The sequence below is a fragment of the Balaenoptera musculus genome, chromosome 2 (genome assembly GCF_009873245.2).
Source record: "Balaenoptera musculus isolate JJ_BM4_2016_0621 chromosome 2, mBalMus1.pri.v3, whole genome shotgun sequence".
In the NCBI taxonomy this organism is placed as follows: Eukaryota; Metazoa; Chordata; class Mammalia; order Artiodactyla; family Balaenopteridae; genus Balaenoptera; species Balaenoptera musculus.
The window spans coordinates 4,900,419-5,174,146 of record NC_045786.1 but is presented as its reverse complement, the minus strand read 5'-3'; the positions used below and the strand labels follow the sequence as shown (position 1 = coordinate 5,174,146).

Here is a 273,728-nt window from a genome sequence, read left to right as displayed (position 1 = left end):
TACAAGGATTTTTCATTTTACCCTTGTTAGTTAGGTAGTGGTTTAGATGCACGACAGAACTTAGAATCATTCTCATATGATCCAATAGTGATAAAAATAAATGAAATATAACAGTCCCATAATACTGCACTTACTATATTTATTCACTGTATAAGGAAAAAAACCAACTTCGTATTTATTTTAAATTGTTAAAATTGACTTTACTAGCTTTCAAAGTCACTTCCATAAATATTATACAACACAAGCCCAACTTATTCCCCAAACTTTCTATTCACACTTGGGATGCACCAGAGGCCATTAACCCTTGCATTCTAGAGTTAAACTGATTCCTGCAGATCAAGACTATTAGTGTTTCATTTCCATTTAAGGTAATTACTGCTAAGTTAAAATACAGTACAAGTCCCAAAGGGATTTGCTCTATGTTTAGTCATTCAGAGAATAGAAATGACTGAAATAGACTATATTTCAGTAGATGGCGAAAGTATGTTTTAGTAATAGGATAACATCAATAATACATGATAATATAGGCTTATAAGTTTCAAAGAACTTTATGAATGTTTAAAATGCTTATTAATCTATTTTAGACCTATCAGATTTTCTTCTTTAATATTCTGCTTTATTACAAAGAATAAAAAGGAGAAAACTTCACATGACTTGCTCAGTGTCACATAAAACAATATTCTCCGGGTTAACAGATTAATTTACAAATCACAGAGGCACATTTTTAAAGGAAGAGAAATTAGAAGATAGTAAGAGTATTTTAAAAAAATATCCGAAAGGCATCAAGTAATAAATAAGAGAGTTGGCATATTTTGAGGGAAAAATTCACATTAGCAGTTAAAAATCATTCTGGTTAGGAAAGAATGTCTGGAATCTACATGTCATATCTTTTTTCACTCCGTTCATTTTAGGTTCAAATCCTAGAATAGGGTGGGAAAAGAATGCAACAAAGAGCAGTCTTTATATATCCTTGTAGAGTTCACAGTTTTAAAATCCAAAAGCTTCAAATTGCAGTTTCATCAAAATACTTGTTCCCTATAGAGATGAGACATTATTATTTGGAAAATAAATTTTTGTTTATCACCGAAAGTGAAAGAGACCTGATAAACATACATTAGAAATACCCAGAGAGTGACTTACTTCCCTGGTGGCGCAGAGGTTAAGAATCTGCCTGCCAATGCAGGGGGCACGGGTTCGAGCCCAGATCTGGGAAGATCCCACATGCCATGGAGCAACTAAGCCCATGCGCCACAACTACTGAGCCTGCGCTCTAGAGCCCGTGAGCCACAACTACTGAGCCCATGTGCCACAACTACTGAAGCCCGCATGCCTAGAGTCCGTGCTCCACAACAAGAGAAGCCACCGCAGTGAGAAGCACGCGCACCACAACGAAGAGTAGCCCCTGCTTGCCGCAACTAGAGAAAGCCCACGTGCAGCAATGAAGACCCAACGCAGCCAAAAATAAATAAAATATTTAAACCATAATTGGGAAAATAGGGAAATATATATAAAAAGAAGGAAAGAACTATGGCTGATATTTTGATGTTTCTCCTGCTAGTCTTTGCACAAATTATATTTTACCAAAATCATAATTTTATCGCATATGTATTTTTTAAAATTTATTTATTTATTTTGGCTGCATTAGGTCTTCGTTGTTGTGTGCGGGCTTTCTCTAGTTGCGGCGAGCAGGTGCTACTCTTCGTTGTGGTGCGAGGGCTTCTCATTGCGGTGGCTTCTCGTGTTGCAGAGCATGGGCTCTAGGCGCACGGGCTTCAGTAATTGTAGCACGCGGGCTCAGTAGTTGTGGCGCACAGGCTTAGTTGCTCTATGGCATGTGGGATCTTCCCAGACCAGGGCTCGAACCCGTGTCCCCTGGATTGGCAGGCGGATTCTTAACCACTGCACCACCAGGGAAGCCCCTCGCATATGTATTTTATACCCTGATTGTTTTCACCTAACGTTTTATCATTACCAATTCTGCACTTCATTATATATATCAAAAGATATACATTTTTAAGTGTGATCTCTATTTTTTCTGAATTTTAGAAATTTTAGAAATAATACACACTAATTTTGAGGGGTAAAACAAATTACAAAAGTATAAAAAGGAAATAAGATACATCCTTCTATAAAACCTTGATTCTATCCTTACCCCTAAAACACAACCACTTTTAACACTTTACTGAATATCTTTCCTGCCTTAACAATACATAAGTACATAAACAATAATTTATTTTTCCATTCTCTCAGTATTGAACACTTAAGAGGTTTTAGTTTTTCACATCAATAGTGAGTATAATGTATATTCTTGCATATAAATATTCAAATATTCTCTTATTATGTTTACCAGATCGAGTCTAAAACGGGGTTACTGGGTAAAAAGTTTATAATTATAACCTAAGTCCTTTATGCAGATGGTCAAAAGTCATCTCCAAAAAAGACTGCAGAGCCCATATTCCCATCAGCAGTGGCTGGAACGCTCTCCTGTTGTATCCTTATGAAGTGTTGCCATTTGTAACCTTTGTCAATCTTGTAGGTCACAAATGAGTATGGTATTTTTATTTTCCCTTTTTTTGATTAACATAAAAACCTAAATTTTTATATGTTTAGGGTTAAGTATACATTTATTAGTCATCTGTAATTTTTTCTCTTGTCAATTATTTGTGACATTTGTCCTTTTTCTACTGGGTTAATATGCATTTTTTATTGAATTATCACAAATATTATTTTTGTTGTTAGTTCTAAAGCTATCAGCCACATGTATTACAAAAACACTTCCCAGTTCTACATTTTCCATTTAATTTGGTTTATAATATCTTATGACACAAAAGTACTTAATTTTCTGCAGCCAAATACGCATATTTTTCCTTTGTGACTTACCCTGTATCTTTTTAGGCTTAGAGAGTCCTTTACTTAGAAAAAAATAAGCTAAATTCACCTCCATGTTCTTCTTTTCCTTATGTTTCAGTTTTAAAATTTATTTTGATATAGTATGCAAGGTGAGGTTTTTTTTTGTTGTTTTTTTTTTTTACACAAATGTTCATAGAAGCTTTATTTGTAACAGCCAACAACTGGAAACAACCAGATGTCCTTAAGCAAGTGAATGGATAAACAAGTTGTGGTACATCTGTTCATTAGAATATTACTCAGCAATAAAAAGTGATGAACTATTAATTAACACAAAAACATGGATGAGTCTCAAAGAAAGGATGTTCAGTGAAAGTAACCAGGCAAGAAAAGAGTATATACTGTATAATTCCATCTTTATAAAATTATAGAAAACACAAATCATCTATAGTAACGAAAATTAGATTAAGGCTTCCTTTGGGGATGCAGAGGAGAGGGGTAGAGAGGAGACACTATAAAGAGGCAAGAGGAAATTGGGGGTGGGTGATGGATATATTCATTACTTTTAATGTGATGATAGTTTCACAGGTGTATAAATAGGTCAAGACTCATCAAATTCTACACTTTAAGTATGTACTGTTTATTGTATGTCAGTTATACCTCGATAAAGCTATAAAAAAATTTTAAACTGAGCAAAGGCCTTATGGGAAAACAGTCATTGTGGTTTTAGAAAATTACAATTAGATATTAAGAAGTAAAATGGGAATACTCTGATTTTAGAAGCACAAGTTAGCGGTTGAGAGGAGTGACCCTTTAGAAGAAGGCAAAATATAAGAAAAAAGTCTAATAATCAAGACTGTCCGATGATAAAATAAAATGGTCTCAGAGGTAGTAAGTTCCCAGTCCCAGAAGTATTAATCTGATGACCATTTGAACAATCCTAAAAATAGATGCTTGCCTTGGTCAGGCAATTATCTTATATGACTCCTCAGATTCTTTTAAACTCTAAAGTCACCCATTCACTGAGACAACACTGGCAGGATATACTTGCTGGTAGCAAACTCCCTGTTACTGATGCTCATAAAAACAACCATGAGGAATTTTCCACGAGAATAAAAGAAGTGAAAATAATTCAAAGCACTAGGACTTCAAAGAAGTAAAGTTGAAAGGAAATCAGTTCTTCAGATATAGAAATCACAAGTGAGTACAAAGAGAACAGTGAGTGATGGAACTTTGGGGAGGGGGTGGTTGGGTGGCAGACAGTCTGGGTGTGAGAATATTTGGGAGGAGGGGGTCAGCAGTGGGGGAGTCTAGAAAACCTAAGGTGTTGGTATAAGAAACTGAGAACCGGTGGTCTCAGCAGGGATTGGAAGACTGGGGTCTAGGGATGTTTTATCACAGATGCTGTTGGACTTAATCTGGAATAATCGTCTGAAGAACAAAATATATCGCCATGTTCAAAAACTTCCAAGAGCTTCCTTTTGTACTTAGAATACCATTAAAATTCTTTAGCAGGGTTACATAGGTACTGCTAAGTGAAAATAGCAAGATGCAGGGAAATGTACAACAAAAACGGAATAGCATTAGAAACAAAAACAATAAAAACTTCTTGTATGTACGTGTATTCTATATGAGCCTTTTACACAAGGGCATCACTCTCAATGATGGCACTAAATTAAAACTTCTCCTAAAGCCTGTCCCCGGTCCCCCACAAGCCCCACTCTGGCATATGGTGCTGCTCCGAGGGGAGACACGGATAATTGCTGGAAGCAGAGGGCGTCCAGTGAGGAGCAGCTGTGATCCCCACCAGCCACCTGGATGAAGCAATTAAATGATCCAGTGAGTGAAGAGTAACAAGATGCCAAAGGGATGAAAATTGACTTGGGTAAAGGGAAAATGAGGTCAATTTCCTCACTCCTGAAAACCAAGGTGAATGTTAAGGGCAGACCCTTCTCAAGGTGAGGTTTTTAAACCCAACTTTCCTCTAAAAATCTAGTTTCCCCTTTCACATTGGTTTTTAATACTTCCGGTTCTACACACTATGTTCTAATTTAGTGTGATCTGCATTGGGGCGGGGTATCCCTTGGAAAAGTCTGCTGGGGAACCACACTTTTAATTACTCAAGCTTCATAATACATTCTCACATCTGGTAGGAAGCGTCACAATTCCTCTACTTTGGAAAACATTTCTTAGCTATGCCTTCCCGTTCTTAGCTCCTTTCAATGTTTTCCCAAGATCTGGTACCGGTTATCCTCTGAGTTCCTTTCCGTGAGAAGAGCAGAAGAGATCAAAACCCAGCGCCTAGAGGACGTGTTAGATTTCCCCACATACCTTTCGGCTGTGGGTAGTGTGATACCAGGGACCATTTCTACTCTTTCAGCTTTAGAGGGGGGCTTTTTAAAGTCATAAGTCCCTTTTGATGCTTCCAATTCTATAACACCCTTTTAAACCTTGCTTTATCTAATGTAGCACTTATTACGCACTTCCCCCCTTTTCAGACCTACCGGTACACCATCTTTTCACCAACCTTGATGCACCATGCTATGTGTTTAAATGCTAAATCCTGTTTACATGGGTGTTAATGGGTGTTGCACAAAATTTAGAAGAATCCATCTCCCTCTCTCTCTCTCTCTCTCTTTCTCTCTCTCTTTTCCTTTTGGACTCTTGCCCCCATATCCTCAAGTTGGCTCAGAGTTGACTGGTCCACAGAATCTTTCCAGGTATTTTCATCTCTTTGGAGCACATCACCCGCTATCAGCAAAGAAAAGGATAGGAGAAGCGTGGAGGGGAGGGAAGACAAAATGAGAGGAGAGAAAAGAAAAAAAATCACTAAAGTGTAAGGCCCCTGGCCTCACTAATATTGTCCCCATATACTTATAATAAAAATGTAATAAAACAGAAAATATTTCAAGACTTAAAATCTTTCTCTCGTTTTTCCTAATTAGGAACCAAAATACAGACTTTGCTTTATTTTTCAATTCAAATTAATGCCATGGTTTTTATTATTGTTATTATTTATTTTTAATTAAGGGCAATTTTAGTACTAAATTCGAATATTTCAGGAGTCCCCTGGGTGGATGGATGCATAGATAGGTATTTTATTATCTCACGATTTGACTACCCTAAATCTGCCATGCCAATCAAGCATAGTTTAAAAAACAACCAAATTGACATCAAGAATTATTAGAGAAATGTATAATATATCAAGTTTTAAAATTCTCAGCAAGTTTTGATAGGTCTGTATAATTTTCACAATAGTATCTAGGATCTACAAAAACAAGCACAGGAGGCTTCCATGGCATTCCAATGACAAGCCCATATCCATATTATACTCAGATACCCACCTCCAAAACTATCACAAGGCAGTCACAGACATTTTTGGCATGAGCTCATAGTTGTATATATCTGTACACATTTATTTATGTGTGTTTTCACATTTTAAAAAGTTATGCCTGAAATGCAAAAAAAAAAAATTTAAACACAATACATAATATTTTTGTTTAATTTGTCTTGAGACAAGTTTATTTTAACACACATGGTAGTCTAGGATCATCTTACAACTGATGAAAGTTAACCATTTTTTAACTTCATGGGAACACTATTTTTAAACACATTTTATCTCCCAAAGTAATAACATAAATCAGTCCCAAGTGCTATGTCAGTTGCTTTAACAAAAAAAACAACCACAACCAAAAAAACTGCCTATGAGGAAAAACCACTACTCACATTTACAGCTTTACTTTGTGATTAGGGTGGGCATTCATGAGGCTCCCAATTACAACACCTGCATATGTAAACCATCCTTTCCTCTGCAGCACCAGCAACTTTGGGGTGATAGTCTGTGAAATCAAAGCATCCCCAAAGCGGTCCTCTCCCCTTTTACCTTGAATAGGAGTTAAAATGCAAGTTTTGACTAAAGTACTGAACACTAGACACCATGTTCCAAAGTGAAATACAATGGTATAAAGCAACATTTTCAAAGGAAGCATGCCAGGAAGGTTATGTAACTCTTATAACCATTTATCCATGTCAAAGGCAAAAAGAGTTGGAGATTTTTGAAGATGAAGGTTTTTGGATCAAGTTGCCAGCATGCTGTGTGAATCTGACCAGAAGATCTATGGGGTTGTTTGCTTACTGCAAGTGTAAGGCAAAGAGCTTCAAAGGGCTACCCAGGGATTGAAAATTGTGTCCTCATTACCCTCTGAGCTTTTGAAGGTAAAGTATTTCCCTTGGACCAGATCTGAGCCATGCAAGATAGCACTAGCTGTCTTAGATCCTGTTCAGGATCATCCGCTGGAAAGTAGGTACCATAGCAAAAAGCAGCAAGGGGTGTACTTCAGAATGACTCCTTGAGGCTGTGGATGACCAAATACAAATGCACTTCTGCAGGTCAAGGGAGCTTTGGGAAACAAAGAAGCACCTGTTAGAAGAAGGGCCAGTTTTAAACACAGGCCAAATGGAGAGGGCCAGTTTTAAGTACTGGATCATCAACAGTCCTTGTCAAGTAAGAACTTTCTTATCTCCCCATCCTGTTCTCTGCTATGAGCTCTAACCCTAGAGCAGCAAGAAACTTCAGTTACCAAGACGGAGAAGAAGTAGGAGCACTTCAGAGAGAGAGAGAGGGAGAAGGAGAGGGAAAGGGAAGGAGGGAGAGGGAGAGAGGGAGAGAGAGAGGGAGGGAGAGAGAGAGAGACCTGGACTCCCATTTCCTACAGCTCTTTGCCTCTGCATGCTCATGCTGGGAAAGGGAAGACATGTAACTTTCAAGCAAGATTGTGATTTTGTTTGTTACAGGAACGTGGACATTACAAATGACTATGGTTAATTTTCTCATTGGAAGCAACTGGGAAGTCTTTGATTTTCAAAAGTCGTGGGAATTGCTTGGATTGTCATTTGCATGATGATCAGACCATTTTCAAAGCTGTCCCCCTTGTCTTTTTATTCCCTCCTGCCCTTGACTTTCACACACAACCTTTCTTCCTCTTCTTCATGCTACAGTTTAATAATGATAATCACAACAACAGCCCACATTACTGAATGCTTACTCTGTGCCAGGCACTCTGCTATGTATTTTATACATACATTTCCCATTTCATCTTCACACGAATCTGTATTATTACCCCCCCTATTTTACATATGAGGAAACTGAGGTTTATCCATGGTTGCAAGTAAGTAGAGGATTGGGAATTTACCCAGGTAGCCTGACTCGAAAACAATGAATAAATATGTAGTCTCTCAGTTCAAAGGATAAAAAATACCAGGCTTGCTTTCTTTAATAAAACATATGTGGATCTCCCCCCACTTCATGAGAAAATGGGAACATTCCATTGAAGGAGAAGTAGTAGAAAAGTAAACATAGCTATTTTTTGTAATCATAAAATCCGCTGATGTACACACTTATTCCAAACTCCTGGATGATATCATTATGTCAACAATCACAAAGCTTTCTCAATCTGGACATGAAATAACCACAATCAAAACAACAACACCTAAAATTTGTAATGTTTGAGCTTTAAAACTGCCTTTTCATATTTTAATCTAATTTTCTTCTCACAACAATCCTGTGAGTAGGTATCATGAATACTATGTTTTCCATGAGGAAATGAAGATCAAAGCTTTTAAAAACTGTGATTTATTTAACACCAAAAATGAATACATGAGAGTCAAGACTAAAGGGAGTACATATCAGGGACCTCCCTGGTGGTCCAGTGGGGAAGACTCGAGCTCACAATGCAGGGGGCCGGGGTTCGATCCCTGATCGGGGAACTAGATCCCGCATGCCGCAACTAAGACCCGGTGCAGCCTAAATAAATAAATAAACAAAAAGGGGGAGCGCATATCAAAGGGAAGTTGACATATCAACTCATAGTTGCATCAATATTTATATTCATCACTCTTGATCCTTATGCTTTGCATTTTTCAGTAATCAAGATGCCTCACAAATCCTCTTCCATATAATGAATCCCTCACTTCATTCCAATGAGATAATTCATGGCAACTAATGATGCATATGGTTTTCAGATGTAGAAAGTAGGGCCTCAAGAAGTAAAGGAGCTGGCCAAGTCACTGGGATACAAGAATCTTATAGGATTCTACAAAACTGAGTTGAATTTATGTCCTAATATGGAAAGGCATGCCTTTTCTCACTAGAGAGATTCTTCTAGAACTTCAAAACCATGCCACTATATTTCACAGTAACCTAGTCATCTGCGTCGCTGTTCTCTGAGAGAGCAAAGGTTCATGCAAGTAATTAGTCCTGCTAATTAAATTCCAGGCTTTCTTTTTCTTTTTTGAATTCCAAAAGTGAAAGCATTCTTTTCTCTCTATGCTTCATCTCCTCACAAACAAAGACTCATAAACATGCCCACCTTCCAACCACTATATTTTTTCACATTCTTGATAGCCACAAATACTAACAATTCACTAGCACAGTGGTTCTCGGACTTTAGCGTTCCTCAGAACCATCTAGATGTCTTGTTAAAAACACAGACTTCCTTCCCCAGAGTCTCTGATTCAATCACATCTGGAGTGGTGCCTGATAGTGGGCACTTCTAACAGATTTCCAGGTCATGCCGCCACTGCCGGTCTGGGTACCACACTTTGGGAGAAACCCCCGGACACGTATTTCTCCCAAACGTTCCCTTAAAGGGTCCCCACTGAAAAGCGCTCAGCTGCTAAGGCTTCTATTTGGAGGAAAAGGAAACAGTTGTCATGACTCATGGCCTTTTTCAAGTTTTTCCAGGCACAAAATTAAAAAACGACTAGATTGAAAGCAAAATGAAAACAGCTAAACTGTCTAAATTTTGACTTATGGCATGGTTTCTGGGGTTAAGAAAAAAACATAATAACGACTCACGTGACCCTGAGGCTGACCACACTGAAAGCTGTCACCACTGAGGCTACCAGAAAAACCTGGAGACCAAGCCAGGCTGCTCCTGTCCTAACCCAGAATCATCTCAGACACTTGGCTCCTAGTTTTGTTTTGTTTTGTTTTTCTCTGTCAATAGTAAGTTCTTGCACACAATTCTCCAAACACATCATCAACCTATAACACTTTTCATTACTCATTTTTTTCTACACCATCTCTACTATTTTTTTTACCAGAAAAAAATATTAACTGTCCATAAACAAATACTGTTGGAACATCAATCAGGTAGATCAAAAATCTGAAGAGAGAAGCTGGCAAAGGAGTTTTCTTCAGCTTCCTTTATTTTTGTGATGATCATCTCTGGACAACTCTCAGGGAGATTTTCATTCCATTTTGCATCTCTTTGGGGAAAATGAAGGGATTTTATGTTATGGTATAAAGTACTTCAGTATTTTAGTTTATTTATCAAAAGTGTGACTAGTATTTTAAACAGCACTGTTCCATAAATAAAAATAACTGACAAGAAACGTTGTTATTACAAGATACAACATTTCTGCTTAGAAAAGAAGCTGTTAGTTCTACCTTTAATATAGCAATATATTGCAGGAACTACTGCCCTTTTACTCTGATCACCATGAGTCCATTAAATTTCAAGATATGGGCCAGCCAGTGAAGGATAACACTAATAAGTGATGAACCAAAGCCATCCAGATGTAGTCTTTATGTCCCAGTGCTAAGAGAAGGAAAAACATAAGGATAATGGTAAGGTCACTGAATACACAGATTTGGAAAGAAATTATTTTGTATGAGCATGAGTCACCAAAACTACTTCCTTAGTGATAAAAGTTGCCTAAGTAACCTAGATGCCTGATTCTGCTAAGAAGTACATGGGCAGTGGGTTGGGTTTCAAACCCACTAATCATTTCCTTTCCTTAATTGCTAACTGCTCTTCCCGGCTGCCGTTTGGGGCCTGAGTTTTCTGTAGTAACCCAGCAACTAGTTATTATGCTCTATTTTATCAAGGAGAATGAAACAGCAAACTCAACATTTCCATGGATTTCAGAGGAAGAGTCGCTGTTATTTCACTCTGACTTGAGGGGGACATCATGAAACTACTGAACTAGATCTCAATGTGACAGCATGATTATGCAAGACTTAGAGACAAAAGGATTTAACAGAGAAGAGATGAGTCAGTTAGGGGCCCTCTGAGTGTCAGGAAGGTGCTTTATTCAATTCTGGGTCCTCAGGGCCCAGAAGAGAGCCTGGCCCCCAGGAGGACTCAAAATGCATTGACTGAACAGGGTCACTGGTTCTCTTAAGAATATTCCAATCTGGGCGTCCCTGGTGGCGCAGTGGTTGGGAGTCTGCCTGCCAATGCAGGGGACGCGGGTTCGAGCCCTGGTCGGGGAGGATCCCGCGTGCCGCGGAGCAACTGGGCCCGTGAGCCACAACTACTGAGCCTGCGCGTCTGGAGCCTGTGCTCCGCAACGGGAGAGGCCGCGATAGTGAGAGGCCCGCGCACCGCGATGAAGAGTGGCCCCGGCTTGCCGCAACTAGAGAAAGCCCTTGCACAGAAACGAAGACCCAACACAGCCAAAAATAAAAATAAATAAATAAATAAAATTTGAAAAAAGAAAATGCTCCCTATTTCACTTACAAAATTAATTTAAAAAAAAAAGAAAGTACTTTCTCTTCTTATAGCCTATATTTAAAAAAAAAAAAAAAGAATATTCCAATCTATCAAGTAATGGCACTGCTGCTGAGTTGGGATTTCATCAGGCTGTTACGTTTTCATGCATCCTTTTCCCCTTCTATCTACAATGGGGCTGTGATATTTGTTGCTCTTGCCGTTGTACTCATATGAAGCACTTTACCAATGCTCTCTTTTAACAGAGAGCTGGGACAAGTGAGCATTTCTTGGAAAAATCTGAGATGAAACGGCAATGAGATTGGTATTGGGCAAGAAATGTTTAAAGCTGGGTAGTAAGGTCATATGTGGTATCAGTAACATTGCTTGGGTTTGGCCTCAAGAATCTTGGTCGTCGGATAGTTCACTAAACCTCTCATTTCACACACATCTCTCATTATTCTTGGACTATGTAATATTAGTATTCCAAATGTTAACAAATCTCTCTAAAATTCAAACTCATGGAGAGTAAGTACGGGGAGAAGTTGTTCTTACTTATAGAGGCAATGTGTTCCAAAAATGTGGTCAGTTTCTTTCTTTTCCACTAGCAAGTGTGGGTAAAGGACTGTTATTCATTTAATTGCATGCAGGGATGATATGTCATAACCATCAAATCATTCTGGTGGGCTGAGTCAGAATTAAGAAATGAGATCTCCACAGAAAAGCCCCAAAATGCCCATCGACGTCTTGATGATTCATTAAGGGCACCATATTCTCTGAATCCTAAGGGGTTTTGTGGCTGTATCAGAACAGGGGGGGAAAAGTCCAAAGAGATAGACAAGATACCATGGTTAGAATTCCAGAGACCTGGGGATGTCACCAGCAGCAGTACAAAAAATACATGTGTATTTCCCACAGCATGGGAAATACCGCACTACAGTGAACTTTGGAGTGTGGGACCTACAGCCAGAAGTCCTGGGTTCAAGTCCCAGGTCTGCCACTTGCTGGCTGTGTGAGCTTGAGCAAGTTACTTAACTGCTCTGTGCCTCAGTTTCTTCATATGTCTAGTAGGGCTGTTGTGAGGATTAAATAAGTTAACACATGGCAAATAGTAGGCACTCAATATACATAGGCTATCATTATGATTACCATTAGCTTTCCTATCTGGGCCACATTCTAATTTAAGGAACAACATCAAAGTTATGCCTGGTTATCATTATCATTGTTTAGAGTTCACTAATCAAGGACTGTGAAAACCAACCCAAAGTCAGCACAAGGAAAACCCTGATTAGACATGCAAACAGCACTGCACTGTATTCTCTGCACAGACGTCCAACCTCCTAAAGTTCTCGAGATGACCGATAAATAAATTACAATCTTGTTTCGGAACAGTTTTTCATAATTTACGATATGAAAAGTATATTTAATCTATATTAAGCTCAAACCCCCTCATATTTTTGCAGTTATTCCATATAGCCATATGAGTCCCATTAGAAGGCATATTTCTAGTACTTAGCTAATTAGAATCACAAAGCCTTACTCAATATTTTAGAAACCATTGCAGCAGAATTATGGAGAGGGCTGCCAATCCCTTTATTCTGCTACAGTTAACTCAGAATGGTCTTTCTTAACTTACTTCTCATTCCAGTGAAATTTCTTAATCCTTTTGCCTTGCTTAGTTTTATCCTCATGCCATTTTATATTTCCTTTCATTTGCCATATGGCTCCATTTAGGGTTACTTTGATTTATAAGTTCACTTTTTTTTCTAACACTTTGTCTTTTTTTTTGTAATTAGGAGAACATAGTTTCACATCTTTTGTATTGGACTTTTTTCCCCTCAGCATAATGTTTTTGATTTTCATCTCTAACCCCTACAAATCACCTTGATCTTTGTCAGCATACACAAAGATCTAAGTTTGATGGTGTATATTTTAAACTCTGAGTTTATCAAATACAGTCAAAATTAAATTTAATATTCAAGATTCTGAAGAACATCATTTCACTGGCTAAATGAAAGTGATACAGCAGAGCTAAAGCTTCTCCAGATTTTTGGAAAGATTGGTCAATTCATTAGTCAGTTTTGAGGTAAGTGGGATGGAGTTCCTTTATTTTTCCCAAATATACAGAAAAGAGATTATGGCTATAAGATAATCAATATCCCTGTCCCAACTTCATAGGTTACCATTAAGAAACCAAAAATTATTTTAAAAAAATTCTTCAGTTCTTTCAAAGAAAAGTATGCTATTAAACAAAGTTATTATAATTAGACCCATTACCAAAATATCTTCTGAAAAAAAGTCTGCCCCTTGGGAACTTGATGACCTCCTCAGAATAAGCTGAATAAATTCCCAGGATGCCAAAGCACTTGGCAAATTTTCTGGCACTGGCATGACTTTCTTCTCTATCCTGAAAATGGTAAAAACAACATTATAGGACACAGGGCAAAACCTGCTTGTTTTCTTAAGGTCTCACTAGGCAAGTAACTAAACTGTGACGGTATCACTTAGCTCTCTTTCAAATAAGGTTTGGTTTTTATAACTGGACTGCTTTTGTCTTGCTTTTTGGATCTAGTGAACCAATAATGACAATGTAGCTTCAGGTCTTTGTCTAACATGGACTCGACTTTTTTTTTTTTTTGCACTAGGTTTTTCCCTCAGTATATTAATTAATATTCCCTCTTCCTCCTACATCTTCACCACCTTCTCTTTCCTTAGTCAGAGACAGTACCTTAGACTTTGATGAAAAGGTAAATTATATATATGTCTAATCTCCTAAAGCTCTAGAGATGACAGATGAATACATTACAATATTGTTTCAGAACAAAGTTTCATAATTTGTGATATGAAAAAAGTATATTTAATCTATATTAAGCTCAAATTCCATAATATTGTTGTAGTAGATATAGTTTTATGGGAAACTATCATCTGCTTTCCCCACAAAAGTATCAAAGAAAATTCTAGAAGTTTGTCTTTAAGCTTCTTTTTCTCTGAATTTTTTTTTTTTGAAACACAAAAATGATGGGCATGAAAGTGTTTCGTGCCTCTGAACTTTTCAAAACTGTTTTAGAGGATACTGAAAAAGCCCCTGATTTTGCACCAACTGGGGTAAACCAGACCAACACCCGCAAATCGCATATGGAACAATCTAAAGCAATCTATATTAATTTATGTGAACAGACTAGAATGCTGTAAGGAGTAAAACTGCATGACCCCTTGGGTTTATACCCCACCTTCTTCATGAGGTTTTGCTCTATATAGACTAGAGAAGGGAAGATACTTCCAGGTAAATGGATCTGAGTGAATTATCTTTCATCTCAGATTAATTTTCCACCTAAAAACAATTGTTTTCCAACTATGAGGATTCCATTCTCTTAATCTGTCTGGAAAGCTCAGAGCCCTCGACTTGCTCCTCCTCTCTCCAACTTCAGGCTCGGTTTACGCCCACCAATGTGTCTGACTTTGAATCAAAACCTCTTTTTCTTAATAACTGCATGCTTAAGACTCCCTAAAGATCAGGCTTTTACCATTCACATGATCTACTGCAAACAGCTTTCAGATGGGTCTCCCCAATTCATCCTCCACAACAGGCCAGAACAATCTTCCTGAAACATGGCCACAAGCATGTCTTTCTCCTAGTCAAAAATCACAGTGAATTCCCACTGCCCACCACATTAATTATAAACTCCTCTCCTTGGCATTTAGTCCTCCAACGCATGATCCCATATTAGCTTTCCATTCCCTTTCTCCCCTACAACTGCTCCATAATCAGCCACACTGGGATTCTTACTATTACCTACATGTCCCTAGAAGTTGGACACATACGCAATTTTTTCTTATACTGTTTCATCAACTTTGAGCATCCTTTCTCTAGGATAAGCTGTAGAAATCATACTTATTCCTCAAATACCACCTTCTCTGAATACATTTTCTGATCTCCCCCAAATGGACATGATCATTTCTCCATCTAAACCCTTCAGCGCACTCACTCACCATACTCTGCTATGTATTACAGCTCTTTCATGTGGTTCCTAATTTTTTCAAGGCTATGAGCTCCCCAGAGGCATGAAAAGTTTCTTAACTTACCTGAGTATACTAAGTGTTGCAGGCAGTGCAGAAAACGAGTTCCCCTGCCTAATGAATGGAATGTGAGGAAAGACGTGAGGGTGGGGGAAATGTGGTGTATTCATGGGATAGAAAAGAACTTAGGGCTCCACTGAAATTGCTGTCTTGGGAGGAGCAGTGGGAACTCAGGATGGATGGGAACATCCTTAGCCTAGCTTTCAAAGGCCACTGTCAAACTATGAGCCTCAACTTCCTCTGAAGCAAAATTTCTGTTGCCTTCATCATCTTTATTACAAATTGTAATTATTTGGTTTGTTCCTTTACTTAAGTATTGCCTCTCTGTACCACACATACGCACACATGGACTCAGCTCTATGTCCCAAGACCACATGGATTATACCTGCCTTGTTCACGTTCCCTGCTGTCTAGCAGGATGCCTGGAACATGGTAAACATTCAATACATGTGTTTTGAGTCAGTTAATAAAAGCTGTGGATCATAATACCCGGTAAAGATTAGAGGATGTCATGTTTAAAATGACTAGCACACCGCTTGAACGTAATAGACGCTAGTAAATATTAGTCTCCTCTTTCTTCCCTCCCTCCCTCCTCCCTTTATGAACTGCTCATGCACTAATTCATACATTCAACAAATGTGCCAGGCTTCTCTGTAGGCACTGGAGATAGGACAGTGAGCAAAAGAGAGAAAAGTCTCTACCCTCATGGAGCTTACCTTCTCACAAGGGAATGATTCACTTTGGGTCTTTAGGGAGTCTTAAGCATGCAGTTGTTAAGAAAAAGAGGTTTTGGTTCAAAGTCAGACACACTGGCGGGGGTAAGCAGAGCCTGGAAGAAGGGAAGCCAATTGCAGTACTGCTGGGATGAGGTACAAAGTGGCTTGGATGTGAGTCACAGCAACATAACAGAGGAGTGGGTGCAGAAAGCAACGGACAGGACACCCATGGGATCTGAGCCATCAAAGGGTAAGGAGGTGGCAAGGATGACGACAGTTTCCAATCTTGTTAGTTTGCTATGTTGCCTTAAATAGACAGGGGAGTTTTGAAGGGGAAGCTGCTGTGGTTGGTGGGGTTTCGGGTGTGAGATGAGCTAAGTCCAACCTTGGATATAATGCCTTTCAAGAGACAGAAAGGAGTCCAGGTGAAAATATTTCACTCTCGAAGTAAGGATTTAGAGTTAGGTAAAAACCAGACTCCCTTCTTATCTATTATGAATCACTGTTCCATCATTTGAATAACATAAAACATGATATTCTATCCCCAAATTCCTTTAGGAATCTGCTCCTTCACAACACGATCTGGCAGTTGTCCTCCCTCTGCAGCCCCTGAAACACAGTACGCCCCTAAATGATATTTGTGAATTAAACTGATTAATAGCAAGCAAAATTTTATCAAGACAAAGAGAAAAGAAATGTGCATTTGGAATCAGAAAGGGCTCCATTCAAATGCTTGCACCCTTCCTGCCTCCACTGCTACTTATATGACCATGGGCAGACTGGTCATATAAGTTTCCTGTCCTCCAGTAGACACAGAAGTTAAAGCACTTCTATTATTGATTCTTATTATTACCTTTAATACTATGCCCTTTAGATTTTGCCATGATTTTCAGCCTCTCACTTTATCCACCTTCTCATTGCTGACATTCCGTCCAGGCGATCCAGCTAGAAGCTGTCCTCTTGGCATGACCTCCTGCCAGCCAGCTCTCCTAAAGCCTCCACAGGCCACTAAGCTCCTCTCCACATGGCTGGCTGGTCCGTCAGTTCAAATCGCCTGATTCAACTGACATCACCACAGCTTGCAAATTCCAAAATCACTGTTAGTACTTTAGATTTGGTAATGTTTATGCCTGGCCTACACACTGTACCACTGTGTCCTTATTTATATACAACTTGCAGCAGGCAGTGTTTGAAGATGCTTCAGGGTCCAGCATTCGAAAACACCCTGGAAATAGGTTTTCACATCAATCAAAAAAATAAATATGAAAAGCGAGAAAGCTATGTCTACGTACTGTTTACTTCCAAAAGGTAGCTAAGAACATGGGGGCACAGATAGAGCAGGATTAGTTATCATGCTCAAGGATGTTAGCTCAGACATATATTTCCTTCATTGATGACTAGCCCTCCTTGGTTAAGGCACTGTCCTGGTTGGTGTATAATTTATCTCAGAATGAAATGAATTCTTTCCAAAGTCTCATGCATTCTATATGAATGAGTAATAGTGTTTTTGTAACCTTCGCTTTTCTGCACTCTACAATCCACCCCAAGCTATGGCAATTTCTAATAGGAAGGACGCATCGGATACTGTGTCTGTGCGTGCGTGTGTGTGTGTGTGTGTGTGCACGTGGTGTATGGCAAGTATTACGGATTGAATATTTGTGACCCCTACAATTTATATGTTGTAGCCGTAATCTCCAATGTGCGGCTATTCGGAGGTGGGGTCTTAGGAAGGTAATTAGGTTTAGATGAGGTCATGAGGGTGGGGCCCCTAAGATGGGATTAGCGTCCTTATAAGAAGAGACCAGAACGTGCACTCTTTCTGCCACGTGCGGACACAGCAAGAAGATGGCCATCTGCAAACCAGCAAGCAGACCCTCATCAGACACCAAATCGGCTGGCACCTTGATCTTGGACTTCCTGCCTCAAGAGCTGGGAGAAATAAATATTTGTTGCTTAAGCCCCCCAGTCTATGCTATTTTGTTATAGCAGCCTAGGCTGACTAGGAAGGGCAGCAAGTGAACATATCACAGTTCTGAGAATACAGATCGGGGACAGGTTAGAAAGGAGGAGGGATACCCCCAGATGATGAGGAGGGCCAGTGTCCATCCCAGAGGAAGTCGCCACAGGCCTGAGGAATTTGCTGTGGTCACCAACAGGGCACCCTGCCACACCACACCAGAGCCTTGCCCTCATTTTCCGTAGTGAGTCAGTCAGCATGAGTCCTCTGACAGCACCAGCTTGTTGCCCTGGGATCAGCATTTTAGGTGGGCGAAAGGTCCATCCTCCCTTCCCCCCAGAGGGAGGTGGCTTTTTCTCATCCTAAGGGTTCCAGGCAAACTCACAATGGTGACATTTGTTGAGCAGTGGCTTGAATAAAGGGCGCTCTGAGAGCAAGACGGTAACATGGAGCATAAGCTGGTCTGCCAGGGCACCACGCCCCAGGAATGCTTGGGAGGGATCCGAAGCCTCCCAGGGAAGGAGAGAATTAAGGAAATCCACAGCAGGGGAGCTGTACCGCAAGGGGTCCTGCAGTTTTCGACCTTGGCAGCCCCATTTGCCAGAACTAACTGAAATGCAGTAAACAAAATATCGCCTAAAAGAGGCTTGTACAAAAAAGCTGGAATAAACCCTTCATTTGGTTCTAAACTATCTTTCTTAAATGCCAGGTAACTTCCAGCACCCCCCCTTCCAAAACACAAAACAAAAATGGAAGAATTTTTACTTCCCCCCTACCCTCCCACCCCCATTCACTATAGAATCAAGATGCTTTTATTTTTACAGTGGTTTTGGGGCTAATCCTCTCAATACTCCTTCAGTCTTGTAAATACAAAAGGAAACACAAACCTCTGATTTTTGAATTGCTACAGATATGACTAAAAGACTGGCTTGCATTGGCTCTCTTCATCTCTCTTTGGGGGTAACCATGCTGTTGTGCATGTTACTAGTATCGCAACAAAAACCCTGCTGAGTGATTTACCTGGAAGGTTTTGGTGTTAGAATCTGAACACTACCTTGGTGCCCTAGACCAAAAGTTTTTTGCTCTGTAGACAGTTTTGTCTCCCTCACTCCGAGACCAACTGCAAGAATTCTTCTGGAAAATAGGCCAAGGGACCAGTGACATTTCCCAGACAAGTCACCAGAATCCTGCAGTGAGCACCATCGCTGAGCTAAAATGAACATATAAATCTACTTCCCTCAAACATTCTATCATTTGAGGTATAAAATTGCCTTTCATTCATCGAATTAAGCATTTAAAGTAATACCTAATTAATTCTATAACTGATGCATATTATACCTTTAATGACTTCCGCTACAGCAGAAAAACCAGTGATCAATTTGATTTTGCAACTGAGGACGCTGAGTTTCCTCTTTCACCCAAAACTTCCAGATCATGTTAAAAGCCGGGTGTGGTTTTGTGGGGGCAGGGGTAGGCCGAGAGGAGACCGGAGGGAAGGGTGGGAGGGAACTTTGCAAGAAGAACCTTCCCGGAGGGCGTTTGTGACGCCGCAGACCCGCGTTTGGCGGTTATAGAGCCCGGGCCGAAGTTTCTTACTAAAGAGAAGTCTGCACATTGGAGCAAAATCAGGCTTTGGCGAGTTCTTAAGAATTTACGGGCGCTGTAGTCTCCACGCAGGCGAACTGCACACAAGAAAGCGCAGGCCCAGCTCGAAGTTGCATAAAACTTCCATCCAACAGTGCGCGCGCGCGCGCGCGCGCGCACCCGGGGAGACTTGGGTCAATCTCGTCTAACGGTTTCCCTGAACCGCTCGCAGCCCTCGACCTCGGCGGGACGGCCCGGCGCAGTGACTCGCCGCCAGTGACTCAGCGACCCCACCCATCTCCCCCGGGCTTTCCTCGCAGTTCCCGCCGTCCAAAGCCGGACCCAGCCCGTCAGGTCCCCGAAGAGGACTCTCCAAGGCTAGAGGGCGAAGACAGATGGGGCCCGACCGATGCCCCTTCCGCAGCAGGCGGTGCGCAAGGCTGCTCGGGGGGGCTCGAGCCCTGCGTCCCGGGCTGTGCGCGCTCCCACCTCGCGCTCCAATCCCGGACCCTCTTTGTTTCTTTGTCCACGCCTTCCGATCTGCTGGAACCCGCACTCCCCCTCTTCCTGCCCCTTGGCCCGCGGGTCTCCCCACCCACCAGCTCCCTGCGGACCGAAGCCCCGTTGCTGCGCGCCCCTCCCGCGCCGCTCTGGCTCGGTGCCCGGGACCCCTCCGGTCCAGTCCCGGGCGGGTCCCCCCACCACTGAGCGACCCCGCCTTTTTCAGCACCCAGAGGTGAGCAGAGCTCGGGCTACCATCAGGAAAGCCCCCGAAAGTCCCAGCCCAGCCAAGAAGTAACCGAGACTGTACCCAGTCCCCAGGGCGGAGGACGGGGGAGGAGGAAGGCTCCAGGGCGCCCCCGCCCTAACCCCCCGCCCAGCCTTCCCCATTGGTTGGCGCACTCTGTCTCCGGGATGGCAGTGGGAGGGGACCCTTCGTCCTAACCGGCTTATAAAAACTGCGCCCTCGGCGGGGTCCCGTCCTCTGCCACTCTCGCTCCGGGGTCCCCGCGCCAGAGACGCAGCAGCGCTCCCTTTGCCCACACCCACCGCGCCCTCGCGCGCCTCTCCTCCGGAGCCAGCCCGCGCCACCGCCGCTCTCTGCAGTCATGTCCAGCAGGTCCGTGTCCTCGTCCTCCTACCGCAGGATGTTCGGCGGCCCCGGCACCGCGAGCCGGCCGAGCTCCAGCCGGAGCTACGTGACCACGGCCACCCGCACCTACAGCCTGGGCAGCGCGCTGCGCCCCGGCACCAGCCGCAGCCTCTACGCCTCGTCCCCGGGCGGCGTGTACGCCACGCGCTCCGCGGCCGTGCGCCTGCGGAGCAGTGTGCCCGGCGTGCGCCTGCTGCAGGACTCGGTGGACTTCTCGCTGGCCGACGCCATCAACACCGAGTTCAAGAACACCCGCACCAACGAGAAGGTGGAGCTGCAGGAGCTGAACGACCGCTTCGCCAACTACATCGACAAGGTGCGCTTCCTGGAGCAGCAGAACAAGATCCTGCTGGCCGAGCTCGAGCAGCTCAAGGGCCAGGGCAAGTCGCGCCTGGGGGACCTCTACGAGGAGGAGATGCGAGAGCTGCGCCGGCAGGTGGACCAGCTCACCAACGACAAAGCCCGCGTCGAGGTGGAGCGCGACAACCTGTCCGAGGACATCATGCGTCTCCGGGAGAAGTAAGGAGGCGCCCAGGCGGGGCCGCGGGAGGGAAGGAGAGGGGGAGTGGAGCCGCCACGCCCTTGGGGATGTGGCCCGGGCGGCGGCTGCCCGGGGGACAGCGGGGGAGCCGGGCTGTGACTGCTGCGGCGCAGCCCCGCCCTGAACCCAGATCTTTCAAGTTAGCATTTCCCCTCTAGCCCCACTCATTTGCCCAAGAACGCCTGTCTCAAGTTTCAGATTTCTTAAAACTACCGCTTTGTCTGTCCTCGAAGGCCCTTGCAAACGGTGCATGCGATTTCCCCAAACTTTGAGAAAGTTTCCTGCCCCACTCCCCCACCCCCACCCCCGGCGGGCTGCCAGCCCCGGGGCCGTGCAGGGAGCGAGACAAAGGGACTGCAGAGCCTCCTCCGGGGCGGGGTGGTGGCGGTCGTCTCGCAGGTCGTGGTGGCGACCGTGATTGCCTTTCTACGCGGTGGCCAAGGCCCCGCTAAAACTAGCCGAGGGCAGCAGCAGCCCTAAAAGCCGCGGTCGCTGGGTGCCCGCGGAGGTGGCGCAGCAGCGCTGGCCTGGCGGCCACGGCGGGGTGTTTGGGTGTGGTCGCCCCGCCCCTGGCGGTTTCCCCGTGCCCCTGTGGTTAACGCGCGCCTGTTTCAGGTTGCAGGAGGAGATGCTTCAGAGGGAGGAAGCCGAGAGCACCCTGCAGTCTTTCAGACAGGTTTGTAGATTCTGTTCCCACTCGCAGCCACCGGACGCCACCCACCCACGCGCCCCACGGGCAATTCTAAAAGTTACTTTAACCCAAGTGTATACGTCGTGCCAAACTTCACGTCTGCGCTCCAGGCCCCCTAGTGGCAGAAAGACCACAGTTCGGAGCTGCTCCGGACAAAAACCCTTGAATGATCAAACCGTTCTCTAGGACATAAAGGGAAGTCTTTAACTTTTTACTTTGTTTCAAGATTTTTTTTCCCAAGAAATCATTTATTTTCGTTTCATTTTTGCAACACGTTGATATTCTGATCTCGAACAGTTACAGTTTGATTTAGATGGCGGTTTGCCAAAGTCAAGTTGGCTACCTTTTACAAGGCCGCCAAAAGCGCAGTTCTGCCCTGTAGTTTCAAATGTAAAATGTATTGGAGGATAAGAAACTTAGTTTAACTGGACTTAAGCCAGCAAGTTTCTTTTCTTCGCTGCAAGTTCTACTGTGGCCCTAAGGTTAGATGGAAGTATCCCTATGCACGACTATTTTGTGACCTAATAAGGGTGAAAAGGAGCCATCTGTCCCCTTGGCTGAAAGGTATTAATGGTTTCTACAGGCTTCACTATGGAATGTAGATACAGACATCCTGGCAAGTGGGGCCGTTCTGGCCGGAAAGAATAGGAGTCTTTGTGTTCCCAGAGACGCTTTGCAACAGGCTGCATTCTTACTGACTATGTAATGATGCAAGCACCGTTCTAATTGGACACAAGTATTTGCTAACATCCGTTATCTAATATCTGGCCCAGACTCCCAAGTATGTGATGTGAAGAGTTCTTAAAGCTACAGTCATACCTCACATGTGGAAAGGCCTTTCTTTTTTGAACCTTTGCATTCTTTAGCATGTTCTCTCCATAAAGCATAAACCTGAAAATGAAGAATGGGATTTTAAGTAAAAGGTTTTCTTGCTCCAAAGATAGATGGCCTTAAATGATTTTTAACTTAAAATTGGAATCCCAAAGCAGGAAGAGTCGCCAGCATAGTTGCATTCTCCTGAGCACTTACTGGGATGGCTATAAAAGCTCCTTCAGACGAACAGTCTAGAATAACATTTTGAAGCAGAAATACATTTACCAAATTAAACACAGCAATGAGTAGTTTATTTCAGTCATGGACCATTTCTGATCATCATGTCTGTAATGTTTTCTACCCCCAGTAGTAACCTCATATAAAACAATATTAGTATAAATTGTCCCTATTTAGGGATGAGGTAAAACCCCTCATATTCTCTTCGAAGAAGTAGAATAACACATTGAACTTTTTTATAGAGAGTAGTAAATCATCTTGTATATCTTTTGTAGGGTTTAACAGCAAGCAAAAATGAAATTTTTTCCCCAAGCCTGATCTTTTTTTATCACTTATTCCTCATTCATTTTTCCATGAAGGTGATAGAAGCATGTCAATATTTTAAGACTGTAAGGCTATAAACTGTACTCCAAATATAACTGATTACAAGATAAGAGGTATAAAAATCCTCATGACATTCCCTTAAGGGGAAATTAAGTCTTTGGGATGTAGCAGTTTACAAGTGGTGGAAACAGAGAAGTTGACCAGAGCAGCAAAAATTTTACATACAGTTAACCCCGTATGCATTTTGATCAGTCATTCTGAAACAAGCTAAGGAACCAAACTGACACAGTTGTAAGTGAAAAAGATGTGGACACACCCTTGTGGGATGAGATAGGGGAGTTCCGGGGAAAAATCTACCAGAGAAAGCAAAGCAAATACAGTTCAGGGTTACACTTCTTGTTCCTTATTTGCCTGAACTACGTTATTGCCAGGGCACATCTTGAACTGGAGTATAAATCTAGCCTTGTAACTTGAATGCCAGATGACTTGCTTGGGATCCCAAGGATAAATTTCAAAAGATTTGAGTTGTGGGGGGGGGGAAAGAGCTTATGTTCTATCTGCTGAAACTTCTGGAGCACTAATTTGTTCTGCACATTCTCATGTACACACGAAGTTGTGAAACCTGACCAACTCCCATTATCCTACTATGCCATGACGTTAACCCCCCAAAATGCTGTGGCATTGATTTTCTAGATTTAAAAAAGTAATAGAAACTTCACTGATATAATGTGGATTCAATAATAATTGACTGACTGCAGCCTGCCATGTTGGCATACACTTATTTATTTATTTTAAAATTGTCTACTGGTCACCTTGAGTACCACTCAGCGGACCACATTTCAAATTGGTTAATGAAGAAAAGAAAACAGAGTATGTTGTAGCACTGGGTGATTGACAAACTTACTCGAAGGTTATAAAATCCGTCAATGCCCGTCTGTATAATAAAGAGCCATAAGTTCCTATAGTTCACTGGAAATGAACACCTGGGGTAGGCCACAGACTTCAGCATCCTCCTTCAGGCGCTGTCTTTCCTCTTTTCGAAACAGGATGTGGACAACGCTTCGTTGGCACGTCTGGACCTGGAGCGGAAAGTGGAGTCCTTGCAAGAAGAGATTGCCTTTTTGAAGAAACTCCATGATGAGGTGAGAGCAGTCACAGTTTGTGAACCATCGTGGGTGAAGCTGCCCCCGCCCCCCGTACTCGGCACAGCTGACCTTCTGTCTTTTCTCTCCTCAGGAAATCCAGGAGCTGCAGGCCCAGATTCAAGAACAGCACGTCCAAATCGATATGGATGTTTCCAAGCCCGACCTCACGGCTGCCCTGCGTGACGTCCGCCAGCAGTACGAGAGCGTGGCCGCCAAGAACCTCCAGGAGGCTGAGGAATGGTACAAGTCCAAGGTGCGAAACGAGCGAGTGTGGCCAGGACGGAAGAAAAGCGTTCTTTTCTGAAAACGCTCTACCTGCCTGCAGTGATTCCTAAGTACCTTTTCGCTGCCAAGTTTAGCTGGCTTTTCCTCCTGCGCGAGTTTTATCTCTTGCTGCACCCTCCCCACGACTCACACCCCCTCCGTTAGAATAGCAGACGCCCTTGCCACTGCCCCGCTGTCACCCTCCTTGCAGGTTACCCCCTTGCCCTTGACCTCCACCCTTTGAAAACGAGGGAGACAGAGGGAATTTCTACTTGGAAATCTCCACATTGGCCTTCCACCTCATTTCCTTTGGTTTTCAAAACAAATCAGGCGTATCCTGGGACACGTTGCGATTTGAGCTTTGAGCGTAAAAGTTGGTTGGTATCCTGCCTTATTTTCGTATCTGTCTTGTTTGCCATCTTTAAGCCGTGTCCGTTATCCAGGCCAGGTAGAACCTCAGAGGACGTGTGGACAAGGCACGTGGGTGACCCAGGTTTCTGCTTCCTCCCTGACAGTTCGCTGACCTCTCCGAGGCGGCTAACCGCAACAACGATGCCCTGCGCCAGGCCAAGCAGGAGTCGAACGAGTACCGTCGGCAGGTGCAGTCCCTCACCTGCGAGGTGGACGCCCTCAAAGGGACCGTGAGTATCACAGCGCAAGGAGAGAGGGCCGGTCACCAGCTTGGACCCATTTCAGGTGGCCAAGCTCAGGGTGCTATTGGGAGGAAACTTTGTTCAAAGGGAGAAAAATTTACATTTTAGTCCAAAGACAATGAGTCGTCAAGACAGATTCAAAAAGAACTTGGAGATCCCAAGGTTTTAGTTTACCTATATTACTGCTTCCACTAGGAAGGGGACCTGGTACTTGTATTTTCCGCTGAAAATGGGAGCGTTCCCCATTTGCTGCTAGGGGAAATGATTGCAAACGGTCTGGAGATGGTTGGGGGAAATAGCTCTGCTTGTTTGTTTCTGGGAAATAACACCGGCGGCCTTTCTCATCTCTCCTGCAGAACGAGTCTCTGGAACGCCAGATGCGTGAAATGGAAGAGAACTTTTCCGTAGAAGCTGCTAATTACCAAGACACTATTGGCCGCCTGCAGGATGAGATTCAGAACATGAAGGAAGAGATGGCCCGTCACCTGCGTGAATACCAGGATCTGCTGAATGTTAAGATGGCTCTCGACATCGAGATTGCCACCTACAGGAAGCTGCTGGAAGGAGAGGAGAGCAGGTAGGGAACGGGGGCTCGTGGGAGTGAATGCCAAGCTGCCCTGGGTGAGGTATCACGCCCCTTGCTTTCCATGCATCATCTCATTTCGTCTTCAGAGCCTTTCTTCAAGGTAGCTATTTACCACTTTTTACAGATGAGGAACCTTCAGTTCAGGTCTGGAGATTTGAGTTCCTTGTCCTAGTCAGTTAATCAATATCTGAGCTGGGATTTCAACCTACGATTGATTCTGTGAAAACCAAGAGTCACTCTGTCACACCTCCAGCCCCTTGGAGAAAATGCTTGGAGTAAAATATTTAAATGTACTAATGAGACCGATCATAGGTAAATGCTTCTGAAGCGAATCCCTCACCTGTGGATTGTAAATCTTCTTATTTGATGAAAATGAGAAGTGTATAAATGTATTCCTTGTTGTTTTCCAAAAAATTTACTGTTTTTCTTCACCTCTTTCTAGGATTGCTCTGCCTCTTCCAAACTTTTCTTCCCTGAACCTGAGGGGTAAGTATTTGATTGTCCTTCATGAAGTATTTTATTTTATTTTTTCGGCTGCACTGCGCGGCATGTGGGATCTTAGTTCCCCCACCAGGGATCAGACCCAGGCCCCCTGCAGTGGAAGCACGGAGTCCTAACCACTGGACCGCCAGGGAAGTCCCTATGAAAAATTTTAGCAGCTTGTAACCATTCTGTTTATAAAGCACTCATTTTTAAAATGATACTTGAAAAATGCCATACAAGAGAGAATTCTCTTAAGATAGGCATAATTTTCAAACAAGTACTGTCTTACATTTTCTACGTCCAGTTAAAGTGAAATTCCATTTTTTTCCCCTCCTGTTGGAGCATACACTAAAGTCGTCCATCTCATCCTGATGCTACAGTGTTGTTAGCCTCTGGGTTTTAAAACAGGTGATAGTCTTTAGAATTATTTGGGGAATAGTGCTTTAAACAATCATGAACAAAAAAAATCATAATTCTTTGGACAAACTCGTCTCTTTGTCGTTTTAAAAATTTCATTTTTACTCATTTTGGACCTGTTTTCGTTATTCAGAAACCAATCTGGATTCACTCCCTCTGGTTGACACCCATTCAAAAAGGACGCTTCTGATTAAGACGGTTGAAACCAGAGACGGACAGGTTGGTAACTTTATATCGAAACGCAAGTAATTTCAGACAGGCAGTGACAAACTTTTAGATCAGTAAGTCTATCTCAGATACAGCTAGCTAATTTGGGAGGTTTCAGTTTCACTCACGCCTCCTAAAAAGAGAATAGGTCTCTTCTTCCGGCAGTACACACAGCCATCTAATTATTTGGCTCCTAGATGTGAAGGTGGGAGAGCAGTCTGCCTTTGTCTAAAAGTAGTGATTTCCTTTGGTGCTTGATTTGAAACAGGAGTACCGCTTCCTTAAGTTAACTTCCTAAACTAGTTTCATTAGACTGCCTCAATAGCAGGAATTTTTTTTTTTTTTTTTTTTTTTTTTAAAAACTTCATGTCCTTGGCACTTTTATGATCAACCTGGGGCAATTTCTTTTTTTTTTTTTTAATTTTATTTTTATTTATTTATTTATGGCTGTGTTGGGTCTTCGTTTCTGTGCGAGGGCTTCCTCCAATTGTGGCAAGCGAGGGCCACTCTTCATCGCGGTGCGCGGGCCTCTCACTATCGCGGCCTCTCTTGTTGCGGAGCACAGGCTCCAGACGCGCAGGCTCAGTAATTGTGGCTCATGGGCCTAGTTGCTCCGCGGCATGTGGGATCTTCCCAGACCAGGGCTCGAACCCGTGTCCCCTGCATTGGCAGGCAGACTCTCAACCACTGCGCCACCAGGGAAGCCCAGCAGGAATGTTTTGATCCTGGACATATGGCCTCCCCTGGACACTCCTAGACCCTGTCATGATGTAATACAAGGACATGCCATATGATCAAGTAGTTTCTCATTACCCCTCTATGCCAGGAAAAGAAATGGTCAAAATGTATCGTAATCTTCATGTAATCTTCCCTTGCACATAAAATGTACTTGCTGTACATTTTAATATGTTTTCATTGCTTTTAAACTTTGCTGATTATTACAGCATTCTTCTTCATAAATACAGTATTTTTTAAGTTTATTTTTTTAAGTCATAACTTTCTATCAGTTACGTATTTTGCCTACCGGTGAAGCGCGTCTTACATATGTATCTGTTCCTGCTCGCTGTGACCCTTGGTCACGCAGAACCAACGTAATCTTCCAACTTTCACAATAAATTATATGCCTTTCCTAGGATTTTTCTTTGACATGCTTTATGGGGTAATTTAATCATTAGTATGTAGTATTATATTTGATTTGAGTTCTGTTTTTCTTAACAGGTTATCAACGAAACTTCCCAGCATCACGATGATCTGGAATAAAAACTGCACGTAATCCATGCGGCAAAATACTACCAGTGAGAATAAAAAAGAAATCCGTATCTTAAAGAAACAGCTTTCAAGTGCCTTTCTGCAGTTTTTTCAGGAGTGCAAGATAGATTTGAAATAGGAATAAGCTCTAGTTCTTGAGAAACAACACTCGTAAAAGATTTAGAAAAAAGTTTACAACATAATCTAGTTTACCGAAGACGCCTTGTGCTAGAATACTTTTTAAAAAGTATTTTTGAATACCATTAAAACTGCTTTTTTCCATCAAGTATCTGACCAACTTGTTTCTGCTTCAATAAATCTTTGGAAAACTCTTTTGGTGTCTTGCTTATTTGATATCTAAACAATTCTCTAAATTTTATGACAATATATGTTTTGGTTAAATATTTTTTGATCTTATTGGTCAAATTCCCACAAAATCAAGGTTAGGTTAACTCGAGAAATTCAACTTTATGCTTGAAGCGTAGCTCTTAATTTGGCCATTTTAGACAGACCTCGCTTCTTTTCAATTAAGTTATTTTTAAAATTCATAAATAGATGTTATATAATAAAATAATTTGTAGACAAAATGATGCTAGGTCTTTTCATAAAATGAATCCAGCTGGGTCCATGTCCCTGTGTGATTTCAGTTCTAACAAATAGACCTCCTAAAATTAAAAAAACTTTGACTAAAATGAAAACTGCATTTTGGCATGTGCAGCATATACGTGGCACAAACTCCACTACGGGGGTTGAAGTGTAGGGCAACATCCAGGATATAACGGCCGCATCTTCCATTAGCAAGATGCAGAGAAATGGGACAAGTTCATTTAGTTCCAACATGGGAAACTACCCTGCTTTTCTGTGTGTATATCTATACCTATATGTGATACCTAAATCTGTATATCCACCTACAGATATTTTTAAAGACTTGTGCTTTGGGGGAGTGATGTTAGACACAAAATAAAGGAAAATCCTTAGCTGTTCATTGGGAGGTGAAATTAACACATGTGAGTCATGTGGTAAAATGATGCTAGTCTCTGATCAGCTTTCAAAACCTAGAGCAATGAGGATGAAGTGCTGTGGTCATGAAAACCTTCCTACAGGTCACACAATGTGAGCAGAGTTGAGGAAGAGGGATAAAGTCAAATAAATGCAAGAGGGAGGGTATTGCCTGGAAGCAATAGAGTTGTAATGGCCCAATGTGTGTTCTGGAGGGAAATTTCCTTTGAGTAAGAAGTTCCTAGACTTAAGTCCCAATTCCGTGTATTACTAGGATTCCCTCTCCTCCAGGAATGATGTGGTAGGCATTCCTTGTTTTTTGTGTTTTTTCGCGGTGGGGGGGGGGAGCCACGCAGCACCCAAGATCTTAGTTCCCCGACCAGGGATCGAACCTGAGCCCCCTGCAGTGGAAGCATGGAGTCTTAACCACTGGACCACCAGGGAAGTCCCTCCTTGTAATTTTTAAGTGTTTGCATCTACCTCTTGGTAGAGTTGCTCAGGGGAAAGTAAGATGGTTTACACTTAGTTTAACTAAATGCCAGGCACTGTGCTAAGTAATATTAGTTGTGATTTTCATCATTTTTGATACTGTGGGTACCACATGAGTAAAGAAAGAATTGGCCCAGGGAAGTGACCCCTAGTCAGGGTGATTTACGTCCTAGTTTGCGCAGGATGGTCTTGGTTTATGCTTCCTTATTAATAACGCCCCCTTTCAGACTCACAAGTGTACTAATTTGAACAACAGCTTCTATCTGGTCATCCTACCCTTAGCATAATCTTTTTTTTTTTTAATTAATTTTTATTGGAGTCTAGTTGCTTTACAATGTTGTGTTAGTTTCTGCTGCACAGCAAAGTGTATCAGCTCTATGTATACATATATCCCCTCTCTTTTGGATTTCCTTCCCATTTAGTTCACCACAGAGCACTGAGTACCTACCCTTAGCATAATCTTACAGGAAAGGATATTTCTGCTGAGACTCCTTGAGTGGTCCTGCACCCCACCCTCACCCCACCCCCGTATGTGAACACTGATGTGTTAAGTTACCTAATCAGCACTGCCAGAGCAAACACCCATCCCGGGGCTTGGGCCCTGAAGAAACTTCTTCTAGTTGATTTTTGGGTTTGTTTTTTGTTCTTTAGTCATTTTCACCACATTCCTCTCAGCCTCTCAGTCCTATTACTCCTGTCTCTTCATCTCTACCCTACCTTTGGCTTAGGAGGGTCATCCAGAGAAGACACTGGCCCCATATTAGTTTTCTTCAAGCATATAACCCTTCATTATTAAAAAAAAGAAAGAAAGGAAGAAAGAAAGAGGGAAAGGAAGGAAGGAAGGAAGGAAGGAAGGAAGGAAGGAAGGAAGGAAGGAAGGAAGGAAGAAGGAAGGAAGGAAGCTATAGTTCCCCCCTCACCCCTCCTCCCAGGGGAAGAGGACCCAAGATGACAAATTCTGCCCAAATACTTTGAGACTAGTGGGCTCCCCTCCCTTAAAAATTCCATACAGCTCTTTCTAAAATCACCTCCCTGAAACAAAAAAGATGAGCTTGCCTCCCTTATCTGCGACTGTCAGAAATTAGCCCTTCTGAAAAGCCTCACAGGGCCCCGCCTCGTAGGAATTCAAATCTATTTAAGTCTTTTAAATGTTTATCTTTTTTTTTTTTTTTTTCTTTAAAGCACTTTTCTTTTTTATAGCTACTTTATTTATTTATTTTATTTTTTTATTTTTGGCTGTGTTGGGTCTTCGGTTCATGCGAGGGCTTTCTCTAGTTGAGGCAAGTGGGGGCCACTCTTCATCGCGGTGCGGGGACCGCTCTTCATCGCGGTGCGCGGGCCTTTCACTATCGCGGCCCCTCCCGTTGCGGGGCACAGGCTCCAGACGCGCAGGCTCAGTAGTTGTGGCTCACGGGCCCAGCCGCTCCGTGGCATGTGGGATCTTCCCAGACCAGGGCTCGAACCCGTGTCCCCTGCATTAGCAGGCAGATTCTCAACCACTGCGCCACCAGGGAAGCCCTAAATGTTTATCTTTAATTACACGGCTAGCATTTTCCTTACCTGCCACTTTGAAAAACGAATAAAAAGAAACGATGTTCTCACCACCTATGGTGAAGTAAAGATGAATGCTTGGTTCTTTTATGTATAACATTAATCCCAGATTAAAGGAGATTAAAAAAAAAGTAGGGGATGGGGAGAAGAAAACAATGACATAGAGTGTGAAGTCTCAAAAAAGTTACCAAGGGGATGGTGCAGTCTGTGGAAATACTGTGAAAATTAAGTCCTGCTAAGGTTTCTCACCGTCGTGATAGATGGACGAGGTGGCTGGTGACAGAGACAGACGTCTGACTGAGTTACAGCGTGTCTATCGTGAGGTCCCCCTTCCCATGACCAGCCTCTGACAAAGGCGCTGGGAAAGAAACTCTCCTTTCCAAGGCTGTGCGACTAAAGGAGGAATTGTGTGTGGTGATGGGGGACGGGTGGGAGGACACCAGCTTCCCCTGGTCTTTTCCTGAAGAAAACAAGGTTGAAGCAGACCCTATGCCCCAAAGAAGGCTCTCTCCCCAACCTGCCAGGCTTCAGCTAAACAAAGGGTCTCTATAAATCCGCTGGGGCTGCCATAACGAAGTACCGCAGACTGGGTGGTGTAAGTAGCAGAAATTAATTTTCTCATAGCTCTGGAGGCTGGAAGTCCAAAATCAAGGTGCTGGCAGGGTTGGTTTCTCCTGAGGCCTCTCCCCTTAGGTAATCTCTTCTTGTAAGGAAACCAGTCACATTAGATTAGGTCAAATGACCTCATTTTACCTTAATCACCTCTTTAAAGACCCCATGTATTTCCAAATACAGTCACATTCTTAGTTAAGACTCAACACACGGGTGTGGGAAGGGAGTATGGGGGACATGGGGGCAAGGGACACAAATTCAGCCCACAACAGATGTCATAGTTAAACATTTGGAGAACATTCTCCTTGTCTGTACTTGAACTAGGTCTGTGATGGAGATTTTCAAAAGGCCGTAAGTTTGCAAAGTCACTGAAGGTTAGTACACTGCTTAAAGATTTGTGGCCATTCGTGACTGGTCAACTTCTCCGTTTTCTTAAATCCCCTCTCAAGGTAGAGAACAGTTTTGAGACAAATGCTCTGGAGACTTTCTCTACACAGCTACCCTGTAAGGCAAGTATTTCTTTTAGGGCATGGTGGGAGGTGAGCAGACAGCCATGGAAGGTTCTGGGAGAGTCACAGGCTGCTCTCAGATGAAGATTTTCCACAGTCCAAGAAGACCAGTCTAAACGTTCGAGTTCCCCGTATGTATCAGGCACTGTGCTGGGTGTTGGCTGGACAACCACAGTCTGCTCCTTTACTGAGTTCGTAGTCTCCCAGTCTCGTTGGGGAAGAACAGTGCTATGGACTGAACGTTTGTGTCCCCCCTCCAATTCATATGTTGAAATCCTAACCCCCCAATGTGATGGCTTTAGGAGGTGGGGCCTTTGGGAGGTGATGAATTAATTAATTGTGGGAGGTAGTTCATGAGGTGGAGCCCTCATGAATGGGATTAATGTCCTTTAAAAAGACACAGAGAACTTGCTTTCCCTCCTCTGCCCTGGGAGGATACCAGGAGAAGCCTACAAAGAGAAGCAGGCTCTCATCGGACACCGGATCTGCTGGTGCCTTGATCTTGGACTTCCAGCCTCCAGAACTGTGAGAAGTGAATTTCTGTTGTTTAAGCCCCCCAGGCCACGGTATTCTGTTACAGCAGCCTGAACTAAGGCAAACAGGGGATGTTGTGTACGAGGTGTTGGATGCATCTTACTTCCCAAATGTTGCAAAGAGGCTACACAGGTCACTTCAGCTCTACTCAGGCTGACCTAAGGTGGAGAAAGTTCCTGTTCTGTCCTTGGCATTCAGACCGTGGCTTCTAGGCCTGACGATGATCCGAATTCAGTTAACGGGCCTCTGTCTCTCCAGAATATGAAATTTTCTCTATATTTTCCTTTATTTTATCACATTAATTGTAATTATTTCTTTTTAAAAAAATATTTATTTTATTTTTTATGTTTTTAAATTAATTAATTAATTTTTTTTTTTGGCTGTGTCAGTTCTTAGTTGAGGTACATGGGATCTTCATTGTGGCATGAAAGATCTTTCGTTGCAGCACGTAGGCTTCTCTCTAGTTGTGGCGTGGGAGTTTCTCTCTAGTTGCGGCACATGGGATTCTCTCTAGTTGTGGTGTGCGGGTTTTTCTCCCTCTAGTTGTGGTGTGTGGGCTCCAGAGTGCATGGGCTCTGTAGCTTGAGGCACGCAGGCTCTCGTTTGAGGCATGCGGGCTCAGTAGTTGTGGCACGTGGGCTTAGTTGCCTGGTGGCATGTGGAATTTTTCTTCCCAGGCCCGGGACTGAACCAGAATCCCCTGCATTGGAAGGCGGATTCTTTACTGCTGGACCACCGGGGAAATCCCTATTATTTCTTAATGTTTGTCTAAAAGTCTCTGTCTGCTCATGTCAATATGTGGATCACCTCTGAATTTGCTTATAGTGTCTGTTTTCTCTTTTGGTTTTTGATTAGTTGGTCCTTTTTTTTTAAGCACACCTCATAGTTTTTTACTGCATGCTGAACATTTTAAATGAATACTTGTTTAGGCTCTGGACAATGTCTTCATTCTCTAAAAAGGAAGAATAGTTTTCTTTTTACAGGCAAATAGAGTACCAGTGGGTCACCTTGATCCTGGTAAGGGTTAGTTATAGTTTTTGTTAGGTCTTGTCTATTTTAACTCCATTATCTTAGTACTGGTCCTCACCTCTCAAATGTGTTCCTTAGCCCCAGGATAGGACATTTCTGGATCTCAGCTACAGTCTGGATGCATTTATCAAAGTCCTTCCACTTTGGCAGACACTCTAGTCTGCTCAGCTTTTAGTTTCCTTGCTACTATTTTCTGCTGGGTTTCTTGGAGTCTCACCCTGAACCCATACAGCCTAGGAGGTGGCCAACAATTTGAATGCTTCTCTGTCAACTTAGCCTAGTAAGAATATCGTTTTATGTTGAGCTCTCTCCCGCATTTAGAAACTGCCCTCATGGGAAAAACCAAGTGAATGTGGATTTCACCTTGGAGTCTTTGCTTCTCTGAAGGAATATAGCCCTTAATCTCCATTCTTGACTGTATTGGTTGCTCTCAAAATAATTACACAGTTGTGCGCACGTTTGTGTCTGCTCGCGCGTATATGTGTGTATGTGTGTGCTCCAGCTGTTATAGTTGTTTTCATGGAGTAGACAGGTATTCAGTTATCAATTACCACTATGAACCATACAATTATAAAACTCAGCAGCTTAGAACAACAATTTATGATTCTGTGGGTTGACCAGACTCAGCTGGGGAGCCTTTACTTGGGATCATTCATGCAATTGCTGTCAGGCGGTAGCTCAGGCTGGGGTCATCTGAAGCCTTCACTGGACCTGACATAGAAGATGACTTCTTCATTCTTAAGTCTCTTGCCTCAGTGTTCTTTGCCTTCTTTCACTTTCCAGATATTGTCTCATAATCCATGGCTTAGGTTTCTCGCAGCATGGTCTGAGGATAGTTATACTTCTTACAGTTTGACCCACTGCTAAGAGGCAGGAAGCAGAAATATCCAGGTTTGATAAGGGCTATGTCTGTAAATAACACAGCGTAATTTCCACGGCATTCCATCTGTCAAACCAGCCACAGAGACCACCCAAATTCCAGGGTGGAGAATTAGACTCTACCTCTCCACGTGGAAGTGGCAAGGTCACATTACAGAAGAGCATGTGAATGAGAGCGAACGTTGTGGCCATCTTTGGAAAATATAGGAGGTTGAAACCAGAAGTCCCAATCAAAACTGACTTAAGACGATAAAAAAACCTGAATAGTCTTCCTTAAAAGAAAATATCGAGAACAGGGGACTTCCCTGGCGGTCCAGTGGTTAAGACTTCACCTTCCAGTACAGGGAGTGCAGGTTCGATCCCTGGTCAGGGAGCTAAGATGCCACATGCCTCGCAGCCAAAAAACCAAAACATAAAACAGAAGGAATATTGTAACAAATTCAGTAAAGACTTTAAAAGGTCCACGTCAAAAAAAAGAAAAGAAAATATCAAGAACAGGTATCTCAACAGTTGAATTCCACCAAATATGTAATGTATACATTCCAAATCATCACAAACATTTTCAAATCATAAAAATGAGAGAACCTTTTCTAACTCATTATATGAATAAAGCATAACCTTAATCCCCAAATGAGACAAAGACCCAGTAGGAGATGAACACTGCAGGTCAACTTTCTTCATGGATAGAGATGCAAATATCCTCACAAAACATCAGCACACTAACTTGTGTTGGCTGAGGTTCTTTGAACAGCAAAAGATGGAATTAGATGTACAAGAGATTTATTTTTTTTTGCGGATTTTAATAAGATTTTAATAATGTTGGTAAGGAGCCAAATTACAAATGCCCCAGAATATGGAATCCAAAACCTCAGAGACGAAATAAAAACTCATAAAGATGTAAGAGCACTTAAAAACGGTCATAATCTTTAGGAAAAAGAAACCATTTTCTCAGCGAAGGTACTGAGCACATTTAATAAAAATGAAATGAGATTAAAGACAAGATGCACTGCTACCCATTCCCCAAATCGAAGTGATTAGAAAGGTGAGATGTGTGCCAGTAAAGGCAGGGCACCAGGAGCACAAGTGAGCTCCCATCACCAAGAGATGTGGACGGAACTGACATCTCCTCACATCCCTTTCACTTACAGGATAGGAGACAGCAGCCCTGGAAATGAACCGTGCTGGCACGTGGGCAGCCGGTGCGGGCCTCCGCCCCCGGGGCAGGCTGTGGACCTGGGGGCAACGCAGGGCGACGGGCTGCCTTCCCCGGGAACGACTCATTACTCAAATAAACTAATGTAAGAGCTCCGTTGTCACCCACAAAGCCAGAGTAAGAAGCACGAACAACAGAGGTCCCCGCGGCGCAGAGGCGCTCCGCGCACCGCCCTGTGGGGAGCAGGACAGCAGAGCCGGGAAAGAACGCCCGCTCGGTTGCACTCCTCATCTGCCAGGACGAAGGCGCACCCCGTCCAGGGCTTTTGGGTGGGCGGCTGGGCGGCTGGGAGCTCCCTCAGCTCTCGAAAGCAAACACTTAAATGCTGCGTCTTGCGGCTCCTTTCCTTTCCCCAAGGGCGTTACATGCGACGCTTCATTCGGGCCCGATGTTCAGATCAGCGTGTCTGCTCATCCCGGTAGGAACACAGCCACAGTTATTTGTTTGTCCTCCCAGCACACGTGGCGCTGAAGAGCGGCTGTGAAACGCAGTGGAACGACGCACGGCTGATGCCCTTCTGCGCAGCCACGCGCGTCCCAGAGAACCGGGAGACGGGAGGGGAGGCGCCGCTCCAGCCCCGTGCGCACCCACAGCTCCTGTATTTTAAACCCTAAATCGATGGTTTCAACAGATGCAGATTCCACGTGACAGGAGAGCGAGTCAGGAAGATGTGAGCTTTTACATTCTTTAGATGTCGACTTTTGCCGTCCCGGCTATTAAAAAGTTATGTGTAACTTTAAGATGAAAGGCATTAGCAGCTTCTTAGAAGAGGATAATCCCAATCTTCTGGAGGTTTAATGAGATGTAACTCACTGGAGCTTCTGACTCGGTCTGCTGTTAATTGAATCAAAGTCAATGACAATCTGGCTGCACTTTGGTGTGAATTTCCCGAAGGAAACCCCGGCCGTTTCAAACACGAGCCTCGCGGCTGTTGTCTCACTGCTGTCGTGGTATTTATCAGACATGAAAATAACTTCTTTTATCCCTGCCTGGATGATGAGTTTAGCACATTCATTACACAGGAACAAGGCGACATACATGGTACAGCCTTTCACATCTGCTGAGTTTTTGTTCATAATGGCATTCAGCTCGGTGTGGCACATCAGTCAATGAACTTTTACTGAGGGCCTACTCTGGCTCAGACAGGATACAGACCCTGGTCCACCGTCCTCCCCAGACCTCCCGTCTTCAGGGGACGTTGTAAGTGTCCCTGTGAGTCCTGCAGCAGCTCTGCAATCCTGCAGGCAGAGAGCTGAGCTGGGGCCTCTCAGGAGACGCTGGCGGTGCTCACCTTAGCCTATGAACACCACGATTTAGCTGTGTGTAGAAATGAACAGTCTCTGGCATTGTTAAGAAAATCGTAAGGGTATTTGGTATCCAGTATACTCTCCGCTGTCCTCCTCCAAGGCAAGAGGTCATCACTACATCCATTTGGCATTCCACTGTACCCAGTGCCCACAATCTTGTTTTCTGCATTCACGATGCAGGCTCCGACCTGGGAATTTGGATCTTTGCTCCTCTGTGCCGATAAGAAGGCCACTGCCATGAAATACTCAGGCCATTCCAAATGGTCATCACGTTTTTCACAGGGAAATTCGCTCATGCTGGGTCGGCTTAGGGTTGGCGCTCGCTGGTGCCCTGCAGCCCCGATGCAGAACGGATCCAGGGAGACACGTCTGGTCACCGGCCCGGCCGCAAGCCACGCTCCTCCCGCCCCTCGATGCCGACCCCGGGACGCACCCACGCGGCCCCGCCGCCCACGTGGCAGCTCCTCTCGGACCCCCCGGAGGCGGCGGCGCGCCCCGCGAGGTTGCCCAAGCGCCGCCGGCCCCGCACCGTTTCCCCGGCAGCACGTTGGACCGGGAGGGGGCGTCCCCGCGGCCGCCCGCTGCCCCGGCCGCCCCTCCGCTCCCGGCCCGCGACCTGCAGGCCGGCGCCCGTCCCCACTGCCCAAGAGATTTATTTTGATGGATAAATGGGAAGACATAGGAAGAGATAGGTGAGCCTTTAGGCTGCAATACAGGTCTGACACCAGTGAAAGGAGAGAGGGAAGGATGGAATCGTAGGAGTAGCCTCAGACTGCAGTGTTGATTTAAGAAAGTTTCAGCAAAGCCTATGGAAGGTCCTCAAGTCAGTGGCTGGTTAGAAGAGTCCCATGTCCCACAGGAATGGGTCAGTACTATAATCTTTACTGTGTTCAGTCACTGGTTTGGAAGCAGCCCAGGGGAAGTGTGTCCTTGACCCAAATGTGGTGGTGAATCCAGAGGGATGACAGTAGGGCCATGAGTCAATTATGTTTCTTGAAACAGGAGATGTAAGTGATGTATCTTCCTTATCACTACACAAATCAAGCAATATATTTAAAAACAATACTTATGTATTCTAAACATATAAAAATAATAAATGTTGCATATAGCTCAGGGGTACAAGAGTATTTTAATATTAAAACTGATTAACATAATTTAACATTTTGACATATGAAAGGAGAAAACCATGATTCACTTAATAGACAGAAAAAAGTTTCATAAAAGTCAACACCTAATTAATATAAAAACTTTTAGAAGAATAAGAATATAGAGGGACTTCCCTGGTGGCACCGTGGTGAAGAATCTGCCTGCCAATGCAGGGGACACGGGTTCAATCCCTGGTCTGGGCAGATCCCACATGCCGCGGAGCAACCACTGAGCCTGTGCTCTAGAGCCCGCGAGCCACAACTACTGAAGCCTGCACACCTAGAGCCTGTGTTCCACAACAAGAGAAGCCACCGCAATGAGAAGCCTGCGCATCGCAACCAAGAGTAGCCCCCGCCCGCTGCAACTAGAGAAAGCCCGCGCGCAGCAATGAAGACCCAGCGTAGCCAAAAATAAATAAATAAAATAAATAAATTTAAGAATATAGAGAATATTTCTTAACTCAATAGGAGGTAGCTATAAGAAAGCAAAAGTAAACGTAAAAAACAATGGCGAAATAATATAATTATTCCCTTTAAGATCAAGAAAAACAGGGATACCCACTATCCCTGCTCCTATTCAATACTGTACTACAGGGAAAAAGAATTAAAGACATAGCAATAGAAAGAAGAGATAAAACTGTCATTAATTGCAAATAATATAATTGCTTATTTGGAAAACCCAAAACTATCTACAGATAAATTATGTGCGAAGAAAAGCAAAGAGTTGAGAAGAAATAAGATACTCTTTTAGATAAAATAAACACCACATTAGAAAGACATGTCTTACCAGATAGGGCTATAGTAAAATATAATAGTGTAGTATTGGTGTAGAGATAGACATCAAGAGAATACACAGTAAGTCCCCTACATACGAACGAGTTCTGTTCCAAGAATGCGTTCTTAAGTCCAATTTGTTCGTAAGTCCAACAAAGTTAGCCTAGGTACCCAACTAACACAATCAGCTATACGGTACTGTACTGTAATAGGTTTATAATACTTTTCACACAAATAATACATAAAAAACAAACACAAAAAATAAAGAAAACATTTTTAATCTTACAGTACAGTACCTTGAAAAGTACAGTAGCACAGTACAAGAGCTGGCATCCAGGGGCTGGCATCGAGTGAACAGGCAGACACGTGAACTAACTTACGTGATTGGACATGTGAACACAGCACATTCGCAACTGAAAGTTCGCAACTTGAAGGTTCGTATGTAGGGGACTTACTGTTATATAGAGTACCCCCAAATAAACCCATGGATCTTAGTTTGGGCTGCTGTAACAAAATATCATAGACTGAGTGTCTTAAACAACAAACGTTTACGTCTCACAGTTCGGGAGGCTGAGAAGCCCAAGATCAAGGTGCTGGTAGATTTGGTGTCTGGTAAGAGCCCACTTCCTGGTTTGCAGATGGCCGTCTTCTTCCTTTGTCCTCATATGGCAGAGAGAGAGAGAGAGACTGAAAGCTAGCTAGCTCTCTGGTTGCTTCTTATAAGGGCACTAGTCCCACTGTGAGGACCCCATCCTTATCACCTCATCTAACCCTAATTACCTCCAAAGGCCCCTCCACATATCTTCACATTGGGGTTTAGGGTTTTCAACCTATGAATCTTGAGGGGACACAAACATTCAGTTCATAACACCAAGTACATGGAAATTTGCTTTATGATAGAGTGAGCACTGTTCTAACATACATTAATTGGAAAATCATCTTGAGAAGGACCCTTGAAGGGGAGATGCACCATTGTATATCCAAAACTTTTTCTGAAGCCTTTCTGTAATAGAGACCCAGTCTTCTCTTTCAGCCATTGCCTTCCTGAACTTGAAGCAATGAATATCTCCTTGAGGAAAAGAGACGATGGTTTTACTGTCCCTTTAGGAGTTGTCAAAGATTTTGACACTTCACAAATTCCATACCTAATAGTTCACTGTCTATGAACAAAATTAACTTTTTAAATTTAATTTTTATTTTATATTGGAGTATAGTTGATTTACAATGTTGTGTTAGTTTCAGCTGTACAGCAAAGTGGTTCAGTTATACATATACATATATCCATTCTTTTTCAGATTCTTTTCCCATTTAGATTATTACAGAATATTGAATAGAGTTCCCTGGGCTATACAGTAGGTCCTTGTTTTCAGATTTTTTTTAGATTCCACATATAATTGATATCATATGATATTTGTCTTTCTCTGCCTGACTTACTTCATTTAGCATGATAATCTCTAGGTCCATCCATGTTGCTGCAGAGGGCATTATTTCATTCTTTTTTTATGGCTGAGTAATATTCCATTGTATATATAGACCACATCTTCTTTCTCCATTCATCTGTCGATGGACACTTAGGTTGCTTCCATGTCTTGGCTGTCGTAAATAGTGCTGCTATGAACATAGGGATGTATGTATCTTTTTGAATTATAGTTTTGTCTGGATATATGCCCAGGAGTGGGATTGCTTGATCATATGGAAACTCTATTTTTAGTTTTTTAAGGCACCTCCATACTGTTCTCCATAGTAGCTGCACCGAGAAGCACGCATTTTAAGGGCAGAGGACCCGCAAAGCTATAACATGGCCCGGATGTACTAACCAGAATCAGCAGTAACTAGCTTACCTTTGGTAAATGGGTGTCCACACCGTTGGTCACATGTGTAGCCTCTGAGTCTGCCACTGTGGCCAATCCATTTATGTGACTATTGTTCCAGTTCTAAGGCAGAAGATAATGATGGCTGGCTAATGTCAGTTGCAGAGTCATTCTGTCTCCTTGGGTGTTCGGTGTCTCTTCTGTGCTGGGATGTGTTCTGGTCGGCATTAATTGATACAAAAATCTTCACACCATGCATCTCCCATATTCCTGTCTGTATGCTTCTACCCCAGCCCTCCTTGCGTCTAACAGTCCAGTCCTTTTCTTTCCAGGAACTCGGCCAGCCTGCGCAGCTGTGGGTCTCAGCCCAGGAATCTCTACATAGTCTCATCTCAGGCTGCTTCACCTTCTACGCCAGGTGCATCACTTGCATCCCTGCTCCTTAGGAAGATTTTTGCCCTCCCCACTAGCTTTCGAGGCCACCCCTGAATGTGGCTGCAGTAGAGCACCAAGTAGTTCAGCCCCTACCCACAAACTGAGCCAACCCATCTGTACACCAGGTGCAAGTTTTTGCTGGTTGTACGGCACCTCGCCCCCAAATGGCCACAGGTGAGCAGGGGAAGGCCTACTAATACAACCACAGACGGTGACACGGGTGTGTGGGCTGCCAGCTCCTGCAGTGTGCCTGTGCTCTCCGCTCCTGCTCAGGCTCCGCTCTGGATGCACCATTTCCATCTCTTCTAGGCTCCATAATGAGAAGACGTAATTCTCCATTGCAGACGCAATGGCCTTCCTTTAGAACACAGGGGTCTGTGTAGTAGTTCTCCCCCAGGGCTCTCCATAAACTACAGGCTCCTCCAACACGAGAGAGTCGGCTGGATTTTTATGGCCAAAGCATCAGAGGCTCTTGTACCACAGTCTGGTGGTACCTGCTGCGGAGTCTCTTCCTACTGCGGGCTCCACAAAGCCGGCAGCCTTGTGTGGTACCTGGTGCTTGGACCACAGCAGCATTCCCATGTGGAATACGTCTCAGTGATCCAAGGAAATCTAACAGGTAACGTGCTCTCTTCTTCCGGAAAAAAGATGCAAGATGCAGTAACAGTTTTTCACTTTGGAGGGAATATCCAGGCTTGCCCCTGACCACTGGACCCCACTGCTTTACTGAAATGGCAGATCCCTGACTCTGACAGGGTTTACCCCCCGCCCTCCATTTCTTACCAAGGTCTCCAGTGTACCAGCCACGTCTTCCTTTCCTGGCCCGATCAGCATGGCGGCACTGATGTAGTGGATTCATGTGATGGTCCTAGGGATCTCCAGATCTCTTTGGGTTACATCACGACTGAGGGTGGGAGACTGCATGGAAGCCTGGAGCAAAACTGTAAATGACTGCTCCTGTCCTTTCCATATGAATGCAAATTGTTTCTGATAAGAACAGAAAATAGCCCCACCACGCCTCGGTCAAATCAACAGCTGCATGCCGTTTCCCTGAGGCATTTATTCATCTGCTCTAGCAATAATGCAGCATCCAGCACAGGAGATGAAACTGGGGATGCAGCGAGTTTCTGCAAGGCTCGTGCTGGTAAATTAAATGGAGATATGACAGAAACCGCCACCATTGTATTCTTTTGGTTTTCAATGGTGGCATTGATGTTTGCCGGCCCCCCGGGATACGACATCGTTTGTGATTTAATGTCTTGACTGGGAGGGTGGAGAGGGGTAGTTTCCATCTGGCCTTTCCTAACCATGACAGCTGTCACCTCGTAGACCACAGTCCCAATGTGACTACTCTAACTGTCATGTATGTCCATTTCCGTTACACACTCAGGGGCTGGGAAAATGACCAGTGGGTGATTCTTGTAGACACAGTGGACCCACTGTGAGCTGGACTTTATCCAGGACTTTATGCATCTCCTGGACCCCATAATCCTCCATTCCAGCAAGGAGGCCATGGAATTGTTAATGCACGCCCTGTGTCCAAAAGCCCTCAAAAAGTCTGGTTATTCCTCTTCCCCCGGAGTACAGTCACTCAAGTAAATGACTGCAGGTCCTTTTAGAGGAAGGACTTGGGGACAATTGCAGGAATTACTGCTGAAGGATTTCAGGGTTCTTTCTCTAGGGGCCCAGCCACCTCTAGAGTCAAAGTGTTCTAGATCTGAACATTGGCTCAAGTCACAACTGAGCAAGAGATCAGAACATTTTATTAGATGATTGCCATCTGCCTTCTGTGCCTCAATTCTTGCCTTTTTTGGGTTAGAGAAATTAAGAAGCACCCTTGCTGGGTGATTGTCTACTTTGCCCATAAGGAAGCCAGGGTCTATTAACCATCTCCACCACTTCCTGTGGGTTGAGTCTCTTTAGCTGCCCTTCCAACCTTGCCAGCCATGATGGTAATTGCAGCTCCGTGGCTTCTGATGGTTAAGGGACCCTTCATGGCTCCATCCTTATGTCTGTTAACAAACCCAGCTCTGTGTCTGTCTCACAGAGCCCTGGCCGGCAGATTCATCTTGCCACCTGTTTTCTCTGACCACTCCTGGTCCCAACTGTGTCTGTTCAGGTCTTCCAAGAAGTAGAAGCCAAAAAGGAACTGCTATACAAAAGATTTGTTGGATGAGGGACTTCCCTGGTGGTCCAGTGGTTAAGACTCGGCGCTTCCATCGCAGGGGGCGTGGGTTCAACCCCTGGTCGGGAAACTAAGATCCCACATGCCACACAGCGTGGAACACAATGTTATTAAATAAATTAATAAATAAATGAAGACATTGTAAAAAAAAAAGATTTGTTGGATGAAATACCTATGAAGGACAAAGGGAGCTAGAGAAGTAGGGAGGGAGAAGCTTCAGACCACAGGGCAGGTCTGACGTCTGTGAAAGGAGGGAGGGAAGGAAGAATTGGATAGGAAGAGCCTCCGATTACAGTGCTGCTCTAAGAAAAGTTTTGGCCAGACCAATGGGGAGTCTTGAGCAAAAGGCATCCTTTTGAGAAATCTTGCATCCAACAAATGGTCCTATTCTAGCACACATGCTATGCTCAGTCGTTGGCTGGGAATGGTCTCATGGCAGCATTGATTGAGAATAAATGGAGAGGTAAACCCCAAAAAGTGCCAGTTGGAGACAGTCAATGAGCTACATGCCACAGTGGGTTCTCTCAAAGGGAGTTTTGAACCATTGCGGTCACCCCACCCAGGACCACACAGTAATTCTTGTTAAAGAAGAATATTTCCTTAGATGCAACATAACCTGCAAAGGTTCCTCTCACCCTCCAATGAGGAGAAACGATTACATTATTAGACAGAGCTGTGTCTGTCCCTCTTTCATTCTCTTGTTTTTCAGACGGTGTCCTGGCTCTGTGTGCATTTGAGAAAAGAAACCCATTACTTACTCATCCATCTCCTGATGGCCTCTCTTTAGCTACATGAAGGCCCTGCTCAAGTTTTTAAATGATCATTTTCCTTTAAGATCACCTCCTCAAAGAGACTTAACTTTCTTCTTCACTTTCCATTCCTTTACCTTATTTTTCTCCACAACACTTATTATTGTCTATAATGTTATTCTGTATTTGTGTGTTTGTTGTTCAGTTTCCTGTGTCCCCTGTTTGAATGTAAACTCCATGACAGATGGGACCCCCTTTGTCTTGTTCACTGTCATATCTTTAGTACTCAGCACACACATGCCTGACCCACAGTATGTGCTTAATATATGATGATTAAATGAGTACGTCAAATCTTAGGCAGACCAACCTCCCCAGACACATCTAAAACTAGTCCCTGGAGTAGGGGATGGGGACAGAGAAAAGATGTTTTTCCAGTTGTATTATGGAGATCTCACAATAATCTCATAATAAATCAAGGATTATCATACCCATTTTGCAGATGAGTAAACTGAGGTTATACAGAAGTTAAGTAATGCAAAGTCGTCCAGCCAGTAAATTATGAAGGTGGGATTTGAATCCAAATCCAAAGTGTGTGCTCTCAACCGCTATAGAATACTGAGAACAACAACAAAAGCCCAAAACCTAGCTTGTAAATAGATGAGTTCTGAGAAACACGAGACTAGCTCCACTTCCAAACTTCTTGAACAGAATGACTCTCACCATCAATTTGATACATAATAGCTAAATCACAAAAGAGGAGTCATGAAATAACCCTAAAGCACTTCGAAATTTGCCAACGAACAGCTGATTACTGTCCTCTTTTGCAAAGTGAACTAAAACTGTTTACTTATCAGGCCTCAGAAGGGCTTAAATGTTCCACACAGAATATCGAAAATCCAGAGAATCACTGAGTCATTACCTGGTGCCACACTGAATGCTACAGTGTATTTTCCTGGTATTTTAACCTGTCTAGCACCTAATGACTCAGAAAGCATTACTCTTATTTAATCTCTCTCAGGATTTTTTCCTTACCAAGAAGCTACAAATAACCTCCATTGTCAGTGAAGTTAGTCTCTTCAGATACCTGTCAAATGATTTTTTTTGTGGTTAATCTAAAGCAAAGGTTAAAAAAAAGGATCCATATCATTCTGGAAGGCAAACAAGAAAAAGCACTCCACTGGGAAGAGTCTAATTGTTATTAGCACACCCGCTGCTGGCAGGAGCACGAAAAAGCCACACAAATCAAACACCAGCTTCTAAAATCAAATGCGCGTCAACTTAAATTTTCAGCCTTCTGTTAACCTGATAAATTATTCAGCCTTCTTACACATTTAATAAAGCTCTGAAAGCAGGTCCCAGAAAACATTTGCAAATAAAATATAATTTGAGAAATAAATAAAGCCTTGGTAGGAGGCTATGCTCTTACCCGAGGTAACTCTGATGGAAGTACACAAAGTGAGCCATCTGTCTTGCTGATTTCTGAGTTGTTTTCTTCAAAGGGCAGTTCTTTTTGGCTTGGCAGTGAACATGGCGGTAGTTGCTTAATTCCTGGAGAGTGGGGTGTGTTTGATTCACAAGCCAGAGGCTTGATGAAATCTGGCTTTGGTATCCTCAAACGTCTTTTCCCAACTTCTTCACAGAAAGATCTCCTTGGGAGAAAATCCTTCATCTGAATCTTTTTCCATAAAAAAGGTGTGTGTGTGAGAGAGAGGGAGAGAGGAATAGAGAAAATTGCTTCTGGGTCATAACACCTTTGAAGACACTAGGCTAAGAAGACTGCTCCAACTACGTGAAAATGTAAAACCAATCAAGCAAACAAGCAACAACAGCAACAAAACCCATCTATTCTTCAAGACAATTGATTGCTGACAGAGAACAGCAGGGCAAATACCTAAATGGCCATTGTGGTGCCCAAAGACATACTGACATCTACTGGTAGGTCTAGAAATCACAGGGCTTTTCCAAGGGCCACACTGAGCTGTATGGAATTGGACGGATTAGTATCTATTGGACACAACTCAGAACTATGCTAAGTAAAAGATGAATTTATTATGACCATCAAGACTATTTCTGAAAAAAAAAGACTATTTCTGAATTTTTCTATTATTTATTACAGTCCTTTTATCTACCAGATAGATAGAAACCCCTATACTTGAAACATTAAGCTAAAGAGAAGCACAGTCAAGGCAAGAGTCAAATGAACCAAACCCCTTTCTATCTTTTTATGATCCCAAAACATACCTCTTCAAAAACAGAGCTTCAAAAAGCAGCAAGAACAGCAGGAATATTGCTCAGTTGGAAGATACACCTGCGTTCAAATCCAGGCACCTCCATTTGGCTTTGTAATTTCTACCAGTTTACTTTATCTCTCTGAATCTCAATCTTCCCAGCTGAAAAAGAGGATTAAGAACACCTACCTGGAATGACAACTAGAGGCAATTAACACAAAGTGCCTTGCTCACATTAAATACTCAATCATATTTTACTTTATCATATTTTAAGAACAGGAAACTTTCTGGGGCCATTTGGCTCCTGACTGACCAAGCTGCAATTTGGGAGAGCGCTTCTCATACTTTAACTTGCACACAAATCATCAGGAAATCTTGTTGAAATGAAGGTTCTGATTCAATACGTCAGGAGCAGGGCTGAGATACCGAATTTCTAGCCCACTCCCAGTTGATGCTGCAGCGGGTCCAGGACTCTACGGAGTAGCAAGGATCCATGGGGCCCACCGCCCTCTGGTGGTCAGGAGTTTTGAGACCGCCTCTATTGATTGCCTTCTTCTCTGAGGGAATTTCTTTTTTTTATTGAAGCATCGTTGATTTACAATATTGTGTTAGTTTTAGGTGTACAGCAAAGTGATTCAGTATTTTTGCAGATTATATTCCATTACATGTAATTACAAAATAATGGGTATAATTCTCTGTGCTATACATTATATCCTTGTTGCTTATCTATTTTATCTGTCCTAGTAATTCATATCTGTTAATCCCATACCCCTAATTTGTCCTTCCGCTGTTCCCTCTTCCCTTTGGTAAACCTAGGTTTGTCTTCTATGTCTGTGAGCCTGTCTGTTTTGCATATACATTCAGCTGTATTATTTTTAGATTCCACATATAAGTGATATCATGTATTTGTCTATCTCTGACTTATTACACTAAGCATAATGTTCCCTAAGTCCATCCACACTGCTGCAAATGGCATTATTTCATTTTTTTATGGCAGAGTCATATTCCATTGTGTAAATATACCACATCTTCTTAATCCAATCGTCTGTTGATGGGCACTTGCATGGCTTCCATGTCTTGGCTATAGTAAATAATGCCGCTCTGAACACTGGGGTGCATGTATCTTTTTGAATTAGTGTTTTCATTTTTTCTGGATGTATACTCAGGAGTGAAATTGCTGGGTCTTATGGTAGCTCTGTTTTCAGTTTTTTGAGGCACCTCCATACTGTTCTCCATAGTGGCTGCACCAACTTACATTCCCACCAACAGTATATGAGGGTTCCCTTTCTCCACACCCTCTCCAGCATTTATCTATGTTCTTCTTGATGATGGCCATTCTGACCAGCGTGAGGTGATACCTCCTTGTAGTTTTGATTTGCATTTCTCTAACAATCAGCAATGTTGAGCATCTTTTCATGTGCCTGTTAGCCATCTGTATGTCGTCTTTGGAAAAATGTCTATTCAAGTCTTCTGCCCGTTTTTTTGATTGGGTTGTTTGGTTTTTTTGATACTGAGTTGTATGAGCTGTTTGTATATTTTGGACATTATCCCCTTGTCAATTGCATCGTTTGCAAATATTTTCTCCCATTTTGTAGGTTGTCTTTTTCTTTTGTTGATGGTTTCCTTTGCTGTGCAAAAGCTCTTTAGTTTAATTAGGTCCCGTTTGTTTATTTTTGCTTTTATTTCTTTTGCCTTAGGAGACTGATCCAAGAAAATATTACTATGATTTATGTCAAAGAGTGTTCTGCCTATGTTCTCTTCTAGGAGTTTTATGGTTTCAGGTCTTACATTTAGGTCTTTAAACCATTTTGAGTTTATTTTCATATATGGTGTGAGGGAATTTTTTAGATGGGGGTAAGTATCTCTGAAAACTTCAGTCATTCCAATACATGGACAAAGAGTGCATTAAAATGCTCTGGATGAAGATGAATTTGGCTGATGTAGAAAAACTGAAAACTTCATTCTCATGCCTTTCCAGTTTATGGATTTCACTTCTCGTAAGAGAGACAAGGCATTTGCTTCTGATCAAATTACCCCCGTAAGAGGGGTTTGGCAAACTAAAGCCCAGCAGTTAATTTGTTCTGTTGCAATTCTGGGCTTTCTGCAGAATCTGGCCTCAGTGAGTGATTCAGATCATGGGCCTTGGAGTCACAAAGGAGTTTGCATCCTGGCTTTGCCATCTGCAAGGTCTCGGTCAAGTTCCTAAACTTGTCTAAGCTGTAAGTTTTCTCAGAGTATATTGTGAAAGTTAAACGAGATAATACGGATACGACTTTAGCACATACACCGCTCAATAAATGATAGTGTTATTATTGTTTTCATGACAAAATCACACAGCTGACATTTCCTCTTGTTTTTTAAATATAGTGCTGCCACTTTGGGGAAGTGGATGTCAGAAAAGGCAGTGGGACATCACAGAATGAGGTTTTGGAGAAAGCAAGAGCTGGTTTAAATCCCAGTTCCACCACCAGCTGGGATAACTTCCAGCAACGTAATATAACATCTCTGGGCCTCAGGGTCCAACTGCACAATAGGCAATTATAGTCTACTTGGGTGGTCTGAGAATTAGAGATGTTAGTTGAGTTAGTTTATTACACATAATAAAAAGCCCTTAAGACCAACTGTTACTAATATCAACGAGAAAAACATTGTATTCTGAATCAGAAGACTTGGGTTCTAGAATTCCTCATTTTTCTGACTTTCCTACCTCAATACACAGCATTTTAGACAAAGCAATGAATATCCCTGGACTAGTAAACTACAGATGGAGACAGGAATTGTGGCCCTACCTGTTGGTTACAGGGTAACTGTGTGAGTCAGGTTTTTAAAAATTATTTCTATTTTAACCAGTTAATTAATGTAACACATTAAATTGTATTTTAAAATATTTTTAGTCCTGTGCCTTTTTTTAAAGTACACAGAATGCCTTCCTTATGTATTATCACAATTATTTTGTACCACAATGTCATAAGGATGGGTATATTTGCATTTTCTACAGATAGAACAGCGGTTCAGAAAGATTAAGTAGCTTGTTTGAGACCACGGAGTTGGCAAATAAACAAATAAATAAATAAACTCAGGTGTCCTTACTCTCTCCGAAATGATACTAGAGATTTTGGGAAGCAAAAAGTACTATTTAAGTGAGCTCATGAAAATGTTTCATGTTTTCGCCACTAAAATTGCAACCTAACATGGAATGGTTGTGACTTTTGATCGCCATGACCAACTGATGAAGGCACTGTTGGTGGCCTCGAAGGACATGGGTTTAAATCCCGGCACTGCTACTTTTTGGGGGTGACACTGGGCAAGTCACCCTCTCTCAGAACCTCAAGTGAGCTGTAAAAGGGAGACTTTGAGCTGGATAATAGCTAAGATTCTTTTTTTTTTTTCTTTCTAATTGGTCATAAGGGTGGTAGCCATTGGCAGAGGAAAAGAGATAAGATGGAATGTAAGCATACATTATAGTCTCCATTTTATTTTTTTATTTTTTTAATACGTATTTATTTATTTATTTTTGGCTGCTTTGGGTCTTCGTTGCTGCACGCGGGCTTTCTCTAGTTGTGGCGAGCAGGGGCTACTCTTTGTTGCGGTGCGCAGGCTTCTCATTGCGGTGGCTTCTCTTGTTGTGGAGCACAGGCCCTAGGCACGTGGGCTTCAGTAGTTGTGGCACGTGGGCTCAGCAGTTATGGCCCACGGGCTCTAGAGTGCAGGCTCAATAGTTGTGGTGCATGGGCTTAGTTGCTCTGCGGCATGTGGGATCTTCCCGGACCAGGGCTCGAACCCGTGTCCCCTGCATTGGCAGGTGGATTCTTAACCACTGCGCCACCAGGGAAGCCCTATAGTCTCCATTTTAGATCAGCTTGTCCTTGAATGTTGGGGCCTCACGCCATCCAAACGGCTGTCCAACATTCACATGACCCTTCTTCTACCACCCAATCCTCCCTTTTTTCAAAATTTTTCATTTTATTTTTTGGCCGTGCCACTTGGCATGCGGAATCTTAGTTCCCCGACAAGGGATTGAACCCTCGCCCCCTGCAGGGCAAGCGTGGAGTCTTAACCACTGGACCGCCAGGGAAGTCCCTATCCTCCCTTTTAGGAAATCTCCCATAGTATGGAAATCTTTCTCCTGAGGTCTACATGAGCAGGTATTTCCTCTTTCTACCGCAAAGCAGTCAGGGAACCAAGACTCTCCTTGGCCTTCAGGGTCTCGGTGAGGGTTAGGAAAGCAGAGGGATGGCTGGAGTTCATAGGCACAGCCTCATTACTGATGATGGTGGACGAGACTCCAGTGTTACCTCTTGCACGGTTCCTGCTGTCCAGTTTTCTCACGCTTCTGTGCTTCTTGGCTTTTTTTCCAAGCTTGGTCCGCCAGCTCTGCTGTCATCCCAATAAGTTCCCTTTACGTCGAAGAAAGCCAGAATTAAATTCTGCTGCTTGCCACTAACACCCAGACTAACTACAGGAGAAATTAACATCCATTTTATATTTTCTTCTTTGCTAAAGCTACTGCCAAGATTCTTGTGATAAGCTGAGCAAACACAATTCACACCATCGTTCACAATTGTGCAATATACAAGAGGCACTAAGAAGGGCAGGCTAAAGAATTAAAAAGTAGTTCCCCTTCCTATAAACATTTTAATCTGAATGCTACGTCACCCTCCGTGAGTCAGGCATTCATGTCCCTCTCTAAAAATGTACCACCACGCTAATAAATGAAAATCTGTTCGATGAGGCATATTTATGGACGTGACTGGCACCTTACAATACAGTGAGTGTAGCTGAGAAGTGCTATGTGCTTCGTAAATTTAGAACGGCATTTCCTAAATGTCAAGTGTTTATTACCTGGAAAAAAGAAAGGGAAAACAACTCTACGTTTGAAACATGTTGTGCAGCTTCCTTGATGAGACATTTTAAGGACCATTAGTTGTCTAAATAGAAATTGTATTTTAGAGAGGGGAAGAATATGAATGACTGTTCTCTAGTTTAAGATTATACCCTGTACCTTGCAATAAAGCTGTAAACTCAAGCAGGCATGTTGCACTCTGGTTATTTTTCCTTATTCTGCCCCTTCAAGCCTCGTTCTTCACCTTAAAAACAAAGGCGTATGAAAGCATTGAGCACACGGCCAGCCTCACTGAGGCCTTACTTAATAGATGTGATTCCTTACTGTTCTTCTTTCCCTTAAAGGGCAGCGTAAATTCTGTGACTGTCATCTGAGGGTTAAAAAAAAAAAAGTTCATCTCTGAATTTCATGGAAATTTTAGGGACTCTGAATTTCATGAACTTGATGTATCATATACTGTGGTTCCTGGAAATGGATTTTGTCAGAAGGGAATGATCATTTTGAAAAGAAATTCTGCTCAAGATTTTCAAAAAGGATAATCAGATAAAAAAATGTTGGTTTTCTATCTCTGGTGAACTAGCCAGGTTTTCATCTTCATCTGGTTTCTTTTCCATTCTTTCTGCTTTAATAGAGGACTCTAGGGGGTAGAAATATCTAATAGTGTAGAGGTCAGCTTCAGAGCTTTCAGGTCTCAAAGAAGTTCAGTTGGTGTTTCGCAGGATGGTTTATGACATGGATTATTCAAGGAACCCTCTCCTCAACTGCTTCTTTCATTTTTACTCATCTTTTGTTGTGCAGAGTCTGGGGTGTACCCAGGCTCAGAGCTGATATTTCCTAGAAATTAATGTCAAGACATTAATTCTGCGAGATGTGCTCCCCCAAGTTAAAAATATCAAGGACAGTCATCTCCGATGGATGGATCCTTTGTGATAAGAACACTCATGGATAAGTCAACAAATGATTCTTGTAGAAGAAAGCTGTTTGAACTGGATTCTCTTGACCTCACTTTCATTGACTGCAGAGTTGATGCCAGAATGATTATCTCCCTCTCAATCTCTAAAACTTTTCTTATGTCTGTGCCTGACACTAGGAGCTGGAAAATCTTAGATGAATCACCAATCAGCTGACAATTATTACCCATACTACATGTGAGGAACAACAGAGCAGGGCAGGGAATTTACAATGGTGACACATCTTTTTTGAAAAATGCAGAGTTCATCATTGGCAAAGTGTGCATGTATCACAACAATTAAGGTATTAGATACCTCTAAAGAAAAGAGACAATCTAGTGGTAGGAAACAGGGAGTCCCTTTAATGGGACTATATAGCACAAAAGGGTACGGCATGATGGCAGACGCTGGCTGGCTTCCCAAAGAGGAAACAGTCCACCCCTGCATTGGGAGAAATGCAGACTCTTGAAGCAGGAGAATGGAAATCAGACAACTGGTCAAGAGGCTCAATCTCCAATGGTAAACCATGACGCTAGTGGCTTTATTAGCTTTGTACCTGGTTTGCTAATGTGGTCGTTTCAATACAGCAAATCATGCTGTTATTCTTCGACATCAAACTCATCTCTCAGGTGGCTTGTTGGCTCTCTCCGGACAGCTTTCCTGTGATTTAAAGAATTTAGGATCTTCTGGAGGATCTCTAGGATGAAGACTTCTGGTCCTTGGATTACAACTGAGAGATGAAATAGAACCCTCTTGTATGAGACAGCAGTGCTCCTTTGGAGGAAAGGCTACTAGAAAGTTAAAGATTCAGACCAGCGTCTATAGTGATTAACATCAATGATCGCTGCAGGCATTTTTTAGTGGACATCTTAAAAACTCAACACTGGTCCTGGCTCTGCCATCCATCACCTTTGACATTGACATGGAGGTCACTGAACCTCACCAAGGGGCAGCTTCCCCTTCTGCAAAATGGAGAAGAGCACTCCAGCGGGCTCACTGAGGTGATGATATACAGAAAATCACCAAAATGACAATGGTCCACACCCCATAATATCTTATTATTATTGACGATTAGTAAATCAGAAAGAAAAGACTCTGATTTATGATCCCCTGAAGAGTGAAAACTCACAGAAGGAAATTAATGAGGAAGAGAGACTTAAATAACCAAGGACAGAGAGATTTGCCAGTGCAGGCAAACTTTTATGTCCCTTTCAAGTTCCCTGTGATTGTGGTATATAACGCATCCCAGAAATGAGATAAAATCCATTTAGCTGAGGTGATGGGGAGGGTGGGCAATTCTTTCCTATCAAACGCACATGAGAAAGCTGGGCAGCCTCATTTCCAGTCAGAACCCACTGCTGCTCTATTACCTGGATAATTAAAGGCATTTTATAGCAAAACACTCCTGATATTAAAAAATGAAGCAGGCATGTTTTACTGTGATGGTGCAGGGCTTAAGGCAGGAGTAAAAAAGAATCAATAGGATGAATTTTTCTTTCTTCAAGAAGAAGAGTTTCATTTTAACCTAAGAAATAAAAACCATGTTACCGTGATATACAATCTATAGTTAGCATATGAAGAACTCCATAAAAATATTCAATATTTTGAGAAAGCCTTAGAGCCTACTGCATAATAAACCACATTGCCAGAAGATTAAATCCAGATGATAGCATTATTCAGAAAGAAACTGGCTCAGTCAAAACAGCTATTTCCTGCCTCTCCTCCAGACCCTCTAATTGCTCCCTTAAACTTGAGCTCCATTTGATTTACAAATGAAATGAATTTCAAAGGTTGAATGAGATGATCTTTACAATTCTTTTGAACTCTTTATTTTGCAAATGGAGAAAGCCCAGTATCTTGCTAGGACTCAAATTCCCACTTTATTTTGATACCCCAAAAAGAGTTCAGTTGGGGGATGATCAATCAGAAAAACTCCAAGTAAAATAACAATGTAAACTTTTATTTAGAAATGTAAGCATTTTACAACTTATTAAAGGAAATGAGAATTTTTATTCTGTTCTTTAAAATTCATCCTATGTTCTCCAATTTGGCGTTTAAATCCTACTAGTCTTAGAAGATGCAAACTATTGTACATAGAATGGATAAACAACAAAGTCCTATTGTAGAGCACAGGGAACTATATTCAATATCCTGTAATAAACAATCATGGAAAAGAAGAAATAAATAAATCCTATTAGTCTTAGTGAAACGGAGCAGGACCCTGTGTTCCCTGCCCCCCATGTCCTCAGCCTGCCTTCTGTCTGTGGAAAAACTTTAGCCAAAGAATAAGTTTAATCGGAGAGTGAGAAAATGCAGAAACAAAGAAAAACAGTCAAAGGAGACCAAATAATAATAGTTTGGTCATTAAGCATAGTCAAGGACTTTTAGTTCCTTCTCAAGGGCTATAGATACTAATCTGAGCCATATCCTGTGAGCTGTCTTACAGATACTGAAACCTCACCAGGTGGAAGAAGTGAACTCCATGATGACCAGACTGTAGCCATGACAGAAGCTGCCACAATTCCGAAAAGAGGCCTCAAAGAAATAGAAACAAACCGATCCTGGAACTAAAGACTAACTGTACCTAAAACGATCAAGATGACGCTGGTCAGACCACCGATGACCAATGTCAAGATGACGGTCAGAGCTGACTGCGCTGTTTCTGCACATAGCCCCCTCCCTCCGCCTATAGAAGCTCTTGCCCCCTAATTGTCGGGGTGGGGAGTCGGCCTTGGACAGGGGTGGCCGGCATCCAAAATAAAGCAAACTTTCCTCTCCACCAACCTGGCCTCTTTATTGGCTTTTGAGCCGGAGCAGCCCGACCCCACTTTCGGTTACATTAGGTTTGGTTCCTTTCAAATCTGAGGTCTTAACCATTCATTGGTCTAAACATAAGACAGTCATTCCATATTTATCTCCATCTTTTTGTTGATTCTTGTTCCTTCCAGCTACCTTGAACGGTAAATATGAAAATCTCAGGTTGATGGGTATCTCAGATTTGGAGGTAAACTAGCACTATATATGACTGTGAAAGAATTTTTTTGCTTCTGCATGCTTGGCCCTGGAACACGTCATTCCTCTTACAGAATCCTAAAATGTCTGTTACTTGTAGTAGATCAAAGTTAGGAAGTCCATTAACGTACTTGCACTTACTTCAAGTCCTTTCAAAAGAACTTTTAAAATGTGAAAGGTGGTCCTATTTCTCTCTAACCAAACAGATGGGATCACAATACTTCTAAAATACTAATCTTGTGATAGATTCCACTTTCATATACTTTTTCCTGTTAAAAAGAAAAAAATGAGGCATAGTGATGATTCCTTGGAAGCCTGAGAAAATTATTTTTTAGGACCTCATCCCCAAGAGTTATATAAATGCCCTCAGATATGTTACTTACTTTCTCTTTACACCAGATTTTTGTGTAAATTAAGGAATACGTTGTATGTTGTAGTTGTTGTTGATTGTTGTTCCCTAAATAAGCAATAACTACCCAAACCCCATGGGCTCTCCTATGAATATAAACACTAGAAAAGATATATTAGAACTGATACAAGACAACGAATAAAAATAAGATGAAACATAAAGCGAGCAAATGAAAGCTTCATTGAGACATCAAATATATAGAGTCCCTTTTGACCCACCTCCTAGAGTAATGGAAATAAAAACAAAAATAAACAAATGGGACCTAATGAAACTTAAAAGCTTTTGCACAGCAAAGGAAACCATAAACAAGAAGAAAAGACAACCCCAATTTACATTCCCACCAACAGTGCAAGAGGGTTCCCTTTTCTCCACACTCTCTCCAGCATTTATTGTTTGTAGATTTTTTGATGATGGCCATTCTAACCAGTGTGAGGTGATACCTCACGGTGGTTTTGATTTGCATTTCTCTAATGATTAGTGATGTTGAGCATCTTTTCATGTATTTGTTGGCCATCTGTATATCTTCTTTGGAGAAATGTGTATTTAGGTCCTCCACCCATTTTTGGATTGGGTTGTTTGTGTTTTTGATATTGAGCTGTATGAGCTGCTTGTATATTTTGGAGATTAATCCTTTGTCAGTTGCTTCAGTTGTCTTTTCTAACACAACATTGTGAAGCAATTATATTCCAATAAAGATGTAAAAAAAGAGTAAATGCTCTATTTAGTAAATCCCCCCCAAAATGTATAAAGTCTACTCCAATCTTGTTTTATTAGTATCTGAAACTTGATATGCATATTAATATCCAGTAAACAGTTCTCTGTGGTTGTAGGAAGATGTTCGAAAATCAAAATATTTGACTCAAAAATTTAAAGCTATAGAAGGATGATCACAAGAAAAAAATCCATGAGTAAAATTCAAAAAATACTTAGTCCCAACTGTGTGCTAGGCAATATTTTAAGTGCAGGGGGGATACCCAGTGAACAAGACAAAGACCCTGCCCTCCAAGGTCACTTAAAATACTGTTAACATGAACTCAAAATATATATATACTGAATTCTTAACTTTTTGCTTTCTTCGGCTATAAATTTAAGGGAAAATTTGGAACAATACCCTTACGGAGGCAGACACCAAAAAATATTCCAGTTCTTATAAATGAAATACTAATCCCCCTCACTCAAGGAATAAAAACTTTTCTCTATATTAACCACCTGGACAAGCATTACTCGCTCTGGTTAAATGATCATTTGTGAGGCTCCTGTGATTAACGGCAATTAACTGATTCACTGAGTGCCATACAAACACCAGAACAGATGCACTTAATGTGAGAAAAGGTGGCATCCCTAGCCTTCAAGGCACTTAGAATATACTTTCATGAAAAACAAACAGTGCTGAAGTAGATGAAGGTACGTACCCAAGTATCTTTCTAAGTCATGTAAAGCAGAGGGTCCGCTTTGTAGATAAATGACATATTTTGACATAAAGTTTCTCTTTGCCCTGGGCCAATAAATAGGCCAGCACTTTATACAATTATTATGTCTCCAAATCTCTCTCCCTGGTCTCTGCCTTCAGCACCTACCCACTGTGCCTTGGGAAACGTCGTGATATTCTACTTTTCAGGCATCTCATGTACTGTTTTTCTTATCTTTTTCTCCCTACTACCCAAACTGGGAAGGTTCCACCATGAAGTCACACAGAGACTCTGGCTGAAAGCAATCCACTCTAAAATGTTTGCTCCACTCAACACTACATTCTCTTTAAATCTCTTATCCTATGCTTCCCCCCACCCCTAACCTCCCTACCAACCTCCCCACCCTAAACTTCCAACAAAAAGGGTAGAACATTTTCAGGATCCAAGGGACTCCTGAAATCACATGAGGCATTTTCTAGTGGCTTAAAGGAAAACCTGATGCTGAACTTCGGATGGACTACTAGGGAAGGAGACCGTCAAAAAGGCAATTTCAGGACGTACTCCCCCTCATCCCCCCGCCGTAAGAGCTGAAGGAGGCTGGATGGGGATGGGGCGGGGCGCTGGTAGAGTCTTATTCCAGGCTGCGTTGCTGAAGGAGAAAGATGCAGGGTCTCTTCATCACTAACATCTTTAAAACATTTTTTAAAATCCCTAATCTCTTAACACAGGCTTCTCTAGGCCAGCAGTTTTCAATTCCATCTTTCCAACTGATGTTCGGGATAGATGTGAGTCTTGTCTCTCATGCCACTCACTCTCAGGGTTACCCGGGAAACATGAAATCTGCTTGGTGACCAGAACTATCTCTTTCTTTCCCACAGATAGCACGCCAGAGCTGTTCATGGGATAACGTTGAATACACAGTTGGGCCATTTAACTGTTACGAGTTACAACTAAGAATGGACCTCACGGCTATTTCCATTATTTCCATTGAGAGCTTCCTCTAACCAAGGGATCAACAAACTTCTTCTGTAAAGGGCCAAATTATATTTTCACCTTTCTGGGCCATAAAGTCCTTGTGGCAACTATTCAACTGTCACTGTAGCACAAAAGCACCTGTAGACGATACCTAAATGGATGAACGTGCTGTGTTCCAATAAAACTTTATTTATATCCACAAGCAGGCTGGATCAGGCCCAGGGGCTCTAACTAGCCCTTAACCCTTTCTCAGACTCAGACAGGACCCCTCCCCAGCTCAGCCAGTCTTGGCCCATCTCCGGTGGCCTTCTCTCCTTTTATGCAATACACCATCCTCTCTCCTCCAAACAAAACTTCCCCAATACATATTTCATTCTTTCCTGAAGATCTGACGTTACATTATTTACATGTCTTAAATGGCTGTTTTCCTTCAGTCTGATATCATGGAACATATTCCTGTCTTCTATCTTATTTCTCCCCGTGGTGATACACACTTTTGCTAAAGAAGTGCATTTCCTAAGTGAGAGCCCATTTCCTCCATTAAATGAGTACTACTGCACCTGTAAATTTTCCAGTCATGAGTAATTATTGCCAAATAGAGCAAGGCTTCTAATTAGCAAGCAAAGTCTAAATTCTAAATGGTGGGACGGATTACTTAATTTGATCTGTTGCCTTTTAATTCCCCGATTGGAAGTCTCCGGCTTGGCTTTATCCCTATCCAGTCAGTTCTTTTCTTGAGCCTCATCTCAGTTGTACTATAGGTCATGTTAATTATTCTCACTAACTTATTCATTTATTGCAGGTAGAGGATCTCTTAGTCTGTAGAGTTCAGGGAACGTCACACTCTCTGACCCATAGTTCTACTAGTGTTACCTCCCAGACAACAAAAGCTATACCTGACCATGGCTTTGTTTCTCAGATCTAGTTCTTTTCTCTCTCTCTCTCTTTTGTCTGCAACCTCTACATTTATAACCTAATAGAACATTCAAATTCAAACAAAGGACACAAAAGAACAGAAAGTAGCCCAGCTTTACTAGAGAAATGAAGCCTAAGGCGAAGGTATTGTGCTTGAGATGGCAGGACACAAGGTTGAAAAGGTAAATGATGAGAAGTTTAGCAAGCTGGCACTTGAGTGCTCTCCTGGTGTCCTCCCCTCCTAATTGAGGTTTCCAGCTGTTTCTCCAGAGCCTGTTAGCCATGAGCAGACCTGGAGGATACAAACAAAACCTCTGACCAGCCCAACAGGAAAAAGCTTAGGCAGGATTTTTTTCCTCTTGATGAGAGATAACTGTATTAGTTTCCTGTTGCTGCTGAAACAAATGGTCACAAGTTTAGTGGCTAAAGGCAACATGAATATGTTATAGTTCTGGAAATCAGAAGTCCAAAATGTGTCACAGTGGGCTAAAATCAAGGAGTTGCAGGGCCGAATACCTTTGGAGGGCATTTGGGGAAAATCTGCCGCACCCTTGCCTTTTCCAGCATCTAGGGGCTGCCTACGTTCTTTGGCTCACAGCCCCCTTCCTCCATCTTCAAAGCAGTGTACTAATGTCTTCAGTCTTTGTCCGACTCTGACCCTCTTGCCGCCCTCATTCACTTAGGAGAGCTGCTGCAGTTACACTGGGACCGCCCAGACAATCCAGGATAATCTACCCAACTCAAGGTCAACTGATTAGCAACCTTAATTCCATCTACCACTTTAATTCTGATGTGATAACATCGTCACAGGTTCTGAGGATTAAGACATCTTTGAGAGGTCTTTTTTCTACCTACCACATTGTCTGAGTCTAGAATTCAACAGCTGAGCATTCTGGAGGCATCCCTATGCGCATCTTGTCAAAATTCCCAAAGTCTAAAACTAAAACCAAATTTTTACAAGATTTTAGACAGGAAATATAGTAATTCTCTCTCTCTCTCTCTCTCTCTCTCTCAGAAACACACACACACACACACACACCCCAGACTTGCATTAGTTTGTCTGTAGAATGAACATGGGAGATGACCATAGACTTTTGGGAAAAAGAACACCCCTGAAATCCAAGAAACATGTCCATTTAAGATACCATTCACCTATCAAGGAAAATAAATATATTTATTTATGAATATGCAAGGATTCTAAAAACATATTCCATGAACCTCATCCAAGGACAATATTCAAGAAACAACTTTTAGGCACACAACCAAATGTTCAGAACAGAGATCAGAAGGATAAAAAGAGAAAACGGTGATCAGTAATGATCCTTGAAATTTATAAATCATTAAATCTAAATGAAGAGTGATAGAATATGAAGATTAGAAATTAGAGGCTTCATTTATTTGACTGACTTTAATTATAGAAATCTAATTTATAATTTTAATTGATAAGAAGCCTTGAGAGGAAAGTGGTCTTTGATGACATAAGTCTTCATGGGCTGTGTTGATATTGCTTTTCTTAGGAAGACAAGAAGGAGAATGATGAAAACTATTTACATCCTGGTGACTACCAGAGACTCTAAACAAACAAATAAACAAACCAACAGTGCTGGAAATTACCTAGAAGGGTCCATGGTCTTTGAGATTAAACTAACTCAGGAAGAGATGCTGTCCTGAAATTTACTGATAATTAAGAGGAAAAAACAAGACTCCTTGAGAAATATAAGTATTTGACAAGCAGGCTTATAAATATAATGGTTTAACCACAAAGCCTGAAAACATTGTTATAGGAAATTGATTTCGTTCACTTCAGCTGTAAGTTAACTCATCAGACTTGGGAAAAACAACCTACCACTCAGGATGTGAACTTTCCGGCCTCGTGATAATGAACCCATCACACTGCATGTTCTCCTGTTTTTCAGAAAGCTTGCCTCACCCACCCCCCAACCAGTTCTTTTCCCAACAGCTACAGAGATAATTCAAGCTGCCTCTGATAGAGCTGATCCACATACAGCACAGAGTTTCTTTCTTCCACAAACTGTGAGTAACATGCTAATGACAGCCTGATATTAAAAAGTTAGAAATTCAACAAAACCTAGGAGTTGAGGACAGAAAAGGGTTAAGTAAAATTAAAAGTATTCAAAAATTATCATCTTTCTGGTGCATGGGGCAAAACAGTGGCAAAATAGAGTATCCAAAGTATAAAGGAATAATATCCTATTTTCATATAATAGTAAAGAAATGATGTTTGGTTATGAATATACTTTTTACAAAGAGAAAAAAACCTAACATTTTCAAAAGCTGAAATTTTAAAGACCACGTTGTCTGGTCATCATCCAGTAAAATGAGATAAAAAACTGAAATATGCCTCTGGGACTCAGAAAATAGGAAATTTACTTCTAAATATATCTTGGAGAGAAGAAAACAATCAAAACAAAATCATGAATGATAGGGAAAGCTATGAAAGGAAGGTCACTGCATTCTAAAACCTCCGGAACACAGTGAAAACTGTATTCAGTGGAACCGTAAGACCACTCTCAGGCTTGACGATTCACTAGAAGGACTCAGAAAAACTATCATACTCACAGTTATTGCAGGAAAAAATAGGGATTAATATCAGCAAAGGGGGGACTTCCCTGGTGGCACAGTGGTTAAGATCCCACATGCCGCGGAGCAACTAAGCCCGTGCACCACAACTATGGAGCCTGTGCTCTAGAGCCCACGAGCCACAACTACTGAGCCCGCGTGCCACAACTACTGAAGCCCTCGTGCCTAGAGCCCATGCTCCGCAACAAATAGAAGCCACCACAATGAGAAGCCTGTGCACCGCAATGAATAGTAGCCCCCGCTCGCCGCAACTAGAGGAAGCCTGTGCGCAGCAACAAAGACCCAACGCAGGCAAAAATAAATAAATTTATTTATTTAAAAAAATATATATCAGCAAAGGGAAAAGGTGCATGGGATGATGTCCAGGAGAAAGCAGGTGCAAGCTTTCAGGTGTCCTCTCCCTGTAGAGTAACACAGATGCGCTTAATTCTCCCAGCACTGATGTGTGACAACACATGCAAAGTGCTGTCGACCAGGGACGCTCACTTGAACTTTGGCGTCCAGGGTTTTATTGAAGGTCAGAAACACAGGCACTTAGTATCTGCATGACTGACCTCAGCTATTCAGACTCCAACCTCCCAGAGCAAAGACAGGCATTCACAAAAAAATCACACTGTTAGAATAAACTGATTGAACTGTATTGCATGGCCTAAGGCTCCAGATACGCAAAAACATTGATTAGGTAGAATATTCTCAAGGCTCAGAGTTCATCTCCCAGCAGCCAGCCAAGGGCCAGTCCTGAAGACAGATCTTTCTTGGGAATGTGCAGAGCTTAAGCGGCCAGACCTGCTGAGTTACCACTTTCCTACACAAATACCTCCACAATTATAGAAAAACTTAGATTAAGGAAATGTAATGCTAGTTTTAAGAAATTGGAAACAAAATCAAAGACAAAAGAGCTTAAAAAGGAATTAAGATAGCAAAATGATACAGAAAAAAAATACATGATAATAGGTTGAATGTATCCCAAAGCCAGTTCTTCCAAAAGACCAATAAAATAGATAAACTCTCATGAGCTTAATCAAGAAAGAAAGAGAACAGACGTTATAACTGATGTCACAGAAATAAAAAGGATTCTAAGAGATTATTACAAACAATTATACACCAATAAATTGAATAACATAGAAGAAATAAATTTCTAGAAACATACAACCTTCCAAGGCTGAATCATGCAGAAATAGAAACCTTGAATAGACCAATAATTGATAAAGGTAATCAAAAACTTCCCAACAAAGAAAAGCCCACAACCAGATGGCTTGATTGGCGTATTCTACCAAACAGTTAAAGAATAATTAACACCAACCCTTCTCAAGCGCTTCCAAAAACTGAAGAGGAGGGAACACTTCCCAATCCATTTTATAAGGCCATTATTACTCTGAAACTGGAGCCAGACAAAGACACTCCAAGGAAAGAAAACCATAGGCCAAAATCCCTGATGATGAACATAGATGCAAAAATCCTCAACAAAATACTAGCAAACTGAATTCAGTAGTACATTAAAAGGATCATATACTATGATTAAGTGGGTTTTATCCCTCAGATGCAAGGACAGTTCAATATATGCAAATCCATTCATGTGATACACTTTATTAACAGACTGAAAGATAAAAATCATATGATCATCTAATTAGCTGCAGAACAAAACTGACAAAATTCAACATCCTTTCACCAAAAAAACTCTCAGCAAACTAGGAAGAGAAGATATGTACCTCAACACAATAAACTCTGCTGAGTTCAAGTTAGATGTATATATAGTTGATGCAGACTACAGAAGGTACTTGATAAATATTTCTAGTTTGAATAAACCAAATTCAACTTTTTCTTGTACAGGCAGACCTCAGAGACATCGAGGGTTCGGTTCCAGACCACTCAGTAAAGCAAACATCACAAGAAAGTGAGTAACAGGAATTTTTTGGTTTCCCAGCGCATAGAAAAGTTACATTTATACTCTCCTGTAGTCTATTAAGTGTGTAACAGCATTATGCCTTTAAAAAAAAGTACATATCTTAATTTAAAAATACAGTATTGCTAAAAAATGCTAACCACCCCCTGAGCCTTCAGTGAGTTGTAATTTTTTGCAACAGTGACATCAAAGATCACTGGTCACAGATCACCATCACAAATAGAATAATAATGGAAAAGTTTGAAATATTTTGAGAATTACCCAAATGTGACACAGAGACTCAAAGCGAGCAAGTGCTGTTGGAAAAATGGCACTGACAGACTTTCTCAATGGAGGGTTGCCACAAACCTTCAATCTGTAGAAAATGCAGATCTATCCTGCGAAGCATAATAAAGTGAAGCGCAATTAAACGAGGCATGCCCATACTTCCGTGGTAGGCGCAAAATACAATCTGCAAGAACAGATTGCTGCTGCACACACTGGGCAAGTCTAAATGATCTGCCCTCTCAACAGTCCTTTCAAAAAATATTGGGTCAGTATTGTTGTGGTGTAGAGTTAGTTTTTCCTTTTTAATCCAAAATATAAAAGTTGTTCTTTTAACTACTAAGAGCTGCCACCCTGAAGGCTTCCTAGAAAGAATTAAAGGGTAAGAAGTGATTATTCTTTTTTATAATCTGGTGTCAATATTACTCACTCTGGTCAAAGGGCTCTTTGCAGCATGTACTATTACCGATTTGCCAGTAACATTCAGAATCAGTTAAAAACAAAGAAGGTGGCTTACATACATTCAAACACACATATATGCACAGAAAGAAAGATTTATTTTGAACGACTGTATTTCAGAATGACAGGAACATCATAGAATTAATGTCCAGCCTGAGAAAGGAGGGAAAGAAAACTAACTTTTTATTGAGGGCTATTTTATTTAAAAAGAAACACTTATTCTTTCATTTTCCCCCATCACTTGCATCACATCATGAAATTATGAATCAATAAATATTTTCTAGTTCCCAGTAAATCATTTATAACACAGAATACCCATTTCATAAGAGAGATTCAGGCTAGAATTTTCTTAATTGTCTACAATAAAAATCACATGAGCTGAAATCTATGAATCCTGGAGGCTTTACAAGCAAAAGCCAAAGCAAGTGAACGGAAGAAATCTCTACTACTGCACGTTTATTTGAGGGTGTAAAACTGTCCCCACTTCTCGGAGGTGAGAATGCCATTTTCCTGTGAACCACAAAGGAGTACTGAGCCCAGAGCAAAGCAAAACATCTTGGAAATCTTTGAAAATCAGAAGCTGCAAATTTCTACTACCCCAAATCACCAGTTTGCAATCTGGAGAGTATAGTTTAATTCTTAATCAGTCCCAATATGGCAATCTAAGAAGTAGCTGTGCCAATTGTTAGACAATCTGAGTTTGGAGCTTGTTAGTAGCATTCTGTGTACAAGAAAGAATCATCTATTAGAGCAGATCCATTTCCAAACAGCTGTCAGCATTCTGCATTTGACTGGACACCCTGCGTTCTGTAGAGTGCCAACTACTCTCACCCCTTTTTCTTTAAAGTACATTGCTCTTAATTTTTTTCAAATTTATTTTATTTTATTTATTTTTGGCTATGTTGGGTCTTCGTTGCTGCGCACAGGCTCTCTGTAGCTGCGGCGAGCAGGGGCTACTCTTCGTTGCGGTGCGCGGGCTTCTCACTGCGGTGGCTTCTCTTGTTGCGGAGCACGGGCTCTAGGCGCGTGGGCTTCGGTAGTTGTGGCATGCGGGCTCAGGAGTTGTGGCTCCCAGGCTCTAGAGCGCAGGCTCAGTAGTTGTGGCACACGGGCTTAGTTGCTCCGCGGCATGTGGGATCTTCCCAGACCAGGGCTCGAACCCGTGTTCTCTGCATTGGCAGGCGGATTCTTAACCACTGCGCCACCAGGGAAGCCCAACTCTCACCTCTTTTAAACTGCAGAAAATTGACGCTGACATCAAATTGCCATTTCAGCACCTGCAGTTCTGCTAATCCTTTATTTCAGGAGAAGAGCAAATCTGATTTAGCCGCAGTGCACGTTATGAGGAGATGGTGGTGATTATGAAACGTCTGTCCTCTGATAGCTATTCTCAGCTAAAAAATAATCATCCTTTAAGAAGATATGACTGTGCTCCCTTCCTTCACCCCTCAAATATTTGTTATGCACTTAGTGAATGAAGTCAAGTAACATATTGAAGAAAATCTCTTGATGGCAAGATTGAGGTGAAGACCTGTGTGGCCTGAAACATTGTTTCACCTCTCCTTCCTGGGTCTGATTGAATCAAGCTTTGGAGATGACAATGCAGTCCCTAGAGGGCCCTACAGGCTAGTAAATCCATATCCAAAAGCCACCGTATATATGAATTCGTGCTGATTTTATAGGACAGCCTGTTTCCACTTAGACAGGTTTAAGCACCACAGAGCAGAATCACTTCTCTCCTCGTTAGATTAAAAGTGGAAACGTTTTTGAGCCCAATCCTTTACCTGGTATTCCCCTTCTTACTCTTGTGTTCCCAGAATCATAAAATCTTTGTTTGCTGATGACAGCAAACATGTCACCCTCTGTTCACCTTGACTCTCCCTTGCAGAACAGAAGTAGCCTAACTAGGAAACCAGATGGGTCAAAGTGCATTCCTTCATGTTGGTGGTAAAAGAGAATCACGAGGCTCCACCAATAATCAACAAACAGCCTCCAGGAGAAAAGTGCCACCTCGCGTGGAACCACATAATCTACTCGAGGGGTCTCAGATTTCCGCCTACTGATGAATTAAACATTTTTTGGCACTGAATTTCTGGGAAATAAACTGAACTTAATGGGAAAATAAATGACTAGAAAGACTTGAAAGTGTTACTTTATATCTTCAGCATGTATTAGTGTTGGAGAAATCCTAAAGGAGAAGACCAGGTCATTGAAAAATGATTAAGATCTCTAATACTTATTATTATGACCATAATGGACTATCTATTCATTAAGGATTTATATACAGCTGAACAAAGACAGTGAAAGCAGAAGACAGTGAGTCAAAGAACTGCTGATTCATACTCTACACAGTAAGCTGAGGAGCAAAACGTAACAATATGAGCTTTGGATGTGCAAGGACCTGAGTTGAAATCCTGCTGGCTTCTCCTCTTATTAGCAGCTCTGGCTAAATCATTACCTTCTCGGTGTCTCAGTTTCCTTATTTTAAGAACGTTGTTGTAGTGCACATCTTTTACGGTGTCTGCTTAGCCCCGGACAGCACTCTTCTCCAGAGCACACCTTTCCCCGCTTCTAGGCCCCTCCTCAAACTGGGGCATCAGTGGTCATGTTTGGGGCTAATGCCTGCAGTGGATACTTGACCGAAACCCCGACCATCAGATTTCCACTCCAGAAGTTATCATTCAGATGGAGCTGCAGTCAGCAAGTCTCTGCTTGAGGCTGGACCCAGAGAACGGTGGGGTGGCACATGCACGGAGAAGCGGAGAAAGACAGCAAAGAGAAAGGAAACCAGGAGCCAGGGAGAGGAATACAAAGTCAATGTCGTTCAGAACCAGGGAGCAAAGACTGAAGAAATGGCTGTCTGGGTATCCAACGGCTTTCCACTTCTTACTTTAACTCTCACATGCGTCCAACTTGCTCTTGAGGGAGATCGTACATTGCAGTCATTTTCCCTCTTTTGTTTTAGATTTAATGTGAATTTCCTGCCAATAAAATCAAAATAACCACGTCCACTATAGAAATACTAGTAGCTATATATAAGGGAATTGGGAGCATTCAGTGATTTAAGTAAAACGCCAGCTCAATTACATTCAATAAATGATGGCCATTGTTATTGTCACTTTCCCTATGAGTAAAATGGGAATACACCTGCAGTAAAGACAAATACTGGAGAGAGGTTTTAAAGCATGTTACTAGAGGAAAACAGTAGTAAATTGGTAGAAAACACAGTTGTTTTAATTTATGCTAACATATTTTCCTAGTAACCCAGAATATTCTTTCTCAGTGGCACGGCTAATGGGCCATTGGGATCTTGTGTGTGTGTGTGCGTGTGTGTGTGTGCGTAGATGAAGATAATACATTTTCATCACTTATCGAATTTAGATTACTATTGTAATAAGGGCAGCTGAATATCATCTAATGAAGATTACATTAGATTTCATTATATGCTTATGCTATTTATACAATCACTAAATAAACTGGGGATGACAAGTTATATTTATGAATGTGACAAGTTTCACCTAAAACTGACAAGTTAGCAGCAGCATTCAATACTTTAAAATCATGATGTTTGGCTAGTGGCAATCGTAGAAAAAAATGCTTTGGCCTTATCACTGCTTGCATAGGGTCCCAAAGCAGGGGCTTTCCCACCTTTCGAGTCACCGGATTTATGATCTCACTCTATTCCCTTCCAGCTGTGTCTCAACCCAGCCAGTTCTCACGGGAGCTCCTCTCTTTCTTGTAATCCTTTGCTAAATATAAGTGACAACAACCAACACTCCTAATATTGTTTTCCTAAGTCTTGCCTTAGAGCGAGGGCTTCAGCAGGTACTTGGTCTGCTTTCCCAGCTGATGCAGTATCAGCTTTGCCAAATATTTGGTTCAGCCTAACAAGTCTTTCCAGCCTGCTACATCTGCTTCTCATGGCCTCCAGGTAACCCCAAAAAGCTGAGAGAAAGAAGCAACAGAGGAAGCGGAAAAATTAGTCTTGATGATTACATCGAGGAAAGAACGTGGGTTTGGTTCCTAACACAAAAAACAGACTGGAAGTAAAAAAATCAGAGGCTTCTTAATTTTTTGAAGGACTCACAGTGCCAGAGAAATATTATGAGCCCAGAATACAAGAATGCCCTTGATGGTTCATTCTTTAAAATTGTCCTTCATCTCCTCAATTTACACAAGTAGGAAGTGGACTACAAAAGCAATACATCCTGGACTTCCCTGGTGGTGCAGCGGGTAAGACTCCGTGCTCCCAATGCAGCGGGCCTGGGTTCGATCCCTGGTGAGGGAACTAGATCCCGCATGCATGCCGCAACTAAGAGTTTGCACGCCACAACTAGGGAGCCCAGGTGCCACAATTCAGGAGCTGGCGAGCTGCAACTAAGGAGCCCTCCTGACACAACTAAGGAGCCCACAAGTTGCAACTAAGGAGCCCACCTGCCGCAACTAAGACCCGGTGCAACCATATAAATTAATTAATTTTTTTTTTTTTAAAAAGCAATACATCCACCAAAGAGGAATTCCACAGTACCCACTATATATATATGATATTTTGGGTTGTCCTCTTTGGGGAGAGAGTGTGTTCCATGTGTGGAAAAAAAGTGTGCCCAAAAGATGTCTGATTTTTAGGGACTTTCCGCTGCTCACCCCAACCTCTGTCCTTCCTAAAAACAAGGATGACATTTCTTATCCTTCTGTGCAGTTAGGTATGGCCAGGTCACCACTGGATGATACGTGAGCAGAAGTGCTGGGCACCATATTTATATCTCGCTCATAAAAAATACTCAAAACTGTACTTCTCCATGTTTGTTTCTTTTCTGCTGAATATATGTAGATGGACAAATTTAGATATCATGTGTTGAAGACAGCAAAACACAAAATGCAGTGAGTCAGAGTCTTAGAATTACCACTTGGAGGTGAGTTTCCTACCAATCAGGAACACCTACTATTTTTTTGTAGAATTTATTTTATTGAAGTATAGATGATTTACAAGGTTGTGTTAATTTCTGCTGTATAGCAAAGTGATTCGGTTATACACATATATACATTCACTTTCATATTCTTTTCCATTGTGGTTTATCACAGGATATTGAACATGGTTCCCTGTGCTGTACAGTAAGACCTTGTTGTTTATCCATCCTATATATAACAGTTGGCATCTGCTAATCCCAAATTCCCACTCCATCCCTCCCCCACCCCTCTCACCCTTGGCAATGACAAGTCTGATCTTTCTGTCTGTGAGTCTGCTTCTGTTTCATAGATAAGTTCATTTGTGTCATACTTTAGATTCCACCTATAAATTATACCATATGGCATTTGTCTTTCTCTTTCTGACTTACTTCACTTAGTATGATAATCTCTAGGTCCATCCATGTTGCTGCAAATGGCATTATTTCATTCTTTTTTTATGGCTGAGTAGTATTCCATTGTATATATGTACCACATCTTCTTTATCCATTCATCTGTTGATGGACATTTAGGTTGTTTCCATGTCTTGGCTATTGTGAATAGTGCTGCAATGAACATAGGGTGCATGTCTTTCTGAATTACGATTTTCTCAGGGTATATGCCCAGGAGTGGGATTGAAGGATCATATGGCAACTCTAGTTTTAGCTTTTTGAGGAACCTCCATCCTGTTTTCCATAGAGGCTATACCAATTTATATTCCTACCAACAGTGTAGGAAGGAACACCTATTATTGACTTTACAAAAATTTAGAAATAAACTTCAGTATTTTTTAAACCATTACACATCTTGAGGTTTGTTGATTGTACTTGCTTATCCTTACCCTAAATCAGTATTTAATAGTCCCAATTCATTTAACTTTTTCTTATAATTTTCTGATAAAAGCGAATGTGCTTCATGTCAGAAATTTCCTGAAATGTAAATGGCAAGAGAGTAAGTATATTCTACCTAGCAATAGTCCCTGAAATTAAATACCTGGAGAAATTCATTAGACAAATATGCTGTTTTAGAATTTACATCAATGAAAGCACAAAAATGTGTTCAGCATATCTTTATTATTATGAAACACAGATACTAAAATATCAATAATAGGTACAGAGTTGTAAGGAAATGATCAATAATGAAGCAAATGCATTTTCATAGCTCTTCAAGGATTTAAGCACAAAGCATAGTTACTGAAATATTTTAACAATATCAGATTTATATTTTAAAAGCAAGCACCAATGCATTTTTGTCTCTTACAGAACATTAATATTTTAAAAGCCCAGTCATCCTAATATGTCTTTGAGGCCAGTTACTATTCATTTATTTTGAAAAATAATTTAATTCAAGTATAGATTTCTAAAACCTATGAGAAGCAGCTATTATAGGGTCGATTATACTGTAACAAAAATAGTGTAGGAGAGGGCTTCCCTGGTGGCGCAGTGGTTGAGAATCTGCCTGCTAATGCAGGGGACACGGGTTCGAGCCCTGGTCTGGGAAGATCCCACATGCCGCGGAGCAACTGGGCCTGTGAGCCACAACTACTGAGCCTGCGCATCTGGAGCCTGTGCTCCGCAACAAGAGAGGCCACGATAGTGAGAGACCCGCGCACCGCGATGAGGAGTGGCCCCCGCTTGCCGCAACTAGAGAAAGCCCTAGCACAGAAATGAAGACCCAACGTAGCAATCAATCAATCAATCAATCAAATAAATAAATCTTAAAAAAAAAAAATAGTGTAGGAGAACCTCAGGGTACCTACTAAAATTCCTCCACTTGGAAATAAAAAATAGAAGACAATCATTTATATACCACAAAAAAGATATAAGACACTTTACAATGTTGTCATGATTAATTGCAATAAAAATATAATTGCAGTGACATCTCTTTAAATACATAATATTGGCTTTATCTCATTAGAAATTACGTTTGCATATCATCAGCTTTCAGGATTTCTTCACTGACACATCTCCGTTTCACATTTTTAAAGGATATAAAAAGAATGTATGTGAAATAATAATAATAATATAATAATGATAGCAGCAATGGCTACACGTATTGAATCCTTATGTGCTCTCCACTGTGCTTACCACTTTACATAGATCATTTAATCTTTGACATAAATCGCAGTGATATTTTTGGATACGTCTCCTAAGGCAAAATAAGTAAAAGCAAAAATAAACAAATGGGATCCAATTTAACTTAAAAGCTTTTGCACAGCAAAGGAAACCATCAACCAAACAAACAGACAACCTCTGGAATGGGAGAAAATATTTGCAAATGATATGACCGACAAGGGGTTAATATCCAAAATATATAAAGAGCTCATACAACTCAGTATCAAAAAAACCCCCACAAATAACCCAAACAAAAAATGGGCAGAAGACCTGAATAGACATTTTTCCAAAGAAGACATACAGATGGCCAACAGGCACATGAGAAGATACTCAATGTCACCAGAGAAATGCAAATCAAAACCACAATGAGATATCACCTCATACCTGTCAGCATGGCTATGATCAAAAAGACCACAAATAACAAATGCTGGCGAGGGTGTGGAGAAAGGGGATCCTCTGTGCACTGTTGGTGGGCATGGAACTTGGTGTAGCCACCATGAAACAGGGTGGAGGCTCCTGAAAAAACTGAAAACAGAGCTACCATATGATCCAGCAATTCCACTTCTGCGTAGGTATCAGGAAAAAATCAAAACACTAATCTTCAAAAAGATACATGCACCCCAGCGTTTACAGCATCAGTATTTACAATATTCAAGATATGGAAGCAACCCAAGCGTCCATCAGCAGATGAATGGATAAGGAAGATGTGTTGTATAGATACAATAGAACATTACTCAGCCGTAAAAAAGAATGAAATTCTGCCATTTGCAGCAACATGGATGGACCTAGAGAATATTATACCTAGTGAAATAAGTCAGACAGAGAAAGACAAATACCGTATGATACCACTTATACGTGAAACCTAAAAAATAAAACAGATGAATATATATAGTAAAACAGAAACAGACCCACAGATATAGAAAACAAACTAGTGGTTACCAGTGGGGAGAGGGAAGAGGAGAGGGAAAAGATAGGGGTAGGGGATTCAGCAAGCTATTTAAAAAAAGATTTATACAAACTACTATGTATAAAATAGGTAAGCAATAGGGATATATTGTACAGCACAGAGAATTATAGCCATTATCTTGTGATAACTTAATGGAATATAATTTGTAAAAATACTGAATCACTGTTATACACCTGAAACTAATATTGTAAATCAACAATACTTCAATTTTAAAAAGTTGGATTCCACCTTCGTAAAAAAAAAAAATCCTCCCCACAGCCCTGTGGGTAAGTACTATTAATAACAGCTGCAAACTCCAGGGGGCACCACTCATACATTGGTCCATGTAAATGGTGCCTCTTGGAGTTGTGCAAACAGCCTCCAAAGCCATACGTGGTGGTCCTGACTTTTATTTTTCTCACATTAGAGATGAGGAAACTGAGGGTCATAAAGGGAGAGGAGAAAAAATAATTTAAGAAAGTGAAACCTATACCAGAGGCTCTCTTTAAGGAGTAGGATTAAAATCAATTCATTTTGAAAAGACACATAACACCCGTGCCGCTAATAAGTATTAAAGCAATAAAATTAAGGTTGGCAAGAGTCTATAACCTCTGCCTATACCTGGGCATGTGCCTTTACATGGATTTTAATCCTTCATCTCCCAACCAGCAACCAGGCATAGTTAGGGCACCTCTCCTGTGTTTCTAGAGCTCTCTGAGTGTTTCACTGCATTATGTTGTAATTCTTTAACAAGCTAGTCCTTCTCCTAGAATCTGAATTTTTAAAGAACAAACTGTCCCATATTTCTATCCCTATAAGTAGCCCATAACAGACATTCTACTAGTTTCTGGCAAATTAATGAAAGGGACACTAATTCTCATATAAAACAATGCTACGTTTAAAAAACTTGTTTTCTATCAATCACATTTGAAAACCAAAACCTCAACACATTTCAGAAGTCAGCTGATAGGAAATGGAGGAAAATGGTATTGGACCACCACAGACAGCTTTCTAAAAACAGTGTCCTTATCCTGAAGTCCCAGGAGTTGAACTACGTATGGTTACTTGGCATGAAACAGTATCACGTATCTCATCTTAAGACAAAGTTAACAGTAAAAAAAAATACGTTCTCTTATTTTAGTTCGAATTCTTCATTTCCTCAAGTTTGGACTCATTTTAGCTCTTAGATTATTTAATATTGAAGAAAAATATATATAATTACAGCTTAGAGCCAATTACTTCCAAAAGTTTTAAAGGCAACTTGAAGAAATAATTAGCTGTATCTAAAATTATTCCAAGTGCTATCTTGCTTCTAAAATGTCCCTTTTTTTGGTTTGTGTGTTTCTTCTTGTCTTGGACAAAATACTCTTCCCTGGTTTGCTGATTTTGGGGGGAATAAAGTAAAGAACTTTAGAGTGAGGACGGCAAACCCCTAAAAGCATACATCCCTGAGACTGCTCCTGAGACCTGGCAGACTGCCAGTTAGGGGGAGGGAGTCATGTTCAGAACTTCTGTGGATCCGATATAAAGTAGAAACACTGGAAACTCAAAGAATGCGCCAGTTTTAAGCTTTGAGATCTTACATATATGAAAAATATGTCAGATCACTGTCTCCTCAGGAATCTACCTTGTATGAAGTGTCTGAGGAAAGACTGATGCTATGTTTCGTGTCAGAAATGCCATTTCATACAGCAACACAGATAGACCTAAAGATGATCATACTAAGCAAAGTAAGTCACAAAGAGAAAGACAAATACCATATGATATCACCTATATGTGGAATCTAAACTATGACACAAATCAACATACCTCTGAGACAGAAACAGACTCACAGACATAGAGAACAGACTTGTGGTTGCCAAGGGGGAGGGGGGTGGGGGAGGGATGGATTGGGAGTTTGGGATTAGCAGATGCAAACTACTATATATAGAATGGATGAACAACAAGGTCCTACTGTACAGCACAGGGAACTATATTCAATATCCTGTGATAAAGTGTAATAGAAAAGAACATGAAAAAGAATATATATATATAAAACTGAATCACTTTGCTGACAGCAGAAATTAACACAACATTGTAAATCAACTATACTTCAGTAAAATATTAAAAAAAGAAATGCTGTTTCACGCCATGCACTATTAAACAAAAGGTGCTTTGCAATCCCGTGTAACTCAGAGATTGATAGGTCACACTTCCAAGCATCTGATATCATACAGGCACTTTTACTGTGTATCAACTGAGGATCTTGAAATAAAAGCCAGATTTGTCACTTGTGATGAATTATGTGGGGAGTTGCCTTTGCAATGGTGCCAATGTCGAGAGATCACAAAATGCAGTAAGTGTGCATTTTGTGCACATTTTGTGTGCATTTTGTGTCCTGAGTGGCTGACTCAGGACATTGTATGAAGTCACAAGGGTCACAATTCACTAGTTCCAACATATGTTACGGAACAGAAGGAAAAAATCCCAGAATACATGCCTTCGGAGTTTTCAGAGTTCCCTGCTCGAGGAAATATTTAAAGCAGGCACACCTTTCTGGAAGGGGAGTGACGATGGGGGAAACATAAAACCTTCCAACCTTTTGTCATAACCCTCAGAAAGCCTGTGACAGAATGAACCACGTTAACAGTTTCTGAAGGCATATAGGAGCTGGAGATGTTTGAAGACTCAAGGATTCTGTCTGGATTCACAGCAGTAACTTTATTGAATAAAATCGGGGGAGAGGAAAGCTGAGAACTCCCATCTCTTACTCTGTCTCCTCATTTGCATCCAAAGGCCATACAGGCTGTTAAAAAGCCGCTCAAAATGAATTATAATCATAAGAACTTTGTGAATGGTTTTTAGACTGCGTTTACTGACAACTCACAACAGCACTCACTGTTTGACTATAAATATGCCAAAGGACAGCAAAAACTAGAAAACAAAACTAGAAAACGTTATTCTCAGGAACAAAATCCGTGCACAGACTCAGTGGTTGTATATGCAAATAACAGTCTTGTTCTTCATCTAGATTGGGGAGACAATCTAGCGTATTAGTGAAGAAGGAAATTTGTTTCCTGAAGTCCATTACTAATTAAATTGTGCTTGTTCTTAGAAAATACATGCTGACGTAGAGCAAAGGATCATGAGATCTTCACTTTACCCTTAAACCAATAGTTGATTCCACGTGAAGGGTCGGTCACTGGGGTACTCATTACACTATTTCTGCTAATTTTCTGTAAATTGAAATATTTCAAAATAAAAAGTTTTTAAAAAGTAGTTTCTCTAGTCTTCTGCTTCTGAGCTGTATAATCTAGTTCAAGTTACTTGCTGTTTTGAAACCTCAAGTGTTCTCATCTGTAAAATGAGAATAATACTGGTAACAACGTCAAAGAACTCAATGGAATAATAACTCAAAAAAGGTAGTAATGACACAAATCTTAAAAGTTATTTTCTGCTCATGCTTGATCACGCATTTTGGTTTTGGTCAGTTGGAAGTAGCTGGGGACCTACCTAGATGACATCCACTATGATAATAAAATATGCTGATGCTATCCTTATTAAAAAATCATCAGTGCTCAACAACATCCAACTTTTGTAACTGCAAACATTATAAAGCAGGCTATCATTGAAGTGCTCTGTTTAGTTATAAAACAACTATATACATCCAAAGATACTTATGAAATGAGGCTGAATGGATTGGAAATTTATCAGACATTAAAATTTTCTTCGAAACTGTGGAATTTTTAGCAGTTTCTCAAAAACAACAAAAACAGAAGAGACAGACAAACACAGGAAGCAAAGAAATTTTTCCTTAAGTTTTGCTAGATACAGTCGAAATGTTAATCGTTTTTGGCATTTACTGTCAATGAAGCCATTTACTGCTATCACTGTGTCAAAAGGTAGTGGGGAAAATAAGTATCAGCACCTCCTCTTGAGTAAGCAGATACCAGCATTATATTTAAGACCGGTGTTTTTTTCATACAATGGATCATTTTCCTTACCCTCATGAGAGCAACTTCAATGTCTACCTTTAATCCCACCTAGAAATATTTTGACAAACTGACGAGAGTTAAGTATGTTAAAAAGTTAAAATTATAGGTTCTCTGCCTTTAAAACACTGAGCAAATTAATCCATGATGGTATTCCATTAACGGTATTCCATTAATCTATGATGGGACAGGTACCTCTATCCACATTTCTTAGCACAGGAAAAGGAGATTAAATATATTCACAGCCCCAAAAGAAAGCTGGTATTAGAATGGACTCAGGGAGTATTGCAAATGACGGCATAACCTTCTAATCATGTCCTTGTCTACAGAGCAAACTACACATTCAGAAAACAAAATCCATTCCCCATGGAGACAACAAGCATTCCTTCCCTCCTCTCCAAGTCCATTTTTAATATGTTTTTTCTTACATATACTAAATTGCTTATAACGTTCATTTAAAATTTAACTCTTTGATTATTTTAAATTGTACGTGTAAGTGGCACTAAGTACATTCACAATGTTACATAACCCCCTCTAATGTCTGTTCCAGAACATGTGCACCATCCTTTTTGTCACTGGAATAATATTCCAGAGAGGTGGAAATATTACATCTCTAAGATTTTAAAACCCGAACTTTAACTTTGGACTAAGGTATATGGTTTACAGCCCCACCGAATCCTGTGTAAGAAATTCTAATTTCCAAGAACCTGGTACTATGCTACCATTCAAACTGGACACTTCTGAGAATAGAGAGGGATAAACAGGGACTATCTGGGCAAACCAGGACATACTATTATTAACAATAAACTTTCGATGAACTATTGCCTTAGTTCATTGCCTCAGATGCTAAATGGAAGAAAGCTTTCTCTTCAGAGATGTTTATAACTAGACTCTATGACCATAACTACCATATAGGGAATTTCACGATTCTTAGAAGAGCAACTTGGGTAAATAACTAATGGGTAAATATCGTTCTGGGAAACCATCAGGTTTGGGCTCTTTAGACAAAGTTGTTAAAATATCACTCTATTTACCCAAAGATGAGTAAGCACAGAAAGTCTACTCTAAGGTAAAAAGTCTTAATAGCTATTTCTAAGACTTCACACGTGAAACATTTCATTTCACATATTTGATGAAAATTAATCAAGTCATTGTCTTACAAGTAAAACAAATAAGAGTACGGGAGCCTCCATATTACATTTTGATGAATAGAGAAGAGGGATCAGTGCCCAAAACGAAAATGGAAAAGGAGTCATTAATGTAAGAATTGCTTCTGAAGTGAATGCATTTAATCCCTAGTAACTGATCATACAAAAAAAAAATTCTTTTTAATGTCACACAGTGTATTTTTCTCTATGATCAGCAGAATGGCATACTAAAAGTCTCTAGGGCTTGAGAGAAAGATCATAGAATTTGGAGTCACAACTACTTGGGCTCATACTCTAGATCAATCACTTAGTAGATGAGTGACACAGAGAAAATTGCTTGTAGCAAATACGGTTAGATGCCCATCCAAAATCTTTTCTTCCTCCTTCCCAACAAAACCCTGAATTTGCTCAGGTACACACCTGTCCCCCTTGAAGCCCATGCTTCCCAGGGATAGGACTAATTATAAAAGGTTAACCCCAAATCCCGTTTATTCCCTCTGCCAATGATTTGTTCAGGAATGTACACGTGACCAGTCTGAACCAATGAGATTGCTGAGGTTTTGAGGAAAGATCTTCCTCTATCTTCTGGGACAGTGTCCAGAAGTAACTCTCCCCTCTTCTCTGGATATGTACAGATGTACAGATGCACATGTATGAGGTCCGCATGTGCTGCTTTTGTTCAACAGCTAGTCTTAAGATGAAGTCAACACACTCTTGCAGGGAAATGAAGCCAGAACCAAAGTTCTTAGGTTGCCCTGTCTCTGGACTTCTACATCTGTGGCCAAGAATTCTATAAAGTTTAAGCCAGTTTGATGAGGCTTTTGATATTTTCTGCTGAAAGCTCTCTGATCTTCCTGAGTCATTTTCTCATCTGTGGAAATCAGACTGATCTCTCCATTGCAATCTTGCAAGAATTCAAAATACAGGTCAAGTTTTATGCATGGTGCTTGGTGCAATACTAGCTTTCAATAAATGGTATCAGGTTTGAAGAGCTGCTTGCCTTGCACACTGAATACCTGCTATTAACTTTGGCAAATCTTTAACAGCCTTAATTTCTGATTGCTCACATTTCCATATCACATAAAACTGTGATCTTAGCCTCCAACGAACACATTTTCATAGTTGAGGTAATGATCCTGAATCTCCTTGAGGTCCCAAAAGACAAGGAATAGAATAATAATGCCGTTGGTACTTTACTGGATTTTACAACACAGGTACATACACATATCTCAAAACAAATAAAATAGAATCAGGCTGATAAAAGAAATTAATTTATCACATTAAATGCTCATTTCAAAAAGAACTCAGGGGAATTTAACATAGTGGATACTTCTCAATAAACTTTAAAACAAATATAGTAGAATATGTAAAAATTTATAGTGTAAGCTTGAATCATAATTCCTCAATTTAGAAAAGTTAAAATTTAGAATTTATTAAGAATAAGACAATTAAAAATGACCCAATGTAATGAAGGTAAAATTCTAAAATCTAAAAATTTTAGATAATCTTATTTCCCCAAACAAAACATCAATGATAATAAAGCTAAAGAGAGGTTAAAATATTGATTAAACATACAAGCTTTGGGTATACAACCTAAATTTGAAAATTGGCTCTGACACCTGTATACTGTATAACATTGGGCAAGTTTCTTAGCCTCTCTTAGCCTGTTTTCTTATATATCAAGTGGAGATAATATAATCTACCTCACAGACTTAGGTTTTAATAAGATAATGTAAGCCAAGTTCTTGTATAGGTGTCAAGTGTATAGTAAGCCCTAAATTAAATATGTTAATTACATTCACATAATAAAATTAGTTCCAAGGGATCTCACTGACATCTGGTAGTCTATTATAGAGTACTGGGTTTTAAAAAGCAGGCCCAAATTTCAGATGGGCAAAGGGAAATCCTCAAAGATATTTCCAGCAACTCCAAGAAAAGACAGGTGGCAAACATTACAGAAATAAAATCATATCGAATTACTCCTCCTGGATAAGATAGAGTAACAGGTACTGGATTTAGCTTCCTATCTGAAACAACTTAAAAAAAAAAACAAAAAACAGACAACATGAATGAAACAATGGTTTTCAGACACTTGGACATTAGGCAACTCAGGATGGTGATCCCTGAGAAAAGCAGATGCAAATGACTTGAGTCCTACAATTGCCCTAACTTACTGCCAAATGGTTTCCAGGCCACAGCACAGGGAGGGGAAACTCAGGCAGAGTCCAGTGGTCTCTGAGAATAGAGGTTATAGATCTAGGAGTCTGGGGATGCCAAGGTAGATACAGAGTGGAGAAGGCTTCATGGAGAGAAATCTCTGCAGGGTGTTCTCTGGTCTTCAGCTGAGGAATGACAAGCACATTTAAGTGAGGAAACTACCTGAATCTGGGAAAAGAATCACCAGAAAAGAGAAGGAAAAATTCCTGAAACTTAAAAAGGCTGGAATAATTCATGTCCCCACCAAACACAAAGGAAAATCTTGTAATTCATGGGACACCGAGTAGGGTATTCATAAGGGTATTGCCTCAGTGTGAGAAAAAATTTGCTCTAGGATAGCGCTGCTATGATTCCAACTAACAAAGACTAAAAGTAAGCCTCTAAAAGGAACAAACTGTTTACAGGTAACTTAATTTCTTCCCAGAACAAATCTTAAGATATTTACAGAATTGCAAAATATTTAACACACACCAAAGTAAAATTTACAATATCTGGCATTCAATAAAAAAATCACCAGATGTTTGAAGAAGCAGAAAAATACAACTCATACTGAGGAGAAAAATCTATCAGTAGAAACAGATTCAAGAATTACACAGATGACAAAATTAGTAGAAAAAGACACAAACAGTTATAAGTATATCTGACATGTTCAAGAAGATAAGTATACAAGCATACTAAATTTAGACATGGAAGGTATAAAAAGACACAAACAGAACTTCTACAATGTTTAAAATGAAAAACATCCTGGATGGGATTCATACCAGATTAGACACTGTAAAACAAAAAAATTAGTGACTTTGAAGATGCAGGAATAGAAACTATCCAAAATGAAAAACAGACCAGAAAAATAAAGGAGGAGGTAAGACAGAAAAAATATTTCAAAATAATTGCCTGAACTTTCCAAATCTGATGAAAGCTGTAAGTCCACAGATGCAAGATACTCAAAGAAACTCAAGTACAAAAAACTTAAAGAAAATTATACCAAGTCACATACTAATAAAAGTGCTTGGGGGCTTCCCTGGTGGCGCAGTCGTTGAGAATCTGCCTGCCAATGCAGGGGACATGGGTTCGAGCCCTGGTCTGGGAAGATCCCACATGCCGCGGAGCAAGTAGGCCCGTGAGCCACAACTACTGAGCCTGCGCATCCGGAGCCTGTGCTCTGCAACAAGAGAGGCCGCGATGGTGAGAGGCCCGCGCACCGCGATGAAGAGTGGCCCCCGCTTGCCGCAACTAGAGAAAGCCCTCGCACGAAACGAAGACCCAACATAGCCAAAAATTAATTAAAAAAAAAAAAAAGTGCTTAAAACTAGTGATAGAAAAAAAAAATTAAAAAGAACCAGAGGGATAAAAGATGCATTATGGGAGAAAAGACACCCTCTTCAATAAGTGGTGCTGGGAAAACTGGAAGCTATGTATGTAAAAGAATGAAATTAGAACACTCCCTAACACCATACACAAAAATAAACTCAAAATGGATTAAAGACCTAAATGTAAGGCCAGACACTATCAAACTCTTAGAGGAAAACATAGGCAGAACACTCTATGACATAAATCACAGCAAGATCCTTTTTGACCCACCTCCTAGAGAAATGGAAATAAAAACAAAAATAAACAAATGGGACCTAATGAAACTGAAAAGCTTTTGCACAGCAAAGGAAACCATAAACAAGATGAAAAGACAACCCTCAGAATGGGAGAAAATATTTGCAAATGAAACAACTGACAAAGGATTCATCTCCGAAATATACAAGTGGCTCATGCAGCTCAATATCAAAAAAACAAACAACCCAATCCAAAAATGGGCAGAATACCTAAATAGGCATTTCTCCAAAGAAGATATACAGATTGCCAACAAACACATGAAAGGATGCTCAACATCACTAATCATTAGAGAAATGCAAATCAAAACTACAATGAGGTATCACCTCACACCAGTCAGAATGGCCATCATCAAAGCATCTACAAATAATAAAGGCTGGAGAGGGTGTGGAGAAAAGGGAACCTTGCACTGTTGGTGGGAATGGAAATTGATACAGCCACTATGGAGAACAGTATGGAGGTTCCTTAAAAAACTAAAAATAGAACTACCATACGACCCAGCAATCCCATTACTGGGCATATACCCTGAGAAAACCATAACTAAAAAGAGTCATGTACCACAATGTTCACTGCAGCTCTATTTACAATAGCCAAGACATGGAAGCAACCTAAGTGTCCATCGACAGATGAATGGATAAAGGAGATGTGGTATGTATATACAATGCAATATTACTCAGCCATAAAAAAAAGCGAAATTGAGTTATTTGTAGTGAGGTGGATGGACCTCGAGTCTGTCATACAGAGTGAAGTAAGTCAGAAAGAAAAACAAATACTGTATGCTAACACATATATATGGAATCTAAAAAAAAAAAAAAAAAAAAAGGTTCTGAAGAACCTAGCGGCAGGACAGGAATAAAGACACAGATGTAGAGAATGGACTTGAGGATACAGGGATGGGGAAGTGTAAGTTGGGATGAAGTGAGAGAGTGGCATGGAGATATATACACTACCAAATGTAAAATAGATAGGTAGTGGGAAGCAGCTGCATAGCACAGGGAGATCAGCTCGGTGCTTTGTGACCCCCTAGAGAGGTGGGATAGGGAGGGTGGGAGGGAGAAGCAAGAGGGAGGGGATATGGGGATATATGTATACATATAGCTGATTCACTTTTGTTATACAGCAGAAACTAACATAACACACCACTGTAAAGCAATTATACTCCAATAAAGACGTTTAAAAAAAAAATTGTGTTTAACTGAATGAATGTGTAATTTATAGATCTTTTGTTAACTTTAAGAACATGGCACTTTTAAATTTTTAAATTTAAATTTTTTAAATTTTTAAATTAAACTTTTAAATTTAATAAATTAATAAAGAATATTTGGATAATATTTTTGATATAAAACTTTGGTCACTAAAATTAGCTCTTATACATTTTTAAATGGCTAGGGATCATCAGGTGTGTAAATGAGTTCAGATAATGTTGAGTATGGAGGAGTTTTTGCCAACTCCACTCAATACTCTGTAGTGACCAATATGGGAAAGAATCTACAAAAGAGTGGATACATGTGTATGTATAACTGATTCACTTTGCTGTACAGCAGAAACTAACACAACATTGTAAATCAACTATACTCCAATAAAAATTAATTAAAAAAATAAATTTGTGAAGGTGATATGAAATGTGTTTGTGAATAAAAATAGCTACATAGCTCTTGGTCAAAAAAAAAAAGATACATTATGTACATGGGAACAAAGGTAAGAATGACAACAAACTTCTCATTGGAAACAATGTTAAGTCACAAGAGAGTGGAGTAACATATTCAAAGTACTGAAAGAACATATACTGTCAATCCAGCAAAAAACATTTTTTTAATGATGGTGATATAAAAACTTTTTCAAACATATAAAAACCGAAAGAATTTATCACCAGCAGTCCAGCCCTACAAGAAATATTAAAGGAAATCCTTCAGAGAAATAATACCCAATGAAAATGCAGATCTACACAAAATATAAAGAGCACTGAAAATGGTAAATATGTGGGTAAATATAAAAAATTTTCCTTAAGAAATTTTAGAAAAGTAACTGACAGTTTAAAGCAAAAAATATAATATGTGCAGTTTATAATATATGTAGAAGTAAAATGTGTGACATTAAATATAAATGATATAAACACATCAATAAAAGGCAGATGTTCAGATTACATAAAAAAGCAAGACCCAACTATTTGCTGCCTATAAGAAAGCTACTTGAAGTATAAAGAAACAAATAAGTTCAAGGTAAAATGATATGCTAAAAGAGATATGCTAATTACATAATTAAAAATAGCTGGAGTGGCTATAATATCAAAGTAGATTTCAGAGAAAATAATATTACTAGGGATAAAGAGGATAATTTCAGAATGATAATGAGGTCATTTATCAAGAGAACCAAAGCAAAAATGAATAAAACTTCAAGAAGAAATAGTTAAATCCACAGTTATAGTCAAGAATTTAACACTCTTCTCTCATTAATTGACAGAACAAGTACACAGAAAATCAGAAGATACACAAGACTTAAATACCAATATCAACCAACCTGACCTAACTGACATTAGTAGAACACTGCACCCAGCGACATCAGAATACACATGCTTTTCAAGTGCACACAGAAAATTTACCAAGAAAGACCATGTTCTAGTCCATAAAAATAAAAGTCTCAATAAAGTGAAATGGATTAAAATCATACAAAGTATGTTCACTGACCACACTGAAATTAATTTAAAATAATCTACAGTAATATATCTGGAACAATTCAGAAATATTTGAAACTACATAATATACTTCTAAATAACTTTTGGTACAAATAAGAAACAAAAGTCAAAGTATTCTGAACTGCATGAAGAACAAAATATAACATATCAAAATACGTGGAAAGCAGCTTTTGGAGGAAAATCTACAGCATTAAACTCCCATGTTAAAAACAAAAATAAGTCTCATGTTAATTACCTTAAGCAACCATAAAAATGAAATCCAATGACCCTTACTTCACACCATAAACACACACACAAAATTAACTCAAAGTGGCTCATAAGACTAAATGTAAAACCTAACAAAGCATAGGAGAAAATCTTAGTGACCTTGGGTTTGTCAAAGATTTCTTAAATTTGAAACAAAAGGTACAAACTATAAAATTAAAAGATCCATAAATTAGATTTTAGTGAAATTAAAAACTTTTGTTGTTCAAAAGACACTATTAAGAAAATGAAAAGGCAAACCTCAAACTGAGAGAAAATAGTTGCAAAACATATATCTAACAAAAGATTTGTATCGGTAATTTATAAAAATTCTCTTATAACTCCATAATAAAGCAATCCCATCAAAAATAGTCAAAATATTTGAATAGACACTTCACCAAAGAAGATACATAGAAGGCAAATAAACATCTGAGAAGATAATCATAAGGGGAATTCAAATTAAAATCATGAGACACAACTATACACCCAACATAATGTCTAAAATTAATAAAGACTGACCATACAAAATTTTACCAAAGATGTGAGGTAACTACAACTGGAAAATAGTTTGGTAGTTTTAAAAAGTATTAGACATGCATAGACCATGTGACCCAGCGGTTCCAACCCTAGATATTGGCCCCAAAGAAATGAAAATATACGTCCACACAAAGACTTGTGCATGAATGTCCATGATAGCTGTATTTGTAACAGCCAAAAACTGGAGACAACTAAAATGTATCTCAATGGGTGAATGGATAAACCAATCGTGGTACATCCATATAATAGATTTCTACTCAGTAAATAGGGGAATAAATACACTATTGACGCACAAACAACAGGAGTGAGTCTTAGCATTGAGAGTAAAAAAATGTTGAGTAACATTTAGCATGTTGAGTAAAAAAAAAGCATAAGAAAAATTTTGGGATAATGGTTGTGTATATCATCTTGATTGTGAAGATGGCTTTATGAGTGAACACAGGGCTTTAGAGTCAGACATACGAGATTGAATGCTGGCGCTACTCTTAGAATGTAACCGTACAAAAGTTACTTACCTATTTGAGTCTCATCTTGTATATTTATTTGTTATGTGAGGATAAGAATATGTGTCAAAGGCTTGTCTTGTTAAACATGATATCATATGTAAAGTACTCAGCATAAAGTATGGTGCCTCATAGTTGGCACCATACAAATGTTCACTTCCATGTATGTATTTTCTTCTCCTATTCCTTTGTACCGTGTCTCCCCTTCTGTAAAACCTACCTCCTTAGCACTATTATTTTTCTGCCAAAGGATGTCTGTCCTCTCCCTCTTGGAACAAAACAGGAAATCCGTTTTGATGTTAGTTTAGAACTTTTACTCTTTTTAAATTAACATATGTTATTCATTCTCTCCTGACTTTAATTTTGCTTCAGATTGTGAGTTGTTAACCAGGCTCTTCGTTTATGGCATACTTGGTAGCTACGGTCCCTGCAAGATCCTTTTCTTGAATTATTCATTTTATCCCTTTACTTATTCCTTTATCTCTAAACCCACTCCCATTACCCCCTCCTAAATTGGCACTCTTCTAATATTTAATATATGCCCTTTAGTATGTATGTACACATGTACGCATGCGTATATGTAAGTATATATATATATGCTTTAACGTATATTTCAATGGCATTGTGCTATAGCTCTTATTTTCCCCTTTCTGCTGTATTTTAAGGACTTATCCTAGCTCTATACACATGCAGTAAGTTGCTTCTAACTGATATATTCCATACTACGTGTTTATCAAAGTTACCTCATTGACTCCCTTAGAGATGGGTACCTGTGTAACCAACTTCCTGCTACCGCAAACAATAATGAAATAAATATCTTAAATCTTGTCTCCTTGTGGACCTACAAAGGAAGTTCTCTGGGACATAGGTCTGAAGGTGGGATTGCTGGGCCATAGGCCAAATAATTAATTTTACTAACTCAGTACTTCGAGACTGCTTTCCAAAATGGTTGAATCAGTTTATACTTCTACTGGCATTTGGAATTAACAATCTTATGAATTCTTAGCAATATAATATATCTCATTTTAATTTTCATTTCTCAGCTATTAGTAAGTTTGAGCATCACTTTCTATTCTTATTAGCTACTCAGCTTTTCTCTTTGTAGATCACGTTCTTATTCTTTGCTCATTTTTATATTGAGTTTCCTGTCTTTCATTTGTTGATTTGTAGTTCCCGGGAATGTTTCTATAATAATGTCATTAATTTTATGCATTGCTAAAAGCTATTCTAGTCTGTCACTCTCTATTAGCTTTAAGGTGTTGTTCACTGACTAGAAAATTCTTCATTTTAACGTAGCCATAGCCATCATTTCTCAACCTGATTAAGACATTATTTGGGGGTTATGTTTAAGGGGTACAGCCCCTTACCTACATTTTGTTCTATTAGCTTTGCAGTCATCTTTTAATCACTCTTTAATCTACCTGGAGTCCAACTTGTTCTATGGTGCAATGTAGGAATTTGTTTTTTTCTCTATTATGAGCCAGTGTTGCAATACCATCTGCTAAAGAGTTGATCTTTTCTCCATTATATAAAATAAAGTGATGCATCTCTATCATATACCACACTTTTTTTGGTAAAAAGAAGAATGCTCCTGGAAGGGTGATGCCCCAGATGAGATGGGCAAGAAAAATATCCCTGGCCATCCATCTTCAGGAGGGTAATGGTAACTGCTCACTATGGATTCAGCCTTCTGAAGCCACATGCAAGTAGGAAACCTTGAACTCACCCAGGGGCTCTAAAGGGATTTTTAAAAACCAAGAATAAAGAAAGAAATAGTCTTATTAGGTCAAGTGCTTCAGATATTTCCTGTGAATTCCTGCAATTCCTTCAATGTTTAGTAGCAAAACAATGTGTTTCCATGTCATGTTACATACATAAAATGCTTTTAATGTCATAACTATACTACATATTGCATCACACTTAGCTGTTTAGAATGTGAGCAGACCTGTTATCCACAAAGCTTTCCAATTTTCCCAAAGCGTTTGGAAATCCATGGAATGATTTAGGGTGCTTGACATGATATAGTATTTAACTGGTAAATTTTTTGTAAGCAAGGAAAAATCTTGTCCCAAACAGGTCTGATTTATGGCTTACTTCAGTATTCTATACACAGTAAGTCCTCAAAAAAATGTCCTTGGCTGATTACCTGGCTGAGTGCCCAAATATTCACTGGGTTGGAATTTACATGCAGAAGGAAATCTTCCTTCGTGAAAGTCATGATCTATTTGCATTTGCCTTTTGTTAGGAGGAAAAAGCACCAGAGACTTCAAGGACTATTATAGTGTATAAAACTTAACTCCATGCAATTATTCATGGAGCCCTTCCCAGGGCCATACAGCATTATTATATGCTTAAATAAATATTCCTGCCTTACCCTTGGATTTCAATAGAAACTATTTTGGATTCTTGTTATTCACTTACATTGCCCCATTGATTCTAAACAACAAGTAGAAAATGGAATCAAGCAAGCCAGTATGTCCCTTAGAAACTGGTGGTGGGTGGTATCACGAGCTGGAGTCCTAACTAAGAGTTTAGTACTGGCTAGCACCAGTACTCAGACTTTCCATTTTCCATGCCTATAGATGTACTTGAAGTTAAAGAGGAGAAGATCAAATCCACCCATGTAACAACATTTAACCAGTGCTCATTACACCCAGGGATTTCTTGAGTGTCATGGTCAGACTTGGTTAATCTCTAAATCTACAGGATGGAGTTCAGAGTTTCTCTTTTTGTTTGGATCTAAAGAACTGTGACTTACTAGTTCCAATTCACATAGCTGATAGGTTACATTATAACATTTCCTCTCTGGCGGAGGATGACCGTCCACATGTTCCATTGTGATGCACCAATAATGTTCTTCTGTTACAAAACAGAATTTTTTTTGGCTTTCTAAAATATAATAGAACATGAATTTTGATAATGTCACATGAACTCCATCCTCCCACTCCCTTTATTTCTCCACAATAAAGAAACCCTGAGGACACTACAGATGGTGAAGGAGAGTTTCACGCAATGGCAGGTAACTGCAAGCTCTTGTGATTTCAACTCAGGAAAGAGATAGAAAGAGCGCACGTGTTCTTTGCGACCTAGGCTTTTGGCTAATGTGAACCTAGCTGGGATGGTTGTAAAAACGTCAACATGCTTTGAGGCTGGCAACACAAACATTAATACAAATGTTAAACAAGAAACCAACTTTGGTTGTGTCCATGGGAAAAGATCTACAAATGTTCTCCACAACTTAAAAGTTTTTCTACTGGCATTTAACCGGAACACGGGTATCATTAGGACAATGTTCCTTGCTCTCACACCATTTTGAATATTTCCGAAATCCTTATCAGTGACACTGAAAAGTTTACTGATGTTTTGATACTCTAGACAAAATATCCAAGGTTAAAATGGGAAGTTACGTGGGAAAAACTTAAGTAGGCTCTAAATGTCCTAATCATATGTAATCTTTATTAAATAACTTATAAAGTCTCCATATTGTATATCTAATGATTTATTTCACTGTATTCTATTATTTTTACTCATCAATCATGTATTTCCCATGTCATCAAAAAGAAAAGTTTATGTCTCTACCCAGCAGAAAACATTTTGAGGGAAACATTTTACTAAACTATAAAATATTAGAGTGTTCTGATCTATTTTTCATAATCATTGCTAGTAACATGATAGAAACATTACCAATCCTGAGAGCAGATTTTCAGAAATTAATTAAACCCATTAGAAGCAGTAGAAAACAGTCATTTATTTGTCACTACACAAAGAAAGAAAAATGAATTAGACTTTAGGTAACTAAAAGCACGTTCCTTTTAGAAAATATCTCCATATGAATTTTGCAATCAATTTATGGCAGTAATAGGTTTCATTTGCTATAGAAGAACAAATGAAAATGTAAATTAAGAATGGCATCACAAATGGCAACTACAATCAAATTAAAAATGTACTTTATCAAAATAAACAATTTACAGCAGAGTGTTCCTACAAGTGAACCCTGAATAGAACAATAATCTGGCAAAGGTAAGAATTCAGAATTATATTCGTAATTAATTTTTCATGCTGCTCAGTCTGCTCTGCTCCTATTTCTGCTCGTCTCGTGCTGGTACCAAGACGAGCACGAGAGTGTGCACGTAATTACTTATTTAAGTCAAATACCTTATGCAATGGATGCACTTATGACCTGTATTAACATGTATCATGAGGATGTAAGGGAGTTTTGCGAAATGCTAATATTCAATGTCTCCTTAAGCTTTATTTTATATTGATGTCTTATTTCTCATGTAAATGTACACTTTTCCTTATGAGGATTAAGTTTCTCTGTGCTTTAGTTCTTACAACTTTCCTATGAAATCAATCAGCTTGGTATTATTCCCACTTCACAGATGTGGGCCTAAGCCACCACCACCATGTGCTATATCCTACCCTCATGGGGCAGATCTTGGGGCAAAGACCATGATTTACCTTCAAACAGCCTCGTTTTCATGAATCAGAATCAAGTGGACAGGGCTTCCCTGGTGGCGCAGTGGTTAAGAATTCGCCTGCCAATGCAGGGGACACGGGTTCGAGCCCTGGTCCGGGAAGATCCCACATGCCGCGGAGCAACTAAGCCCGTGCGCCACAACTACTGAGCCTGCACTCTAGAGCCCGCGAGCCACAACTACTGAAGCCCACGCGCCTAGAGCCTGTGCTCCGCAACAAGAGAAGCCACCGCAATGAGAAGCCCGCACACCGCAACGAAGAGTAGCCCCCGCTCACCGCAACTAGAGAAAGCCCGCAAATAGCAACGAAGACCCAACTCAGCCAAAAAAAAAGAATCAAGGGGACAGCCTTCTCCCCATCATATTCCCTCTACCTAGAATCTTCTTCATTTGGTAAAGCCTTACTCCCTTTCTAGGCTTAATTCAGAAACCAGCTCTTCTCTGAAATAGACTCCACTGAAATCGACCGAATGATTCCTGCCTCTGTTCCCCATAGCTTTTGTGAGAACACTGAGCACACCCTTTCGTTGTTCACAACACCACATCTGTTTCTTCCTGCGTGAGTTAGTCTTTTTTTAATTTTTTAATTTTTGGCCGCACCGCACGGCTTGTGGGATCTTAGGTCCCCGAGCAGGGATCGAACCCGTGCCCACTGCAGTGGCAGCATGGAGTCTTAACCACTGGACTGCCAGGGAAGTCCCCAGGACTTAGTCATTTTTATACCCCTCTCGCGGAGCCTAGGAAAGGGTCTAGCGTGAAGCAGCTGTTCAACAACCTTAGCAAAGTAAATTGTATGAGTGACCGCCACAGACAAAAGGTAAGTAGAATTGTAACTATTCTTGCCCTTGAAGTAAATCCTGTCAGTGGGAGAGGAAAAGGCTTAAGAGTGAGATAGGAAGTTAATATATATATTAAAGAGTGATTTTTAAATGTAGATAAAGGAGGAAAAGGATTGGCCTAAATCCAACCACGACATCAGCACAGCTCAAGACACAAGTGAATGTAATTAGAGGCGTAAGGTGTTCATTCCTGCATAACCACGGGTTTCTTGTTTAATTACACAGTTTTCTTATATGCCCTCTTTAAGACAGAAAGAAAGGTGGGAACGATATTACGGATAATAGAGGCTCCTGCCAGAGAAAGAATTCCAGTGGACACTGGCAGTTCAGCTGTTCTCTTCAGAAAGAGTCTTCAAGACAGCCTGCCTTTTTATTATGTCTGGTGAAGGTGAAAATGGCTGTTAAAAATATCAACGAGGAGATATTCATGGAGTCCCTACCTCATGCTAAATACTTGCGGAAAGTTTTCACAGATTATCAGATTCTCCTAATATGAGTTAGAGATCATGGTCCCCATTTTACAGGAAGGGAACTGAAGATCAGAACAATGAAATGAGTTGCTGAGACTGCAAACCTAGTGCCAGAGCTTTGATCCAACCAAATTTCGGGACTCTTCCTACGACACCCTACAACCCCCTCTTTCGGTGTTTGGAACATTGACACTCACCTACTGCATTGTGTGAACATGATTCCCGTTTAAAGACATCTGGTTTAGGCTATTTCACATTTGCTAAATTGTAATCTGAGGATTCCTTTCACGTGAAGCTGGAGAATTTGTCTGTACTCCTTGGGCATCTCATGGAAACCGCGCTTAGGTAACTTGTTATCGTAGTAGTGATGGCTGACAGGTGTGTTCTCTCCAGTTTTAGAGAAGGGCCAGAATCCATAGAGTTTCACGTTCTCGCACAGTTCAACTGCCACACTTGTGATCATCAAGCCGGAGGACAGACGATACTCGGTCACACCTTTAGTCCTCCAGAAGAGGGCAAGGTTTTTCAGGTACTTGGGATGGAAAAATAAAACTCTTTGTCTTGCTTTAGACTCCTTCAGTGTGTAGTATACCTTAAAAGAGGCCGCAGTGTTGGCCCTGAAGGAAAATGCTGGCAGAAGGACGAATGCATCTCCATAGGTTGCAACGTCCTCCAGAAATATTGCTTTCTTTTCCTTTAAGTTCCCATATCTGCCAAATTTTTAAAACATCATGATTTTAACAGTAATCATCAAAGGAGCAGTTTTGGTAACATGAGGCTGAATTCACCATCGGCCAAAAAACAGAACCATTTATATCACTGTATATAAAAGAGACAAACTGCAGACTCAGAGAAAACTCATGTTAAGTAAGCATCTTGTAAATATCAGGGGTGAGGTCTTCATTTCTCCTTCTTGGCATATCTAGGCTTTCATTTCTACCTTTTTTTTTTTTTCATTTCTACCTTCTTATGGGGCAATACCCTTACTGGACATACATTTTTTATATTATTTTATCTTCCAACTCAGTAATTTTTTCCTAAGGTTGCTTTTTAATGATGAATTACCTTCCAAATGTATAATGCTGAAATGTTTTCTCAAACATAACACACTCTTAAAATATCTGTACATTAAAAAAAATTCATTGAGCTGTACATTTGTATATACATGTTATTATAAAATAACAGTTTCCTTTAGAAAGCCTAAAATATCTATATGCATACACACACATACACACACACACACACACACACACAAGCATCTTAAATTTCCTCCATGGATTGTGATAGCTCTATGTGTTTAATTTAAATAATACCTCAGTAAATATACTGGTGTGCATGACTGCGTGTGTTTAGAAAATAAGCCTTGGGGAGACAGGTACAATATTTTATATTCTCTTAAGCTATACTAGAACTATTTGAGGGGTGTATTCTACTAATAACAATTATTAGTCACTTCAGATGAAAATAGTTGAATAAAACTATATATGGGATTTTTATTAAACAGCCAACATTTTGTAGTAGTTACATTGTGGAAAATAAAATACAGGAATTATTTTTTAGTAATAAACTGCCCGAAGTGAAAACTTGATTTTGCCAGGTTCTCCTAAGGGTTACTCTCTGAAGCTTCTAAATAGACTAAGTTTTTTCAAGAAAGCGCTATCAAGACAAGAGTAACACTAAAATTCTGAAAGGAAATCTAAAACAGGAACTTCATTATTGTTTAAAAAGTTCTCATTGGATTAGCAACATTCAGCTTATGACATTAGAAGTACAACTGGACATACCTCTTATGAGCCACAACCTAAATTACCAATATATTCTTATATATTTTCCTAAAAAGCCATTCCAGCTGTATTAGAAGTCAGTCTCAGCAACAAGATTAGTGCTCAGACTAAGAAACAGGTTAAATAATGAGAAAAATGTTCTTGAACAGTTATGTAATTTGAGGTACTTACCTTAGTCTTATGATACTGGGATTTAGCGTCACCAGGTTGGTTTTAGTGCCAACATCACTGGTAACATTTCCTGTGGTTGGGGGGAGGTTACACCTGAAATTTGGAAGGAAAACTATTCTCAAAATATAACTTGTGAAAAAAAAAAAGTACATCCACATACATCCACACATATACACGTGATCATTCTCATTTTATTGGAGAAAATTATTGTTGTTAAGAGGGTCCTCAGAATTCATCTGATTTCCATCGAAAACCGTTTAAGAAGTACTGAACTCTTAGTTGGCATTTCAATATTGGATAAAATAAATGAATTTGATAAATGCTTTCAGTATTATGTAAGCCCTTTATAAGTAACAAAACTAGAAATGACAATTACACCTTGCCTAGCTTTTGAAGAGTTCATGATCCTTTTATTAAAATTATTATTTATATTAATTAGATTCCCACGGAGGTATGATCACCAATTTACAGATTTTTAAAAATTGAGGCATTGCGACTAAGGTTATAGTGTCTGTCAGAAGCAAAGGCTATATAAAAAAAATCAAAATTTCCTGATTCCCATATGGACTGTTTTTCCACCAAATTAAGCTGTTAATAAATAAAGCCTTAATGTTCTTATAATGATGTTTTCATATTGATGTTCTCATCCTCTTTTGAGTACTATTTTCCTTTTAAATTGGAAAACAAATTAAGAATTGTAATTTTGAGTAAGTATATTCTTGTCACACAGAAAAGAGAAAGTATCATTTACAGAATTTCAAGTAGACCATTTCTTTAAAGCTATATATACAAAGGGAGCATCTCTGAGGAAGGCTGTTTAAACTTGATGTGTTCTGTAAGATGAGGTTGAAATATTCTATTCCATGCTCTATGAAATATATGAATAAATGAAACACGTACTTCTCTCACTGATAAAAAAGATACATCAGAAAACAAATATGGCACCTTGGGAAAAATAAATATTAATTTAGATAATAGGCCACAGAAATGTCTTCATTAGTGGGCTTCCTGTAACAAATCTACTTTCTAGAACAGTCTCATATTCTTTTGAAGACTCAAAGATGATTTCCAATATGGTATCATTGGAGACCCCTAGGGGAAATATTGGGTATTGTATATACACAGTACAGTAAAGCCACTCAGCGCCTATTTTTGCTCCTTACACACTTAACTGACAGCTTCCAATCTTCTAAAAAAAAAAAAAAAAAAAATGATAATCAGCTTCCAGATGGTTTTATAAACTATGAAACATGTACAACCAAAATAGATAAAGGCTTAAGAATTAAATAAATTTTAATGCCACCAACCATGTACAGCCCCAATTTGACCTTTCAGTTTGGAAGGCTAACTTCAAAAGGAACTCTATATTCAGAAAAATAGCTGGCATCAACAAATGCAGAATCTAGAAATATACCTATTTATTTTAGAGTTATAAATTAAGTAGCTGTTGAGTTTTTTGTTTTTGGGTTTTTTTTTTCCTGCTTGTTAAACCTAAACTTGTATTTCTTATATCTGCTATAAAGTAAAATGGATGTTTAGGCATAATATTCACCCCAGATGTTTTGGGAATTTTCAGTCTATAAAAAAGTCTATTACAAAAAGAATTATTTATCTTCCTTATGGTTTTTCCATACTGAGTACTTTAACAAAATAGCTAAATCATGCAGGTATTGGCCATTTTCACATTCATCATGAGCAACACATTCAATAATGGTTGGACTGCCAGGTCTGTTGTTCTGTCATTATCTTCAGCATAAAATTCTAAATGAGATTAAAGTGAGGGGGAGCTACTGATTCAGAATCGTGTTTCTTTTTCATGTGCTAAAATGGGCAGCATTAAATCAATAAAGATCAAAGGATCTCCTCTGATGTATGCAATCGGTGCTCCTGAAATAGGAAGAAACGGATTTCAACTGACTTTATAAAAAGGTGCATTTCAATTGAAATCCACCCTCACAGGGATGAATCCTCTTTCCATAATATTCTGAAAGTGGAGATGCTCTGTGGCTTGTCTTATTAGTTCAGACACACAGAGAAACCACTTTTGTTTCTGTTTTGGCAAGCTAGCTTGTATTGAGATATAAACATTTTAAAAGATCAGAATTTAGAAGCTGCATATTTTTTAAAAATTTCAGGCCAGAAACCTAAATAAACGACAACGTTGTACGGCTATACAATATCTAAGTCAGCATTTTCACAAGTATTACCTGAGAACAAAGTGTTCTTGAAATGCTCTGTTTAAAAAAAAAAAAAAAAAAGTATCCTTAATATACTGAAGGCTCTGACAAGTCCTGCAGTGAAGACCCTCTTTGACTATGATTTCATGCGGGGTTTCTGGAAAGTTAAGTGACCATAGTAACAGTCAGAGGAACTCATGATTCATTTAACACTTTTGGAAACACACTAGATAAACTGTAGGCTTAAGCAACAGAGTTCAAAGGTCAAAATTTACACAGAGCATCTTTAGCCTATTCATTTAAAATATCCAGCTCATCTTGGATGTCAAAGAAACCAATCTGACAGAGCTTACCTAAAAACAAAGTCGGATTTATCGATTTCGGCTCCGCAGAGAGACTGATGCAGAATCCCCCCATTTCCAACCACCGCACACTGATTGTAGGGGTACCCCACAAAAGGCTGAGACTATCAGGAGAAAGGGAAAAACTGCCATAAAATAGCTTTAGTTTTAGAACCATAAACATCATCAGCTTAATTCAAGTAGCTTAATTTTTACACATGCTAAGGAAAGAAAAAGAACAAGAAGCAATACCACAGCATGTTAATCAACTTATGACATCATAAAAAAATCCTGTAAACCTGTTTCATTTCTCTTGAGAGGAATATATAGCATATCATAGACAAACATAATGTAATAATACAAAATATAATACACTTGTTCTTAAAATGTACTTTAATGTATATTACATCACATAATTAAGTAAATAAATTGAGGAAGGCAAAATCCCACATGGGCCTTTCCGACAAACAGGACCATTTTCAGCCAAAAATAGAAAAAGCAATTCCAAAGTAGCATTAAATTCTCTATTCTTGGCAAGAAAATTAATAGATAATTTAGTGAAAGTTCTCTGTGCTTCTTAAATAGTTAGACCTTCCGGCTCAGTGATGACACGAGATTTATGCCTGCGATCTCTGTAAATGATCAGCCACGGTGCTTCAGGGAGGCCCAGTAACTCTGTGCTGACTTGTTTCAAATTCATTTCTAAGGCCGGAATCATTTTTGTTTCCTCCAAGGACCCAACTGGCCGACCCCAAAAGACTTCCCACTTTTACCAAATGCTCCGTGGTCTGAAACATAACTTTTCAATTTGACAGTGTACTTTGCCTTTGCTGGTCACTTTTCCGGAAGTAATGATGTGACCTTAACCAGCAGCAAGGGTGTCAGCTCAGAGTTCCGCAATGATGAAGTCCTGATTCACCTGCTTTGTCTCCAGAATGTGAGTGTAGGTCCTCAGGGGCAGAGAGCATGTTTATTACTTTTCATTTCCCCCCTCTTCTACTGCAGACCTCGCCCAGAGGATCACTGCTTTTCGATGGGTGACGACTGGCCCAATGGCCACCTGGGTGCAACCCCTGGTGCCATGTTGGAACCCAGCTGTACCAGCTTATGGGCACCAACTGGTAAATATTCAGGAATTTTGTCAGCCGATTGTGAAACCACTGGTAAATTACAATCGCCACGATGGGGATATTTACACTGCTACGAATCAGGGCACCCTCCCGCCCCGTGTACCAGCCCCACTGGCAACGCCCCAGGACCGGCGTGGTTCTGAGCTGCCCAACAGATCCTGAATCACCCTGACTCCCGTTGTGCTCCTGAATCTGCATTGGGAGAAGCCAATTGAGTGACGAGAACTCTCTTTCAGCACGTCTGCATTTGTCCATAAAAACGAAAAATCATACTGTGCTTCTGGTGCGAGAAGCACTTTCCCAGGTCGTAACTTGTTAACACATGGAATCCATCCAACAACCTTGTGAGTATTTTACAGATGGGAAAATGGAGGCATGAGTTTAAGGAAGGGCTAGAAAGCAGCAGAGCTGGGATTCAAACCCAGGCAGTCTGGTTCAGAGTCCATGGTCTTAACCACGACACATTATACAGGTGCTGTCTGTCATTCAAGGGGTGAAAGGTTAACTGAAGGATGTGCCTTATTTCCTTGCACAGATGTGACGCCCAGCAGAGTGACTGGCTCTTTAATGAATGGTTCCCACAGACTCTGGGCTCCTTCAAGTCACTGAACTTCTAGCGCAAGATGTTTTCAGACCGTGTTTACTAACCGATACCACAGTAAATTCTGAATTTTACAGACAGGGCAGAATGCAAATAGGCTCTTTATGGTACAATAGAAAAGATTACTGAGGGGAACATATCTCCAATTAAGCACTCAAAATAATGAACATTTTTCTCTGGTTTCTTGGTCAACTGGGAGGAAAAAATCCATATGCTTTGTTATCTTACGTTCAGTAAGAGTTCAAATAAATGACAATTTCAACGTTCCTTAAAATAAGGCTCCTAAGGAAACACAAATCTGGGCGACTCAACTGCCTGCTTGTTGCTAACTCTGGTTGAAAACCAGCTTCGTGGTTTTCTTTTCAAGTAACTTAGCAAAGCTTTGGAGTAAGTGACTTCACAACATTTCGTCCAAAGCATCTATTGTGATCTGCTCGCTGTGTGCCCCACAGAACAGAGCAGGGTTGGGGTGTGGGGAGCAGCCTCGGATGCTGTGTCTGTGGAAGGGAATGTTGAAGAAACACAGAAAAGTGACCTCGCTTTGCAGCTGTTACCGTATTAACTTCAGAATTTCCTCCCCCTAGTTTTAAAAAGTCAGTATTAATCTGGAAAATGGATGCTGTTAATTGCATCCAGAACTATCAAGCCTATGCTAAGTTATTCTTTTCAAGGTGCCAATCAGAAGCAAAGAAATACCTGCAGCTCCTCTGTTCTGACCAGCCTAAAGCAAGGAGAACACTAGCAAAAATGGCAAGGGTGAAAGAGTTGCTCTCTGTGGAACTCCCCAAGGTCTTCCCTGATAAGGGATATAAATATTCTTTAGTTGCTATCTTTTCAGCTATTGGTAATTTCAGTGCATCACGAGGGGATTTTCAGAATGCCGTATGAGTTATTTTTTTGGTCCCCGTTCCCTTCCGTAAAATGTGCGATATTTTTTCACTAACCTTTTATATTGATTTTTCGTTCATTCCCAGAAAATTATACTTCCTTTGAATTGTAATATTAAAAAAAAAATTGGAACAACTTACATGACAATAAAATAGTTGAAACAAGTCAAAGGTCCAGCAAAATGGAATTAATTATAAGAAGTGAATATTCTACAGTTGGTAAACTGCAGATATAAAGCGATCCCATTTTGACCACTGACTTGGCCTAATTGCTTTTCATCAAATCATAAAAAGATGCCTGAGAGTGTAGTTCATCAGCAGTGGGATATTTTCAGGAGAAAAATTCCCCCCAAGTTTGGATTTATATTGTAATGATACAGTATCATTACTCATTAGTTTAAATAACAAATATGTAATGAATGCATCTGTGCACTGGGGAATGTTCTAGGAGCTTGGGATACATAAGAACACAATAGATAAAAATCCCTGTCTTGTGGAGGTTATGTTTATGGACCGCAAATTCTTATGTATTTACTTCCCAAAGATTAGCCACATAAACCTACAGTTCTTTGTGAAGGAATTGATTTAGTCACTGAAACTGACAACTGGAGGAGTCTTATTGCAGGTGAAAAATGGTCATCTTCCCAAGCCCTGGTAATTACTATGCAGAAAGCCCAAGTACCTCATCTCATTCAAGGATGAGTCATGAAGACTCAAGGGCTGGAAGAGCTTATCATTTAAGATATAAATACCATTCCCCGCAGAGCCACAAGTATTCAAAACTGCCTTCTGAAAAGGGACTGCCATACATATCTTACACAACACAACAGTGTGGCATTTTAATGAATTAACTGCTCCATTCTTATATCTTAATCTGAGCCAACATTCACCTTAAATGGTGACACAAACCACAAGAAATTCTCACTCACCACTGGCAACATATCAAAAATGTTCTCTCTGATTTGGATTTCACTTTTACTTTCCACCTCGTAACTCATGTTAGTCCCGACGGGAGTGTTATTTTGAGAAACAATGAAGTTTTGAACGGCATCACAACACGAAGCAAGTTTCACTCTGCGAAGGATAAGGATAAAAGTGAGTCAAGGAATAAGATTAAGAAACCCAAAATAGAGACGACGATGGAAAACGCAGGAGAGGATTTTGCCATACTGACTTTCAGAGAGAAGATACCTCATTCGCAAAGATGACATTTTTATCTCATTCCATTCTAACTGTCACTGGATGGTGCAAGAGTGCTGTGGTAGGATTAAATAGCAAAGAACATTAACGTACTTACACTCAGGTAGGGACCAAGTCACCCATAGGAAATACTGATTATATAATGGTTTAAATACAAAGACTTCTTTCTCATGATAATGTTGTAACAACAAAGAGAAAATGACAGAATACCTTCTAATTATTTTATTAAACAGTACAGAAACTAAATTAAGACCAGTGTCACAAATCATCACCAAAGCAATATGTAATCATTTATTATGAGACAAGTTCAATGAAAAGAAGCATCATTCAATACAGTGATTTTTTTTGAGCTTCACTGAGGTGTAATTCACAAATACGTATGGGGAATTCCCTGGCGGTCCTGTGGTTAGGACTCTGCGCTTCCTAACAGGGGGTCTGGGGTTCGATCCCTGGTCGGGGAACTAAGATCCCACAAGCCTCATGGTGCGGCCAAAAAAAAAAAAAATTCACAAATACAAATTGTTTATGTTCATGGTTTAATATGCATACATACTGTGCAATCATCACCATAACCAAGCTAATCAACATGTCCATCACCTCGCATAGTTATCTTTTTCCTTTTTCTTCTTTTTTTTATAGTAAGAATACTTGAGATTTACCCTCTTAGCAAATTTCAAGTATGCAATACAGTACTGCTAACCATATCTACACTGCTGTACTTTAATAGAGTGAATTTTTAAATGACATGAATTTAAAGCTGCCATTCTTTACAGAAAGCCCAGAAAAGTGTAATTTAGTACTGAGCTATATTTTGAAACTATTCCTATGGAGTGAAACCTTATTGTCAGAATGCAGACCCAGAAAGGTTCTGCCAGGGGTTGTCGGAATTTGCCCCCAACCTCTGGCAGGTGAATCCAGAACCACTCAGAATTTATATTTTGCTTATGTAATTCTCCGGGGATGTAGACTCCGTAGCGTCTCTTGATAATTATTCCACAGCTTAATCAACCCTGAAGTCAAGAGACTCTCTGATTTGCACAACTGAACTCTCTTCACTTAAATCCACCTCCCTGGTTAGTTTTTCATAGAATCTCTCCATAAAAAAACACTTCACGTAATTGAAAATGGTAATCATCAAGCAAAACTTGAACCTTTTCAATTCTGAAGCATTTAGAGAATTGCCTCTTCTCTCAGATTTTCTCCATAAGACCAGTTTTTGCATTAATGTCACCTTGTTCATCTTTAAACCTTTACTAATTTCTCCATTTTACTTAAAAATATTTATTAAAGTTGGACCCCACCATAGCACAAGGAACAGTGACTATTCAGCAGACAGAGCTGACTGTGGTCAGTACTGATACCCTAAATTCTGAACTGGCCCTTTCCCATCGCATATTTTTTTTTTACTGGTTTTTGGTCCTGAAGGGTATACTTTTATATATGTTCCTACTGAATTTGGTTCTTTTGAAAGAATACAATGCTCTAATCTGTCATAGTCATTTTGAATTATATTCCAGTCTTCGTGAATGCCAGTAATTCTCAGGGTATGAAAAGTCAGTGCTGTGATATTATTTGTACCCTAAAAATCAAGATTTTCAAATTAGTTCGTATCAGTTAGCTGATATTATTAAAATAGTACATTCTTACTTGAATTCTATCACCTGCTTATTATTTCTCTTTGCATTTCAGAACCTACCATTTCTAATAGCTCATGGAGACCAACAAAAGAAAAAATTGAAAATGAAATGATGTGTAGTCAAAAATATGACACTAAGTATTTGTAATTATAAATTTAATTTCATAACAATTCATGTGACATATTGCAAACTCAGAAATCCTTATGCGTTTATAATTTTAAATGTCTCTTTTATGCGGCATGTTGAGAAAGGCAATGGAATAGATTCTCATTTACCTTTTACAAGTAACTTAATTTCTCTAAGTATATTTGGTGCTTGAAAGAATATTGCATCACACAAAAAAACCACTAAGCAGGGTTTCCCTGGTGGCGCAGGGGTTTAGAATCTGCCTGCCAATGCAGGGGACACAGGTTCAAGCCCTGGTCCGGGAAGATCCCACATGCCGCGGAGCAACTAAGCCCGTGCACCACAACTACTGAGCCTGTGCTCTAGAGCCCACGAGCCACAACTACTGAGCCTGCGCTCTACAGCCCGCAAGCCACAACTACTGAGCCCGCGTGCCACAACTACTGAAGCCTGCACGCCTAGAGCCCATGCTCCGCAACAAGAGAAGCCACAGCAATGAGAAGCCCGCGCACCACAAGGAAGAGTAGCCCCTGCTCGCCGCAACTAGAGAAAGCCTGCACGCAGCAACGAAGACCCAACGCAGCCAAAAATAAAATAAATAAATAAATAAAAATTTAAAAATGCAATTATTAGGGAAAAAACCCACTAAGCAAAGTACCCTTTGTGGGTTTTTAAATAGTTTTTTTTCTGGGAGTTCCCTGGTGGTCTAGTGGGTTGGATTCAGCGCTTTCACTGCTGTGGCCCCGGGTTCAGTCCCTGGGCAGGGAATGGAGATCCTGCAAGCTGTGCAGTGTGGCCAAAATTTTTTTTAAAAATTGTTTTTTTCTGAAACTATGTTTTCAATTATTATATTATAAAACTTTCAAACCCTCAGGAAAGTTGAAAGAAGTGGACAATGAGCATGTGAGTAACGACCAGCTAGACTCTACAAGTGATTTTTTACTATATTTGCCTGGTTGTGTATTTATCCATCAATCCATTTTTATTGTTGTAGTTATTGCAATTCAACGTAAATTACAGGTATCAGTACAGCTCACCCCTAAATACTTCAGCACGTATATCATTATTTTGTATTTTGGGGTAGAATTTACATACAATAAAATCCCAAGTGCATTCAATGAGTTTTGATAAGTGCATATACCCCTGTAACCCAATCCCCTGTCAAGATACAGAATGTTATCAACCCCACTGGATAATTCCCTCAAATTCTTTCCCAGTCCACTTCCAGCCCTCCCCCGCCTCAAGGCAACCACTTTTGTGATTATTTTTTTACCAAACATTAGTATTGCCTGTTCCAGAATCTATATAAACATATACATAAATCTATATAAATATAAATCTATATAAATCATATTAAAACAACATTGTAAATCAACTATACTCCAATAAAAATGTTTTTAAAAAATTAATTAATTTTTTAAAAAAAGAATCATTTGCATATACGCTTTTGTGTAAGGCTTCTTTCACTTGGCATAAATGTTTTTGCAATTCATGTATGTTGCCATGTATGTCAGTAATTTGTCCCTTTTTTTGCTGGAGTAGTGTTGCACTGTCTGAATGTACCAGAATTGATTTAGCCATCCCCCCTGCACTTTTAAAGAAATCACTATCAAAAATCAATGTTAAATACCTAATCACTCCTAATAACATCCCAGGAAAAACATCGGAATAATTATCCAAAATGTCATTTCTGCAGCCTGTGTTGGGTCACTGACTAATGGGACATTGTAAGCCTTTATAGTTAGTGGCAGAATTATAAATGTATGCTCTTTGTCATTTCCCAGGTCACCTGCATGGTAAAGATCCCCATGATAGCCAGTGTTAGTATACAGCTGAGATGCTTAGAACAAACAAAACAAAATGGAATTTTATTTCTATTATTCCATTTCCCATCATCCCTAAAAACAGAGTCAGTTCTAATCCTTGGTGACTCCAAAGTCAACTAGATGTGCTCACAATAATGGGCATGGCAATTTCCCCCTTCCTGTGTAAAAAGAGCAAGAGACATTAAGAAATGAAGGACACTTGGTATTCACTAGATGTGACAGTGAATTTCACCTGTCAACTGAGCCAAGCCAACGCCCAGAGAGCTGGTAAAACTATTTTTGGGGGTGTCTGTGAGGATGTTTCAGGAAGGATTAGCATTTGAATTGGTAGATGGAGTCAAAAAGCTCGCCCTTTCCAACGCATAGTAAATATCCAAGCAGATCAGCATTCACAAACTCACCCTGGTAAAGCACTGGACACTCTCCAGAGCATTTTCACACCTATTATGACATCTGATGCCCACAACAACCAGGGAGATAGAAAATATAATTATTCCCATTTTATTTATTTATTTTTTAAAGTAGTAAGTAGTCTTATTTATTTATTTTTGGCCGCGTTGGGTCTTTGTTGCTGCGCGAGGGCTTTCTCTAGTTGTGGTGAGTGGGGGACTACTCTACACTGCGGTGCTCAGGCTTCTCGTCGCGGTGGCTTCTCTTGTTGCAGAGCACAGGCTCTAGGCGCGCAGGCTTCAGTAGTTGTGGCACACGGGCTCAGTAGTTGTGGCTCATGGGCTCAGTAGCTGTGGCACACGGGCTCAGTAGTTGTGGCTTGCGGGCTCTAGACAGCAGGCTCAGTAGTTGTGGCACGGGGGCTCAGCTGTGGCACACGGGCTCAGTAGTTGTGGCTCACGGGCTCAGTAGTTGTGGCTCGCAGGCTCTAGAGTGCAGGCTCAGTAGTTGTGGCGCACGGGCTTAGTTGCTCTGCAGCATGTGGGATCTTCCTGGACCAGGGCTTGAACCCACGTCCCCTGCATTGGCAGGCAGATTCTTAGCCACTGCGCCACCATGGAAGCCCCCATTCCCGTTTTAGAGATGAGAAAACTGGAGTTGAGAGAGTTTACGGGTTAGAAACAAGGCGCCCAGGTTGTTCATGACTCCAGCTTATGTCTTTTGACATTCACTTCTTTGCAGTTTATTTTTTTATTTTTTTTTTAATTTTTATTTTTTGAACATCTTTATTGGAGTATAATTGCTTTACAATGGTGTGTTAGTTTCTGCTTTATAACAAAGTGAATCAGTTATACATATACATATGTTCCCATATCTCTTCCCTCTTGCATCTCCCCCCCTCCCACCCTCCCTAACCCACCCCCTCTAGGTGGTCACAGAGCACCGAGCTAATCTCCCTGTGCTATGCGGTTGCTTCCCACTAGCTAGCTATTTTACATTTGGTAGTGTATATTTGTCTATGCCACTCTCTCACCCTGTCACATCTTACCCTTCCCCCTCCCCCTATCCTCAAGTCCATTCTCTAGTAGGTCTGTGTCTTTATTCCCGTCTTGCCACTAGGTTCTTCATAACCTTTATTTTCCCTTAGATTCCATATATATGTGTTACCATACTGTATTTGTTTTTCTCTTTCTGACTTACTTCACTCTGTATGACAGACTCTAACTCCATCCACCTCACTACAAATACCTCCATTTCATTTCCTTTTATGGCTGAGTAATATTCCATCGTATATATGTGCCACATCTTCTTTATCCATTCATCCGATGATGGACACTTAGGTTGCTTCCATGTCCTGGCTATTGTAAATAGAGCTGCAGTGAACATTGTGGTACATGACTCTTTTTGAATTATGGTTTTCTCAGGGTATATGCCCAGTAGTGGGATTTTGCTTTTTTGGCTTCAGCCCCAAGCTCAGCTTCTGTTTCTGCCTGGCCTCCGGGACCTGGGCACTTATTTTCTTGCTTTTGGCCTCTGGTTTCCCTCCACATCCTGACTTCTCATCTCTGCCCTCAGGCTTTGCCCAACAGATAAGGCATCGTACCCTGAACCTGCCAGGGTAGGATTAAGGTTAGGGTTACGGTTAGGGTTTTGTCCCCATTGAGGGGCTAAGTAATCTGGGGAAAGAACGGGATGCAGAACTCTGTGCTCTGCCTAGAATTAGGCTGGTTAATTTTCAGGCAACTCAAAGTCATTCCTTGTTGGACCTCTGAAGCGTGTTGCCAAACACGATTTGACCAGCCGTCTTGAAAGGGAGGGACAAGCCACAGACAGTTCCTGTAAAGGTAAGTCCTTTTCTACTGCAGATGATGCATAGGAAGACTGCAACCTACTATTTTTAGTAAAATATTCATTGTAAGCTAGGAAAATGATATTAAACTAACAATAATAATAATAATAGTGATCAAGTATTGAGACTTTAACATATAATGGACTCTGTACTGAACATTCTACGTATTGAAAATTCATAAAAACTCATGAAAGAAGGTATTACCCATCTTTATCAAACTGATAAAGAGACTGGCTGGGAGAAGTGACTTAACCTAATAAGAACGATAATGATGCTACAAATCACCAATTGCCCAGGTCCCTCTTGTCCAAAGTAAAATGGTCCCTAGTGGGAACTCAGCATTCATAGGGAGATCAAATATAAAATCAACGACTATGGAAAACAAACAAAAGGTCAATAAAATAAGACACATGAAGCCAATGTGAAGCTGAGCCTATGCTCTGAGCCCAGAAACCTGAGTATACTTTCCAGCTCCTGGTTCCTATACTGAGCCCTGACTCATTTTAGAACCATCTAGAAAGATTCTTGTTCTTCCTGATGAAGATGTTTTCCCATCAATATTTTGCACTCTATAGAATACATGGATCACAGGTAACCAGGGCTATAAATTAATCCCACACACAAAATTCCAATCCATACTTGTGATCAGTGTTATGAAGGAGAATCTCATCACAGGACAGCAGCAATGACTTCATCAGGGTGTTCAGGGAAGGCCTTCCTGAACAAGAGATAACGGATGTGGGATCTGAAAGGTTAGTGCACATGAACAGGGGCATGGGGGGCAGAAGGGACAGAGCTGTCAAGCCTCCGGGGCTGAAGCAAGTATCAGACATTTGATGAGACAGAAGACCAACGCAATGGAGCAAAAAGAGCCAGGCGGAGTGTGGTGTGAGGTGAGGCCGGAAAAGGAGGTAGTGGCCAGGAAATATAGGGCCTTAAAGGGAGTTTAAGTCTCAGTTTTGAATGCACACCCTCCGGCCCCGCAAAACAACACCACCACCCAGCAGATTCCAAACAGGTTGGGGCAGGGGTAGGCTTGGTGGAAGTGAGTTGTCACCACCCATCATCACTCAATTTCCATTTAAAGAAACCCATCCAAAGAAGACGTGGTACATATATACAACGGAATACTACTCGGTCATAAAAAAGAACGAAATCATGCCATTTGCACCACATGGATGGACCAAGAGATTATCATACTAAGTGAAGTAAGTCAGAAAGAGAAAGACAAATATCATATGATATCATTCACATGCGGAATCTAATTTTTTAAAAATGATACAAATGAACTTATTTACAAAACAGACTCACAGATTTCAAAAACAAACATACGGTTACCAAAGGGGAAATGTGGTGGGGAGGGATAAATTAGGAGCTTGGGACTAACGTACACACACTACTATATATAAAATAGATAACCAACAAGGACCTACTGTATAGCACAGGGAGCTCTACTTAATATTCTGTAATAACCTATGTGGGTAAAGAATCTGACAAAGAATGAATATACGTTCAACTGAATCATTTTGCTGTACATCCAAAACTAACACAACCTTGTAAATCAACCATACTCCAATACAATTTTGTAAAAAAGCCACCCAGCTATTGTATAGAGAAAAGAGGAGAAGGGTACCAGCATGATGGCCGATGACCATCGTGAAGGTCCCTGCAGTAACCCAAAGGAGAAACAGTGAGGAAGCAAACAGGGTCCCCCCAACCATAGTCAGTCATGGAGTGTCTCCTATGCACCAGCAAAGAGTCCCATGTTCTAGAGAGACATTTCTAAAATACAAACAGGACTCAGGGATGGATTGATATGGGGATGAGGAGGAAGGAGCTAAAAGAACAAATGGAGCAACACAGAAACCAAGGGTGAGAATCTTTCAAGGAGCGAGGAATGGTTTATCATTTCCAAATCCTGGTAAGAGGTGAGAGCTCAAACAAAATGGGAAGGGAAAATGCCTTTTGGATTTAGCACGTGGGGTCACTGCTGACATAGGTGAAATGTTGTCGTTAAAGATGTGGGTGGAAGACAGAGAGAGTATCGACAACTCTTTCTAGGGTTCAGTTGTGTAGTGGAGAAGGGTCTCTGGGTAAGAAGTGAAATGAAAACTCAAATCAAGATGGCATGTCAAAATACTGTGATTTTAGAATCAACTGGCTCACAATGAATATATGTTTCACGCTAAAAACATAGATTGGTTTTGTTGTTGTTGTTTTTTCCTTTTTTATTTCTTGGCTGCATGCGGCATGTGGGATCTTAGTTCCCCGACCAGGGATCCAACCCACGTCCCCTCCACTGGAAGCATGGAGTCAACCACTGGACCGCCAGGGAAGTCCAAAAAATAGACTGCTTTTAAGAATACAATGATCTAAGAATTCCAGTGGTTCACAGGGATTCAAAAGGCATGAAAACATTCTGTTTCAGCCCCAAAAGATCAGAAGAATTAAGGGCTTCAAACAGACACTACCTCTTTTAGCAATATGCCTATACCTAAATTAAAACAGAACCACCCGGGAGACTGAACTAGCCTCCCAGACCACTGAGAGAAATTCCAGCAACCCAGAGTGGATCTGTTATGAGTTTGTGGGATTATCAGGTTGGCATCACACTGAAAGACAGGATGGGAGAATTGATAGTCATCCCTGATTAGTACTAGTCATGATACTAATCACACAGAGTCTTACCTTCAAATTCTTGGCTCTCTCACAACATTAGGAAGGCAGAATGGCCTAGACATTTAGAATTAGAAAGTCAGACATTGGTGACTGTCCTTAATGAATCCAGTTAGATACAGAATGGGAGGCATGGCATTCAAAAAAGCCACCCATTCATCATTCACCTCGTACCATGAATTAGTACGTCCCATGGCAGGGGTGGTCTGGCACAGAGAAAGTGGAGTTTTGAGGAAGGATGAGGGAGAAAACATTTGGGAACATGGAGACTTGACATCTCATTGTGTCTCTGGACCCTGAGGCATCGCATTGAGAAGCAAGAGAGAAATGAGGAAGGAACTGGGATAATTTACAGAAGATCAAAAAGGAGGGATGGAAGGAAGCCCAGGAACCTGACCCAGAGTTGGATGTTCAATACGTTTTGAAATATACAATAAATGGACAGTTTCACACACTTCACAATTTTAGCTTTACCTCAACCCACTCAAAGTTCTGCTTCATAACCTGGCAGCCATAGGAAAATCCAAGAGGGTATGTGATTCCCTGTTCAATATGGGATTCACACAAGTTTCAGGTTAAGGAAGAGAATGAATAACGACCAAATTCCATCCGTATCTCAGATGACTGAGTTTTGCCCTTATATGTGTACACTGATATTCTGACATTTATGAAAGATCAGCTCATCTATTTGAGTAGAATATAAGTAAACCAAGGTAAAGAAAATATGAAAGACTATGACTGTCAAAGCAAAGGACAGGAACTCCACTGAAACGTTAACTCAGAAGTGAAGGAGATAATGTTGAAACACTGGAGAAAGATCTCTACATATACAGGGACATTGCACCAGTGTTTAAACAATGTAAGGTACCAATGAAGATACCCCAAGCAACGTAACAAGGAGCAGAGGTTTTGAAAGGCAGGGTGGTCTAGAAGAAGACTTCTCCGACCTAGGAGCATAAAGCAATATGGTTAATACAGAGTACAACTTGGGAGATAACGTTTTTGAAATAACATTTAGAAGATCAGTGAATCCCATGTGGTTTGATGCATTTTTATGGCGAAGTTTATATTCTGAAGACTAAGACAGGAACTAGTCCCTAAATGTACAGAGCCAGTTTCTATTATTAAATACAGCGGATGTAATGACATGGTGTGGTTTTTGTTGCTTTTCTAAACGCACAGGCAGGCTGCATGGCATGACAAATAGAAAATGGTATGACAGAATATTAACACTGAAAAATGGTCTCGAGGCAGAGGAAACGAGGGAAAGAAGCTTTTTCAATCTGACAACTGACCCGAAACACCTATCACAAAATGCAAACATCTTCTTAAATTTTTTAAAAAATATGTATTGCTTTGAGCTGTCACCATAGTCACCCTGCATGAATTGTAAGCAGCAATTTAAAGGGTATGAGGAGGAAGAGAACAGAGGTTCAGAAAAATGAACATGGTTTTGTACAATCAAAAGCAGCCCCTGATAGAGATGACTTTTGCTTTTCTCCAAGAAATCTATGCTACAAGACAAAATGTCTGGGACTTAATAATGTTAAGTGTTGACTGAATGAAAAAAAAAAAAACAGGGAGTGAGTTCACCACATGCTATCTAAAATCAAACCATAGCTATTGCTTTTGGAGACATATTTTAGAAAATAGTTGAAAACTTTGTTGGTCAAACTAAGTTTGGTTGCTCAGTTTTATGACTTCTTGAAAAATATTGATTAACTTAACCATCTATTTATTTGCAGAATTTATATCCTTTCACATAGCTAAATCATCAAACATGTAAGTGTCACATAGTAAAAAAATTAACGTATGTGATATGTAGTCTGTAAGTTTCTTTTGTTTAACACTGTATTTTGTCCAAGGAGCTCAAATAAAAATGAAAGCAACACATTGGCTGTTATTTTAGAAATATCAAGGAATCTACTAGGACAGCAATGGAATCTTTTCTTTTATATCCAACACAAAGTAAGACAAAGTTACTTTCAAGAAATTTTCATCGAACCAAACCTGAGGGGATAATTTGAGATTTATTAAAATTGCTACCATGTAATAGGTATCTGTAACAAAGTAATCAGGTACAAAATACCTGTTTTACAAGTAATTTGAAACGCATCTCATTTGCATGAGCCTTAAAATAAACATGTGCCTTTATACAATAGCACCATTTTCTGCCACTATGTTTTCAGTAAATACTGATTATGTTCAGTCATTTTTGTATTCAAACTCACGTCTGTGAAACATAGGGATGTCTCAAGAAATCAAATGGTATTAGAGGTTCCAAAAGAAACCCAAAACAAAATAATTGTGCAACTATTTCTGGAAAAAAAAAGTGAAAGTGAAATAAAAATTAAGCTCTGTTGCTTGTATACCTGTTAGCTTTCTATAATTGATTACACAAATGAACAGTTCTTTTAAGTTAGAAAACAGTTCATGAAAGCTAATGCAGTAATAACCATGCAAGTTACCGAGGGAATCTAAGACTGATTATTGAAGCTCAAAGATCTTCTGCTGGGATAAAACCTGCTTACCAGAAGTTTCCAGAGCTTCACAAAAGAGTTTTCAAGGGCGAAGTAGAGGACGATGAGGAAGAGGAGTCGGGAGCATTTCATAACACGTTTAATTTAAATTTAAGTATTTCGATGTTATTGTAATAGGGAAGAGCACATCTGATTCCATACTGGGTCTGTTTCTTTTACTTCAACCTTTGTATTCTATTGCTCTATTGCTTTTGCTAGATTATCACTAAAGGGATGTAAAAGTATGGTCCATCTCTAGGAACCCTGCCTCGCATGCCTGAGGCTTAAGCTAAAATACCTTTGTTTCGCTCACAGGAAACATCCTGACCAGGCCCACCTGTGAGTGGCTGCAGGAAAAAAGGAATTAACGCAGCCCCTCCCGAGTCTGGCAGGAACCAGAAAATATTTGCAGCAATAACAGGAACTAGCGTCCAAACCCGGGCGAGATGGTTCTTTGGGACACTAGTCCAGCATCCTCTCAGTCTGCTGGCTTTCCAAATAAAGGCGATCGTCCTCGCTCCAACAACTCACCTCTCAATTTACTGGCCTGCTGTATGGCGAGAAGTACAAGCTTGGACTCGGTAACATTATTCTCAAATATCCAAGTGTCCTGCTCAAGCAAATGATTACCTACCCATCTCTAAACGTGACAGGGAGACAGTGTGGAAACCAATACAGACCTTCCTCCACTTACAATGAGATTACACCAGTAAACCCAACAGAAGTGTAAAATATCCTAAGTCGAAAATGCATTTAATACACCTAAACTACCGAACATCACAGCTTAGCCTTGCCTACCTTACACGTGCTCAGAACACTTAGATCAGCCTACAGCTGGGCAAAATCATCTATCACAAAGCCTCTTTTATAATAAAGTGCTGACTATCTCCTGTAATTTATTGAATACTGTACTGAAGATGAAAAGCAGAATGGTGGTCTGGGTCCGGAATGGTTGTCAGTGCGTGGGTTATTCACACTCGTGACCGCCAGGCTGCCTGGGAGCTGCCCAGCATCACGAAATGATATCAGGTATGTATCGCTATCCTGGTGCGCGGCTGTTAGCATACTGATGCCATCCCAGGCCTCCTGTCCTTCCAGTGACCCTACCTAGGACTGTACTGGGGGTAAATCTCTTCTTTGTTGTCAAGGGCTTTGTAGTTCATAGATGTTGTTTAATCATCGTTAGGTCCAGGTGGTTTCTGTGCTGTGTTAGTCTCCAAACAGTGATAAAGACCTTCGCGGACATATTCCTGGCACCCATGAGACTAGCTCCCCATCATAAATCTTGACTTAGGAATGCACTTGCTGTCTGCAAACACATACCCCCATACCCTAGGTTAACTATAAAATTGTCCCAGCTGCCCCTCGGAGATGCAGAGTACAGCTGCACATGCTCTGGACCAACGTCTGCCTGATCCCACCCTGTATGTAAGTTACCATATAATAAACGGATCCACCGATTACATGGAGCTGCCTGCCTCGTTCTTCAGCCTCAAGCTACCTTCTCAGTTCGGTGGACACTTTTTGTTCCCTCTGTCCTCAGACACTACAGAAAAGATCAAAGTTCAAAATGTGAAGTACAGTCTCTAATGAATGCGTATTGTTTCTTCACCATTATAAAATAAAGAAACTGTTAAGTCGAACTATCGTAAATGGGGGACCACCTATAATTGCTTAAACTGAAATCCAGGTTAGATTTTCCACAAATTAGTATACGTGTACCAACTTGTGCTTGGGGAAGATAATTGTAATAGGAAAATTAATTAATGATTTTAAAAGCAGAAGGCAGACAGCTTGACATTCTTAACTTTGTACAGTTATACGTAAATGAAATTACACGCCAAGGGAGAAAAAAGGCGGTAGGACATTTTCAACTCTGACTCAAATCCCTCTTTACGATCTCACAGAAATAACAATTCATAACTGAAGTCTAGAATTAATTTAATTAATTAATTTAGAATTACAAGTAGGGATAAATCTGAGCTATAGCCACACCTAAACTTAACGATAATCATGCTTACATGGAAGGTGAAACAAACAATCAATCCCCAAAGCAAACAGAGCTTCAGGTCTGGAAGAGTTCTTAGAAATATTTTAGTCCACTCTGGGGCTCCCAGGCTCCTTGAGAATCTGATGAAGTTAGGGATCTTTTTCCCAGAAACATGTGCAAAGTATCACATACAATTTCAAGGGCTTCATGGAACCACCAATATAGAGCTCAGATGTTTCCAGGTAAAGGTTGAGGGAAGTTAGGGACTCAAACCCCAGGTACAAGTTCTCAGACTCACAATTAAATTACTGAATGACTAAAAGGTTAAGAACCTATGAAAAGCGGACAAACATTGTTAAATGGAAAAAAAATTAAGACTGCTGAGAAGATAGGCTTTTCCAGGGCCATATTTCTTACATAACCTAGCTTTTAAACTTTCTTTTCTGGGAGAGCCCATTTTCTCTCAACACTTACATGTTTATCCCAGACCAAGGAAACAACATCTTCTGCATCTGGTTGTCCCAAAGTCATCTCAAACACAGCCTGCCCCAAATAGGCTTATCTTCTCAAAAGCAGTTTCCCCTTGAAATCTTTCTACTTGTCACTAGCACCACTATTACCCCAATCGACCAGACCCACATTTTCTCATGGTCCTTTGACTCTATTTTTCTTTCTCCTTCAATTAGAAAACTAGGAATCAATAAGCAACCAAGTTCTGCCCCTTTTTCAGTCATGTATACTACAGCTGTTTATTGGGTACCATCTATGTGATGGTCACAGGAGATACAAAGATTAAAAAAAATAAACCATGTCCTCAAGGAGCTCACAGCCAAGTGTCCTTTCCTTGTTATTTCTATAGCTACCAGTGATGTTTTAGATCTTCATCATATTGCAGTCATCTTTCTACCACCAGCCCCTGACTGCTCTGGTTTCCTTCAGTCTATTCACTCCCTCCTAAGACTTTGCTGACTGAATGCATTCCCTAAAATAATAGATTCATCATGTAATTCCCTTGCTGGCAATATCCCTATTGGGTTCCTGGTATCTACAGAAAGCCTGTGGAAGGATTTTACTCTGATAATCAGAGTCCTGTGCGTCATCAGGCCGACCTCATCTACCTGTAAGTATCCCCTGCATCCAAAGCACCCTCTAGAACAAGTTCACTGCAACAGTGAAGCTGGTCTTGAAACTTACTCATGTTTATTCCTGGTCCCATCACTCCTGGTCTCTCCCTCTCTTTCCACTTGTCTTCAGAGCTACAGCTCAGTCCTGCCTCTTTCCACAAAACGTTTCAAGAAATTACATCCCACAGTGACCGAGCATTGATATACTACAGTGTTTGTATACATCACTCATTTTAACATTAAATCATAAATAGTCACACTTTTATTTCTCGTCTCCAAACTGTTTCAATTTCTTTGAAATCAGTAAGAAAACCCTCCATTCCCTTGTTGGTTTTCACGCATCCATTTATTTAATACATATTTACTGAGGTTCTACTTTGTGTCTGAAACTGTAACAGGCTTAAGCCTACTGTGCTTTGACAGAGTAATCCCGAAACAAATATTTATTGATAAATAAAATGTATGCCCTATGCTAGCGAGTAGCATATTTATTTAAGGAAAGTTTTTAAAAGCTCTCTGATTTTGAGATCCTGTGACCACAAAGTCCCATAATCTTCAAATAGCCCCTAGGTGTCAACTTTGGAGAGTTTCAACAATCAGGCTACAGCTGGATTTAGAATATATTCACTTGCTCATATTTTTTAGAATTTAATGTAACTTTTGTTATTCCTGCTAAAAGAATATTACCACCTTTCACTTTTCTTCAATTTGGTATAAATTGCTATAAATAAATAAAATAAAATAGAATACTATTTAGTTACTTGACATCTATAATAATAGGGGACATTTCTATAATGCCAGCTTTATAAATAAGCCAGAAACTCCCCAGATTTGGCCAGCTATATCAGTAAAAACCGAGGAAAGTGAACGGTTTATTACGATTTAATTGCACAGATTTCTGATGAGGGTTTATATAATTTAGTTCACAAATATGCGCATAAAAAGAATGTACCAATATAATAAATATTCAAGTAAATAAATAAATGTCACCATGACTGTTCTCTTGAAAGACAACAAACAATAAGTGTTACGCTCCCAGATGTTTACTTAAATTGGCACTGAAGGGATAGATGATTACCATGGGGTAATCATCACAGTTATGGATGCACTTTTTACACTGAGATGGCTCTAAGGGAAAAATGGCCAGTCAATCTGCATACCAGCCGTCTATACAGCATCTATCCATTATCATTTGCACCAGTGACTTTCATACGGCTGTGGATTCAAAGAGACTCCTGATTTTTAGTGCCTGCATGTGCACACATACACACACACACACACACACACACACACAAGAGGGAAAGAAGGAAAAAACCTTTAAAAAGTATTCTCTTTTTAACTGAGCTAGACGTTGTGCGTAAAAACTTGCAGAGATCATTCAAGGCTCAGAAGGAGGTCACCTTCTTCCAGAGAGGATTATTTTTGTAAATATAGCTATGTAGAAAGAACGTTTATTATGCGGGATTGGCTCGCATGATTACGGAGGCTGAGAAGCCCCACGGTACACGGTCTGCAAGCTGGAGGCACAGGAAACCAGTGGTTTAGTTCTCGTCCAAATCCGAAGCCTGGGAACCAAGGGAGCCAACGGTGTAAGTCCCAGTAGGAGTCCAAAGGCTGATGGCCAAGGAGAAGATGAATGTCCCAGCTCAAGCAGAGGAAGCACGTTTGCCCTTCCTCTATCTTTTTGTTCTATTCGGGACCCTCAGTGGATTAAATGATGCCCCAGGATTATTTTGTTTTTATCAGGCATCTAGGCTAAGGGCAGACCTAAATCCAAGGGAGGATGCAAATGACTTCAACTGGGCTTCAGTCTTTTAGAGAACTGGTCTCTTCTAGGGTATGCTGGAAGCCCTGCTCTATGTCTCTACCTCACCTCCATGCTTCTGCTTTTGCATCCAGCAAGTTCCTTGTGAGGGAAAGCAGCTCCAAAGGCGTCTCTTCTCCTTCAGCTTCTCTCTTCTTCTGGATCTTAGTCCTGGAAATTTCCCCTGCCTTGGTAGCTCTCCATTGCCCTCAAAAGAAGTGTTTCATATACTTCGTTTTGTTTGTATTATTCTCAGAAGGTTGGCCCTAAATCAACTTTACCGCCAGAAGTGGAAGCTCCTTTATCCCGACTTTAATTGTCGGTGTCACTACTCATCTAGTCCTTCCAGCTAATTATCTGGGATTAATCCTCAATAGTTCAATACCTCCATAGCTCTCTCTTTCTTTTTTTGCCTACTCTGCACTTGTAGAAAGGTCTCTCAAAACCAGACTCTTGGGCTTCCCTGGTGGCGCAGTGGTTGAGAATCTGCCTGCCAATGCAGGGGACACGCGTTCGAGCCCTGGTCTGGGAAGATCCCACATGCCGCGGAGCAACTGGGCCTGTGAGCCACAATTACTGAGCCTGCGCGTCTGGAGCCTGTGCTCCGCAACAAGAGAGGCCGCGATAGTGAGAGGCCCGCACACTGCGATGAAGAGTGGCCCCCGCTTGCCGCAATTAGAGAAAGCCCTCGCACAGAAATGAAGACCCAACACAGCCAAAAATAAATAAATAAATAAATTAAAAAAAAACAAAAAACCAGACTCTTCTGCTACTCATCGACCCTGTGATCGCTTAGGTTACAATTGCCCGTGCAACTTTCTATCAGGTCTTCCTGTCACGAGAATCTCTCAAATCTAGTCTTCGGTAGGATTGTGTCTAAGTCCATCTGAGCTGGTATCACAGAATGCTATAAACCAGGTGGCTTAGAGACAACAACAATTTATTTTCACAGTTCTGGAGGCTGGGAGTCTAAGCCCAAGGTGCTGGCAGATTTGGTGTCTGGTGAAAATCCACTTCTGGGTTCTTAGACAGCTGTCTTCTTGCTGTGTCCTCACATGATGGAAGAGGCGAGACAGCAGTACGTGGTCTCTTTTATAAGGTCATGAATCCCATTCATGAGGGCTCCTCCCTCATAACCCAATCACCTCCCACCGCCCAAAGGCCCCACCTTCAAATACCATCCTGTTGGTGATTAGATTTTTAACTTATGACTTTTGAGGGGACAAGTTCAGTCTATAGTGGACAACCTAGCATAAAATGTCCTGGAGATGAAATAGTTACACAGGAATCCCACACTCTAAACTGCCAGTTAGGAAAGACAATGGAATCCTACAGGAGGTCATGACAACCATGTGTCTACCCAGTGGAGGAAGGATGTTCATTTTCAGCTTTAACCCAATCAGGAAGTTTCTCTCTTACCCAATGGGAGTTGCCCACAACCCGTCTCCAGGGGCACCAGAATCAAAGACAGCTGGTCCAATGACTCCAGCATGTACTGACTGAAGGACCCTGCATGCAGAAGAGCTGGCTTCCCACAGCAAACAGAACTGAGCAGCATTAGAGAATCTCAGGGGAAGGCCAAGTCTCTTTAATAAGGTTTTTAGAAGAGTCGATGCTTAACGTAAATTTTGAAAACAGGAACCGGTAAAGATAAAAACATATTACCGAATTGTAATAACCTGGCACAAGACAAAACCTGTGTTGATGCAAAGCAAAGAATCAGCACGTGGCAAAGAAAAGCAGAGCAAGGTAGCCCAGGCAGGCACAGAGATACCTGGCCTGGCTGCACCCATGAGCAGATAATGGGAGGAAGCAGTGCCAGAGAACTACCCAGGCACCCCCCGCAGGGTACTGTTTTGACACAATTTATTTCTGTCTGGATGGGCTCCGAGGTATTCAAGCACAAGACAGCTCTGTAATCATCCACTGATAACCTGGTCTTGTCAGGTTGACGGCACCTCCCTGGGTTATTACCTGGAGCATCTCATGCTCCTGAATGTTGCTGAGATTAAAAAGCTAATGAGAAAAACGGGAAGGGAATATGCAGAAAGGAACATAGTTTTTGTTCTAGAGTGTTGGGACCACAGGTGATTTTTTTTTCTTTCTATGTTTTCCAAAATTCCTTTACACTGCTACATGTTATTTACAAATAAATGTCAAATACAACTGGTACAAAGAAGCAGCAACATCCTCTAAAATATGATAAAAAGTACAACAAAAACTTTCTTTTTGAAGTTGGGATTTCCATAATTAATTTCAGCAACGTAATTACAAATTTCTATCTAAGAGCTGGGGATACAGGGCCTTGTGTCTCATGAGAGGATCTCAGAACGAAAAGTTCCTGATGGTCCCTTGGCCCCTTCTACTTTTCTTTTTAACAACGCATTGCTTATTTTAACGACAAAGCAAATGTACAAAACATTTTTTATCTCATATTATTTATGAAGAAATTTTTTACCTAAACTTCTCATGTTCTTCTGCTTGTCGCTTCCATGGACAGCTCTGGATATTTGTGATAATCTGAAGATAGTCATCCTCTGAATACCTAAAAGTCAAATGTCAATGAAATTAGAAAATAAAGATCTCACTTATTGCTAAATGAATATATGTCTTCTAAAGGACACTTATAATCTACTCATTTTAGCCCTCTAAATCTTTTCTGAAATAAGGTGATGTAGAAATAAGTAAACATCACACCCATTTCAAAACTTATAGGAGCATGCAATTCACAAAGAATTATTATGTTGATTTAGGAATATGTAATTTTCACATTCATAAGTCAAGTTTAGTATTACAAACCAACCACGACAGCACGCTAATTCACATGCATATCTTACGGCTAGTTCACCTTAGCTTCTCATTAACAAATAAATATATTTTTACAGACACTTACCATAAATATATAGTTTACCATCTTTTTCAGACTCTTAAGTTGATAGATTTACCTTGTGATATATGGATAACATTTCCACAAAATAATCATCTTAAATTTTAATTCTGAACAGTACACTAAAAAACCAGATTGGGCCAGGTTAAAAGAGATGTATATTGGCATAAAAATCTACAGGTATAGTTGTACAGTTTGGCCGGATTCCAGTCCCTAGTAGATCTCCCTCTACTTGAAATTTCATCATTAAGTAATAACTCCCTGAAATCACAAAATAGCCTCTAGTCTTTAACGGTTATCAATTAAAATGCACGTATCCTTTTGAGTGAAAAAAACCCTTAAATTTCCTTTCAGTTAATAGCATAGTCATTAGTTGCCAGCTATTTGAGATCAAGGCTTTGCAATAAAAAGATAGAGTATATGTTGATGAGTGTCTGGGGAAGGCAGTAAAGAATCTTGTCAGAAAAGGACCTTCTCCACCCCCATGCAGTATAATGCAGATCTGTCTCTAAAACGAAGTATTTATTATAGGTGGGGAAGGTAGTCAACCAATCAACTCTTTTGCCCTTGAAATTTACCTACCTTTTGGGAATCTCGCCTGTCAATGTTCCCACCAAGATTAATCGAAAATATTTTCTCTTGGTTCCCACTGGACCAGCTAAGAAAAGCTGAAAACCTTGAAAGACTTTGCAAAATACTAAAGGAGAACAAAGCAAAGAGCTACCACAGGAGAGATTAAAAATAGTTTGACTTGTATACAGGTTTCCAACCTCAACCATTTTACCTCACTCTCATGGGCCCCAAGTCTTGTCACCAAGGGACTCGAGAGATCTATACTCTAGCCCCAAAGCTTTGTCTAGAGTGGCACTTCCCAGCTGGAGTGAGGATCACCTGCCTCCACATTGTGAGAGTTAATCTAAAGACCTTCTGCAAAACAGCATTAAGCTAAAAAAAAGAAAAGAAAAGAAGACATGCACATTCAGCAGCCTACTCAAGGCTCTCTCAATTTCTGGCTCTTCAAGAGAGAGACGTGACATTGTGACTACTCACCAAGGTGTGGTTTTTAGTCATTTGATCACATTGGAAACAGGACAACCATCAGAGCAATGTCTGTACCAGGGTCCATCATGCAAAGTAACAAAAGATTTGTCATCTCACATTTTTCACAGAACTAGAACAAATAATCCTAAAATTTATATGGAATCACAAAAGATCCAGAATTACCAAAGCAATCCAGAGGAAAAAGAACAAAGCAAGAGGCATAACCCTCCCAGACTTCAGACAATACTACAAAGCTACAGTAATCAAAACAGCATGGTATTGGCACAAAAACAGATGTATGGCTCAATGGAACAGAATAAAGAGCCCAGAAATAAACCCACACACCTACAGTCAATTAATCTTCAACCAAGGAGGCAAGAATATACAATGGGAAAAAGACAGTCTCTTCAGCAAGGGGTGTTGGGAAAGTTGGACAGCCTCATGTAACTCAATGAAGTTAGAACACACCCTTTCACCATACACAAAAGTAAACTTAAAATGGCTTAAAGACTTAAACATAAGACTTGACACCATAAAACTCCTAGAAGAGAACATAGGGAAAACATTCTCTGACATAAATCATACCAAGGTTTTCTTAGGTCAGTCTCCCAAGGCAAGAGAAATAAAAGCAAAAATAAACAAATGGGACCTAATCAAACTTACAAGCTGTTGCACAGCAAAGGAAACCATAAACAAAATGAACCTAAGACAACCTATGGAATGGTAAAAAATATTTGCAAATGATGCAACTGACAAGGGCTTAATTTCCAAAATACACAAACAGCTCATATAACTCAACAACAAAAAACCAAACAACCCAATCGAAAAATGGGCAGAACTAAATAGACATTTCTCCCAAGAAGACATACAGATGGCCAACAGGCACATGAAAAGATACTCAACATCACTAATTATTAGAGAAATGCAAATCAAGACTACAAAAACTACTATGAGGTACCACCTCACACCAGTCAGAATGGCCATGATTAAAAAGTCTACAAATAACAAATGCTGGAGAAGGTGTGGAGAAAAGGGAACCCTCCTACACTGTTAGTGGGGATGTAAGTTGGTGCAGACACTATGGAAAACAGTATGGAGGTTCCTCAAAAAACTAAAAATAGAGTTACCATATGATCCAGCAATCCCACTCCTGGGCATATATCCAGAAAAGACAAAAATGCTAATTTGAAAACATACATGCACCCCAATGTTCACTGCAGCACTATTCACAATAGCCAAGACATGGAAGCAACCTAAGTGTCCATCAATAGACGAATGGATAAAAAAGATATGAGATACATATATATATATACATACACACACACACACACACAATGGAATACTACTCAGCCACAAAAGAGAATGAAATAATGCCATTTGCAGCAACATGGATGGACCTAGAGATTATCAGACTAAGGGAAGTAAGTCAGATAAAGATGAATATCATATGATATCACTTATATGTGAAATCTAAAAGAATGATACAAATCAACTTACTTACAACACAGAAACAGACTCCCAGACATCGAAAACAAATTTATGGTTACCAAAGGGCGGAGGGGGGGATAAATCAGGAGTTTGTGATTAACAGATACACACTACTTTATATAAAATAGATAAAACACAGGGAACTATATTCAACTATATTCAACTATATTCAACATCATAAACATATATCTATGTTTAAAATAGATAAAACACAGGGAACATATTCAACATCTTGTAATACCTATAATGTAAAAGAATCTGAAAAAGTATATGTATATTATATATGTATACGTATATATGTATATACCTGAATCACTTTGCTGTAAACCTGAAACTAACATAACATTGTAAATCAACTACATTTCAATTAAAAAATTTTTAAAGTTATAAAAGAGTTGTTGTCTCACAAAGCTCAACTAAAGAGAAATGGAAAGGGATGGGCCAAATACAAATATCTAATTAAACCAATGAGAACTGCAACTGTATCTTAAGTCATCAAAATAAAACATATCATGAAAAGTACAGTAAATGAGAAATTATTATCCTATCATAAAAACCAAATGTGTCAGAGTCTAAAGTTTTGTTTAAATTTCATTTATTAAATTAAAAAGAAATTAAATTTCTCATGATGTATAGCTAAGAAAATAAGATTAGTGAATTTGAAGACACAGCAATAGAAACTTGAAAATGAAACATAAAGGGGAAAAAAGGTTGAACGAAAAAGCTGTAGAGAATCATTCAGCTGTGAGACAACCTCAGGGGGCCTAAATGAGAAATTATGGTCCTAGAAAGAGAGAAGAGACCAAAAAATTTTTGAAAAAATTATGGTGGCAAATTTTCCAAATTCAAGGAAAACTATAAACCGACAGATCCAAGAGGCTCAACAAACCCAAAGCACAGGAAACATGAAGAAAACTACACCAAGGCACATAATAAAAAAAAATTCTTTAAACCAGTGATAAAGAGAAAATCTTAAAAGTAAAAGAGGAAAAAGACACATTATGTACACAGAGATAAAGATAAGGATTACAGCACACTTGTCAGACACAATGCAAGTCAGAGGCAGTGGAACAATGTCATTAAAATACAGTACAGAATTTGGCAGGACTGTCGATCTAGGATTTGAGAGTGAGCAAACCTTTCAAAAAATGAAGGTAAAATAAGGACTTTTTCGGTATAAAAAGGCTAAAGGAATTCATACCAGCAAATCTGCAGTACCAGGAATGCTATCCAGAATATGTAAAGAACTCAAAGTTCAATAAGGCAAACAGCCCAGTTAAAAGCTGGGCCAAAGATGTGAACAGACACTTCACCACAGATGGTAAACAGGTCGCAAATCAACCCATGAAAAGATGCTCAACAACATTAGTCACTAGGGAACTGCAAACTAAAATCACAATTATATACTACTATGCATCCACTAGAATGGCTAAAACTGAAAAGCCAGACCACACTAAGTTTGGCAAGAAGCCGAGTAAGTGGAACTCTCATACGCTACTGGTGAGAATGTAAAATCTACAACTATTTCTGAAAACCACTGGGTGACTTCTTCAAAGGGTAAACCTACATATACCCCATGCAACCCAGCTGTTCCATTGCTAGGTATTCCAAGATAAATGCGAACTTACATCCGCAAAAAGACTTGTATGGCAGCTTTATTTGTAACAGCCCCAAATCACTATCATGTGAACATCCATAAGAGGTGAATGGATGAACAGATGGTGGTATCTACTTACAAAGGAATAGTGTTGCTTTTATTTGGTGATGAAAAGAAATGAACCATTGATCCCCGCAAAAACATAGATCAATCTCAAAGTAAGTACACTGGATGAAAAAATACAGACAAAAAAAAGAGTACACAACGTAGATTCCATTCCAGAAAATGAAAACCAGCCTACAGGGACAGAGAGCCCGTGAGGAGTTGCCTGGAAATGGGGGCTGGCACACGAGGGGCAGCAGTGGTAGAGAGGAACGGATGACGAAAAAGCACGAGAAACCTTTGGTGGGGGATGGATGTCCTCCTAATCCTGACTGGAGTAATGGTACACGCATATGCCAAGACTCCTCACATGGTACGCTTAAGTTACAGTACACTGTACATCATTTACCCCTCAAAAAACTTTTAAAATGTTCATACTGGGCTAAAAAAATTGTATTTTCCACGGTGATAGAAATACGATAATGAGCATTATACATCGGCCATTGTTGAGCACCAAGTATCTAAAATTCAAAATTCTAGTCACGCTGAACCTACAGTATATTGAAATGAATATGCTTTTTAAAGAGCTGAGAAGTTGCTACTTCCTATGTGTTCTCAGAGTCCTCAGACCAATACTCCTATAATAGCCTTTCTCACATTGAATTTCATTCCGTGTTTACACACTGGCTGCCCTTCTAGACTATGCCTTTCCCCACAGGACCTCAATGGCTGAGCATTTCTAGACTAACACAATCCCAGGCCAAGCTGATTATTCTGGTTAACCCAGGAAATGCGTGAGTAATTTAATTATAAATACAAAATGTAATGAGGTCATAAACTACTGTAAGTTCAAAGCAATATTTCCTTACTCCATGGATTATGGCTTCTACTCAGTAACATTCACCAGTGCTGACTTGCACTCCTTTGACCTGTTCACAAATCATCTACCCCTATATTAAAGCCTATCCCTCCTTCAGCATATTGCCTGAAGAGCCTCAGATTAGAGCTCAGTAGCTTGTCAGTCACTTCAGCCAGTCCATTAACCCAACTCATCCTTCCTACTTTCCCAGTTTCTTTTTTTTAAAAATAAATTTATTTATTTATTTATTTTTGGCTGCCCTGGGTCTTTGTTGCTGTGTGCGGGCTTCCTCTAGTTGCGGCGAGTGGGGGCTACTCTTCGTTGTGGTGCACGGGCTTCTCACTGCGGTGGCTTCTCTTGTTGCGGAGCATGGGCTTTAGGCGTGCGGGCTTCAGTAGTTGCGGCACACGGGCTCAGTAGTTGTGGCTCACGGGCTCTAGAGTGTAGGCTCAGTAGTTGTGGCTTGCAGGCTCAGTAGTTGTGGTGTGCGGGCTTCAGTAGTTGTGGCACACGGGCTCAGTAGTTGTGGCACACGGGCTCAGTAGTTGCGGCTCATGGGCTCTAGAGCGCAGGCTCAGTAGTTGTGGCAGATGGTCTTAGTTGCTCCACGGTATGTGGGATCTTCCTGGACCAGGGCTCAAACCCGTGTCCTCTGCATTGGCAGGCGGATTCTTAACCACTGCGCCACCAGGGAAGCCCCCCAATTTCTTAGCATGAAATAAAATGAGTGTGCACGTGTGCGTATCTGGTTACACTTTTACCCTTTTTGCAATGATTAACCCATGACTGCCTCCATCTTCAACTTTGAACTCCCTCAATCGTGATCAATGCAGAATTTGCTGAGATTTCACACAGGAAATAGAGGAAAGGGGTTATGTTGTGAGAGATCTAACCTGTGCAACTTTTAAAAGCAAAAAACACAGTAAATCCCTGTCTCATTTTGGCCAACTCTTGGACTTTTTTCTCAACTCTCTTTGCTGCCGCAGGATGGGTGCGGGGAACCTCTCTTCGTAGCTCCATACTTTCTTTCTCATTATTGTGCTAGAGCTGGCTCATACAAGCTTGGAAGAACTGCCTGGTAAATGTCCAGCAACGTTGTGAGCAGGTTGTTAAACCACTGGTAGCTTGAAATTAGCCAAGGTGGGACTATTTACATCACTGGAAGCAGCAAATGTGACAAGTCAGGGCTTTCTCCCCAAGCTAGCTGTTAAACATGAGCGCCCCACTGCCCCTATCCTTCTCCACCCCTGTTCCACAACCTGTGAGACTGCTCAGAACTTTCCAGTCTTCCCCCAGTTTGAGCCTTATGGAGGCTGGCCGAGAAGGCCAGGTAAGACTTTGCTGCCACACCTGACTCATCAAGAAAACTGATTCAGAGGGGTCCTAAGCCTCAGTGAAACAAAACTATCATATTAGATCCAAGGAGCAACTACAAGCTTGGGAAATTACAGAGGACTTTATTTCTCCAAAGGTTTTAAGCACGCTTATGTATATTATACTTTAACTTTGGCTTACTTGAAAAGCAGAGTTTGTGTCATTTTGACAATCATCCTTCCCATTATATCAAGCTTAGTCTAGACCATTAAAATTATCATCCACTGCCAGTTAGAATAAAAGTGCATTGTAAAGTATGTATAGTCTTAAAAACGTTTTGTTTTCATGACATATGTCTCCCAATAAATTGTAGCTGGCTCCAATGTAACTTAATATTGAAAGATGCCAATCATAATGCATCTGATTTTACACGTAAGTTAGCTGCATAGAAGGGCTTTTGACTTTATAGTCCCTGATACTTAAAACCAAGTCAAACACATTACAGCAGACCTATGTATCAATATTTTAAAAGGAGAAATACTCCTGGTCATTTTATAATCAGAAGACAATACTCAAGCTACTTACTTCCTGGAGCTGCTGTGTTCAAAGAATCTTTTTTTATGTCTAGAAATGAAGCATTATCCTCTGGTATTATAAAGGGGAAGACTAAAGAATAAGGAATGTTAAAGAGAGTGTTTTTTCCCTATATGCTGGTCCTTTTCTACTGAACAATAAATCACCAACGAGCTTTTTGAGATAATTAAGACTACCACAGCACCATCATGATTTGTAAGGTGGGAGCATGGCTAGAGAAGGAAAAATCACATGGATGCTACAAGTGTGGGCCAATTTGTGAAGCAAATGTGCCTCTATAGAATTTTCCTGTTGAGTAAAATGCTCTAAATCACGTCAGACTTTCTGCAAATTTACAGTTATAGTTGGTTTTCAATTGCAAAGTATGGTCTTCACCCCAAAATTGTGAGAGGCAGCTACCCCTATGATATCACCCCCATTTTTATGGATGACAAAACTAAAAGTTCTGAGAAGATAAACAGCTTGCTCAATGTTGTACTGTAGGAGATGAACTAAGAATTAAACTCACATCTTTTAATTCACACTCTGGCTCTCTTTCCAATATATCATGCTGCATCTCATCTATTTTCAGAATGAAACTGAAAATCAATCCCATCAGAAGTATTTTCTGGTACCAAGACATACAATAAATCATACTAAATAATGCAGCAAGTTATTTTCAAAAGAATAAATAATGTCTATTTCAGTCATTATTAATAATACTCAAAATGAGATACAGATTATAAATAACATATAAAAATGATACTAGGTAAATAATATTAAAATTTAAAATATTTTTCTAAGACAAGTACTGTATGATATCACTTACAGGTGGAATCTAAAAAAAAAAAAAAACAACTAGTGAATATAACAAAAAAGAAACAGACTCACAGCTATAGAGAACACACTAGTAGCTACCAGTGAGGAGAGGGAAGGGGGAAAGACAAGACAGGGGTAGAGAATTAAGAGGTACAAACTACTGTGTATAAAATAAATAAGCTATGAAAATATATTGTACAGCACAGGGAATATAGCCATTATTTTATAATAACTATAAATGGAGCACAACCTTTAAAAATTGTGAACCACTACATTGTACACCTGAAACTAACATAATATTTTAAATCAACTATACCTCAATAAAGAATAATAATAAAATGTTTTTCTAGAGACGTCTCTTTGGAGATGAAGACCCACGTGCTGTGACTAGTTTTATTTCAATTAAGATATAAATAGGACTTTTCAAAAGGCACAGTTTATGGTTAGTTAACTAAATCATTAAATATTTATTGGGTACTTATTAGATGCCTAGACCTTATCTTGAAGATATTCATTTATCAGTCCTATGTAAACAGCTGAGGTACTGATTTAGTTTCCTATAACATCTCTTCATGGTGAAAGCCAATCTTTTTGTCTACTGAAATGGGTGGAGACACCCCAATAATAAGTCAGTAGGCTTCTAAGTGGTATCCTGTGTAGATCAAACAGTCTTTTGTAGTTAGTTTCTATAAAACCCCTGAAGAGCTCAGGTCTACATGAAAATAAATTCTGCAAGTCAATACAGCGGTATAAGATTTTCAGTCAGTACAGCCAATCATTTCCACTGGGCATTACTTTTTAAAGGAATGGCTGATCTGAGAAAATATTTGAAGAGATTATAGTTGAAAACTACCCTAATATGGGAAAGGAAATAGTCACTCAGGTCAGGAAGTGCAGAGAATCCCATACAGGATAAATCCAAGGAGAAACACTCCAAGACACATATTAATCAAACTATCAAAAATTAAATACAGGGCTTCCCTGGTGGCACAGTGGTTGAGAGTCTGCCTGCCAATGCAGGGGACACGGGTTCGAGCCCTGGTCTGGGAAGATCCCACATGCCGCGGAACAACTAGGCCCGTGAGCCGCAATTACTGAGCCTGCGCGTCTGGAGCCTGTGCTCCGCAACGGGAGGGGCCGCGATGGTGAGAGGCCCGGGCACCGCGATGAAGAGTGGTTCCCGCTCGCCGCAACTAGAGAAAGCCCTCGCACAGAAACGAAGACCCAACACAGCCAAAAATAAATAAATAAACAAAGTAAACAATGCCTTAAAAAAAAATTTCTTTAAAAAAAAAAAATTAAATACAAAGAAAAAATATTAAAGACAGCAAGGGAAAAGCAACAAATAACATACAAGGGAATCCCCATAAGGTTAACAGCTGATCTTTCAGTAGAAACTCTGCAAGCCAGAAGGGAGTGGCAGGACATATTTAAAGTGATGAAAGGGAAAAACCTACAACCAAGATTACTCTGCCCAGCAAGGATCTCATTCAGATTCAATGGAGAAATTAAAACCTTTACAGACAAGCAAAAGCTAAGAGAGTTCAGCACCACGAAACCAGCTTTACAACAAATGCTAAAGGAACTTATCTAGGCAGGAAACACAAGAGAAGGAAAAGACCTACAAAAACAAACCCAAAACAATTAAGAAAATGGTAATAGGAACATACATATTGATAATTACCTTAAATGTAAATATATTAAATGCTTCAACCAAATGACATAGACTGGCTGAATGGATCCCAAAACAAGACCCGTATATATGCTGTCTACAAGAGACCCACTTCAGACCTAGGGACACATACACACTGAAAGTGAGGGGTTGGAAAAAGATATTCCATGCAAATGGAAATCAAAAGAAAGATGGAGTAGCAATTCTCATATCAGACAAAATAGACTTTAAAATAAAGACAATTACAAGAGACAAAGAAGGACACTACCTAATGATCAAGGGATAAATCCAAGAAGAAGATATAACAATTGTAATATTATGCACCCAACATAGGAGCACCTCCATAGGTAAGGCAAATGCTAAAGGAATGGCTGATGAATGTGTGACAGCTAAAGAAGAGAAATATGTAGCAAGCAGACTGAACTGAGCTACACATGGTACTGACATACTGACATTTCAACCACTAAAGGCAAGAGAATTCAATTTACATCGTTTTTAACTCTGCGTGATGGTAACTTCTAATTAGAATGCTGTGATTATTGTCACTTGGCATAGGAGAAAGGGATTCAAACTTTTATTCTCTGCATACCTTTTGGTGTCCCTCACGCAAGTTAAGTATTCCAAAACAGCTTTAGGAATGAATTCCTAAAGATGCCAATGTTCTTCTTCACAGCGCCACTGAAATCTCCAAATTGCCACATTTGGAAAAGTCAGATATTGATTTTTTTTTTTTAAAGAACACTTTCTCTGTCCTGGATCATTAACTTTTGGGGTTTGGACAGTAATTGTATGTTTAAGACACGTGCTAGGAAATACTGCAAGCAGTGACTAACTTTAGCCAACCAAGAGGGAAAGGGGTATCCATTTACAAAGGGGTGGGACGTGGTAAAGGAAAGGCTACACGGATTAGTGAAGCACACTAATGCTACAATAGGGGTAGAGCAGGGAAAGCTGTTACCACCCTAAGTTCCATACACTAGCCAGAAAGAGCATTAGCTAGAGGTACGAAGAAGGTCACAGGACTGGAGAGGTGGCCTTTGGTAGAGGATGAAGTCATCCCTAAAACCACTCCCACAGAGAGGGATCCAGGGGAATAAATACCCCAAACTTCTCTCTTCCCATTTTTTACTCTCATAACCAATGACTTCCAGAAAGTGACCCTAACCAGAAGCCAAAAGTTATGAGAATCCAACTGAGGTAGCACAAGGAACTCAGCCTCCTGGAGCACACAGCAAGAACGAAAAAGGTAGAGAGTAGAATCTGGAAGATGAAATAGCATACATAGCGTAAGTGGAAAGCTATTCATGGTGCTATTTATCAGAATTATTTTGGGGTAACAATTTACTTCACTGGACTCATTTGATACAATGCCAAAGTCAAGCAGTACCTCACAGTCCAACAAAAAATATCATTTTAAGAAGTAACCTAAATGTCCATCAGCAGATGAAATGGGTAAAAGAAGATGTGGTACATATATACAATGGAATACTACTCAGCCATAAAAGGAACAAAATTGAGTTACGTGTATGAGGGTGGATGGACCTAGAGTCTGTCATACCGAGTGAAGTAAGGTCAGAAACAGAAAAAGAAATACTGTATGCTAACACATATACATGTAATCTAAAAAAAAAAAAACAAAAACAGTACTGATGAACCTAGTGGCAGGGCAGGAATAAAGACGTAGATGTAGAGAACGGACTTGAGGGCACAGGGGGTAAGGGGAAGCTGGGATGAAGTGAGGAGAGTAGCACTGACATATACCACATACCCAAATGTAAAACTAGATAGCTCGTGGGCAGCAGCGCCATCATAGCACAGGGAGATCAGCTCGGTGCTTTATGTCCACCTAGAGGGGTGGGATAGGGAGGGTGGGAGGGAGATGCAAGAGGGAGGGGATATGGGGATATATGTATACACAGAGCTGATTCACACTGTTGTACAGCAGAAACTAACACAACATTGTAAAGCAATTATACTCCAATAAAGATATATTTTTTTAAAGTATCCCCTTCACAAATATCTGCAACATGCAGATACATCACCAGGATGGAAAGAATGAATAAACAAGGACTGAGGCTGCTATTTACGATTCTTGCATTTTCCCTCACAACACTATTGCTGTATGATTTCTGAAGATGAAAAAAAGATGACCCACTTTTCAAGTTTATGGAAGGAAATCTTCACATATAAGAGGATATCCAGAGTTGAAAATAACAGTTTAGTGATCTTATACTATCAATTTCTAGAACTAGGATCCTACATATTGCAAGGAATCAGAAAGTACCAATAAATTGAGTGTTTCCTCCATCTTTTAAAGAGTACATTATATAGTTTAGAGTGAGTTACAAGAGTGAAGAAGCTAGCATGGATATGGCACCTGGTAAGATTTTTAAACCATATATGAATGGCTAGGAACCTTTTTCCTTTTAATTCTTCTGACTCACATAAGCAGAGTTGATCTCTTTCTCTAGTCCTTTGCACCACCCTAAATCCACTAAATATCTCTATAGCACTTACTTGTTTTCATGTATTTACTCAATAAGTACTTACTGGCATCTGTTATGTGCAAGGTATTGTTCTAGAGACCAATAATAAAAATAGTGAACAAAATAAATTTTTGTTAAAAAATGCACATTCTCATGAAATTTATATTGTAATAGGGGATTATGGACAATAAACCCAATGTATGGGCTGAACTGTGTTCCCCCAAATTCATACGTTGAAACCTAACCCCCAGTAACCTCAAATATGACTATATTTGGAAATAAGCCTTTAAATAGGGGATTAAATTGAAATGAGACCATTAGGGTGGCCCGAGTCCAATCTACTGGTGTTCTTGTAAGAAAGGAAGTTTTTATTTACAGAGAGATACCAGGAGGCGGGCCTACATACAGAAAAGACCATGCATACCGGAAAACAGCCATGTATGTATGCTTCATACATACAGCAAGAAGGCAAGGAGAGAGATTTGGTTTTGGCTTCAGAGAAACCAAAACCTGCTGACACACTCAGTCTTAAGACTTCTAGAACTGTAAATAAATTTTTGTTGTTTTAAGCTACCTAGTCTATGGTAATTTGTTACGGCAGCCCTAACAAACTGTACATCAAATAATACATAAATTAAAAGCATGTTGAAGTATAATGTACTTAGTACTGTGAAGAAAAATAAAGCAGAAAAGAGGGAAAGAAAGTATGTGAAATAGGGCTGCAATCTAAGTGGGGTGGTCAGGGAAGACCTCCCTGGGAGGTAAGAGTTGGGCAGAGAAACTTGAAGAAGGGATTAAGTAAGCGATACACATGGGGGGTTTGGGAATGAGAAGAACATTCTACTTCAACGGGAAGGACAAGTGCGAAGGCCAGAGGTAGAGGCAGGCATGGTATGTTTGAGGAGCAGCAAGATGGTCAGGTTGGTTGGAAATCACACACGAGTCACTCAGGAATCCACTTATGAAGGTGGCATGAGATGAGGTCAGAAAGGTCACAGGAAATCTGATGGTAGCGGCCTTTGCTATTCAAAGTGGGACCTCAGACTGGCAAATGTATTTGGCATCACATCGAAAGATTATTGAGAAATGCAGATTCTCGGGGCCCTGCCTCACACCTACAGAATCAGACTCTGTCTTAAAATAAAATCCTCAAAAGATTTGTAGACCTGTTAAATTTTTAACAAGCTTCACTGAGGGTATAATTAGTATGCCATACAGCTCACCCATTTAAAGCAGAGAAGTCAGTGGGTTTTAGATATTCACAGATATGTGCAACCATCACTACAGTCAATTTTGGAACATTTTTACCACCATCAAAAGGACGTCTTGTACACTTTAGCTATCACCTCCTGCATATCCATAAACGTGGCCTATTGTGCTTCATTTTCATCCATCTCCAAGTATTTTCTGGTTTCCCTTCTATTGCTTCTTGGACCCACTGCATAGTTAAGAGTATGTTGTTAATTTCTACAGATTTGTGAGTTTCTCAATATTTTTCAATTTCATTAAAATGTGGTCAAATAACATACTTTGTATTAGTTCTATTCTTTAAATTTACTGGGGTTTGTTTTATAATCTAGCATATGATTTAGCCCAGACAATGTTTTGTTTGCTCTTCAGAAGAATGTATATTCTGTTGATGGGTGGTGTATTCTACAGATGTCTGTTAAGTCTAGCTGGTTTATAGTGTTGTTCAATTCTACTATTTCCTTGTTGATCTTCTGTCTGGTGTTTTATCCACTACTGAAAATAGAGTATTTAAAATCTCCAATTATTGCTGAATTATTTATTCCCTTCATCAGTTTTTGCTTTGTGTACTTTGGTGCTCTGTTATTAGATGTATATGTGTTTATAACTGTTATATCTTCCTGCTGGATTGACCCTTTTATGATGATAAGATCTGCTTTATTTCTACTAACACTTTTTGTTTTAAAAGTTTATTTTTTTTTAATATCAATATATCCACTCAAGCTTTCTTGTGGTTGCTGTTTGCAAGATATATATTTTTCCATCCTTTCACTTGCAATCTATGTGTGTGTTTGAATCCAAAAATGTGTCTTCTGTAGATAGCATAGTTTGATTATGCTTTTTAATCCAGTCTGACGATCTCTGCCATTTGATTGCATGGTTTAATCCACTCATATTTAATGTTATTACTGATACAGTTAGATTTACCTCTGCCATTTTACTTTTGTTTTTTTATCTCATGTATTTTTTGTTCCCCTATTCCTCCTTTACAGCTTTCCTATGCCTTAAGTGAATTTTTCTAATGTAGCATTTTGACATCTTTAATAATTTTAACTATATTTTTAGTGGTTGCTCTAGGGTTTACCATACACATCTTATCAGATTCAGCTTTTAGTTTATACTAGCTTAATTGCTCTAATATATAAAAATATTACTCTTATATTGCTCTCTCCCCTTTTTCTTCTTTTTGTGGAATTTTTGTTATACAATATTACATCTATTAATGTTATAAACCCAACTACACATTTTTATAATTATTACTTTACCATTTGTAGTCATTTCCTTAGCCTGATGCAACTCTGCTCCCACCCATAACAGCTCCTTTGTGCTGTTATTGGCAAATATATTACATGTATATTTGAGAAGTGCTCTAAGGACCTTGTAGGCTGCTTTAAGAATTTTGTCTTTTATTTTGAGTGAAATGCGAAAACATTAGAACAGAAAAAGTGACCCTGATCTGACTTACATTTAGAAAGGTTCCCACTGTCTACTTCATTGAGAAGAGTCTCTAGGAGAGCAGGGGTGAAAGCCAGAAGAGCAATTTAGAGATGTTGGCCACAATCCAGGAGTGGACCTAAAGATGGCTTGGTCCAGGGTGGAAGTGATAGAGTGAGTAAGAAATTATCAGCTTCTGGGTTAGTGACTTCAAGGTGCGCAGTGAGATTTAATGACAGACAATGGGATGGGATAAAAAGAAAGGCATCAAGGAAAACTACCAAGCATTTAGATCTGAGCACTGGAAGACAACTTGCCATTAACTGAAATGGAGAAACATGCTGAAGTACAAAGTTCAGGGGGGTGGATCCAGGAGATCCTGTGAGATTTTATAAGGTATGAGATTCCTTATGAGTACCCCAGGGAGGTGATCACTGGGCAGAGGTAATACAACCCTGTAAAGAGGCTCTAGGCAGGAAATACAAACTTGGGAATCATCAGTATGTAGATGATATTAAATCCCATGAGGTCCCTGAGGTCTGAGGATGAAAAGAATGAGGTCTGAAGACTGAGTGCTGGAACACTCCAGTGTCTCAAAAGTGAGGGGAGATGAGGAGGCATCTACAAAGATCGAGAAGGAGAAACTAAAGTATTGTAACTCTCTGACTTTTTTGTTGTTGGCGTTTTGTTTTTTTTATTGCTTTGTTTTTGTTTTTTTTTTTCTATTTTTCGGCCGCACTGCGTGGCATGCAGGATCTTAGTTCCCCGATCGGGGATCAAACCCGCGGCCCCTGCAGTGGAAGTGCCGTGTCTTAACCACTGGACCGCCAGGGAGGTCCCTGACTTTCTTAATATACTGCAAGCTGCTAAAGAGTAGAAATAATTTCTTTATCATTGTGTTCCTTAAGCAAGAGTTCTCAACCTGTTCTCAACCACGCATCCTTTGAAAAAGCTCCCAGGGAGTATGATACACATCTCCAGGTTGAGAATATCTGTCTCTGTGCCTTTCATCGTGCTGGACACAGAGAAGTTGCTGTGTGTTTCTGAAATTGAAAATTAATATATGACTAGAACATAAAAACACCCAAAGGTTTCAGATATTAGTTTTGAACTATGACAAAAATTAGCCATCCGCCGTGATCTTACCAAGAAAAGCCATACTGGTCCCCGAGTAACCATCAGGGTACAGTGGTTGCTGTACGAGATAAAGCTACCTGTGTATATTTACATTACGGATGCCTAAATAAAATAAGTAACAAAAAGTGAGGAAAGTATATGGTATGTTGGAGGAAGATTGCTTTTAAGTAGCTTCACATTTTAAAGTCAAATGCCTTTCTCTTCCTGTATTTGTGACTTGTAATTCTGTTCTCATTAAGGATGGAACCATACAGTAGTGAGAATAAAACAGTCAGAATTTCATCCAAGCCCTGGCTCTGCCTTTTCTAACTGTCTGATGTTCTGCAAGCCATTTAACCCTCTGACTTCATCTCTTCCACTTGTGGAATTAGAATAACAAAAGCTATTCTGAAGAAATACTGCAAAGACTGTAGATATACTTAAATTATCTTGCATACAGTAGGTCCACAAAAACGGTATTTGTTATTACCACTACTGATAATTTTGGTAATCATAATTGTCATTATGATAAAAATATAGTAACATAAAGATTGTGAATTGAGTAGTCAATTAGTTATTCGTGGTTATGTGAAAAATTACTGCAAAACTTAGCGGTTTAGTTGTTTTACAACAATAAACTATTACTGCACAGTTTCTGTAGGTCAGGAATTCATGAGTAGCTTAGCAGGATAGTTCTGGCCCAGCAGCTCATTAGGATGTAAAGTCAAGATGTTGGTCGGGGCCGAAGTATCTACTTCCAAGGAGCTTCACTGACATGGCTGAAAAGGCGGTGCTGCTGTTGGTGGGAGATCTTAGTTCCTTGCCATGTGGACCTCTCAGTGTCCCCATGACATGGTAGCTGGCTTCCCCCAGAGCAAGCAACCCAAGAGCAGGCAAGGCAGAACTATCAAATCCTTTTATGACCTGGCCTTGAAATCCCACATCGTTATTTCTGTGATACCGTACTGGTTACACAGGGCAGCCCTATTCAGTGAGGCAGGGGAAAAGCAAGTAAATACCAGGAGGAAATGATCATTGGGTGCCATCTTGGAAGTTTGGCTACTACAAATAGTAAAGAAACGATACCTTTAACATATTTGAAAGTGGTGAACATAAGTATCAATGACAGATTTGCTTTCTTTCTCCATCCCACTTCTAAAATTGGAAATAATTCCTAATGTGAATACATAATCAAGATTGCAGTATAACGAGAAAGTCAGTGTTTCAGTTTTCCTCTGAGGGAAAATTCGGTTTTGTTTCCACCGACAAACACTTATAATCAAATAATTCACAATTCCAATCTTCAGCATGGTAACGAATGATACTAAGCAACTCTTGCCACGTATTAACTAAGGAATTCAGACTAGAATTCCTCTAGTTACCTTCTAGCAGCAACAACCACATGCAAAATATTTTATTTCCCACCTTTTCATTAACTGGTTGCCTGACTCTGAACAAGTCATAATCCCACTTTTATCTTTAAACTGAGGCAATTAGATTTTTTAGAAAAACAAAACTTACACATAAAAAAGTATACGGATTAGAAGAATTTAAGAGACTATTCCTTCAAGTTCTTAAATTGTATGATGGTTTACTTCTTATGTATTCTTTGAGGCACAGAATGATGGCTAAACCACCTTTTGATAGACTTGACACAACTGCAAAAAAAAAAAAAAAACTTTCCAGAGACTTCTATCATAGCCTCGATGTTAGCTCACCCGCCCCAACTTAAAAGTTTATACCAGCAAACACAGCCACTCCTTTGGTTACTAAGAGATACATCACAAGATATTAAGAACATACCAAGCTGGTATGAATGGCGGTTTTGTGTTAACTTCTTCTTTCTGACCTCAATACCAAGGAAAGGAAGTAGGGCTAGATTTTAAGGGCTAGTCCTTAAAAGCTGACCACAAAAGGCAAGTTAAAGGGTCAGAGATGAAAAGACAGACAAAAGTGTGGGTATCTCTTTAAGAAGCAAAGAAAGCACCATAGATTTAAAGCTAGATGAACAAGTCGTATATCACCCTACGCCGAGAAAATCTTGTATATGACCACAAACCGTTTTTCCTGACAGACAAGTGAAAACTTAGGAATACTTGCTTTGTTAACAAGCTGTCAAGTGATATGTTCAGAGTCAGGTTTTTCTTTAAGCCTGACCTGCCATAATTTATACTTCTTCTTTTCAAGCTGCAATTCAGGTCATGCTGTGCTCTCTGAGATAATAAACAGGAAGAACGCTTGGGGCCAGCCTTCAATTCACTTTGCCTTTCACCCTGCAAAACAGAGCCTTCGAACAGACATCTTTAGGATGCCCCATTAAGATGATCCTTTCAGAAAATTCTCTTGTTCTCAGTAATTTTAAATGGTATGGCATGAAATAGCTCATCAAACATACACACTCACCAAGCAGTGTATGGTTCACGCCACACCTAGCCTATGCAAGCCTGTGTTCCAAACCTTAATTCTGAGAATCTGAATCTTACCAAGAAAAGCTATTTGAACACGAGCAACTTTTTCATGCCCTGGTGATTGTGCAGGAAGTTACAGGGCAGTGGCTTACACTCTGTGCCTAAGAAGAGGTCTAAATATCTCCTTTCACTAGAAGTATTAAACTACCCAAGTGTTCAGAAGATATAAGAGATTGCTGTTGTTTAAGAAAAATGTTTCCTTCCTTCTTTAAGGAAGACCTGAAGGGCCTAGAGTCAACAGAATGATGGGAACGGCAGAGCTATTTAATACACATGGCGCAGAAATATCTGGTTGATGTCACTGATTGGCGCTCCGTTTCCAAGCACAGCTGCTGTTGTAAGTAGCACCCCAGCCAGGAACTACGTCCCCCACGCCAAGCACGCACCAGCTCCACTCACATTCTATTGGCCAAGCCCAGTCACATGACCCAAAACATCTAGGTGGGCTAGTTCCAGCCAGTGGAACGTGAACGGAAGTGATGTGTGTCCCCTCCAAGCTGGGTGTGCTTTCTCCATAGCACCCTCTCCTTCAGCAGCAACCCTGGGATCACCTGTTGAAGATGTCTGCATCATAGGATGGAAAGAGCCAGAATCCCTGAGTCAGTACTCAGAGGACAGTTGCCTGACCAGGAAGGAATATCTATACTGAATGCTGCATGAGAGAGAATACAAGATTGTGTTATGACACTGCGTTTGGGGAGATTTTGTTGGAGTAGTTCATCTACCCTGACCAGGTGGTGGAAACTGAAGAAATATAGATGTACATTTTCTTGGGATCCAGGATCATCTGGGAAAATGGAAGAGGAACACAGGAAGAAAAAGGCACAGGAACAGAGGCAGCAAAACCTAAGATGGGGAGGAATGAGTTCATTTCCTGGATCAGCCCCTCTGAAGTATCTGCTCGTGAAAACCCAGCTCAGTGGTCTGAAACAATGTGGACTAAGATGGACAACGCGGATATTCATACGGTCAACATTTTAAAATATACACATAGCACAAAAGATTACAAATAATCTTTGCCATACTGAAAAATGCAAACTAGCAGTGATAAGATGGCTAGGTAGTATGTTAAAGATTTTTTTTAAATAAATAAATGTATTTATTTATTTATTTATTTTTGTTGGCATTGGGTCTTTGCTACTGCACGCAGGCTTTCTCTAGTTGCGGTGAGCTACTCTTCGTTGCTGCGCATGGGCTTTCACTAGTTGCGGTGCACAGGCTTCTCATTGCGGTGGCTTCTCTTGTTGGGGAGCACAGGCTCTAGGCGCGCAGGCTTCAGCAGTTGTGGCATGTGGGCTCAGTAGTTGTGGCTCGTGGGCTTCAGTAGTTGTGGCACATGGGCTCAGTAGTTGTGGCTCACGGGTTCTAGAGCACAGGCTCAGTAGTTGTGGCACATGGGCTTAGCTGCTCTGCGGCATGTGGGATCTTCCTGGACCAGGGCTCGAATCCGTGTCCCCTGCATTAGCAGGCAGATTCTTAACCACTGCGCCACCAGGGAAGCCCTGGCTAGGTAGCATTTTAGTTCATGATAATATTTTATCTGGGAGACACCTGGTAAAAAAGGTTTGGGATGGAGAAACCCAGAGAAACATTCAGGGAGAAAGGATGAGATAGGAAAAAAACAGAAAACTTCAGATTCAAAGTAAGAGACAGAGCCAGAGAAGTGAAAGATAGGTTTCAAAAAGGAGTTGAAGTTTATGGATAATTTTTTAAGAGTTAGAAATTAGAGATAGTAGAGAAAATGCTTTGAGGATCTAAGAAGTATATTTATTCATTCATTAGTTTAATCCCACAAATACTTACTGAGCAAATACTATGTGCTGAGCCCTGTGATAGGCACCATGGACAGAACCACAAACTCATAGTCTTGGAGTTCATAGTCTTAAACAGAAAATAAAGAATTGTGATACATGGTACCCCATCCCGATGGTCTTCCCAATGACAACTGTTTAACTTCCTTTTATTGAAAAATGTAGTCAAGACCAGTGGGAGACAGAGCACTGTTTCCCTCCCACTCTAGTGCCATCTTCCTAAATTCTATTTTAGCATCTGAAATGGACAAATTGGCTGAAGAAAGAGAAAATTCTAACTCTTTAACAGACCATGACAAAAACAGAGCTAAATCACTATTTCTAAGAAAATGAAATTGCCTTTTATCACCACACCAAATAGCTTTCCTGATTGTCCCCTGTACGTCTGTAACAGCAGTGGTCACAGAACGCACGGTTCCAGACAATAGACAATACAACTGAACAAATTAGTCTCCTGAGTGCAAAATAACACTTTCATAACAATGGGTAATTCATGCCTACTTTCTCTAGACCTTTGCCGAACAGAATAACAGTGCAGGCTAATTACACGAGCTGGCTCATGTGCAGGTCATGAAAAGGCATCCCTCTAAAGAACAGCCGAGAAAAGGTCTTAGCGCCAAATCCAAAACAATAGGAAAAATGTGAGAGAGCAAACATGAGAACATATGCCCAGGCAATCTCATTAGCATGCTGCAGTTAACCATATTTGTGGACGCCCATAGAAGAGTTGTAAAATTCTCTGCCTTGAAAAACAACATCACCTTCCATGATTAAAGAACTTTCCGCCACGTTATCTCAAGTGCTTTGCTCCAAAGTACAGCTATGGGTCATGGTTACGTTAAGCACTTTTGTCACTTTGTGGAACGAAGACAGTTCGTATCAGAGAGAGAGAGGTGAAGAGAGTCAGTTGAAACTTTCACACACTGACTCACATGTCAGGCAAGGAATACAACAGGCTTGTCACAGGGAGTGGGGAGCAAGGACCAATTTTTCCAAGTTCTACTCTCATGAGGCGTGGTGCCGCAAGACATTTGGAATTTGAGTCCCTCAGGAAAAGTTTCAGAAAGAGCCCAGCAAACAACAAGCAAAACAATGGCTCCAATATGATCAAAACAGATGTGCAGTGGCATCTATAATGCATGAGCTGCTTTACATCCACCTCAAAATTCAATGTATTTATTCTGCAAGAAAAGAAGCGTTTGCAACTGTTAGTTCTGGCCCATCTACCATAAGCAAGGGTCCTGGCAAAACCAGTGGCCTGCTCAAACTGAGTCATTTAAGAAAAGCTTAAAGGAGGCACTTTTCCCAAAGTCCTGGGCTGGATGTAGGAAAATCCAAATACAGTTATCAGGGGATCATTAAGAGCTCACCCCTAGGCTGAAGAGTCCAGTGGAGGGAATGAAGTGAAAAAGGAGAGAGACACTTAACAAAAGTCATGACCTTCATTAAGGATGGAACACCTTCCTTCGGTCAAGGATGTAATTCGCCTGCAGCAACATCACAAGAGAAAAGCTTCTTTTCATTCCTCCGTCTTCCTGATCCATTTCTAGGCTCTCCTCTGAGTCAAATCCAAAGAAAACCAGCTGACAAAGGAGCCAGGAGCCTGTGGATGAAGCCCCTGTAGGTCGGCCTCCCAGGGCAAAGAGGGACATAGACCAAACTGTGGCGAAGGGAGAGAAGCGGGTCACGTGCAGCAGATGCAAGTACGCAGCACAGTGGATTTCTCTAGCACGCTTAGGCCCCTCAGCTGGAATTTAAGGAAAAGAAAACAAACATTTCCAGAGGACTATCCATTGTAATAAACTGAGCTAACATACAGGAACATACAGGGTTGGATTGTCAAACCAGATTCACTCAAATCAGAAATCTTACTGGGTAGCAGGCTTTCCCACTAACTTCAAGGATCCAGGCTGTCGGCAGGCTCAGACAAAGCAGAGGCACCTGGGACGTCACAGGGGGCCTCCCCGGTCCTGGCTTCCTGCACTGGACGTGCGCCTCTGGCCCAGAAGGGTAGGTGAGGCCTCTAAGTGAGGTCCCTGGGTTCCTTACACAGCAGGGACGTTTAAACTAGGAAACATTTCCCCGTACACCTAGAGAGCTGGACAGCCCACGTGCCGTTCTCCAGGGAGACCTGCCTCACGGATCCTGGGTTCCATTTAATGTAAGTAATTCCTCAGGCAGGGAGCAGACTGCTAGGACATTCAGTGGATAACGTCCCTTCCTCCCAGCGAGTATTACTAGTCTATTACCCAAGGTCTAGCTGAAAGGAGATTAGACCAGGCTGCCTACCTCAGTTTCCTTTCCCCCCCGGGTCACCCTCCAGGGATGGAAGTACATGAATTATAGGCAGCTTTAACTGCTTCCTCCGGTAAACTGTTCTTAACATTAAAGGAGGAAGAGATGTGTGCGTGTGTGTGTGTGTGTGTGTGTGTGTGTGAGAGAGAGAGAGAGAGAGAGAGAGAGAGAGGTGTGGAGGAGGAGGAGGAGAGGAAGACAGAGGAGAGAGAAAGACTGATGGCCAGACTGATTATTAGGAAGAAAAAGAGAAGGAAAGGCCGCTGGGTCTCCCTTGCGCAAGACTGCCATGAGGAACCCGCCCTCCCTCTCACCCTGAACAACTTTCCAACTCGGTCAGGCAAGCGCACAGTGACATGCAACTCTGGTAAGTCCCTTCCAGGGAGATTCACAGGTGCCGGCCCAGGCCCCGCCCGAAGGCGCGTCCACCCCGCCCCGCACCGCCAGACTCTGCCCCTTCCCGGGACGGCCCAGGCAGCGCCTCTACCATCGGGCTCTCAGGCCACGAGTAGCTCTTCCTTGCATGCAGCTCGGAGCTTTTCGAACTCCTTTTCCCCAGTTCGGAGAAGATGGTGCTGGAGACTCTCTGAAATACAGGATAGTCAGCAGGTGTGGGAAGCTGGGAGTGAACCACAGCTGGGACTGGGGCCGGGGTCAACCTGTTAACCTTCATGGGACTGTAAGCGGCTCGATACAGGTGTGCGTTGTTCTAGACTAGGGTCTGGAATGCCACGGGGTTCTCAAAAAGAGTGAGGGCCTAGAGAAGCTGAGCTGGTAAAACTACACAGAGTGTCTAGTGAATGTGGATTCAGGGACAGATATGTAGAGTCCCCAGTGCCAGGGTTGGACCCTGGTCTGCACAGTTCAGCCCCTCACCCGACGGAGCTTCTCCAAGCCCAAGGTCATGCCTCCATGTGAAGTCTTTTTTTAAAATTTTTATTGGAGTATGGTTGCTTTACAATGTTGTGTCAGCCTCCACTGCACAACAAAATGAATCAGCCAGACATACAGATATCCCCCCCCGTTTGGACTTCCCTCCCATTTAGGTCACCCCAGCACATTAGGTAGAGTTCCCTGTGCTCTACAGTATGTTCCCATCAGTTGTCTACTTTATACAGAGTATCAATAATGTATATGTGTCAATCCCAGTCTCCCAATTCCTCCCACCCACCCCTTTCCCCCTTGGTATCCATACATTTGTTCTTTACATCTGTGTCTCTATTTCTGCTTTGCAAATAAGATCATCTATACCATTTTTCTAGATTCCACATATATGCGTTATTGTCTGATATTTGCTTTTCTCGTGAACAGTCTTATTTTCCAAATGATTTCAAAGATGCCGTGAAACATTTTTTGACACTTACAAAACACCTATTTTAAAATTAAATGAGGGTTTCCCTGGTGGCACAGTGGTTAAGAATCCGCCTGCCAATGCAGGGGACACAGGTTCGAGCCCTGGTCCGGGAAGATCCCACACGCCGCAGAGCAACTAAGCCCATGCGCCACAACTACTGAGCCTACGCTCTAGAGCCTGCGAGCCACAACTACTGAAGCCCGCACGCCTAGAGCCCGTGCTCCGCAACAAGAGAAGCCACCGCAATGAGAAGCCCACGCACCAAAACGAAGAGTAGCCCCAGCTCACCACAGCTAAAGAAAGCCCGCACAGCAAGGAAGACCCAGTGCAGCCATAAATAAATAAATAAATTTCCATTAAAAAAAAAAATTAAATGCAAAGAGTAGAACTTACTTTCTCGTTTTGTTAGATAAAGTCTCCAAGCCGGCTTGCAGATTTTGGCATCTCTCTGTCGGCGGGAGGAACTTCTCGTTCAGATATGTGCTGTTTTGTGAAAGAGATTAAAAAATAGATTGATTTAAAAGGAGAGCTTATGAGATACGGTTAACAAAAAGCAGATTTAATTGATAAAGTGGGCCCAATTGAGGTCTGATTTTCATCCCTTTATTGGATTTCTCTGTGGAAAAGGAAATTGATATTTTCACCTCGGACAATGGGTCTAAATTAAAAAAGAAAAAAGAAAGTTGACATGATAAAGTCAAACAGAACAGAACACTCCATGGGGGACTGTATTTTCAGGTTCTCATATTTTGAGGTTAGTATGTACAATGAACAAGTTATTGAATAGTTTTAATCATTGTGTATGTAAGCAGGCTTTATTTTAAAAAGATGTCTCTGGCTAGGAAGCATGCAGACACAGGAGATCAGTAATTCTCTCCCAAAAGAAGGCAAGATAAATCTGGCCTTTGATTATTACAGTAGCTGTGATACAAGGGTGTGTTGCTATTGTTTTATGAACTTGGAAAAACTGGAGTTGGAACAAAACCAAATCACAAAGCGAGTTAAGGAAATGGGTCATGCAGTCGGGCTGCCTAACAAGTCTTGCGGACACATGTGTGCTACTGAACTGATTGAAGCCTCTGTTTCTGCATCTCTAGTCCTTACCCCATAGCGCTATTGTCATGATATATACACGATAGAGGAAACAATGAAAAGCACCTGGTACCACGCCTACCACAGTAAATGCCCAAAAAAATATCAACCACCACTTTCCCTACACTTCAAAAACATACACACAACTCCAGCTTCCTGGTAGTGCATCTATTTAATCATCCTGAAGGTATTTGCTGAGGACCTAATACGTGCTGGGAGCCAAGCACAGGAGACTTAGGATACGGAGCTGGATAACACAGCAAATAGTCCCTTTCCCTAGTGGAGCTTGCAGTCTGGTTAAAGAGAACGATGTATATCAAACAAACAGCCACAGGAATGAATACCGAATTCTGATCTGTGGTTAGGATCCTGAGGACAGCAGTGGGTGCCATTGAGGAGTGTAGTGGGGAGCTGCCTGCATCCTGGGGGCGGGGGGCCTCTGAGAAAGTGTCATTTGAGTGGAGATCCCCAGGGTGATCCAAGGGCGTTACTTTGGGAAGAGGGGGGAACATTCCAGATAGAGGGGAAAGCATGTGCAAAGGCCCCAGAATGTTTGAGGAGCTGAAAGGAGGCCGGTGGGGCTCAAGGCTGAAAGGCTAAAGGGTGTCTGGAGCAGTAAGTCGGGGCCACAGCACACAGGCCTGGTGAACCAGGTTTAGAATGGACCCTAAGAACACGGGGAGCAATAGGAGGTTAGGGGCGGGGAGTGATGGATGGGCCTGGCCTCATGCGTGTTTTAAGTAGTTGACTGAGAAATGAAACGAGAGGAAGCAGGACGACAGAGAAGGTGGGAAAGTTAGGAGGCTTCCGCAGGGCTCCAGGAGAGCGAGGACGGCAACTTGCTTTGACAGCCAGGATGGAACAGACTATGACGTGCTCACAGACATCACCTAATGGCACTGACTTTGCATTACAAAGGTCTGTTTCTTACTCATGAAATGCCCACTAGACACTGGGTAGCTCTCTAGGGCAGCCGTGCTCCCTGAGATCTAGGAATACTGCGTACTGCACTCTTGGGGCACCTTCCTTTCAACAACCCACTTCCATAATTGCTGTGGCAGGAGAAGAAAGTGCTGGAAGGTCTTACTCTGTATCCGGATGCTTCAGCCTGGCCAGAACTAGCTGCATGCCCGACCTGACTGCACAGTGGTTGTCAGAAAAGGGCAATCATCCTCTGTGCCCAGAGAAAGAGGCGATCGGGATCTAAGAGTGGACCAGAAGCCCACATCCACTTGCCCACTGGCAGGAAGAGAGGATGACAGATTTGATATCTATTCTGGAGGTAAAACTGACAGGACTTCATAATAAGTTGGATATGGGAGGTGAGGTAGCAGGAGGTATCAAGGTAAAGATATAAACAAGAGAGATTCATAATTAATCCTCCAGAAGTGCTGTCTAAAAAGACAGTGCACAAAATACATATGGGCTCACAAAATCCCTCTTTATCTTTTTTCTTTTTTTTTTTTTGGCTGCATTGGGTCTTCGTTGTCGCATGCGGGTTTTCTCTAGTTGCGGCGAGCGGGGGCTACTCTTCGTTGCAGTGCGTGGGCTTCTCACTGCGGTGGCTGCTCTTGTTGCGGAGCACAGGCTCTAGGCACGCAGGCTTCAGTAGCTGTGGCACGTAGGCTCAGTAGTTGTGGCTCGCGGGCTCTAGAGCGCAGGCTAAGTAGTTGTGGCGAACGGGCTTAGTTGCTCCACGGCATGTGGGATCTTCCCGGACCAGGGCTCGAACCTGTGTCCCCTGCATTGGCAGGCGGATTCTTAACCTCTACGCCACCAGGGAAGTCCCTCCCTCTTTATCTTGATACGATTTTCTCCCCCTCCCCACGTCCTTCCTCCTTCTGTCTACGTGCCTCACCTTCTGTGCTTTCTGAATGTATTACCATACTTTCCAAGGATTTGTTTATTTCTAATTTGCTGTGTATTTTATTCAGGCAGCACCGTTAATGAAGTGAATTAACAAGTCAGCAGTGCTTTGAATTTTGATGGCTTCGCAAGACTGAATTGTGAAACTGTGACACACAGGCACCCAGGGTTCGGTGTCAGAGCACTTTCCTTAAATCGGAGAGTATCCTTGTTAATAAAAAGTCCAAACAGCTTTGCCCAACTGAAATCACAGAAGGCCCATGGAAAGCACATGAGGATACCGGCGGGGAAGTGGAGGTGAGAGAATGAAGCCAGAGGGACAAAAGGGGCCTTAGGTGTCAGCCAGCAGGGCCAGCCTTGAATCTGGGCTCCACTCTCTGACCTTGGCCTTTAAATGCAAGAGTTACCTTTTTAAAATCTTTACTCAATAAGGTAGTTTATAGGGATGCTACAGATTGAATGTTTGTGTCCCCCCAAAATTCACAGGTTGAAATCCTAGCCCCCAAGGTGATGGTATTAGGAGGTGGCGCTTTGGGAGGTGATGAAGTCATGAGGAGGGGGCGATCATGAATGGGATTAGTGCCCTTATAAAATCAGCCCAAGAGGGCTTCCTGGTCCCCTTCCGCCTTGTGAGGTTACAATGAGAGGATGGCTGTCTATGGGAAAGTGGGCTCTCCAGACACCAGACCTGTACATGCTATGATCTTGGACCTCTAGCTTCCAGAACTGTGAGAAATAAATTCCTGGTATTTATAAGCCACTCGGTCCAGGTCTAGCAGCCTGAATGGACCGAGACAAGGGATTACATGGGATGGGTATAAAAACAGCTGATACACGGAAGTTACTAAATAAATGTTGTGTTCTTGTTCTCCTAAATGCATTCTGTGTTGTTTCCTCAGTTGTTGTTATTACCATAGGGGACGGTATGGTAATACTTCTCCCACCCACAGAAGTCATTCCACAGTGAAAGGAACAGAAAAGGGAGCCCCTTGAGTTCTCTCCTTCTCTCCTGCCCCCTTTTCATTCAAAGGATCTTCCTAGTTTTCTTCCTTTTCATCGAATGTCATTAAAATCTTCCTAGGAAAATGCTAAAATACTGACCTGTGGAACCCATAAACTTCAAATGTTTGTCTACATTAGGCATCTGGCCAATATAGCCCCTTTCACTGCCTCTTAGACAAGACTCCTAGCTCATGCTGTTTTCAACAATGTTTGTTATTCAAAGTGACAGAAATACAAATTAACAATATAACCACCATGTTTTAAGATGCTTGAAGACCTGACACCGTAAGAGATGCCAGGACCCGTGGAGAAGTGGAAGGCATTAGACCTTCCAGGGAGAGGGCTAGACCATCAGTCCTCTCCGTTGTGGAAATAAATGAGAATTAGATGTTCCTTAGATCTGAGCTCATGAGGAGAACCACAAGGGAGTTACTTGCTCTTGAGAGAGGAAAAGAAGAAACCTTCCCAGGTCTGAGTTGAGAGAGGTCATGGTCCTATTTGAGAAGATGGCATCCACCACAGATGAAGACATTAGAATAAATCCTCCTCAACTTCTGATTTGCAGACATCTCTCAGACAAGGCAAAGGGGACAGAGAGAAATACAACGAGCTGAAAGTAGGAAATCCAAAGACCTGGGGTCACAAGTAACCTGGCAGAAGATGAGATGGCTACAAGTCATGTGGGCTGATTTATAACCCGAGGAAGGATGACTGCGGATCAGGTTGGAATGGCCCATCCAAAAGGACTGGATGTTCAGGGAGAACTTGAAATGGTAAAGGAAGCAGCAGAGAAAGCACATCAGAGCCTGCTGCTGCCGGGGATCTCACATTTAGGTAGAAGTCTAGGATATGAACGGAGAGGGACCCCTGCCCCCCACAAACTAACTCAAGTTGGCGGTCTGAGCAGTTGGGTCTGGGAGACAAAAATAAACTCTAAGAACCAAAATCTCTGGGGCCAGACTCTCATGGGTTCAAAATAAGATAATAGATAATTATCTATTATAAAGATAATAATGATCTTTCCATCAACTCTGATAGCTTTTTTTTTTTTAATTTCAATTTGCTGGTGAAAACCCTTTTAAAGAACTTCTTACCAGAATTAGCCAAAGAAGAGAAAAGAATCAGCCTACATACAATCTGTCAAATATACAGTGGAGAGTGCCTCCCAGGACAAGTCATGGAGGGACGGTGGCCGTCCTCCTGGAGATCTGCTAGAACCTGATGAACCAAGTTAGTGCTTGAGGCGTCCCAGACCAGAGAGCTGAGACGGCTCTAATTGCCCTGCCAATGTCTCTTTAATTGCTCCATTACAAGATCACAATCTCTGCTTGCACGTCACTAGACAAGCTTGCTTGTCTGCTCATATGTGGCATGGGTAGCATCTCACCAGCATGCCCAAGTTCCTGCTCCTTCAACATTCCGTCACATCCACCTTGCAAATCTGCCATAATGGAGCAATACAGCCTCTGGCCTAATGCATTCCTATACCTGCCCCCTGAGGACTGCTGGGAACAAAATCACCCAGGTAGGTGGGCTGGTGCCTTGATAAGTTCATGGTGTCCAGTACGCTAGGTCCTTTCCCTTCTGCTCCATCCTCACGGTCCCCGAGGTGGGTGGTTCTGCATACACATCTGATCGTGTCATTTCCCTTCCGTGTCCCCCCTCAGCCTCAGAGGGACACACAGAGCCATCCAGGACCTGGCCCTTGACCATAATTCCAGTCTCATCTTTTACTGACAGTTTGCTAACCATTAAATGGTACAAATTCCTCTTTTTCCATTCCTTGCGAGTCTTAGATTATGGATTTTGATTGCTTTTATTATTTAATTATAGGATTTATTTTTTTGGTACCGGCAACCAAGCCTTCAGGCACGTTTTCATCACTGCAGTATGTCACGGGGGAAAAAAATCTTTAATAAGATTCGGGGAAAGATACACAAAAACAAGCATTTCTGCTATCACTGTTATCTATGTGGCTGATCTGAAATTCTATCTTCATAAGTCAGACTTGAGTTGAAAACCAACTGGCAAGATTTCACAATATAGCAAGAAGCTTAGAGACTACAATGGGTACTGAAAACTAATAATAATTAAGGCTCTGAAAATGCAAAGAATATCTCTTAACCAGAACAAGTGCTTCAGCCCCTACAAAGTAATGTCATCATTATTCAGTCGGTATCCACAAGGACCACTAAAACACAGAGTTAATGACTTTTAATTAATGCAATATGCATTCAGTCCCCGGACAAATAAAACATCCTAAAGAATAATTTGCTTGTAAGTGACTAAGGAGTTTCAAGAACATCCAAATTCTTTTTTTTTTTAATTAATTAATTTATTTTTGGCTGTGTTGGGTCTTAGTTGTGGCACGCAGGCTCTTTGTTGCGGCGCATGGTCTTCTCTCTAGTTGTGGCGCACGGGCTCAGTAGCCCTGTGGCATGTGGGATCTCAGTTCCCCGACCAGGCATTGAACCCATGTCCGCTGCATTGGAAGGCAGATCCTTAACCACTGGACCACCAGGGAAGTCCCAAGTTCTTGGGACATCCAAATTCTATTTACAGTGACCAGAAAGGAGGCAAAAGCTGAGTTGTGAATCTAAATGAAAAGCTTAAAACCGAATCAACTTTATTCTCTCTGAAGAAAGAATTTCTTAACAGATGGGGAACACAGCCTAAAAATGGAAAATCCAAAGAATAGGAATTGTTCTACCTATGTACCTTGCACACTCCTTCCCCGTTCCTGGGAAGAGATGCTGATGAGCAAGGAGTGCGTCCTGACCATCAGCAGAAACCCCCGTCCACTGGTGTGACAAGTGGCCTGCCAGCTCTAGGACAGAGGGGCCAACTGTGCTCACTTCAAGCTCATCAAGCAAACACCTAATTATCATGTGCACCCCGTGCCATGCAAGTTCCCCGAGGGAGAAAGGCAAGCATCCCAGCCTACCGGGAGAGTTTGATTACTCTCTTTAATTGACAAATTGATATTCTGGCTTATGAGTGTGGTGAACACAAGTCTGCCTTTGAAATCAGACCCAAGAACTGACGAAATCAAGTCTTGGTGTCTACAGAGATGAGGGGAAGACCCTGGCCAACCTCTTTGTTTAGTCACTCACCAGGCATCTGTGCCACAGAGAACTACGGCTACTGGAGAAAGGACGGGGACAAGACCGTGTCCCTGTCGCCTTGGAGCAAAGAGTCTGGTGCAGAGGGCAGACAAGTAAGCACACGCTTACCATGCTGAGTCTGCAGAATGGATGCTGGCTATTTCCCACCATCACGTTACTTTCAAGAAACCATGAATCTGTGTTTCGGTGGATATCATTTAATTCAAAATAGTAAGAACTGCTTTGGAAATGGCTACATTAGAATTTCACTTCCTTATACATGAACACTGCAGCCACCTTAACTTGCAGAAATTTCTACAAATAATCTCTGCTAACTTGGTTTTTCACCTTGACTTTTACACCTGTCTTTGGTTACCCTTGACAAAGATTAATTAACTAACTCTCTTACTAAATCAGTTACCCTAAGGTATTCTGGTCCCTCCACCACTGTTGAAAGATAGTTTTCAAAAATGGACAATCATAAATATCATACAGATATGAAATGAACATGCATTAAAGATTTTCTTTTACTCCCCATGAGGGAACCAGTTCAGAGCAGAAGCCACAGAACACACAGACTTATAGATCAGAAGTACTGAAATGAATGTGCAAATAGAAGGAAGTCCATTGGACCGCTACCAGATAGGATGTAATCTGCATATTTAGAGATAATTATTTTGTGTTGCTCTGAGTTAACTACATCTTGCAGAGCTGTAAAACTGTTCCCAGGAGGATCAGCACCAGCTAACTCAGAGGTGTGTGATCTGAACAATGCCAATGTACCCACCGAAGCGCACAACTTCCCCTAAACCATTAACAGTATCACTGCCTACCACTATAAAGTTAAAGGAAGGATCAAGAGTAATGAACCTAAAAGACTTCCACTCCATCTAACTTGCAGTCTCCTCCATCCACAGCTTGCCCAAGGGGAACAGGTGGACCTGGTTTAGGTATAAGTCCTCCAAGGCATACAGGGGGCACCGCCTTACCTAAGCAGGTTGAAGTGAGGGTTACCAGAAGGACAAGTCTGATACGGAGATTGATTTAAACTTCAAGTCCAGATGGGCAAGAGGAGGGTCAAAGTAGAGGTAAAATAAAATAGGAGCAGACTGAGAACAAATGGAAGAAAACAAGTGACTAGCACCGGACCATTCGTGCCTCTTTTCACTGGTCCTTGAGTGTGAGATCCCTGGGGCCTTGAGATCAACTCGAAAGTGTAGACAGGATGGAACTGCTCTCAGTACAGTGTTTCCAAGTCTTTTAAAACCCACCTCCAACAATATTTTCTTACTTGATACAGCCAAGATTATTCTGACCTTTCTTTAATGTGCTTTGAATTTGCAAACCTTGGATAAACTGAGTATATTTTTGATACTAATATCCAGATTCCTTGATGCAAAAATGCTGATATGCTTTCCTGGTTAAGCATGAAGATGATAACAGCAACATCCATTGGACGGTCATCAGGCGCTATGTATTGTTGTAAACTCTATTCACGTGTCATATACTCCTCACAATGAATATACAAGGTAGGGACTGTGCCCATTTTATAGATGAGAGAAATAAGACACTGGAAGATTAAAGAACATATGTAAAGTCACTCTGTTAGAACTGGAGTAGAGTTTTGAACCCAGACACTACCTGTCTGTGTTCTTAGGCACTGTGCTATTCTACCTCCCCTTATAGGGAAAAATTTGTTCTTCAGTGGAGAGCTATTCATTGTCTACAGTACTCACCACTCCAGATTACCTGATTCTGAGTCTACAGGAACTGACAAATGGTCTCTCCTTGACCAAACTCTGGTCAAGCTCCTCTGAGGTCTTTTTCAACTAGGACCCATTTGTGGGTATGTCCTTAAGAGACCAGTTTTAACAAGAACCCTGCTAAGTCAGCTTATCCAGAATCCCCCATCCTCCCGGTGTGATCCCCCTTGCTACCTGACCAAATTCCTCATCCTCCACCATTCCCCAGGCGATATCCAATCACCCTGGTCTGCCTTTGGCAAGATTCCTAGCAGGCTGGTTTGGCGAGAATCATCCCTTACCCCTCGACGTTCCCTCCACTGACCCCCACCTGCTCCTTGGCTATAAATTCCCACATTTCCTTGTTGGATTCAGAGTTGAGTCCCATCTCTCTCCCCTACAGCAAAACTCCACTGCAGGAGTCCCTACACCCACTGCAGTAGTACTGAATAAAATCTGCCTTGCCTGCCTGTCCTTTAACAGAGCTATTTTGCAATTCTATGTATTGAAGTTAAGTGAGAGCAACATAAAACAGTTCTTATCTACGGGCATGCAAATGGGTTATGTCCAGTGGAGGGACAACCCTTCCCCACGGTGGGAAAATCTGTTTTGCCTCCCTTGCCATGTTCATCTCAATATTCCTGACCTATAAATGCGTCTGTTCCTTTGAACTGGCTGTCACCCCTTACCAGCCTCCTCACCGATGAGTTAAATAAAATTTTAAAAAGTGTTCATTTTCATATCTGTATGAGAGCCACGATTTTACCTTTTTATTAAAATTATCTTTTAACACTCTGAATGAGCGTGCTGGAAGCATCTGCAAATTGAATAAACACGACCTGATAAAGAGGACAAACTTTGGTGGCACACATCACGGTTCAGATGCCTACTCTGCTACACACTCGATGCTTAGCCCCGTAAAAATAATTTAGCCCCTCTATGCTTTCAGCTTCGTGTGCAGAACGAGGGTGATTACTATCTCTCTGATAGATCTGATGCAAAGTTTGTAACTGATAATGCATAAAAAACGCTCAGCACGATGACTGGAGCAGAGAGCCCACTCAGGCAGTGCTCAGCCGGAGTCCTCAAGGCGGCCGTCAGGATCACGGAATGCCTCTTGAAGCAGTGCTTCTCAAACTGCAACGTGCCCATGAATCACCCGGGAAATTTACTAAAACGCAGCTCTGGGATGGGGCCTGCTAGCCTGCATTTCTAACCAGCTCCCAGGTGACGCCAATCCCGCCGGACTGAGGATCACACTTTTGACAAAGCATGATAAGCCTCCTGGATCAAGTTCATCTGCTCTGATAGATTTTTCATAATAGGCTAGAGTAAGACTTCCAAGAAATGTGGGCCTGTCCTATGGCCAGAAGCATGAGCGGGGAGAAACAATGAAACACTTGACAGAACTACAAGAGTAAAATGAGCTAAGTTACCATGTCACTAAAGAAGAGGTTTTTTTTTTTCTTTTTCAGATGAAGAGCTCAACCAAGGAAATATTGTAAGAGGAGATGTATGGTACTGAGAATATTTAACATAATTGCTTTCCTGAGTCAGACCCAGGGTTCATCTTCCCGGGAGCTCTGCTACAGAGAACACACACCCACCATCCCTAACACCTTCACTCAGGCTTAACCAGCCCGTCAAACACACCGCTCCAACGGGCGTCATTCAAGCAAACTGATGTAGTTGGAGGATGCAATGTCTTCTGAAAGAAGGTCAATGGACATGTGTGGGAAACATCTCTAAAATGTCCATAAAATCCACATTTAAGTTCCATATCAGCTGTGCAACCCCAGTTGAGAAGTTCTTTGTCCCTACCAAAAAACAAATGAGGAAATTCCTCTGGCAACTAAATATCTCTTCAATAAAACTTGGAGAAGTGAATTCTGAGATAAGTCCTTTAATGAGAAAATAACTTTTATTTACGTTCCGTACTGACTCTCTGGTGCTGCATGAGACAGCACTTGATAATTTAAAAATACTTAAACATTAGAACCATAACCACTGTTATAAGTTTAGTCATTCAAGAGCAAAAACCCTCTTATAACCTGTAAGTTCATAGCTCATTTTAATATATTCATATTTCATACTCATTTTCAGGAAAGCATTAGTGAAACCGAGCAGGACCCTGCAGGGCCCTCCTGGGTACAAAAGCCCTTCCTCGCCCCTCCTCCCCATTACTAGTTTGTAGAAAAAGGCTTTAGTCTCCTAGGTCTTCCCTGAGTTCCAAAGAGCAGGCACAAGCAGTTACTAATTAGGAAAGTGAGCGAATGCAGAAACAAAGGAAGAGCAGTTTAACAAGAAAAGTCATGACAAGAGTTCAGTGATAAAACAGAGTCCTAATTCCTCCTCAAGGGATATGCATAATAATCTGATGCATATCTTTGTGGGCTTCTTCAGGAACCTCTCCCCCACCCAGGTGGAAGATGGTGACTACATGCTGACCACAAGCACGAGACCCCAGACTGGCTAGAGCCAGAAGGTCGATGACTGAGATTTTGGAAACATCACCCTGTTACCTCACCACCAACCAATCAGAAGAGAGTCATGCACCCTGCAGCCATCCCCCAAACGTTGCCTTTAAAAACTATTCCCTGAAAGCCATCAGGGAGTTCAGGTCTTTTGAGCATTACCTGCCCGTTCTCCTTGCTGGGCCCTGCAATAAACGCTGTGTTTTCCTTCACCACAACCCGGTCTCAGTGGATTGGCTTTGCTGCGTGGTGGGCGAGGAGACCCAAGTTTGGTTTGGTAACATTAGGGTCAAACGCTGGGGACCTCATGTGGAAAACTGAATGGAATCGTCTTTAAAATAACAAAATGAGAATATACAAATCAATTTTCACTGCAAAGTAAAGGAGCTGTTACAGTGGAGGATTACTGGACTGAATGTCAATATTATGGCATAGTATGAGTGTGTTTCGTGTTTGGTAATTGCAATCATTGTTGCTTTTGTTGTGGTCATCCATTTACAATGCTTGGTGTCAGTCTATTTATCTCTTGTAAAAAATAAAACACAGTGTGTGTGTGTGTGAAAACAAAAAACAAAAAACAAAAAACAAAACCCTATCAGTGAGTGGCAAGTGAAAACAAGCTCAGGGTTCCCACTGATTCGGCAGTATGGTGAGTTGTATAATTATTTCATTATATATTACAATGTAATAATAATAGAAATAAAGTGCACAATAAATGTAAAAAAAAAAAGAATAACAAAATGAATAAAGTTTAATAGGGTGGTACAATGGCTTCTGATCAGCAGAGCAAGGAAACTTTGAAGCAATGAAAACTGATGCCAAGACTGGACTCCAGTACGGAGAAGCTCCCCAGTAAGTGTGGAGACTCCAGGGAAATATATGCTATCAAAACAGAAATACTCCAAAGGCTAGTTGCTGAACACATCTGATCAGCGAGCAAAATCTTAATTTACTGATCTAATCAAGACTGGTGGATCTTACAAAGGCTGTTTGGGCTTACTTGTGGAATTCAGGTTAGTGTCATCAGAATGAAAATTACTGCAAAAAGTCTTTCAGAAATCATGTCCAAACATTTGGGGGCACCTGAGATATGAAATAAAATTATGAGAAGAGTATGTCATAATAAAATAAAAATAGCAAGTGGAATGTCATCTCACTGCGGCAATTTTATAAATGTGAAATGAGGCAGAAGGCCCTATCACAGAATAATGATGATTTTTGAAATTCTGAAATGTAAAGAGGGGAACTACTTCATTCAGTCAACAGAAAGCTCACTAGAATCTTGCTGTCAATAAAGATTTTTTTCTGTGACTCATGTTGTGTAAGGCAATGATGAAAAAACTATAAACTAAGGGAGCCTCCTGCACTGTTGGTGGGAAGGTAAATTGGTGCAGCCACTATGGAGAACAGTATGGGGGTTCCTTAAAAAACTAAAAATAGAACTACCATATGACCCAGCAATCCCACTCCTGGGCAAACACCCAGAGAAAACCATAATTCAAAAAGATACATGCACCCCAATGTTCACTGCAGCACTATTTACAATAGCCAGGACATGGAAGCAACCTAAGTGTCCATCAACAGACGAATGGATAAAGAAGATGTAGTACATAGATACAATGGAATATTATTTAGCCATAAAAAGGAACAAAATAGTTCCATTTGCAGAGATGTGGATAGACCTAGAGACTGTCATACAGAGTGAAGTAAGTCAGAAAGAGAAAAATATTGTACATTAATGCTTATATGTGGAATATAGAAATATAGTACAGATGAACTTATTTGCAAAGCAGAAAGAGAGACACAGATGTGGAGAACAAACTTATGGATACCAAGGGGGTAAGGAGGGGGTGGGATGAATTGGGAGATTGGGATTGACATATATACACTATTGATACTATGTATAAAACAGATAACTAATGAGAACCTACTGTATAGCACAGGGAACTCTACTCAATACTCTGTGACCTAAATGGGAAGGAAATCCGAAAAAGATGGGATATATGTATACATTTAGCTGATTCACTTTGCTGTACAGCAGAAACTAACACAACACTGTAAAGCAACAATACTCCAATAAAAATTAATTAAAAAATAAAAAAATTAAAGTACCCATTTTGCTGGTTAGGATTTGAGGTAAAAACACATGAAAAGTGCAATAAAGACAGACATCTTGTTGAGAAGTGAAGTTCTGGGTGAAGAGATGAATAGTTAGAATCTTCAAATATAGATTATCAAGCCTTACAAGGGTTACTGTGTTGAATTCTATTTGACCTTTAATCTCAAATGCCATTAAAAGCAACATAAGCAAAAAAAAGAATGTTGGAATCTCCACTTCATGTGCTGTCTGACTCACTATTTATACTTTTTATTTGATCTTCTAAAGCTCCCTTTGTTCTCATAAAAAAAACTATAAACTAGAATTTGTTCAAAAAGCAACATCCAGAATTTTCCCTTGATTACCTGTGATACATTTCTATGTCTGCCTTTGACGTGATTGTGTCTTCCTTACCTATTAGTAGCGCCCTAATAAATCTGAGCAAATGGATGAATGAATAAATGATCAATGAACCTGAGATACTTGAAGATTGTAACTTATCCAGGGAAAAAGAGATTCCAGAGCTGATCAGACTGAAAAGTAAAATAAAATTCTAGGAAAATAAAAGTCAACAGAAAGAATTAGAACCAAAAGGATCTTCTGATTAACCCCCAGATAATTATAAGATTTAATTAACCAGAAGAACCCAGTCTCTGTTCATTCTCTTTAATTGAGATTTTACTGCAGTTAAAATGATGTCAAAATGCTCTCATTAATAATGAAAGTGTCAGAGAACTGGCTCACCAAATTTACTGTGCTTAGGTAAATCATAACTAGGAAGGGTTATGAGAGTGTCCTAGGAGACCCATCCATCTCAAAATGGAGCAATATAATCACAGATGAAATTCAACAAGGAAACAGCACAATGTAATAATCCTTGAAAAGAGGAAATACAATTACTCAAATGAGGTGTTGGGTTCTGAGCAGTGCAGTCAATCAAGTCTCATTTCACGAAACTCAGGAGCAATACTCAACAAAATGGAACTCTTGATTGCATTACAGCGTATTAGTCTCATATCTGCATATTCACAATTTCCCAGCTGATAAAATGTCCCGCTGTTATTTTACTGGAGATTTGGAATAATCCGAATCCTGTTAAGTCAGAGCTACTGGGTCTGGTTCTGGATTTTCTGCAACTTAGCAGGGCTCACGCTCTGTGTCTCTGTTTGTCACAGGGCCTCTTTCCTGCAACATCTCATGTCCCCCTTACACACCTTCCCCCTGGAGGATAGTCCTTCTCGCTCTTCGGCTAATTCCTAGTCCCATTTCCTACTCATCTGGAAAACTAGGGTTTGTGAGTAGGGTCATGCATGGTAATGAGTTCTAATGAGTTTTTAATGGACCACACTTCACAATGAACATACCTGTGTTAAAAAAAAAAAAAACACTTTAATCGGGGAGGGATGGAGTGGGAGGATGGGGTCTGCAGATGTAAGCTAGTATATAGAGGTTGGATAAACAACAAGGTCCTACTGTATAGCACAGAGAACTATATTCAGTATCCTGTGATAAACCATAAGGGAAAAGAGTATTTTTAAAAAAAGAATGTATATATACGTATAATTGAATCACTTTGCTGTACAGGAGTAATTAACACAACATTGTAAATCAACGACACTTCAATTTAAAAAAAAAATTTAAAAAGTCTTTAAGAAATGTTTTTCTGCCCTCATCACCCAACCCTGGTGGCAAAGACAGCCCCCTTCTGGTCTAGACTGAGGACTGAATCACCGAGCCTCTGGAGGTGCTCTGGCCCCTCTTACTCCCCTGGGGGTACCTACAGCTACCCAACTCTCAACTTCCCACCCAATTCCCACTGGACAGATTTGCCTTTCCCTGTTTTCACCTTGGGGATCTCTCTGGGACATGGTCCGCAAACCCTGTCACCGCCCTCACCTCACCGAGATTTGGCTTCTATTGCCCTGGACGACACCTGCCCTCTCCCAGCCTCCTCTCTGGCTGCTCAGAGCCTCACCCACACCCCACGGACTGACCGCTGGCCAAGCCAGCCCCAGGAACTCAAACCTGGGATTCAGAGCGGGTGAATCATCCAAGCAGAGGCCCTAAGATAGGGATTCGGCATCTGAAGCAGGCCCCAAGTTTTGGAGAGAAATGGGCTCCTCAAGCCACACCATGCAACCCCCCGTTCCTGCGTAAGTGTCAGGCCACGTGGGGGGCTGAGGTGTGACCTAAGAAGATCATGCACAGGGATGACCCCGAGTGAAGACCACTTTGCTGTGAATCCTTCATTTGAGCCTAGGAAATCCAAGCGCCGTGACATCAAAACGGCTGCGTCGAGGTATCTTCCTTTGGTCTGAACCTGCATTTTTCTGATATACAGACCTTTTGGGAACATTATCTACAAGAATTTTACAGGAATTAAAGTGCGTATGAATACAGGCACACGTCGGAGACATTGTGGGTTTGGCTTCAGACCACCGAATAAAGTGAATATCACAATAAAGCAAGTCACACGAATTTTTTGGCTTCCCAGTGCATATAAAAGTTATGTTGACCCTATACTGTAGTCCATTAAGTGTGCAATAGCATTACGTCTAAAATAACAATGTACACACCTTAACTGAAAAGTACTTTATTGCGAAAAAATGCTAACCATCATCTGAGCCTTTAGCGAGTCACAGAAGTAACAGCAAAGATCACTGATCACAGATCAACGTAACAGATATAATATTAGTGGAAAAAGTTTGAAATATTGCGAGAATTACCAAAATGTGACACAGAGACATGAAGTGATCAGTGGAGGCTGTTGTAAAAATGGCGCTAACAGACTTGCTGGACGCAGAGTTGCCACAAATGTTTAATTTGTAATAAATGCAGTATCTGTGAAGCGCAATAAAATGAGGTCTGCCTGATTCAGAGAATGCAGGAAAAGCTGAGATACATGCACACACAGTGCTAGCATTTTATTATCTAACATTCTTTTTTCCATTCTATCAAAACTTGAGTGCATTTGTTAATTCAAGAAATATAATATTCAGAATGATTATTTTTCTTATAGCTGTGGGTTTTTCCTTAGGCAATGAATGCTTCCATCTGATTAAACTACTTATTATCGTTTTTTTTCAACTCTTCTATTTCTTTCCCAGTAATAATACATATTTTCTCAACTTCTTAAATCTCTTTATTACATACAACTGAATGTAATTTGGAATTTACAAGTCTTATCACATTCTCATTCTGCCTGAGCAATCCTAAGTATAAAAGGTGCCGTCTGCATGTATTTCTTTGGAGTTCCTGCAATTTTTCACTTAAGATTCCTGAAATTAATATAATGATTCTTTGATATCTTTGCCATCTAGTCATTTCTGGCTTCTGGAAAACACCAAACAGCCTTACTTATCCAATGTCCCACCTGAAACTTCTTACTTAAGGGTTGTCTGAGACGGAAGTACTGAACATTTTGCCAAGGGAGGTCACCCAGAGCTAAAAACAAGCAGAATCAAAAATGTTTTTGCAACAATGCAATTAGTCATTCATCAATCCAGCTTGTGAGTGACAGCTATAGTGGAGTACCTTAAGGAAATCAAGATATATCTATGCTATTACTTTACCAGCCTGATAATTCACTTTACAGCTTACCAAGTATTTGCATTTAATCCTTGGAATAATGCTGTGAAGGATCTTTTTTTTTTTGAATTTTTGAATTTTATTTTATTTTTTTACACAGCAGGTTCTTATTAGTCATCCATTTTATATACATCAGTATATACATGTCAATCCCAATCTCCCAGTTCATCACACCACCACCACCCCCGCCGCTTTCCCCCCTTGGTGTCCATACGTTTGTTCTCTACGTCTGTGTCTCTATTTCTGCCCTGCAAACTGGTTCATCTGTATCATTTTCTAGGTTCCACATATATGCGTTAATATACGGTATTTGTTTTTCTCTTTCTGACTTACTTCACTCTGTATGACAGTCTCTAGGTCCATGCACGTCTCTACAAATGACCCAATTTCATTCCTTTTTATGGCTGAGTAATATTCCATTGTATATATATGTACCACATCTTCCTTATCCATTCCTCTGTCGATGGGCATTTAGGTTGCTCCCATGACCTGGCTACTGTAATGCTGTGAAGGGTCTTAACCACCAGTTTTGCATAATAAATCAAATTCACTGCTGTTAACTTAATACATTCTACTTGTCCAGCTCACTTCCTCCAGTATTTCTCTCTGCAGTGATTCATCTCATTGCAATCTCCCTCCAACACAAACTCCTGCCTTCATTTCCCTCCTTCCCCAGCTCATACCCTCAAAAACACTCTCTCTCTCTGTCGCCCTTGCCCGGGAAATGCAGAGCCCTGGATGCACCCAGCTCTCTGCCATCTGGGCCATCCCTGGACCAGCCGAATACCGCTGGAGAAAAACCACCAAACTCTGCTGAAGGACTTCACTTGAAACGCTGCTCATTACTCTGTAATAACCTAAATGGGAAAAATAATTTGAAAAAGAATACATACATGAATATGAACTGTACATGGGTACTCTGCTGTACACCTGAAACTAACACAACAATGTTAATCAACTAGACTCCAATATAAAATACAAAATTTACAAAATAAAAAAAAAGAAAGAGGAAAACACTACGCTAAATAAAAGTCAGGCACAAAAGGCTACATGTTATATGATTTCAAGGACAGGGGATCTACAGAATAGGTAATCCACTGAACCAAAATGCAAATTAGTTGTTGGCAAGGACTGAGGGACAGGGACTGATTAATGGCTACAGATTTTTCTTTTGAGACAATGGAAATGTCCTGAAATTATATAGTGCCGATGGTTGCACAACATTCTGAATGTACTAGAAGGCCCTCAATTGTACATTTTTAAGTGGTTTACGTGATTATTTTACGGCATGTGAATTTCATTTCAATAAAAAAATGATAAAGTGAAAATAAAATAAAATAAAATTCAGCTCTGCAAACTTCAAATTGGCATTGAAGTTTGGCAAGCCTACTATGTTTCCCTAATAAGCTTCACTCTCCTCTCTCAAAATCATTACTTCCTTATTTCCCTCTGCCCCAATCTCCCACACTCCCTAACCCCTACGCTCCCACCTCACAGCCTTACCTCATACTCCACTGCAAAAACAGAAACCCACAAAGGGCAACACCTTCGTACATCTTCCACTATATCTAAAACCTCTCACCTTCTGGGCTTCCATTAGTCTACTCAGCACCACAGACTGGGTGGCTTAAACAACAGACATTTCTTTTCTCATAGTCTGGGAGACTAAAAATCAAGGGGCCACTGGGATTGGTCTCTGATGAGACCTCTCTTCCTGGCTTGCAGATGGTCACCTTCTCACTGTGCCCTCATGTGGACTTTTTCCTGTGTGCACACGTGGAGAGAGAGCTCTCTGGCATCTCTTCCACCTTTTATAAGGGCATCTGTCCTATTGGATGAGGGCCCCAAGCTTATGACCTCATTTAACCTTAATTACCCCCCTAGAGACCCTGTCTCCAAACACAGTCAAATTGAGGGGTTAGGGCTTCAGCATATGAATTTTGGTGAAGACACAGATCAGTCCTTAACATTGCCCATCTTCTTCAGGTTACCATGAGTCACAACAGAAACAAAGTCACTGCTCCCATCAAAAGCCAGTAGCCCCCAACCGGCTCTGGGTCCCCAGCCCTTAGCACCTTCTTAAGAAAATCACTGACCCACCCATCTCTTTCTTTTGTGTAACCAGAGCCTCCTGTGGATCCTTCTTCCAAGAATTCAGACGTCCTCCTCCCTTGACTCTACGGTCTTTCTCCACCTCCCAACGCATTTTTCTACCTCCCTTGGAGACAAGAATTCTCGAAAGAATTCTCTAAAATCACTGCTTCCCCTTCCTCAACAATTTATTCACTCATCAGAGCACTCAAATCTGGCTAAAATTGCTTGCCTCACGCTTTTAAACATCTTCCATGCCCCAAATTCAATGGGCACATCTCTCTTTCCATCTTACTTGACTTTTCAGCAACATGTGACCCAAATGAACACTCTCTGTCCTGAAAACTCTCCTCTTATCGGGTTCATGACATCACACTCTCCCGGTCTCCTTCTGCTGGCTTCGACTCCTCTTGCAAACCTCCGAATACCGGCGTGCCCTAGAACTTGCTGCTGCTGCAAGTTCATCTTCTCTTCTCAGCTATTTCTAATGCTAAATGAGCTCATCCCGTTTCTTGGCTTTGAATCCCGTCTCTCTGGTGATGACACCCAAATTTATACGTGCAGCTCTGACCTCCCCCCTTGAGCTCCAGACTGGTTTATACGCTCCAAATGCCTGGTTGACAGTTCCTCCCGCACGTCTAATAGTCTTGTCAAATGTAGCGTATCCAAAACATAACCCTTGACTTCCTTTTCCCTTTCCAGGCTTCCCCATCTCAGTGGATGGCAATGAACTGCTCGAGCCCCAAATGGATCACCCTTGATTTCTCCCCTTGGCTCATTTCTCCCATCCAGCCTTTTAGCAGCTCTGCCTCAAATCTATCGACTTCTCTTTACCTCGACTCCTATCACTCAGGTTCCAGGCACACCTTCTCTTGTCTGGACTGGAGCCAGGGCCTCCCCGAATGGTCCTTGGGCTTCCACCTCGCCCCACGGCCATCCACTCCCTATGCAGCCGCCAGAGGAAGCTTTCAAAGATGTAAATCATATTTTGTCATTCTCTCGCTCAAACCCTTCAGTGATTTCACGTATTAGAATAAAACTCAAAACTGTCACCACAGCCCGTGTCCTACAACGTGACCTGACTTACCAGATCGCTCTGATAAATCTCCCCCTTCCTCCCCATGCTCCATTCTTTCTGCTTCTCAAACACGCCAAGCTCAGGGTCTGGTCCCTCGCTGTCCCCTCTGCCTGGAACATTATTTCTTGTCCTTCAGGTCTTAACTCAAATGTCAGCCCCTCCAAGTGACTCTTCCTACTCTCATTTCTAGCATCGACTTTCTGTTTTTGCAAACTACTTATCACTACGTATCTGCCCAAGAGGGCAGAGCTTTGGTCTGTCGCCCCCCTGCTATATCTCCAGCGCCAAGCACCTGCCTGGCATATACTAAAAACTCACTGAAAGAGTGAAATTGATCACTGACCCTCTCCCTCCGCCAGGCTGCCATAATGGCTTTCCCCAATCCCCCATGTGTCCCCTACCCCGTACATCAGAATCAGAGAGTGACAGAGAATTAATAAAGGGAGATAGATCTGAAAGGCTTCAGAAGGGAAAGACTTGGAGAAATTGGTTGTCAGCCAGAAATAATAAAGAATAGAGGTCTGAATGAGTAGGTGGGGAGAGAGAGCATTGAAAAGGGGGAAAAAATCCATGTGGTCTAGGTGTCAGCGAGAGAGCTCTCTCAGCACCTGTCAAGTCTGAGTCTCTGGAGCGGGTGAGAGACAAAAAACTGAGCAGAGTAAACGGGATATGAACAGCATGGCTGAGGGTTCTGAATTGGATCCCTTTTTATGTATTCTAAGAAAAAAGGAAAATAAGAATGCAATTTTTATTTATTTTTTGCATGTTGAGCTGTGCTTCCATTTGGACCAGCCTAAGGTTGACCTCTAGGGGCCCATATGATTCCAAGAGAGTTATTATGTACATAGGAAGAAACTGAAGTTCTGAGAGATTATGTGACATAACCACACTCGTTCAGTTAATTGTGACAAAATGATGATTCAGAGCCAGGACTTCTGCCTACAGGGCCTGGGCTTATATTCCTACACACCTGCTTCCCTCCAAAACAAGAAAGGAGGTTAACTGGACATGTCTTGTTTCCAGTAAACAATGCAGCCTTCTATTACCGTTTCCCTTTTTTTTTTTTTTGCCGCACCTCATGGCCTGTGGGATCTTAGTTCCTGGACCAGGGATGGAACCTGGGCCCCCTGCAGTGAGAGCTCTGAGTCCTAACCACTGGACCGCCGGGGGATTTCCTACCATTTCCCTTCTAATTGCTCGGGGTAATGTGAGTCAGGCTCACCAATTTATGGTTTCCAAAATATATCTTTATGCTCTCTTCAAATATCAAAATAACATTTGTTCCATTCTTAGTTTTCTATCACCTCTTCTCTGAAATCCCTTAAAGATGACCAGCAGTGGGGTGTACAATTACACGGGTAAGGAACACTTAGTTCCTGACAGATAAATTGTCTCCATCTGGACAACAGAATTTACTTGAAGTGACAAGGTGATCTCTTACTCCCTCTTCACCTGTCTTGGGTTTCCAATCTCTTTACTGTGCCAGATGTTTCCTTTTCGAAGATCACTGTTCTTGAAAGGGAAGTTGGAAGCAAAATAGAAATGGAGCAGTTCGATTTCCCCAACTTCAAGTAACAATACCCAATTTGCCCCAAGCAACAAGCATATCCGTTTTTTTGTTTGTTTTTTGCTTAAAAACATCAGAGGTTCATTCTATTTTTCAGCCTCTTCCACAACATTCTTACACGCCACTCTTTTGCACACATCTTTGTTACACACCCTAACATTAACTTTCCACGCACCTTCTCTGAACCTGAGATCGGCAGTCACACTACTTTACAAGATGCCTCCCAATTCTTCTCATTTGCATCTATATCATCAGCATTTTATTTTTAAAGAGTTTTTCCACCTGGCAAGCCTTAAATAGACACATATGTTTTCCAAACAGATAAAGATGAGGTTATAAAACGATAACTGTGAGATAGATCATTCTTTAAGAATTATCATCTCAAAGACCGAGGACTCTGAAATGCTTTGTAAATTGGTAGCATGTGACTACCTGAATGAAGTCATGTGACTGCTTGAATCACTTGGGATCATCCCCCAAAACCCTCTATTGAAGGTCACCCCAGGAACAGATACTGATGAATACTTCTTGGAACCAATTTAAATGCTTAAATATTCAGGGATAGGGAGGGTGGGAGGGAGACGCAAGATGGAGGAGATATGGGGATATGTGTATACGTATAGCTGATTCACTTTGTTATACAGCAGAAACTAACACACCATTGTAAAGCAATTATACTCCAATAAAGATGTTAAAAAAAATAAATGCTTAAATATTCAAATGCTATGAAATTAGTGCTCACACGTCTAGAGGAGGCTGTGGCATCCAGACTCCTCCTTCAGAACTAGGACATGCATCCCTCCAGCTGCTGGGACTCTGCTGATGCCCACATGGATCCTTCCCTAGGAACCATCCTCGGGTGAAGAAGCTGCCTTCTCAAAGGTGTGGGCCGCATCCAATGACTGATCAATGCCTGAGCCCTTACCTCAGTTCAGCCCAACTCAGAGGAGACACTCCAGCTTCCCATGCCCTGTGGCCAAGACCTTCGTTGCAGGAGCATTAAAGTGTAAGTTCTGCCATTGCCAATCCTGCTTCCCTCACACCCTCACTGGCATTGTTCCTGGGAGCACTTCCTAATACATTTCCTATACACAAAGCTCCATCCCGGAGTCTATTTCCCAGGGAACCCAACTTCCAACGATCCCTAATAGGATAAAAATTGTATAGTATGTAGTTTAATTCATCTGCGCTTCTAATTGGTATGCACAAAAAATCATGTACATAAACTGTCCAATTAACTAGACCTGAATAAGCAAGATCCAAGAATTTAAAGAATGCATACAAAGTTAGAACAAGTCTTAAATTGAATTTTATTTCCTTTTTTGGGTATCCAGCCCCTAAAGTAAAAAGGAAACAAGTGGAGAAATATAAAGACTCTGCAAATGTTTGCTTTATACATTCTTTTTCAGAAGCTATTAGAGATTTTATTAATTTTAATATTTCAGAATTTATAATTTCATGCACATCGATAATTTCAATCTTAAATCTATTTACAGAAAGTAAGAGCACCTAACAATGATATTAATCAAGAGAACAACAGTCTTTAAGCCAACAGAAACAGTCTCAAATCATGCCACAAGGGAAGAAACTTGGTATTAAAAATAAAATAAATGGGGGAGAAAAAAAAAACCTTTGGGAGAAAGCTCGTATTTGAAAGAGTTAACCACTCTAAACTTCTAGGAAATATCATTTTTAATCTCCAAAATATTGCAAGTATGCGCTGGGTTATCATTTTCCCTAAAGCAACTCCCCACAAATAGTAATTAAGAGTTGTTTTATGGGACAGAATTTAGCCAGTCAGAGGCAATTACTGTGAACCACAAAGACAAAATGTATATATCGCCTTCTGTCCTCCCACGATACTGATCTTCTCATTACCAAAGGGTAGCCAACAGCTACTCTCATGATTAACAGAGGATAACTTACTGCTCCATGGCAAACAGAGCCTTAAATAATGCTGTTCCTCCCTTCCTGTCCGTGCACAGCTGAACAGGGAAATACATCGACGTCGTTACATCTTGCAACACATTGATTAATCAGGTAATACACATTCTAAACACTTAGTGAAATGGACTGTAAAAAAACTATTTTACTCACTCTCAGGGACAACAATTTGTCTTCTACTTTAATGGCAGTGCTGTTATCTATGTCTTTACAGCCAAAGGGACTTGAAAATGATCAGAAATGCCTGGGTTTCAGGGATTCGACACCACTTAAATCCACTAAATTTGGCTATAAGTTTCCCCCCCCCAAAATAAACAAATATGGGACAAGATTAAGCATGCTAAGAGATAGAGAAGGGAATGAGAGAAAATATAGAAATTATTTAACAATATGGACCAGACAGGATGATAGACAATTGTAATTTCACATTGAATAGAGCCAACTGGAAAGTGATGAAAATCTCTTCCGACACAACAGAAAATAAATGTGCACGGGAGCAATTGTTAATAGAATATTGTTGCCATTCATCTGGCAGCATCGGAGCCAACGAGCCACTCAGAGGGTGTCTGATAACAAAAAATATGTGCCTGACATATTATGCAGGCAAATTAGCAGGTAATTAGAAATGCTGAAACCACACCAGACGCAGAAGCCATCCCACAAAGTCCAACCATGTAAAACAGGTAAGTGGAAGCTTGTGAAATTTACTGTATTTACAACTGCTCCTTTCTTGTTCTCCAAATCCCAATCACCTCCTCAGGGAAACCTTCTGGAATCCTCCATAGTGGGTCCCCTTGTTACGTCTTCATAGCCTCCTATTTTCTTCTCCTTCGTATAACTTAATATTGCTGGGGTTCTGTGATTAATGTTTCCCTCCCCCAAGCAGACTGTCAGCTCCATGAGGCCAGAGACCCCATCACTGTTCGGTTCCCTGCACGCCTAGTGGGGTGTGTGATACAGTACGGGTGCTCCAAAAGTACTTTTCATGTATTTTTATTTTTTAGCAATAAAGTATTTTAAAATTAAGGCAGGTACATTGCTTTTTTAGACAATGCTATTGCACATGTAATAAACTACAATATAGTGTAAATAGAATTTTTTTTGTCTTAAACAACAAAAGTTTATTTCTCCATGGTTCTGGAGGCTAGAAGTCCAAGACCAAGGTGTGGGCAGGGCTGGTTTCATTCGGGGGCTCTCTCCTTGGCTTGTAGAAGACCATCTTCTCTCTCTCTCTCTTCACATGGTCCCTTCTCTGAGTACACAAATGTCTGTGTCCTAATCTCTCCTCTTATAAGGGTCTTATTAGGTTAGGATCCACCCATCTGACCTCATTGTACCTTAATTTCCTCCTTTTTTTTAACTGAAGTACTACTGGCTCATAACATGATATGTTTCACTTGTACAACACTATATTTCTACTTCTGTATGCTATGCTGTGCTCACCACCAAAAAAACCTTTTTTTATTATTAAATCTTGAATATATTCCCTGTGCTGTACATTACAACACTGTGATTTATTTGTTTAGTAACTGGTAGTTTGTACCTCTCCAAATACACTTTTTTCTTCTTAAATTTATTTATTTATTTATTTATTTTTGGCTGCGTTGGGTCTTTGTTGCGGTGCATGGGCTTCTCATTGCCGTGGCTTCTCTTGTTGCGGAGCACGGGCTCTAGGCACGTGGGCTTCAGTAGTTGTGGCACGTGGGCTCAATAGTTGTGGCTCGCGGGCTCAGTTGCTCTGCGGCATGTGGGATCTTCCCGGACCAGGGCTCGAACCCATGTCCCCTGCATTGGCAGGCGGATTCTTAACCACTGTGCCACCAGGGAAGCCCCCCAAATACACTTTTTAAATGAGTGAATAATCTTCTCGACACATGAGTGGTTTATTTTCTTGTTTCTTTTTGATTGTCACTAGCTTTGTCAACACTCTCACTTTCCCTTCTGCTACCACTGTGATAAGAATACAACAGCATTAGGACATGGAAGCAACCTAAGTGCCCATCATCGGATGAATGGATAAAGAAGATGTGGCACATATATACAATGGAATATTACTCAGCCATAAAAAGAAACAAAATTGAGTTATTTGTAGTGAGGTGGATGGAGTTAGAGTCTGCAATACAGAGTGAAGTAAGTCAGAAAGAGAAAAACAAATACAGTATGCTAACACATACATATGGAATCTAAGGGGAAAAAAAAGGTCATGAAGAACCTAGTGGCAAGACGGGAATAAAGACACAGACCTACTAGAGAATGGACTTGAGGATATGGGGAGGGGGAAGGGTAAGATGTGACAAAGTGAGAGAGTGGCATAGACACATATACACTACCAAACGTAGGATAGATAGCCAGTGGGAAGCAACCGCATAGCACAGGGAGATCAGCTCTGTGCTTTGTGACCACCTAGAGGGGTGGGATAGGGAGGGTGGGAGGGAGGGAGATGCAAGAGGGAAGAGATATGGGGATATATGTATATGTATAGCTGATTCACTTTGTTATACAGCAGAAACTAACACACCAGTGTAAAGCAATTATACTCCAATAAAGATGTTAAAAAAAAAAGAATACAACAGCAGACAGCATCCCGAAAACAAGATGACATGTCCAGGAATGGGGCCCACTTCTCCCACCTCTTTGCACACCGAAAATAGACCACTGTTCCACGTGAATTCAGGCACCCATGATGGGTCCTGATTTCCATAAGCAATAATCTTACTACATCTTTGCTTGAAATTATCTTCAGAGCAACACCATATAGATTCTACTAGGCCTCTACAGTTTAGTAAAGTGATGCCAAAATCCCAGGTATTAACTGAGTACCTGCTATGTGCCAATTATTAAAAAATTATCCAAAATCAAAAACAGGGATCTAACAAATTTTTACTGGATTCTTTGGTCCGGTGATGGTCATTCTCACACTTTCCACCTTTCTGCTTTGAAGCAACATCCCCTCCATCCCCTCACGCTTTACGCTGATATCTTACCCTTAACAACCTTCATAGCATTATTTGCAAGTTCTGCTTTTGCCTGACTGTCATTACAACAGACACTCTATTTCAGTCTTGCCTGTACCCCCGAAATGTGTGTGTATCTGTCGTCTATTGGTTTATTCACTTGAAGACTTGGCCTTATTATCAATTACAGAGAAAGGAAAGATGGATCTTCATTCCGCAAACATTTCAACAGGTCTAACCTGAGAGTAACTCTCATTCCATTTACTCACAGTTATTTCAGTATCTTCCTTTTTACCCCCAGCTTGTGTCTATTGAACTAACTTTTTCTGTTTTTCTTTTAGAACGAAAGAAATACAACATCCCCAGTGTTACCATAAATGTGCGGTGATCTAAAGAACTAGCTTACTTGCACCAGTTATTTGAGACTCAAAACTCCATCATGCCAAAATCGTGTCAGTTCCCAATTTTTCCCACAAAATTTATTAATTTGCACACAAAAAGACTCCATCTTTTAGTACAGACAAAGTTCTGTGCAAGAAAGGAGGATTTTTAAAGGACAAAAAGGAAAGTGTTGAATGTCATGGTTTGATAAAGTATGATGCTAATTCATTTCACCTCGAGCATTTAGAAAGGAGGCATCCCGGGTGGGTGGGGCTCAGGGTTTAGCATGTATCCACACCACGTGGAGGGCTTGGGTCTCAACTCCAGAGTCTCTCATTACGTGGTGAGCCCTTCCAACGAGTTCCCTGGTACTGCTGGCCCAGAGACCACACCGGGCTCTAGACCAAGGCTCTGCCACCACAGGTCTTCAGGTGTGGAGCTATGGAGACCTGCGCTGAGTGACAAGGATGGGACATAGTCAAAATAATGTCAGAACAGAGCTCTTCAGAAATAGGATGGACCATCAAAGCATGAGGCTAAATAACAGAAAAAGAATCAACAGCTTTGTCTTTGCTGTACTGTTGTTAGAGGAGGTGATGATTTCCTTTATATAGATCGAGGTCAAGGAGACAGTCCAGGTAAAAGCACATAGGACAGCAGCCGAACCTGCGTTCACCCAAGGTCCCAGCGTACATGGACCTTCTCTCCATGAACAAAGTGACAAGGGGTTTCCAAAGGAGACAATACTGACAACTGGAACCACTTTCCCAGGCAACCACTGGGAATCTTTCTGTTGATAAGGGGATACATTGCACTTGCCTTTATCCCTTTAGTCCAACAAGAGTCTGTTTTTGCCTTTGGAATTAGCCTAGTGTCTTGGTCTCATGGAGACCCACTTGCTCATGAAAGAAGACAACCCTGATTAGTGCTTCATCTTTTTGCCTCTGAATTCCAGTGCCCAAGAAGCTGTTCCCATATCAGCTAAATTGGTGCAGCCACTATGTAAAACAGTACGGAGGTTCCTCAAAAAACTAAAAATAGAGTTGCCATATGGTCCAGCAATCCCACTCCTGGGCATATATCCAGACAACACTATAATTCAAAAAGATACATGAACCCCTATGTTCACAGCAGCACTATTCACAATGGTCAAGACATCGAAACAACCTAAATGTCCACTGACAGATGAATGGATAAAGATGTGAGACAGATAGATAGATAGATAGATACACACACACACACACACACACGCACACACACACACACACGCACACACACAATGGAATACTACTCAGCCATGAAAAAAGAATGAAATAATGCCATTTGCAGCAACATGGATGGACCTAGAGGTTATCATACTAAGTGAAGTAAGTCAGAAAAAGACAAAGACCATATGATATCACTTAGATGTAGAATCTAAAATACGACACCAATGAACTTATCTGCAAAACAGAAACAGACTCACAGGCATAGAGACTTGTGGTTGCCAAGGGGGTGGCAGGTGGGGAAGGGATGGATTGGGAGTTTGGGGTTAGCAGATGCCAATGAGTATATATAGGATGGATAAACAACAAGGTCCTACTGTATAGCACAGAGAACTATATTCAGTATCCTGTGATAAACCATAATGGAAAAAGAATACGAAAAAGAATATATATATGTATAACTGAGTCACTTTGCTGTACAGCAGAAATTAACATAACATTGTAAATCAACTATACTTCAATAAAACTTAAAAAAAAAAAAAAAGAAGAAGCTATTCCCAGATCAACTACTGTTTGGAAAAGAAAGAACAAAACCCTGAAATCTCACCATCAGGTGACAAAAGCCCATCACAAAGGTCTCAGGGAGGTGAGAGAAGGAAGTCTTTCCTCCCCAAAAATCTCTACTGAAACTCAGAATTCAGCCCCCAAAGAATTTAAAGCTCTAGCTTCTAATACCACGGGCCACAAAGGCCAGTCTCATCATACCTACAATTTTCATTTTTCAAATGCTTACTGAGAGCCTCTTGTGGGAGAGGAAACATGCCTTCTTCAAACACTCTTTGACATAAATCACCGCAAGGTCTTTTTTGACCCAGAGTAATGGAAATAAAACAAAAATAAACAAATGGGACCTAATGAAACTTAAAAGCTTTTGCACAGCAAAGGAAACCATAAACAAGAGGAAAAGATAACCCTCAGAATGGGAGAAAATATTTGCAAATGAATCAATGGACAAAGGATTAATCTCCAAAATGTATAAACAGCTCATGCAGCTCAATATTAAAAAGCAAACAACCCAATCCAAAAATGGGCAGAAGACCTAAACAGACATTTCTCCAAAGAAGACATACAGATGGCCAAGAAGCACATGAAAAGATGCTCAACATCACTAATTATTAGAGAAATGCAAATCAAAACTACAATGAGGTATCACCTCACACTAGTTAGAATGGGCATCATCAGAAAATCTACAAGCAACAAATGCTGGAGAGGGTGTGGAGAAAAGGGAACCCTCTTGCACTGTTGGTGGGAATGTAAATTGATACAGCCGCTATGGAGAACAGTATGGAGGTTCCTTAAAAAACTAAAAATAGAGCTACCATACGACCCAGCAACCCCACTACTGGGCATATACCCAGAGAAAACCATAATTCAAAAAGACACATGCACCCCAATGTTCACTGCAGCACTATTTACAATAGCCAGGACATGGAAGCAACCTAAATGCCCATCGACAGACGAATGGATAAAGAAGATGTGGTACATATATACAATGGAGTATTACTCAGCCATAAAAAGGAATGAAATAGGGTCATTTGCAGAGACGTGGATGGACCTAGAGACTGTCATACAGAGTGAAGTAAGTCAGAAAGAGAAAACCAAATATCGTATATTAACGCATATATGTGGAATCTAGAAAAATGGTACAGATGAACCGGTTTGCAGGGCAGAAATAGAGACACAGATGTAGAGAACAAACGTATGGACACCAAGGGGGGAAAACGGCGGTGGGATGGTGGTGGTGGTGTGATGAACTGGGAGATTGGGATCGACGTGTATACACTGATGTGTATAAAATGGATGACTAATAAGAACCTGCTGTATAAAAAATAAATAAATAAAATAAAATTCGAAAAAAAAATCCATTCCTTCTTCAAGAGTGTATTCAGAATACACAGCCTGTTAGGGTTAAGAAACTCTTGCAAGCGCCCTATATATCCAAGCAGATCCAAGCCAACCCTTTTGAAATTCTACAGTTTCAGATTCACTCCTTCCCAGTGAGGCACTGAGTCTTGAAGAGACTCCCAGTGACCGTAATACGGCTGGCAAGCGTGCCCAACGCTGAGCTAGAATCCTGCAGGAACACCTCGGTGGAAAGTAACATATGATACAGTTCGCCACGTGATGGATGGCTCAGCACAGAGCCGTAAGGGTCTGATACGGAAAAAGAAATTTGATGGTGGGGAACATGGGGTACAACACACGAGGAGAAGCAGTGAGAATTCAGGATTAGGTGAGGTACTTAAGCACAGAACCTGAAAAACCAGTTGGAAACAGTACCACCTAGAGGTGGTAGGTAGGCCACCACGGAGCACAGGGTGCTTGCAGCAAGGAAGGAAGTCTCTGAACGGTCTGTTTCACAACCTTGCCTCTAAATCGAGGGTGCATCTTCCTGCTGCCTGGCCCCGTAGAGGCAAAGCCAGACACCTTCTAGGAGGTCAGTCTAAACAAAAGGCACAGCACAGGGAGCTCTACTCAATACTCCGTAATGCCCTATATGGGAAAGAATCTAAACAAGAGTGGATACAGGTAGATGTATAACTGAGTCACTCTGTGGTACCGCAGAAACTAACACAACACTGTAAATCAACTGTACGCCAATAAAAATTAATTTAAAAATAAAACAAAAAAGAATAACATGCAATTTACAACTTTAAAAAAATAATAACAAAATAAACAAAAGGCAGACCCAACGAGGGATGGAATCAGTGGGGCGGGTTTTCTCTATGCCTGTGAAACACCCTTCTCCTTGTGCAAAGAAAAGAAGCAAGATCGAGGCATTGTTGTGACTTCATTTTAAGCTCTATTAACTTTTAGTATTATCCCTACAAGTTTGCCCTCACTTACTAGCTGAGTGACTCAATCTTTCTGAAAGTCCATTTCTTTAAATACTATAACACAAACGCTCTAACATGCGTTCTATAGGCTGTTGTAGTGATAAAGGTAACAATACGTAAAAAGTGTCTAGCTGGGCCTGTCTCCTTGGAGCTGAGTGTGACCTCTCATCATTCCTTTCCCTCCCCTCTCACACCCTGTCCCCCTCATGAGCTGTCCTGATGATTGCTGGCTCTCTGTAGAGTTAGAGTGCTTATAAATCCTAATACTTTCATTCATTCATTCAACAAACATTTGTGAGATGACACTCAGGAAATGCTAGAGATACAAACACGATGGCCAGCCCCTGCTTTCACACAGCTCTCAGTCTACCCAGGAGATGGACAAATGGACAAATAAAGTCAATTTCCCCCAGTGATAATGAGTTATGCGAAAGAAACACGGAGGGAGGAAGTTAGACAGAGGGAGGAAAGGCAGTCTGGAGGGCTTCCCAGGGGAAGGGGCAGCTGAGCTAGGTCTCCCGGGAAAAGCTGAGGAATCAGCCAGGCAGACGAGGGGGCAGAAGGAGGAGCAAGAACGAGGCACGGAGGGCAGAGCTGGGAGGCCTCTGACGGCTCGATAAGGGGCTGGGGAGGCAACACTGAATGACAGACACAGAAGGACAGTCACCGCGCTGGCATCATGGGAGTCAAAGGCCAAAACCATCCAGAGGAGAAAGGAATGGGCAAACCGACGGAGCAAGTAAGCCAGGGATGGAGAAGTGTTCGTTGGCTATGTCGTTGCTGATCATCATGGCAAAAAGAGAGCTGCAGGGGCAGAAGTGAGTCTGGGGTAACTTGGCAAGTGAACTGGAGCGGAGTACAAACACGCTCTGTGGCTTCTGTCACCCGAGCTGCACTGCCACCCCACCACCTGGTGTCCTGTGGGGAAGTCATGGTTTCACCAGCACCTCAAATAGTAAGCCCAGAGGTGCACTGCTGTTGGCTTAGAGCCAGTACTTGCAGACAGGTCCCTTGGCATCTATATTCCATATTTTGAGTACATCTCCTGCCACTGCAATTCATGACCCCTTACATGTTTATTCAACCAGTTTCTCCCTTTAGAGTTATACCACTACCACCACTAACCCCACTATCCACACTTCCACATACTCCTGTGCATTTGTTCCACTTTCACCTGGACCTCACGTCTTACTGAGGCTTCATTTAGCATCTTATCCTTTGCTCTTGCAGCAAAGTATCTATGAATGTATTCCCTTCCTCTCCCAAGCACCTGTACTCTTCGTAGATACTTTGTATCAATAGGGTTACACAAAATACTTGCTCCATACGACCGGGGGCTCCCCCTTGTGGCAGGAAGCAGACTGACAGCTCCCCGGCCAGTCACCAAGCCCCTTCCCTTTGTCTTCCTCTAGCACTCAGGGTGGGAAAGCCAGAACGTTTATCTTTCCAGACTTCCTTACGGCCAGGCTGGGCATGTGACAAGTACGGGCAGGGATTTCCTTTCCTAGTATAAAGGCAAAGCCTCATTAGGAAAGGAGAGCCCTCTCTGCCCTCAGCCCTTCTGTCTTCATCCCAACTGCAATGCAGACGGTCCGGGGGCAGCCGCGATTTGCAGACATGAGGATGAGAAAGACACGCTGAGGATGGTGGAAAGGAGGGATGAAGGACGCTGGGGCGCTGGGAGCTCGGGGAGCTGGGACACCAGTCTGACCGCTCCCCCAGGACTTCTCGCTAAGTGAGGAGCATAGAGCCCTGTCGCTGCCTCGAGTGCGGCCACGGCTTCTGCTGAAAAGCCCTCCTACCCGACAACCCTGGGGTCCGACTGGACGGGTTCTGGATACTCTTGACTTCTGGGTGAAAACCACAGAAGGACCCAGAAGCTCGCCTGGGTGAGAAAGTACACAGTTGCATGGGTCACACCTGCCAAAGTGGGCTTATCCCCTCCCCTTATTAATATAAAATTACTGAAGGAGGGGCCGGTAGGGGAGTAGCAACGGGAGGGGAGGGAAATAAAGGTGTAACAGTGGCCAGTGCAGAGCAGGCAGGGTCCTGGGGCCCTGATAACAAGGAAGCAGCCTGAGGCTGTGCTGAGGGGGGTGTATGTTGAGAGAAAGCCCCAGGACAAACATGGGCGCTTGGCTTGTTTAGAAATGCAGATTCCTGGGACCCGGGATTCCGATGCCCTAGATTCGAAGTGGGGTCCGGGACTTTTCATCTTCAATGAGCGCCTCAGGTGAAAATTATGCATGTGGTTCCCAGTTTTAAGACTGCTGAAGGCCATAAAAACTGTGAGCTGGTGAAGGAGAGCCTGCACTGAGTGCTGGAGAAGCTTGTTGCACGTGGAGCCTCTCTGGACCTCAGCTGTAAAATTGCTAACCACCTGGTTCTCAAACTCTTTTGCTGTGAAACATCTCTCTTTTTTTTTTTTTTTTGCTAATAAGATTGAATACAAATGCTTAATACATGAAATGATGAAAGAGACACATCTCCGGCGGAAACAGAGTGGGGAACCCGCAGTGTCACCGGATCCCCTCACCCCATCACCTTCCTCTGAGACCGCCTGAGGGTCCTGGCATCACAGGCCAAGTGGCCTCTTGACTCCAGCCCAGTGAAGACATGGGACTTTCACAGAATGACACATAAATGGGGGGAAATCTTTGTGGTCCTTGTTCTGAAGGTCAGGGAGATTCCACCTTGAGATGGAGGATTAAAAAAAAGAAAGTCGGGGCATCTATTTTAAAGCACATCTACAACCTTTCCATAAAAGGGATTTCTTCCCAGTGCTGTTGCAAGGTATGTGAAGCACATCCCTTCAAGATGTACAATGTGTACACCTTCAATAGTGATACGCTGCTTTGAAAGCGGTCGTCTTAGTAAACAATGACAGTTTAAAGGGGGGAGGGGCTTGTAATTTAGATTTGTTTGGATTTTTGACAGCCAGAGGCTATCCAGGCTACCATGAAGCAAGGAGAAACTAGAACAGCAAAGCCCATTGTAAAAACAAAGGAAGAATTCAGAAAGCCAGTGCTGTGCCCCTTTCAGCCTTAAGTACATCCCTGGAGGCAGGGGTTCCAACTCAGATCTCCAGGCTTACCCCCGCTCCCTGTGTGATGGTGGGAAAGTCATTTCCACGGGCCTCGTTTTCTTCAGTTGTAAAACAGGAATGGACTAGCAAAGGTTGGGTCAGCCTCTATTATTCCAGGCCTGGCTGGAAAGGAAAAGAGGCACACAGCCCTGCCCACGGGGAGCTGACTTCTGAGTGAGAGAAGACAGACACAACCTGAAGGAAAATGTACCTCAGGCCATTTGGTGGAAAGCGGCACAGAGACCAACACGGCTGGGAAAGAGCGACAGGAGAGCGAGGTCAGCAAGTGGAGGCTTCGGTGGCCAACAGGGTGGACCAGGGCTGGCTCCGTGAGCGGACAACTTGGAAGAAGGTCGAAATGAGGGAAAGGAACCGGACGGGGGGATATTTGCGGGTGAGGGTCGGGAAGCAGTGGTCCGGCCAGAGGATGCAGTCGGGAGAAGGCACCAGAGCACAGCGTGTCCTGTAGAAACAGCCGAGGGTTGTGTGTGGCTGGAGCACAGTGAACGGGGAGGAGACCTGAAAGGGAGGAGGTCATGGAGGCCACGGGGCCAGATTTTACGATGACTCATGAACAACTGCAAGGACTTTGGCTCTTGTTCTGAGCGAGATGCGGGGAGGGTTGACAGGGAAAAGGACCCCTCAGCTCATTGTTTTAAGACTCCACTCTAGAAGGGCACTGGGTACCGCAGGGGCAATTACACCCATCCAGACAGGCACGTGGATATGGGCCTTTTCTACCCCACCAATTTGCTATGATGCAACGCATGTAAGCCTCGGTTTCAAAACACCGCATGCATTTCCGGCTTATTATTGCTGTCAGTTTATGACCTGTATGCTAAAAACATGCTAGCAGAAAAAAATACAGCCAACAAATACAGTTTCGTATTATGAGCTCAGAAACAATGATGGAGATGTACTTTTCAGCTTGTCAAAGAAAGGACACCAGGTGGGTGTCATATTTAGAGCCGGCTTACTGGCCCAAGGGAGCAGATGTCTGAGACCATGGTCACATCCCTACTTTTCTGGCTTCTTCGTGTGACTGAAGAAACTAATGAAATTTTGCCCTTTGCAGCAACATGGATGGACTTGGAGAGCATTATGTTAAGTGAAATAAGTCAGACAGAGAAAGACAAATACTGTATGATCTCAGTTATACGTGGAATCTAAAACATACAACAAACCGTGAATGTAAAAAAAAGAAGCAGACTCGCAAATATAAAGAACAAACCAGTGGTTACCAGTGGGGAAGGGGGAGGGGCAGCATGGGGGAGGGGCAGCATAGGGGTGGGGAAGTAAGAGATACAAAGTATTATGTATACAATAAGCTACAAGGATATATTGTATAACATGGGAAATATAGAAAATATTTTATAACTAGAAATGGAGTATAACCTTTAAAAATTGTGAATCGCTATACGGTACACCTGTAACATACTATACATCGACTATGCTTCAATAAAAAATTTAAAAAATAAAAAGAAACTAACGAACATTCTACATCTAGAAAAAATAATAATAACCTCTGCCTTTTCTCTATGATGTAGAAAGAACCACATTTCTACATCAATTTGTTAAACATACACACAGAGAAAAACTTGCTTAATTTAATAATTGTTGAACACCAATGACCAAAAAAAAAAAAAAAATCACAGGGCATCATCAATTTGTTCATAAGGTTGAAGCTTTAAGATATAGCTTTAATATTCAACTATTAATAATCAAAGAAATTCAAATTAAACAAAGAGATACCATTTTCATCCACCAAACTTACAAAAACAAAAACATAATAATACTTAGGGTAGGAAAGGTCTGATGAAACAAGAATTCTTATAGGAGTAGGAGTCTAAGTTGGCATAATCTTTCCAGACTTGAGAAAATATCAGTAGGTATCAAAGCTTTACAATTGTTAGTATCTGCTGACAGGGATTATCCTTCTAAAATCAACCCCAGAGTAAAGAATCCGTAAAGTGAAAAAAGTATGGGCATAAATATGTTCACTGCATTGTTCATTCATTCATTATTCATTCAACAAACACTTATGGAATATCTACTCTGTTCCAGATACTGTTCTGGGTACTGAGTATAGGGGTGGAAGTTTAAGTGACTAAACTTCAAATCCTTCCCTTTTGGAGCTTACATTTTACAAGGTGAAACAGACAGTCAATCATCAAATAGAATACGTAACATATCATATATTGATAAGTATTGTGAAAGTGAAAAGATGGAGGTCAGGATTATAATAGTGAAAAATAGAAATTAAAGAGAATGACTCAATTATGGAAGTCTCAGACAAGGGAAGAGCAGTCACTTAAAACATCTAATTATGGGAATTCCCTGGCGGTCCAGTGGTTAGGACTCCGCTCTTTCACTGCCGAGGGCCAGGGTTCGATCCCTGGTTGGGGAACTAAGATCCCACATGCTGCACAGTGCAGCTAAAAACAAACAAAATAAAAACGCTAAACATCTATTTATAAAGAATTTTCAGATTCCTAATAACATTAAATGAAAAAAAAGAAAGGTACAAAATGGCATTTTTTTTTTCTGTAAGAAAATACACCCATATGATAAAGGTAGCAAGTAGCCTTTCAATGGTGAGAGAGTACTCATTTTCATTTTATTTTTTACAATTTTTGTTATTTTCTAAGTTTCCCACAATGAATTTATAATACATTTATAATCACAAAATGACAATTTTTTAAAAGATACAAGTTTAAAATCACTTTAAAGTGGTTTACAATAGCATGTTAAAGAGGGAAAAAATGCCAGGTAAAGAAATTGTTTTGCTCAAGGAAGCTAAGTGTGTCACATAGCTCTGAGATGTCCAAACCCTTAGCCGAACATATCTGGGCCATGTGAAAGCTGAAGACTAAATAGAACAACTTAAGCCATGCTGTCTCAGGCCTCATGGATCCTCCAGACCTGGGGTTTTCAAAGGGTCATCTAAGGATCATCTGATCAGAATTATCCGGTGCACTTGCTGGCGCAGATGACTGAGCCCCACCCACAAAGTCCAGCCTCTGGGCGGGGCCCAGGGACATGCATGCCGAATTAGCTTCCCCAAGATTCCCCAGCACTTTGAAGTTGCAGCTCCCTGCTCCAGACCCCAGGGCAAGCCCTTCTGGATGTCACAGGGAGGAAATTCCAGACAAGAGAATGGTTTACTCTGTTTCTATGTTTGGTTTTCTTTTTAATTATGAAGCCCCCAGTTTGTCCTGTGTGGGCACCATCCTTTGTTTGAAATGACATATAAAATAAGAAGACAATTTTGATTGGAGCAGCTAGTACTATTTTTGACATTTTCTGTGGCAACAAAAGAGACTAGTAGTGACACATCATCCAACAGAGTGAAAAAGTCATTTTAGTCTTAGATGTTAAATGAATATACAACATCTATTTTAAAATTAATATAAAAACATAGAATGCAATAAAAGAAAAGAGATCAACCTTGAGTATAAGTTCTATCATACTATTTCTCTGTATTTTGGACAGTCTCTTTGGAGTGGGTAAAGTAAGCCTTAAGTTGCAAATATATACCTCCCCATTAGGAAAACTAAAATAATGAAATGAGGGTTGCTGTTTTGAGATGATTTCAGATATATACACACCAGGTAATTTGAAATTTAATGTGTAAAAGGTTACACTTTTTAAAAACTTGGAATGGCCCAACAACCCCTTCTGAAATTAAAACAGCATACATATATTAACATGAAAATTCATTTACTTTAAAATTTTGCAAAGATATGGTAAGATTTCTGATCAAACATGGTGGAATAAATGCATTATATTTAATCTCCACTTCCTTCTAAATTCCCATTAATTTTTCTCAAAAGAAATAACAAAGTAACAAAGGAATAAATCCATAAGCGCAAAGAGATTAAAAGACAGAAAATGAGATTTAAACAATTTCTTGGAAGATGAAAAGTTGATGGGTGAATCATAACTGACTTCGCGAAGCAAAAAACCTCCAACCTATATGCCTACAGAGGGGAATACCAATAAGAAACATGCTGGTTTGAAGCACAGAACCTCAGAAAGGTACAGGAATTATGAGCATGAAGAACCCCAGAAAGTAGAGAGGGGCACTGTATACCGGAGGGTCAGTTAACACAGGAGGACCCTAGCTCCTCTCCAGCCACCCCTCCTGCACACCAGCAAGATACGTGACTGATAGTCTCTGGAGAAACGGAACCAGAGAATCTACAAACTTGAAGACATCCATGACAAAGGAGGGTGTGGTCAGGCACTATAGTGGAAACAGGGATGATTTTAAGTGAAAGTCCAAGTATATATACCAAATTGGAGACCCCTAAACCCTCCTTCCACTGGACTCTCAGAATGCTGACAGCCAAGCTTATACCCCATGAGTGGGGGATTGGAGTATCCTCAGGTGAGAAAAAAAAAAATAGAAAAGATCAGAATGTAAGCTCTGGAATAAAGTCAGAAACTGTTTTGTTCTGGTTGCCCATAACCTAGAAGAGAGCCTGGCACATAGTAGGTGAAGAAACAGTCCCAGAGATACTTGTTGAATGAAAAAAATAAATGAATGCATGAATAAATGTATGGATCAGCAATCAGAATGACGCCAGATTTTCCAATGACACACTGTAAGCTAGAAGACAATTGAGCAATGCCTTTGAAAGGCTGAGTGAAAGTGGTTTCCAACCTAGAATTCTAGTCTTAGATTAACTTTCATGAAATGGTAAGGAAGGATCAAAATGTTTTCAGACCTGCGAAGTCTCAAAGAGTTCATCTTTCGCGAACCCTTTCTGAGGAAGCTATTGGAGGACGTATCTACCAAAATGAGGGAGTATATTAAAAAAGAGGTTGAGATTCAGGAAACAGGGACCCCCGTTTAAGGCAGCAACTAGGAGAATTCACAGAATGATCCTGAAGTGAAATTCCAGCATGACAACGGGGCAGCAGGCCGAGAGGGATAAGTCCTGATTGGAGTAGGACAGCAGGCAGCTCCAAGAGGGAAATTTTCTAGAAAAAGAAATTAACATGATAGATTATCTGATTGTTGGACTATATTGAGTTAGATATTACAGCTCCTTTGGAGAATGTGGAGTAAAATTTATGAAAGCTATTCACAAAACTAAGCAAACAAAAATTAAGCAGGAAAAGAAAAAACAAGAAGACCGCACGAAAACTTACACATGGATGTTAACAGTGGTTTTTTTCCATAATTGCTGAAACTTGGAAGTAACAAAGATCTCCTTCAGTAAGTGAATGAATAATAAACTGTGGTACATTCAACAGTGGAATATTATTCAGCATTAAAAAGAAATGAGCTATCAAGCCATGAAAAGACACAGAGGAACCTTAAATGCATATTTCTAGTGAAAGAAGCCAATGTGAAAAGACTATATACTGTATGATTCCAACTACATATATGACATTCTGGAAAAGGCAAAAATAATGAGACAGTAAAAGGATCAGTGGTTGCCATGGGTTGAGGAGAGGGAGGGAGGGATGAGAAGGCAGAGCACAGAGGATTTTTAGGACAGTGAAAATACTCTGGAAGATACCATAACGTTGGATACATGTCATTATATGCTTGTCCAAACCCACTGAATGTACACCACCAAGCATGAACCGTAATGTGAATTATGGACTTTGAGTAATTATGATGTGTCAACGTAGGTTCATTGATTGTAACAAATGTACCACCTGGTGGGGAATGTTGACAATGAGGGAAGCTGCATGTGTGTGCACGTGTGTGCGTGTGTGTTTATGTGTGTGTGTGCTGGGGGGGAGGGCAGGCAAGGGGTATATGGGAAATCTCTGTACCTTCCTCTCAACTTTGCTGTGAATCTAAAACTCCTCTTAAAAAATAAAGACTTAAAACACGCACAAGGGGAACAAAAAGGAAATGGAATCACAGTCCAGAATAAAGCTCAGCTTTATATTTACAAACTCATGATAATGTAAACTGAATACAGAATTAACTTAAAAACGGATTCAACTCCACTACGGAAGTGGGGGAATGAGGTGTGAAGAGGTGTGTGTGGGGACTTGCCTGGTGGTCCAGCAGTAAAGAATCCACCTTACAACGCAGGGGACACGAGTTCCATCCCTGGTCGGGGAACTAAGATCCCACATGCTGCGGGGCAACTAAGCCCACACGCCACAACTACTGAGCTTGCGCACCTCAACCAGAGAGCTTGCGTGCCATGAACTACAGAGCCCACGTGCTCTGGAGCCTGTGCACCACAACTAGAGAGAAGCCCACGTGTCGCAACGAAAGATCCCGCGTGCCGCAACTAAGACCCGACACAGCCAAAAAATAAAATAATAAATAAATCTTAAAAAAAAAGAGGTGTGTGTCCATCTCTCTGTCTTTTGGTGAGGCACATGGAGAATAAGAGGATTAAATCTATTTCTGCCATAAACAGACTTCAAAGAAATAATTAAATGTAAAAGTTCAATTATGAAATGACACTTTAAAAACTTTAAAAATTAATTAAATTTTAAAAATCAAGAAGCAGAAGTTGAAGTACCTTATGAAGAAAAATGGAGGTAAATATAAGAAAAATAGCTAATGGATTGGAAGTTATTGCCACGGGGGTGGGGAAAATGGGGCAGAGAATTGCTAATTTTCATTATGTCTTTTAGTGTTGATAAATAATACTTACATAAATAGCACTTAATAGGTGCCAGGCACTAACAATAGCCTAAACCACATATATATGTTTTTCTAGAAAAAATTATTTAATAGTACCCCTTTGGTTTTCTAACTATTTAATACCCAACTTAGAAAACAATAAAAATTGACTTAAAAATAGGGCACAGAGGCTCTCAAACTATATAATTTAATTACACACAGGATTTAGGTGTTTCTAAATTATAAGGTAAAGTTCAATTCTTATTAGAGCACATGGCATTAATAATCTGGAACACCACAGACAAACAATAATGGGGAAGAATTGGCTTTGTGAGTTCTACCGGGATACAAACTGAGACTCATTGATTGAATATTTCCTCTATGCCAGGCTCTGATGAAATGTGGTAGAATAAATGCATTATCTGAGTGCATCACGTTACCTCATTTAACCTTCCAACCACCTTGAGAGATAGATGTAGGGTGTCAGTGACAAGGCAGGTAAAAGTCTAAAGTCACACATTTAGGACTGTGTTATGTACTGAATGTTTGTGTTCCCTCCCCCAATTCATATGCTGAAGCCCAAACCCCCAATGCAATGTTCTTTGGAGATGGGGCCTTTGGGAGGTGATGAAGTCATGAGGGTGGAGCCCTTGGGAAACAGATCAGTGCCTTTATACAAGAGGCTCCAGAGAGACCATTAGCCCCTTTCCCATGTGAAGCTTACAGCTGGAAGGTTAGATGAGTTCATGCAGGTGGGACCCTCTGATGAGATTAGTACCCTTATAAGAAGAGACACCAGAGAGCTCTCTGACTCTGTCTACCTCTGTCTCTGACTCTGTCTCTGACTCTGTCTCTCTGTCTTGCATTCTGTCTCTCTCTGTCTTTGACTCTGTCTCTGTCTCTGACTCTGTCTCTCTCTCTGTCTCAGACTCTGTCTCTGACTCTGTCTCTCTCTCTGTCTCAGACTCTGTCTCTCTCTCTGTCTCAGACTCTGTCTCTCTGTCTCGGACTCGGTCTCTCTCTCTGTCTCGGACTCTCTCTCTCTCTGTCTCAGACTCTGTCTCTGTCTCAGACTCTGTCTCTCTCTCTCTGTCTCAGACTCTGTCTCTGTCTCAGACTCTGTCTCTCTCTCTCTGTCTCGGACTCTGTCTCCATCTCTATCTCCCTATCACATGAGGACACAGTGAGAAGAGCTGCCGTCTGCAAGCCAGGAAGAGAGCCTTCATCAGAACCCGACCATGCTGGCCCCTGATCTTGGACTTCAGCCTCCAGAACTCTGAGAAATAAATTTCTGTCGTTTACGCCATTTAGTCCGTGGTACTTTGTTACAGAAGCCTGAGCTGACTAAGAGAGACGGGCTGAGGAGAGATGAGAATTTGGGTTCGTCTGACTCCACCCTGCCTCTTAAGCAGTTTTATTCCTTCTGGCTCAAAATAATCTATCACACACACACCCCATCCAGAGCTCCAACCACTAGAGCATGACCACTCCTGAAATATCCTGCTGAAACCCACTGACCCTCAGCTAGTCTCTCCCAGACATCAGCTATGAGAAGCCAGAGGAATTGCACTCACCTTGAGAAAATCTAAATTTCCAGAACTATGTTAAGGCCTGCTGCCTCTATGACCCAGCAATCCCACTCATGGGCATACATCCAGACAAACTATAATTCAAAAAGACACACGCACCCCTATGTTCATAGCAGTACTGTTCACAACAGCCAAGACATGGAAACAACCTAAATGTCCATCAAAAGATGAATGGATAAAGAAGATGTGGTACATATATACAATGGAATACTACTCAGCCATAAAAAAGAGTGAAATAATGCCATTTGCAGCAACATGGATGCAACTAGAGATTATCATACTAAGTGAAATAAGTCAGAAAGAGAAAGACAAATACCATATGATATCACTTACATGTAGAATCTAAAATATGACCCAAATGAACCTATCTATGAAACAGAAATAGACTCACAGACATAGAGCACAGACTGGTGGTTGCCAAAGGGGAGGGGGTTGAGGGAGGGATGGAGTAGGAGGTTGGGGTTAGCAGATGTAAGCTTTTATATACAGAATGGATAAACAACAAGGTCCTACTGTATAGCACAGAGAACTATATTCAATATCCTATGATAAATCATAATATTAAAAAAAGAATGTATATATATATATATATGTATAACTGAATCATCTTGCTGTAGAGCAGTAATTAACAACATTGTAAATCAACTGTACTTCAATTTAAAAAAATATTGGAAAAAAAAAAACACCTGCTGCCTCCATTTAGGTCAGGGGATTCTTTCCCTGGAAGAGGCCCTCCCACCTCACACCCATTCAGGTCACTGGAAGTACAGGCAAACCTCGTTATATGATTCCTCAGAATGAACAACTTTACACTTTACACTGCTCACAACTTTGTCTACATCTTCGTGTTATGGGCTGAATTGTGTCCCCACACCCCCAAATTCATATGCTGAAACCCTGACTACCACCTCAGAATGTTACCTAACTTGGAGATGGGTCTTTGAAGCGGTAATTAAGTGAAACTGAGGCCAGTCAGGTGGACCCTAATCCAGCATGACCAGTGTCTCTCCAAGAAGAGGAAATTGGCACACAGGGAAGATGGGCACCTAAAGCCAAGGGGAGAGACCTGGAACAGACCCTTCCCTTACAACCCTCAGAGCAAACCAACTCTGCCAACTCTGATCTCGGGTTTCTAGCCTCCAGAACTAAATTCAATTAAAAAAAGAATGAGAAAATAAATGTCTGTTGTTTAAGCCACTCAGTCTGTGGTACTTTGTTACATCAGCCACAGCAGACTAATACGGTCCATAACCGCACACACCCATGACCTTGCCCAGGTTCCTTTCAAACTCCAATTCTAGTCAATCACCAAGACCTGAGGATCCAGACTTCTCATGTTTCTCCTTAAATTCCCATCCACTCCCATCACGTGGGTTTTAGGTCAGGCCCTGATGGTCTCCGGCCTGTTTCTCAGTTCCTTCCCCTTTCACTCCATCACATGCATGGGGTTGGGGGGATGTTCACAATAGACCCCAACCACACAGGTGCTGGGCCCCTGGCGCCAGGCAAGGTCCCCACAGTGTAGGCACCTGCTGAACCAGGTAACCGCCTCTGGTGTCCCTGGGAGACAGGGCAGGGGGCTGGGGCTGTGGTCCTCCTGATACTGAGCAGGACCCTGTGGGGTTCCTGGGCATGAAAGCCTTTCTGTGCCCCCCATTTCTTTGATTACAGAAAATAGGCTTCATTCAGTCTTCATGACCTTCCCTGAGTTCCAAGGAGCAGGTTCAAACAGTTGCTCATCAGGGAAGGGAGGGGATTCAGGGACAAGGGGACAGCAGCCAAGAAACAACAGTGCAGCCTCGGGGCAGGGTCCTGGTTCCGCCTCAAGGGATACACTTAACAACATCCCCGAGCTGTTCTGCAGAGACTGAAAGCCCCACCAGGAGGGAGAAGCTAACGGGTAAGGACGGACGGTACGCTGCCCACAGGCAAGCAGACACCAGCTTTCCAGCACCTGCCCACCACTCCTCCGCTCATACCCCCGGGTCCAGCCTCCCTAAAAGAGTTTCAGCTTCACAAAGACATCTTGTCCGTACACCCCCAAGCCTTCACACGTGTCATGAATGTCTTCTTCCCTTTTGGCCTGCTCGTGGGGTTTCTACTTGGGCTTCAAGACTCCACGCTGGCACCCTCACCTGTCCAACCGTCCCCGGGCTGCCACGCTGCCCTGGACACGTTTCCATGACAGCACTTACACGGGATGGGCATCACAGGTGGCGGCCGCTCCCCCTTGGCCGAGGACTACTTGAGAGCAGTGACTGATGCTTATTCAGGGCTGTCACAGATCCGGGACCCCTGGGTCACCAAAGTGGAGCCTCAGAAAACACCTGGAATTAGAGGATTGATGTGCTTGGCCACAAACGCTGAGCTGGACTTAGCAACTGCTCCCTAAGGAAAGCAGGCTGTTTTCATCCAAATCAAATTAGGTACCACCTGCATATCCATCCAGCTGTGAGGTAAGAGCAGAAGTTTCCTACAGCGTGAATATCTGCTGCATGGATGAATGAAGCCATTAAGAACCCTCAACCGGGTGCCAGAAGCAGTACTGCTGGGAAGAATATTTTCAAATATCCAAAACATTCTTTGAAATATTTTTGTGAGTGAGTCGGGAGAGAATCGTTTGGATACAAATTCATTCTTAGGAGACTTGCTATTAATGAAATTCGTGGTGAGGGTGGTGGGTGTATGTGTTCCTTGGATCTTCCTCAATGTACAGCACAATCTCGCAAACATGATCTACCAGGTGGGAACAAAGGGAAGAGCTGTGCCTATGACTGCAGGGCAGACACACACACACACACACACGCACACACACACACACACACACTCGTATTAAACAAACCTGAGGAGAAGTAAGCTATCTGTGTTGGTTAGTTCCCACTTGGGTTAAGTAAATCGTGGAGTCTCAGTGTACTTTCTCTGACCTGGTTTGTGGTTTTCCTTGTAAGCTGAGAGGGCTACTTTCTGGAGGTGGCCACCGGCAGACAGCCTCAGTCCCTGAGGTCGGCACAGACTCTTTGCTCACCCACACAGACTGAACTGGCTCTAATCTCCCATCCAGAAAGAAGGAGAGGACTCCACGCTGAACAAGCTCTTGGGGGAGGGTGGGTTCCTTTCAAGAATGGACTGGATTAGTACCCTGGGGCCTAGATTAGCATCGTGGGGCCTGGATTAGCATCGTGGGGCCTGGATTAGTATCGTGGGGCCTGGATTAGCATCGTGGGGCCTGGATTAGCACCCTGGGGCCTGGATTAGCATCATGGGCCCTGGATTAGCATCCTGGGGCCTGGATTAGCACCCTGGGGTCTGGATTAGCATCCTGGGGTCTGGATTAGCATCGTGGGCCCTGGCTTAGCATCCTGGGACCTGGATTAGCATCGTGGGGTCTGGATTACCATCCTGGGCCCTGGATTAGCATCCTGGGGCCTGGATTAGCATCCTGGGCCCTGGATTAGCATCGTGGGGTCTGGATTAGCATCCTGGGCCCTGGATTAGCATCCTGGGGTCTGGATTAGCATCCTGGGCCCTGGATTAGCATCCTGGGGCCTGGATTAGCATCATGGGCCCTGGATTAGCATCGTGGGGCCTGGATTAGCACCGTGGGGCCTGGATTAGCACCCTGGGGCCTGGATTAGCACCGTGGGGCCTGGATTAGCATCGTGGGGCCTGGATTAGAATCGTGGGCCCTGGATTAGCATCGTGGGGTCTGGATTACCATCCTGGGGCCTGGATTACCATTCTGGGCCCTGGATTAGCATCGTGGGGCCTGGATTAGCATCGTGGGGCCTGGATTAGCATCGTGGGGCCTGGATTAGCATCGTGGGGCCTGGATTAGCACCGTGGGGCCTGGATTAGCACCGTGGGCCCTGGATTAGCATCGTGGGGCCTGGATTAGCATCGTGGGGCCTGGATTAGCATCGTGGGCCCTGGATTAGCATCCTGGGGCCTGGATTAGCACCCTGGGGTCTGGATTAGCATCCTGGGGTCTGGATTAGCATCGTGGGCCCTGGCTTAGCATCCTGGGACCTGGATTAGCATCGTGGGGTCTGGATTACCATCCTGGGCCCTGGATTAGCATCCTGGGGCCTGGATTAGCATTGTGGGGTCTGGATTACCATCCTGGGCCCTGGATTAGCATCGTGGGCCCTGGATTACCATCCTGGGGCCTGGATTAGCATCCTGGGGCCTGGATTAGCATCCTGTGGCCTGGATTAGCATCCTGGGGCCTGGATTAGCATTGTGGGGCCTGGATTAGCATCCTGGGGCCTGGATTAGCATTGTGGGGCCTGGATTAGCATCGTGGGCCCTGGATTAGCACCCTGGGGCCTGGATTAGTATCGTGGGGTCTGGATTAGCATCCTGGGGCCTGGATTACCATCCTGGGGCCTGGATTAGTATCCTGGGGTCTGGATTAGCATCCTGGGGTCTGGATTAGCATCCTGGGGCCTAGATTAGCATCCTGGAGCACAGGGACATGGGCCTCTGGCTAGCTGTTGAAGCCACACTCTCCGTGCTTGGTCTACTCTGCATCCTTGTTCATTACTCTGCCTTTGTGGTCTGGAGGGATTCCATGGTCCCCTCTGGGCTGGTCCCCTGCCTCCCAGGCTCTCATCCCCACATGTCCCCAAGGCCCTTCATCCCCACATGTCTCAGTCATTCATGACCACTCCCTGACATTTCCTCCCATGGTCCCCTAAATGTTTGGAAAGATCACCCTGCATTCAACATGGGATGCAGTGTGACCAGCCCCTGTTTCTCCATCTGGAGCACAGACTCCGAGGTCTATCAGCTGCCCCCCTTGGCTATGTGGCCTGGGACAAGTGACTAAGCCCTCTGGTCTCAGTGTCTCCTTCCGTACAAAAATAGCAAGAGTCCTACAGAAGAGTGTCCCTGTGAGAATTCAGTGAAGTCGTACAGATGAGGCTGCTAAGACCAGCACCTGGGAGCCGCCCGGTAACTGCTGTTCTATAATTTTAAAAAAACCCTCCTTGATTTTGTGGAGCTTAATACAACAACCTACGCATCACACATACTCACATCTGGGTGATTATTCTCTATCTTAAATAAACAGCATTTCAAACCTGACGAACTATTTAGAAAACATGAAAAAAGTGTAGGAAATCTGAATACTAATGGGGGAACTTTGGAGTTTTTTTGTTTTTAATTTATTTAATTTATTTTTTATTCAATTTTTAAAGGTTACACTCCATTTACAGTTATTACAAAATACTGGCTATATTCCCTGTGTTGTACAACACATCCCTGTAGCCTATTTTATACCCAATAGTTTGTACCTCCCACACCTGCCCCACCACTAAGGGGGAACTTTGCACATCTGTCTATTTCTCAATGTTGTGGGTAACTACATAGATTACCTAAGAAAATTTTAAGCTTGGTGCTCTTCAGAAATACTTAAATCCTCTGCACATTCCAACAGTACAGCATTATTTACATGCGTCAGCTTCCACCCAGGTAGGCACACACACTACATAAAGCTTACACATAGCACAAAACACTGTGGATGAAAACATGTATGTTCTCACAAAGTTTCCTGGACATAAAAAGCTCAAGTGCACAAATTAATGATATTTAGTAACTTTATAGATTTACACAACCATCACCACATCCTGGTTTTAGAATGTATCCATCACCCACAAAAGATTCCTTGTAGCTAATTTCTACCTCACTTTCCACCCCAGGTAACCACTGATCTACTTGTTTCTGTCTCATATGTTATTTTGTGTATGGATTCTTCCACTTAGCATAATGTTTTTGAGGTTCACCTGTGTTGTAGCGTAATATATTATATTCGTATTTCATTCCTTCTTATTGCTGAATAGTATTTCATGTACAGATACACTGTGTTTTCTTTATCTTTTTACCAGTTGATGGACATGTGGATTGTTTCCATTGTTTGAATATTATAAATAATGTTGCTATACACATTGGCATACAAGTCATTTGTGTGAACCTATGTTTTTATTGATCTTGGGTCAATACATAGGAGTCAAACTCCTGAGTCATATGACAAGTTTATGTTTAACTTTCTAAGAAACTGTCAAACTCTTTTTCTTTCTTTTTTTTAACATCTTTATTGGAGTATAATTGCTTTACAATGGTGTGTTAGTTTCTGCTTTATAACAAAGTGAATCAGTTATACATATACATATGTCCCCATATCTCCTCCCTCTTGTGTCTCCCTCTCACCCTCCCTATCCCACCCCTCTAGGTGGTCACAAAGCACCAAGCTGCTCTTCCTGTGCTATGCGGCTGCTTCCCACTACCTATTTTACATTTGGTAGTGTATATATGTCCATGCCACTCTCTCACTTCGTCCCAGCTTACCCTTCCCCCTCCCCGTGTCCTCAAGTCCATTCTCTACGTCTGCATCTTTATTCCTGTCCTGGCCCTAGGTTCTTCAGAACCACTTTTTTTTTTTAGATTCTATATATATGTGTTAGCATATAGTATTTGTTTTATCTCTGGGCTTTCTATCCTGTTCCATTGATCTATATTTCTGTTTTTGTGCCAGTACCATACTGTCTTGATTACTGTAGCTTTGTAGGATAGTCTGAAACCCAGGAGCCTGATTCCTCCAGCTCCATTTTTCTTTCTCAAGATTGCTTTGGCTATTCGGGGTCTTTTGTGTTTCCATACAAATTGTGAACTTTTTTGCTCTAGTTCTGTGAAAAATGCCATTGGTGGTTTGATAGGGATTGCATTGAATCTGTAGATTGCTTTGGGTAGTATAGTCATTTTCACAAAGTTGATTCTTCCAATCCAAGAACATGGTATATCTCTCCATCTGTTTGTATCATCTTTAATTTCTTTCATCAGTGTCTTATAGTTTTCTGCATACAGGTCTTTTGTCTCCTTAGTTAGGTTTATTCTTAGGTATTTTATTCTTTTTGTTGCAATGGTAAATGGGAGTGTTTCCTTAACTTCTCTTTCAAATTTTTCATCATTAGTGTATAGGAATGCAAGAGATTTCTGTACATTAATTTTGTATCCTGCTACTCTACCAAATTCACTGATTAGCTCTAGTAGTTTTCTGGTAGCATCTTTAGGATTCTCTATGTATACTATCATCTCATCTGCAAACGGTGACAGTTTTACTCCTTCTTTCCGATTTGGATTCCTTCTGTTTCTTTTTCGTCTCTGACTGCTGTGGCTAAAACTTCCAAAACTATATTGAATAATAGTGGTGAGAGTGGGCAACCTTGTCTTGTTCCTGATCTTAGAGGAAATGGTTTCAGTTTTTCACCATTGAGAACGATGTTGGCTGTGGGTTTGTCATATATGGCCTTTATTATGTTGAGGTAAGTTCCCTCTATGCCTCTGGAGGGCTTTTATCATAAATGGGTGTTGAAATTTGTCGAAAGCTTTTTCTGCATTCTATTGAGATGATCATATGGTTTTGCTCCTTCAATTTGTTAATATGGTGTATCACACTGATTGATTTGCATATATTGAAGAATCCTTGCATTCCTGGGATAAACCCCACTTGATCATGGTGTATGATCCTTTTAATGTGCTGTTGGATTCTGTTTACTAGTATTTTGTTGAGGATTTTTGCATCTATGTTCATCAGTGATATTGGCCTGTAGTTTTCTTTTTTTTGTGACATCTTTTTCTGGTTTTGGTATCAGGATGATGGTGGCCTCACAGAATGAGTTTGGGAGTGTTCCTCCCTCTGCTGTATTTTGGAAGAGTTTCAGAAGGATAGCTGTTAGCTCTTCTCTAAATGTTTGATAGAATTCGCCTGTGAAGCCATCTGGTCCTGGGCTTTTGTTTGTTGGCAGATTTTTAATCACAGTGTCAATGTGAGTGCTTGTGATTGGTCTGTTTATATTTTCTATTTCTTCCTGGTTCAGTCTCGGAAGGTTGTGCTTTTCTAAGAATTTGTCCATTTCTTCTAGGGTGTCCATTTTATTGGCATATTGTTGCTTGTACAGACAACTGCATTATCACCAAGATTTAAACCTCTTGATTTTGTTTTGTTTTGTTTTGTTTTGAAAAGTGAATTTTATTACTCGGCAATTAGTTCTAACAAAGAAAGTCAAATACTATCAATTGTCTCAAAACCAGATTTATAGAGATTTGAAAAGTTTTTAACACCAGAAGTAGCACTAGAACTTTTAAATATTTAATTAGGAAATAAGTTGTGAATATTAATAATACAAATAAAAATAAATAGCTGACCATCATTAGTACAGAGTAATGTTACAAAAAGTAGTTAGACGTTTTACCATTTAAAATCAAGAAAAGTCAGGATCATTTAGTTCTCTGATTCCAGGTAACATCCTGTGCCCATGTAGAGTGCTTCTTATGCAGTCAGGTTTCTTAAATGTACCAGGCATCCAGCAAGGCTGTTATGTCCCATGAGTCAAAGCTTCCGCACCCAGGACCTACTACAGGACTTGGCAACTGTCATCGTTGAGTGTCCTGGAAAAGGTCCTTCACTGGAACACTTTATGCACCCTTTTTCAGGGAGCTACTGGAGGATGAGCTCCATCAAAAATTTTCCCTTTAACAGTTAAGGAAACTGAGGCTTTAGTTGCTCTGATGACCATCTGCTGTTTATCTACTCCAGCTGACAGCAGGAAAGAGGTGAGGTGGGGCTCAACCCACAACTGACTCTCCAACCGGGCAGCCTGTAAGGCCCAGCCTGGATCTACAGGCGACCTCCTCCAACGGGAAAGATGAGAAGTGTGTAGCAGGCAGGGGTGCCTGTGTTTTGCTCGGCATCCAGAGCAAGGGCAGCAGCGAGTGCCTGGTCCTGAGAATGCTGGAAGGTGCTGGGTTGCGCGGGTACGCTCCTCACCTGGCGTTACACTGCGCTGGGCTGCGCCAGTAGGACAAAGTTACTACATGATTCTCAACTGACTTACATGGACTTAAATAAGATGTGTAAACAAATTATTGGAGTTCAGTGGTTGAAGTGGGCTCTAGTCAGACTGTCCCGGATTTGAGCCCAGGATTTTCCACTTTACTGTGCAAACTAAGAAGGCAGAAGAGGTGATTGCCCTGCCACCTCCTCCTCCCCCATTATGCTCAATTCCAGAGTACTGTTGCAAAAGTAGCAACGGTATGGTTGTTATTACCTCACCACAGTGTTCTGAGCTTAGAGGAAATGCTGCCAGGACTTTTACGGATTTCAGGATGATCCACAGCCATGAAGATCAGTGAAGTTCAGAAAAAGCGACTTTTAAAAACTCATTTGTGGGACTTCCTGGTGGCGCAGTGGTCAAGAATCCGCCTGCCAACGCAGGGGACACAGGTTCGATCCCTGGTCCAGGAAGATCCCACATGCCGCGGAGCAACTAGGTCCGTGCGCCACAACTACTGAGCCTGTGCTCTAGAGCCCGCGAGCCACAACTACTGAGCCTGCGTGCCACAACTACTGAAGCCCGCATACCTAGAGCCTGTGCTCTGCAACAAGAGAGACCACCGCAATGAGAAGCCTGCTCACCGCAACAAAGAGTAGCCTACGCTCGCTGCATCTAGAGAAAGCCCACGCACAGCAACAAAGACCCAATGCAGCCAAAAATAAATAAATAAATAAATAAATTTAAAAGTATTCTTTCTTTTTGAGGAAGGAAACCAATCGGGGGCAGTGGGGGCGGGTCTAGGAGGGTTTCACGGGCAATGTCAGGGCTTTGGCCTCGCCTTTGAGGGAAATGGAGAGTCACTGGTTTTTGGTTTTTTTTTTTTTTTTATTAATTTTTTTTTGGCTGCATTGGGTCTTCGTTGCTGCGCATGGGCTTTCTCTAGTTGCAGCAAGCCGGGGCTACTCTTCGATGCGGTGCATGGGCTTCTCATTGCGGTGGCTTCTCTTGTTGCGGAGCACAGGCTCTAGGCGTGCGGGCTTCAGTAGTTGTGGCATGCAGGCTTCAGTAGTTGTGGCATGCGGGCTCAGTAGTTGTGGCGCACGGGCTTAGTTGCTCCACAGCATGTGGGATCTTCCCAGACCAGGGCTCGAACCCGTGTCCCCTGCATTGGCAGGCGGATTCTTAACCACTGCACCACCAGTAAAGTCCTTTTTTTTAAATATCATGATATTTATTCTCTTTACCAAGCTGTAAAAGGGGAATAAGTCACACCTGGTGAGCACACGTATGAGAAGTTCAACATTGTGAAAATCAACATCCACTAGGGTGCCAGCCCCTGAAGTAGCAGCTACAGTCTGTAACTCTCCTTGTCATACCCTTTTTTCTGATTTTTGCTTGAGTTCTTCTCTGAAATTGTAAGCAAAGAGGTGTGGGTCTTCATCACACATTTTTCAGTATACATCACAGAGGCTCATAAAATGTAAGACAGAGAGCTGGGTGGGTCGAAGAGTAGAGTCCACATCTGCCAACTGTGACAGCTTCCCAGTGCTTTCTGATCGCCGAGCTTCAGGGGGTAACATTCCAAGCCCTCGATGGCAATATTTCCTTCGGAACTGAAAGGCATTCTGAACGACTTTCTCCACCAGCCTGAATGGCTACTCTATCCCGCGCCGGGTAAGGGGGGTGAAGTGCACCACCCCCAAGTCCGCCTCTGGTTTGGGGACGAAAGCCTGACCTGGAATTGTCAAGATGTGCTGAACGTCGCAGAGGTACTGGGCCACGATGGAAAGGCGACTACGCTGCTTGCTTCCTATACTGGCTGTAAGTCTCTCTGCTACTTCCTTTTGAAAAGTCAAAGTCATCTGGGTTCTGCCATAAGCAAAAGGTCCATTTCTATGAGAAACATTTTCAAGCCAATTTGATAATCAGTGGAGTTGATACACTAAAAGGCAGATTTCCAATAATATGCACATTTGGAGGTTCATCCTCCCACCTGTCTTTTGAGACTTTCTGGAAAAGCTCTTTCTATCTTAGCACCCACTCCGCAACAAGAGAAGCCACCGCAATGAGGAGCCCGCTTGCCACACTACTGAGCCCATGTGCCACAACTACTGAAGCCCGCGTGCCTAGAGCCTGTGCTCCGCAACAAGAGAAGCCACTGCAATGAGAAGCCCGCGCACCGCAACCAAGAGTAGCCCCTGCTCGCCACAACTAGAGAAAATCCGCACACAGCAACAAAGACCCAACGCAGCCAAAAATAAATAAACAAATTAATTAATTATTTTAAAAACTACATTTTACAAAAATTTTGTAGTTGAAAATAATCATAAAATGTACTATATATAACCAGTTTTTGCTGTACTGGTCAGTAGTGTCCAGTATATTCTTGTTGTTATGCTATAGATCTGCAGAACTTTTTCCATCTTACAAAACTGATCTCTACATCCTTTAAAAAATAAGTCTTTATTATTTCTCTCTCTCTAGCCACTGGTATTCACCATTTTACTTTGATATTCTATATATTTGACCACTTTACATACCACATGTGTGTGGAATTCTAAAGCACTTTTTGTGTGTGAATGGTTTATTTCACTGGCATACTGTCCTCAAGTTTCATCCATGTTGTTCCATGCGACAGGCGTTCCCTTTAAAGGGTAAATAACATTCCATTGTGGTTTCCACCATATTTCATTTACCCATTCATCTGAAGATCAACATCTGTGTTGCTTCCACCTCTTCACTGTTGGAAATAGTGCTGCTGTGAACAGAGTTTGCAAATATCTCATCAAGTCTTTGCTTTCCACTGGGTATGTACCTAGAATTTGGATGACTTGGCCATATGGTAGTTCTAGTTTCAATTTTTTGAGGATCTGCCACATGTTTCCCATAGTGGTTGCTGCATTTTATAATCCTAGCAAGGGTGCACAAGGGTTTGAATTTTTCCCCATCCTCAAAAACAGTTGTTATTTTGGGTTTTTTTTAATAGAAAAAAGAAATGGCACATCCACCACAAAACATACATAGTTAAGAAGTTGGATTTTTTCTCAGTAGGCATCACTTGTAAATAGGAATGAACTAGGGGCCAAAATGTAAAACCAAAAATGAAGCAGCTACGTGTAGTTCGTAATTTCTAGTTTGAATTGTAATTGAATATTGTGGCTTTATATGTATTGTTTTATACTGTACTATTCCCATTATTGATGGTTCGGACTTTAATAAGGAATTCGATAGTTTTTAATGTCACAAAAATGAGATATGTTAACAGTGTATTCGAGAAAGCAATATACTAACTAAAGTGAATGCTTGTATATATTAAGATAGCCTTAAAACTTTTTCTCTAATGCCTTAACTGTCAAATAATTAAAACTTTTAAAAGCATAGGGTTATAGTCAGCATGCTGGACTGAGAGGTAAACACTGATGTGGTGAGAACAGGTACTGACGCTGTCAGTGTTTAGCACTGTGTGTTTAGCTGCGTTTATGCTCCCAAAGTGCAATATTAGACACTAGCTAGATAGTACTGCTGCCTCGTGTAACTCCGAAGAGGAAACAGGATTTGATTAACTGAGTGCACATGTTTCTTTAATTTACTCATATTGTCCTCAGCTTGGATGCAATGCCAGGCAGATTTATGTGGCTGCTATTTTTATTTACTTTACATCACTTTGATTAACACCTTGAATGGAGAGCCAAACATTCCCTCTTCACTGACCAGCAATGGCCCTTTAACTGCAGTAGGAGAAATAAAAATTTTTTTAAAAAAAAACCATTTTGTGTGAAAATTGGTGATGACTGGCACTTAAGATCAGAAAAATAGTTCTTTATACTTGGCTGCCTTAAGATGCTGTCCGCCCAAAGCTCTGAAAGACTTTAAGATAGGCAGTAATACTACAATACTACTGAGTTGTTGCAGAATTGCTACATTTGATAATAAAACTTGCCTGTTTAATCTTAAAAAAAAAATGTTAAACTTTTTGTTTCTCTGAAATGTCTTATAATAGGTGATAATGTTGTTGACTCAAATTTCCATGAAAAAGAAAAAAAAAAAAACCTACCTCGAGTGACATCCTGGTCTCTTCCTCTCTGAGGACTCTTGTGGGAAAAGAATACTGTAGCTCCTGCTCTGTTTCCATGTCTCTGTCGGGACAGGAACCCCGCCTGCCCTGGGGTGTTGGTGTTTTCGTCTGTGTTGCCATCCCAGGCCTGTGACAGGGGCTTGCGGCTGTGCTGTAACGTCTGGGCCATGTCTGGGGAGTGCTTCCCGCCTGCCCAGCCAGGGACTAGCCACCCCCTTGAAGAGGCCTCCATTTCCCTCCTATGACCCAAGGCACAGGGAGCACCGCCTCCCGTGACCCCACCCTCAGGAGCTGTGGTGGCACGTGCATCCATGAGCCTACCCCTGGGCTACCTACCTGAGGCCCGCCTCTACCCACAGTCCTGTACAGCAGTCGAGTAAACAGGATGTCTCTGAGCCCTTGTCCCCAGAGGGCCGGCCAAGGGCTGCCCGCCAACCTGGCTCCATCAATCCTGCAGGACCAAGTGACGATTGGTGGGCTCTGCTATCAATCCTGCAGGACCAAGTGACGATTGGTGGGCTCTGCTATCAATCCTGCAGGACCAAGTGACGATTGGCGGGCTCTGCTATCAATCCTGCAGGACCAAGTGACGATTGGCGGGCTCTGCTACCCAGGCCCTCTGCTACCTCCCGCCCTGCCATCTGGCAAGGGATGGGCCCTTTTCTGTGAATTGACTACCTGTGGAAATGTGACCAATTAGTGTGACATGCATGTTTAGCAAATGTTAGGTACTGTATTTGAACCAATAAATGTGAGTCCTTCTGCAAAAAAAAAAAAGGGGGGGGGGTGCTTCCCTGGTGGCGCAGTGGTTAAGAACCCACCTGCCAAGGCAGGGGACACGGGTTCGAGCCCTGGTCTGGGAAGATTCCACATGCTGTGGAGCAACTAAGCCCGTGCACCACAACTACTGAGTCTGCGCTCTAGGGCCTGCATGCCACAACTACTGAGCCCGCGTGCCTAGAGCCCATGCTCTGCAACAAGAGAAGCCACTGCAATGAGAAGCCCGCGCACCACAACAAAGAGCAGCCCCCGCTCGCCGCAACTAGAGAAAGCCCGCGCGCAGCGACGAAGACCCAACGCAGACAAAAATAAAATTAAAAAAAAAAATGTACTTCATTTTTTTTTTTAGACAGTACAAACCCACTTTACTGATGTGGAAGTTGAGGCACACAGGATGCCAGACCTGACCCAGGCAGACAGGGAGGAAGTCGGGAAGCTGGGCTTCAACCCGGAACGTTCGTCTCCGACCTGACAGTTACCTTCTGTTTGACCGCCCTGCTTTCTCCAGAGGAAGACAGCTGAAATCGTGGACGTGCACGGGATCTCGAGAGGAAAGATGGCCAAGAACAGACGCTGGGGAAAGGCTTGCACTTAGGAGAGGAACTCATACAGGAGGAAAAGAGGGAGCGGAACTGAGAGCTGACACTGTCAGGGAGGAAGGGGCTCCAAGGGGCCCTCACAGGGCTTAGTTAACAGCACTTCAGAGGGAAGGTTCAAGGTTCAACGTCAGGAGTAAGTAGAGAAGCAGATGAAAGCTGAGGTGGCACAGCACACCTGTTAAGATTGGTCAGTATAAATTAATTCAGCATTTGTAGGACTTTGGGTAAACAGGGACACTTATGTCACGGTTGGCACTGGAATCTGCTCTTCAAATCAGGCCAGTCTCGAATAGTGAGAACTTTTCAGAAAACTCATCATATCCTTTTGCCCTTGGAGGCGGGGAGAATTTGTCCAAAAAGTGAAGCCAGGTGGCGGCGCTCCACCATCCACTGGGGTCTTCAGCACTCTCCCCCAGCATCCGTTTTCAGCTCTGACTTCCGATTGATTTGGTTCTGTGGAATACTGATCTGGCAGGAGCTGGTGTTGCTGGTGTCCTTGATGGGGTGGCTGAGGATTCAGAAGACTCTTGAGTTGGAAGTTGAAGATGAAATGGATGAGGTAGAATGCCTCCTTGAAGAAGTGAGTCCACAGGGCCCTCTGACATCTTCCAAAGGAAGGTCTTATCGGAAGGCTGGAAGGATAATCAGGATGCCACCTGAGTGCTCTGTCCCTCCCCAGCTGACGGTCTGGCCCACCAGAAATAAGTACAAGTTATTACAAGCTGGTGGTGAATATGAGCACATCATCCCTGTGGTTTACCAGTTGAAATGACAGGATGGCTGTGAAAGCACTGGTGTCAGCCTCCAAAGAAAACACACTACGCCCAAGCCAGAGGGACTGGGTCCAGGAGAGCCTCTCACAAATCATTGAAATGTAACTGTGAGAGATCAAAAACCAAGTTCCCCTGCAAAGTAACAGAGATTCGAGGCAGATGTTATAAAGTTTAGGCAATACCCAGCAGCTCTAGAGGAAACAAATTGTTGAGTTCCAGCTTCAAGGAAGAGTTAAATATTGCATCATATGATATCTCTCTTGATTGAACTATTAAAGCATTGTATCAAAAAACAAGAAAATATGACATTGTAAAGCCTTTGGAAATATAAGTTGTAAAACAGCAAATAAATTGAATTGCAAAAGTGAAAAAAAATATATTGTTTTTTTTTTTTTGTTAGGATTGTTTCCTCACAGTACATTCTTCCATTGAGGTTTAAAATTATTTAATTTTCTAAACTGCCAAAGTATGAAACCATTATTTTACTTTCAGATTTATCTTCTCCCTAATTCAGTTTTTGGTCTTCAGTTAGAACTGACATACCGATTTATAGGTGGTCCTTAATGCTCTGATAGGAATATTTGAGACATGAATTATATTCTTGGAACTGTTTTGTACTGATGGGATTGGATTCACATTTTTATGATTGCTGAAAATGAGAATAAGCAAAAATGAAAATTTTCAAATACTGTTTTTTATAACTGTGCTTAAACTTTAAAATGTGATTTTCTTAAATTCCAAGGCTGGTTTCATTCAACAAATAAACCATGATTTTTAGTCCCCCTTTAAATTCTTTGCCACTCAAAACTCGTCATCGCCATTGATTTGGGCTTTTTGTAGGCAGGCTTTTATGACAGTAATACAAGTTGCTCCATTTTGTTTTGACTTTTATCTAAAAATCATTTTACTAATTTTGGATTTTATGTTACAGAACTGTCAATTTGTACTTTGTGAACTTCACATACCATTCCCTCATCTAGGAGTACTACCACAGTAATGCTACCATGGTGCCAAGGAATTGTGATTGTAATTCTTCTATCCACAGTTTTAAAATGTGAATTTTACATAACAAATAAAAGATCCGAAAAATTTTTTTAAAAAAAGGTAGACAGTACCTAACTTTTTTTTTTTTTTAAGTATAATTTCCACTTTATTGTCTTCCCAGGGGACAGTATTTCTTCAGTCTTTAAGGACTTAGCTCCTTACATGGGCTTTGGCGGAGGTCATGGGGCAGCACCCGCAGGTCTAAATCAGGGTGGAGGTGTTCGGTCCTTCCGGGCTTCCGGAGAACAACTCCTGACTACGTTGCTGTGAATGGCACAACTCACGCAGTAATGCAGTTTCACATACAGCTTGGGAAGCACATAGGCGTCGAAAACACTCGCTTCGGAAATGTCCCTGACGGCTGCGGTCTCTACGATGTTCCAAATGACAGACTTCTTAATGGCCTTATCCCTGGGCACGCATCCGGCACAGTTGGTGCAGCAGATAGGCTGCACGTGGCCACAGCCCTTTTTGGCATGACCATTATTCCTTCTTTTCTTGGTCATCTTGGAAGCGAGGAGGCGAGAGAGGTTTAAATATTGTTGAGATATGTATATATATATATATTTTGTAGCAGCTTTATTTTCAAGAGTGAAAACCTAGAAATAACCTAAATGTCCATAAAAAGATGAACGGGTAACCTAACAGTGGTACATCCAGATAAGAATGCTACTCATCAAAAAATAAAGAGATGAGCTATTCGTTTATATCACTGATGAATCTCAAATAACTATGAAACAAAGGAAACCAGAAGAAAAACCCAGTAAACAGTTTATGATTCCAATCAGATAAATTCAAGAAAATGCAAGCGTATCTATTCTAAAGGAAAGTACATCAATGGTTACCTGGAGAGGTGGGAAGGGCAAGGAGAGATAATAATAGCACATGAAGTAAATATGGGCATTATCAGAACTCTGATGATGGTTTCGAGGTTCATACCTAGGTGAAAACTTATTAACTTATAATACTTCAAACATATGCAGTTTAGTACATGTAAATTATACTTTAATATAGCTTTAAAAATTGGCTCAAGATGAAAAAATCTCTATGCCTCACTCTTTCTGGAAAATCGGTTTGGCAACCGTATACTGAATCCACCAACACTCTCCTGCCCTCTGCAGATCAGTCTTCCCTCAGTGGTAGCAAATATGGAGAGCAATGAAGTACTTCCTGCACACCAAGCCAGGCTCAGCCTCTAAGAGAGAGAGCACCTAACCAACCTGACCTAACTCTGGACCCCAAAAGGCCTCCTGGTGCCTCAAGAAAGCTTGGGACTTCACTGGTGGCGCAGCAGTTAAGAATCCGCCTGCCAATGCAGGGGACACGGGTTCGAGCCCTGGTCCAGGAAGATCCCACATGCCGCGGAGCAACTAAGCCCATTCGCCACAACTACTGAGCCCGCGCTCTAGAGCCTGTGAGCCGCAACTACTGAAGCCCGCACGTCTAGAGCCCATGCTCCGCAACAAGAGAAGCGACCGCAATGAGAAGCCACATACCACAATGAAGAGTAGCCCCCGCTCGCCGCAACTAGAGAAAGCCCACACACAGCAACGAAGACCCAACACAGCCAATAAATAAATAACTAAATAAAAAAGCTAAATGTAGCACTCATGATCCTTTGTATTTCTGCAGTGTCAGTTGTTACTTTTTCATTTCTAATTCCGTTGATTTGAGTCTTCTTCCCTTTTTTCTTGATGAGTCTGGCTAATGGTTTATCAATTTTGTTTATCTTCTCAAAGAACCAGCTTTTAGTTTTATTGATCTTTGCTAGTTTCCTTCATTTCTTTTTCATTTATTTCTGATCTGATCTTTATGATTTCTTTCCTTCTGTTAACTTTGGGGGTTTTTTGTTCTTCTTTCTCGAATTGCTTTAGGTGTAAGGTTAGGTTGTTTATCTGAGGTGTTTCTCGTTTCGTGAGGTAGGATTGTATTGCTATAAACTTCCCTCTTAGAACTGCTTTTGCTGCTTCCCATAGGTTTTGGGTCGTCGTGTTTTCATTGCCATTTGTTTCTAGGTATATTTTGATTTCCTCTTTGATTTCTTCAGTGATCTCTTAGTTATTTAGTAGTGTATTGTTTAGCCTCCATGTGTTTGTATTTTTAACAGATTATTTCCTGTAATTGATATCTAGTCTCATAGCGCTGTGGTCAGAAAAGATTCTTGCTACGATTTCAATTTTCTTAAATTTACCAAGGCTTGATTTGTGACCCAAGATATGATCTATCCTGGAGAATGTTCCATGAGCACTTGAGAAGTGTAATCTGCTGTTTTTGGATGGAATGTCCCATAAGTATCAATTAAGTCCATCTTGTTTAATGTATCATTTAAAGCTTGTGTTTCCTTATTTATTTTCATTTTGGATGATCTGTCCATTGGTGAAAGTGGGGTGTTAAAGTCCCCTACTATGATTGTGTTACTGTCAATTTCCCCTTTTATGGCTGTTAGCATTTGCCTTATGTATTGAGGTGCTCCTATGTTGGGTGCATAAATATTTACAATTGTAATATCTTCTTCTTGGATTGATCCCTTGATCATTATGTAGTGTCCTTCCTTGTCTCTTGTAATAGTGTTTATTTTAAAGTCTATTTTGTCTGATAGGAGAATTGCTACTCCAGCTTTCTTTTGATTTCCATTTGCATGGAATATCTTTTTCCATCCCCTCACTTTCAGTCTGTGTGTGTCCCTAGGTCTGAAGTGGGTCTCTTGTAGACAGCATATATACAGGTCTTGTTTGGGGATCCATTCAGCCAGTCTATGTCTTTTGGTTGGAGCATTTAATCCATTTACATTTAAGGTAATTATCGATATATATGTTCCTATTACCATTTTCTTAATTGTTTTAGGTTTGTTATTGCAGGTCTTTTCCTTCTCTTGTGTTTCCTGCCTAGAGAAGTTCCTTTAGCATTTGTTGTAAAGCTGGTTTGGTGGTGCTGAACTCTCTTAGCTTTTGCTTGTTTGTAAAGGTTTTAATTTCTCCATTGAATCTGAATGAGATCCTTGCTGGGTAGAGTAATCTTGGTTGTAGGTTTTTCCCTTTCATCACTTTAAATATGTCCTGCCACTCCCTTCTGGCTTGCAGAGTTTCTGCTGAAAGATCAGCTGTTAACCTCATGGGGATTCCCTTGTATGTTATTTGTTGTTTTAATAATTTTAAATAATAATTATTTTTAAATAATTTTAAATAATTTTAATAATTTTAATAATGTTCAATAATTAATTTTAATAATTTTTAATAATTTAATGATTTTAATTTTAAAATTTTAATAATTTAATAATTATTTAATAATTAATAATTTTTCTTTGTATTTAATTGCTTTTAATAATTTTTCTTTGTATTTAATTGCTTTTAATAATTTTTCTTTGTATTTAATTTTTGATAGTTTGATTAATATGTGTCTTGGCGTGTTTCTCCATGGATTTATCCTGTATGGGACTCTGCGCTTCCTGGACTTGACTATTTCCTTTCTCATATTAGGGAAGTTTTCAACTATAATCTCTTCGAATATTTTCTCAGTCCCTTTCTTTTTCTCTTCTTCTTCTGGGACCCCTATAATTCGAATGGTGGTGTGTCTAATGTTGTCCCAGAGGTCTCTGAGACTGTCCTTGATTCTTTTCATTCTTTTTTCTTTATTCTGATCTGTGGTAGTTATTTCCACTATTTTACCTTCCAGGTTACTTATCCATTCTTCTGCCTCAGTTATTCTGCTATTGATTCCTTCTAGAGAATTTTTAATTTCATTCATTGTGTGGTTCATCATTGTCTGTTTGCTCTTTAGTTCTTCTAGGTCCTTGTTAAACGTTTCTTGTATTTTCTCCATTCTATTTCAAAGATTTTGCATCATCTTTACTATCATTACTCTGAATTCTTTTTCAGGTAGACTGCCTATTTCCTCTTCATTTGTTTGGTCTGATGGGTTTTTACCTTGCTCCTTCATCTGCTGTGTGTTTCTCTGTCTTCTCATTTTGCTTAACTTACTGTGTTTGGGGTCTCCTTTTCGAAGGCTGCAGGTTCATTGTTCCTGTTGTTTTTGGTGTCTGCCCCCAGTGGGTAAGATTGGTTCACTTTGTGTAGGCTTCCTGGTGGAGGGGACTGGTGCCTGTGTTCTGGTGGATGAGGCTGGATCTTGTCTTTCTGGTGGGCAGGACCGTGTCCAGTGGTGTGTTTTGGGGTGTCTGTGAACTTAGTATGATTTTAGGCAGCCTTTCTGCTAATGGGTGGGGTTGTGTTCCTGTCTTGCTAGTTGTTTGGCATGGGGTGTCCAGCACTGGAGCTTGCTGGCCATTGGGTGGAGCTGGGTCTTAGCGGTGGGACAGAGATCTCTGGGAGAGCTCTCGCCAATTGATACTACATGGGGCCGGGAGGTCGCTGGTGGTCCAATGTCCTGAACTCGGCTCTTCAACCTCGGAGGCTCAGGCCTGACACCCGGCCAGAGCACCAAGATCCTGTCAGCCACACAGCCAGGTACGTGGGGAGTTTCTTCCCTTTTGGGAAGTCTGAGGTCTTCTGCCAGCGTTCAGTAGGTGTTCTGTAGGAGTTGTTCCACATGTAGATGTATTTCTGATGTATCTGTGGGGAGGAAGGTGATCTCCTCGTCTTACTCCTCTGCCATCTTGAAGGTCCCCCTCAAACTCTTTTTCAAAGTCATAGCACTTGCACTTCCACTGTTGACTGGCTAGTGCCAGCAGTCTCCAAGTCGCATCTCCCACCTGCGTCTGTCGCCCCCAGCACAACTGTGATGCCGCTCGCTGATTCCACCACCACCACTGCCCCAGTGAGCCAGTGGGGGGCCCCCAGGTGAGCTGGGATGCAGAGCTATCCCCCTGTGGCCCGCTGAGGCTCATTCCCCGAGAGGAAATGGTTAATTAGAACACTCAGAACACCAAGTACCTCTGCAGCTGTTCCTGCCCCTGATTTTGCCATAAAGTTCCTGATCTTCAGGGGCACAGAGGGACTCGCCCTTGGCATCCAGGAGCTAAAACTCAAATGTTAACCAGCTTTATCTTCTCACCTCCTAAAGATCCAAAATACAAAAAACAAAAACCTAATGCATTCTTAAAGGTCATCGACAAAGACTATGAATCCTTCTTAATGCTCTAGCATTTCAACATGTCACAGCCTTATTAAACTTAAAAAGGAAAATTCACAAGTTAATTCTGCCACTAAAGAGAAGCCACAGGGTGAAAACTCAAATCCCGACAATTGAGAGTAAGACTGCTTAGACAAGAAAGTTTATAAACATCATCGGCGGGGAGCGGGGGTGGTAGGATACCTTCCGTGAGGTAGATCCCAGGAGTTACTGATCTCACGAATATATTTTATTCTGTCCCCATTTCTCCAGCTTCACAGTCGCAACTTGCATCTATCTATGAAGTGCCCCGATATACCCTCACTCAATTACCTGTGGGCTACATCAATATCCCCACCATGGGGGACTTCCCTGGTGGTCCAGTGGTTAACACTCCACACTTCCACTGCAAGGGGCACAGGTTCGATCCCTAGTCAGGGAAGTAAGATCCCACATGCTGCAGGGTGTAGCAAATATATATATATATATATCCCTACCATGTATGCAGACAGGACCTTCATGGGTTTGCTCTGTTCTCAAACACCAGCTATGGCCTTTGACTGCCAATATTCTACCGAGGCCAGAAACTCATGAAGTTACTGCACAAGACATTCAAACTGTGGTCCAGATTTTGACTAACCACAGCTGGGTCACCACACCCCAAAAGATTCAAGACTCTACCACCTCAGTTTAATTTGGGGGCATCGTTTGGTCCCCAGAAGGCTGCTCCAAACCATCTCCAGTCAATAACCCTACTTCCCAGCCCTTTCAAGCCCAACATCTACTTGCCTATTTGGCTTCTGGAAGCAACATACATCCCATCTACTCATTTCATTAAGATCTATTTAGGCAATCACAAGAAAACCAGGTCAATCTGAATGGAGGTCACCCCAATGACAGGCCCTGGAGGCCACCCCAAAAGCCACCCAGCTAACAATGCCACCAGTGGCATCTGGTGGTTTCTTTACTCTGGAAACTCTACACGCTAATTCTCATGCTTTCTGGAGTCTCCTTGCCCGAGAAAGATGGCCCCTCACCTGGCCCCATAGGCCACTTGCAAGGTCCCCTGAGTCTAGGAGAAAGGGAATCCATTTATTTTATGGACAAGAGCACCACCATCCCATGTGAATCCACCGGAGAGTTACTTCTTTCCATCCCACTGCCAAGACACGGTAGATAAAGGATGGGCCACAAGGTCAGTCACGTGGGCACTGGAGGAGTCCCTCAGTAAATGTTCATTGTCCATATTTTTACAGACTCCTTGGGGGTAGCTAATGGGTCCACTGTTTGGTCTAACCAACAAGCACAAACTAGATTTCATATTCAGGATTGTTCCCTATGGGGCCTTTCACACTGGGAATATACTACTGCTTTAATATACTATATTGAAGTCTCCCATGACTCAGCTCATTCTAAAGGTCCCATGGAAAAGGCTCACTTTAATGCCATAGCTGACCAACTTGCTCGCATTTATTAAGTAAACTCATATAGCACTCCCATTTCCTTGGCTCTAAGGGCCCAAGTCATTGTGGACCTTGGATTCTTAAACATGGTATCAAACACCATGGTATCACAATGCCACTGGCTGCAACCAAAACCTTAGCCTCCTAATGCGATTTCTGTGGCCTGTTCTGTCCTGGCATCGTGGCCAATGAGGATTATACCAAGGAGCAAATGTCCCTTCATTCATTAGCAAATTGATTGTACTGAGCTGTTGCCCCAACTTGTGGGCATAAGTCACTATGGCCTCACAGTGATTAATACTTATGTGGGCCTACTTTGGGTTTATCCTTCCCAGTATGCTACTGCTGACACCACTGTTGTAGGTCTCACCAAAACTCTGTTAGTTCCCTTTGGGTCCCCAGATATTATCCACTCTGATTGGGGTACACGCTACTCACTCAGTGTAGTCATGAGTCTTAAAACAGGCATCGCTGGGAATTCCATTCTTCCTATTGTCTACAGGCAGCAGTCCTAATAAAGAGTCCTAATAAAGAGATATATGACCTATTCAAAGACACCCTCATGATATTACAAAATGGACAGTGGTCTCCCAGATAAATCTCTTTTGCCCTCTGCCATAGTTACCTGGAGCTCTTGACTTTTAAGTCTTATGACATCTTACCAAAATATAACAAGGGTCCCTCTTCTCCTCATTCTAGCCATAAAAGAGAACAGTACTCACCTACAGATCTATTAAACCCAAGGAGAATTCCCTTTCCCACTTAATAACACCTGCCCATTCTGCCATCCTTTCTCAAACCTGGAGCCCAGATGAAGGCAGATAAAAAAATGGGACCTACTGAAAATGAGGGACCCTCCCCCCTAAACAGACTATTCTATATGCCTTAAGAAAGCCGTCTGCCAAAGACTGCTGCCCTCCCCTGTTCCCGATATGACCATTTTAAAGGTTAGCTAACTAGAGGTCCCCCTTTGTAGGAAACAGATGTCTTGGTACCTTCTTTTAAACTATAACAGTGGGTCTCATCATACTCTGTGGTATAACAGACACACGTTTACGTATTTTCAACTGTAAAACACAGGCTCAACATCCCCTGTCACTGTGTGCATCTTTCTATGAGGAAAGGAAGATCTTAACTTTGTTCCCAGCACCAACATTCTTCAATAGGAGGTCAGCTCTGGCTCCACTGATTATGGCAATTTGAATGAGGGATTGTTACAGGACTCAGGATGGCAAAGCTCATGGCTTTCATAATAAGAAAAAATGAGAAATTACAACTCCTGGAGCCAAAGGGATACTGATTTTTAGTCACTCTTGTAATAATTCCTCAAATGTAAATTGCTTCAAGGTCTTCGGATTATCTGTGGACTCATAAGGCGTCTACAAAACTCCTGTGTACTCACTATTCTCTCCCTCTTTCTCTCTGTTCCTGAATTTTTCCTGGAGAGCCATCCTCCCCTCCCCCACCTCGGGACATCCCACTTTGTGTAATAAACCTTTCTTGGGTCATAACAAGGACTACTGTCATGAGCTTCAGGAGGGAGCTGCCCCACTCATAGTGGAACTACTAGAAGAGCCATCACAAAAGGTGTGAAGTGGAGACCTCACTGTGGTTTTGATCTGTACTTCCCTAATGACTAATGATGTTAAGCATTTTTTTAATATGCTTATTGGCCATTTATATCATCTGTGTATCTTCTTTGATGAAATGTCTATTCAAATCTTCTGCCCATTTTTAAATTGAGATGTCTTCTTGTGAGAGCTCTTGATATAGTCTGCATACAAATCTTTTATTGGATATACAATTTACAAATATTTTCTCCCAATCTGTGGGTTATCTTTTTAATATTCTTAGCGGTGTATGTGGAAGCACAAAAGCTTTTAATTTTGATAAAATATAATTTATCAATTTTTTCCTCTATTGATTACACTTCTGGTGTTGTATCTAAGAACCCTACCTAATCCAAGGCCACGAAAATTTTCTGTGTTTTCTTCTAGAAGCTTTATGGTTTTAGCTCTTAAGGCTATGACCCATGTCGAGTTAATTTTGTGTGTATGGTGTCAGGTAAGAGTCTAAACTCATTTTTTTGCATGTAGAGATCCAGGGGCATGTAGACACTACCCTCACTCCACCATCTGGAAGTCCCGCCTCTAAACTTGTTAATTAATTTAAATAAGTTTCATTTTAAAGAATTTGTTACACTGAATAAAATTCATAGATTTTTAAATTACACATACAAAATTAATTACATTTATTAAAAAAACCCTGAAAGTTCCACATTTGAAACTACCCCAAACACCAGCCCTCTACTGATTTTTATAGTAAAGATGATATAAAACACTCTTTTAAACGTGATACATGTCTTATTCTCACCACTCTTGAGAAAAATGGAGGAAATCCTATAGTGTTCAAAATTCTGTAAAATCTACACTTTTTTCAGATTGCTAGAGCTTTACTAAGAAACCAGCCTATGGTTTACATACATGAGTAGTTAATACACTATACAATCAATTTTTATGTGGCGACCTTCTAGCTTAGAATATGCATCTTGGTTTAAAAGGATCTTCCATCAGAAGTCCAGCATAAATATGAGGAACACTAAATCTTTGCTTTGGCCATGCATTTTTTTAAATCATTATTTACCCTAAAGTTACATTTCTATGAAAAGTTTCCAATGCTCTGTGAATTTTCAAAGAGTTCTCAAAACCCCACAGAAGCAGCAGTTCTATGATGGACTGCAGAGATAAATGATCACTAACCTCTAAATTTTTTATTAGAAAAAAATTCTCCTAGGAGTACAAGTATCATAAAAGTTCCCGTCTACTTATTCAAATTCTTTGTTAATGTATCAATATGTTCTCCCTTTAAGAAATGTTTGCAGATATGAGTTTTCAACCCTGCAGTTTTAATCCATCCTCCAATTACAAAATTTTATTTGATATAATCACACACAACCACACAATTATAAATCAGGTTTTGCTAACACTGGTATTTTACCAAGGGAAGCTCGTTAAATGGCTCTCTTGCAATGCAACATGGTAACGTGTACCTTCAAAAACCTAGTACCACTACTGACACAAGGCAAGAGGACTCAAATCCTAACACACTGGGGGTTCCAGATAACTGTGGTGAAAGAAACAGACAAGACGCAGACCTCACCAAACTACAATCTATCTCATGAATAAAATTCCCCAGACATGGAAAACATGAGTATTTTGCAGCCCCAAAATAAACAGGGAGTATTGGATAAACTCCCAAATCAAAAACACAAAAATGTGCCCACAAACTTAATGTGCAAATAGTAAAGCTATGGTGACAAATATAAACATGTTAAAATACAGATGTTCCCCTGAAATAACAAAGTAGCACATATGCTATAAAAAAATACACTCCAGACACAAAATTTTGGATCACACATTATATCTCACAGAGTACAGAAATAATGAGGTATAATATCAAAAAGAATATATGGAATATTGAGTATATCCTCCTGAGACAGCACGTGAGGGTACCAGTTGAATCCAACTAAGATTCCAGGAACCAGTGGGAGATTTTAATCAGTTTCAAAATTAATGGTCTTTACAACCTACAACTTTAGTTTTTTGGAATACCATAGTTTAAAAATTATGTGTTAGAGAATTCTAGTGTTTTTAGAACTAACAACTGTAACTGACAAGATAATGGGAATTATTTTTCAATAATTTCAAAAGCTCAGGTTATGCCCTATAAAATTATCTTTAGAAATAATATGCCCATGGATATGACTGTTCCCAAGAAATTACTGACTGATTATCTACAGCATGTATTCTTAGTACTTCGTGGGACAAAATAAAGTTTTTTAAATCTGAAAGTACAGACAAGATAGATTTAACTGCCCTGGATAAGCTAATTCTCTTACTGAGTACAGATAAGTATACTAAAGCCATAACCATCTTCTTAATGGCAAAAGGTGACATGAAACAAGACACCAGGATGCGAGAACACTTCCTTAAAGTTTACTCAAAGCATCAATTGCTCTTTAAAGAGCCTCTTTTTTGGCCCCCAAATGAGAGGTCGCAGAACCTCTGCACCCTGAAACCACAAAGCAGCTTCTGCTAGTGGCTCTAAAAAGAATAACTTCTCCTGGCAGATGAGGAGATGCATTTATTTCCTTTTCTTCTCGTCACATCCCTTCTGCTGTGTCCCAGCCTCACCTCTCAATATTTCCTCTGTTAGCACCTAATCCTTCCAAATGTTTGTGCTTCTCTATAACTCCTGAAAAAAAAAAAAAAAAAACTTTCTTCCTTCCCCAGGCAGGCAGGCTTTCTTTCTGTTGTTTCATCCTAATGCCTGTTGGTTCAAGGAAAATGTCTATGAAGGGCACAGTGAATTAATACACAAGTCCAGACAGCGCTAAGGCCACCTTGATTTACATTACAATGGAACCGCCCGGTGCAAACAGTATTGTCTGCTGACTGCCTAATGTCACCTCTGAAGTCATAAAAGGAAACACCCCGGCTCTTGGTGAAGAGAGGCCCTGTCAAGCAGGCAATGGAGTGATATGAAACAGAAAATTAAATTCCATCTCCAGCCACCTCTGAAGTGAGAGTCCGGCCAATCGCACACCATTTCTTCCTGAACTCCGGATCCCCTGTCCACTTACCCTACAAAGCAAAGGAAAGAGCAGAACATTTCTTCATGTCTTGCAGGTTTATCCTGGCTTTGCTGTCCGCATGTCAATGTGCCCACAGAAGCCTGACAGGGACTAAAGGCTGTGTTCTGAAGCCCTCTCTCTGGGTTGCCTCCCCCTGGACAATCGTGCCCTGCAGCTTACACCAGACCAGAGCAGCCAAAGGCATGACACAGGCACCAGGGAACGAAGGGACTGAAAAAATGTCAATCTGGGAAGCACCATACATCCATTTTCAAACAGGGAACACCAGAAGTGCAGAAATGGAAGAGAACCCCCCTGTATACCTTTAAAAGAAGAGCTGCAATTAACACATAGGACTGGGGAGTAGGGAAGGAGGCAGAATGCAAGATGTAAAGCCTCATTTCAAAGGAACCCAGCAACCAGACTCCAAGCAACTTTAAAACATACTGAATTTTCAAAATCAGGACACACGGAGTATCATTACTTCTAAAAGCAAAGAAGTAAAGATACCAATCCTCAAAAGTAAAATTTAATAGCCTTCATCTACTTGGAGAGTGGGGTGCAGAGGAAAGGGGTAAAAGGGTAAAAATCAGCTAGCTGTTCCAGAGTTATGTTTAGCTCTACAGCCTTTTTTTTTTACAACCTCTAGTTCACGCTCATCTTGAATTTTCTGAGGCTGACAACAGAAAAATGTCCAATAAAACATTATCACAACTTTCAGTGTAAGACAGTGAGGAGTCAACAAGGTCTGATTCTCCCTCTTCCAGACTGTTTACATTCTTACGGAAGTACACAAGTCTACACAAAATGACAACCACGCATTTTGATGGCAACAGATAGCTGCTTTAGAAATGTGTCAGGTTGGGAGAGGAAAAGTTATTAGTAATAGGGCATCACGTGGAGAAATTACCAGCAGCTGATGTAAATTTTCACCCCTGAAACAGAGCAGGTCTAGGGAGAAAAAAAACTGGAGCGGTTTTGATCTTCCTCCCACTGCCTGTCTTTATTTACCTGAGATGGAGAGCCTGCCCCAACCGGAAAAGCAGGTGGCTACTCACACACAGGAAGGACCTGCTTCCTGACGCAGCAGGAGCTGGTTTGGGCGCTGCTGTACCAGTGCTTAGGCACTGCTGTCTTTCTACAGCCTCTTGAGATTACACCACCATCATATCATAGCATATCATACTATACCATATATTATATCATTATCATAACATATCATATCATTACCATATCATACCATACCATATCACATCATTCCACACTACATCATATCATACTATACCGTATCATTACCATATCATGTCATTTCCATATCATACCATGTCATATCATATCATTTATAAAGCAGCACTGAGGGAATGGAAGGGGAGAGAAAGGGAATCATTCATCTCACACACCCTGGGATGTGACGGGGGTGGCAGATACGGGGAGAGCCCCAGGAGCCCGGCCCTTTCTGGATTTCCGGTGACATATGTCACCCACCATCCCTGGCAGCAGCAGAAGTCCAGGTTGATTAGGATCACTCAGGAATATATGCACTTTCTGACAGTCATGAGGTCAAGACAGGGGAGCAAGAGATAGCTTTAAGGTCCAGTATTTAAAAAGTCAAATAAGTAAAATTTATGTTACCTGTAGTTTGCCAGATTTGTTTTTCAATTCAAATTTTTAAAAAGTCAGACATTTGTTTAAGGGCTAAATGGCTCAGCCTCTCATCTGGTGGACGCTCTAAGAAGGCGGATCTTTCAGCACTTGGTGGGAGCCACTGGGGGTTCTAAGGCATTCTTTCTGATGAGCACAAGGCCAGAGAAAGGACTCCTCATTTGGGGATATATAAATTAAAAAACAAGCCCCCCGGGAAGGATAAATTAGGAGTATGGCATTAACAGATACACACCGCTATATATAAAATAGATAAACAACAAGGATTTAATGTATAGCACAGGGAACTATATTCAATACCTTGTAATAACCTATAATGGAAAAGAATCTTAAAAGATATATATATATATATATATATATATCTCTGAATCACTTTACTATACACCTGAAACTAACACAATATTATAAATCAACTATAGTTCAGTAAAAAAAAAAAAAAAAAAGGAATTAGAATAATACCTACCTCATCAGTTCTACTGCATGTAATAAATAAATTAACATATGTTAAAAAAAAGCCTCCCAAGTTATAAAACTTATTAAAAGATTCTCTAACTTAGGGATAGAACATTATTCTTAAGATGCAGAGAAAAATCATACTTCAGAAAAACATTTACTATAAGAAACAGAAGAAACCTTTAGAAAGCATCTGCTTCATGTTCTCAAGAAAATATGAAGAAATGGAAGGTGGGGTTTAAAAGGCGACTTAGATGCTTTCTAAGATATAAACTGAGCTGATAAGAAGCAGGCTGAAAGAAGGAAAAAATTGTAACATCTAAAAATGTAATAGATATACTGTTTTAGACAGGGCAAAACAAAATTGACACGAAGGGAAAAATAATTCAGGAATGTAGAGGACAAATTTGAGAAGCCATACCAGAGAGCAGAGGAAAAGGACAAAGAGAAAAGCAGACTCAGAAAGAGAAGTGAAGTTGTTTGCACGGGACCGGGATGGTGGGTAAGAGGTATAGTGACGGAACACAGAAAGTGAAGACTGTCTTCTCAAAATAAAAGCAGACTCTGTGGAACACATCGAATAATCAAAGGTATACTACACAATTTTTTAAATTTAAAAATAACCTGGTCAGTGGATTAAAAATGCTTATAGACAAAATTAATCAAAAGAGGTCGTTGCAAAGACATAGCACTGTGAATTTTTTAAATTTTCAGTTCAAGAAAAAACCCTGACAGGATCCAGTAAAACAAATGATCAAATAGGTTACTTATGAAGAAATAAAAATAATATTACCTTTATTTCTCTCTCAGAGTCTTAACAGCCTGAAAATAGAGGAATATCTTACAAAAGTTTTAAGATGAAAATTTTTTAAAAGTGGAGTTGTGATGCAATAATTCACTACTCATGGATGAAAAATAAGAATTGCATTCTTAAATATCTGAAGTTTCAGAAACACTACTATCCACATTCCAAAGCTAAAACTATTAGAAGAAAGAAGACATGCCAACTGACCAAGAAAGGAATGGAAACAAAACAAAAGAAATGAGGAGAGGATCATTTAGAGACAAATGTCAAACACTGAAAAGAGAATCTAAATGGTATTTTTAGATTTGTAAGCAGTTGTTTAATTCAAATTTAAAAAATAGTAATTTTCAAAGGAGAAAGTATATAATAGAATAATAGTAACTTAATAAAAAGCCCACCCCTTTTGCCATGTGCTAAAAGAAGTTCTAGAAGGAGGAAAGATTTAAATATTTTAAAATGAGAGATGTCCACTTATCTCAGTGTACTAAATATGTCAATAAATTATCAATAAATTAATCAATTCAAAAGCAGAATTGACAATAAAAGTAGATATAAGTGACATGAATACAGAAAAGTTGAAAACTTCTACAGATTAAATAACCACAGACATAATTAAATGTTAACTATATTAGAAAGCCAATTTAAATGCATGATAAATAAAAGTTTGATACTTTTGACACTTATAAACCTCTTGTAAATCAACAAGTAACTAGAATATCTTTATAGTAAAAGAGACAAGGTTATGAAGAGCCAATTTAAAAAAAGAAGAAGATGAAGAGGGTGTGGAGAAAAGGGAACCCTCCTACACTGTTGGTGGGAATGTAAGTAAGTTGGTGCAGCCACTATGGAGAACAGTATGTTCTTCAGGAAACTAAAAATAGATTTACCATATGATCCAGCAATCCCACTCCTGGGCATATACCCAGACAAAATTATAATTCAAAAAGATACATGCACCCCTATGTTCATGGCAGCACTACTCATAATAGCTAATACACAGAAGCAACCTAAATGTCCATCAACAGATGAATGGATAAAGAAGATGCAGTACATATATACAATGGAATACTACTCAGCCATAAAAAAGAACAAAATAATGCCATTTGCAGCAACATGGATTCAGCTAGAGATTCTCACACTAAATGAAGTAAATCAGAAAGAGAAAGATAAATACCATATGATATCACTTATATGTGGAATCTAAAATATGGCACAAATGAACCTATCTATGAAACCAAAACAGAATCATAGACATAAAGAACAGACTTGTGGTTGTCATGGGTGGGGGTGGGGAGAGGGATGAGCTGGGAATTTGGGGTTGCTAGATGTAAACTATTACATTTAGAATGGATAAACAACAGGGTCCTACTGTATAGCACAGGGAACTATCAATATATCCAATCTAGTGGGATAAACCATAATGGAAAAGATATTGAAAAAAGAATGTCTGTATGTGTAAAACTGAGTCACTTTGCTGAACAGCAGAGATTGGCACAACTTTATAAATCAACTATACTTCAATTTAAAAATTTTTTTAAATAATAAAAAATTTAAAAGAAGATGTAAATGGTCAACAAACATCTTAAAAATTAAACACAATGGTAAACAAATAAATACATATTAAGACAACAGTGAAATACTATTCTTGAGTATGAAATTTTAAAAAGTGAAAAGAAACTCTAATGCACAGAACTGGCAACAATTTGTGATAATGGTCACTCTCATATACTGCTTACAAAAGAATAAATTGGAACAACTATTGTTGTTGGACAAGTCATAGCAACACTTTAACATTTTCACATATTCTTTGATCAAGCCCCTCCACTTCTAGGAATTTATCTGAATAATCAAGATTGTGTGTAAGGCTATAAATTTGTTCATATTAGAGTACACATCAAAATCAAAAATAATAAACAACTGAAGTGACCAAAGGGAAGAATAAATAAATTACAGTACGTGCATACGTTCAAACACCATGCTCTAAAAATTATGTTGCAGAAGAATACTAATGACATGAAGAAAAGCTCAGATGCTGTTTACAAAAACGTTACTAATCCATACCAAAATATGCATAGCAAAATTACTAGATATGTGCATATAAAATTACTGAAAATATGAATACTAGCATTTTTTTTGACATTGAAATGACAGGTGGTTTTCCTTTTCAGTGTGTTCATCTAACAACATACAATAAAATCTCTGCAGTAATGCTCCCTACAATAATATGAGTTGGGATATAACATGACTGACTTTTGATGTATGCCCTTTACTGAACCCCAGTTCTCAAGAGGGACAAATCAAGTTCTACTGCAGGGAGGAAGGGTCACAGGGAATGGAAAGAAAGGTCATTAATGGCAATAGCAGGTGAACCTCTCTAGGAAAGCAGAGAAGTGGAAGTGGGGTCCCCACAACTCTGGTGGACTCGTAGTCCAATCCTCCCAGATGGGCCAGTGAAAGAGGCACCAACTCAGCAGGACATTCAAAGAACAGTGGCTTCTATCCAGAAAGTCCCAGCCAGCCACAGGATCCTGAATCATCACCGTGGATATTAAGGCCAAAATGGACACTGCCACTAAAAGATGGAAAACCATAACTGAGACCTAGATGATTTCCTTGGAGGGACCCTGGAATTCCAAGCCAGACAGTTACACACACTTGCTCTGGCCATGTCATTAATGTCACAATAATCCGATCTCTCATGTCTAATGACTGAATATTTGGGAGCTCACTTATCACATTATGGCAGGATTTTATTTGGTGTCTTTTATAATCAAAAATGAAATTAATATTATTTAAGAACACATATTAAATTAATATTTAAGAAAAAAAATTCCAACCACTTGGAAATTTAAAAGTACTCTCCTAAAAGACAGGCTGAAAGCTAGGCCTCTTGCACCAAACAGACAAGCTGTGAATGCAAAGGAAAAGTTCTTGAAGGAAGTTAAAACTGCTACTCTGGGGGTCGGGGAGAGTACTTTCCTAAAGAACTATGGGGGTAAAATTAAAATGTTCTAATGTAATTATAAATAATTTAGAATATATTTTTAAAAACCAAAACACTATGTATCCAAATTTACAGAACAGGTGCAAAGCTGCATTCAAAGGAAAATGCATAGTAGTAAATGTTGTCACAAAGAAAAAGGGAAAAATCGATAAATGAAGCATTCACTTCAAAACATTAAGTTGGAAAAAAAGGAATGATATTTTAAAAGATAAAAATAACACAAAGGAAAAAAAAAACCAAACAAACCAAAAAACAAACAAAAAAAACAACCACATAAAGGAAATAGAACACAGAAATACATCAGAAGTGAGAAATAAATCCAAGAGCTGTTTGTTTGAAAAACAAACAAACCAATGACGCATACTGACAAAGTTTACTAGAAAGAGAAACAATCCATTGTGATGGGGTCATATTTTGAGAATTGTTAGTATATTTTTCTCTTTTGTCTTTCTGACTTTGACATGACTTTTCCCTAGTTATTCTGAAGCATTCTTTGGGGGAGTATAAAGAGATAAAGACTTTTTCCTAAAACAATGCAAAGAGAAAGAATAAGGTAATATTCAGCTTTGGACAAGTGAAATAGGATCTGCTACAGCCCCAAGAAAAGATTCTCTAAATTCCTCCCATTATGCCTCTTTAGCACATTAACTACCTTACCTGCAAGACTCAGCTCCTGGAGCTTTCCCAATTTTTTTTTTTTTTTTAATACTCCCAGTCCCCACAATGTACCCTTAAGGCTCAGGTTTGAGTCAGGACAAAAAAAAAAAGAAACTATGATGCAGGGGAACCTGCACATTTCCAGCCTAGAGCAAAGATGGAAAAAGGAGAAAGAAAGGAAAGAGAGAGCTTTGGCTTGGAGAAAGGTGAGGGTAACAACAAGGGTAGATGGGGCTTTGTCTCCTCCCCCAGTTAGGACTCTGGAAAAAGATCACTTCTTGGGCAGTCTTCTACCGTGAAACTAACTTAACATAGGGTCACATCCACTTTGTGGGGCAAGTAGAGGGAGGTACTGATACTTAAGCTTCCTGAACCAGCCTTGGTCCGTGTACATTTAGATAGGGCCCCGAAACAGTGGGGAGGCTGGATGAAGCTAGCCAGCTAGAGCTGGGTGAGGTAGCATTGTAGCAAATGTTGCAGAGGACAACTCAGGATGGAACTAAAAGAGAATCTTCACCGGATCCCTGAAATGTAGCGTTAATGGGAGCTCAGGTGAGACCAAGACAGTGGAGAGTACCAGCAGGTGGAAGGCCTGAGGGAGAAGAATGAACCACAAACTGCAGCTTTCATCGCCGGCTATCATCAGGGTACCCATCCAGCAGATGGGAAATGGACAACATCCCCTTGGAGACTAGAGGGTCAAAGGATACCATGATCATGAACCCCACCTCTTAACTCTACCACCGCACCTCAGCCCCTCTCCCCCTTAGATCTGGGTATCATCTGAAAGTCAGAAAAGACGGTGGAAACAATCTGAAAGAGTGAGCATTTGCTCCCAGAGAGAATAAACATACCAGAAAGAGTTGCTTAAGTTGGCACATCTGACTAAGCTTTAACCTGGCCACACACACACACACACACACAGACACAGACACTCCATCTTGCCCAGCACCTGTGAAAGACTACACAGCCGGGAGATTAAGAGTGTGGGATTCTGGATTCACATGGCCTCGGTCTGACTCCTGGGTCCACAGTTTGTCAGCTCTGTGACTTTGGGCAGTTGACTCCATCTGCCTGTGCCTGTTTCCTCATCTATAAAGTGAGTATCTTAAGACTTTCTCTTAGTATTTTTTGAAGATTAAGCGAGCTAATAAATGTAAAGGACTTAGATCAGTGTCCACAATAAGCATTCAGTAAATGCTGGCTACCCTTATTGCTTTTAGTATTATTATTATACTATTACTTATACCTTCTACCTACAGTTGGGGCTCTTGGAAGAAGATCAGACCAGCTACAGAAAAATCAAAATTATAATTTCTCTACACAACCGAGTAGTATGGATTAAAATTTGTACCCCTGCCGCACAAATAATCAATCATAAATGATAAAGGGGACATAAAGTAGATCAAAAGACAAGTTTTGAAAAAATACAACAGAATGGTACAAAATTTAAAACCTTAATAAAATGAACCACATTCTGAAAAAAATATGAATTACCTGTATTAGCTCAAGAAGTATGCCAAGTGGAAAGAAGTACGCCAAAAGAAGTACGCCAAAAGAAGCTGAAAAATTCATCCAAGATTTACCTCCAAAAAGGCCTATGACCAGATAATTTAATTAGTACTTTCTAAGTCTTCCCAAGGGACAACACCAGAATGTATAACAGTACCAGGACTTGGAAAAAGATGCAATGCTCCCCAATTCACTGGAAAACTACTACCTATAATACACAATCCTGTATAAAGTAAAAGTACAGGCTAATATTTTTCTCTAAAGCTTTGTTACCCCAGGATCTCTCAGTGCCTCTGATACACTGTGAGATTCCAGTAGGAGGCTGCAGAAGGCAATGTCGTGCTGCACGTCAAGATTCCTTCTGGGATCCCCCAAACCCTTCTGATGGTCATGCAGGAACTACACCAGAGCCTTAAGTCATGCAGTCAGAAAATTAAGATGGTCCAAGATCCAAGAATACACAGAAAGATACATAGGGGAAAAGGGATTCACACGACATAGAGGAAAGAGACAGTATACAAAATGGGAAAATAGGGGCTTCCCTGGTGGCGGCAGTGGTTAAGATCCGCCTGCCAATGCAGGGGACACAGGTTCGAGCCCTGGTCTGGGAAGATCCCACATGCCGTGGAGCAACTAAGCCCGTGCGCCACAACTACTGAGCCTGCACTCTAGAGCCCACGAGCCACAACTACTGAAGCCCACGCGCCTAGAGCTCGTGCTCTGCAACGGGAGAAGCCACGACAATGAGAAGCCCTGCGCACTGCAACGAAGAGGAGGCCCCGCTCACCGCTACTAGAGAAAGCCCGGCGGGCAGCAACGAAGACCCAATGCAGGCCAAAAAGAAATCAATAAAATAAATAAATTTATTAAAGAAGCAAAAACAGTAGCAAGGCTGAGGCTCAAAGCAGTAGATCCTGCTGGTGAAAAATGTAAATGATTCAACCCATCCAGGAAGCAACTGGCCAAATGTATTCAGAACCTAAAATGTACATACTCTTTGATCTAATCATTCAACTTCTATCAATCCACCCCGGAGAACTGAAAATGCAGATAACGATCTACATACAAGGATTGTACTTCATAGAATTATTAATAGCAAACAAAACAAACAGGGAACAATCTAATGTCCAAAATAAAAAGTTATATAGATTATGGCACATTCATACGATGAATTATGCAACATTAAAAGCAATGTTTTACAAAAAAAACATTGTAATAACACATATATGTCTGATTTTTTAGGGAAAAAAAGGCAGAACAAAATAAATGTACATCTTAAGTATATTTCACAAATACATGTACATGGGAAAAACTCCTGGAAGAATATAAACCCAAAACCTTAATATGATCTCTGGGTGGTGGGACTCCGAGTGAATATTTTTAAATCCATTTCTCATATCATCTAACTTTCTGCACTAAGAATGGATTACTTTTACGACAGGTTAAAAAGAAAAGATAAAACCCAAATAATTATTGCACATGGATAAATACTCCCAGGAGTGACAAAGAAAAAATTTGTCTCCATTCACTAAGGACAAACACATCAACACTGAGCACAGAATCCACGCTCCCAAACGTGAATCTTACACCGGTGCACTTGAAAGCATAAAGACACAAAGCAAACCAACCAAACCTCTCAAGAGACACGCTGAGCTGCTTCTCGAGGTTTTCAGCACACCATTATCGCGAGGGGAACTCAGCACCCATTTTTTTCAAAGTGCAGCTGCTTTCCTATCTCCCTTGGTTCGAAGAAATCCACATCGAGGGGCAGGCTTTACAGGCGAGGTTGAGGGAGTGTGAGAGTTACACGCGCGCGTAGGCACACACATCCTCTCTCTCTCTCTCTCAAATCCACTCAATCGTGTGGTCCCAACCAGACAACTCGAAGCGAGCCCTGCGGTGCAGCCGCGCCCCATCCCCGAGCCGCGGCCGCGGCGCCCCCGCCCTCCGGCCGCCCGGCGCCGCGGGTACCTGTTCGTGGTGCGCGGGGGCCGGGTCGGCGGGCTCCCGGGCGTCCTCGGCGCGGCGCGGGTGCCGTGGATGGCCGCCCTGCTTTCCTCCACCAAGAACCTGCACAGCCGGGAAGCAAACTAAGTTGGGGAGCAGTGGGCTGGCAAGGCTCGGCCTCGCGCTCGCAAGCCCAGCGGCCGGGACATCCTCGCGCGCCCTGGCTCCCGGCGCAGCTCCCAAACCCCGGAGTTTGCGAAGAGGCTCGGGGCGGGAAGAAAGGGAAAGCGCGGACCCGCGGGGAGAGCCCGGGTGACCGACGGGGACCCGGACGGCACGGTCCGGCGCGCAGCTCCCTCGCCGCCCTGACCGGCCCCCGGACCCCAGGCCGGCGCCGGCGCGGCTAGCGTCGCCCCTCAGATACCCGCCACGCACCCAGCCCGCCTCCCGGACGCCCCCGTCCCACCCCACCCTCAGGCCGCCGCTGCCCGTCGGCTCGTCCTCGCAGCGGCCGAAAGTCCGCGCGCCCGAGAGGAACGGGGAGAGGGGGCGGCCGGGGTCCCCCCCGGAGCGCGGCGGTGGGTTACCTGGGGCGGGGGGCCGCGTCGGTCGAGCACCAGAGCAGGCGCAGCAGCAGCAGCAGCAGGAGGCTGGCGAGCAGGGCGAGCAGCGCGCCTCCCGGCCGCATCCTGAGCCACAGGCGCAGCCGCCGCCGCCGCCGCTGCCCCGGCGAAGCGCAGCCCGTGCGGCCCCGAGTCGCGCCTCCCGCCGCCGCCGCCGCAGCCACGCACACCTCCAGCGTTCAAGGCGGCGGGGAGGGAGGGGCGGCGGCGGCGGCGCGCGTCCCGGGCCCCGCCCGCCCGGTCTCGGCGGGCAGAGGTAGCCGCCGCGGCCCGGCTCTCTCCCCGGCTCCCGCCCAGCCCCGGATCGCTGTGGCAGCCCGGCTGGCGGTGGCGAGGCGCCCAGCTCGCCTCCTCTCCTCCCGGAGGCGCTCGGCGCTGCTGCGGGCTCCGGTCGCCGCCGCCGCCGCGCGGGGTCACCTGAAGGTTGGGGCTCGGGAGCTGGACGCTGTGCTGATTGGGCTCCAACTTTCCTGCGCCCTCACCTGCCCCTGGGCGGCCGCGCGCTCTTCCCCGAAGCCCACGCAGCCCGCCCAGGCGGACCACACCTGGCTCTGCGCCCCTGCGGAGAACAGCGAGGGCTCGGAGAGGCGGAAGAAGAGGGAGGGAGGGCCCACTTCCAAAACTTTGACAACGGAGTAGTCGCTCTGCTGGATCGTCCCACGCGCAGAGGCTGCTAGGGACTTCCAAGCACCTCCCCTTGCTTGAAGGCAGATTCAGAGGGACGGCGAATGGATTTCCGGGGGCCAGGCCGTCCCTAGGGGTCGGGCAAACTACCGCCCGCAGGCCGAACTCGTCCCCTGCCCGTTTCTGTGAAGAGCTTCCTTGGACCAACCGCCTGCCCCATTCCTCTGTGTTATCAATGGCGGCGTGCGGCTGTATTTGATCTAGGGCCGCTTCTGCGCTGCAAGGACAGAACTGAGTCGTGGTCCCAAAGATCAGACGGCCCAGAGGGCCGGAAATGTTGACTCTCTGGCCCTTTCCAGAACAACGTGTCAGACCCCTGCTCTAATTCATGTTGGGCTGGATCATATGGGTTAGCATTTCATTGATTAGTTAGTATCTCACGTATTATATACTAGAGGAGACGATCCCATGACAGCGTGATATAGTCTGGCTTCCCAATTATTTATCTGGCCGTGGGCCTCTCCTCTTTCGGCCCTAAGCTATTCTGTCTGCGCGTGGCCCCAGGGCCCACTGTGCAACCTCCCTGGGTTTTGCTACTGACTCTGAACCCTGGAGGAACATCCATAAACCCTAAACCCCATGGTGGTAATATGGGGGCTCACTGGACTATTCCATCCGCTTTTGTATATATTTTTCCAAAAGCAACCCTTGGACTCTACCACCTTGCGAAGACCTTGATAAAGGTGCTTTCAAAGGTTTTAGTGACCTTAGTAACAAAAATATATTTCAACTGAGCTCTCCTAGAGGCATAAGGTCTTAACCTGAAAAACCAATGTGAGAGCCTTTGAGAAGCCAGCATCCCAGACAGCTCAATAAAGCTGTCGCCAGTGATTTCATCACAGAATAAATCACAGCATATATCAAGAAGAGAAATGCAAGCCTGCCTAGTTCCTTTCTACTAATTCTGCATTTACTCCAGTTTAAAATACGTGGGTGAAAACGCACCAGAACTTTGCACATAGCAGTTGATCAATAAATGTTTGGTCAATGAATAAAACGCCTCAGAATTAATGCTCTTTTTAAAGAGAAAAAGAAAAAAAAAAACCTGAAAATAAATGTGACTAGAAGTAGGATTTCCTTCCATAGCTCTATTCCTATTAAAATATGTATTCATCGATAAAGGAAAAGTTGCTACTTTTACTTAAGACTGACATTTTTAGGGATCCAGCTGCTTATCTGAGGATGGGTATGATAAAGTAATGCTATCTTCAGCTGGTGCTAAAATAATAAAGTAATCCAATTCTATGAGTTTGAAAGTTTAAGCACTATTAGATAAGCAGGATAGGGCACAATTATCTTGAAAATGGAAAAGTTGTCTGGATTTGGAAGATAGTCTGAATTTTCTTTCTCTTAGAGCTGAAGAATTGTGCAGACAAAGTCTGAATTTTCTTTCTCTTAGAGCTGAAGAATTGTGCAGACAACTCACGCTGAAGACGGTTTCCAGAAAAACAGTAAAGGGCATTATTGTATCAGCCAGGAAGCTGCAATTTCACCTAATTTACTAAAGTTTAATATTTCAGCACAACTGGGCTCAAGGCAACAGCAGAAGAGTCAGCCTTGCACTGGGCTCCCTAAACACCCTTTCTGCAAATGAAGTTACTTTTTATCAAGCCAATGGCTATCAGCAGGGGACTCGCAAAAGCCCATTTTAATTGGAAAACCAAGTGTAAATTTGCAATGGGAATTCTGAACCCAGTGTTAAAATTTGACAGTAGGGATCTTTACCACAAGGTTTGTAATTGAAGACGTGGGTTGATAAAATATGAATTATCTTGCTTATCCTTGAGAGATCAAAGAACCTGACAAAAACATGATTCTTTAAATATTATCAGCACAGAACCAATACTGGGAAAATGTGCATTTGGTCACTTAACATTCATAGGTTTGACCAGCAGCCCCAAATATCTGAACCCTCAGAAACTCAGGCTGGTGTGCAGAAGCCCCATCTGGTGTGTGAACCTACCTTACTCTCCCAGTTTTCCCAGCATCTGCCTCTCATTTTGCCTTTGTTATTTTTTTATTTGTCATCAGGAGTGCCTTTACTTTCATCAAATAACTTACAAAAAAAATACTGGGAAGTTTTGATATATAAAAAATGTCCAAGTCATTGAAAATCTTCCTGGAAGTTGGGGTTTCTCATTTTTGGGTATAAGGTTTTAAACATTTTCAAATGCATGGATTGGAGGATTCATGAAAAATCCCAAATATCAAGTGTCTACTATATCTACTAGAATACACAAGTGGAAACTTTCAATACAGGGAAAGGAAGGAGTACTGTGAGAAACAGAGAAAATTGATGCACCAAAAAATTTTTCATTCATTTGGGTGACATTTTTATCTCCCTGTCTAGAAAGAATGGTTTCTGATGTCTTCAGGCTGCTTGATTGGTTTTAGTCATATTAGAGATTTGTGAGGACTGCAGGACAATGGCACATTCATAAATATTAAACTACTCCTTGGGGAGAGGAAATTCATAAGGATAGCGTAAGCAAGGCTACATATTTTCAGTAACTCAGAGGATATAAATAAAAGTAGAAATAACTTCAAGAAATCAACAACCTTGTGGGGGGGAGCTACATTTTCAAATATGTTTTGTTACAGATTTCTCCCGTTACTAATTGAATATTTTAAAAATTGAAGAAATTCCACGTATAAAGTCACTTTAAAGATAATAACACCTAGGATGATACACAAATTCCATTTGGGTTATATATATATATATATATATATAAAACAATTTGTAGTATAACTAAAATTACAAAACAAAAAAATAAAGTTATTATTCACAGTATAAAATAGACGTTAATATATAAAACATCTTAACGTCTAAATCTCCTTTCCCTGAAGTCCACTTAAAAGATCATAAAGGACCAAAAAAGAGAGATGGAAACTCCGCATTTATCCTAAAACTATAAAATGGCCACAAACCCGTTCCACAAGCCCCCAGAATGCCTACTAAAGATGAACTAATTGGATGAGAATACCAAGTTCAAGACTCATCTCCCCTATTTATGACTTAGATTTGTGGAAAAGAAATGGAAAAGTTTTTGAAGGTCCAACTAACACTCAATTTGGAAGAGCAAAGGCTGGGAGTAGGACCCAACAAAGATGAGTAGCCGTCAGTGGGAATGGCCAGGGCTACCATGTTAAAAGAAACATGGTGACCAATATTTCTGCTTTTCACTGAATACAGCTTTCTAGCCATTCCATTTAGTAATGATGACCTAGAGATACTGCTAATCTTGAAGCTAAAGAATTTTCCAGCTAACGATTAAAGTCAATTTACTAAAGAAAAATGAGCACCTATTCAATAAACAAATGGCCCTTGATACATTGGTTTTTATACCGAATTAGCCTGTCCCAGACTATCCTGCCTAATTCCAGAGTTTGCAAGACTGGGTAGAACTCCAGTTGTTTCAACAAAATTGGAGGGTGGGTGTTGTGTGTGCTAAGATAATATACCCAAGCCTGCCATATTTCTCTCCTCAACTTCTCTTCCCCACCACTTCATTCCATACAACCTAAACTATAAGCAGATAAATAATGAAACAAAAATATCCAATAGCAAGTCCTTAATGCAAAACTAAATTTCAACAAGTAGGCAAATAAAAAGGAAGAACTGCCAAAGATTTTCCATTCATAATATTTCTGGCAAGTAGCAGAAAGAAACAGGCTTAACTTATTTCAAAGATGAGTAAGCAGAAAAAAAATTATGCAAAAGTTCTGCAAAATATTTGACTAATGGAAAGAAATGTAACCAATAGAAAAGCAAAAGAGGAATATATGTTGGAACAAGACTTACTGCAGGAAACAGCAGAAAATTTAAGCAAGGATCACTTTGTACTCCCCAGGAAACGAAATATAAACACTATGAAAGAAGAACACAAAGAAGAAAAACTGAAAGACAAGATAGCAAGGCAACAGGAAGGAAAGTGAGCTGACGACAGGAAAAAACAAAACAAAAAAAAAAACCATTGCAGAATTTAGAACTACCTTTAGAAGACTGAGGAAGAGAATTTAGGTGGCAAAAATCTGAATTAGTGTAACAGAGATTAGGCTGATGAAAATTGCAGAAAACACAAAGGAAAGGGGCAAGGAAAATATACTGATTAGGAAAACAATTATATGTATCAAAGACAGATATTAGATATATATCATGTAGAGATTAGGGGTTGTTTTTTAAAAGCATAAAAATGAAGTATTAAAACATTTAAGGATATAATAGAAGAAAACTTTACCAAAATAAGGAAATGTCTAAATACGCAGATGTTTTGTGTTCTCATTGTCTGAACTCATTATGTGAACTCATGAGGATCCAGAGAAATTTAATAGAGAACAATTAACTTTATGATGTATCCTCTTGCAGAGATTATTTAAAAACAAAGAAAAAATTCTAAAACCATCCCGACAGAAGAAACAGGTAAAAATTAACCTTGTTTCTGACTTCCCCTCAACAACATTAGACTCAAAAGGAACAAACAATATTTACTGTGTTTTTGAGCAGAAAAGATGTGACCCCAAAATTCCATACCCAACTAAGATAGTTTTATATATAAAAGCACATGAAATTTTCAAATATTTAAGAACTCAGAATATATAATATTTCTATATGTATCCTGGAAAAAAATCAACTTGAGCTATAATCGAATCATAAAACGAATCAAAATAAGAAGTTCACAGTGAAGAAGCTGTAATCAGAAAGAACTCAGATGAGCAACAGATCATTTTAAAAATAGAATTGAGCCTAAATAATAGAATTCCACAATAAAACTGTTACATTTTCTTTAAAAATTGCTACAGAAATATAATAGTATATTATAAATCTGGGAAGGAAAATTCCAGTTCATGGCAGATTGTGGAAAATATAAAGAAGAGTAAAGGATGTAGTAAAAGTGCATTACTTTCATTGCCTTTCAGGGTGAAATAATCATTGTTTCGTACACACAAAAAAAGATTAAAAAGAGAATATGTATGTAAATATTTTCCAAAGAAGGAGGGAAAAAGAAACTCAGACCTTTTAGCTAAAGATAGAAAGAATACCTATTCAAGCAATACTTAGATCTGTTACAAACACTTAGAAATGTTCTATAAAATCTAATGATAAAAAAGGAATGCATAGCTAAGTTCTCAATAAAGAAAGGGAAAGCCCCAGTTACCAGAAATGAGGAACATACTGAAAAAAAAGAGCAGGAAGTGTGTGCTCTGACTGATCATTGCTTTGGGTAGTATAGTATTTTCACAATATTGATTCTTCGAATCCAAGAACATGGTATATCTCTCCACCTGTTTGTGTCATCTTTGATTTCTTTCATCAGTGTCTTATAGTTTTCTGAGTACAGGTCTTTTACCTCCTTAGGTAGGTTTATTCCTAGGTATTTTATCCTTTTTGTTGCAGTGGTGAAAGGGATTGTTTCCTTAATTTCTCTTTCTGATCTTTCGTTGTTAGCGTATAGGAATGCAAGAGATTTCTGTGCATTAATTTTGTATCCTACAACTTTGCCAAATTCATAACTCTAGTAGTTTTCTGGAGGCATCTTTAGGATTCTCTATGTATAGTATCATCATGTCATCTTCAAACAGTGACAGTTTTACTTCTTCTTTTCCAATTTGTATTCCAGATGTAGAGAACATTCTCTATATAATAGTTTGCATCTGCTCATCCCAAACTCCCAGCCCTTCCTTCCCCCTCCCCTCACCCCTTGGCAACCACCAGTCTGTTCTCTATGTCTGTGAGTCTGTTTCTGTTTCGTAGATAAATTCATTTGTATCATATTTGAGATTCCACATGTAAGTGATATCATATGATATTTGTCTTTCTCTTTCTGACTTACTTCATTTAGTACGATAATCTCTAGGTCCATCCATGTTGCCGCAAATGGCATTATTTCATTCTTTTTTACGGCTGAGTAGTATTCTATTGTATATATGTACATCTTCTTTATCCATTCATCTGTTTATGGACATTTAGGCTGTTTCCGTGTCTTGGCTATTGCTGCTATGAACACAGGGGTGCATGTGATGATACCTTCTTTAAATCCTGCCATGAGGTGCTCCAGTTTTCAGAGCCTGCACTGAGTTGATAGTTAGCTCTTAAAGCATTAACCCAAACCAGCCTATCTGTGATTCATGCCACATACTATTCAAAGGCCTTTCCTGTCTCTTAAGTGAAAGCTTCATCTTCACCTGTGCTTTGCTCCAAGCCATTGCAGTGAGTGTCTGGGTAACTGTGATGTCAAGGGTGCTCCCCACTCCACCTACCACCAGTGATGGGTCCCTGCTTCTGTCTGACTGGTAAGTGGTTCATGCTTTCTAGGGCCACTTTTGATGCCAACTCTTGACCTGCCCACCACCTTGCCCACCTGAAGGAAAGCCCGAGGCAAAGGCTCGCAAGTAGAAAGCTTATTTGAGAAGTGACCCCAGAAGCAGTACTAAGCGATGTGGAAAGAGAAACCATGATTTGGTTGGTCCATTCTACGGGAATCTGGAGCTTAATCCCGGCAGGCACTCTCTGAGGAACCATCTGAGATGCACCTGAGAATGGTCCATCTGAAGGCCAGGCAGGGGAGGCATTTATTCATCAGCTTGCGTCCGTCTGTCAAGGGTTGACTCCTGAGCTGTAAGCTTCCTCTCGGGTTGCATGGAAGTGAGGAGCAGGTGGGTTCCGGCAGGAATAGGACCATACACCCTGGCATCAGAGATGACCCGGAAGAAAACAGGAAACATACAGAGCAACTAAGTTCACACCTGCACAAATATGGAAATCTCAGCAGTGGGTGCCAGATAACAAACCACGTCATATCCAAGGATCAGGAATTAACCCGTGATGCGAAGTGATGAAATCCAGTGGTTAAGAAACAACTTTCAAGGTGAACTACCTGGGTCCTACTCATCGGCTACAGAATTTGGGGCAAGACACTTAGTCTTTCTGTGCCTCAATTTCCCCTTATTTCAAATGGGGAGAATAGTATCAGGACTTCCCTGGTGGCGCAGTGGTTAAGAATCCCCCTGCCAATGCAGGGGACATGGGTTTGAGCCCTGGTCCGGGAAGATCCCACATGCAGCGGAGCAACTAAGCCCGTGCGCCACAACTACTGAGCCTGTGCTCTAGAGCCCGTGAGCCACAACTACTGAGCCTGTGAGCCGCAACTACTGAGCCCGCACGCTTAGAGCCCGTGCTCCGCAACAAGAGAAGCCACTGCAATGAGAAGCCCGCGCACCGCAACAAAGAGCAGCCCCCGCTCGCCACAACTAGAGAAAGCCCACGCGCAGCAACGAAGACCCAACGCAGCTAAAAATAAAAATAAATTAAAATAGTAATAATAATAATAGTATCTATGTCAGCCTGTTTTTATAATGCTTAAATGAGCTACATTATGCAAAGACGTTAGGAGAATGCCAGGCATATCATACACACGCTATGTAAGTGTCTGGTATTACACTTTCAGCAGCCGCCAAGGAAGCTAGAAGGCAACGGACTAACAGCTTCAAAATTCTGAGCTGAAATTATTTCCAACCTAGAATTTTATACCAAGTAAGAAAGGAGAAACTGCCTAATTGCCCTTCAGGAGGAGAATGATAAATATTTTGTCACTTACTCATTCAGCAATTAAAATGAATGAACAAGGCAACATATCATAAATCTCAAGAACTACATTAAAAGAACCATTAGCACTGTATGATTCCAGCTCTATGACATTCTGGAAAAGGCAAAGCTATAAAGACATTAACAAGATCACTGGTTGCCAGGAGTTAGTGCGGAGGGGAGGACGAATAGGCAGAGCACAGAGGATTTTTTCGGGCAGTGAAAACACTCTGTGTGATACTATAATGATGGATACATGTCATTACACATTTGTCTAAACCCACAGAATGTACACCACCAAGCGTGAACCCTAATGTAAACTCTGGACTTTGAGTGATAATGGTGTCAATATAGGTTCATCAATTGTAACAAATGTACCATCTGGTGGGGGATTTTGATAATGGGAGAAGCAGGGGGTATGTGGGAAATCTCTGTACCTTCTTCTCAACTTTGCTCTCAGCCTAAAAGAGCTTAAAAAAAAAGTCTTTTAAAAACAAATACATATATGAAGTTTGTTTTTTTAAAAAAAGTACTGGCATTTATTCTCATGATGGAAAGATGGTTCACCATGAGGAAAATCTAATTTTATTTACCATATTATGTGATTATTGCAGGAAAGCCACAATCATCTTAGCCAAGGAAAATGAGGCATTTAATAAAATTTAGCAACATTTCTGAGATTTTTAAAAACTCCTTAGTAAAACAGGATTTGACAGCAGCTTCTAGGAAAATGATAGAAAAAATAAACATCTTGAATCAAAAGGCAACCTCATGGTTTATTAATTGTTTAATAAAAACAATTTCTTTCTAATCAGGAATGAGACAAGGTCTCAATAAATATTTGCTGAGTGAAGTGCATCTGTGATCCTGTGCAGGTTCTTGACATGCCAACTGACTGCTCAACACGCTAAAAAAAAGTTAAAAACTTTGAACCCAAATGGAACCATGTAAAAATACTCAACACTTTCGTCCATAGTTTAAAAACCAGTATCTATTGCAAGTTATCCATTGTTCTATTTTGATATTTAGCACTCAACATTAGGATTGATTTTATAGCTATCTCTAAAACTAGAGAAGAGAAAATTTTTAAATAAGTCTGATTTTACAGTCAGTAGCAATTAAGCAGAATGCTATTCCTTACTACTCATTTATAGCACCAGTTTGATCCCCGTCTACATTCACGTAGATTTTAGACGTAATAGAAAGTTTCTAGCTGTATTGGCACAAGTGAGTCAACTTTCATTTTCACTGGCATGTCAGAATCCTTAAGGGCATCTTTCTCCCAGACGTGTCTCTAGAACATGGTCTTATAATTCAAAATTGAGGGAAAATATTCAGAAATATTTTGGAATCAGGCATAAACTTCAACTAACTTCCTTCCTGTCTCCTGTATAGCCTTCTTCTGCTGCAGCGTGATGAAGGGGACACAGGTCTTCCTCCACTTACACGAGGGTCACCTCCCGGATAAACGCATCCTAAGTTGAAAATGTCCTGTCAAAAATGCATCCGATACCCCTAACCTACCAAACGCCATAGCTTAGCCTCACCCACCTTACACATGCTCAGAACACGTGGGTCAGCCTACAGTAGGGCAGCACCATCTAGCCCACAGCCTGTTTTACAATCAAGTGTAGACTATCTCATGTGATTTATTGAATACTGTACTGAAAGTGAAAAACAGAATGGTTGTCTGGGTCCAGAATGGTTGCCGTGATCGCATGGCTGACTGGGAGCACTGCCCAGCATCAGGAGAGAGTATCTACCATGTGTTGCTAGCCTGGGAAAAAGATCAAAGTTCAGAATTCGAAGGTGTTGCACCACGGTAAAGTCAAAAAATCTTAACCCAACCATTGTAAGCCTGGGACCGTCCGTACACACGATGCACTTGTGAAACACGAGATGAAATGATTTGGCCACAGTGCCTTTGCACTGGCAATTCTGTTCCCTCCGCCAGAAAAACTGTTGCTTCAGATATGCCCATGGCTGACTCCCTCTTCCTTTAGTCTGATCAAATATTACCTTAATAAAATAAGAACTATCCCTCAGGTCTTACCCCTTGGTAAGAGCTGAACTACCCCTCAGCACTTCTTACCCCTTGGTTTGCTTTATGTTTTCCACAGTACTCATCACCACCAAATACATAAGATATTTATTTGTATATTGTCAATCTCTCCTAATTACAAGAGAAGCTTCATAGAGGCACAGACGTTGCTTATTTTGCCCTATTCCTGCATTCTAGGTGCCTAGAACACACAGAAGGTACAAAATAAATATTTGTTAAATAAATGCACGTAACTCTAGAGTATCTAGACATTTTTCTGTAGCTAACCCAACTACTGCTAAAAATTCCAGTGGTCTTTAGAAATGCTGGGCACGATAACAGTAGTAATACAAGTACAGAATATGAGGAGAAGATTTAGGTACTAAACAATGCAGAATAAAGTATAATGAAAGCCTAGAGAAATGTACTGGCCACAGACTGAAATTTTCAGCAAGTTATTTTCCTATGAAAACACTTCTTCCCATTAAAAATTTTAATTGGAAATACTTCTTTGGAAAAGATGACAATATGTAAATAAAGAACTAACATTTTAATAGATCACTCCCCTGTCCTCCTATTCTGATACTCAGAGCACTCTGCTATAAGAGAAAGAGCATGAGGGTTTTTAAAAACTTTTTATTGGATTATAGATGATTTACAATGCTGTGTTAGTTTCAGGTGTACAACAAAATGACTCAGTTATACATATAGTTATATCCATTCTTTTTTAGATTCTTTTCCCATATAGGCCATTACAGAGTATTGAATAGAGTTCCCTGTGCTATACAGTAGGTCCTTATTAGTTATCTATTCTATATATGTGTATATATGTTATATATGTGTATATGTTAATCCCAAGCAGTGTGTACATGTTAATCCCAATCTCCAATTTATCCCTCCCCCTCCTTTCCCCGCTGGTAACCATAAGTTTTTTTTCTACATCTGTAATTCTATTTTTGTTTTGTAGATAAGTTTGCTTGTACCCTTTTTTTAGAGTCCACATATAAGCAGTATCTTATGATATTTGTCTTTCTCTGTCTGACTTACTTCACTCAGTATGACAATCTGTAGGTCCATCCATGTTGCTGCAAATGGCATTATTTCGTTCTTTTTTATGGCTGAGTAATATTCCATTGTGTGTGTGTGTGTGTGTGTGTGTGTGTGTGTGTGTGTGTATACACACCACATCTTCTTTATCTATTCCTCTGTCGATGGACATTTAGGTTGCTTCCATGTCCTGGCTACTGTGAACAGGAACATGAGGTTTTTATTCAAACCAACCTGAGGTGTATCCTGGTTCCGCCCCTCACTGGGGGTGACTCTCAGCAGGATACTTAACCTCTCTGACTTTCTTCACCGGAAAGCAGGGTAAATGAAGCTAATACGGACTCCACTCCTCCTCCTGGGCTCTCTAAGCGGAGGGGACCATCAGCCAGTAAGCTGCCCAAGCCAGAAACCGAGTGTCATGCTTCACACTTCTCCTTCCTCACCACCACCCCACCTGCCCCTGACCGACAGACCATTTCAGGTCTACGTGATGAACATCTCTGGAATCCACTCTTCTCTCTCCATCCAGGCTGCCACCTGCCACTTCTGTGACCCTGGTCACCACCACCTCTCTTTAACTAGATCATTGCAGGAGCCTCTTACGGGCCTGTGATCCAGGTCTGGCCCATCACACACTCACCTCCAAGACATATTGAGGAAGTCATACCAAGCTGCAGGGACAGCTGGGAAATTACTCAGCATGGTGGCAGTGGCATCCGTGAGGAAGGGTATCGATTGCAAAGCCCTGGCAAGACGGTCCCTGCTTCCTGGTCTCCACTGGTTCATATCCATTTTCCAAGCTCTGTTCTCTAGTCCTCCTGATATTTCCAGAACCAGCCGATAAAGATGCTTCCAGTCAGTTCCACTCCTGCCCGTGTCAATTACGCATGCCGGCAACCGAAAGCACCGCCCGGCACACCACGAAACGCGTGCCCCCTCCGACTCCCGCAAGCCCTCCTCTCGCTTCGGGCGGCCTCGCGTTAACACCCACCCGTACTGCTTTGGGATGGTGCACGCTCGCCAGCCCAGCTTCCTCTTACCTTCTTGTACTCCTGCCACACTTCGCCTCCTGCCGTTGGGCTAACGCGGCTTGTTTTCTCTTGCTTCTGGACGTGCTTTATTGTCTCTGCCTAAAATCCTCCCCATCTGCACGCAAACTTCCTTCTCTTTTATTGCCAGGGGACTCTGTCCCACAAGCAGGGAGCAGGGAACACTGTCAGAGGCGGTTCCATAGCTGCATTTTTACAGCCTCACGAAGAGACCCTTTTGACACCAGCTGCAGTTAGAAAAATCCTCGGGCAGGACCCACTTTGGGCCACGAGCTCACCTGTCTCATGGGAGGAGCTGTGGGTATCAAACCAAGGTTTTGTGCCCCCCCGTGTGGCCCCGGGAGACAGGGGGTCGGGGTGGGGGGCGGAGTCTTTGTTCCTTCTCTGCCCCCTGGTGGTGTACATTCTCCAGGTAGATTACCCAATATTTTATAGTTTACCTTAAAACTGTTTTACCTTGAACAGCACGAATTTGAACTTCACGGGTCCACTAACATGTGGGGTTTTTTCAATAGTAAGTGCTACAGTACTACACGATGCGTGGTTGGTTGAATCCTGGGTGCAGAACGTAGGAAACAGAGGAACTTCAGACACGGAGGGCTGACTTTAAGTTAGATGCAGATTTTTGACTGTGCAGAGGTTGGCATCTCTAACCCCCGCGTTGTTCAAGGGTCAACTGTACTTAGAAAAAGTACAGTTTTAGACTTAGAGTTTCTGATTGTGAGTGAGAGGCATAAAGGAGAGAGAATTGGGGGGTGGCATCAAGCATTTCTGGAGAAAACAATAAGGGAAGAGTGCTATCATAAAAACAGAGCTGTTTTGGTAGATTGCCTATCTCCAAGAACCTAGTGTACAGCACAGGGAACTCTACTCAATACTCTGTAATGACCTATATGGGAAAAGAATCTAAATAAGAGTGGACACATGTATATGTATAACTGACTCATTTTGCTGTACACCTGAAACTAACACAACATTGTAAATCAACCATACTCCAATAAAAATTTTAAAAAAGAAGAAAAAAAGAAAAGTTATAAAGTACGAAGGTGCTTACGTTTATACCTCAAGCTGTAACAATTTAACTTTTAATAAGTACAAAATAAATATTAAACACTGAACAAGAGACCTGGACCCTTTCCATTTCTGAACATTGATAGACAAGGTGCAGATGGTCCAATCTGAGCTAATCATTCTGAAAACTGAAAGCAATTCTTTAGTACTTTGAGAATAGCCCTCATTTTTACATACTAGGGAACAACGACCTGTAATAGCTTCTTTAGCTCGTTAACCATCACCTGCTTAATATCTGCTCGTTGGTCTCCCACCAGCCCTTTCACTAACCCAATCTCCACATCAAATGTCTTCTTGCTCATTTCTCCAGTACCAAAAGGGGAAAGGAAAAACTGAATGTGGCGTGGAAAGCAAAGCTCCTTGGAAAAGAAAAATCTATTCAGCTAGAGTAACTAGTGAAATACAGAAGCCACAGTGACTTACAAACCGCTCCAGGTTAGATATTCATTAGAAGCAAATACACGAACTATTGTGGATCTAAATATATAACTCATCCTGTGCAAAGGTCTTCCAAAGTAAGAAACCCTGGAACCTATCAAGTATTTTATGTTGTTCTTCTAAATACATGTTTTATTTACCGTAAAATATATAAAATATTTACTTTTTTTTCTAAAAAGATATTGTAAATTATTCACAGTCCAATACATTTCACCATTTCTTTCTGCAGGTAAAATAGGTTTCTTGGATCACTAGCAATGTTTTAAAAAAGCAATCCTGAGGTCCTAGAAAAGCACAATTCAGTAAAAGCCAACACTCACACAGGAGACCTAATTGTTCCAAAAGCTATGTATGAAAAACTGGACGTCTCTATGGAAAAAATCAAAGGTAGTCATTTAGGGATTAGCAAATAGCACTAGTATGATTAGAAAATAGCACAGAAATTAAGTATTTATTCTTCTGTGCTCTACTAGAGTAGGGGATGAAAAATTACCATTTGGAAGCATTTTTGGTCTTGTGATCTAGTCACAAGAACAGCACTGGAATTTCTAAGTCAAAACCATTCTGATAACTTCTGATAACAAAGAAAATCCTTGACGAATAAAACGCTTCATTACAGACTCTTTCTTTTTTTAGTCATTGTCTTTTCCATTTTGTTATATATGGACATGGGAATAGTATTCACTGGTAGGGAGGGCCCTGCTTAGTATTCATATTTCACCTCTAAGTCACCATCCTTTAAGAGAACATTTTCTTGTTCTCTTACATTCATGGAATGACTTAGCATGGCTCCAGACCAAATACATGGACCACTGTACTGTTCTAACTCACGGACGTTGTAAACTAGAATTCTTATTCTTTTAGAGTCTACATGATGTGCCAATGGTAATTTCACCTTTAAATTAGGAGATAGCCATACGTTTACCCACCTTATTAATTTTCCCTTGGAAAATGTTCCTTTAATGATGTTTTGCATATTTGAATGAGTCCCATTTTCCACCTGTGTTCAAAGGCACCTGAGGCTGAGAGGTTGATTATCTGGGTTAGAGAAAGGATACACTTATATTTCACTAACTTTGATCATGGACCTTACATGTTTTACAAGCTATTTTATCACTTTATTAACTCTGTGAAGACTTTTCAATGACATTTATGGATATGTAATTAAAATATAAATTTAATCAAATTTATATTATAACTAAAATTATGGAGCCGAGAAAACTTGGTCTTCTTTTCGTGGTTTCTCCGAGGAGCTTGCGGTACTAACTCTGACCCTCGCAGTCAATTAACTTCACTGTTTTTCTTCCTCAGGCACTTTTGTTTGTCATTAACAGTTTTCTTTGACCACTTTGGTCTGCTCTGTTCAATTTCCAACGTGCACATAAAATAAAAGTTTGAAGGAGTTACTCAGGTCATTGGAGCCAATACCATGCTTTGTGTCTGGGTTACTGGAACCCCGCCAGCAGAGCCGGGATTCTCTTTTCTGCTTTATCCAGATAGGAGCCTAATTATCCTTTCTCTTCCAGCTGCAAAAGCCCAGCCAGTGGGAAGTGAAATGATTTTTCCCTAGTCCCAAAGCAAGTTATTAGCAGCTGTGGACCCAGGAATCTCTGCTGTCTCCGTGGGTGCTCATTAGATATTCCCCCATGTGCCATGGAGTTGGAAGGACATATTTTTCCACGCTCCTTCCTGAGATCAGCTGCATGTTGCTGCAGTTACCGATTACATTCCACCTTGGAAGTACTGATTTTGCCCTAATTATTTTAAATCTGTTCCAGAAAAGAGGTTAAATACATATAAAAACATTAGGGCATGACTGGAGCTTATATTTTCAGTGAAAATACCTTAAAAATTAAAAGATTTCTACTCTGAGTTTTTTTTTTAAAGTCGGTCTAACATAAGAATTTGTCAGTGATACAGGGATAGAGATATAGGCCAGTGTCTCCAAAAAATGTCTAGGTATTTAATTAAAAGCAAGGATGGCTAGAGAAGTAAAATTTAATACAAGAGATTGCAAAATCTAAAATGACAGATGAAGGATGAGTTGCCATTTTAAGAATACACCTTTTTATAGTCAGTCATCAAGTTTAAACAGAGCTGAACAGATGAATACCATCCAACACAGGTAGGAAAGATTCCTCTGCTATGAAACAAGACCATACAATACACATCTGAGGGAAGGGAAATTCCTCATGCCTTTTCCTCATCAGCTAATTTTTTTTTTTTTTTTTTTTGGCCGTGTGGCTTGTGGGATCTTAGTTCCCCTACCAGGGTTTGAACCTGGGCCCCGGCAGTGAGAGCACCAAGTCCTAACCATTGGACCACCAGGGAATTCCCAGATCAGCTAATTTTTAATAAAGCACACTTTCAGAATTTATAATGTTTCAATACAGATATTGGACTGACATGAATTAATTTAAACCAAACACAATAGTAAATGATAGTTCTCACGCACTTTTTTTTCCAGGAATGACCAATTAACCTTATTTCACTGATTTTTATGTTTCTAGATATTTAAGAAATTTACAATTTCTGATTTTTCTTATGTCCTTTTTAATAGTGCTTTTCATTTAAGGAAATATATAAAGCCCATAGTTTTTCTGTTTGGAAGGCCAAGCTCCCTGAGGGCAGGAGTGCTACCTGCCTGGTTCACCCTCTGTCCCCGGCACTGAGAACCACACCGTGACTTAAGTAGGTGACAGCAAATGTTTGCAGAATGAATGACATGAGAGGACATATATAAAACACGGATTAAGAGTTCACCTGCAAAATACGCATTCTTATGATGTCTTCCAAGTATAAATAAATTTCACACTATCTTGAGCTTTTACAAAACGAAGTGACTTCTTGAATATGAAAAGAGCAGATCTGTGGAATTCACTAGAGCAGCAAACACACAGAGCAAAATATTTTCTTCTGAGGCCACTGGCAAGCTAGACAAAAATGTCATTTTTACTGAGGAAACGAGACAAGATCTGTTTTAGGAGTGGTGGCACCAGTATCAGCAGCATTCCTTCAGGAACAGGAAAGCCAGAAAGTAGGAAATAAAGGCTACCACCACTGGAAGAAACGATAAAGAACCACCGCTGGAAGAAACGATAAAGAACCACCGCTGGAAGAAACGAACGCACCGTTGAATCCACACCCAACCACACCTGAGGACTGAGCAGAGGAAGCAGAAAAGGAATGATTCTCATACAGAAACAAGAGGGTTTCATTATCAACATCCAAGAGTGGCCTTCACGATAGCCCTGGTTATGCTACCTTATCCTAAACCCAACGTGAGTCTCAGGACAATCAGTTAAAGGCTCTGTTAAGTGACATGAGTATGTTTTGTGTCTCAGGTTTTGGGGTCAGAAGAAAGGTCAATAACATTGCAAAAGGCAGGCATTTTTCTCCTAACGTTCAGTCCTCGGTCCTTTCCCCTGGACTGTGGTCCTCAGGGAACGTCTGCACACATGGATTTAGCTCCATTCCTCCTTAACTAACTCCTAAATTTGATGGGCGCTGTCCTTTCCTATTATTAAATAGGAGAAAACTCCTCTTCTGGAAGCCTGTTGGATAGCTCCACTTTGATTTCTTGCAAGTGTATCTGCTCCTCCTCCCAAACCACATCTTCCTCGTGGCCTCCTTCTTCCCTATGAGGACAAGATCAAGCCACTGGCAGGACACTCAGCCTTGACTTCCCAGATTCATCTTCAATGTCTGCCCCTCCCTTCCCACCTCTTCAACCCCATCCCACTGTCACCCCCTTCCCTCAGTACAACATCAGAAGAGGTTCCTTGACTGCTACACTGTTGGTGGGAATGTAAGTTGGTGCAGTCACTGTAGAAAACAGTCTGGAGGTTCCTCAGAAAACTAAAAATAGAGTTATCATATGATCCAGCAATACCACTCCTGGCCATATATCTGGAGAAAACCATGGTTTGAAAGGATACATGCACCCCAAATATGTTCACTGCAGCACTGTTTACAATAGCCAAGACATGGAAACAACCTAAATGTCCATCGACAGATGAATGGATAAAGAAGATGTGGTACATATATGCGATGGAATACTACTCAGTCATAAAAAAGAATGAAATGATGCCATTTGCAGCAACACGGATGGACCTAGAGATTATCATCCTAAGTGAAGTAAAAGACGAATATCATATGGTATCACTTACATGCGGAATCTAAAATATGACACAAATGAAACAGAAACAAAATCACAGACACAGAGAACAGATGGTGATTGCTAAGGGGGAGGGGGAGAGGGAGGGATGGAGTGGGAGGCTGGGGTTAGTAGACGTAAGCTTTTGTATACAGAATCAGTAAACAACAAGGTCCTACTGGATAGCACAGGGAACTCTATCCAATATCCTATGATAAACCATAATGGGAAAGAATATTTAAAAAAAAGAATATATATATGTATGTGAGTCAAACTGAATCACTTTGCTGTATAGCCGTAATTAACACAACACTGTAAATCAGCTATACTTCAATTAAAAATAAAAAAAGAAGAAGAGGTTCCTTGACTTCACTTAGCTCCACTTCTGGTCTATCCTATATGCCACTACTCAAATATTTTCCTTTAAACTTGTTGTACGTAGGTCATCCCATACTGCTGTTCCAAAATCGAATCTTCAGTATTTCTCAAGTGCCTCCCAATTGAGATGAAACTCTACTGTCAACACCCAAACTACACTCCCCTGTTACTATCAGGATCTGGACACCAGTGTTCAGTATCCTGGGCTTGTCACTTACTACCTGGGTGATCTCAGATCACCTCTCTCCAAGCCTCAGTGTCTTCACCTGAAAAGTCTCCTCTCAGGGTTGTGTAAAGATGAAATGAGTTAATATACATTAAGCATTTAGAACAGTGTCAAGCACTTAGTATGTATTTTTATCGGTGTTTCTTGTTACAACCCACCTTATAACCTAAAAATGGGACTGCTCACCATTTCCCAAACATGTCTTCTCTTTTATCATTCCTGGTCTTTTGTTCAAATGGTTCCCTCTTCCTTGTGCCCTTTTCTCCACCTAAAATCTACTCATTTTTTAAATTCTACCTTGAATACCAACTCTTCCCTTGAAACTTTCACTTAAAAGATGTATCTTTTTCTGAATTCAAGACAAAGCATCCATCCTCTCTTTATTCACAGTAAATGGAATAATATCGATTTTAGTATTTCTAAATCTCTATATAAGATGCATCCTATAGAACCATTGTGTTTTTAAATTTACTTTCTACTGCAGCCATACTCTAAATGTTTTTATCATGTTATTTTATCCCATTTGTTTGTGACTTAGAATTTGCAATCATTCCCAATAGCAAAACTAGAAACAAAAACACAGCTCTAGGAAGAAATAAATTAGAGTTTTCTAAAAACATAACATCTTAGGATTTAGGGAGGTTTTTAAGAGACAAGATTTAAAATAGTTTTGAAGTATAAACACAAAGCATTTCTGAGGAATCTGAAGAAGCAGATAAAGCATTACACAAGTATTGTGTAATGGTAATACACAATAAATAAACAATAAATAAATAAACCATTTACCACTATTTAACAGATGATTTTAAAATTTGGATGACTTTTTTTCCCCTTCAACTTCACTTTTTCTGCTGTATTTGATGCACTGTGAGATTTTAAAGGTTGGCCTCTCATGGAGACAAATTACACCTGAGGAAATCAGTCCAGGTGGAGCCAATTAATTGTGGAGTCAGAAACTCCCCGGTGAAGTGAGCCTGGGTGCCCGCACCGTGTACCCCGCTTGAGCTTCTTTTTCTCAAAGAGGAAAATGCCCCCATATGGCTTGGTACTTGGCCTTGGATTTTCTTTTTTTAATCCAAATGTTATGCACTTTCCTTATGGAAGAGCAGGCAGAACTAGGAAGACAGATGGTGCTCTCCTTGGCATCCGACTCTCTCACCTGTGAGATTCTCATCAGTAGCAGGTTCCTCTTCAGGTGGTCCCTTCCCCCTTCCACCTGTGTCAAATCAACGTCTCCCCCGCCCATCCTCGCTGAAACGTTCTGTGCCCTGTTCCTTCAGGGCCAGGACCCTTGAGGGACCCATCCATTCTAATGTTTTCATGAGGAAAACAGAAGAAACGCTTCAGCAGGGGTCTCTGCCGGGCCCCTCTCTCCTTTCATCTATCGAGTCCCTTTGTTTATCCTTCCCACTCTCCTCCTTCCAACATCCCTCCCAGATGCAGATGCAAACTAGTATACATAGAATGGATTAACAACAAGGTCCTACTGTATAGCACAGGGAACTATATTCAATACCCTGTGATAAACCGTAACGGAAAAGAATATGAGAAAGAATGTATATATATGTATAACTGAATCACTTTGCTATATAGTAGAAATCAACACAACATTGTAAATCAACTATATTTCAATAAAATAAAATTTTTTAAAAAAGAAGATATTCTCCTACATTATCTTCTATTACATTTTAATGCATACTTTTCACATTCAGGTCTTTAATCCATCTGGAGTCCCACCCTTGCATGTGGCATTAGAAGGTTCATTTCATTTTTCTTTATATGGGGCATCTGTTTTCCAAATATCATCTAAGATGCAGCCTTTCACTAATTTCTAGCAACATTTTTATCGTATATTAAGTCACTGCATTGTCTATTCTATTCCAACAATCTATTTGCTTGTTCTTATGCCAATACCGCCTTCTAAAATTTTGAATTTTAAAAAATTACTGTGGTTTCACAGTATGTCAATATCTGGTCAGATGAGAAGCCCCTCTTTTCTCTCTTTTCTAAAGACTAATTTAGCCATTCATGGACCCTTAATCTTTCATATAAATTTTATAATAAAGTCAACCAAGAATTTGATTTGAGATTCCTTGAATATATAGATTAATTGGGGAAGAATTATAGAATTAATTTGGGAGGACATCTTTATAATATTAATATCCATTGACATTAAAAATTTATTTATTTAGATTTATTTCTGTCTTTTATTCAGTTAAAAATTCTTCTCAAAAAGGTTTTGTGTATTCTTTACTAAAACCTAAGTATCTTTAAACTATATTGGAATTAAGAATCACATCTTATTTTTTATTGTATTTTTCTAGATCGTTAACACAAGCATTTAAAAATCACTGATTTTTGTATATTGACATATCCAGCAACCATCCTAAAATCCCTTAACTGTTCTAGTAGCTTATATATTGATTCTGTTGTTTTTTTCTAGGTAAATTATATCACCTATAGTAATGAAAGTTTCATCTCTTTCTTAACCACTTCTTTTTCTTTTTTAATAGCATTCACTAGAACTATGTCAAACAGTAGTGGTGCTAGTAGACATTCTTGTCTTTTCCCTACCTTAAAAGGAGTATTTTTGCTTTGGGATATATAATGGCGGTAAAAAAAAAAAAAATTCTCCTTTTTCCCCTTTTCCATTTTGTTACAAAACCTCTGAATTTTGGGCTGGACTCACATACAGCCAGAATTAAGACTGCCTTTCCCAGCCTCTCTGGCCGCTAGATATGACCTCGTGACTAAGTTCCAGTCAATGGAATATGAGTGGAAGTGATGTGTTCATCTTTTAGCTGTAACTTTAAAAGAGGAAATGGCATGGCTTTCCCTTCTTCATTTCTGACGGCCGAAATATGGATATAATGGTGATGGCTGGAGTAACCAACAAGGACCAAACAGTTGAGGCCAGCACCCTAGGGGTGTCTCACCAACATGATGGAAGGAGCCTGGGCCCCCAGAAGGCATGAAATCACCGTACTATTCCTGAACTGCTGTTACACAAACAACATCCTTGAGAGAAGTACTTAAATGTTTATTTATACCCTCAAGTTTGAGTGCCAAAGCAGCTGAATATAAAATTCTTGGTTCAACGTTCATTTCTCTTCAATACTTTGAAATATGAAGCCATCGTTTTCTTGTACCCAGGGTTGCTATTCAGGAGTGTGCTGTTTCTTTGTAGGCGATCTTCTGTTTATCTCTAGAAACTGTTATAATGCGCTTTGTCTTTGGTGGTCTTAAGTTGACTCTAGCCTCTAGGTGTGAGGGGCTTTGTTTTTGTTTGCTTTTTATTGTATACATCCTACTTGGCACTTTATGAGGCACCTGTGCTGGTCAGGGATTCGTCTCTAAACTCCTTTTAAAAACAGGCAGTGTGATAATTCATCTCCCTCAGCTGTAATCTACTAGCCCTGGGGGTTTAGAAGCACAGAAGTGAAGACAGTTGCACATTGCGTCTGGCACTCCTTGTCTATTTTTATAAATTCCTCACTTCTGTAAGGATTTCGCTCTGCCCTGATATTACTCCAAAGGCCCTGGCACTAGAGACCTGGGCGCTCACAGTTGATTTTCTGATGAAGGATCCATCAACGATTGACCCAGGGTCACGTGAGGAAGAAGCAAGAACAGAACATGAGAGCTCTTCTCCAGCCTGTCCTCTCACGGCTTCTCAAGTGTCCTCCTCAAACTAACCCTGTTCCCTCCAACTCACCCTCCACCTTGACCCCATCCACGTGCAGGAGTCGCCACACCATTCACTCACTCTCCCCAGAAGGTTCATGCCATTTTTGTTAGTTTCTCAAATCCATGACTTCTTCTCACTTCTAGTTTCCCTAAGGTTGACTTGGAGAGTGAAAGCCAACAACCCCTCCTAGCTCACCGTCTAACGGGAAGCCAAAATCAGACACGGGAAGTTTTTAATGGCCTTAGGGAGATAGTGGCTTATTAACAGTAAACTTTTAGACCTGGAAGGAAGGGAAGAGACTTTAAGTAGATCCTGGAAAGAAAGATAAATTGAACCAAATGGGACCTGGCTGGAACAGTCTATTCTTACCCTATAGGTAGCTACAAGTTACTCACATCATCAGTGAGGCTGTCTCTGGGGAAAGATGTGACCTAGAGTAGATCAACATTTGGAAATTCCCTGGAGAGTCACCTCATCAGGCTTCACTTTGACTTCTTCTGGTGGTGAACAGCCAAAAAGAGAAGTTAAATAAAGCTTTCTTCTCTACTGCCCATCAGTGTATATTATTGCACATTAAACACAACTGAAATAAGACAGTCCTGGGTGTGCTCTGTTTTTGTTTCTCCTGAAATCTGCAGGGATTGTTCATTATCTAAATCGGGACTTGTCTTAGTGATTTTAGGGAGGTCATCATTTAGGCTGCCTTTTTACATGTAAAAGTGCAGGATGAATTAATGCCTGCATAGCTCACTGCTGCTGAGTCAACATGACTTTAAACCCAAGGACCATTTAGAAATCACAGCCTCTGGGCACTGTCTTAGCTCAATGCCCAAAAGACACTGTCTGGGGCCACCATTAAACTGACGGATGTCAGGGATGAGAGTAAAAGTTCTAAAATCTTGCCTGAGCAGTTTGATGGGTCTGAGTTTGTTCTCTTGCCTTTTCTAACGGAAAGGTAGAGACGTCTGGTCTTTTAAACATTAGAAAATCCCAAACCAAACCACGGTAAGGCCATTCTAAAGAGCAAAATCTGGACAATATCAACACAGGGTAATACTGTTGGCAGTCAACCTGGATTGATTCAGAAATAATACTTTCACGCCCTACCTTTATTATCTGCTTCTCAGACTTCATTCCTTTTTTTTTTTTTTTTACTTTTATTGTGCACTTTATTTCTATTATTATTACATTGTAATATAAAATGAAATAATTATACAACTCACCATAATGCAGAATCAGTAGGAGCCCTGAGCTTGTTTTCCTGCAACTGGATGGTCCCATCTGGGGGGGATGGGAGACAGTGACACCCGAAGTGTGTTTCTTACGTCCCGTCTACTCGGTAATCTCGGTTTGGTTGCTGTCACTGCAGAAAACCCTGCTCCGCAAAGACAGGATGCTGGAAATGGAAGAGGGCTTTTCAGTGCTTCTGTGGCAGTCTCAGGATATTCCACCTTGACTTTAATCCAGAACGTATGGAGATTTGAAGTTGTCAGACTTCATTCTTTATCATATCATCTGCCCCTAGAGACAGCTTTGCACACTAGTATTAATTAAAATGTGAATGCTAACATGTAGATTTATAACTTCCTTGTCCTGACAGCTGTGCTGTAGCTGAAATGTATCAAAGAGGATGAATGAGCCAGTCTACCACATGAATTCTGACCCACTTCTCCAAATTGGCCAGAGCGTCTTATAAGTATTTTGGGGAACTTGCCAACCAAGTCTTTTCCATCCCTCCTCCTCACCCCCATTCTAACCACTGCTGCCATCATAAAAGGACCACATCTATAGGAAGCACTGTATAAAACTGGGGCCACGTTTAAAAAGGGGGGGGGGATGAGAAGTAAAGGCCTCATGATCAAGTACCAAATGACAAAGTTGCAAAGAAAAATCATTTGGCCTAGAATCTCCCCTGTTTGAACCAGAGCCAATGTTGCCAAATCAAACGATATATTTCCATGTAACCTATCTGTACAGATTCTTTTGTTTGTTTGGCTGCCCCGCACAGCTTGTGGGATTTTAGTTCTCCCGCGCCCCCCCGACCAGGGATTGAACCCAGGCCCTCGGCAGTGAAAGCACCAAGTCCTAACCACTGGACTGCCATGGAATTTATCCGTACAGATTTAAGATGGGTCAGAAACAAAATTCTTGCCCTATTTTAGACGGTGGGGCGAGATGATGAAAAGAATGTATGTCAAAACACCACTGAAATTTCAGAACAGAAAATAGAGGAAACAAATTTGAAACTGACTACCATTTCTAATAGGGACATTTCATATAACTTTCAAATCCATCTTTTCAACAATTAAAAAAAAGTATCCGTATTATGATGTGTGGGAATCACATAAAGATTTTTAACCCTGATTTTATGTATTTAACATATATAATCAGAGGGTCTGCCCTAACGTGCTTCACTACCCACTGGTCTTCATAACTTTATTCGCATAATGTTACTATTCCAGGACACTTTTGCCCAGATATGACTTGACTGATCATTACAGGAAACTCCGGAAAGACCCATCAAGGCTTCCCTAGGAAGCATCACCACTTACTTCTGCTTCCCAGAGACTCTTTAAATTCCTTGCCTCAGATTTCTTGCTTCACTGTTCCCACCCATCCTAAACTGTTACGTCAAGATCCTTATCAAGCCTCTGCTTTGAGAGCCCCACCTTAAACCAAGCTTCAAACTCTTAATAAAATCCGGCTTCCCTCCCTCCCTTGAGACCCTGTAAAAACTCTGTTGAGACGCTGTTTCCCCCAACTGTGGTAAGCAGTCAACTCTGTCTTATCAGCAGGTTGCCTAGGCGATATTTAGGGAGCACGGAACAGAAGATAACATACGTAATATTGCTACGTGCTCATTAAAAGCACTTAGAACTTTCAGAGAAAAGAATGATATGAATGACAAATTATTTTTCACTTGTGTAAAGATATGTCTGCAAGAGAAGCTGGGGGAGAGGAGCTTAAATTGCTGTAAATAGCATATGTGTGGGATCTTATGCTACATGGAGTTACGTGAACTTCACACAAAGCAGCAACCTTCTACTGCAAAGCACTCTCTACTTCTCACATCCTGCTGTCTTTTTTTGAGGATGGGGCGCGGTAGGTGGTGGGGGTTAGCACTGGTCATCATGTGATACACTGAACACACATACATATACAAATTTGCTTATGTGTTTGTCTCTAAACACAATCCAAACTCAAATGTAAGCTTCACGAGGGCAGGGATGGTGTATTCCCCGCTGTTTTCCCAGCACCTGGAACAGCGCCAGACTTAGAGTAAATGTGGGAAGAAGGAAAGAGGGGAGGGTGGGAGGGAGGAGGGGGAGGGAAAAAGAGAGAGAGAGAGGAGGGAGGAAGGGAGGGAATAAGGAAGTAAAGAAAGGCTAAATTAAATGAGGCAACTTGGTGCAATGTCAAGTGCCCTGATTTGGAAGTCAGAACTGAATTCAAATTTTTCCTCCAACTTACTAGTTCTATGACCTCAAACAAAATACTGCAAGTCTTTGAACCCCAAGTGTCTCATCTGTAAAATGGAGATAGTAATACTTATATTGCAGAGTTGAGAGAACAGGAAATGTATAAAAATATCTGAAATGTATCTGGTATAGTGCCTTGCAAGGAGTAAACCACTAATAAATATAAGATTGATACATAAAAAGGAAAAAAAATCAGTAGTTTTTTTTTCAGGAAAGAATGCTGGCTAAGTGTTCTGAGGGAGGGGGACCATTTGCTCATGTATTTTAGCGAGAAATGGAATTTTAATTGGAAAAAAAACACCTTAAGGAGTCTTTTTGGTTTAGAAATTAAGGAACCTTTGACAAGTCAAAGAGACTTCGGCACTAGCTGTATACACAAGAGAGGTTGTTAACTGAAATGATTCTTTTTTTTAACTTTTTATTTTATATTGGAGTATAGTTGATTAACAGTGCTGTGTTAGTTTCAGGTGTACAGCAAAGTGATTCAGTTATACATATATATGTTTCTATTCTTTTTCAAATTCTTTTCACAATTAGGTTGTTACAGAATATTGAGCAGAGTTCCCTGTGCTATACAGTAGGTCCCTGTTGGTTATCTATTTTAAATATAGCCGTGTGTACGTGTCAATCCCAAACTCCCTAACTATCCCTCCCCCCATCCATCCTCTCTGGTAATCTTAAATTCGTTCTCTAAGTCTGTGAGTCTGTTTCTGTCTGAAATACTCTGTGTGTTGCATATTGTACTTACTTCCTGAAATGAATCAGATCCTTTTCAGACAAAGAAATTAAAAAAAAAAGAAATCAATTACATAAGTCGATTGTTATACCATGAGATAAGAAATTAGAAGTTGCCACTAATCACTTTGAATAAAAAATAAGTGATAGAAGATTTTGGTAGTCCCACACTACACAGCGACAGAATAACAACAGGCAGATCTTTAAAATGTGGAAGTTCATTTCCTTTTAATTCCTCCAGTCTGTGTTTCTTGGCTTATTATTCATACATTCGGTGAGCTTGAATTTCTGAGAGGCTTAGCTTAAGAAAAAAGGTCATAATTCTCAGTATTTATTTTGAAGGAGATTGGAATAATTTATTCCATAATATTACAAACATAGACAAAACAGCATTTTCTCCTGAGATCCTTGATATTTTCCAAATCCCAATCAATGATTTTCATTGTATTTTCAAACAGTATGATGTCTATTATCTAATATGTTTAAGGGGGAAAAAGGAACAAAGCCATTACAAAGAAAAACAAGGAAAATCTCACCTCGGGTTTTACATATTTTAAAATATCTACAGCAGCACATTTGCTCCCAAACTGCCCAGAGGCAGAAAGATAGCAGTGGCGGCAATCACAGTTTTTCAATTTCCCTGAATCACCTCCAACAAAAATAGGCAGAACAATTGAGACAGCAAAACAAAAACCCACGGACAACATCTGCAACCAAAGTGACAAGCTATTTCCAGGAGCAGGAGGGGTCAAAACAGTAGCAGCAACAAGATGTGTGCTGACAACTACAGAAGGAAGCAGAGAGACAAGGGGCTTCCAACCAACAGCCCAGAAACCGGACTGCCATCAGGTACCCACTCCCGAAAGGAAGAGTCCCCTCTCAGCATGGGAAGCTCTTCAGGTCCATCGGACAAGGGCAGCCAAAACCATGAAGGGGTTTTGCAGGCAGGCCCCAGATGCCCTGCCAGCTCTCAAATAGCTCAGATCACAACGCGTTTAAAAAGATAAAGAAGTCTCTGTAATTCTAAAAGCTAACATTCACAGTGAAGATACGACAGGTGTGGATATTTCTGCCCTCAAATACTCAGCATCACTTTCATAAAGCGACTACAGGATAAATCCCCAGACGGAAGAGAAACTGCTGGGCGCTGCATGTAAACAGAACACATCAGGGACGCTAAGGGCAAAGGGAAGAAAGGAGCTGGACTGAGGTAGGAGGCAACATAGCTCAGATCACAATGCGTTTAAAAAGATAAAGAAGTCTCTGTAATTCTAAAAGCTAACATTCACAGTGAAGATACGACAGGTATGGATATTTCTGCCCTCAAATACTCAGCATCACTTTCTTAAAGCGACTACAGGATAAATCCCCAGACGGAAGAGAAACTGCTGGGCGCTGCATGTAAACAGAACACATCAGGGACGCTAAGGGCAAAGGGAAGAAAGGAGCCGGACTGAGGTAGGAGGCAACATAGCTCAGATCACAATGCGTTTAAAAAGATAAAGAAGTCTCTGTAGGAGATTAACCAAGATGGCGGAGTAGAAGGACGTGCTCTCACTCCCTCTTGCGAGAGCACCAGAATCACCACTGGCTGCTGGACAATCATTGACAGGAAGACCCTGGACTTCACCAAGGAGGATACCCCGCGTCCAAGGACAGAGGAGAAGCCACAGTGAGACGGTAGGAGGGGCGCAATCAGAGTAAAATCAAATCCCATAACTGCTGGGTGGGTGACTCACAGACTGGCGAGCACTTATACCACAGAATTCCACCCACTGGAGTGAAGGTTCTGAGCCCCACGTCAGGCTTCCCAACCTGGTGGTCCGGCAACGGGAGGAGGAATTCCTAGAGAATCAGACTTTGAAGCCTAGAGGGAATTGATTGCAGGACTTTGACAGGACTGGGGGAAACAGAGACCCCACTCTTGGAGGGCACACACAAAGTAATGTGTGCATCGGGACCCAGGGGAAGGAGCAGTGACCCTGGGGGAGACTGAACCGGACCTACCTGCTGGTGTTGGGGGGTCTCCTGCAGAGGCGAGTGGTGGCTCTGTTTCACCGTGGGGATAAGGACACTGGCAGCAGAGGCTCTGGGAAGTTCTCCTTGGCGTGAGCCCTCCCAGAGTCTGCCATTGACCCCACCAAAGAGCACCGGTAGGCTCCAGTGTTGGGTTGCCTCAGGCAAAACAACCAACAGGGAGGGAACCCAGCCCCACCCATCAACAGTCAAGTGGATTAAGGTTTTACTGAGCTCTGACCGCCACAGCAACAGGGAGGGAACCCAGCCCCACCCATCAACAGTCAAGTGGATTAAGGTTTTACTGAGCTCTGACCGCCACAGCAACAGTCAGCTCTACCCACCACCAGAGCCTCCCAACAAGCCTCTTAGATAGCCTCAACCACCAGAGGGCAGAAAACAGAAGCAAGAAAAACTACGATCCTGCAGCCTGTGGACCAAAAACCACAGTTACAGAAAGATAGAGAAGATGAAAAGGCAGAGGGCTATGCACCAGATGAAGGAACAAGAAAAAACCCCAGAAAAACAACTAAATGAAGTGGAGATAGGCAACCTTCCAGAAAAAGAATTCAGAATAATGATAGTGAAGATGATCCAGGACCTCGGAATAAGAATGGAGGCAAAGATTGAGAAGATGCAAGAAATGATTAACAAAGACCTAGAAGAATTAAAGAACAAACAAACAGAGATCACCAATACAATAACTGAAATGAAAACTACACTAGAAGGAATCAATAGCAGAATAACTGAGGCAGAAGAACGGATAAGTGACCTGGAAGACAGAATGGTGGAATTCACTGCTGCAGAACAGACTAAAGAAAAAAGAATGAAAAGAAATGAAGACAGCCTAAGAGACCTCTGGGACAACATTAAACGCAACAACATTCGCATTATAGGGGTCCCAGAAGGAGAAGAGAGAGAGAAAGGACCAGAGAAAATATTTGAAGAGATTATAGTCGAAAACTTCCCTAACATGGGAAAGGAAATAGCCACCCAAGTCCAGGAAGCGCAGAGAGTCCCATACAGAATAAACCCAAGGAGAAACACGCCGAGACACATAGTAATCAATGTGGCAAAAATTAAAGACAAAGAAAAATTATTGAAAGCAGCAAGGGAAAAACGACAAATAACATACAAGGGAACTCCCATAAGGTTAACAGCTGATTTCTCAGCAGAAACTCTGCAAGCCAGAAGGGAGTGGCATGATATACTTAAAGTGATGAAAGGGAAGAACCTACAACCAAGATTACTCTACCCGGCAAGGATCTCATTTAGATTTGATGGAGAAATCAAAAGCTTTGCAGACAAGCAAAAGCTAAGAGAATTCAGCACCACCAAACCAGCTCTACAACAAATGCTAAAGGAACTTCTCTAAGTGGGAAACACAAGAGAAGAAAAGGACCTACAAAGACAAACCCAAAACAATTAAGAAAATGGTCATAGGAACATACATATCGGTAATTACCTTAAACGTGAATGGATTAAATGCCCCAACCAAAAGACATAGACTGGCTGAATGGATACAAAAACAAGACCCATATATATGCTGTCTACAAGAGACCCACTTTAGACCTAGGGACACATACAGACTGAAAGTGAGGGGATGGAAAAAGATATTCCATGCAAATGGAAATCAAAAGAAAGCTGGAGTAGCTATACTCATATCAGATAAAATAGACTTTAAAATAAAGAATGTTACAAGAGACAAGGAAGGACACTACATAATGATCCAGGGATCAATCCAAGAAGAAGATATAACAATTATAAATATATATGCACCCAACATAGGAGCACCTCAATACATAAGGCAACTGCTAACAGCTATAAAAGAGGAAATCGACAGTAACACAATAATAGTGGGGGACTTTAACACCTCACTTACACCAATGGACAGATCATCCAAAATGAAAATAAATAAGGAAACAGAAGCTTTAAATGACACAATAGACCAGATAGATTTAATTGATATATATAGGACATTCCATCCAAAAACAGCAGATTACACGTTCTTCTCAAGTGCGCACGGAACATTCTCCAGGATAGATCACATCTTGGGTCACAAATCAAGCCTCAGTAAATTTAAGAAAATTGAAATCATATCAAGCATCTTTTCTGACCACAACGCTATGAGATTAGAAATGAATTACAGGGAAAAAAACGTAAAAAGGACAAACACATGGAGGCTAAACAATACGTTACTAAATAACCAAGAGATCACTGAAGAAATCAAAGAGGAAATCAAAAAATACCTAGAGACAAATGACAATGAAAACACGACGACCCAAAACCTATGGGATGCAGCAAAAGCGGTTCTAAGAGGGAAGTTTATAGCTATACAAGCCTACCTAAAGAAACAAGAAAAATCTCAAGTAAACAATCTAACCTTACACCTAAAGAAACTAGAGAAAGAAAAACAAACAAAACCCAAAGTTAGCAGAAGGAAAGAAATCATAAAGATCAGAGCAGAAATAAATGAAATAGAAACAAAGAAAACAATAGCAAAGATCAATAAAACTAAAAGTTGGTTCTTTGAGAAGATAAACAAAATTGATAAGCCATTAGCCAGACTCATCAAGAAAAAGAGGGAGAGGACTCAAATCAATAAAATTAGAAATGAAAAAGGAGAAGTTACAACAGACACCACAGAAATACAAAGCATCCTAAGAGACTACTACAAGCAACTTTATGCCAATAAAATGGACAACCTGGAAGAAATGGACAAATTCTTAGAAAGGTATAACCTTCCCAGACTGAATCAGGAAGAAACAGAAAATATGAACAGACCAATCACAAGTAATGAAATTGAAACTGTGATTAAAAATCTTCCAACAAACAAAAGTCCAGGACCAGATGGCTTCACAGGTGAATTCTATCAAACATTTAGAGAAGAGCTAACACCCATCCTTCTCAAACTCTTCCAAAAAATTGCAGAGGAAGGAACACTCCCAAACTCATTCTATGAGGCCACCATCACCCTGATACCAAAACCAGACAAAGACACTACAAAAAAAGAAAATTACAGACCAATATCACTGATGAATATAGATGCAAAAATCCTCAACAAAATACTAGCAAACAGAATCCAGCAACACATTAAAAGGATCATACACCACGATCAAGTGGGATTTATCCCAGGGATGCAAGGATTCTTCAATATACGCAAATCAATCAATGTCATACACCATATTAACAAATTGAAGAATAAAAACCATATGATCATCTCAATAGATGCAGAAAAAGCTTTTGACAAAATTCAACACCCATTTCTGATAAAAACTCTCCAGAAAGTGGGCATAGAGGGAACCTACCTCAACATAATAAAGGCCATATATGACAAACCCACAGCAAACATCATTCTCAATGGTGAAAAACTGAAAGCATTTCCTCTAAGATCAGGAACGAGACAAGGATGTCCACTCTCACCACTATTATTCAACATAGTTCTGGAAGTCCTAGCCACGGCAATCAGAGAAGAAAAAGAAATAAAAGGAATACAAATTGGAAAAGAAGAAGTAAAACTGTCACTGTTTGCGGATGACATGATACTATACATAGAGAATCCTAAAACTGCCACCAGAAAACTGCTAGAGCTGATTAATGAATATGGTAAAGTTGCAGGATACAAAATTAATGCACAGAAATCTCTTGCATTCCTATACACTAATGATGAAAAATCTGAAAGAGAAATTATGGAAACACTCCCATTTACCATTGCAACAAAAAGAATAAAATACCTAGGAATAAACCTACCTAGGGAGACGAAAGACCTGTATGCAGAAAACTATAAGACACTGATGAAAGAAATTAAAGATGATACCAACAGATGGAGAGATATACCATGTTCTTGGATTGGAAGAATCAACATTGTGAAAATGAGTATACTACCCAAAGCAATCTACAGATTCAATGCAATCCCTATCAAATTACCAATGGCATTTTTTACGGAGCTAGAACAAATCATCTTAAAATTTGTATGGAGACACAAAAGACCCCGAATAGCCAAAGCAGTCTTGAGGGAAAAAAATGGAGCTGGAGGAATCAGACTCCCAGACTTCAGACTATACTACAAAGCTACAGTAATCAAGACAGTATGGTACTGGCACAAAAACAGAACCATAGATCAATGGAACAAGATAGAAAGCCCAGAGATTAACCCACGCACCTATGGTCAACTAATCTATGACAAAGGAGGCAAAGATATACAATGGAGAAAAGACAGTCTCTTCAATAAGTGGTGCTGGGAAAACTGGACAGCTACATGTAAAAGAATGAAATTAGAATACTCCCTAACACCATACACAAAAATAAACTCAAAATGGATTAGAGACCTAAATATAAGACTGGACACTATAAAACTCTTAGAGGAAAACATAGGAAGAACACTCTTTGACATAAATCACAGCAAGATCTTTTTTGATCCACCTCCTAGAGTAATGGAAATAAAAACAAAAATAAACAAATGGGACCTAATGAAACTTCAAAGCTTTTGCACAGCAAAGGAAACCATAAACAAGACGAAAAGACAACCCTCAGAATGGGAGAAAATATTTGCAAATGAATCAACGGACAAAGGATTAATCTCCAAAATATATAAACAGCTCATTCAGCTCAATATCAAAGAAACAAACACCCCAATCCAAAAATGGGCAGAAGACCTAAATAGACATTTCTCCAAAGAAGACATACAGATGGCCACGAAGCACATGAAAAGATGCTCAACATCACTAATTATTAGAGAAATGCAAATCAAAACTACAATGAGGTATCACCTCACTCCTGTTAGAATGGGCATCATCAGAAAATCTACAAACAACAAATGCTGGAGAGGGTGTGGAGAAAAGGGAACCCTCTTGCACTGTTGGTGGGAATGTAAATTGATACAGCCACTATGGAGAACAGTATGGAGGTTCCTTAAAAAACTAAAAATAGAATTACCATATGACCCAGCAATCCCACTACTGGGCATATACCCAGAGAAAACCGTAATTCAAAAAGACACATGCACCCGAATGTTCATTGCAGCACTATTTACAATAGCCAGGTCATGGAAGCAACCTAAATGCCCATCAACAGACGAATGGATAAAGAAGTTGTGGTACATATATACAATGGAATATTACTCAGCCATAAAAAGGAACGAAATTGAGTCATTTGTTGAGACATGGATGGATCTAGAGACTGTCATACAGAGTGAAGTAAGTAAGAAAGAGAAAAACAAATATCGTATATTAATGCATGTATGCGGAACCTAGAAAAATGGTACAGATGAGCCAGTTTGCAGGGCAGAAGTTGAGACACAAATGTAGAGAATGGTCATATGGACACCAAGGGGGGAAAACTGCGGTGAGGTGGGGATGGTGGTGTGCTGGATTGGGCAATTGGGATTGACATGTATACACTGATGTGTATGAAACTGATGCCTAATAAGAACCTGCAGTATAAAAAACCAAACAAAACAACTAATACTAAACTTTCATTGGGTTATTTGTATGGAAATATGTTAATATAAATGTTTCAGACATTACATGAAATTTCTAAAAATCTTATATTTGTATTTGTATGGAAATATGTATGGAAATATGTTAATATAAATGTTTCAGACATTACATGAAATTTCTAAAAATCTTATATTTGTATTTGTATGGAAATATGTATGGAAATATGTTAATATAAATGTTTCAGACATTACATGAAATTTCTAAAAATCTTATATGTTCTGGTATAATGTTATAAGTAGTAATCCTAGTTATTACTTTAAAATGTATATCTCAGAAATAACTAATTTTCTTGTCAACTGCATTATTATGAACTTTCATCAAATCTTTAACCGTGGTCATTTTTAAGTCTTTTGTCATTTATAGACAGTTCTGGGTGTACTCTGATGATTTTGCAAATATGTTCCTATAAAAGGGTTTCATCTTCAAGAAATTCATGGAAAAGACTCTGACAAGTACAGGTTTCTGGTAACTGACTGTACTGCTGAACTGAATGAATAAGCATTTTCAGAACTCTAATGAAAAACTGATGAACTCATAAAAGTGCTAACAAAAGATCAAGATGAAAAAAAAATTAATTACATGGGACTGAGTGAACTGATGAGGATGAGTATAATTTTTGTGACTTTCTGTCTGAATTTAAAAAAAAAAAAATCCCACAAGGACTCAGAGGCAAAGAATATACAAATCAATTTTCACTGCAAAGTAAAGGAGCTGTTACAGTGGAGGATTACTGGACTGAATGTCAATATTATGACATAGTATGAGTGTGTTTCATGTTTGGTAATTGCAATCATTGTTGCTTTTGTTGTGGTCATCCATGTACAATGCTTGGTGTCAGTCTATTTATGTCTTGTAAAAATAAAATACAGTGTGTGTGTGTGTGAATAAAAAAAAAAAAAAAAAAAAAAAAAAAGAAGTCTCTGTAATTCTAAAAGCTAACATTCACAGTGAAGATACGACAGGTGTGGATATTTCTGCCCTCAAATACTCAGCATCACTTTCTTAAAGCGACTACAGGATAAATCCCCAGACGGAAGAGAAACTGCTGGGCGCTGCATGTACACAGAACACATCAGGGATGCTAAGGGCAAAGGGAAGAAAGGAGCTGGACTGAGGTAGGAGGCAACATAGCTCAGAAAGAGCCGAACACACCAAGTGACAAGAGAAAATGGAGCCCTAGAGCATTCGATCTAGGAAAGATATTCCAGACACCCTCCCCTGGAAGAGCACAGAACAAACGTGATCTACAGCAGTGACTGGGGTTGAATCCACGTGAGAAGAAAGAAAGTTAATAATGGACAGAGAACTATTCCTATAGACAATGAAATCATGCCATAAAGACATGACCATAAAACAATAAATACCTGAACCTAATATTTCCAAATGAGCCAAGAGAATTTGAGAAAATGATAGAAGCTATGGAAGAATGCCATAAATCAGGATTAGAAATGAGATGACTGGACAAAAGAAAAGTTTGAAAAGTGGGCTGAGGGAGGTTAAGAATTAGAAGGAAAACAAAAAAATAATCTCAGAAATGAACAAAAGTAAGAAGAGCACAAGGACAAATCAACATCATAAGAAAAGAGAAGATAGACTAGGAAGAAAATTCAAAATAGAAATGAAATAAAGGAAACGATAAAAAGGACTGGAGAGAAAGTAATAGATTATTCAGGAAAACATTCCTGATATAAAGAAGATCTGAATCTATATATTTAAAGGGCACGTGAGGACCCTGGAAAATCAACCCAGAGTGGCCAAAATGAGACATATTTTAGTAAATCTATCAAACTTAAATAAAAGGGAAAAAAGACCCTTTGGACATCAAAGCAAAATGACCAAGCCCCTCATTAGGGAAAGTTTATAAAGTGACATTAGACTTCTCAATAGCAACATTTTATGCTACAGGATAATGGAGTAACATTTATATTACAAAAGCTAAGAAAATGTGGCCAAGGATTTTATATCCAGTAAGACAGATATTCAAGTTTAAAGTCATATACAAACTATTATGAACATGCAAGAACTCAGGAGTGTGGTTCTCATGCGCCCTTCCTGAAGAATCCACTAGAAAATGACTCTGACGACCAAATGACTGAAGAAGAATTGGCATAATGACCGGCTGTGAGCACTGAATATATACTTATATGTAAAACGAACACTAAGTGACAGCCAAGGAAGACTGTGTAGATTATAACTGTCATATGATACAGCACAACTGTAAATACTTACAATTCAAAACTTTCTTTAAAAAGCAATCCCTGTAAATCAAAGCAAAATGAAATGAAACCTAACTGTTCATCCAGTTGATGGTAAAAGCATAGAAAGAAGAAGTATTTCAAGTGACTTTAAAATATGGCAATCTGGTGCTACATCCCTCGTGGCATATACCCTAAAAACAAACAAAATAAATTTTAAACTACTGTTAGTAATAATACTGGTATTGATATTCTGCAGCTATTTTATATTCTGTAGGAGAAATCTAATAAGTAATTCTATGAATGTTGTTAGGATCCAAGATTTTCAGCATGAGAAAAAAATATAAAATCAAGGAATTAAGTTAAAACTCTATAATCTAAAATTCTGATTGGAAATGCACTACTGTATACAATTAGTAAAATTTTAAAATATATACATATGCACATATTTGTCATAGTTCTGTCCATTAAAAGGGCTTAAGAGCAATAAGGTAGCAAAGATCATCCCTAGAGTCCAGGTTATAGCCTATAAATACTATTTTGTACTAAAAGAAACCAGGGCTTCTTGGATAAATGGCTGATTCCAGGTCTAAGGCAAGAAATGTACAAGATGAGCCTAAGATATCTTGTAATGCCAAAATGAGCCTAAAACATCATGTCAACGACACTGAAGAGTCTTTAACTGGCCAACAAGGGAACAATCTGAGCATCAAAGAAATATTAACTGCAATGAACTGAAACACGTCAAACATGTTTCAATCCATTCGTCAGTAGTGAGACTAAAAAAAATCTCATTGGTCACATTTGGAAGGCAGTCACATTTGGAAAGAATCAATTAGTTATTTTGAAAACTGATGAGGGTAAAATGAAGCCAAGTAGTTGTCTCAGGACAATCATCAAAGAGGGGAAATTTGAAAGTATTTTAGGTAAGAAATGGAGTGATAAAATTAGAATACCACCACAATTGCAAACTTTAATGAGTTAAGGAATCTAGATCTAGTCAATGATCACCAATTATTGATCACTGATCTAGGCAATGATCAATGATTATTGATATCATAGAGGGCCAACCAGACAAGCTGCCTTTTGATGGAAGCACACAAACCCACTCATGAAGTATTACCATCAAAACCTTGAACCTGAATGATCAAAGCTCTAAATCTCACTACTCAGTTTACAGGAAATGCAAGAAAGAGAAAGATGTTAAACCATATACTACTGGGATGCAATTAGAAAATTTCAGAATATGGGAAGTTTAGCAGACAAGTACACAAGTTTCCTTAAGGAATCAATTATAATCAATTAAAGAGAGAGGAGGAGAGAGGAGGAATCTATGGATAAAAAAAACTTTAAAAATGTATCAACAAGTTGCAATGTATGGACCTTATTTGGCTCGATTCATACAAACTCACTGTACAAAAATTATGACTCAGACAAATTTGAACATTAATTGAATAGTTGATACTATTAAGAAATTATTGTTAATATTTTTAGGCTTAATAATGATGTTCTGCTTGTATCTTAAAAGGCTCCTTATGCTTTAGGGATGCATAGTAACGTATTTTTGGATCAAAGAATATCAAGAATATCATAAGATTTGCTTCAGTAAAAAATGAACTTGCTCATTGTAGTTTTGATTTACATTTCTCTGATAATTAGTGACGTTGAGTATCATTTCATGTGCTTTTTGACCTGTATGTCTTCTTTGGAGGAATGTCTATTTAGATGTTCTGTCCATTTTTAAATTGGGTTGTTTGGTATCACCTCACACCAGTCAGAATGGCCGTCATCAAAAAAGTATACAAACAATAAATGCTGAAGAGGGTGTGGAGAAGAGGGAACCCTCCTACACTGTTCGTGGGAATGTAAATTGGTACAACCACTGTGGAGGACAATATGGAGGTTCCTTAAAAAACTAAAAAGAGAGTTGCCATATGATCCAGCGATCCCACTCCTGGGCCTATATCCAGAGAAAACCACAATTCAAAAAGATACATGCGGGACTTCCATTGTGGTGCAGTGGTTAAGAATCCGCCTGCCAGACCCTTAATGATACAACCACTGACAGTATTGAAAGAAGACATTCGTTATACAATTTTAAACTGTGTCTCAGTATTGGATCACAACATCTATAATGGCTTTAACTAATAATACTCTTATAGTTATGCTGCAAGTAACATAACTCTACTAGATTGTATTATATGCAAGATAATTTTAAGATAATGTGTGTATTAAAGAATATTGGTCTATTGAAGGCATTTAGATCAATGTAAATAAAACTATCACAATTTTGTAAAAATAAATAAATTAATTAATTAACAATTAAAAAAAAAAGAAAGAATCCGCCTGCCAATACAGGGGACACGGGTTTGATCCTTGGTCCAGGAAGATCCCACATGCTGCTGAGCAACTAAGCCTGTGCGCCACAACTAGTGAGCCTGCACTCTAGAGCCCGTGAGCCACAACTACTGAGCCCGCATACCACAACTACTGAAGTGCCTAGAGCCCATGCTCCGCAACAAGAGAAGCCACTGCAATGAGAAGCCCGAGCACCGCAACAAAGAGTAGCCCCCGCTCTCTGCAACTAGAGAAAAGACCGTGCACAGGAACGAAGACCCAATGCAGCCAAAAAAAAAAAAAAATTAATTTTTTAAAAAAAGATACCTGAACCCCAATGTTCGCTGCAGCACTATTTACAATAGCCAAGACATGGAAGCAACCTAAATATCCATCAACAGAGGAATGGATAAAGAAGATGTGGCACATATATACAATGGAATATTACTCAGCCATAAAAAAGAAGGAAATAATGCCATTTGCAGCAATATGGATGGACCCAGAGATTATCATACTAAGTGAAGTCAGACAGAGAAAGACAAATGTCATATGATATCACTCATATGTGAAATCTAATTTTAAAAATGATATAAATGAACTGATTTACAAAATAGAAACAGACTCACAGATTTTGAAAACAAACTTATGGTTACCAAAGGGGAAACATGGGTGGGAGGGATAAATTAGGAGCTTGGGATTAACATACACACACTACTATATATAAAATAGATAACCAACAAGGACCTACTGTATAGCACAGGGAACTCTCCTCAATATCTTGTAATAACCTATAATGGAAAAGAATATGAAAAAAATAGATACATGTATATGTATAACTGAATCACTTTGCTGTACACCTAAAACTAACACAACAATATAAATCAACTATATTCCAATAAAATTTTTTTTTTAAATGAACTTGCCTCAAAATAATCTACTGAGGGAGAAGAGTATAAATGGGCCATGACTGGCCTTGAGTTGATAACTGTTCAAAGTGAGTGATGAAACTTGGGGTTTCCTGTATAATTCTCTGTATTTTTGTGTATGTTTGAAATTTTCCATCATGAAGAATTTAAAAAACATACATCGTCATTTTTTTTTCATTCCAGGTTCATCTGAACAAGTCCATCTACAATGAGCACGTTAGATTAACTTTCCAGGTTACCAAGCCACTTGAAAATGGGCTCTAAGTTGAAAGAATAAATCATACAATAAATGTTGTGACACACTTCTTTTCATGCTGGTATATATCATTTGTCAATGATTTCAATAAACACTAGGTGGCATAGTGATTGCTTTATACTAAAGAGGCAAAGGAGAAAATGGATTGTCCCACTGCCATGGATAATATCATCTATCAATGCTATGGCATGGTGACATCACTTTTTGAAATTATCCCATTTCTTAACAGACAAAAATATCTTTTTTCACTTAAAATGTTTATTCTGCCTCTGCATTACAAGCTCACCTAAACGTAATTTATTAAAATTTCTCTTTACATAGTAATTTTCACTCTTGCATTTTTTTTTTACCTTTCAGTTTATTTTAACAGCGCTGTGTCCTGCCAGGAAGAAGCTGAAATTGAACATTGCACAGTTAAGTAGGAGGAAGAATTTTATATTCTTCAAGCTGGGTTGACACGAAGTATTCCACATGCTGCAAAAATTAATATGAAGTAGCCTTGAGCCTTCTCTCTAATATCTGCATGTTGCTTCTAGCTTCTCATTCCCATCTCATTAATTGGTCCCAAATCTTGTTTTAGCTCTCTCCACGTTCCTGTCCGCTGATTTTTTTCTTAACCAAAATAATATTATCATTCTATTTTTACAGTGCACGGCTAATTTAGGGAATCCCTGAGATTTTAATTAATGGATGATAATTAAAGTATTCAGCTTCAAAATCCATTATTTTGGACAGGAAATAAACTTACCCAGTGGGAAAGAAGGAGGAACAGTAGATCTGGGTGTCTGGATGTCCATTGTACCACATGGCATTGATCCACGCAATTCATTTCTCTGTGTCTGTTTCCTTCATTCAATCTTTTATTGAATGGATATTTATGTACCTGCTAGGGGACCAGCTTTGTGCTAACGCTAGGAATACAGTGGTAAGTGCAGCAATATCACATCCTCATGGTGATGTGTTTGAATTGAGACTGGAAAGATGTCTAAGAATTATCAGAGTGGAGAGCGGGGGAGTGTTTGGGCCAAGATAAAGTTCAGTGGTGCTGAGGAAAGGAACTGGTATAAAACGAAGAAATATGATTTAGAATGAAAAAGAAGGATAAGAAAATTGGCACACCTTGTAAATAGAATTGAACAAAGTAGTAGCCCATTATTAGATCTTTCCAGTTCTAAACCAGATATATAATTGGTTAGCAATTGGGTCAGAGAATCTTGGCTTTACCATTTACTATTGCTATGATCATATGCAAATTCTTAGTATTTCTTAACCTCAGTGTCCTAGTCGATAGAATAGTGATATATATATACCTGCCTCAAGATTGTTCTGGGGCTAAGATAATACATTGAAAGCTTATGTCTGGTATATGTGAAGCATTCTGCATATAAATGGTAATGATTATTATTAGCTTATCCTTCACCCTTCTCCAAGAAGCTCCTGCATTTTTTGTCTGATTTTATTCCAACAAAAGCCTTGGGAGAGATTTGTGAGATTTATGGCACTAGATGATTTCTGTTTTACAAATGAGAAAACTTGAACTCAAAGGGTGGCAAAGGAAATGAATGGAAAAAAAGTCTCCTGGCTTCCTGTTCAACCTTCCTTTTCCCATCACACGACACTTTTCTGACCATTTTAGCTTCCCTTCGAACCAATAAGGAATCTTAACACAGACTGGGGACTTGTCCAGATTTGTTTATCTTACAGCTTAAGATTTCAGGTCTTCCTTTGGGTTTTTCCTATTAGTCCAACAGATGGATCTTATACAGAAGCTGTTCCTCTCATGCTAAGCCTTCTTTTTAAAGTGTTAAGGTTATGAATATCCTGTCAGTCAATGACTTGTTAAAATGAAGACCAGCAAGTGTTTTTAATCATTTTTATGTGCACCATACTGTCTTTTCTGTCATCCTTCCATTACTTTGGATCTACGAGCTAAAGCTTTCTTTACAAGCTGTTTCCCAAGAAATCGGTAAAGCTTCCCTTAGCAATTGCCTCAACTGGATGACGTACTTGAAATAAAAGGTCACACTCTCTTGGACTCTGAGTTCATCTTCCCTTGAAAATTCAATCGAAGTAGGGTCATTCCTAGCGTAATCATTACTTGAATTGCAGATGATCGAGAAACACCTGAAAGCTACCATGACTGGACGTGCTGGAAAGTGAGGGGGGAGTAGAAGGATGGATGCCGAGAGATGGATTGCAACAGTCTTCCCGACTTTTAAACACTGCAGCGCTGACCTGCTGTTGAAAGATGACTACCTGGCAGTGCCTCTCCTGAGCTGCTGCACAGCTGGAGGTGCAGATACAATGCCTCCAACTGAACTCTCTTCCAGGCAAAGTTGTGAGTTGATCCAGAAAGAGGAATCAGACATTTTCTTCCCGACAGCACTTCGAAGGGACATTCCATTTACGGGCTTCCATAACTCTACCAAGGAAATATTTCTTCTGCTATTCACCTAAAATTTGGTTGGGTGTTAAGTTTGTAGTAGAGCTGAAGATGTTTCCTAAGTATTAGATACCCACTTTTTGTGTGTTGACAAGTGTGATAAGCTAATTTTCCTCAAGCTGTCACCCCTGTTTCTATATACCAAACGTCTCACCACCTTTAGAAAGCTTTTCCTGATTCTCCCCGCGCCAATCGGATGGGATCTTCCTAGAACGCAAGCAACTACCTCCACTCCTCCACAGTCCATTGTCATTGGTACCCTCCTTGATTTGTGATTGTTCGTGTCCTTGTCACAGCTCTTCCTGGACTATCCATTTCCTGAACTAAGCCTTTGTTATCTCAGCTTTGTTGTCTGTGGCTTCCTGCACGTGGCAGGTAGGAATCTAGGGAATACACCATAGAATTGAATTCTCCTACCTCAGACCCGAAGCACTTTATGTACCGGAAAAATTACGGGGGGAAAAAAAAAAGCATTCCTTTGAAGTCTTTGAAAAAAAAGATATTAACAGTGATGTAGTATACTTCAAATTATGGATCTCAGATTCCTAAGCTTTTAATGCAAGCCATAAATTCAGGCACCAAATTGTCCTTGCTACAAATGGAAAGGGTGGATGAAGTTTGGGTTGGATGCTGATGGTACAGGCTGTTTTTTTGATGAGAGAAATCTGTCCATCAAGAGACTCAAAGTGCCGCCTGCTGCATAATCATTACCACTCAGTTCAGGGCCATCAAAGGTTTTGTTTTAAGCAGGCTTCCCTGAAAATTATCCCTGGCCATTTGCCTTGAATAACTATTTTTCAAAAATAAGATGTTTATTGAAAAAAGTAAAGACAAAAGCAAGAAGGCATGAATACTAATGAAAGCTATCCTGCTGGCAAAGATTCACAGAACAGGCACAGAAACGCCCTTGGTTTTGTAAGCACACTGCCTCTTTCCATGGACCTCGGAATGATTTCTACTATAAAGTCAAATTTGCAACTAGGGTACCATCATTGATAGGGTTCTATGCTACAAGTCAATTAATAAATCAGCAGGTCCTTTAATTTCTTACATGTTATAAATTAAACATGTTGCATAACAAAACACTTACAAACTCACATGGAATACCTACTAAAATGTTTTAAAATGAGTGGGTCACCAGTTTGCATATAGTCTTTTCGTGCAGAATGAGAATGAGACCTCTCCTTGTCTCTGCTGACCTCTCACTGGACCCTGAGAAGGACCAGCCATGACCGACATGTTTATTATCTCTGTATTCCCTGACTTTGGACTTCATTTGCCTTGTTGTCTTTATGCTGCTTGAATCATGGTGCTGTTTCTGCTATTCTCAGTGGAGGACTTCTCATCAAAATCTACACAATTGTCCTCCTTCTATTACTAAAACGAGAATCAAATGACAAATCTCCTTTGACTTCTCTGTGATAACTGCCTTCAAATTCACATGATACCAGTTGCTCTGTTTCTCCTTAGGAAATGACACAGGTGATCTGGATTGTATCTCATGGATGATATAAATTTTGCAGTACTGTGTGTTTTCCTTTTTGCTTTGGCTTCCTGGATGCTCAGAGCCCACCTGGTAGCCCAATTTAGTCAACATTTCTGACATTATGGAAGCTAATTAGCAAAGCTCTGTTTGTTACTCAAGATGTGGGAAATCAAATGTCTTGCATTGCTCCACAAAAGTCTCCAGCTTGTCTTATCTTACTAATAAGGTGCCTGTATTTTCTCTGACCTTGATCTTTTTTTTATTACTCTCACATCCTATATTGCCTTTAAACCATATCAAAATCTTCATAGAGTAAATAAGGATATAAACTTATAAATAACTACTTCAGTTACAGAATGCAGTTCAGAGAGTTAGTCTTTTTTTTAGGAGGGGATACCAGGACAAAAGATTCATATCTCTTTAGAAAAATATATCTGAAGTACAATAGCATCAACCCTAATAATTATCCTCTAGTTATTTGCCTACAATCTCACCAGCACCTTGAAATTGTCTCTCTTAAACACAGATCACATCATATTACTTTCCTGCTCGGACACCTTAGATGGTGCTACCTACGGAATAAAGTTCAAGTTCCTAAGCATGGCATTCAAAGTCCTTCACGACATGCCACCATCTTATCTGTCCAGCCCTATCTCCCAGCCTGCCTTCAGTGTATCCTGCACTTGTGCGAATCTGTACAATGTATTTCTGGACAAGCCCTACCCTTCCCTCCCCACCTTCAAGCCTTTCCCCTTCTCCTCTTTCCAAAGCACACAGAAAATAACTCTTGTTGCCCTTTTCTTCTGGTCTAACATACTTCCCAGCCTGGGTTAATATTGAGAAAATCAACTTGTTAATGACTACTGCTATGAGCACTTCATTTTATAACAACAACAACTGGTTTTCTTATTTTTTATTAATACAGAAAATTCTTGTTTCACAGTTCTTCTCAAGTTCAGCTCCAGAACTGTATCTTTTAGCCCCAAATTATCTCCCTTCTGTGATTAGTGTTTACACTGTAGAATATTTAGAAGCAATCTACCTTAATGATCAAAAGGTTTACCTTCAGAGTCAACTGAATTGGGGTTCAGCGACTTAATGTCATTTGAAAAATAAGATGATAATACTCATTACAGTTTTTAAACGTGTCCATAAATTCTTTGACAACCCTCCAATTCAGAGGCACAGTCAATGTACCCTCCTCTTGAAACTAGGTACCTTTGTGACTTGTTTGTAACCAACAGAATACAGGAGAAAAAAGATACTGGGTAATTGTTAAGATTAGGCCAACAAAGTTATGCAGTTTCTGTTTTGTTCACTGAGATACTCACTTTTGGAGCCTTGAGCTATCGTTTAAGAGGTCAACTACCCTGAGGCCACCGTGCTATGACGAAGCCCAAGAGGCATAAAGAGGCCATATTTTACATGTTTCAGTAGGAGGTCCCAGCTGAGGTCCCAGCCAACAGCCAGTATCAATTGCTAGACACGTGAGTGAAGATACCTCCAGATGACCAAGTGATTCCAGCCCTCAACTGTCAAGTCACTGTCTGCTCACTGATCCAGCCATCATGGAGCAGAGACAAGCCATTTCTGTTGGCCTTGCCCAACTTCCTAAGCCACAGAACACACGAGCATAATACAACAGGTGCTTTAAGCTGCTCATCTGGAGAGCAATTTACTATGCAGCAATAATAACTAGAAGAGACATTTGGTTCCTAGAAGTAGAATGCTACTATACCATAACCCTAAAGCATGAGACACTGGCTTTGAGACCACTCTTTGGAAGCAGCTGAATGGTTCTCAAGGAGACTGTTAGTGGAAGCCTGACAAGGCTAGAGGGGACCGTTGGTGAGGATTTGAAAAAAAGCGAAGAGAATGGTGCAAGAAGCTAGAGAAAAGCGGAATCTTGTTACCTAGTGGTACAAAGTTTGGCCAAACTGTCATATGTGGCAATGTGAAAAATTGGAACTATACCTAAGGAATTTGATGATTCAGCTAAGCAGATTTTTTTTGCCCGATATTAAAAAGGCTACCTGGCTTCTTCTTGCTGCCTGTGATAAAACGCAAGAGGAGAGAGATGAGCTAAAAGGCAAACTGCTTAGCATCAAGCAAAATTTGAGGCGCTGAAAGTTGCTGGACTCAAAAATGTCTCGGGCTTCCCTGGTGGCGCAGTGGTTGAGAGTCTGCCTGCCAATGCAGGGGACACGGGTTCGAGCCCTGGTCTGGGAGGATCCCACATGCTGCGGAGCAACTAGGCCCGTGAGCCACAACTACTGAGCCTGTGCGTCTGGAGCCTGTGCTCCGCAACAAGAGAGGCCGCGATAGTGAGAGGCCCACGCACCACAATGAAGAGTGGCCCCCGCTTGCCGCAACTAGAGAAAGCCCTCGCACAGAAACGAAGACCCAACACAGCCATAAATAAATAAATAAATAAATAAATAAATAAATAAAAAATAAATAAATAAATAAAATTAAAAAAAAAAACATACCTTACTTTAAAAAAAAAAAGGTAAATGTCTCACGTTGCTGGCATCTCCAAATGGCAAATGATGGCCAAGTTAAGAGTATTTCTAGGGCAAAGATCAAACCTAAAGGGGAAAGTGTATAAGACCATTTGTTCAGGAGATTTAAGGCTGTGCCACATGGAATCTTTCAGACATACAAAAGGACTCCTAAGGACCTTAAAGGCATATATCATAGACCCTCACTCCTAAAGGACTTTCAGTAATCTTAAGAACCTTGTCACTCAACAGCCTCTCAGGTTCCTTAAGGTAAAGAAGGGCTTGCCTTAAAGATATCTGTGGTTGTAGCTTTTGTCAAAGGTAGTGAACCCTAATAAGATTCAGAGAAAACCCACAAAGTTTTAAGGAAATTATATTGATAAAAACATGTCAGCTTGTGAGGGAGACAGAAACAGTACAAAATGAAGACAGGCCTTGGAACCGAAACCCCAAACCCCTGTGGATAGGAAGCAGGATGGAGTTTACTTAGTTATAAACATGGGGCAATTATTACAGACAAGGAAGAATGACTCAAAAGATGGAGCCAAGAGCTCAAAGGAAAACGTTAAGAAGCACAGAGAAAAATTCCTCGAGTAGAACTGAGCTCTAATCAGGGGCACGGCGGCCCAGGGCTAACTGGATTTCAGAATTGCTATGGGCCAGCGACTGCTGTGTGCTTCCCATTCTCTCTGTTTTTGAAGCAAAATGTATAGAGCAGTTACCCTACGCTGTCCCGCCACTGAGTGATGGTAAGTTGGGTGTGTGTAGGGTAGTTTGTTCCTTTTTCTTTTTGGCCATGTTACACAGCTTGCAGGATCTTAGCTCCCCAACCGGGGATGGAACCTGTGCCCCCTGCAGTGGAAGCACAGAGTCCTAACCACTGGACCGCCAGGGAAGGCCTGGGTAGTTTGTTTCTTTAGTCCTCAGGTCTTAAGATAAAGAGGAACCAGTCTTGAAGAGCCATACCTGAGAAACTGTACTTGAGGAGTCTCATCCACGCATGGACTTGATTTTTATAAGGAGACCCTATACCTCAAGCCTAAGCCTGATGACACTATCGTGCATGAATAAAAACTGTGCCTGTAGCTGTTCACAAACATGTTTGAAAATTCTTTGACCCCCTCTCTTCAAGAGGTGGGGTCTACGCACCCTCTCTGTGAATACAGGGCAGACCTGCAGTTCACTGGCAATCAACAGAATGCATTTCAAATAGTGATGAATGGCACTGGAGGCTATTCATGAAAGTCAATGCAGTTTCCTCCTTGTTAGCCAGGGCACTCACTTTTGGAGGTCCTGAGACAACTATGCTCTGAGGAAACCCAGGCCACACAGCAAGGCCAAGTGTAGGTGCCCCAGCCAACAGCTAGCATCGACTACCAGATATGTGAGTAAGGACACTTCCAGGTGATTCCAGCCCCAGATTTCATGTTGTCACTGCTGAGACCTGAGACTTCATGAATCACAGACAAGCCATTCCCTCTGTGCTCGGTCTAAATTCTTGACCCAGAATCTGTCGGCATAATAAAATGGTCATTTCAAGCTGCCAAGTTTTGGGATTATTTGTTGCACAGCAATACCTCAAAGGATTATTATGAGGATTAAATGAGACGTGTACATAAAGCAACAAGCTTGGTGTTTGACAAAATAAACCCTCAGTGAATGGGACTTATCAAGGGCTAACTCATCAATTTACTGGGCTTTGCTAAAAATATTTAGCATATAAGAGATGCCTAATATATACTCGTTGACTTGAAGTGATTACAGAGTTGAGGACAGAAAAGATGAAGTTGCAGAGAAATCACAACCTCATTTTCCTCACCTGAGAGGAAATTTTTTAAAATGCTATTAAAAGAAACAATTTTTCCTGTAGCAGTCTATCAAATTCTAAAATTTATCTCAGTGAAAAATCAGATTGTGCAATTCATTTAATTCTTGTCTTCTCCACTAAGTCTAAGGTAACAAAACTATAAGTACCTGCATTCAGTGAATAATAGTTAATTTGGTACCATATGATATCACTTACATGTGGAATCTAAAATATGACACAAATGAACCTATCTATGAAACAGAACAGAATCACGGACATAGAGAACAGACTTGTGGTTGCCATGGGGGAGGGATGGAGTAGGAGGTTGGGCTTAGCAGATACGAACTATTATACAGAGAATGGATAAACAGCAAGGTCCTACTGTACAGCACAGGGAACTATACTCAATATCCTGTGATAAACCATAATGGAAAAGGATATTTAAAAAAAGAATATATATGGGGCTTCCCTGGTGGCGCAGTGGTTGAGAATCTGCCTGCCAATGCAGGGGACACAGGTTCGAGCCCTGGTCTGGGAAGATCCCACCTGCCGCGGAGCAAATGGGCCCGTGAGCCACAACTACTGAGCCTGCGCGTCTGGAGCCTGTGCTCCGCAACAAGAGAGGCTGCGATAGTGAGAGGCCCGCGCACCGCGATGAAGAGTGGTCCCCACTTGCCACAACTAGAGAAAGCCCTCACACAGAAACGAAGACCCAACACAGCCATAAATAAATAAATTTTTTAAAAAATGGTGATGGTTAAAAATTATTAACATTGATGAAGGTTTGGTTTAAAAAAAAAAAGAATATATATAACTGAATCACTTTGCTGTACAACAGTAATTAACACAACGTTGTAAATCAACTATACTTGAATTAAATAAATAAATAGTTAAGTTGGGAAATGACGGATTGATGGATACCGGCTAGCAAATACAGGATGTGGATAATGCAGTGGTCCACATCTATACCAGCCTTCACTGCAACTCTGAAGTATGTGAGGTTTTTTCCTCAAACCCTCTCTACAATCCAACCTTGTCACTGTCATCCTCTCTCCATTACTGTCATTTACTATCTCTCATGGTCAAAGACTCTCCAAAGGAATTTCTGTACCTAAACCATTTTAAAAAATTTTTTTCTGGAGACAAAACCCCACCTAGAACTTTGGGATATATAGATCACAAGTAAGAAAGGCTTTGATTTATAAAATCACATTGGGGGGGCTTCCCTGGTGGCGCAGTGGTTGAGAATCTGCCTGCCAATGCAGGGGACACGGGTTCGAGCCATGGTCTGGGAAGATCCCACATGCCGCGGAGCAACTGGGCCCATGAGCCACAACTACTGAGCCTGTGCGACTGGAGCCTGTGCTCCGCAACAAGAGAGGCCGTGATAGTGAGAGGCCCGCGCACCGCGATGAAGAGTGGTCCCCGCTCGCCGCAACTAGAGAAAGCCCTCGCACAGAAACGAAGACCCAACACAGCTAAAAATAAATAAATAAATAAATTTATAAAAAAAAAAAACCAAAATCACATTGGATTAAAACAATCCCTGATTTCTCACCTACCTTGTCACAGTTGGTGCAAGAGATAATACAAAGTGAGAGGGTGAGGCTTGCTTAGCTTCTAACCTGTGAAGTCTTAATCTTCCCGTGGCTGAAGCAAAATGACCACTGCAGGCATTCTACGTAGAAGGAATCTGAAGAGCTCTAGCCCAACCAGTGACAACATTCTAATGTCTGTGTTCCACATAACATTGAGCAGAGTTCCCCGTGCTATACAGTAGGACCTTGTTCGTTATCCATTTTAAATACAGCAGCGTGTACACGTCAATCCCAAACTCCCTAACTAACCCTTCCCCGCACATCCTTCCCCACTGGTAACCTTAAGTTCCTTCTCTCAGTCTGTGAATCTGTTTCTGCTTTGTAAATAAGTTCATTCGTATCACTTGTTTTTAGATTCCGCATATAAGGGATGTCATACAGCCTGGATGGGAGGGGAGTCTGGGGGAGAATGGACACATGTATATGGATGGCTGAGTCGCTCTGCTGTGCACCTGAAATGATCACAACATTGTTAATCGGCTATACTCCAGTATAAAATAAAAAGTTAAAAAAAAAAAAATGTCTGTGTTCCATGTCTGATCAATGGTCTTCACATCATTTCCCAGTTGAAAACCTGCCTAAAATCTTAGCTCTTTTTGGACTAAGGTCCTGCCTTGCTGTTCCTAATCAACTGCTTAGAAAATTCTCATCTCCCTCTTAAACCCCTGAGAAGTGGCTGGAGGCCTTACTAGCTGTGATAGACTTCCCTAACTCTTAAGGGTCCACAATTAGGGCTCCAAAATTTATTGTGTCAGTGTTCTCCCTCACTGAGCCAGCTAGCCTTTTGGAGCACTCAAACACTTCTGCCAGACCCCCTAACTAATAGTTTGCCTGCCACTGGGTTGATATCCCCTTAGAATACTGTATTCTGCCCCTAATTGGAATTTTCCCAGCATCTGCCCCATCCAGCAGATGAGACTTGTTTTGTTCTAGCTACGCAAGTCATGTGGGATGAAATAATAGCGATGTGAGGGTGAAAACCTTCTCAGTTTTTTAGATGGTTCTATTTTACAGTTATAACATGACAAATTAAATATGCAAATTCCTTTGCTCCTTGAACTGTTCCTTAGAGAAGCAGAAAGAGGCTTCAAAATATCTGTAAAATGAGCTGAAAGGACATAGCTTTCAGTCATCTGAGTAATGATTTCCCTGCCGAGAAAAGGGCAAACCGTAAATACTTTCATTTCATTTAATACTAAAGATACAGAAAATGTGACTTTTTAATTAATCTCTAAAACACTGTCCAAAATCTCTCTTGGCTCTAGGGCAATCTTTTAATAGAACCAAAAAAAAAAAAAAATAACAAAAAGAAGGAGGATAGTAAGAGGAAGAAAAGCTTTTCACCCAAAGACTGGTCTCATGCTTGTTTTTAATTCGAGTACTCTCTGAGGAGTGGGGGTGGGGAGGAAGGGCAAACTGTTACGATCTGTGGTCCTTTTTCATTGGGAGAAACTCTGGAAGATAATGAGACAGAACTGCTTGACAGGGCTCCCCAAGGACAAGGTCAACAACCTTCAAGTGGCAGCTCCAAAAGTACAACTGTAAGTTTCTTAGATTTCTCACCCATTACAGTTCTAGGAAAAGGAGGCTAATTTTGCAAACAGCCAACTCAAACTTCCTGTTACATGTGTCTCTTATAAAATAACAACAAGAGGAGTATATGACAAGAACACTT

At 40.9% G+C, this 273,728-nt stretch overlaps 4 protein-coding genes and 1 pseudogene across 4 annotated transcripts; 1 reads left to right on the top strand and 4 right to left on the bottom strand.

The window, feature by feature from the left end:
- Positions 1-20,580: 20,580 nt before the first annotated feature.
- On the top strand, positions 20,581-28,770 carry VIM (vimentin). Its single transcript, XM_036842729.1, has 9 exons — positions 20,581-21,348; positions 21,986-22,046; positions 24,482-24,577; positions 24,672-24,833; positions 25,360-25,485; positions 25,854-26,074; positions 26,526-26,569; positions 27,117-27,202; positions 28,409-28,770. The coding sequence occupies exons 1-9, from the start codon at positions 20,786-20,788 to the stop codon at positions 28,448-28,450; spliced, it is 1,401 nt and encodes a 466-aa protein (XP_036698624.1). The 5' UTR covers positions 20,581-20,785; the 3' UTR covers positions 28,451-28,770.
- An 8,088-nt stretch (positions 28,771-36,858) lies between these two features.
- On the bottom strand, positions 36,859-38,024 carry LOC118890506 (deoxycytidylate deaminase-like). Its single transcript, XM_036843459.1, has 2 exons — positions 37,613-38,024; positions 36,859-37,355 (listed from the first exon to the last, which is right to left on the bottom strand). The coding sequence occupies exons 1-2, from the start codon at positions 37,854-37,856 to the stop codon at positions 37,063-37,065; spliced, it is 537 nt and encodes a 178-aa protein (XP_036699354.1). The 5' UTR covers positions 37,857-38,024; the 3' UTR covers positions 36,859-37,062.
- A 52,307-nt stretch (positions 38,025-90,331) lies between these two features.
- ST8SIA6 (ST8 alpha-N-acetyl-neuraminide alpha-2,8-sialyltransferase 6) lies at positions 90,332-222,758 on the bottom strand. The gene is made up of 8 exons (XM_036843271.1): positions 222,381-222,758; positions 221,818-221,916; positions 142,518-142,607; positions 118,019-118,105; positions 99,349-99,493; positions 95,814-95,926; positions 93,284-93,376; positions 90,332-92,038 (listed from the first exon to the last, which is right to left on the bottom strand). The coding sequence occupies exons 1-8, from the start codon at positions 222,479-222,481 to the stop codon at positions 91,570-91,572; spliced, it is 1,197 nt and encodes a 398-aa protein (XP_036699166.1). The 5' UTR covers positions 222,482-222,758; the 3' UTR covers positions 90,332-91,569.
- On the bottom strand, positions 194,653-197,563 carry LOC118891094 (annotated as a pseudogene).
- LOC118890423 (40S ribosomal protein S26-like) lies at positions 200,782-201,096 on the bottom strand. Its single transcript, XM_036843272.1, has one exon. The coding sequence runs from the start codon at positions 201,094-201,096 to the stop codon at positions 200,797-200,799; it is 300 nt and encodes a 99-aa protein (XP_036699167.1). The 3' UTR covers positions 200,782-200,796.
- Positions 222,759-273,728: the final 50,970 nt, after the last annotated feature.

Excerpts from the sequence above, each read along its gene's own strand:
- VIM (XM_036842729.1), top strand. The coding sequence starts at position 20,786 with ATGTCCAGCAGGTCCGTGTCCTCGTCCTCCTACCGCAGGATGTTCGGC. Across the intron at positions 24,834-25,359 it reads AGGAATGGTACAAGTCCAAG|TTCGCTGACCTCTCCGAGGC; the intron begins GTGCGAAACGAG and ends CCTCCCTGACAG. Across the intron at positions 26,570-27,116 it reads TTCTTCCCTGAACCTGAGGG|AAACCAATCTGGATTCACTC; the intron begins GTAAGTATTTGA and ends TTCGTTATTCAG.
- LOC118890506 (XM_036843459.1), bottom strand. The coding sequence starts at position 37,856 with ATGAGCGAATTTCCCTGTGAAAAACGTGATGACCATTTGGAATGGCCT. Across the intron at positions 37,356-37,612 it reads GGATACCAAATACCCTTACG|TGTGCCACACCGAGCTGAAT; the intron begins ATTTTCTTAACA and ends TTCATTGACTGA.
- LOC118890423 (XM_036843272.1), bottom strand. The coding sequence starts at position 201,096 with ATGACCAAGAAAAGAAGGAATAATGGTCATGCCAAAAAGGGCTGTGGC.
- ST8SIA6 (XM_036843271.1), bottom strand. The coding sequence starts at position 222,481 with ATGCGGCCGGGAGGCGCGCTGCTCGCCCTGCTCGCCAGCCTCCTGCTG. Across the intron at positions 221,917-222,380 it reads GACGCGGCCCCCCGCCCCAG|GTTCTTGGTGGAGGAAAGCA; the intron begins GTAACCCACCGC and ends CCGGCTGTGCAG. Across the intron at positions 95,927-99,348 it reads TTTTTGATATGTTGCCAGTG|TCTCAGCCTTTTGTGGGGTA; the intron begins GTGAGTGAGAAT and ends TTCTCCTGATAG.